General features: G+C 35.3%; 4 protein-coding genes, 7 non-coding genes and 3 pseudogenes across 12 annotated transcripts in view; 1 reads left to right on the top strand and 13 right to left on the bottom strand.

Moving 5' to 3' along the window:
* Positions 1-47,362: 47,362 nt before the first annotated feature.
* Positions 47,363-47,860, bottom strand: LOC148950434 (uncharacterized). Its single transcript, XM_089091868.1, has one exon. The coding sequence runs from the start codon at positions 47,858-47,860 to the stop codon at positions 47,363-47,365; it is 498 nt and encodes a 165-aa protein (XP_088947994.1).
* A 763-nt stretch (positions 47,861-48,623) lies between these two features.
* On the bottom strand, positions 48,624-49,061 carry LOC148950435 (tumor susceptibility gene 101 protein pseudogene; annotated as a pseudogene).
* A 6,502-nt stretch (positions 49,062-55,563) lies between these two features.
* On the top strand, positions 55,564-163,512 carry LOC148950436 (heterogeneous nuclear ribonucleoprotein L-like). The gene is made up of 14 exons (XM_089092401.1): positions 55,564-55,778; positions 66,742-66,799; positions 71,191-71,276; positions 73,236-73,332; positions 109,210-109,267; positions 111,169-111,252; positions 118,170-118,263; positions 131,436-131,603; positions 135,645-135,780; positions 142,711-142,832; positions 148,615-148,765; positions 154,708-154,819; positions 160,620-160,715; positions 163,173-163,512. The coding sequence occupies exons 1-14, from the start codon at positions 55,687-55,689 to the stop codon at positions 163,259-163,261; spliced, it is 1,443 nt and encodes a 480-aa protein (XP_088948527.1). The 5' UTR covers positions 55,564-55,686; the 3' UTR covers positions 163,262-163,512.
* On the bottom strand, positions 73,346-81,127 carry LOC148950437 (uncharacterized). Of its 2 annotated transcripts, XM_089092403.1 has the most exons (3): positions 80,924-81,127; positions 79,795-79,906; positions 73,346-73,428 (listed from the first exon to the last, which is right to left on the bottom strand). In XM_089092403.1, the coding sequence occupies exons 1-3, from the start codon at positions 81,123-81,125 to the stop codon at positions 73,422-73,424; spliced, it is 321 nt and encodes a 106-aa protein (XP_088948529.1). In that variant the 5' UTR covers positions 81,126-81,127; the 3' UTR covers positions 73,346-73,421. The 2 variants fall into 2 exon arrangements, with proteins under 2 accessions (XP_088948529.1, XP_088948528.1); XM_089092402.1 differs by lacking the exon at positions 73,346-73,428 and having other exon boundaries at positions 79,771-79,906.
* Positions 163,513-183,332: 19,820 nt separating the features above from the next.
* On the bottom strand, positions 183,333-183,444 carry LOC148950438 (U5 spliceosomal RNA). The gene has a single exon (XR_016142013.1). It is a non-coding gene; the product is annotated as a U5 spliceosomal RNA (small nuclear RNA).
* Positions 183,445-184,805: 1,361 nt separating this feature from the next.
* On the bottom strand, positions 184,806-184,998 carry LOC148950439 (U2 spliceosomal RNA). The gene has a single exon (XR_016142025.1). It is a non-coding gene; the product is annotated as a U2 spliceosomal RNA (small nuclear RNA).
* Positions 184,999-189,637: 4,639 nt separating this feature from the next.
* Positions 189,638-189,749, bottom strand: LOC148950440 (U5 spliceosomal RNA). The gene has a single exon (XR_016142065.1). It is a non-coding gene; the product is annotated as a U5 spliceosomal RNA (small nuclear RNA).
* Positions 189,750-218,490: 28,741 nt separating this feature from the next.
* Positions 218,491-218,654, bottom strand: LOC148950441 (U1 spliceosomal RNA). The gene has a single exon (XR_016142033.1). It is a non-coding gene; the product is annotated as a U1 spliceosomal RNA (small nuclear RNA).
* A 629-nt stretch (positions 218,655-219,283) lies between these two features.
* Positions 219,284-219,474, bottom strand: LOC148950442 (U2 spliceosomal RNA). The gene has a single exon (XR_016142024.1). It is a non-coding gene; the product is annotated as a U2 spliceosomal RNA (small nuclear RNA).
* A 2,106-nt stretch (positions 219,475-221,580) lies between these two features.
* Positions 221,581-221,698, bottom strand: LOC148950443 (U5 spliceosomal RNA; annotated as a pseudogene).
* A 6,664-nt stretch (positions 221,699-228,362) lies between these two features.
* LOC148950444 (U1 spliceosomal RNA) lies at positions 228,363-228,526 on the bottom strand. The gene has a single exon (XR_016142039.1). It is a non-coding gene; the product is annotated as a U1 spliceosomal RNA (small nuclear RNA).
* Positions 228,527-229,156: 630 nt separating this feature from the next.
* Positions 229,157-229,348, bottom strand: LOC148950445 (U2 spliceosomal RNA). Its single transcript, XR_016142016.1, has one exon. It is a non-coding gene; the product is annotated as a U2 spliceosomal RNA (small nuclear RNA).
* A 12,764-nt stretch (positions 229,349-242,112) lies between these two features.
* LOC148950446 (U5 spliceosomal RNA) lies at positions 242,113-242,229 on the bottom strand (annotated as a pseudogene).
* A 17,129-nt stretch (positions 242,230-259,358) lies between these two features.
* Positions 259,359-288,358, bottom strand: part of LOC148950447 (arginase-like) — a 51,520-nt gene continuing 22,520 nt past the window's right edge. Inside the window, exons 4-6 of the mRNA XM_089092404.1 lie at positions 273,873-274,135; positions 262,860-263,098; positions 259,359-262,059 (exon numbers count right to left, since the gene is read on the bottom strand). Coding sequence (XP_088948530.1) covers positions 261,866-262,059; positions 262,860-263,098; positions 273,873-274,135 — 696 coding nt within the window. The 3' untranslated portion in view covers positions 259,359-261,865. The remainder of the gene's footprint in view (positions 262,060-262,859; positions 263,099-273,872; positions 274,136-288,358) is intronic.

The raw sequence follows: 288,358 nt of genomic DNA on the forward strand, positions 1-288,358 counted from the left end.
GAACTTTGAAAAAATCAGACCTTTGGAGGGGGAGGGGGCGGGGGCAGGGGGTCGTTCTGTGTCTCAATGCACAAAAAAAGTATAAAAAATGGGGAGGGAATGGGGGGGGGGAGGAGAGGGGAGGAGGAGAGAGGAGGAGGAGAAAGAGGGAGGAGGAGGGAGGAGGTGGGAGGAGGTGGGAGGAGGAGGAGGAGGGAGGAGGTGGGAGGAGGAGGAGGAGGAGGAGGAGGAGGAGGAGGAGGAGGAGGAGGAGGTGGGAGGAGGAGGAGGAGGGGGCCGGGGGAGGGCCTTTGGGGCACAGGGAGGGCCTTTGGGGCACAGGGAGGGCCTTTGGGTGTCTGGGTGACATTTGGGGACCGGTGGATGGCCTTTGGGACCCCGTTGGTCCTTTGGGAGCTCGATGGGCCTGTGGGGGACCCGGGGATGGCCGTTGAGGGTCTGGGGGTGCCCTTTGGGGTCCGGGGTACCCTTTGGGGGTCTGGGGGCCCTTTGAGGACCAGAGGAGGGTCTTTGAGGGTCTGAGGAGGGCGTTTGGGGGGTTGGGGCTCTATGGGAGCTTGGGGGGCCTTTGAGTACCGGGGGCTTCCTTCGGGGTTGTGGTGGGGGATCGGAACCCTTTGGGGTTGGGGTAGAGGACCTCACAACACTGTTCAAATGGAACTTGTGTATTATAACGACCACACTCAAAACCTCTTCTAAAACCATTTCTAAAATCTTCTTTCAAAATGTCTCTAACGGTTTAGCCGAAATAATCCCATAAAATGGATAAAACCGTTTCGCCCAAATAATCCCTAAACGTAAATTCAGCGTGTTCCTTTTGAATGGCATCTCTGCGCTAACGCATTTCAAATTTCTAGGAAACCCTTTCCTACGTTAATCTCTTCATCTCATAAATTTTCCTAGCTAAACTATTAGGGTTTCGTTAGAATATCAATTTACCTCTCCGACTTAAAGCTCCGTGAAGCCGTATTTAAAAATAGAATTTCTATCTCTTTAGACTGCCGCATAATTCCAAGATAACAAGTGATGTCAATTATAATTCCTAACCCTAAAGATCAATGAAGCCCTATTTGACAATAGAATATTAATTTTTCTCTCTGACCTAAAGAACGTTTATCCCTCAGACCTAAGATTAAAGAAGCCTTAATGTTTCTTAATTCCCTCTTCGTGAATCAACAATTTCCCCGCCGATTATGTATATCAATTTCTCAGGTTAAGCTAACCAAACAACAGTGAATCCATGTTTGTTTCATAATTCTCCCCTTCGTGAATCAATAATTTCCCCTAGCGATTATGTAAATCACAGATTAAAGAAGCCATGTTTTTTTCTTAATTTCCCCTTCATGAATCAACAATTTCCCCTTCGATTACGCAATCAATTTCTCGAAAATTCACTTCCCCTTCGATTACGCAATCAATTTTTCGGACATCCACTTCCCCCTCGAGTTCTAGATCAATAACATTGTTCCCGTTAGAATTCAATGCGCATGTGCAACCTTCGTCCCGGAGTTATTACACATAGAAACATCAAATAAATCGACCTTGGAAAAAGAGGTCATTGACCCCATTACGCAATCTTTCTCCCTAGGGAGGCTATGCCCTTATTTGGTGTACTGACAGTATTCTATGCCCATATATGGTGTGGGTACGGGATCAATAGGGTCATCTCTACTACTGTTTAGTATCGTTCACTGTATATGTTATTGAGAAAGGTATGCATGTTTGAACTTTATTTTCCAAAAATACGAAGGGAATTCAGGTGAGCCTTTCAGAGAATGTTGAGGGGAGTGTTGAATTAAATCAAGACACGTTATGTGTATACGGATTTTCAAAAGGGTTTAACTCATGAATGACTTAATATATTAGTTTGGAACTTTCAGGAAATGATAAGGGAGATGATCAAAAAGGGAATATTTGCAAGATATCATTACTACTACTGCTAGTACTACTACTACTACCACCACAATACTCCATTTACAATATTAAGGGAAATTTTGAACTAAATAAAAAGAGGAGATTAACTACTCAAAAGATTAATAAATCAATGCGTACATCCACATTGTCAAAAGAGCGCATTCCAAGGATTGATTGGGTTATTATGTTGGAACTTTTAGAGAATGCTAAGAGGGGAAAATCATCTGACCAAAAGGCAATATGTGCACATTACTACTAATACTTCTATCTCTGCTACATTTATTACTACTACTGCTACTTCAACAAGTACTTATATTGCAACTACTTGTAGAGGCAACACGTTAATACTGCTGCTGCTACTATTACTACCGTTGATGCTATTAATACTACTACTATTAATACAAATACTACTACTATAACTACTATTACAACTATGCCTAAGGGCATGAAGGTGAAACTTTCACGAATACTTTTTTTGGGGCAGGGATAGGGGTAAACTAAATCAGAACAGGCCGTCTGTATGTAGGTTTTCGAAAGGGCGTAACAGCAATATATTAGGAACAATTTCTTGTGTGAAGTTGAAACCCACAGAGCTTTTTGTGGGGGATATTGGACTTACCAAAACAAAATATTTCTATCCTATTGCTACTGCTTCTACTCATACTACTACTACTGCTACTATTGGTACTACTTCTACTGCCACTACGGACAGTAATTGTAAAGCTGTTTCTGATAATTATACTGCTACTAATACTGCTGCTGCTACTGAAACTAAGGGTATTAAGGCGAAAAAAAAATTTGGCAAATATTGAAACTGTATGGAACTAAATCGAATGAAAGACACTATGCCGGGCATAGTGTGAAACACACTATGCCTGTGTGGGCATTGCATGCCCACACAGGTTGTCAAAGGACGTATCAGAAATGCTTAAGATGGTATTAAGTTGAACCTTTCAGCGTGTATTGAAGGGGATGTTAAAGAAACCAAGGGTGCTATGCGCATACTGCTACTAATGCTACTACAACTATTGCTACTATGCAAGATAAGAATATTAAGGTGAAGCTTTCAAGGAATATTTAGGCACATGTTAAACTAAATCAAAAAGTTCTACTGCCATTTTTAATAGTCAAAAGAGATTGGAGGGCAAGCAGCCATCTTCCCAAGTCCATTCATTTTCCAAACACATTCAGTCAAAATTTTTAGATTTTTTAGATTATACTAAATTGGATATTCCATCAACAAGCCAGCAAGCTTTTTAAGTGAACTTAATCCCTGTGTGTCAGATTTTGCAATCTTTGGCAAAGGATTACAGGTCCTGACCTAAATAAAATTATTATTGCTACTGTGTGATTTCACCATTACATCACCAGTCGAACGACTGTCTCTGGACTTATATTTATGGATTACGATTTGGATTGTGGCTGCTTACGAGAGAAATAAGATGGCTGAAAAGTTGGTGTTTAGCCCCGTTCTAAACTTTTTGAGTAGATCACTCACAGAAGGTGTAAAGCTTGATATGATCGTCAAGAGTGCTATTAACTATTTCGAACACGATGCAGTTTTCCAAGCTAAAAAGGCCCTTCATAGTGAGTTGGATATCCAATCCCAGATGGTTTCGTATGCCAAGGATGATGACAATATTACTGATATTTGCAAGTCGCTAGTCATGGCGGCAAAGGAAAATGGTCTGATCCCAAAGTTTGTAATTTTTAGTCCGTGTGAAGTACCTCCCATCGGCGAGTCTGTCCATGCCCAGTAGTTACGAAAGTAAATGAACTTTCGAGAAAATTAGATGGATTTATCTCGAATGCTAGATGCTTCCCGACGAGCCTGCCTGACAAGTCCCAGCCTCCTCAATCCACACCCTCCTCACCACTATACTCTGTGATACTTAAGAACCCCCCAAAAGACTTAAAAGGCACAAATGAACGAAAAACATTCATCGATAAGGTGTGCCCGAATCAGAACGATATAGCCGAGTTGCGCCGCTCTAACGACGATTGGAAACTTGTGGTTCGGTCCAAGAAAAACGCGGGTAGATAGTCGAAAATGTTAAGCGGGCGAACCATCGCTCAACATTTCTCTCAAGGAGCCTGCTTTTGTCGCGGCGATTAAGCGAGTACCAGAAGATTTAGACGAAATGTCGCTGAAACAGCTAATACGCAAGTGCACTAAAACAGTACAATGTGGCAAGTCCTTAACATTTAAAGTTTACTTTCCGTTTCGAATTGATACGTTTCTGAAAGCATCTATGAAAGTCTTCCGGTGAACGCCTTCCGGTTGAAGAGTTCGTGTTCCTACCACGTCGCTGCTTCAATTGTCATGCAATCGGATGATGTGAAAAACTGTAAAAACGCATAACAAATTTGCATAAATGCATAACAATAGTTGTATGATATAGCCCCTACCGCTCAAGTCTTTATTCATTGACGCATTATAAAACCGTTTTCTTTTTTAGTTTCTTTCAGCTTAGCGTGAGACAAGAGAAAGAGAAAAAAAAAACAGATAAAAAAAGACAGATACCGGATTATAATGGTTAATTAACAAAATTACAATAATTACATGTTACAATTATGCGCCCAGAACGCTATTATGTCTTCGAGAATTGCTGTAAAATTACCTCTACCTTCACACTTCACTTTCGCACGCCACATGTGCGAACGCTATAATGTCTTCGAGAATCGCTGTAAAATTATCTCTACCTTCACACTTCACTTTCGCACGCCACATGTGCTCGGCTATCCATGCCAAAAAACTGCCTTTTGCGTTTATTGCAAGACCAATGGTCATACGTGTTACAGTGTAAAGTGCCCAAAAAACCGCAAAACTTAAGCCCACGGACTCGTTTCTACAATCATGGAATATGAATGGGTCATTTACAAATAAAAACAGATAAAACAGATAAAAAAAGACAGATACCCGATTATAATGGTTTATTAACAAAATTACAATAATTACATGTTACAATTATGCGCCCAGAACGCTATTATGTCTTCGAGAATCGCTGTAAAATTATCTCTACCTTCACACTTCACTTTCGCACGCCACATTTGCTCGGCTATCCATGCCAAAAAACTGCCTTTTGCGTTTGTTGCAAGACCAATGGTCATACGTGTTATAGTGTAAAGTGCCCGAAAAACCGCAAAACTTAAACCCATGGACTCGTTTCTACTATCATAGAATATAAATGGGTCATTTACAAATAAACTTTCTGTGTTGCTAAGCCTCAGCTCCAGTTATAACGTGATTTTCCTCCAGGAACATTTTGTTACTAAACATGGTATCAACATACTTACACTTGATGGCATGACGTCGTACTCTGTGCCTGCTAGAAAGCTGAATAACAGAGGCAGACCCTCTGGTGGACTTGTTGATTTCGTTAAATCGACTCTCCGTTCTGGCTTGTTCGAACTAAATGATCATTACTTAGCTGTGAGAGTAAACTCCTGTGTTTGTATTAGTGTGTATCTACCCACTGATTACTCCAATGATCAGTCAGAGCGATTATTTGCTTTATCGTGCGAAAAGTTAGGTTCTTGTATAGAAAAAAATTGGCGTCTAGGTTTACCTTGTATTATAGCCGGAGCCTTTAATTGTAATTTTTCTGAACCAGATCTCTGGCGTTTCCACGTACTACTATTGTTTAGGGTTTATTTAGTGATTTTTTGCGTGTATTAAATAAAATGTCAGATTTTACGTATATTCACACGTCTTCGCGACCCTCTAAGCTGGACTACGTTGCTGTATCTTCAAATCTGACCGCATGTCCCATTTCACCTTCTCCAACAGTCACTCCAGTGCCTATGAATGAAGTCCTGATTTGTCTTGATATATATTGTGCTGGAATATGTCATCCCCTTCACTTTGCTGAAAAACAAGCTGTCCCCATGCAACGTGTCTTCAAAGGAATTGTTCCTGGATGCTCCACAAATCCAGAGCTTTTTACTTCCTAGAAACGGGCATGTGAATGACATACGGATCTCTACAGAGCGGAAGTTTTCCAAAATTCTTGCTCAGCATTGTAGAGATCTTGTTAATAGTTATTCTGCTGGTGCAAAACAAGATCGAAATATGGTATTTAAATTTGTCTCCTCCTCAGCATCCCCTTCTTTCTCACCGTCCTCAGCTGACATTCCAGAAGCTGAATGGTATGCATATTATGAATCTGAGTTTTCTGCCCCTGATCCAATCATACAGGAATCTTATGAAGTAACTCTGGATCAGTTTCTGGATGTTCAACCCAATGAAGATTTTGTGGCCAGTACCCGTTCTGTCAAAGATTCCATCCAAAAATTAAAATGGAAACGTTAGTGCTATTCATTTGAAACACTGAGGAAAACTTCTTACAGCTCATCTGTCTATGCTTATGCAGATGATTTTCACTCAGGGTACCGTTCCTTCTTCTTTTTGCATCAGAGATTTGACTCCTATCTCTAAAAAAAGATAAATCTGAAGTCCACTGTACGTCATTCCGCCCTATTACTGCTACATCCCTTTGCAAGCTCTTTGAGTTACTATTTATTACGCAACTTGAAAAAGTCTGCTATATTGCTCCACACCAGTTCAGATTCAAGCGAGGTACCGGGTGTACTGAAGCTTTAACCGCTGTTGCAAATACCCTGATTGATGCGGAATCGTCTGGAGATAGCCTTGTTTAGGAGGGACATGATGTCAGCCGTGCTTTCGACTCTCGTATCCACGCAGCGATGCTTCTGAAAGCTAATAAACGTGGATTGAATCTGATCATTATTAATTCTCTGCCGGATTTATGTTCAAGGCCGCATACCTACCTAAAGACGCTCCCTGATAAAAGCATACCCTCGATTTCACGTACACAACGTGTCCCAGTCAAGAAATGGGCCCGTCAAGAAGCTGTCACCTCTCCCGACCTCTTTATTAACTATGTTCTGGAAGCACAAGATTTCTGCCCACCTTCACTCGTTTTGTCTTCTGTAAACCTTTCCTTGGTATGCTTTGCTGACGACATCCTAAACCTTAGTCGAACTCTACAACATATCAACAAAATTTTTGAAATCCTTGAGGCAGGACATCAGAAAACTGGGCTTGAATTCAACTCCTCCAAATCTGATATTGTCCTGTTTAATTGGAAAACAAATTCATCTGCCCCTTCCATCATGCTTGGATCTAGCTCTGTTCAACCTATAGATCACCTTCTGTATTTAGGTCTGCCCATTGCTCCTTCAATCCGACTTCCCTTCTATCCGGCTTCTTTGATCCCTTCCCCATATCCCCTACACTGCACCCTTCTGGGAACTACTAACTAAAACTGACAAGAGTAAAGTCCGATCCATGTTCTTCTTCTATTTCACGCAGGCGGGCTTTTCATTTGTTACTATTTAGCCCTTTTCCCTTTGCTTCACTCTGTGGGCTACAAAGCTACTGGCTTGGTTGCCTCTTATTTATTAGATATCCTCAGATATCTTTCAGTAGATGTTTTGACTCAAGAAGTTCAAATATAAGATGATAGATGTTGATTTCTGTGCTCTGTGTGGAGGTATAGTTGGCTAGGCTCTTGGCTGATAGTGAGATTTTGTGGTGTTTGAAGCACTTTAACAGTTTACAATGCAAGGTATGCTGTGCAGACGTCAGCATATCAGAGGCAACGCTGTAGCGTTGCCTATAGTAAAGGCCATACGGCTCAAATATTTTTTTTTTTTTTTTTCCCAGAGGCACTTCATATGGAAGGGGTCGTCGTAGAAGCTTCAAAAATACAGTATTTTTCTAAAACAAACAGTTTTGGACAGATAAATTTGAATAATGTAAAAAAAAATACAGGTTGCAAAAATTAGACACCCTCCCCACCTCTTAAAAATAAGGAGATAATGAATTTGACCATAGAAGGGCAATCAGCATAAAAACTTGTTAAGGTTATTGGAAAAAAACATGAAACATAAATATAGTCTTTAAAAAAAAGACATATTTTACTGAAAAAGCGGAAAGACTTGAAAAAAAAAACCTTAGGATTCATTGAAATAAAGAATCAAAAAAAGAGAAGGGTTCAAGTTGAAAATATAGCCAGACGAAATTAAAAGGAAAAGAAACTGAATGGAGTCAGTTAAACTCTGTTATACGCAAATATTGAACTGACCGAACGAGGCTAGTATGAAAATTGTACTAAATAAGTACAAAATAAGTAGCATTAATACAACGAAGCCAGCGTTACAGTGGTTAACGCGGGCCGAGATTAATATAAATATTGGAAAAATGCTCCAAGTAGACATGAAAAAATTTTTCTCTCTTGTGTGGGAGTCGTTTTAGAAAAAAAATGACTAGCATGGCATAGAAAATTAAAATTAAGGCACATAATAGCCTTAAGAACCTATGTTGAAGTCGAAACAAAAACGTTATAAAACTGTCTCAAGTACCAAAAATTCGAAAAGAATCAGAAAGCTCAAAAGTCTGAATAAACAAACAGGCATATAGTAAGCTAATGACATTTAATGACACAAGTGGGTTCGAAATAGAACCAAAATTGTAAAACAAAGATAAGAAAATATATATAGTCGTATATGGGAAAATTTAGATAGGGTAAAAAATGTAATTGAGAAAATATCTACATTTATAAATGTATTTTGAAAACCTTTTATAAATAGAGAATTGTTATCGTAAAAAAAAAAAAAATTGTAAATATATAAATTTATATATAAAAGTCATGCTATATGAACAATTGCCAAGCTCTTATATGGAGACTAATCACAGTGCTCAATTATAGTGTATAAATCTATTAGTTAGGGAAGATTTATTTTTATCTTAAATTGCAGTTAAGACTTCTCAGATAAAAGTCTTGGCGGGCTTATTTAAAAGTTGTAAAAAGAACAAATATTGCAGTGATTAAATAAATTATTAGGGTACATAATTATTATTTTTTTTAAACAATGAAGTTATGTATTAATATAACTTCTGTTAATATATATATATAACCTAAACTATCCATGTAAATATAGTGAATTAATATGTTGAGTGTTTTTGTTTTTATTTCGCTTTGATGTTATTCAAGAAGTATTCTACATTAATACTTTATAAGTAATTAACAAAACACTAATTGGAATTAATTCAAATGCTAGTCTATACAGTGTTTTATTTTTTTTTAATACTTTAAGTTTTAACCACTAGATAAATATCCTATCTAGTTTTGCGACTTAAAAAAAACTTGTGTAAGTTATTACACAATGCTGGTATATGTATATACGATGTGATTATTTACTTTAAGTTTTATCTATTGATTTAATGTTATATGTAAATGTTTGACTTCGAGTCAACGTATAAATATTTTTATTGTGAAAAAATCCGTTATGTATTAAGTTTGAAAAGAATAATCCAGCAAGAAACAATTTAAGCGGCATATTATCTTTGGAGTAATTAAAAGTATAGAAAAGTAATTGAAAGTAATTCAACATCAAAAAACTGAGTGTATCCTTTTACTATATATAGGTAACAAATTATGCTCTATGTATATTCTAATGTGAATATTTATTTTAGATACAGCCTTAGCTTTTTTTGGAAATCCAATTCTTCGTAACATCCTTTCGAATCCATTTTTTCAATCATTTTGTGACACATTTTTGGAAAGTAACAAATTTTGAAGCCACTTCAAATGTGTCCTGATACTAACATCTCATACCATCAGAAACCAAACCATACCTGATCAACTGATATTTTGGAAACTGTAGCATTATTACAGACTTTACTAAAAGTTCATCAGAAAAAGAGATAAAATTAGAACTTAATTTAGGCCTAGAGAATGTGCTACATAGCCTCAAGGCTTTATATTATTGAAATATGCGAAAATGCTTTGTGCTGGAAAAATATATGAAAATTTAAAAACCAAAAATGTTTTGTGTAATTTATCCAAGGCATTTCGAAACTTGAAAAATAAACGGTATATCAACCACATCGCACAGATAAATTAAATTATTAATGGAAATTAAATTTGAACTCAAGTAATTCATAAGCGTTTCTAATATAACTTGAAATCTAATTTAAGCAGAACCAATAATATAATGTTTAAGCTGCTTGGGGTCAAGTTAAAACAGAATATGCATATGAAGAAGGGTAAAAAGAGTATTTTTCAGTCCTAGAGACAGAGAAAAAGAGAAACAAGGATGAATTTCAAATTAAAATTCTTCGACAAAAAAGAACAGGGCGTATATTTGGACCAGAAACATGACCCTAAGGAAACCCATTGAGGGTATATGCACATAATGACCCAAAGATGGCAGCATAATAGCTGTAAACAAAATTAAGTTGTTTTAAAATTAAATATTGAGAATTGGGACAATTCTTCTTTAAATGGGGAGTATTATGGTAAAACTTTCTAATTTAGTTAATTATTAATTTAGTAAAAATATATTAAGACGCAAATACAAAGTTTAGAAATACCACTTTTTATTAAGATAAGGAATATATCCTGCCAAGTTTCTGCTTAACGGGAAATTGAGAAATTACCACTTCCTAGCTATTACGTGGGTTGGGTAAAGGAAGGTGTGCTTGATAAAAATGTATGAAAGATACATTTTATGGGAAGGGGCATATTTAGACTGATACTAGCTTTATGCCGGACTGACCTCTGGTGCGTTGTTTTTAGAAATACCTTGGAATCTTGTCGGATCATTGTAAGTAGCTATTCTATAATATGTTATTGTAGTTTTCCGAGACTTGTGGTCTACTTGGGACAGCCAGTCCCAGTAGAAAATATATATCTGTTATTATTATATGTTAACTGAATAAAAGTATTGCATCATAGCCAACCTCTCTACGAACTACCTTTAGCCCCTCGAACATACCCAGTCGGTACGCCTCATTAGTCATATCCCGGTCATAGCCTAAGGCACGCTACCAAAGTTTAATTACCTTAGGGTCATAGTTTATCTCCCCTATAAAGGGAGAATAAAGGCATCTACGACTACACCACCCGAATACCCTAAAATACACTTTACAACACATCCAATCAAAATTTTGAGATAGCCATTTTGTTCAGCGTAGTTGATTTCCAGATAGAAAATATGTTTTTGAGGAGGACAATCCCCCACAACCCTCAGGGCAAGGGTTTTAAGTTATGTCCTGGGGGCATATAAGGTTTTTATAGAAGGCGGTCTCGTAGAAACTTCAAAAAAGGCTCACTCGATTGGAAATTCTGAGGGCTAGTGCCCTTTGTAATAGTCGAAAGTGATTTGAGGGCAACTAACCCCCCTCTCACGCCCACCTTTTCCCCAAACACATCCAATCAAAAGACAGCCATTTTATTAAACGTAGTTTTAAGTTCTGGAAATTAGGTCTTTGAGAATTACAACTCCCCCAAAGCCCTCAGGGCAAGGGTTGTAATTTAAGGATTCTCCGAATCCTTCATATTATTTCTTATGGAAGGGATGCTCGTATAAACTTTAGAGAGTGCTCATTCGATTGAAAATTGAAAGTTCTTGTTCACTTTTTAGGAGTCAAAAGAGATTGAAGGGTAACTAGCCCCTCTCCCTCCTCCACGCCCTAAATGCATTAGATAAAATTTTGAGATAGACATTTTGTTAAAACAGTGCAAAATTCTGACAACAAAAAACTCTGGTGTCAACACAGCCCACCAGGGCCCAGGGGTAGGCGTTGAAAGTTATGCCCTAGGGCATAACTTATTAAGGGGGGTTTATATGTTATGGGAAGGGGTTTTGTATGGGAAGAACACATAGGAAATCTTTTATAATTATCCAATTATAATGTTAAAATACATACTCTGTGATAGATGCAAAATTGCTTTGGCACACAAATTCCTATTAAGGTCAATTCCAAACAGTCATGATCTCTTTTTGTCAGCAAGTTAAATGGTCTAAACCCCCTTATTGGAGTTTTTTTTTCAATCCATTCATTGTTGTCAATCGCTGTCCACAAGTTATGCATGCTGTCTATTGTTCATATATAAGGTTTTTATCAAAAAGGTAATTATATAGATTTTGAAAAAAGCCTCATTCGATTTAAATTGAAAGTTCTAGATCTGTTTTTTAAAGTCAATATTCATTGGACAGTAAGCAACCCCCCATGCCTTAAAAACTTGAAACTTTTTGCAATCAAAAACGAACAAAAATTAATTCAAAAAAAACTTTCCGAAAAATAAGTTTTTCAAGAAAAGTAAAGGCCATTTTAAACTTAAGCTCTGGAAATACAAATACCTGTTAAAATTCAAAACACAACACGACCAGAAATTACTATTAAAGAATAAATGAAACCCAAAACGAACAGAAACTAAATAAACAATCATAGCAAAAAACATACAACAAGTAATAATATAAATGAATAAACAGATCTTAAAGGAAGTAATGCTTAGATTGAATATGAAAATCAAGCTTAAAACGAAAACAATTATTTTGCTATTAAAGTATAAATGAAACTTAAAACGAACATAAATTAAATAAACAATCGATCCGAACAAACATACAATATATATATTAATGTAAATGAATAAATAAATCTTAAAACGAGTGAAACTTAAATTGAATATGCAAATCAAGTTTGAATCGAATAAAAAATAACTACAAACAAGAGTTTGGGTATCGTCTCACTGCAGAAGCCTAAAACCTACTGCGTCATTGGCGCTTTACTGAAAACAAATTATATTACAAATGTTTTCTTTTGTACTTAATATTGAAAATGAGTATTAAAATTACAGTAAATTTTGAACTGATGATCTTTTAGCAATTAATATCATTATGAATCAAATATTTAGCTTAATTTATTAGTTCTTTTCAAGATTGGTCAAGACAAATATAGTTTCACTACAAGCAAAATTTGGATACTGTCCCCTTCTTTAACTGTAAAAACCTAAAGCCTTCTGCGTCATTGGTGCTTCACTTAAAACTAATTACTCGTATATTACAAATTTGTTATTTTCCAGTTTTTACAGCATTGAAAATGAAAATAAAAATTACAGTGAAAAAAAAAAATATTGAACTGATGGATCTTTCAAAAATTAATATCATTATATATCTAATATTCAATTTGATTTTGTTTATACTTTCCAAGATTGTCCAAGACACAAATAGTTTAGCGAATTTTTTAACTCTACCATTTTTTGTAACTAATCATGATAGTTTGTTATGTGAACGTTCTATGGCTACTATGTATTTCTATTTGAGCGGAAAACTGCACCTCAAAATTTGTGGGAAATCCTTTTTATTGCATGAAACACCAAAATATAATAAAATGTCAAGTTTCAGAGTGTTCCACCACTCGCAAAAAGTGCCATTGGTATTTTTGAATCAGCATGGTCAATTTAGGAGGTGGAGGGTAGGCTAATTCTCGTAGCAGCCCCATTCCGTCGTGGTATGGTTCACATTTTCAACACCTGGCGTCCGGACTATCATATAATCTACCAAACATACAACCACCCCAAATCAGTATCAATAAATAAATGCAACCCAAAACGAACAAAAATTAAAATAAATATTAGAGTCAAACTCAAAACAGGCATAAATTAATGTGAGCAGGGTTCAAAACCCCTATGCTTTCTAAAAGCCAGAATGTAATTTGTACTTTACTGAAAAAAAATCAAATGAGTTTACTGAAAAAAAATGTGCATTGTCAATTTAATATACATATGCTGATATGTATTCAATAAATTCTTAATTAATTTTTGATTTCTTAAAGTTACAAAAGTGAAAATATTGCAAAGAATTGTTTTCAGTAAAGCACCAATGACGCAGTAGGTTTTAGGCTTCTGCAGTGAGACGATACCCAAATTCTTGTTTGTAGTTATTTTTATTCGATTCAAACTTGATTTGCATACTCAATTTAAGTTTCACTCGTTTTAAGATTTATTTATTCATTTACATTAATATATATTGTATGTTTGTTCACCTTGATTGTTTATTTAACTTCTGTTTGTTTTAAGTTTCATTTATACTTTAATAGCAAAATATTTGTTTTCCTTTTAAGCTTGATTTTCATATTCAATCCAAGCATTACTAGCTTTAAGATCTATTTATTCATTTATATTATTACCTGTTGTATGTTTTTGCTATGATTGTTTATTTAATCTCTGTTCGTTTTGTGTCCATTTATTCTTTAGTAGTAATTTATTTTAGTTTTGAGTTTTAAATTTAACATGTAATTTTTTCATAATTGCTTAAGTTTAAAAAGTACATTACATTTCTTTGTAAAGATTTTTTTTAGGAACGTTTTTTTTAATTAATTACATTCAAATAGGCAATGGTCAATTGTTTCATTATTCATATTACAATACCTGCAAGGAGGAGACAGGGGAACTGAACCACTTGAATTAGGAAACTAATAGGAGAATGCAAGTCAGTTTAATCCATTTGTTCCAGAACGAATTCTATGACAATTTTTTTTTAAAATTTACAAATTTTAGAATAGGGTGATCCTTATTAAACATAATATCTGATAATCTCCATTGGTAAATATCTCTAATGGGGATTGGTCTCCCACTTGGCTGGTCAATATTTATAGCATTGTTTGCTATTTCATCAACCTGATGATTACCACTTATACCAGAGTGGCTAGGGATATACTGAAGATAAGTTCTTATGCCACTTGAAGCAAGATTATCTATAATACTAAGACAATGATAAGTGTCAATATCCAACCTATACTGAGGAGCTGAAGACAGCAACTCAAGGCTTAACAAAGAGTCAGAATAAACTATAATATTATTTGAATAGCAATCAAGGATTGGTTTTTCATAAGGTGTTCTAATGCCATGATTATGGCATTTAACTCAGCAGACATTATAGATACATTATTATACAATCTCTCACCCATTGCAATGTTCAGGTGAGGAAGGAAAGCACCACTTGCTACCTTCTCATTCAGTTTGGACCCATCAACAAAAATTAGGAAATGGTTTTTGTAAGTAATTGTATTAAGTTCAGCAAATTTTTTCTGGATAAAAGCAATGGGGGTTAAATCTTTAGTCCACTTTGAGAAATCAGTATTTATTATGGGAATTGACCAATTCCATGGAGGGGAATGGGGAAAAGTAGGTGCAATAGACTTTGCAAGTACAAGGAACTTCTTCTGAATATTGGTATACTTATTTGTAATGCCTTTATAAATGGCTGGATTTTTCAACAAATTATGCAGGGTGGCTGATCTATTTGATTCAATTTTTGTAAGATATTTTATCAAAAGAAATATACGCCTCTCCCTTATTGTTGTTAATCCACTCTCCATAAGCAGAAACTTGGTGCTTGTGGGTTTCCTAAGACCAAATATGAGACGTATTATATCATTTTGTATTGTTTCAATTTTTTGCATCTGGGTCTGCACATGCACCATAGACGATGAGCCCATAGTCAATATGGGGTCTTATATGTGACTTATAAAACTGGAGTAAGGTTTTCTCCTTACCTCCCTAGGATGTGGAAAGAAGTCTTTTTAGTATACTTGTTTTTCTATAGCATTTTTTTATTGTGTTTGAAATGTAGAGGTGGAAATTAAGTTTTTGGTCAAGCATGTGACCTAGGTAATTAATATGATTATCTTCTGGAATAGTTGTTCCATTTAGAGTTTGTCTTGCATTAACATGGTTTCGCTTTCGGTGAAATTGGATTATTTTTGACTTGATGGGTGCAATGGGTAAATCTGAATATTGAGAAAATTTGTCAAATTGGAAGAGTGACTTTTGCAGCTTTGACTGTGCAATCTCAAAGGTGTTGCCAGATGACCATAGTACCAGATCATCAGCATATTGTAGATTTGTGTCGGGGAGGTTCATGTCCCAGAGATATAGGGCAAAGAGGAGACAGCTGAACCCATAGATCAACATATAGATCACCTTATGCATTTAGGTCTGCCCATTGCTCCTTCTATCAGACTTCCCTTCCATCCAGCTTCTTTGATCCCTTCCCCATATCCCCTACACTGCACCCTTCTGGGAACTACTAACTAAAACTGACAAGAGTAAAGTCTGATCCATGTTCTTTCGTTTCGCCAAGTATCTGCTTCTGTGGTATAAAAAATTCGCTCTTATTGCGAAATTCAAGGTTGCTGACCCATGGGTTGTCATCTCTAGACTGATAGCAAAGCATAATCGACAAATTGATGGGAATTTAAATGATTGGTCCCACATTCTTAAGCAGTGATGTATTGTCTTTTTTTCCTATGGTCTGTCCTGTTGTTTTTTGTTTTATTTTTTATTGTGACGGATTTTTCAATATTTTTTAATAATAATAATTTAATTCTTGTATGATTGTTTACAGAGTGCCTGAGTACCTACTAAGTCATCTTCTCAGTAGGGATCCTCCCCAGGCCACTCAGCGCGTCCCCAGGTGGCAGATAAGGGAACGCCATCCCCTACTTTTGAGCCCTACCTACCTTCCACACCAAAGTATCCAAATTTTCTTGAAATTCGGTAGAAAGGCACCTATAGTCAGGGGGGCATTTACCAGAAAATTTTATCACAACAAATGACTTATAACTAAGAATTGAAAAGCTGGTTCATCGTCAGGGACAAGGGATAACATGCTTACACTAATTGGTAGAAAAGTTTGTCTTCTTGTAAATAACACTGCAGTATAGCAGATGATTATAAATAATACTGCAATGCAATAAACTAGTTTCAGAATTATTAGCAAAGTATTTATGATGCACTCTCTTTGTAATGGATGATTCTGGGCTAATTCCCTCCAGAAAGTTCCCATACATACATTTTGTCCTGGAAAATCCCCTCCTGCCTGCAGACAATTACCCCATATATAAAATTGAGCAGACAAAGGGAAAGCATGACAAAAAAAGGATAAAGATAAGAATGAATTTGGGAATATTCTACCTACCAATATTGCAAAATACAGGTAGAATCCCATGTTTCTGTATTTTATTTCTTTTTATTCTTTTTTTTGTGTTTAGGTAGCATGACAAGGTAAGACAAAAGTTAAAGAAATAATTTGAAAAAATAAAATTAGTGACAACTATAGACTGTCCTATGGTAGAAATGCACAAAGATTCAGGCTGGACTGAAAAAGTGCTGACTTGCATGTCAAATGGCATATTAATCTGTTTAATTAGAAAACTAATCAACTCTACAAAAAAGGCAAATTTTAAGCTTTTATACTACTTTGCTAGATTGAAGTTGAGCACTCCACTTGAGCTGCCTTTCTATAATTTTTTAAAATATGCTAATTCCTGTTATTGCAAAAAAAAATTAGGCTGAAAACTGACACCTTTTTCCTTATGTTTTACCTCAAATTGCATTGTCCATCAAATAAGTTTTTACTGTTTAGGTGCTGGTTAGAGAAGATGTTGAGCAATTGCATCAGCTGCATCCCATTCTTGAAGCCATGGCTTGGATAACCCACACTAGGAGCTGAGACTACTTCTTAACTTAGGGAGTTCTAGAGCCCCATAACTCTATTTAGGAAGAAGTTGTTCTGTAGTCTGGTGTCGGCTTGTTTGCAGTACAGCTTCATGGTGTGTCCTCTAGTTCTTGTCGACTGGTCAGGTACAAGCAGATTTTGTTGCAAGGACTGAGTGTGTAGCATTTTGTATTCCGTGATGACATCCCCATGCTTCTGCCAATAGGAGAGGGTAGGAATCTGTAACTTCCCCAGGTGGGATGGGAACACCAGGCCTTTACAATCCTCTATTGATTTACTTACTCGCCTTTGGACAGTCTCTAGTTTGTTTGTTTTTCTTGTCACCTTGATTTAATGAGGTTGCCACACAAATACCAAATTCCAGTTTTGGTCCAACAAGTCCTTTATATAGCTTTGACATCAGCTTTGGTAACCTATTGCAGAAAGTTCTTTAAAATTCCCGGGTCTGGAGCTTTTTAGAGGCAACTGACTGAGCATGTTGGTCAAACTTCAATTCTTCATCCACAAGTATACCCAGGTCTCTTTCAGCATTAGAGGAATCAATCATCTGCCCAACACCATCTATGCCACATTTGGGATACTGACCCCTCACATTCTTTCTGCCAAAATGAATTGTCCTGCATTTCTTAGTCTTGAATTCTAACCTGAGTTTAGCCCAATCTGAGAGTTTGTCTAGGTCAGCTTGTAATAAGGCTTGCTCTACAGTTGTTTTTGCAGGGCTGATGATTAAATGGTTAAATGTTTTTGCTATTAGAAAATGGTTAATACCCTACATTTGATTCTAGCTCCAAACTAAATTGATATTTGACTGTTAGATGTTACATGTATGGATTTTTCTCAGTGAAATCTAAAAACTGAACATCTTATGGAAATTAAAATTCTGCTGGTTCATTAAACGCTGTCCTAAGTTTTTGAAGTGTTAAACTTTGCAGTAAAATTACTATGCTGAAGCTGTTAATATAAACAAAATATGAAATAGAATGGCTAACAATCCTGAAAACCTTTCACTGTCTAGCAGTTACAAATACACTTGTTTCCAAGGAAACAAAGACATATCTTCACTATATTCTTAGCTACTCAGGTATTATGGGTAGCTATTATGCAAATGAAATTGCTAAAAATAAATTTTAATATTGACCAGTAAAGTAGGGGACCCATCTCCTAAGAGATTACCTTAAATTGCAGCTTGGAGCAACCTAAGGATTTCTCCTTCTAGAGCTCCAAAATGATGACTTGAGTTATTATCAAAGTTCTTTAGTGACCAGGTGCAGTTGGAGGATCAGTAGCATCCCAGTTGAGTTTACACACTCTGGAAAACCATTCAGCATCAGCCTTCATTTGAAAATTCAACAAATCAGCAGTAACTGATTCTTCAGATAATTTGTTCGAACTGTTGGCAATTTGAGAGGAAAAGAATTGAGTGCAGATTCTGGATTTTGTAGACTGCTTGATGAATTTCAAGTGATGAACTCTAGTACTGGAATTGGGACCTACAGTAGGGAATAATGCTGGAAGAGTAATGGCCCTCATTAACTTATAGGCTAAAATGGCATCCCCTCTATTTTTCCTGTAAACAAGTGTAGGGAGATTCAGCTTTGATAGTCTAGAAGGGTATGAAAGCTCCTGTATGCCAGATATCACTTTGGTGGCACATCTCTGCACATCTTCACGAATATTTATGTCTTTTTTAAAATAAGGGGAGGCTAGAGACATTCCAACTTTAAGCTTGGGACACATACATCCCTCATATAGAATACTGATGACATTAAAGGAACCAGTGGAAAGAGTCTGAATCAGTCCCATAGTTGAACTAGCACCAGCAACAGACCTCTTAGCATGAGTGCTGAATTGTAGTTCATTGTCAATAGTGACACCAAGATCTTGCTCATTATTTACAGAAGAGAGTGGGTGGTGTAAGAAAAAATAAAAGCAACAGGGATTTATTTTACCAAAGTGTATGATATTGCACTTAGCAACACTGAATTCAAGAAACCAAGTCTCAGCCAATTGACCAAGCAGTTCAAGATTATTTTGTAAAAGGGCATGATCTTCACAGAACAAGGCTGGTTGAAGAAGCTTCAGGTCATATTCAAGAATAGATTACCAGAGTCATCAAATAACTGAACACATTGAGATTGCAGTTAAAAAAAAAATCAAGGATCCAGAGCAGGGATTTTTCTTCAAGCTTGACTACATGTAATTTAATTGCAAGTTGCTAGTGACAAACTTAGTCAAAAGCTTGAGAAAAGTCAAGCAAAATCATGTCTGCAGCCCCCACCAATATCAAGTAACTTTGTGATGTGGTTGTATGATTCAAGGAGATTGGTATCAACAGATGTTCCTGAACAAAAGTCATGTTGTAAGCCATGAAAAACACTATTTGCTTCAAGATGTCTAATAACTGCAGAATTGATTATTCCTTCAAGAACCTTAACAACTGGTGATGTCATGCTAATAGGTCAATAATTTTTGGCAAGCTCCTTTCTACCTTTCTTAAATGTTGGAATGATATGGGCAGTTTTATAATCCAGAAATAGCCTGAAAAGATTTAATGATAACTTGAAAAGCAGGAAAAGAGGTTGGCACAAGACTGTACAACATTCATGAAGGATACAAGGGTGAATGCTATCTCTACTAGTAGATTTATTCAATTTGAGGGACAGAAGTTCCTGTAGAACTATTGTATCAGTAATCAGAAATGGTTCCATCTTATGTGATACATCATATAAAGGAAGGTGGAGGAAAAACAATTACCTTAAATTGCACTTGTTAGAGATACATTGAGAATTGTTGGTAAGGAACCATTTTTCAAAGACAGCAAAGGATTAACAGATGAAAAACAACAGACAAACATATTAATCATGGATATATAGGACCATCAAGGGGGTTGAGAGCCTTTACAAGGGAAATAATAATAAAGGTGTGATGATAGTGATGAAGTATTGGCCCAGAGGCTAAATTTTCAATAATACAAAATCACTGCTTTTTGGTGTGACCAGGTGTTCTATTTATATATAAAGTTATACCAATGTGTTTAGAAAAGTCTTATCCATCATAATAAATTGACTCGAAAACAAAATATTTATCCATTGCCCAGATATAGGGTACTTCATTTGCCATAGAGTCCTGCCATCTATTAAACTAGACTACCTGAAGTTATTCCAATTGGATAGGTAGCACTGTGGACAGCCCCTTTTCTCCAACTGAAGATTCATAGTCCATCATAATAATCATTGTTACACAAACAATTAGCAACAAAAAATATCAACAATTAGCCTATACTTAATAACCTACCAAATTGAGTAAATAAACCAATTTGAGTAAATAAGTGAAGAATTTTTCTGTTTTTGTTGTTTGGTTATAGTTGATTTTAGAAGAGATATTCTTCCAGGTGGTAGCCTAGCTTTGATAGTCCTAGCATATAACCTGAACCTGTTTGGTTTATTCCCTGATTAAGTTGATACATAATGTCCAACAAAGCTAAAAGAAAACATATGAGCCCAATTAAAGGCAATGACACATGTGCTGCCTGTTCTACTGAACTGGATGAAGGGTCTTCTGCTATTGAGTGTGATATTTGTGAGAAGGTGAATGTCTGGACCTGTCCTCTGGAGAATATAAACTACTAACTAAGATGATGCAATCCCTTACATGTTCCTGGTTATATCCAGCCTGCAAAGTTAACCCTCCCCCTCCAGTGAGCAAGCTATGATAAATAAGTTAGCATCAGCTATGGACAATTCCTTGAAATCTTTCAGGAAAGATCTGAAGCAGGAGTTTGCCACCAGTAGTCAGTTGACACAAACACTTTCCCAACTGAGAACAGACATAAAAAGGGACATTTCTGCCAAAGTTGGCAATATTGCAAATAGGGTATCAGATATTGAAAAATTCATTACAATCAGTCTGCTCTACCTCAACAATTCAGGACCTAGTGGCATCTACAGTGTCCTCTAAACTGTCTCAACTTCCCTCAGCCCAATTATCTTAATCTGATTTTCATTGGATAGCATGGTCAGAGCACCAGCATTATTAAAGACATCTGAATATTGTTGCTTATGGGATCTCCCCCCCCCCCCCAGTCTGATGATGCAGTTTTCCTGTACAATTATATCTTATGCAATTATGAAGTTGACATTGGTGCCCCCCCAGGCCAAGTAAAAAGACTTTCTAATAAACATCAACTATCTGGTAGCTGCCCCCTCCTCTTCTCTGCACCATCAACTGAATTTAGAAAGCAAATTATACCGAAATCCATTGAAACAAAATGAATCAATTAGTTCTTATGGAGATAGACCTAAGGAAGATCACATAAAGCACAAAGCTCTAGTTGAGGAGCTGAAATGCAGAAAAGCTAAAGGAGAAGCAGATTTGATAATCCCTAATGGTGCCATCAATCAAAAAAACTTGCTAGTTGGAACAATCCCCCAGACTGCTCCAATGTCCTGCTAATGTATGCACCTCCTTCTACCTTTAATAATTGTTTAAATGTTTATGCACTTGCATCACATAATTCTATTTCTCAGTGGTCTAGCATTGAATATAATACTAAAAGTTTCCTTTCTGATACTGACAATTCTATTGTTTCTTCAAGAAAAGCTTATTTAACTGTTGTTTCTTATTTGTCGTTTCATAGTACTGTACCCAACAACCTTACCAGTCCTTATGTTCCTGCATTCATGCTGATTCCTACATCTCAGAGGATGAGATTCCTTAGCTCCAGTGTTGATAGCCTCCCTAATAAGCTTTCTGAACTTTCATTTTGTATAATCTGAAGGAGTGGATGTTGCTGCAATTACAGAAGTTTCACCAAAAAATACTTTGTCAGTTTTAACTCCTGATGAAATCAAAATTGATGCTTACTAACTATTTTTTAATCTGAATTCCCCACTCTGCCATCAAGGAGTGTGCCTTAATATAAGAGATGGACTAAATGTTAGTCTCATTCAATTCAATTCTCTTAATATTGATGGAATTGAGTATGTGTGGATTAAATTACATAATCAAAGAACTTCAATTGTAGTGGGTGTTGTTTATAGAAGCCCCAGTGCTCCCTGTGTTATGGAGTCAGAATCAAATTTGGCTGCCATATTGTCTCATATGATGACCAATTTTCCCAGCTATGATCTTGTCCTTATGGGGGACTTTAATCTTCCTGATATCCAATGGATTGATGGATCTGGTTTTTGTAATAGAGATTCTCCTTTTTTGTCTGCCCTCTCTGATAATTCCCTCTGTCGAAAAATTTCACGACCAACTCATTTCAGGGAAGGTCAGGTCTCCAACATTCTTGATCTGGTTATACTCAGTAACCCTGACCTTCTTATTAAGAATTTTATAACCACACCTGTTGGTAACAGTGACCATGTTGTAATTATTTCAGAGTTAGGACTACCTACCATTCAGCCTTCCTCTAAGCAATAAAAGTATGTTAACTACAAAATAGTCTCTGAAAAACTTGCCAAAGTGAACTGGAAAAAGCTTATTGCTGATGATATCGAGGAGAGTTGATCAAATTTAAAAACGGAAATTTTAAATGTTGAAAAGTCATGCACCATAATTTTTCTGGTAAAAAAGGCTATGACTTTACCTTTTTTGACCACTAAAATTAGTAATGTAATCAATAGAAAACACAGAGTATGGGACCGTTATAGAAAAAATAAGAACACATAAAATTATCTAGTCTTCAAATCCTTTCGTAATCAAACAACAAACCAAATAAAGGTGTTGAAGAGAAGGTTTGAGGAAAAACTGGCAGAGGAAGTTAAGGTTAACCCAAATCTTTCTGGCATTACATCACTCAAAAAATGTAGCAGCAGAGACACATTCCTGGATATCCTGCATGATAGTAAATCAGTTGCTGATCCTGAACTTAAATTTGAAATTTTCAATCAATTTTTCTATTCTTTTTTTTTTTTTTTTTTTGTCCAACCCCAGTATTGTATATCCTACACCTCCCTTCTATGATGTATCACATAATATGCAACCAATTCTGATTACAGTTTTTTTGGTTCAAAAGGAACTGACATCCCTCAAACTGAATAAATCTGCTGGCCCAGATGGCATTCGCCCATGTATCCTACACAAATGTCATACAGTCTTGTGTCAACTTCTTTCCCTGCTGTTCAAATTATCATTAAATCTTTCTGGACTACCTCAGGATTGGAAAACTGCAAATATTATTCCTATTTTTAAAAAACGTAGAAAGGACCTTGCTGAAAGTTATTGACCAATTAGCATGACATCAGCAGCTGTTAAGTTTCTTGAAAGAACAATTAATTCTGCAGCTATTAAACACCTTGAAGCAAACAATATTTTATATAGTTAAAAAAATGGCTTTTGTTCAGGAAGATCTGTTGACTCAAACCTTCCTGAATCATATGATCACATCACCAAGTTACTTGATATTGGGGTTCCTGCTGACATGATTCTGCTTGACTTTTTTAAAGCTTTTAGACAAATTGTGTCAAAATCGACTTGCAATTAGATTGTGCGCAGTTAAGCTTGAAGAGAAATCCCTGCTTTGGACCCTTGATTTTCTTTACTTGCAAAACCAATGTGTTCAGTTGTTTGATGACTCTGGAGATTGTATTCTTTCTTCCTCAACATGTGGTCTGAGTGGAGTTCCTCAGGGAAGCGCCTTGGGTCCTACATTATTAAATATTTTCATCAATGGTGCTCCTTCCATTATCAGTAGTAATTCAATTCTTTATGCACATGACCTGAAGCTTCTTGGTAACAAATATAATTGTTATAAATAATTATTTTTGGAACACATTATGTTGTTTCAGTTTATAAACATTGAACATGTTTATAAATAAGTTGTTCAAGAGTAATATGTTCCAAAAATACTTATTTATAACAATTCAAACCTCATTGTTTAAAGGTCAGTACCATCTAGAGTGAGGAGTGTAGGTAGGTGCTTCCAACAGTAAATATCTACCAAATCATATTATTGAGTGAATACACTACTAGGACTAAAGTGAATACACTATTTGATGCCTTTTTTATGCTGATTATGAATAAGCATTTCTATCAGAAATGAATTTCAGCCCCCCCTATATATGCCAATTCAGGATAGATTAGGTTAGGTATATATATAGGGGGGGGTGGCTGAAATTCATTTCCAATAGAAATGCTTATTATATTTGTAATCAGCATAAAAAAAAGCCATTGAATGATGTATTCACTTTATTCCTAACTAAATCATATGATTTGGTAGATATTTACCTTTCCAACTACCTTCCTGGGACATACTTTATTCGGTAATTATTTAGCTGTGGCCCCCTCATAAGTAGACATGTTAAGAAAACAATTCTTACTTTAAAATATGTATAATGATCCTAGTTCTTATATTATCCAAGGGGAGAACCTTTATCATCAAGTCTTTCCTCTAAAAATCCTCAAAAGTGAAAAAGTTTCCAAATATCACCACGTTCTTAATTCAATGCTTAAGTCTTTTGAAATTGCCACTGTAAACTGCTGCCAAATAAGTTGTTTTATAGATAGCGTTTAGCACGTGTTTAACACGTGTGTCAAAAAACGTGTTTAAGGAAAAAGTAGTGGTGTATTGAGGTTAGGTTAGGTTTCTTTTCATAATCTAACCTAACCACTGCTATTAATATTTTGTATTTACGCCACTGCTATTCGCCCTTCGCCACTGCTATTCGCCTTTCGCCACTGCTATTAATATTTTGTATTTACGCCACTGCTATTCTCCCGTCGCCACTGCTATTCGCCCTTCGCCACTGCTATTTAAAAATAAAATAAAAAGACCAGCATGAACGCTATCTATAAAAGAACTTATGAGGTGGCAATTTAAAGCGGCAATTTAAAAAAACTTAAGCATTGAATTGAAAGCAGGATGATATTTGGAAACTTTTTTAGTTTTGAGGATTTTTAGAGGAAAGACTTGATGATAAAGGTTCTCCCCTTGGATAATATAAGAACTAGGATCATTATACATATTTTAAAGTAAGAATTGTTTTCTTAACATGTCTACTTATGAGGGGGCCACAGCTAAATAATTACCCTTTATTCTGTAGCCTAGATCCATCCCTGAAAGTTTCATTTTCCTAAACTAACTCCTTTCCAAGCTAGCCAAAAGTAGCTTATCTAGAAATTTACCAATATTTTCCAATCTAACTGTGCTAGGTTGATTAAGGAATCAGTATGTCTTAAAGTTTTGTTTTTTGTACTTAGGCCTAGCCTACTTTAAACATAGCATTGCCTGAGATAGTTATTTACGGATAGAAAATGAAATTTCCAATCTAATAAAAAAGGTCTTTCAAAAATAAATATGAATCAAGATACCTTTTTCCAGTAAAGACTTACTTAATCACTAAAATCTGTGTAAAGCAAATCCGTAATAATGAACGTTGACGAATTTTAACAGACAGGGTTGCCAACTTTTCGGTTCATTAATATGTCCCCTGAGTATCCAAAATTATGTCATTTTTAGCCAAATATATCCATATTTCGTTTTAAATATGTCCAAAATATGTCCATCTTGAAATCTCAGAACCTAGAGGTTATTTTTCTTATCAATTGGGATATTGACCAAAAGACGCTTTGGAAACATCTTTCAAAGCGGCCAGTCAACATCAAATATATTGAAAACAAAAAAAACATTTAATACAAGCACAAAACTTATAAAAACAAGTAAACACTAAAAATAATTTGTGGGAGCTTAAGATTAGTCTTCTAGCGAGAATTCATCTTGAAAATTATGTTCAGCATGAGTGTCAGCCTTATTTTTTCCTTTGCTAGCTATTTACCAATCGGAGTATTTCTTGCGCATTTCAAAATGTATAATCAAGGATTCCAGCAACGTTCCAGAACGCCAAATTAGTTGCTTGACATGCATTAAACAACTAGCCGTTTGCATTAGAAGACCATTCCGTAATTTGTTTTTGATGTTACCAAGTAGCGTAAACTGTCTTCCAATAGCTGCTAAAAAGTGTGGCAGGCCCATAACGTTAGCATAAAATCACAAAGATCCTTGTATTTTTCTTTATCCTTGGCATCTTTACATTTTCTTAGGGAAGACCAGAAAATTGAGAGATTTGCTTATTCAGAACGGAAATTAAAAGTTCTAGTGCCCTTTTTCAGTGACCAAAAAGAATGGAGGGCAAGTAAGCCCCTTCCCACGCTCACTTTTTTCCCAAAGTCACCGGATCATAATTTTTAGATAGCCATTTTGTTCAACATATTCGAAAAATACAATAACTATGTCTTTGAGGATGACCCCCACAGTCTCCAGGGGACGGTCTGCAAGTTATGAACTATGTCCAATGTTTACATATAATATTGGTTATTGGGAAGTATACAAAAGTTTTGAGGGCATATTTTTCTGGAATGTGGGGAGGGGATCAGGTTTTACGTGGGAGGAGTTTTCTACGGAGGAAGGGAAATTGTTCTAAAGGTGACGTCAGACTCCAAGCATCATTCAAAAAACCATAACAAATTAAATAAAAAAATAATTTTTCAACTGAAAGTAAGGAGCAACACCAAAACTTAAAACAAACAGAAATTAATACGTACATGATTGGGTTCGCCCCCTAGTCATTACCTCGCTCTTTGCGCTAATTTTTTTTTAGTTTCATCAGAGCTATTTATTCTAATTAACGGAATTTGTGATTAAGGGTCCATTCTTAGAAAACTGGAAGAAAATTTGAACTTTGGTGTAAAGAGCGAGGTATTGACTAGGGGTTACGTAAGTTAATTCGTAAGTTACGTCAGATCAAAAGTACGCGAAAGCCATTTAGCCAAAAAAGTAAAATTAATGTGCAAATTTCATTTTAATTATTCATGTAAGGTGCCAACATCAAAGCTGCATTAATTCAAAAAAGTTCAGAAATTAAAAAAAAAACAAGTTTTTTTAACTGAAAGTAAGGAGCGATATTAAAACTTAAAACGAATAGAAATTATTCGGTATAGGAAAAGAGCTGTCCCCTTCTCAATATATATATATATATATATATATATATATATATATATATATATATATATATATATATATATATATATATATATATATATATATTTTAAAGTGATTCCACTATGCTTTCCCTCCTTAATGTGGAAAAATATAGTAAAAATTAATTATTTTCTATGCATTTTCCCCATGAATCACTCTTTTTTCAACTAGTATAACCGTAAATCAAATAAATACTGACGAAAGCAAGAAACGGGGAAACATATGGGAATAATACAATTCGTCTATCTATATGTCTGCATATTAGAGGGGCTGGGAGGTAAGTATAGTGAAATCGATTTCAAAGTTTGATAACTACAATTTTTGCAAATTATAAAAATAGGAACTGTCTTATTAACATATCTCCTCTTCAATAGCCTCAATTTTAGGCTTATACTATATATATTACTTTATAGTATTATAAACTATGTAAGTATATATATTATTTATGTTTACTATAGATATTTACTACTATATGTACGAGTACATATTAGTACGTATGCAATATGCAGCAACCACCGCTATATACTCCATAAGGAAATCAGACATGGAGGCCCGTCGGTAATTTTTTAGCAGTTCATATTATTGACATACGAATAAAGTAAACATATCACTCGATTCTTTTTTTATGCTCTTTACAAATAGAAGAATAATTTTTGTCGGATATTAATTTTACCCCCCCCCCTATTCTAATTCAGTGTATATTTTTGCACATTACGGGGGGGGGGGGGGTAAATTGTATTTCTGATGTAAATGGGAGGTAATTTTAAACTTAACCCCCCCCCCATCCCCTAATGTGCAAATATATGCCCTGAATTAGTATATATATGGGTGGGGGTAAAATTCATTTCCGACAAAAATGATTATTATATTTGGAAAGAACATAAAAAAGACCATCGAGTGGTATGTTTACTTTATTTGTAAGTCAATAATATGATTTGCGAAAAATTTATCTATACATAAATATATATATATATATATATATATATATATATATATATATATATATATATATATATATATATATATATATATATATATATATATATATATATATATATATATATATATATATATATATATATATATATATATATATATATATATATATATATATATATATATATATATATATATATATATATATATATATATATATAAATTGAGCTATATCACCTAGCATTAAGTTTTTACTTACTTAAGTTTCTCTCAGCTCCTTTCCCGTGATGAAAATTTTCAAACTGAAGGAATGTACCCCGGGTGTTTGACAACTTGCCTTTAGTTTTGATTTCAGACCATCAACAATCGAAAGGTTTCATTTTGTCAACTTTTCATTGAGATTTTTGTGTGACGTTCGAAAGCCGGAAGTAAGTTTCAAACAGTTCGTGGTAACGAACTGTAAGTAAGGAGCGACCCAGCTCAATGGTAACCGACACTCTAGAAAACGGGTTTTTGATACCAATAGATACATCAAAAGAATCAGCTTTCAATGCTGATTTCAAATATATAATTTGCATCAAGTTTAGGGTTGCCCATCAAAGGGTTACACGCCTGAGAAAATTTGGCTGATTTTCAAAAAAGGGGGGAAAGACCCCCTAAAAGTTATAGAACCTTAATGAAAATCACACCATCATATTCAGTGTATCAGAGAACCCTACTGTCGAGGTTTCAAGCTCCTATCTACAAAATATGGAATTTTGCATTTTTTGCCAGATGCGTGGTTATTTATTATTTTTTTCCCAGGGGTGATCGTATCGACCCAGTGTTCGTAGAATATTGTGCGAGGGCTCATTCGAATGGAAATTAAAATTTCAAGTGCCCTTTTTAAGTCTCCAAAAAAATGGAGGGCAACTAGACCCCCTCCCACGCTCATTTTTTTCCCAAAGTCACCCGATCAAAATTTTGAGATAGCCATTTTGTTCAGCATGGTCGAAAATATGATAAATATGTCTTTTAGGATGACTTAATCCCTCGAAGTCCCCAGGGGGAGGGCTAAAAGTTATGAACTTTACCCAATGTTAACATATAGTATTGGTTATTGGGAAGTATACAGAAGTTTTCAGGAGGTTTTTTTTCTGGTAGGGGGGGGGGGTTGGTTCAGGGGTTATGTTGGAGGATCTGTCCATAAAGGGAGTTTTCATGGGGGAAGTGAAATTGCCATGAAGGGGGCGCCGGACTTTCCAGCATTATTTATTGGTTATTGGGAAGTATACAGACATTTTCAGGAAGGATTTTTTTCTGGAGGGGGGGGGTGGGGGATAGAGGAGGAGGTTACTCTGGATAATCTTTCCGTGGAGGATTTTTCTTTGGGGTAAGAGACATTTCTATGAAGGGGGCGCCGGATTTCCAAGCATTATTTAAAAAACGATCAGAAATTAAATAAAAAAAAAAACAAGTTTTTCAACTGAAAGTAAGAAGCAACATTAGAACTTAAAACGAACAGAAATTATAACGTATGTGAGGGGGTTCTCCCCCAAGTCAATACCTCGCTCTTTACGCTACAGTTTTTTTTAGTGCTTTCAAAAGAGCTATCTATTCTAATTGAACGGCCTTTGTGATTCAGGGGTTTGTGAATTAAATTTTTTTTTACTTTTAACGTAAAGAGCGTGGTATTGACTAAGGGGAGAATCCCTCATATACGTAATAAAAAAAAAACAATAAAAAAAACAAGCGATACGGCTCAATAGTAATCAAAACTTTTAAAAATGGAATTTTGATGTCAATAAATGTATCAAAAGAATATGTTTATAATGCTGATTCTAAATATATAAATTTTATTAAGTTTAGTATTACTCATCAAAGGCTACGAGCCTGAGAAAATTTACCTGATTTTTTAAAGAGGGGGGAAACATCCCTTACAAGTGAAATAATTTTATTGAAAATCATACCGTCAGATTCAGCGTATCAGAAAACCCTATATCATAGGTTTCAAGCTCATATCTGCAAAAATCTGCAACTTTGTATTTTTTTCCAGAAGAAAAATATACGAATATAGAAGTTAGTTACGTAAGTTAATTTGTAAATTACGTCATAACCAAATTTAGAGACATCCATTTAGCAAAAGAAAAGTAAAATTTTTATGCAAATTTTGTTTACTTATTCAATGACGGTGAGCCAAAATAAAAGCTGCATTAAATAAAAAACGATCAGAAATTAAATAAAAAAACAAGTTTTTTAAACTGAAAGTAAGGAGCGACATTAAAACTTTAAACGAACAGAAATTATTCCGTATATGAAAGGGGCTATCCCCTCCTCAACACCTCGCTCTTTACACTAAAGTTTGACTCTTTGTCACAACTTTATTTTTTAAAACAATAAAAAACTTTAGCGTAAAGAGCGAGGCGTTGAAGAGGGGACAGCCCCTTCCATATACGGAATAATTTCTGTTAGTTTTAAGTTTTAATGTCGCTCCTTACTTTCAGTTTAAAAAACTTGTTTTTTTATATAATATATGAAAAAGGTGACAGCTTGTCCTTTATCTTGACCATGCCGAGTAAAAATCAGGGCAATAATACCATTTATAGGTGAAAGAATTTTGAAGGCATTTTCAGAAAGTTTGCTTCAGGGAAGAGCAAGCAACCCCGGAAAATAAATACAGAGCTTAAAAATAAGTAGATATAGGTCTTAGCCCTCATTTGGGGATGAATGACCTTTGTTTTTATGAAATTAATTTTTTTTACATAAAAATTTTTAAAAATTTGTCTACTTTATGTCCCAAATGTCTAAAATATGTCCATTTTTGCCCTATTATGTCATTATGTCTAGGCACACAGAAACATGTTCCTTGGACATACAATATGTCCAGTTGGCAACTCTGATCGCAGGGCTTGCACAATTCCACTGAACTCTCGAATCTTAAAATTCAGGCATAAGTCTTATAAATTCGGGGAGTTTCCGGGGACAAGTCTTCAAGATTCGGGGAGTTTTCGGGGGGGGGGGGGGAAACAAAAATGGAATTTCGGTGCGAAAATTTGGAAGCCAAAATTGGTTTTGGCTTCGGTTTCAGGCTCAAGCAGGGCTTGGATCCACGTAGTAAATCAAGACTTTTATAGAGTAGGTCTTAGAGCCAAAGCACGGGATTGGAGCCCATAGCTCAAAAACCAGTATTGCTGATATTGCGGCAAAAACCTCAAAATTGTTTTCAAATTGAAAAAAAATAGGCTGAATTACACTTTGGAACTCTGCTGCCTTAGGCATGCAAACATGAGCTTACACCAGGAATTTAATAAAAAAAATCCCCTGAAAGTAAGGAGCAGCATTAAAAATTAAAACGAATAACTTAATAAGAGGGATTGCCCCGTCTGAACACCTGACTATTCACGCTGAAGTTTTTTAGTACTTAAGCTTTTTATTGTTTTATTTAAACGACAAGTGTGTTTCGGGAGTCGTTTGTACAGAATCGGGACTAAATTCAAACTTAAGCGTAAAGAAAGAGGTGCTAAAAAAGGGACAATCCCCGCCATATATGTAATATTTTTTGTTTGTTTTAATGTTGCTCCTTAGGCATAATTTCAGACGAAAAATTTTTTTTTTATTTTATTCCAAATGATTTTTGAAAATGCCAAGAAATCTGGCTCTACCTCCACGGAAAAATTCTTCCCCTCCCCGGAAAGATCGTCTAGACAAGTCAATCCCGTTAAAAAAATTGTTCCGGACAATTACGCTTAACATCTCTAAGCTTAAAATTGGGTCGACAAAGAGAAAATTAAAACAAATAAAAAGAATTTTGTTTAAAAATTCTGCCAAATCCCCCCAGTATAATTTCCCCTCAAAGTTTTATCCTCCAGAAACCTCTTTCCTCATGGAAAGTTCTCCCTCCGGAAAATCATCCAGCAGAAAATTCAATCTTTTACCCGAAAAAAGTTTGCATGCTTCCCAACAACAGATATTATGTGTAAACAATGGGTAAATTTTATATTTTCAAGACCTTTCCTCAATGGCTTTGGGAGGTCAAATTAACTCCAAAGGCAAAGTTATTTGATCGTTCAACTGTTCAGAACAAATTGGCTAAAGTATCTCTGAATTTTGATCAGAATTTTTGGGAGAAAATGGCTTGGAAGGGGGCATAGTTGCCACCCACATAAAAAATTTTATCTTTTGGGAAAGTCAACATTTTTGCAGATTGAAACTTTAACCCTCTACAGTTACGTTCTCTGATATGCTGAATCTGATGTTGTTATTTTCGTTAAGATTTTTTGAGATTTTTAGGGAGTGTTTTCCCCTTTTTTCAAAAATTAAGCAAATTTTCTCAGGCTCGTAGTCTTTGAGGAGTAACACTGAACATCATGAATCTTATATATTTGGTATTAGCACAATAATCCAAATCTTTTGATATATCAATTGTTTTTTAGAGTTCCAGTTACTATTGAGCCGCGTTGCTCCTTACTTACAGTTCCTTACCATGAACTGTTTGATGACTGCCATATTTAGATACAAAATTCAATGCTGAATAGAGGTAAAATCATCAGATAATTGGTTTATAATCACATAAAATAAAGAAATGAAAGTCACTTTAAAACATTTTTTTTTTGGTGTGCCGAAACCAAAATAGGAATGAGCGATTTAAAAAACGATAAACAAAGAGAAAAATTAGAAAAGTATGACAAAAACTGGGTTACTATTAAATTGAAAGTCTAGAGATAATCGTAGCTGCTTTTTCGGCAGTCACATTAGCCTTAACATATGACAACATTCTTGCCGTTTCTATATTCACAATAAGAGAGGAGGAATCCACATCCAATCGTTTCATTCCCATTTTGGTTTACAAAATCGATGCCACTGAAATTGTTGACAAATAGCTTCATATTTCCGTTTTCACGTCACTGGGAACACTAAACAAGCGCTCTGTCGTCACATTTGAGAATGTTAATGAATACATGTATTCCAAAACTTTTCTTTGATTTTCGAACATTGGCTTTCCACATGGGTAGGTATGTTTGAAACTAAGTTTCAATAGTCTTCAACAGTCACCTTGTCAATGCCAATATCTTTCCACAATACTATGGTTTGTTACAACCACTCTCTTTCAATTAAAGCCTTATTTTATGACGGCAATCCACGTGATGTCAGAAAATCAGCTAGGATGATAGGATTCAAATTTCGGGCGTAGACAGTTTCGAGGATTCTTGTATACTCGTAGACATCAGAATCAGAAGAAAAGCGGCTTTGTATTTGAAGTATGGCCTCTTTGCGAAATTCCCAAGGTGTAACTTAGAGCTTCTTAACTCCCAACTGCGAGATATCCAGATTCGAACTCACTAGGGATGCCAGTTCGTCATGTACTGAATATCCTAGATAAACCATCTGAACTTCTAAATATTGAGTATTGTCCGTCACGTCAAGAAAGAGTACATTTGTGCAGTTTCAGACGTAGGCTCCGTGCATGAAGTTTATAGCAAGCGTGCAATAAGCTTTACCGTTTCTGACTTCAGTCTATGGAAAATAGGTGATTGCGACTGAAACAGAATATTAAAATCGTCCATTAGGCCAATAGCACAGTCAACAAACATTATAAGTACCTTCATAAAAGGGTTTTTGCGCGCGCTGAGGATAAGTTCTTTCGTATGAGTAGGGTCGTCAAAGTTAAAGCTAGTGAAATACAAAGATAGGGCGTTCCACTGCTCAATTATTATTCCCACGCAAGTGTGGAGGGACTGCCAACGAGTTTGTCCAGGGGCTAAAATTTTGTGGGTTGGAGTATTTGATAAAACTTGGAATTCTTTCAAAACTGTGATACGTTCCGCACTCATTGAAAAGTGATTATAAACCTGGCGACATTACTCTTCAAGAAATTTGGCAGCTTTTTACAAGCATATGGCGCGCACATATGGATGGAGTGACAACTACACTTGACAACTACAACCCACGGGTAATTGTCACTGATCAGTTTTGCCACAGAATTGTTACACCCCGTCATTGAATTTATGGTGTCAGAACAGAAGCCAGCCCAGTTTCGAATCAGGACATCGTTTTCTCAAGGACGTCTAACGTTTGTTTCAACTTTGAAAACACTAAAATAGCTGTGCTATCGGAACACTCAATCAAATCAAGAACACCAACTTCAGTGTCAAGGCTTTTACTATAAAATGGAACACAGATGGCCAATTGCCTGGTTGTGCCCACATTTGTTGTCTCACGTATTATTATCATGGAAAATGTCCTTTTCTTCAACTCGTTGAACAATCCTTTCTTAAAGTAGGGTCCAAGGCTTTGTCTTACTATGTTAGCGACTTTCTGTTTCCCTAGTCTAACTTTTTTCAAAAAGTTCTGATTGGACAAGCTTTGCAGGAATGGAATGAAGGAGTCAGCAAATGAAAACGAAAGGTTAAGTTCAACTAAAAACGATGTAGATCTAGCCTCGGTTTCAAGAACTGAGGCTGCGTTGTCGACACTTGTGAAGTCGCTAATTATACATGCATTATTCTTCGAAATGGCTGCATTTTTCTTGTGGGTTTTCGACATAGTATGCTTCACCAAACCATTCCTTTCTTTTACGTAGCTCAGTTCAGCATTGAACCATAAGCAAAGTGAAGAATCACCACTTGGTTTCTTTGTGAGCCAGCCTTTGAACATGTCTTCCCGGGATATCTTCCCAAGGCCATAACATAATTTGCACTTTACTGAAAATAATATAAATGTTTTTACTTTTATAACTTTAATAAATCAAATAATATTAATATTTTGATTACTAAATATCAGCATATGTATATTAAACTGACAATGCACATTCATTTGTATTTTTCAGTAAATTACAAATTATGTTCTGGTCTTAGGAAGGCATAGGGGTTATGAGCCCAACTTATGTTAATTTCTGCTCGTTTTGGGTTTGACTCGGTTATTTATTGTAATTTCTGTTCGTTTTGAGTTTTATTTATTTATTTATCGATGCTGATTTGTGGCAGTTTCATGCTTGGTAGATTATTTGATTTTATTTTTGTTCATTTTTGTTTAATGGAGTTCTTTACTTTTCTTTGAAAAACTTATTCCGTGAAACAGTTTTTTTAATTAATTTCTTTTCGTTTTATATAGACATAGTCTTTTCAGGGAAAAAGAAAATAATACTTTAAATCTTTTCGTTTTTCAAGAATTTACAGTTTGGCCTGCTATTTGTATGCTGGAGAAAAACTTTCAGCAATTTTTAACAACATACACCCTTTTAAAAATCTGGACACAAACAGTAGTGTTTAATTTAGTTTCATGCCTCCTCTAGTTGACCTGAAATGGAAAACTGGATACCATTAGCAAAAAATCTGTTTACTTTCTTTGATGGCTTCGATACACTTACGCTATTTTGATTTGGTAAAATTTTAAGAGCAGAATTAGCCCCGTAAGTGTGAACATAATACCCTCAGTCGTTCTTGGGATACTGCTGAGATACCTTATTGGGAATTAGCATTAACGCAGTGCATTTTGATTTAAACTTAAGGCAACATTTAGTTTTTAAACATAAAGACAAATGAGAGGGTGGGCGTCGAAGGGGGATTAGTTTGCCTCCAATCATTTTCGACTATTAAAAAGGGCATCATCCCTTTCTATTTTCAATCGAATGAGCCCTTTTCGAAACTCTTACGACAACTCCTTCGATACGAATTGCCCTGATCTAAAAAACAACAACAACAACAACAAAAATAATACATTATACCCACATCGATCTTAACTATAAAAATGTCAAGCCATCCAATAACTTTCGACTATTAAGAAGGGCACAAGGCCTTTCGATTATATATACCTTATATACCCCCAGGGCATAAATTACAACCCTTGTCATAAGGGCTGTGAGAGTGTTTGTCATCCTCTTAGACCTAATTTCCAGAACTTTCAACTACGTTGAACAAAATGGCTATCTCAAAATTTTGATTGGATGTGCCTGAGAAAATGGTAGGCGTGATAGGGGCGTTAGTCACTCTCCAATCACTTTCAACTATTAAAAAAGGCACTAGTCCTTTCAATTTCCAATCAAATGAGCCCTTTTGAAGTTTCTACGACAACGCTTTCAATAAAAACCTTATATGCCCCAGGGCATAATTAACAACCCTTGCTCTGAGGGCTAGGGGGGGGGGGGTGTTATCCTCAAAGACCTAATTTCCAGAACTCTCAGTAACGCTTAACAAAATGGCTATTTGAAAATTTCGATTGGATGTGTTTGGGGGAATAGTGAGCGTGAGAGGGGGTTAGTTACCCTCCAATCACTTTCAACTATTAAAGAGGGTAGTGGCCATCTCAATTTCCAATTGAATGAGCGCCTTTTGAAGTTTTTACGAACACTCTATAAAAACCTTATATGCCCCCAGGGCACAACTTACAACCTTTGCCCTGGGGGCTCTGGGAGGTTTGCCATCCATAAATACATAATTTCCAGAACTTTCAACTACGTTGAACAAAATGACTATCTCTAAACTTTGATTGAATGTACTTGGGGAAATGGTGGGCGTGAGATGGGGGTAATTACTCTCCACTGACTTTAGACTATTAAAAAGAACAATTTTAATTTCCAATCAAATGAGCCCTTTTTGAAATTTCTACAACAACTTTATATATAAACCTTATATGCCCCCAGGCTATAACTTACAACCCCCCCCCCCCATACTGAGGGCTCTGATTGGGTTATCATCTTAAAAGACCTAGTTTCCAGAACTTTTGTATGCGTTGAATAAAATAGATATCTCAAAATTTTGATTGAATGTGTTTGGGGAAATAGTGGGTGTGAGAGAGAGGTTAGTTGCCCTTCAATCACTTTCGGCTATTAGAAAGGCACTAGCTCTTTCAATTTCCAATTGAATTAGCCCTTTTTGAAGTTTCTACAACATCGCTTTCTATAAAAACCTTACATACCTCCCGGGCAGAACTTACGACCCTTGTCCGGAGGGCTGTGGGTGCCGAGGCGTTGTCATCCTTAAAGACCTAATTTCCAAAAATTTCAACTACGTTGAACAAAATGGCTATCTAAAAGTGTTTGGGGAAAAGGTGGGCGAGACTATTAAAAAGGGCACTAGCCCTTTGAATTTCCAATCGAATGAGCCCTTCTTCAAGTTTCTACGGCAAAGATTTCAATAAAAACTTATATGCCCCCAGGGCATAACTTAGCACCCTTGCCCTGAAGATTGTGGGGGGAGTGTTCTAATCAAAAGTATAGTTTCCTGAATTTTAAACCGCGTATAAAAATGGCTATCTCAAAATTTCGATTGGATGTTTTTGGGGAAATGGTGGGCGTGGAAGGGGTGATAGTTGCCTTCCAATCACTTTCGACTATTAAAAAGGGCAATAGCCATTTCAATTTCCAATTGAATGAGCTCTTTTTGAAGTTTCTACGACAACAAGTTCTACTGAAACCTTATATGCCCCCGGGGCATAATTTACAACCCTTACTTTGAGGGCTGTGGGGGGATTGTCATCCTTAAAGACGTAATTTCCAGAACTTTCAAGTACGTTGAACAAAATGGCTATCTTAAAATTTTGGCTGGATGTATTTGGGGAAAAAGTGGGCATGAGAGAGGGGTTAGTTGCCCTCAATTCGCTTTCGAGACTATTAAAAACGGCACTAGCCCTTTGAATTTCCAATCGAATGAGCCCTAATTCAAATTTCTACGACAAAGATTTCAATAAAACTTATAAGCCCCCAGGGCATACTTATAACCCTTGCCGTGAAGACTCTGGGAGGAGTGTTCTAATCAAAGGTTAGTTTCCTGAGCTTTAAACTGTGTGGAAAAAAGGCTATCTCAAAATTTTGATTGGATGTTTTGGGGGAATGGTGGGCGTGGAAGGGGTGTTAGTTGCCTTCCAATCACTTTCGACTAGACTATTAAAAAGGGCAATAGCCATTTCAATTTCCAATCGAATGAGCCCTTTTTGAAGTTTCGAAGACAACGTGTTCTATAGAAACCTTATATACCCCAAGGGCATAACTTACAACCCTTGCTTTGAGGGTTGTGGAAGGATTGTCATCCTCAAAGATCGACTTACCAGAACTTTCCACTACGTTGAACAAAATGGCTATCTTAAAAATTTGATTGGACGTGTTTGGGGAAAAGGTGGGCATAAGAGGGGGGTTAGTTGCCCTCCAATCACTTTCGACTATCAAAAAGGGCACTAGCCCTTTGAATTTCCAGTCAAATGAGCCTTTTCTGAAGTTTTTACGACAACGCTGTTTATAAGAACCTTATATGCCCCAGGGTATAACTTACAACCCTTGCCCTGAGGGCTGTTGGGGAGTGTTCACCACAAAAACATAATTGCTATCTGGAAATCAACGACGCTGAACAAAATGGATATATAGAAATTTCGATAGGATGTGTTTGGGGAAAAGGTGGGCGTGAGAAGGGGGTTAGTTGCCCTCAAATCACTTTCGACAATTAAAAAGAGCACTAGACCTTTGAATTTGCAATCGAATGAGCCCTTTTTCAAGTTTCTAGGACAAAGATTTCAATAAAACTTATATGCTCCCAGGGCATAACTTACAACCCTTGCCCTGAAGACTTCGGGGGAAACTGTGTGGAACAAGAAGGCTACCTCAAAATTTTGATTGGATAAGTTTGGGAAAATGGTGGGCGAGGCAGGGGTTTTAGTTCCCTTCCGATCACTTTCGAATATTTAAAAGGGCACTAGCCATTTCAATTTCAAATTGAATGAGCCATTTTTGAAGTTTTTACAACGATGTTTTCTATAAAAACCATATAAGCACCCAGAGCATAACTTACAACCCTTGCCCTGAGGGTTGTGGGGGGTTGTCATCTTCAAAGACCTAACTTCGGGAACTTTCAACTGCGCTGAACAAAATGGCTATCTTATAATTTTGATTGGATGTGTTTGGGCAAAAGGTGGGCGTGAGAGGGGGATTAGTTGCCCTCCAATCACTTTCGACTATTAAAAAGGGCACTAACCCTTTGAATTTCCAATCGAATGAGCCTTTTTTGAAGTTTCTACAACAACGCCTTCTATAAAAACCTTATATGCCCCCAGGGCATAACTTAAAACCCTTGCCTTGAGGGCTGTGGGAGAGAGTCCATTCCAAAAACATAATTTTTATCTGGAAATCAACTACGCTGAACAAAATGGCTATCTCAAAATTTTGATTGGATGTGTTTCGGGAAATGGTGGGCGTGGAAGGGGTTATAGTTGCCTTCCAATCGCGTTCGACTATAAAAAAGGGCACAAGCCACTCCGATTTCCAAATGAACGAGCCCTTTTCGAAGTTTCTACGACAGCTTCTTCGATACGAATTGCCCTGGTCTAAAGGAAAAAATAATAAATAATACATTGTGCCAACATTGTTCTTATATGCCCCCCCAGGGCATAACTTAAAATCCTTGCCCTGAGAATCGTGGGGGAGTGACCTCCTCAAATTTTTTTTATCTGGAAATCAACTACGCTGAACAAAATGGCTATCTCAAAATTTTGATTGGATGTGTTTCGAGAAATGGTGGGCCTGGAAAGGGTGTTAGTTGCCTCCCAATCACTTTAGACTATTAAAAAGGGCACAATCCACTCCAATTTCCAATTGAATTTCCATTTACAATCGAATGAGCCCTTTTTGAAGTTTCTACGACAATTTCTTCGACACGATGTGCCCTGGTCTAAAGAAAAAAAACATATTGTGCCAACATCGTTCTTATATACCCCCAGGACATAACTTAAAACCCTTGCTCTGAGGTTGTAGGAGAGTTACCTCCTCAAAAACGTATTTTCTATCTGGAAATCAACTACGCTAAACAAACTGGCTATCTCAAAATTTTGATTGGATGTTTTTGAGGGAATGATGGGTGAGGGGGGGAGGGGCTAGTTGTCCTCCAATCACTTTCGACTATTAAAAATGGCACTAGCCACTCCAATTTCCAATCGAATGAGCCCTTTTCGAAGTTTCTACGATAACTCCTTCGATACGAAGTGCCCTGGCCTAAGACCAAGAAAAAAAAATTGATAATACATTGTGCCAACATCGTTCTTTACTTAGGCAGCACTACTGTGCTGCCTATCCCTGGGCCACCAGGGCCCAGGGATAGGTGTTGTAAGTTATACTCTAGGGATATATATGGTTCTTATAGAAGGGATACTCGAATAAACTTCAGAGAAGGCTCATTTGATTGAAAATAGAAAGTTCTAGTTCACTTTTAAAGAGTCAAAAGAGACCGAAGCTTAATCTAGTCCCCCCACGCCCTTTTTCCCCAAACCTATCCCATAAAAATTTTGAGATAATAATTTTGATAAAAAATAGTTCAGATAATAAAACTCCGAGGTTGACACAAACCCATTTTTCACTTTGATATTGTTACTTCGACATCAGTTTTGATGCTTTGATAAATATCGTATTATTTTTTAAAGTTCTATTTTTAAGAAAGGAATTCTTAAAAACTTAAAATTTTCTGCAGTCAAAAACGAATAAAAATTAATTAAAAAAAAAATTCCTAAGAAAAAGTTTTTCAAAGAAATGTAGAGTCCACTTGAAACTTAAGGTTCATTTTAAGCTTAAGCTCAGCAGATACAAATACCTTTTAAAATTAAAACTCAAAACGACCAAAAATTACTATTGAACAATAAATGAAACCCAAAACGAACAGAAATTAAATAAGCAATCATAGCAAAAACATACAACAAGTAATAATATAAATGAATAAATAGATAAAGCGAGTAACGCTTAGATTGAATATGAATATCAAGCTTAGAATGAAAAAAATTCTTCCTATTGAAGTATAAATGAAACTTAAAACGAATAGAAATTAGATAAACAATCGGTTCTCTCCCTAATAGTTTTACTCCTGACTGTCTTGGATTATGTAATAAGCTCCTGAAGACCATTTCTCCTTTTGTTTACGAGCCCATCAAGCATATTACCAACCTATTTTAATCCACGGAGTTTTCCCTGATTTACTAAAGTCAGCCATTGTTATTCCAGTTCTTAAAAAGGGCGATCCAACTGAGATAGGTAATTATCGTCCAATCTCAATTCGTCCTGTTATATCCAAAGTGCTCGAGAGAATCATCTTCAGACGTCTGTCTCCCTTTCTGTTTGACAGTCAGCACTCCGTATCCTTGATTTCCCCTCACCAATATAGCTTTAGGCCAAAATTCTCAACTTTTCATGCTCAAATTGACGCCACACAGTTCATACACTCACAAGTCAACCTTAAAAAAACTGTATAGGGCTTATTTTTGGATTTTTCTAAGGCCTTTGACATGGTCGATCATAGTATTTTAATAAGTAAATTAAATAGTTATGGTATTCGTGGTGTTCCCCTCTCTTGGTTTGATTCTTATCTATCTGGAAAGGCACAGAGTGTGAGCCTGGGTGGAGTATACTCTCAGCCCTTACCTGTTCTGAGGGGTGTCCCTCAAGGCTCTGTTCTAGGCCCTATTTTATTTCTCCTATATATCAATGATCTTGTTATAGACCTGGGCCCTTCAGTGTATCCTGTATTATTTGCTGATGACAGCAACTTCTTCATCACTGGCACCAATCTACCATTGGCAATAACGTCTGCCCAAGTCCTTCTGAACAGAGTCCAGGCGTGGTGCCTTGCGAATAACAGGACCATTAATAGCAAAAAAAGTCAAATAGTATTATTCAGAACCCCGTACAACAAAGACGTTATTCAACCTGCTCTTGGTCTCAGGTACTCATCCGACATCCTCCCACAAGTGGGGGTTGCCAAGTTTCTTGATGTATTTATTGACTCATGCTTGACATTCTCTAATCATATTTCGTACATCACAGCAATAATTTTATGACAAGTAGCTATGATTAACCGTGTGAATTATTTTCTTCCTCCTGACATCCTAGTTACCCTCTATTATTCCTTTATTTTTCCTTACCTTTCTTATTGCGGATCTGTTTGGGGAAATACAAAACGGTATCTGTTTTGGGGAAATACAAAATACTAAAAAACTCAAATTTGCCCAAAACCGTGCCATTAAAGCAGTTTTTCGCCTTCCCCGTCTATATCCAACTCGTGATTTGTATTCAGATTTTGGAATAGCTCCACTTGATCAAATCATACAAAAACTAAACTTATCGCTTGCTTACTCTGCTTTCCACAATAATCTTCCACCTCAACTACTAACCTATTATAATATGAATAATTCGGAAGCCCACTGTCTTCGTTCATCCAATAGAGCCTTTAAAATTCCTAAATGCGTTTCAAGTGCTGCCGAGCAATCTCCCATTTACAAATCTATTATTCAATGGAACAAAATTCCCGCCAGTGTTGAACTAGCCACAAGTTTTTGCAAGTTGTAAAAAAATGTAACAAATCTTGATATTATAATTTAATTTTTCTATTTTTAACAAATTTGCTCTAATTACCAATGTTTTATTCTTCTATTATTTTTTTTTCTCAGTGTTACTTTAATTTTCTTTTTTCTTTTTTTGGTCCTTAACAAGTTATCTTCTAGGATCTTTATTGTTATTGGTGTTTGTGTTATGTTTTTATTCAAATAAAATTGAATTGAATTGCATCAATGCAAGCAAACATACAATAGATATTAATGTAAATAAATTAATAAATCTTAAAACGAGTAAAACTTAAATTGAATACTCAAATCAAGCTTGAAAGGAACAAAAACCACCACAAACAAGAGTTTGGGTATTACCTCCTTCTCTCACTGTAAAAGTCTAAAACCTACTGCGTCATTGGCGCTTTACTGAAAACTATATGCGTCTTGAACAGTCTTGTAAAATGTAAACAACATCAAATTGAATATTTGAAAAAACAAAAGAGAGATGGGCCGAACATTTTGAGAACTTGCTTAACCAAGATAGAGTTGCAGGAAAAAATATAGAGGAAAATGAAAAAGTTTGTGATACCTTGGATGTGAAGGAAGATTGGTTTTGTGATGGGGAATTAGTAACAGTACTAACAGGATTAAAAAGTAATAAGGCTCCAGGTGCTGATAGGGTGGTAAATGAGTTTCTTAAATATGGTGGCTCTGAGGTTAGAAACAAGTCATTGAAGATTATGAATATGATTTTTGAAAAAGGGGAAGTACCTAACGATTTTAGGAAAACCTTAATTAAGTCACTTTATAAGAAAGGTGATAAAATTGAGTGTGGTAATTATCGAGGCATTAGTCTGGTCTATTTAGGTAGTAAATTACTTAGTAATATGATACTTTTTAGACTGATAGATGCTGTTGACAAAGTTTTAAGAGAAGAACAGTGCGGTTTTAGAAACGGTAGAGAATGAGTCGACCAAATTTTCACTCTTATGCTAATAATTGAGAAGTGTCTGAGTTTTCAAACACCTTTGGTCCTCAGTTTTATAGATGAGGAGCAAGCGTTCGATTCTGTTGATAGAAAGAGCTTTAGTAAAGGTTTTATCCTTGTATGGTATACCAGACAAATACATTAAAGTGATTAGTGCTATATACGAGAATAATACTGCTGCGGTTAAGGTAGGAAATGAAGTTAGCAGCTGGTTTTGTATTACATCAGGATTTTAGCACGGGTGTGCTCTATCCCCCATAGTATGGATCATTTTGATGGACTTAGTCTTCAAGAGCACAGGAAAGGCAATGGAAGACCATAGAATCAAATGGGAAGGAAAAAGTGTCCTTGACGTAAATTGTACTAATGATTTAAGCATCCTAGATGAAAGTGTGAGCAAAATGAATGAGGTTTTAGAGGTTTTGCGAGTTCAGGGTGCTAGAATTGGTTTGAAACTTAGGTCAATATATACCAAATCATATTATTGAGTTTCAAATAAAGTGAATACAACATTCGATGCCTTTTTTTATGCTGATTACGAATATAATAAGCATTTCTATCGGAAATGAATTTCAGCCCCCCCCCCCCGATATAGGCTTTACCTAACCTAACCTAACCCAACAACCAAACCAAACCCGGAATTGGCATATATAGGGGGGGCTGAAATTCATTTCCGATAGAAATGCTTATTATATTCGTAATCAGCATAAAAAAAGGCATCAAATGGTGTATTCACTTTAGTCCTAACTCAATAATATGATTTGGTATATATTGACCGAAAATTAATGTTAGGAAGACTAAGTCACTAAGGCTAGGAATAAGTGAAGATGAAAAGATGACGTTGGGTAATGAAAAGAATGATCAGGTGGGCAGCTTCACTTACCTTGGTAGTATTATTAGTAGAGATGGTGGGAGCAGTGAAGATGTTAAAAGTAGAATAGCCAAGGCTCAGGGTTTTTTTTTCACAGTTAAAAAAAGTTTGGAAGAATAGGAATATAACTCTGCAAACCAACATTAGAATATTAGAAGCTACAGTGATTACAGTGGTCAAATATGGCTCTGAAGCATGGGCTCTCCGAAAAGCGGAAGAAAATTTGCTAGATGTTTTTCAGAAAAAATGCTTAAGGATTGTTCTGGGTACCCGGCTGACTGACCGTATTTCAAACAATAGGCTATACGAAAAATGTGGTTCAATACCACTCTCTAGGGCTATAATGAAAGAAAGGTTGAGGTGGTTAGGAAAAAATTGTGCGGATGAAGGATGACATATTGCCAAAGATTGTTCTTTTTGGCCAACCATCTAGGGCTAAACGAAAAGCAGGTCGTCCCCGTCTGGGGTGGGAGGACGTCATAAAGAAAGATTTAAAGGAAATGGGAACTTCGTGGGCGGGTGTAAAAAGGGAGGCTTTAAATAGATTGGGGTGGAGGAGGAGCGTGCGTAGCTGTGTTGGATTCAGGTGGCTTGGTGCTGCGGTGAGTTGTTAGTAGTAGTAGCAGTAGTTGCCCCCTCCTCAAAACCTCGCTCTTTACGCTAAATGTTTTTAGGACTTTTAAAAAAACCTTTTATTGTTCTAATTAAACGGCGCTTGTGTTTCATGACTCGTTCTTAAGGAGCTGGGACAAAATTAAAGCTTTAACATCAAGAGAGAGTTGTTCAGGAGGGGGTAACCCCCTTCATGTGCGCTATAATTTCTGTCCGTTTTAAGTTTTAATGTTGCTTCTTCATTTTGAGTCGAAAAAATTTGTTTTTTATATATTTAATTTTTGAATTTTTTTTAATAATGACAGAAAATCTAGAGGCGCCTACACAGAAAATCCCCTCCCCACTTTCCACTAGACAATATCAACTAGACAATTCAACCCCAGTAAAATATCCACTAGACAATTCAACCTCAGTAAAAATTTACCACAGACAATTATCCTTAACATCTCCTCGCGTAAAATTGAGACGGGAAAGAGAAAGCAAGACACATAAGAAAATTTTTTTCACAGGAATTATGGCAAATTCCACAACTGTAAAATTTCTCCTAAAAATTTCACCCCCTTGGAAACTTCCCTCCCCATGGAAAATTCCCCCGTAAAAAACAGCAGAAATCCCCCCCCCCCGAAAATGTAAGCATACTTCCCAACAACAAATACTGTGGGTATACAATGGGGAATTTTTATAACTTAAGGACCTTTCCCCTTGGACTGGAGGGGGGGTCATGGTATGTCCAAAGGCATAGTTATTTGGCCTTTCAACTATGACGAAAAAATGTCTATATCAAGATTTGGATCGGATGATTTTGGGGGAAAAGGGGTGGAGAGGGGGCCCCCCTACGGAACTAAAATAAAAAAAAACTCAAATAAAATTCTCAAATTTGGAAAGCCTTAATTTTCCTCGGGGGGGGGGGGGTATTTTCGCGCGGGGAGGGGGGTATTTTCCACCAAATTCAACCTGTCCAAAAATCCTTATCTCCAAGCTTCCTTTTGATGGTTTGCAAGTAAAAATGGAAGAATTTATATTTTACCGTGTCGGGTTGTCATGGGTTTTGTTTTTGCTTAGTTTTAGTCTTATTACTTTTGCAGAACCACAGTGGCAATCATACCAAATTATGACACATAAATTATTGGTATATATATGATTTCAGTAAAGATCTTTTGTCGCTTTTCAGGTAACAAAAAAAAATTCACTACACTACAGCAAAGTACGGATTTCTGTCATTTTATGTGTAGCTGTAATGGCATTAAGGGGCTTGGTGCTGGGGTAAGTTGTTATTAGTAGCAGTAGTAATAATATGTAGCCCTAACATAAAGACAAAATTTCAGCAATTTTGTTGGTTTCAAGTATTTTGTGACTTTTTTCAGTAATAGCTGGCACATAACAGTGGCGTCGTTTGGGGGGGGGGCACTTGTCCGTCCAATAATTTAGAAAAAACAATAATTTATTAAGTAGCTTTAAAACTGCTGCTCGTTTTAAGTGTAAAAATTTGCCCTTTACTTTGAGCCGATAATTATTTTAATTAATCAACTCTCTGAAAGCTTTTCTGAAAAATATCTTTCAGACAACAACGTTGGATGTCTCACTGAATTTTTATTCTATTTTTGCTTACAGCATCTTTCAGACACGCCCTAAAACTTTGTTATTCAAAATTATTTGAAAGAGGAGTAGATGTCCCTTTCTACATAGAAGAGGGAAAGATCATTCGAATTCTTCAGTTATTCTGGTTATATTTTTAGGCATGATTTTGATTTCAATAGGGTCTAACCTGATCAGTCAGGGAAAAGTTTTTAAGCTATAATAATTTATTGAATCTATTAACTGATTAATCTAACAGAAGTATATTTTATGATCAAAGTAATAATCAATAATTGAAATCAATCAATTAATTAGGGACAAATAATTAAAGACAACGTTTTGAATGGCTCTGATGCAAAAAAGGGATAACTATTTTTCTCCATCCCGAAAATGATGATGGAAGGTTTTAGATTTTTTTTTGTCAGCAATAGTGAATGAATGAATGAATGGTTTTTATTTCCCATCATAAATAACACAAGGCTACACAACGGAGTATTGAAAAAAAAGAAAAAAAAAGAGAAAAAGAAAACGCAATAAGAGAAACAACAAGACTTCAATAACAATCTATATACAGCATACTAAACTCGTATTCAAACTAGCATACGATAGCTTGGTATATATCATGATCAGGATTGAGCGAACACCAAAATCGGATGATTCGCTCAGTAGCTACAGTAGTTGGGTCCACAACGCTTTAATTTTTCAAAACTCTTGAGTTTCTCTCCCACGGCGGAACACTTAAAAGATACTTTGCATACTTATAGTAAACCCGACGGACTGTGTGCTTATCTGTTTCGGTGAAAAGAGACCAAACCGGCGAGAGTGACAGAATATGCGGGATAACGAACACGGATTAGAGCCTTCCGAGTATACGGCGGTCATACATACGTTAGCAGGGTAGAAGTAGTCCGTATGCTTTGCGTGCCTTTTCTGAAAAATACTCAACCAGTGCTTCACGAGTAGACCGCAGATCTGAAGCGATCGGCAGTCCAAGGTAAGTGAGAGATGGCTTTGAGCTCATCACAGTATCGCCTAGGAGCACGCTAATCGGGCTCGAATCTTTCGCGTTGCGACGAAAAACAACTACTTCACTTTTGGCAGCATTAAAAGCTAGCCCAATCTTAGCATATTCATCACTCAATATATTGTAATTATCCTCAACGCTTGAAACAGACCTACTTACGTTAAGTATATCATCAGCGTAATTGATGATCGACACGTCTATACCTAGATATATGCAGCACGTTTCGGCAGATTCTTGTGGGACGATAATACTGTTGTTGTATAGAGGAGGGGAAGTAATGGAGCCTTGGCGGTTACCTTTACGGACAGGTATAACTACGGTGGATACCGCCATATCGCGATGAGTGGGGACTTCAAGCTTCATCTCAGTCTCCTATACATGCTCCTCCATACAACGACAACCGAACAGTTAACTCCGCGTTTACAAGCAGAACTAAGTATATGTGCGTGGATACCGGAGTCGAATGCTCTACGCACATCGTGGCTTGCTAGAACAAGTGTATCATTATTATCGTGAGCACTGAGCAAAAGATTAGCTATCAACGAATGAACATGCTCGCGACTAGTACCACTCTTAAACCCGAATTGCGAATCGGGAGTATAACAAGCTTCACTTAGGTCACCAAAACCAGCATTTCCATGAGTTTGAAAAATATTAACACAAAAGTTATTGGGCGGTATGAAGAACAGTCCTTGGGATCAGTCCCTCTTTTAGAAATACGTGTAACAATGTCAATACACAAATCATCTGGAGTAAGGTTACAGTTAAAGATTAACTATTACATCAGAGCAAGGTAATTTAACACCCTACCATCCCCAATAGCCAGTTGCATTCCACAAATATTATCATCACCTCGAGAATACTTCTTTTTCAGTTTAGATAGCATATGACGGATACTAGAGACAGTAACAACGAACCCGACATTTCGTTCATTTGACGCTAGGAGGGAGTCGAGCTCTTTTTCGAACTTTTTCTCGAGAGCCTTGTTTGGTGGTGAGAATTCGGCGGTGAAATATTTATTCCAATCACTTTCACTTGGCAAAATCTCTTCTTTGCGAGATTTCGGACTCTTTTTCTTTTTAATATACTTCCAGGCTGCATTTGGGGCACTTTTTTTTTCCAAATAAATGGCTTATTGGCAAACGCAAACGAGAGGAGCTATAAAACGAGGCATTTCTTTAAACCCTTATACAAATCAGAATACAAAAAAGAAACTATTACAGAAAGGGCACTAGACCGCTAGTCCGGCTTTTTGTCGACATTTCTCCATTAAGGCTCTTAAGAGGAATTGTTTCCTAGAAAGAGAGCGAACATGTTTCAAAAATACTTCAATATCAATAACGTCTCTTCTCAAGGCTTCACCAAGATAATAAATGGCATCTTCTGTCGCCGAATCTTCTGCGCAAGCATTTAATAGCTGTTGATAAAGAGGAGCAGTAGTGACAACGGCGTTGTCCACATCAATGCATCCTCCATCATGACCATGGCTGGAAACCAGCTTTTCAAGCTCCGATTCTTTCTCTGTCAATAATCCAATATTTATATTTATATCTGCCTGTTCCATTTCATAGTGGTAATGTAGCAGTGAATGGGGTAGAAGTTATTGTTCTAAAATTAGTATTTTTGGTAGTAACCATGTTTAGAGTATTGGTAGTAGAACTAGTCATAGTAGTGGTACGAATACTCACAATAAGGAATCAGAAATCGGAATATCAGGAAAGGTCAATTTTGACTCCTTAACGCAGCAAGAGAATTTTTGAATTCTAATCCAGCAAAAAAAAATAACCTAACCATTAAAATGGAGAACGAAAAATTTAAATTTTACTCTGAAAGAAGTTTCTCCTCTATTTAATATGGTCGGTTTTTTGTAAACACTCTTCTTCTTCTCTCTTCTATTTAACAGCAGGCGGGCTTTTCAGTAATGCTACTTAGCCCTTTTCCTCTTGATTCACTTTGTGGGCTACAGAGCTACTGGCTTGATTACCTCATATTTATTAGATATTTTCAGATATCTTTCAGTAGATCTTTCGACTCTAGGAGTTCAAATATAAGATGATAGATTTTGATTTCTATGCTCTGTGTGCAGGTATAGTTGGCTAGGCTCTTGACTGATAGTGAGATTTTGTGGTGTTTGAAGCAATTTAGCAGTTTACAAAGCAAGGTCTGTTGTGCAGACGTCAGCATATTACATTCAAATAGGCAGTGGTCAATTGTTTCATTATTCATATTACAATGCCTGCAAAGAGGGGACAGGGGAATTGAACTACTTGAATTAGAAAACTTATACGATAATGCAAGAAAATTTAGTCCATTTGTTCCAGAACGAATTCTATGATAAATTTTAGAAAAATACTTATTGGGAAAGGGGGAAAGGATAGGATTAATCTTATCAAAATTAATATCTGATAGTCTCCATCGATAAATATCTCTAATCGGGATTGGTCTCCCACTTGGCTGGTCAATACCTATAGTATATTTTGGTATTTCATCAACCTGACGATTAGCAATTATACCAGAGTTGCTAGGAATATACGGAAAATAAGTTCTTATGCCACTTGAAGCAAGATTATCTGTAATACTAATACAATCATGAGTGTCAATGTCCAACTTATACTGAGGAGCTGAGGCCAGCAACTCAAGGCTTGATATAGAGTCGGAATATACTATAATATTATTTGAATTTGCAATAAAAGGTTGGTTTTCCTTAAGGTGTTCTAATACCCTGATTATGGCATTTAACTCAGCAGACATTATAGATAAATTATTATATAATCTCTCGTCCATTGCAATTTTCAGGTGAGGAAGGATAGCACCACTTGCTACCTTCTCATTCATTTTTGACCCATCGACAAATATTTGCAAGTGGTTTTTATAGGTAATTGTATTAAATTCAGCAAATTTTTTCTGGACAAAAGCAATGGGGGTTAAATCTTTATTCCACTTTGAGAAATCAGTATTTATTATGGGAATTGACCAGTTCCATGGAGGGTAGTGGGGAAAAATACGTGCACTTGACTTTGCCGATACGGGGAATATTTTCTGAATATTGGCATACTCATCTGCAATGCCTCTATACATGGCTGGATTTCTTAACCAATTATGTAGAGTGTGTGAGCTATTTGATTCAATTTTTGTAAGATGTTTTATCAAGAGAAAGCTACGTCTCTCCCTTGTTGTTGTTAATCCACTCTCCATAAGCAGCAATTTGGTGCTTGTGGGTTTCCTAAAACCAAATATGAGACGCATAATATCATTTTGTGTTGTTTCAATTTTTTACATCTGGGTCTTTGGACATGCACCATAGACGGTGAGCCCATAGTCAATATGGGGTCTTATATGTGATTTATAAAACTGGAGTAAGGTATTCTCCTTACAGCCCCAGGGTGTGGAAAGAAGTCTTTTTAGTATATTTGTTTTTCTATAGCATTTTTTTTATTGTGTTTGAAATGTGGAGGTGGAAATTAAGTTTTTGGTCGAGCATGAGACCTAGGTAATTAATATGATTATCTTCTGGAATAGTTGTTCCATTTAGAGTTAGTTTTGCATTAACATGGTTTCACTTTCGGTGAAATTGGATTATTTTTGACTTGGTAGGTGCAATGGGTAAATCTGAATGTTGAGAGAATTTTTCAAATTGGAAAAGTGACTTTTGCAGATTTGACTGTGCTATCTAAAAGGTGTTGCCAGATGACCATAGCACCAGATCGTTAGCATATTGTAGATTCGCGTGGGGGAGGTTCATGTCCCAGAGATATAGGGCAAAGAGGAGGCAACTGAGGACTGCTCCCTGAGGTGGGCCTTCGGTTATTGTCTTTTGGGGTGAAGAGGCTGAACCAACACAAACAATAAAACTTCGCACTTCTATGAAGGATTTTATAAAAGATACTAACTTGGGAGTTAGTCCAAGGTTTGCAAGTTTGTTTAAAAGAATTTGGTGGTTCACATTGTCATATGCCCCTTCAAAATCTAGGAAAGCTGCAACTAGGACATTATTATTTGAGAATGATTCACTTATTGCATTTGTTAGCAAAATTAAAGCATCCGCTGAGAAGTGGTGTTTTCTGAATCCAATTTGTGCGTGATGAATCATATTATTTTTTTCAACAAACCAGAAGAGTCGGTATTAGATCATTTTCTCCATTATTTTCCCCATTACTAAAGTAATCATTATGGGCGTATAGGACTCAGGGTTATCTTTGGGTTTAATTTTCTTTAGGTTTGGTAGGAGGGACGAACATTTCCATACATCGGGGAACATAGAAGATGCCCAAGCGTGATTATAACAATTGAGCAGTTTCTGTTTGTATGAAGGGGTGAGATTCTTTATCCATGTTCGTTGTACATTGTCATAGCTGCCGCTAGTTTTGGTCCTAAAATGATGTATTGCATTATTCATTTCCTGGATTGAAAATGGACTAGTTATATACTCGGATCCTGGCCGTGGTTGGTAACTTGGGTTCATAGGAATTGGGAAATTTTGCTTCGATTATTTGATGTTAGCTTATTAACAAAAAGGGTTGCAAATAGCTTAGCTTTTTCCTTATCATTGTCATAATGGGTATTATTATGTATAAGCTCATACAGGAGTGGGTTGGGGGAAGTCTTTTTCCCACAGATGTGGCTTATGACTTTATGTATAATTGGCTCATGTGTTTCTCTGGAGAGACTATCTGCAAAATTATTCCAGTAGTTATATTTAGCATCTATTATCATGGGCGCCCATATGGGGGGGCAGGGGGGGGCTCTTGTCCCCCCCTGGCTCAATGATGCTGCCTTATTTTTATATTTTTGTTCTGAGATTTCTATTATATAGCATTAAAAGTAGCAATTAGACGAAGTTTGCCCCCCCTGGAATTCAGCTTATGGGCGCCCATGTCTATTATAGTTCTTTTTAGATTAGTTTCTGCTTGTAATTTTTTAAAATATGCAGTAGGTGATGGCTTTTTATGAATGCTCTCCTAACTGCCTATTTTGTTCTTCATTTATTTTGGCACTCATTTGTCCACCATGCTTTGGGAATGTGTTTAGGGAAAGTTTTCTTGGGTGTTGTCCTGGGGATAGCTTGATTAACTGTATTCATTAATAAAGATGCCAAGACTTCAGCATGTGTGTCAACTGTTATGTTTGAAATGCATGAATTTTGGGTGAAACTTGTAATTTCATCATTTAGCTTATTTTGGAACATAGACCAGTTTGCTTTAGTGTTGATATATTTGGAGGTACGTGATAGAGTTTCAGCAGGTTCATTTAGGGAGCAAACTATAGCAAAGTGGTCAGTACATAGACTATTAATTTTATTTATATAAATTTTATTCAAAATGTTTAATGACACAATTTGTACGTCAATTGTAGAGAATCTGCCACTTTTGGGGTTGAAATATATATTCAGGTTGGGTAGCAACAGCTAATTCAATACTATTTGAAGTCATATGCTCAATAAATTTACCAGCTTTATTTGCTGGTTTATTCCCTCACAAAAGGCTGTGGGCATTGAAATCTCCACAAATAATGATATTTTTTAACATATTAGAATTATTTATATATTTAAAGAAATCCATCGCATCTGTAGTTTGGCCATTAGAGTTATAAAAGCTTATTATCTAGGTTTTTGTATGATTCAGCCAAACACTGATACCAATTGCATCAACATCATTTACAAAATCTGGAAAGTTGATGCCACAGAATTTTATATTATTTTTAACTATTAAAGCTACTCCACCTCCTTTTCTCTCTGATGATCTATCCTTTCTTAGGATAGTATATCCAAGAGACTTAACTTGTTGATTTTGGGTTAAATGAGTTTCCTGGAGGCAAGCAATATTAATGGCATTATTATTCATAAAAGATATTAGTTCATTTAGCTTATTTTCTGTGAGTGATCTTACGTTCCACTGGAGTATTGATATGTGTTGTGTTGTTGATTTATTTTTATATGACTGTGTATCAACGTTCAGCTTTGTTAATAGTAAAGCAAGATCCTTTTTTGCTTGAATGAGCATATCATCAGGTATGTAGATTTTTGCCAATTCTGCAATGATTTTTGTTTTCTTTAGTTGATGTATGTTCATGACCTGAACTGTATTACAGTTTAGAATGAATAAGCATATATTTGGGAATTGCATGTTTGGTTGTGCATCCTGTTTGTCAGTTAAGGGATTAATTCCTGGTAGTGTTTCTAGTTTGTTTCTTTTTGGAAGGGGGGGGGGCCAAGCTGACCTCATCTCACCAGACGAGGAGGCTCGTTGACTTGGTGATTCCTTCTGATAGGGATGTGAGCTAGGGGGCTTAGAGGATGGTGTTTTATACAGGGTACTTGATGCATTGGGGGCGTTTGACGTGGGGGTTTTGGTTGGTTTCATTATGGGCTTTTTTTTGATTTGCTGGAAAGACTATTATTCCATAGCAGCACATGGGTATAAGACGACCTTCTCTGTTTTTTCTTGGAGCGTTAGTGGTATTTTCTTGTATGTGGGGCATTGGGAGATACTTTTTGATTTATGGGGCCTCTACACCTGTTGTTTGTAGGCTAAGTGTTATTGCACGTTGTCAGCTCTTTGGGATGGAATGCTTTACAATTACTACACTCTAGGAGAATTTCATTGCATTTGTTTGTTGTGTGTCCCAGTTTGAGACACTTCTGACACTGGATAGGCTTTGGTTTGTATTCCTTGTGCGGTTTGATTTGCCCAAATAGGAATAACTTTTCTGGGAAATTAATTTTTTCCTTCAGTGTAAATAGGAAGGATCTACTTGTTTTTAGGCCATTAGAGTTAGGTTTACCAAGTTGGGTAACATCTTCAACTGAGATTGTGTTGCCAGCCCTATCTGAGAGCCCTTCTTTTAACTCCTGAATGGGTATTTCTAGGGGAACATGATAAACTACTATTTTTGTTGGAGATCATTTTGGGTTCCATTTAGATGCATTAATTGGGATATTCAGAAGGGATTATAGGTTGATTATTGTGTCTACTAATTTCTAATCTTGGACAGCTATTAGCAGAGATCCATCACGGTGAATTTTAAGAGAGAACATTGATTTTAGAAATTTGAAAGTTGCAACTATTCTTGTAGAAATCTTTTTTATTTCAAAGGGGGTAATAGGAGAAATTTTAAGGTAAATTCCTAAGTTTTGGGAGGGCAGATCTTGGGCGGGGAGAGGGGAAATGCTTTTGATTGGGGAGATTTTTTTCCTTTTCTTAGAGCTTCTAGAAAGGACCTCTTTAAACCCATTATCATCATTTATAGTGACATTAGCCCCTACACTGATCATTGTCCTATCCTAAGAATTGGAGCTATCATGTGAACTTTGTGATAGTGAGCTTGACCAGCCAAGATGGGTATCAATTTCAGTGGTATTTGGGGGATCTGGGGGGACATTTTTTTTGGAGGACTTCTAATCATTGTCTATTGGAATAAGCTTTAAACTAAAACAAGGAAGGATATTACAATTATAAAAGACCGCCTGCACTCTACTATGGGAAAATTTACACCCTCCACGAAAGAAACACCACAGTATGGCCCTGAGGAGGATTTGAGCACGATGGTTCGGTACAACAACTTGCAGCCCCCCCTATATATGCCAATTCAGGGTATATATTTCTACATTAGGGGGGGGGGGCAAATTTTGTTTCTGAAATACTTCTTCTATTTAACAGCAGGGCTTTTCAGTAATACTATTTAGCCCTTTTCCTTTTGCTTCACTCTGTGGGCTACAGAGCTACTGGCTTGATTGCCTAATATTTATTAGATATTTTCAGATATCTTTCAGTAGATCTTTCGGCTCTAGGATTCAATTATGAGATGATAGATGTCGATTTCTATGCTGTGTGTGCAGGTATAGTTGGCTAGGCTCTTGGCTGATAGTGAGATTTTGTGGTGTTTGAAGCATTTTAACAGTTTACAAAGCAAGGTATGTTGTGCAGACGTCAGAATATTACATACAAATTCCAGAAATACAAATTCCAGTTCTAGCGTTTAAATATGCTTCTTTTTAAAATGTTAAAGGCGATTCTTATTTTATTTGTCTTGCTTCATCGTAAATTTGGAAACACTGCAATGAAAATCTCACCAACAGCAGTGACTTACTCCATTCCAGTTTCAATTTTGAGAACCAAATTCATTGACTTGAACAACAGTTGTTACCCAGTTTTACCCACCAGAAGAAGACTGAAATTTCCCCAAAATATATAATGGCTGATAGATATAGAGACCAAAGGAGCTTCAGGGATACATACAGGGAAGACTCTATTCTAGCCCCTAGAAGAAGATTTGACCCAAAAACGTAAGTTGATTTTGAATTTCTTGATGTAGACATGTAGATAAATATTTAGTGGCTGGCCATTTTGATAGAAAGTAGGCTATAGTTTTGGGTAGATTTACAGTTGGCTACTTCATTCAGTATATTTCTACCAAATCATGTTATTGACTTAGGCCCTATGCATAAAGTTAATATAGCCTAGCCTACCACTCACTGCCTTTTTTTTATGTTGATTACAAATATAATAATCATTTCTATCGGAAATGAATTTCAGCCCCCCCCCCCCTATATATGCCAATTCAGGGTATATATTTCTACATTATGGGGGTGTGGGGCAAATTTTATTTGTGATGTAAATGGGAGGTAAGTTTAAACTTTACCCCCCCCCCTCACCCCCTAATATAGAAATATACACCCTGAATTGGCATAGGTTATATAGGGGGGGGGGGCTGAAATTCATTTCCAAAAAAAATGATTAGCCTATTATATTCGTAATCAGCATAAAAAATGGTAGTCAATATCTACCAAATAATTTTATTTTTTTTTTAATACCTCTAAAAACAAAAGCTTGTCCTTTTTTTTATGCGTTTACAAAAAATAATTCGATTTAATTTCGTACTCTATTTTCAGCCCCCCCCCCCCCCTATATAGGTCCATACAGGGTTAGGTTAGTTATATCCGATATAGGGATGGGGGCTTTATTTAAATTCTAATATTAAATAGTTTTTTTTTCATAAGAAGAATAAAAAAAGGCATTGAATGGTGTTCTCACTTTATTTGAAACTCAATAATATGATTTGGTATATATTGACCAAAAAGGCATCAAGTGGTGTATCCACTTTATTCCTAACTCAATAATATGATTTGGTAGAAATTTACCCACCATTTAGCCAGGATGAAAGTGAAAACATCTTTAATGCCTTTTTGGCAAAATTTTACTTTAGCTACTTTGGGCTATCTTGAAAAGTGTTTAGGTTAGGAAAATGAAACCTTCAGGGATGGGTCTACAGGCTAAATCATGTAGTAAATTTTTTCATATTATTGACTTAGGAATAAAGTGAGCATAGGCTACCACTCAATGCCTTTTATTATGCTCTTTACAAATAGGATAATCAATGATTTTCAAAAGATGGCTGATTCAGGCCTAAAGTTTGATTGTATTTATATTGATTTTTGCAAGGCATTCAACAAGGTTTTGATATCCTTGCTGGTGGAAAAATGTCGAAAGTATGGGATTGGATGTAGAAGCATGACTTGGATTAAGGATTACCTAACTAATTGGACACAGAAAGTGAAGGCTGGTGAGGCACTATCTGAAGGGTGCGGAGTTCCAAGTGGGGTCCCTCAGGGTAGCTGCCTGGGACCAATTTTATTCTGATTATTTATAAATGATTTACTGCTGGTAATCTGACACAGCACCATTAAAATGTTTGCAGATGATGTAAAGCTATACAGAGGTGTCACCTCCCCATTTGATGTGACACTTCTACAGGGAGATTTGGAAGTATTGTTTGAATAGTGTAATTTAAATTCTATGTTTGTTAACCAGAAGAAATGTCATGTGATGCATTGCTTTGCAGAAGATGTGGCATACAGTACTTCATTGGTGATGCGTTGGTGTGCCCTGTTAACTCTATTAGGGATCTTGGTATTATTTTTGATGATCAGCTGAGGTTTGACAAGCAAGCATCAGCTGTTTTGCGTAAAGCAAACTAAGGTTTGCTTTGCATCAAAAGAGCTTTCTGAAGGTTTAACCTGAGAAGTTTTACCACATTGTATAAGACAATGGTGTGCCCTGTTGTTGAATACTGCTCATCTGTGGGGTATCCGACTAGAAAATTTGATTCACTGTTGTTTGAAAGGTGCAAAGATGAGCATCCAAATTTGTCCCCTATCTGAAATACCTACTTTATGAGCAGAGATTGAGTATTTGCTAGATGTTTTCCAGAGAAATTGCTTAAGGATTGTTCTGGGTACCCGGCTGACTGACCGTATTTCAAACAATAGGCTATACAAAAAATGTGGTTCAATACCGCTTTCTAGGTCTATAATGAAAGAAAGGTTGAGGTGGTTAGGGTAAGTTATGCGGATGAAGGATGGAAGATTGCCGAAGATTATTTTTTTTGCCCAACCATCTAGGGCTAAACAGAAAGCAGGTCGTCACCGTCTGGGTTGGGAGGAAGTCATAAAGAAAAATTTAAAGGACATGGGAACTTCATGGGAGGGTGTAAAAAGGGGGGCTTTGAATAGATTGGGGTGGAGGAGGAGCGTGCATAGCTGTGTTGGCCTCAGGCGGCTTGGTGCTGAGATGAGTTGTTAGTAGTAGTAGTAAAATCATGGACTATGTTGCCCGACCGAGTAGTTCTGGTGAATGATGTTGCAGCTTTCAAAACAGCATTAGTTGAGACCTCTTTTTATGAAAGGCAGTACTTAGGACCATGAAGTGTATATTTGTTGTAGGGTATCTTCGTTTTTGTTTTTTTGTTTTATTAGGAAGTTTATAGTTTTTGTTTTCATTGTTTATAAGTGTTACTCTTGGTATGTAATTTGTGCTGTATGAGACAAGCCTATGGTTTATTCTATTTCTTATTAATAAAAAAAAATTAAAATTTTAAATTACATTTTTCATTTTACCCCCTTTTTCCCATAATGGACAATTATATAAACCTATAGGGCAAGATACCTAGTAGTTAGACAGCTAGGCTAGTCTCCACTTCAATATTTCAATCATTCTAAAATCTTAATCATACAAACTAGAATATAGATTGGGTATAGGGCAGGAATTGGGGCTATTGAGAGGGAAATATGTAAAAAAAAATCTTAGCCTCTTCATAATGTCCAGAAAAACTAGAGTTAAAACAATTTCGAAAGCAATTCCACTATATTTATTCCCCCCCCCCCCTGATGTTAAAATATATAGGCTAGCCCATATTATCCATTTCCCATGCTCCCATGACAAAATCAAGAAACAGAAAAACACATCAGAAATATACAGTTTGGGCTAAATATACAATATACTTGCACTTTAGGGGGTGGGGGTAAGGCATAGTGGTAAGGCAATTGCTTTCAAAAATTTGTTAGCTGTCTTACCATTGGATTTGTCAAACCCTTGGTACTAGTTTACAGTCAGGCCTACTAAGAAGGAAATATTTTAAGAAAACAATCCTTATTTCATCATCTGAAAAGAAAACTATGTGATTTACTTAAATATTTTTACCAAAGCCTGTACAATAATCACAATTTCCTAATTGTGCAATGATCACAATTTCTACAATGGATTCTAATCTTAGACTCTTACTATACAGTTTGTTACCACAAACTGTTTGATTAATTAAAAAAATATTTCTGGGGGAAGTAAAGAGCAAAGTTGAAACTTAAAACAAACAAAAGTTATTGTTTCACAGTCAATCTAACATATATCATTAAATCTATTACAAATAAAACAACTAATTATATTTCCCTATGTTTGTAGTATTATAGAAAACTACTGTGTTACTGAAGACATAAAATAATATAGGACTTTTGGTACAGTAAAAGCAAATATATTAAGGTCGCTGTTTAATTTGGTATCACTTCTACACAATGGATCAGTCCAATGATTGGCTCTTGTTTTTGTTCTGAAAAGGACATTTCATGATTAGTTTGTAGACATATCCGAAGTGAAGCCATCTTGATAGTATTAGGATTATAGACTAGCTTTAGAATTTGTATCATAACTTAAAATTCTCTGTTGTATAGAGAGAAATGACTGAATTTCTAGAGTTCATGTTATGGCTTATTTGATCTTGATTTTGAGTAATACAAAAGTGCATTTCTTACAATTTAAAATTGTATATTACCCACTGTTGGCATTATACCTGGTGAGACCAAAATGTTACCTGGTGAGACCAAAATGGTTGACTGCTAGCCCCATCTCTTGAGAAATGGTATAAAGTGTCATTTTTAGTGCCAAGTGGCACTTGCTGATGGTGGAATTGATAAAAAGCATGTAGATATGAGAAATAGATTTTAAATAAGCTATGAAACATCTCTCTATGATGATCTCATAACCCACTAGTCCTGGAAAAAAGAGGAGACACATCAAAAAAGAAAAGAAATGGGAGACCAATCAGTGCTACCAATGCAAATTTTCCTTGCTTTTCAAGGAGGTGGACTGTAATTCCCTTTTTCAAGGATTTTGGCCATGTTGATTCCAACAATGAGCTTTTTTTGATCTGATGCCATTTTGAGGGGTTTCAGGCTATTTTTATCACCATAAATTTGATACGTACTTAAGCTTAAGCCTAGTCATAGAAAATGTTGTCCAATCTTAGACAAAGGATCTTAAAAGTCAGAAAAAATATCTAAATGACATATTGAGTCAATCTTGGACAGAATAATCTAAGACAAGTGTTGCAAAACAGAATAATTGCTTTTAAATCAGCTAGGTTGTAGAGATTAGACCCCGGCACCGCGCCAATGAGGGAAGACCGGTAGCGGTGGGGCAAAAAACCACACTGCGCCGCCGGCGCGATCAATGTTGACCGCAAACATTAATGTTTGCGGTCAAATCACAGCTTAAATTTACAACAGATTTGAGCCTATTCATGAGTTCAAAAATTCACAAGTCTGGCTGGAAACTGGTCTTCTTCGTTTTTCATCAAGAGAAGTAGATATCTGGTAGAAACGAAATGGCTGTGGCGTTTCAGAACCCTTGCACAATAGAAGTAGCTGAAGCATCTATTAGTTATGTATTATTAACATAAATAATTATCAAAATTAGTAGTTTATTTCATCAAGCATTACTGCATACAAAACTTCAAATACCATATCACAAAATTTGTCAGTTATTTGGATAAAAATTTTGAATATAAATTTAAAATTAGAAGCTTAATTTTTTAATAATGCCCTTTGCATATATCTTTTTTTTAACCTTTGAAACATTTTAAATTGGCGAATTTGATATTGTTTTTTTTTTTTTTTTTTTTGCTCTTTTGGATTCCAAATAATCCTTCTTGTATTAAAAACTGGTTTTTAATAACAATTTAAAAAAAATACATTTTAAAGTTTTTTTTGGCTTCTTTATAGAATATATGTCATGTAGGATAATGCTTAACTGCTGCTTTTTATCGCTTTTGGCTGCTCTTTTGGATATTATTCATTTTTTCTTTTGGGGATTCATTCCAAATTATAAACTGATAAATATCTAATATCAGTCAAATTATAAACTGTATCTAAAAGGAGTAAAATTATCAAATTGAAAAATACATGATGAACACTTCACATGAGAACACTTTAATTCCAATGACACAAAAAACACTTAATAGTTTATTCGCTATGAAGAAAAATGAAGTGCCAGCTATTTTCTTAGGTAAAAAATGAAAAGCTCATCCATTTTAAGTGTAATTAAATGAAATAATATGCAGACTGAAATAGCTCCAGGAAGATGTTGAAATGTTCATCCTATTTCGTCATTTTTAATCCAAGCAAAATGTTAGGATGCTTAGTATCAGTTATTGAGTTTAAGCTTTGATTTCCAAATGCTCACAAGAATTACCAAATTTAAGAAAGTTGCAGCAATAAGTCACCTGTGGTCAAAATACTTAGACTCCTCGTTGATCCCCACCCAGGCTCAAAGCTTCTGCTATGGTCATTTCCATGGAAATCTCCAAAGTTTAAAATAGCTTTCAAGCGTAGTTAGGGGTATTTAGCCTTTTTTGCTTTTCTTCAAAGCTTTGAAAAAAGTGTTACAATATTCCAACTGTTATATTTGTGCATATTTTTGGTAATCATTTGTGGGGTGATCGAATTTTTTAAACCACTGTAGATACGTAAGAACGTTTCAACATCTAGTACCCTGAGGTCATAAGACTGTCAAGGACTCCTCCTTGAACCTCCCAAATTGAAAGCTTTTATTATGACCTGGCCTTTTAATGTAACTTGGGCTCCGGACCAAGGGCCCCACTGTTATTCAAGCGCAACGTTAGGTGGGAATGTCGATATCGCTTTCGTCACACCAATTCGTTTTAGTGTGAATCTGCCTGGTGCATATGAATGAATGTTTTTAAAGTAAACCCGTTTCATCAATAGGGAAAAAAAACCGGATTGGACGCATATGTCCCTTTCCCTTTGGACGATAAAACCATGCGAGTGCTGTATCAAGTATAACTCACGAAAATCTTGTTAATTTTGTCACTTTTCAATTTTTTGGCATCCCTGCTTTCAATAAAAAAAATTCAAGGTACTATTGCTTAAATATAATAACTCCCTATGCCCCACTTCTGGATACCATCTTGATAGGATACCGTCTCTGCTTTAAATAATAAAAAAAAAATAACTTATTGGCACCCCTGCTTTAAAAAAAATCGAGGTATTATCATTTAAATGTGATAGCTCAATACCCCCTCCCCCCTCTGGATACCACCTTGATAGGATGCCATCTCTGCTTTAAATAAAAAAAAGAACTTTTTGGGATCCCTGCTTTCAATAAATAAAATTTCGAGCTATTATCATTTAAATATAATAGCTCCCTGCCCCCCCGCCCCCCTTCCTCCCCCTCTGGATACCACCTTGATAGGATACTGTCTCAGCTTTCATTAGAAAAATAATTTACTGAATAATTAACAAGGTCACTATATGGTTCAAACAAACATGTAAAATAACGTTAAACAGCTTAGTGTTCCTTGAAAAAAAACTGAGGGTATGAGTAAAGGGGTACAAAGAAAACAAAAAAAAAATGTCGAAATTATTTAGATATACCTCAAATTATTTGAAAACTGAGTGATAGACTCGCCATGGCATTCCATAAGATCCAAAGAATCTAATTAAAAGGGAGCACACACAAAAGCCAAATAAGGCCAGTAGCCTATGAGAAATTGCAAAATACCCAAGACAATGAACGATTCCTAATGAGGGGCCCTGGGTCTATAAAAAAATTTCAATGGTTTCCCAGGGAATTTGATATCATTTTCTTCTGTCTCCACTTTAAATGAAAGAAATAATTATCTTTTTGGCATCCCTGCTTTCAATAAAAAAATGAGGTATTATCATTTAAAAATGATAGCCCCCTATCCCCCTCCCCTATAGGCAACAATTTACAATTTATTTATGAATCATATTTTTGGGGTAACTTCCGGTTCAATCTTTAATTCCCCGACCTTGTACATAGCTTAGTCTATAGCTAAATTTTGTCTCAACTGAAGCCTTTTTTTTGGGGGGGGGGGGGTAAAAATGTTCCAGAAAGAAGATTGTATTTTCTATCAGGTGTTCAATAAATGAGTATTAAACATTAAGAAAATATTATCTAAAAACAGCAAAAATAAATCTGCAAACTTACAATTCAGTTGTAGAAACAATCTGCCGGCTGTCAATTTCAAAATCCAACAAAAGGCTGTAGCTGTATAGTAGTGAATGCGTTTTATAATTCTATTCAACTTGAACCTAAAAGTCTTGTCTATAAATGATGTAAGAAATAGCGATTTGGAAACTGCTTTCAAAATGATTTAAACTTATTTCAAAAAAACAATACTTTTTTTTGTCAGCATATGAAGAATTGTGTATATTGCAATATTTTTAACTGTATATTGCATCTGTGGTTTTTATGCAAAGTAACAAAAGAGACGAAGATTAATGAACAAGAGAGTAGTGAAGAATCATGGTATACAAAGTAATATTTGGCAGGGAAAGTCACTGGTGATAAATCACTAGGGGTGGCACCGTGATTGCGTGATTTTTGGGGATTCGGGGAACCAAATTTTTTTTCGGGGTGACGCATAGATTTTCGGGGAAATACCCGAAAATTCGGGGATAGTGCAAGCTCTGCTTGATTTCTAATCAGGAAAATCGAAATACTAAACCACACGAGAAGGAAAAGCTCCGACTTTGCGGTTGACGCAATAAAGAATTGCCGTAAAAATAATTTAAAGTCGACCGAACGCCGCCACCTCTGCTGGCGGCGGCGTGCCTGCGGCGCGCCGGCGGCGCTACGACACTTCGGCGGCGTTCACCCGGGACTCTCGTCGGCGGCGTTCGGTCGATCCGCCGGCGCGGTGCCGGGTCTAGTAGAGATAACTTTTGTTGAAATTCAATTGTTGAAAAACCAGATGTGTTCCAAGATTGTAGTCAGCCAATTCCAACTGGTCTAGTCCTAACTATCATTGAACTCCATCTCTCTAAACCTATATACATAATGTCTAAGATTAGGAGCCTGTTGTCTATGTTTAGGAAAGATACTTTTTAAACAGGATATATCCTATGCCCAAGTTCTACTCTGCATTCTAGATTTCTTACTGTACTGAATGAATTTTAAATAGTGTAACTCTTTTCATCCTGCCACTTGATAGCTTTTTGCTCTTAAATCAACAAGAAGAAAATAGTCATTACTGAAAATTCATTGAATTTGTATAATTTCAGCTATAGCCTATTTTTGTTCATTGGGGGGGGGGGGGTGTACAAGCTAAAGGCTAGTGGTCTTCATTTAAGGATGATATAAGTAAGTGTTTTAGAATGTTTTGAAATAGTTTCCATAATTTTATAGTGTTTCCTTATGGAGAGTAGAAGTGCTTGGCTAAACCAATACCAAACATGCTAAACAAGTAATTATAGCAGCCTACCATTAGATTCCTTATTTTATGCTCTTTCCAAATATTTGTTGTCACTTTTCTGAGAATGCACCCCAATTTCACTGAGACAACAAAAATCTTTTTGACCATTGAACTTATGACATGACTAGACTCAATTAATGGGGAAATATGATACATATTATAACTGTATCTAGGATCATCAGGGGGTAGGTTGGCACTGTCAGAAAAGAAGCCATGATATATGAAAATAAAATAAAATAGGGATTTATTTATACTACTTTTGTTTATTTAGCGTGTTTCCTTAGAACTGACCAACCACTGAATATCTACTGATATCAAGGTAACTGATAAGACCAAGAGACCATTTAAAGAAAGCACAAACAAATTTTACAAACTACTTTAAGACAATCATAAGTAGGCTACTTACTGGTCTCATTCCGGAGGGCCCAATGATTTACCCTTTTTTTTTGGGGGGGGGGGGGTGAAAAATAGGTTTTAATATCGTTTATATAGAAGTTGTAAGTTTATAAAATATCAATTGTATACACTTTACAGGGGTATATTCTTCTTGAGGTATAGTAGAGTATAAGTCTAACTACCTTTATTAAGAGTCAAAGCCATGTTTAGTAAGCTACCAGTAGCCAGGATATTATTTTAACAAATTTTCTGCACATCTTTATTTCATTTTTTTTTCATTGATATTTGTCAAGAAGAAAAAAGTTATAATTAAATGATTAAGTTGCTTTTTGCATTTCAACTTTCACATGCAGTAAAAACTAGCTCATTTGTTAATTCCGAAGTTTCAGCTTTGGACACTGAATATTATATTCAAGTTATCATAGTTGCATGCTGGAAACAAGCATCAAATGCAACATTTCAATGGAACTATTACAATAATAACTTCAAATACAAAGCATACAAAGGAAAGGGGCAGAATTTTCAGAGGGCACTGTCATGAAGAATAAATTTCGCAATTTTTCTGTTGTGGTGTTGGATTCTGTGAGAATACTTTGACAAATCACATCTAAAAAATAGTTCTTGAAGTAGTCATCAAAAGGAGGAAATGTGCTATTTTTCCATGCTCAAAACATATAGAGACACAATTTCCAGGATGAAGCTTAGATTTGTTTTCAATATTATGTTCATTGAGATGAAGTGATTGCTCTGGTTCAACAAGAAATTTGACTTTCTGTCACTGTTACTACTGCTGAGAATTTTCATCAGCTTTATATTTTTTTTTGTTGGGGGGGGGGGCTGCCTCCTATTTTTGGCTTGGTTAGCAGTAGCCTCGAGGGCTTCTTTTTCAGAAGTATCAGTAATAATTATAGTCTTTTCCTGTTTACTGGATGTTCTTGCCATTATTTTTTTTTCAGCAATTATTTTTTTTCATTATTTTTCAGCAACCAAGGGAATGTAACAGAAATAACATTACAAAACTTCTGTGTGTCAAATTTTCTAAATTGTTTTCTAGGGTAATTTTGCTTGTTTTTTTCTTTTGTTTATGGTCTGCAGTCTCTTGCTCGGAACTAATATAATATAAAAATGCAAAGCTATTCCCCAACAGGGGAATTGTGGAACAACTGAGAAAACAAGGAAAATTTTCTATTGTAAATATTCTGCATGAGTAAGCAATAAATTATTTATTGTTTATTCAGCAATAAATTGTTCATTGTTTTTCCGCAAACGGAAAAACAATGCTTAACTCAAAAAGAACAAGTGGAGAAGTTGGAAACCAAAAAATGAAAGACAAAGAAAGAACAAAAAGGAATCGGCTATCAAAACAGACCATAACCAATATTTGAAAAAAGACAGAAAATTAAAGATAGAATGGAGTTGCTCCTATCTAATCCAGAACGTATCTATACTCTGAAAAAGATGGGCAAGTAGAAACTTAGAGAGTGTGTTATGCAATATTGCTTGTTTTTACGGTAAATTTTATATTGGTCATATGTACTAAATGGTTTCAAGAATGTTTTTGAGTGCTAAAATATCATTAAAAAAAATCCATTGAAACTATTGACCCTGTTTTGGCTGAACATTTGTTTATCTTTCCACTTTTTTAAAGTTCATTTTTAGGCTGCTACTGTTATTTTTAACAATAAAGGTCTTTGCCAGCCGGCAAGATTTGCAATAGAAATAAAAAAAGAAATCATATTTGAAAATAAAAAGATATTCAAGAAATCAGGCATATATGCATGATAAAGCTACTCTCCCCATGAAATTTCAAGATTGTTTGTTCCTATTCCTTAACTAGGGAAGCATTTTAGTAGTTTTACTAGTACTTTCCACTATGTTTCCAGTTGCAAATGTTTCTGCATATAGAATACAGCTGAGGAAAGAAAATTATCTTTCTTTATTCCTTCATGACCTTTTTTGCTCTGTTACTAGGTTTACAAATTTTTCTAAGTCGGATTTTTTTTTTCTAGTGAGCCAAATAAGATTCTTCTGCTACACATAGCAAACCCTACGTACCCAATTACAGTCGTAAGTATATTCTTTAATCACGTGTCTTTCTTATCTTAATTTGGATCATAGGACACATTATTTTTCAGCAACCAAGGGAATGTAACAGCAATAACATTACAAAACTTCTGTGTGTCAAATTTTCTAAATTGTTTTCTGGGGTAATTTTGCTTGTTTTTTTCTTTTGTTTATGATCTGCAGTCTCTTGCTTGGAACTAATATAATATAAAATGCAAAGCTATTCCGCAACATGGGAATTGTGGAACAACTGAAAAAACAAGGAAAATTTTCTATTGTAAATATTCTGCATGAGTAAGCAATAAATTATTTATTGTTTATTCAGCAATAAATTGTTCATTGTTTTTCCGCCAAACGGAAAAACAATGCTTAACTCTAAAAGAACAAGTGGAGAAGTCGGAAACCAAAAAATGAAAGACAAAGAAAGAACAAAAAGGAATCGGCTATCAAAACAGACCACAACCAATATTTAAAAAAGAAAGAAAATTAAAGATAGAATGGAGTTGCTCCTACCTAATCCAGAACGTATCTATACTCTGAAAAAGATGGGCAAGTAGAAACTTAGAGAGTGTATTATGCAATATTGCTTGTTTTTGCAGTAAATTCTATATTGGTCATATGTACTAAATGGTTTCAAGAATGTTTTTGAGTGCTAAAATATCATTTAAAAAAATACATTGAAACTATTGACCCTGTTTTGGCTGAACATTTGTTTATCTTTCCACTTTTTTAAAGTTCATTTTTAGGCTGCTACTGTTATTTTTAACAATAAAGGTCTTTGCCAGCCGGTAAGATTTGCAATAGAAATTAAAAAAGAAATCCTATTTGAAAAGAAAAAGATATTCAAGAAATCAGGCATATATGCATGATAAAGCTACTCTCCCCATGAAATTTCAAGATTGTTTGTTCCTATTTATAATTTTGTTTGTAATTTACCTTTATTGGGGGGGGGATTCCTTCTTTGAATTTATGCCCCCTATCCCCCATTGAAAATTTTGGTCTTGTTGGACCCTACATGTGATGTGATTGTAATCATTCATCAATTAGTTAAAACTCTATGGGGGGTGTGTATCAGTTGGGCTTCGGGCTTCCTGGAGCAACCTGTCCGCTATAGGGGGAGAGTTCATATAATTAGGACTTGTAATAGAAAGATAGGACATATACATCTGTGAGTGAAAGAGTCCCAAAATTTTTGCCTTCATGACATCCATCAGAAAGTGCTGCTGAATCTCAACCTATCTTGGCATAAATTAAGAGTAGATGTCCTAGTTGTATCCTTTGAAAATTTGTTTCTGATAAGTTCTATGTGGGGAGAGGAGGTCCTTGAATACAGGACATATACTAGGAGGGGCTGTCGGATCTTAACAAAACAAAGCTTAATGGGAAGGAATCAGATATGCGTCTATGGAATCAGGACATAGTTCAACTTTTCTATGTGCGGGAAAGCCCTAGGAGGATGGCGGAGGAGGCCCTAATTTCTAATCATCGAGACAAATGAAAGAAGCGGCTATTGGATTTTAGTAAATTAACTTGGCAGGCCCTAAAGTAATTGTCGTCAAGACATCTAGGGAAAGGGATTATCAAGTTTTGTTTGGTAAGATCAGGTGCTGTGGTTGTCCTTTTCGGGGTCTGTACCCAGTCTGACGTCTATGAACGGAAGATTTATAAATTTTGTCATTACAACATCTACCAAAATGGGTTGTCTAATCAAAATCGAATTTGGTAGGAAGTATGAGCATGCCTCCTTGTTTTCCTCGTGTGAATACCTGTCTAATCCAACCCATAAGGGACGGGGAGGTCCCTAGGTTCTTCTCATCAGGAGATTTGCAAGTAGGTGTAGTTAGGTCTTAATGAAAGCCTTTTGGGAAGCAAAAGCTGAATCCTTGGTCATTCCTTTCAGTGATCAGGTCTGAATCCAACTTTTGTAGAGGAGGGAAAGGGGGCTCTTAAATTCATGTCATCAGAACAATTAATAAAAGGGGTTAGTCGAGCCACCGAAAATTTAGGAGACATGTTTAATATGACATTTCTGCCTTTCCTAACTTGAAGACTGATTTTATCTCTGTGGGGGAAAATGAAGGATGGCCCTAATATCTTATCATCAAGATTTCTTCAGAAGAGGCTGTTGAATATTGACTAACACATTAAGAAGTAAGAGCTAGTGTCATAATTGCTCCTTTTGGTAGTCCAGACTCGTTTCAACCTCTTAGAGGGACAGAGGAAAAGAGGTGCCTTAATTTTACCTCTGAGAGGGAAAGAAGTATCTTAATTTTTGTAACCAGTTCATCTAGCAGAAGAGGACACTGAACGGACTGAATTTGGTTCAGAAGTATAGTGACCTAATTGGAATTTCTTTTTCGAGTTTGTGCCCTTTTTCTCCTTTTAAATTTTGTCTTACGTCCAGCATGGATCCTATATGTAGTTCAGTTCATAACATTTATGAACCAATCAAGAACCCGACGTAGATAAAATAAAGCTACAACTCCAAATCAAAGGATTATTTTATTACTGGAAGGATAAGTTGGTTTAGTTTGTTAAATTGATATTTGAATTTTTTTCAAACAGTTGGTGGTAACAAGATGTAAGCAAGGAACACCATGTGTAAATAGTTAGCAAAATAATAAAAAAAGGTTTTGATAATAACATATCCATCAAAAGAATGAGACTTTTATGATGATTCTAAATGTGCAAAATCCAATAAGTTTAAAGCTACCCACCAAAAGTAACAAACCTGTCTTATGTTTACCCCATTTTCGAAAAAAAAAGCTAAACATCTTTAAAAGGCTGAGTGATCTTAACGAAAATTACACCATTAAATTCATCGTTGCAGAGAACCCTATTCCTTAAGTTCTACTCTACAAAAATGCGAAATTTTGCTTTTTTTCGAGGCAGATGACAGATGTGTATTTATTTATTTTGACTCTCAAGGTTGCTCGTGTCGGCCCAATAGCACTAGAAAATCGGGAAAAGATCCATTTGAAAAAAAGTTAAAAGTTATAATGCTCGTTTTAAATAGCAAAATAAGATTGTTCTACAGCAAAGTGGCACTCTCTGCCATTTTATGGCACAGTACAACAATTTTGCCCTGGAGAGGAAGAAAAAGCTATCTATAAAAAATTCCGAGATAATATATTGATCCAAAATTATCGAAAAATTATGTGTTCGTCTTCCCAGTTTGAGAGGCATTAAGGGTATGCAGTGGTTGTGCATTCAATACTAAACCAGCTATTAGGGAGGATGGCTTATGGGACTGAGGGTAGGTGTGGTGGGAGTGTGTCTGAAGCCCCAACCCCAAAATTTGCACCTCTCCATGAGCATTTAAATAAACATAAAAGGGGGTATAGAGGGGTCGGGTGGAAATAGATCTCTATTCTCCCTTCATTACTGGGAATATTTTTGAATTCGGCTTGCAATATAGGTGTTGCAAGAGCATAACTCCTCATTGCGGGAAAAAATCCGCAACATAAGATATTACATTAATTTGCTTACCGGTTCAAATAGTGCGAAGGTGGGGGCACCATGAGTATCTGGGAACGCTTGCTATCTGGAGCTTTGTTTATACCTACATTGAAAGTGGAAAATTTCTTGTTATCCTATATACGAGAATGAACATTTTCTTAATGTATCCTTATTATGAACTCACCTTGAAATAAGTGGAAACGATGACCTTATAAACAATTTTTATATGACCTTGGATCAAACAGTTCGTAATAATAAAGTGTAAGTGAAGAACAACCATTATCAATAGAAACCCAGTCTCTTAAAAAAGATCAGTTTTTGAATAAAACACATACACCAACAATTTATGTAATTTATGCTAATTCTGTGTGTGTAAAATGTGTCAATTTCGAAGCTGTTAATTAAAATCTATTAGAAAATGAAATTTTTTACAACTTTAGAAATGGGGATTGAATTCCCCAAATAAGGGACGTGTTCGCGATAGAAATTTTGTAGTTAAATTTAGTGTTTATGAGAAGAAGAAAACCGCTATCGACAAGATAAGAAATCTCTTTCTTTTCCAGTGAAGAGTGGTTATGCATGTGACCATCCATATCTCATAGCGCTAGATTATTAAAAGAGGGCTCATTCAATTGAAAGTTTTAAGATCTAGTGCCCGTTTTAAGTTAAAAAGAGATCACGCCAAAGGAAAGGACTGTACTCTAGCATTTTGGCTTGTAAAACAGTAATTTTGTCTTGAACAGAGCCAAAATTTTATCGGGCAAAAATTCTAAGAACTATTGAAAGGGCACTAAGTCCCTCTTTTATTCCTTGAACCTGTGTCAGTTCTGTATATAAGATTCAAAAGTTATTGTTGTTACAAGAATGTGGAGTATAATGGGATAGTGACTGACTGTTAAACTGTGTTTTGTTTTAACTTAAATGTTTACTTTTAGGAAGTGATTCACAGGATTACCTCAAGATTTGGTGAAATACTACGTATTGTCATTTTTAAGAAAAATGGAGTGCAGGCAATGGTTGAATATCCTTTTAAAAAATATCATTAAATTTTAGACATTTTTTTTATTTTAGGCCTAGTTGATTAATACAAAACTGTATATGAAGGTTAAAGTCAGTGGCAGATCCAGGGGAGGGGCGAAGGGGGCGCACGCCCCCCTAACGTAGTCTAAAGTAGTGTTATTTACTTAACGCAAGTTTTATTTAATTAAATTTGCTCCTAACGCAAGTTTATCGGATCAACCTATTTCGCCCCCCCCTAAAAAAATCCTGGATCCGCCCTTGGTTAAAGTCCTAATGTCTAACCCTTTTATGGCTCATACACAAAACTCTTAATATCTTATACTGATCATCCAAAAGTGACTTGATTTTTGCGGGAAATAAGTTAAGTAAAAAGCTTTGGAAGGACAAAACTGGTATCCCCAGAATGGTTTACTAAATTCCCCACAAGGTGGTAAGCGTAAGGTGGGGTCCGTCACAGGGGGCTATGGAATTACTTGAAACCTTGGAGATTCTCTTGGCAAGTAGTCTGAGTAGGATCTTTGAACAGCGACGGGACGGAGGAATGGTTTGCTCATGTTTTGACCTCAAATGGCTTAACTCTGTGATAGATAATAGTAGCTGAAAGCTATCCTAAAAGCGTCATTTTTGAAAATGCTTAAATTCTCGAAACTATTCGTAATATATATTTTTTGATAACTAGATGTATGGGGATAGAATTTGGAATGTTTTGTCTGGTATAAGTGAAATTATGTCAAAATAAGGGCAAATGTGTTGCTGGAAATAAAAGGAGGGCTTAATATTCCATTTTGGATACCGTTCCTAATATTATACGACCATTTTTCAAGGGGCTTCTGTATGTTGGTTTTGCAGTTAACCACCATTACCGCTGCAGTCGATAATGTGTAATCTTTGTTTGCTAAGAAAAATTGAAAGAGTTTGAGATCGGGAGGAGATACAAATGCTGCTGCTGCTGCCTATAATACCCTATTGGGTTACACATCCTTGATCTTCTTCAAGAAAAGACACTTTCGGCTCTTTGTAAGAAATCAATTATAGGCCTGGAAGCTTCCTAGTTTTCTGTGCATATACAACTACACTATGGAATAACCGAATTGTCGTTGCTATTACATTGCTTATCTGAATCTTAGTCTTGAAAAAATAAATAAATAGTGTGACGTTTTTTAGTTCTTAAATTACAAGCAGTTAACTGTTCGTAATATATTTAATTTGATGAGGTATAGTGCTGTAATTTCAGACTTTTTGAAGCCCTTTAAATAATCATTTTCTTTCATTGAAACTGGAGTGTTTCCAAGTGTTTCTTATAATTGTCATATTTTGCATTCTTTACAACACCGTTGGACAGACAGATTCTCATTGCTCTTTAAATATGTCATTCTCGAAGTTCCGCTCCTCAAAAGAGATGGATTGGAATGATGAAAGATACTTCCCGACTTTTTTTAAAATTAATTTTGTGTCCCTGTTAATTTGCACCTTGCGTGCCTTAAGTCCTTTATTTCTACTGATAATATTTTGTTAACTTTTTTTTAATGCTGCTAATTTGGCCCTTAAAATCAAAATGGATCGTTTTTGTTTTTTATGGCTTTAAGCTAGATTCAGCACATTGGATAATCAGTCCTTTAACCTCTTAAGATGCAATTTGCAACCAATTTCCAATTTCTATCAATTCCAGTCTACCAATTTCTAATATCGAAAAATTGGTTGGTGTATTCTTTGCAATTTATTCTTGTTTGAATGACATTTTTCATAGGAATTGTGTCGGTGTTAGACAGCCGAACTTTGATATATTATATGTTTTTCTAATATCCATCTTTAAAAGGAAGAATTTTCTCGAAAAGTAGAAAACATTTTGCTTGCGTATTAAGCTACTAAGATTTAGGGTATATCCTTTTGTATTTGGACCTTAGGATGTGTTCTTTAATTTGAAATTTAATTGACATTGTTCCTTAACCATTTACTGTACATTCTCCTCGGTTGAGTTTGCTGAAGAGGCCAAAGCTAACTTGGACAATTGCGACATTTATGCTGGTTGTTGTACACTTTCCATCGAGTATGCCCGGGTGAGTTCCTTTCTTTCTTTTACCTTCTTTTGTACCAGGATTCATTAATTTCGTCAGTTCTTCATACATTCGAATACGTTGATTAAAGTTTAAAGCCTATAAGAGGGAAAATTTTATACGCTGCACTGGAGGTTGTTTCAAAGATGTAAAAATGATTGGAAATTGACGTGTAAAAAAAACCTTCTTTGTCATTTCTATCAAGACTTGCACAAAGAAAACATAACAGAGAGTTATTTGTACTGATAAGCTGTTGTTATTTTCTACATCGATAGGAAATTGAAATAATTTTTTGTGCCAATCTAGGAGGGGCATCGCCCTCCCCTCCACCTTGATTTAAAAAAAATATATTTTGTGTATCATAGAACAAAACTGACAAAAAACTGCCCAGTCCCCTTGAATTTTGAAAAAAAAATTGTCCTCGTCCCAACATTTTCAGGAATCTGTCTCACTTAGAGAAATGAAAGACAAATATACTGAACACATTAAGTTTTAAATTGTAAAATTGAATGCTTATTTGGAAATTGAAGAATAAACTGAAATTGTAAACTGAAAATCAAGAACGGGATAGATTGGTATATCCACACTCAGGGCTTTATTCAGATTTTTTTTTTTGGGGGGGGGGGAGGGTACAAAAAAACTTAAAAACGCATCAAAAATTTGTTTATATTCATTTCGTTATGGTTGTTACGAGTCGGTCAAACATTTCGGGGGGGGGATCAAATCCCTTAACCCCCCCCCTCTCCTGGGTACGGCCTTGTTCGCACTATTTCTGCTATGTTTGATCGTGAAATGATTAAGCTTGTAGGTTTGTGAAACAAGATTTCAAGTCTCCGAGCACTAAGTTTCGAAATATCTATTGCTAATCCAGTTCAGTTTATCGAACGGAAGTTTGTTAAGAATTCTTTTTTTTTTGTTATTGTTGTGATTCCTGAACCAAAATTAAAAAAGGGATTTGTCAGTGAAAAACATTTGTTAGGCTGAAAAAATGATGATTAATTGGTCACGGTTGAACATTTGACCTTTGTTGAATTTGTGTTTACTAATACTTGAATTTTCAGGAAACCAAGGTTTTTTTGCCTTTACCATTGAAGTTTTGAAACCTATGCAGTTAGGTTTTCTGATATGGTGAGTCTGACGGAGCGATTTTCATTTAGATTCCTTGATTTTTTTTGGGGTGTTTTCCCCATTTTCGAAAATCAGGTAAACCTTCTCAGGCTCGTAACCTTTGATTGGTAACACCTAACTTAATAAAATTTGTATATTTAGAATCAACATAAAAAGCTTAATCTTTTGATGTATCTGCGGTTACCAAAAATTCGTTGTTAAGTTTCAATTGCTACTGTGCTACGTCGCTCCTTACTTACAGTTCGTTAGCAGGAACTGTTTGATAAGAGAAAGCTACTTTACTGTAATTCTAGCTGACCAATAAATGTCTGAACTCAACGGGGCTAATTTATGAAATGTATGGGGAGGAGAGTGTATTTTTCTAAATCTAGACGGGAGGGGTGCAATTTTTTATTATTATTATTTTTTGAATAAAAATATCAAAAAAGGTATTTTTCAAAGTCGAAGTGAAATGCCATGCTATTAAAATGTGGGTATAAAAACTTTTTGAGGCATCAAGCACCACCATTCCCCCCCCCCCCCCTGACTCACACATATATATAATAACCCACTGGCCTTCCTCCATAGTAGCTTATGCGGAATTACACATCACTGTATATAATTTTCTCAAACATCAAGTGAATCAACCTGGTTAAATAAATTTTAAAATAAATTTCTATCTTAACCGTCTCTTTTATATGAACTATGTAACTCTTTTTGAACGAGTGCGCCGCCCTGCGGCATTACTGCCGCTGAGGAGTTAAATATGTATTATCTTGATATTTTAAATCGATTGGCTGTTTCAGAATTTTCTGCTGGTAGCAGCAGCTCTCTCTTCTACGTCAAAATTGAAGTTTGTGTGCAACAAAATGGGAAAAAATGCCATTTTGCTGTGGCACAATCTTTAGCTACTTAAAAGCGCCCTAAAACTTAATTTTGCCGTCGAGTTAAAATTCTCTCAATTTTCTATGATTAATGTTTCGATACCATAACCGCTGAAAAAAAGCAATAAAAACGCATCCGTGATCTTTCTTTTAGAGAGAAAAAAAGAAAGATTCTACACTTTTATAGATAGGAGCTTCAAACCTTCAGAATAGGGTTCCCTGATGTGATGTGCTGAATTTGATGGTGTAATTTTCATCAAGATCGTTTGCCATTTTGGGTTTTTGGTTTTTTTTTTCCTTTCTAGCTTTAAACTTGAATATTATATTTGGAATTACCATAAAAACCATTTCTTATGATGTATGTATTGTTGTATCATGGGGTTCTGTATGCATCATAACTCCTTTTTCAGAATTTTGGTTATTATTAAGCGGAGTCTCCATTTTTTCAGTTCGTTTCCATGAACAGTTTGATCCATTTGGGGCCAAGCGAAAAACAGGACGTCCTAGATCAAAAGAGAATTTAAAAGCGAACAGGGGCTCTTTGAGCGGGTGCGAGTAAAGAGTAAAGCTCTGAATAGAGTTAGGAGAAGGAGCAGTGTGCATAGTTGTGTTTCCAACGGGTGGTTTGTTTCTGTGATGAGTTATCAATAGTAGTACTATTGTAGAAATAAAAAAAAAAAACGATAAAATCAAAATCATAAAAATAGATTAATATAAAAGTGCATCTTTTAAAATTCAGCTATTTTATAGCAGCCTGTACCGTATTAACTGGCCAAAAAATGATTTATAGTTTTCCAGATACCCCGTTTGACCTCATTATCTCATGACTAAGATCCTTTATCACTAGTAACAATTCTTTTAATGATTTGCCTGACAATAGCCAAGTCATTAGAAAAACAACGAATATTTCATATGTCATTTATCACCAACATTTAATAGCGACACTGGTCCTGTCACCCAATCTATTACGGAAAATGTCAAATTGTCACCAAAAAGATGTTATCTTGGATTCTCGCATCCCAGAGACGCGCTGTTGTAGAAGGAAAATTTGGCTTAAATTCCAATTTTCCTTTCATGTTTATCAGCTTTTATCTACCACCTTTTTCACTTAGGAGAAAGAAATTTATCCGCTTCCTATAGTAGGCTACATCCAATTGCCCTTGTGCTTGAGCAGCATTGGTATCAATTGTGTGAGGGGGGAGGGGGCATTTACCCCCCTCCTAGATTTTAATTTAAAAGACTTGTCCACCCCCCTAGATTTTGAAAAACAAAAAATTTTGTCCCCCCTAAAAATTTATGTGAATTGAGGCCACTGTTGAACAGTCGTTTCAAGGAATTGATGACAAAATGCAAAATTTTACATTAAAGAGTAGGGGAGTAAGGAGGGGGCAGCCCCGTCATATACGAAAAAATTTGTGCTTGTTTTAAGTTTGTGTCGCTCTTTTTCTTTCATTTGAAAGAAACTTTTTTTTATATTTAATTTGTGTTCGTTTTCAATACCAAAACAGAATTGACCTAAATGTGAGGAGGGCAACCGCCCTCTAATGTGTTATTTTTGAACTAAAAGTTTGTCTTTAACCACAGTACACATATCATATATACATGATATCTATACAGTACGATCATCTCCTATCTCAACCGTGAGACTAAGCCAGACCGCGATTTAGCTACTCCGGAGAACATTTAAACCAAGAGAAAAATAAGCGACATTAGATTTTTGCATGGGTAGCACCAGTGTTTCCACTCATCTTTTCAAACAATCTGTAAAATCTTGACAATTTCCGCAGAAAATCGAGAGATGGCTCTCAGGATTAGGGAGAAAATCGGGAGACAGGTCTGAGGATTTAGTAGAATTTTTATTTTTTTGTATTTTGTTTTGAGTTTTTGGAGGTTTTCGATCGATTTAAGTGTAAAGTACCACATTCTAAATGTCTGGAGTGCAGATTTACTGGAGCAAGCTGCAATTCCTGAAAGAAAATTCGTCGATCAACGTTGTCAAACATGACAAAAGGAAGCAGCTAGAAGCTTGAAATGTATTTAATATTGAAACTAAGTGCAGTTATATTTCATTCAGACTCTAAAGCTGTTTAATTGAGACATTTTTCTTCATCGACCCCTACTTTTTCTCGCCCTTTATGATTCCACATGACAGCCCACTAAGTTCAGGACTGGGACAGAAAATCTGGACGAATTACGGACACTATGCCTTTGACCATTGAATCTGAGTTGAGTGGATAATCTTTTTTACCACCATCCCCAGAGGTATTCACAAATGAAAGAGAAAAAACGCAAAGTCGTAGCTCATTAGTATCGATATAACTGAAAAAAGAATAAAAAATAGTAAAACATTCAGATATATATACCGAATTACATTCATAATCTGTGTCTATCGGTTGGCTTTTTATGTGAGAAGCCTCCTCTGATCATGCAATAAATCAGCTGCGACGGCATACGCTATTACTTCTTTCAACCTCATTCTGAGGGGCTGGTCAACCGTCAGTGTGTCTGCTGTAACTCCATCTCGTTTCATTTCAAGTTTCGTCTGAATTGTGGAAGCCAAAGTTACTGTTACAAAATGATTCCTTTTGTCTGTCTTTACTTCCTGAGTAAGCTCAATAGTCTTTCTGAAGCTATGTTCAAAAATAGCAAGGAACACAAGTATTGTACAAACTTTGCAGTTTGGTTTCCATGGTGGTCCCTCGCACTCAAAGCCGATTTCCAGTAATCCACGGCTGTCAGAGTCACTATTTTAATCATTTGCACTATCGGAATGTTCCCGCCATTCTTTGTCAATGTCACTTTTCAACCACTAATTTTACTCGTGTTCATCCTTTCTTCGTGATTTTATGCTTTATAATACACTGACAGGCCCTGGCGGACTATATTTGTAACTTTCTGCTTACCCAATCTTACTTTATCAGTAACACTCTTATGCGGTATATTTTTCAGGAAAGGGACTATTTTGTCAACCAGCAAAAATGGTAAATTGTTTTCAAAATGCTGCAATTTTCGTCTCTGTTTCTTGTATTTGACCATTTGAAGCAAACCCCTTCAGTTTTACAGAGCAACTGCAGACAAAGTCCAATTTTTGTCATATTTATTTAAATTTGTAGTAAATTTGGATCATTCTAAACCTACTGAATCAGCTGGACCCACATAGTGGTAGTTCCCGTCTTCTTTGTGCAAGCCAACACCTGTGGTTAGTTTATGAATTGAAAATAATTAATTAAGTACAAACATTGAAGGTGTTTAAATGATCAAAATAGAAAATCAATGCAACCACTGTGGAATGGATAATGGGCAATGTTCATACATATGCCAATAAATTCAAATTGCGGTGCCTCAATTGCCTGGGACCTTAGGAAAAATCCCTAAAGAGCACAGGCAACGGCCATGGGAAAAAAAAGAATGACCACAAAGTACAATGTTCCAGGGATTAAGTTTTCTGGAGATTTTCGAGAGATTCAGTATCTTCTTTTTTTGTCGGGAGATTGATTAGAAATTCGGTAGATCTCCCGAAAAATTGGGAGAAGTGGAAACACTGAATAGCACGCGTGTGACATCGGTATTCACAGCCTGGAGGACAGAAAAAGAAAAGACGAATCGAGTGTCTAGGGGTAAGGAAGAATACAATACGTTGAAGAGATAAAAAGAAAAAGGAAAATATTTGTTCTGGCTGTAATAATGCAAAAGGTAAAGATAACGTTGGTTTGAGAATGGATAGGAAAACAGAGAATGAATTTATAAGGATAATTATCGTAAAAATAAGTTTTATTTGAACAGTGCAATAACGTGATGACATTTGATTAGGAAGTTCGGCGCTTCGTATTAATATTGCACTTCCATAGTTTTGTCATTTAAGGGAGACTATGTGGTCAGAATGAATGCAGACTCGTAGCTAAATTAAATTTAGTCACATCCTTTTTTTCACATACGTGTTTTTATTGTCTGTAGTACTGAGGAGCTCATGAAGGATATGATCAAATACTAGTTTTTAAAAATTTTGACTCTTTGTTCAAAAAAGGAGATAATCAAATATTTAAACTACTAAAACTATAATAATTACTTGCTAGTTTGTTTTTCTTGGTTGGGATTTCTGTTGACTTCACGATTCTTAAATTTCACTTCGTAATATGCACGTGAGTGCAAAAATATCGAAAGTCCTCGCAGCCAACTTCCCAGTTCAGGTCTTTGCACTCAAGCCAATTTCGATGGATTAGTCCCGGTTCCCAATTAGAATTTCTTTAATATTTGAGGAATGTAGAGTCACAGTCTTGCAGAAACGAAACAACACCTAGCGTAGGATTCGCAAGGTTGGATAAATGCTGGCTCGACTGCTCGTAGGCCTTTTCTGCCATAAAAGAATAAGTTTCATCGAAGTTAGCACTAGAAATTTCCGTATCTGCTAAAATTTAGTCCGAAAACCCCTTTTAGAAATCCAGGATCCGCCATTCACTCAAGTCATAAGCCATACCTGTGAGATGGGGCAGTAGCGAACCACTTCGCCGGTTCATCCTCTTTCTTTCTGCTTTCACAAATCATAAATAATACAGGTTCGCACCATTTTTCAAAGTTGCTTGACCTACCTAGAAATATACAATGAAGCGCTTAACCAAAGGAAATGGGACGAGTTTTTATACGTGCCGAGACCCTTGGTGACAAATATTTTTTAGTTTGACATTTAATTTTTTAGTCTGCTTCTTGAATTCCGCAGATTTTCATGTGATAATAGCAAAGATGTGTAACTTCAAAATCAATATATTTCACTTATTTAGGATCAGCGTAAATAATAGATATTGTTGTTCGCTTATAAAAATAAAAACTTTGATCTCTGAAGATAACTTGTTTATTGACATGCTTTATGATGCTTTATTGACAAATGTCGCTAGTACTCTCCTTAAACCTCCGTGTTTGGATTCAAGTTTGATATTTGCATAATAATGCTACTGGTATGAAAATCATCCTTGAAAAACAACATCCCTCTTAATATTTGCTAGGGGCAGGTATGAAATATTAAAGATTATTTATAGGGACATTATTTCCACGGTTTTTGAGGTGAGTTCTTCGAAAAGGCCTTTTTTACAGGTTTGTTCCCCATATAGGCCCTACATCGACAAGGGGTTAGGGGTCAACGTCGCTCGTGAAAGAAAGTAAAAAGGGTTAGTTGAATGTAAATGAATGAGAAAATGCGGCATCTCCCAGTGTAAACCTCGATGAAAATAAAGCTCAAGGTATCCTCCCTCCCGGAAATTTTCTGGTGCTGCTCTTGAGGGCTCCTCCCTCCTTTTCCACGTTTGATGTAGTGGAGCCATTACGCCGTAGCACCCTGTATATTTATTCCAAAAAATTTCCCTAGAATTAAGGGAGATTAAGCAGTACCCCCAACTTCATTTTGCACTCATCGGAAGGCTCACGGGGAGCTGGAAAGTTTGAATATAAAAATGTACTTTTGGGGCTTCAGGTACACTCCCTGCCTTCGTTCACTAAGTTCCTTCGTCCCTCGTTTAAAGCTGCTCAATTATACAATGACGTACATAAGTTTCCCGATCCTCAAATGAATCAACGTAGTTAATTGAAGCTTTCAAATAAATGCCTATACTAACCGTTTATTTCACATGAACTTCGTGCAGCTTTAGGAACAAATGCGCCAGAATTTTCATTGCGAGATAACCAATTTTTTTTTGAGCCACAAAATGGCTGAAAAAGATACGTTGCTTTGGTTTTTATCTGTTTTCTATTTGCCAAGAGAACTGGAACTTCAAACTTTCGTTTACAATGAGCCTTTTCCCGAAATTGTAGAACCATTGTTCGACGTGATCACCCCTGGAGAGAAACGAAAACGATTAAACACGCATCTGTTATCATGCTTCTAAAAAAATCACGAAGTTTATGTAGATGAGTAGATGAGATGAGGAATTGACACCTCTCCAAAAGTGTTCTCTGATATGCTGAATTTGATGGTGTAAACTTCATCAAGGTTACTTGTTGTTCTGGGGTGGGTATGCTTCCTTCCCTTTTCTAAAATCAGCTAAATTGCATCAGGCTCCTAACTTTTGGCAGATAACTTTAAACTTAATATATTTTTCTGATTTAGAATCACAGGCAGCGCGAGGCGCTGCCTATGAAATTATGTTTTTGAGGAGGACACTCCCCCAAGGTCTTTAGGATACGGGTTGTGAGCTTTACACTGGGGGCATACGATGCTTTTATAGGAAACGTTGTCGTAGAAAAGTCAAAATAGGCTCTTTAAATTAGAAATTCAAAGAGCTAGTGCCTTTTGTAAAATTCGAAGGCGATTGGAGGGCAACTAACCCTACTCTATCGCCAAAATTTTTCTCACCTACCTCCAATCAAAATTTTAGGATAGCTAGTTTTTTGGACATAGCTGATAGTCCTAGAAGTCAGAACATTACAGGAGATACCCCCCCACAGTCTACAGGGTAGAATTCGTAGGTTATACCCTGGAGGCATATGAGGTTTTTTTAGAAAGTATTGTCATAAAAATTTGCAAAAAGGGCTCATTCGATTGGAAATTGAAATAGCTAGTGCCCTTTTTAATAGTCGAAAGTGACTGGAAGGCAACTAACACCCCTTTGAAGCCCACTATTTTCCCAAACACATCCAATCAAAATTTTGAGATAGCCATTTTTTCAGCGTAGTTGATTTCCAGATAGAAATTATGTTTTTGAGGAGGACACTCCCCCACAGCCCTCAGGGCAAGGGTTGTTATTTATGCCCTGGGGCATATAAGGTTTTTATAGAAAGTGTTGTCGTAGAAACTTCAAAAAGGGTTCATTCGATTGGAAATTCAAACGGCTAGTGCCCTTTTTAATAGTCAAAGGTGATTGGAAGACTAACACCCCTTCCACGCCCACCATTTCCCCAAACGTATCCAATCAAAATTTTGAGATGGCCATTTTGTTGGAAATTATACCTTGAAATTCTTCAGATCAAGGGTTATAAGTTATGCCATGGGGGCATATAAGGTTTTTATTAAAATCTTTGTCGTAGAAACTTGAAAAGGGGCAATTCAAAGGAGCTAGTGCCATTTTTTTTGATGGTCAAAAGTGATTTGGGGGTAACTAGACTCCCTCTCACGCCCACCTTTTCTCTAAACACATCCAATCAAAATTTTTAGATAGCCATTTTATTCGACGTAATTGAAGGTTTTGGAAATTAGATCTTTAAGGATGACAACCCCCCCCCCCAACAGCCCTCAGGGCAAGGGTTGTAAGTTATGCGCTGGGGGCATATAAGGTTTTTATAGAAAGCATTGTTGTAGGAACTTCAAAAACCGTACATTCAATTGAAAATTGAAATGTCTAGTCCTCTTTTAATAGTATAACGTGACTGGAGAGCAAATAACCCCCCTCTCACGCCCACTATTTCCCCAAACACATTCAATCAAAATTATGAGATATCCCTTTTGTTCAACGTAATAGAAAGTTCTAGAAATTAGGTCTTTTAGGATGATAACCCCCTCAAAGCCCTGAGTGCAAGGGTTGTAAGTTATATTTTAGGGGTATATAAATTTATATAGAAAGTTGTTGTAGAAATTTCAAAAAGGGCTCATTTTATTGGAAATTGAAATGGCTAGGGCCCTTTTTAATAGTCGAAAGTGAGTGGAGAGTAATTAATCCCCCTCTTACGCCCACCATTTCCCCAAACACGTTTAATCAAAGTTTAGTGATAGCCATTTTGTTCAACATGGTTGAAAGTTCTGAAAATTATGTATTTTAGGATGCCAAAGCCCCCAGGGCAAAGGTTATAAGTCAGTCCCTGGGGGCATATGTTTTTATAGATATTGTTGTCGTAAAAACTTCAAAAGGGGCTCCTTCAATTTGAAATTGAGAGGACTAGTGCAATCAAAATTTTCAGATAGCTATCTTGTTCAACGTAGAAAGTTCTGGAAATTAGGTCTTGGAGGATGACAACCCGCCCTGCCCTCAAGGAAAGGGTTGGAAGTTATGCCCTGGGAGCTTATAAGGTTTATATTGAAAGCGTTGTCGTAGAAACTTCAAAAGGGCTCATTTGATTGGAAATTGAAAGGGCTAGTGCCTTTTTTAATTGTTGAAAGTGATTAGAGAGCAACTAATGCCCCTCTCACACCCACCACGTCCCCTAACACATCCACTCAAAACTTTGAATTAGCCCTTTTGTTCAATGTTGTTGATAGTTCTGGAAATTAGGTCTTTGAGGATGACAACCCCCCTCACAGCCCTCAGGGTAAGGGTTATAATTTATGCCAGGGGGGTATATAAGGTCTTTATAGAAAGTGTCGTCGTAGCAACTCAAAAAGGGCTCAATTGATTGGAAATCGAAAGGGCTAGTGCCCTTTTTAATAATCGAAAGTGATTGGTAGGCTTGACATTTTTATGGTAAAGATCGATGTGGGTACAATGTATTATTATTTTTATTTTATTTTTTTTAGACCAGGGTACTTTATATCGAAGGAGTTGTCGAAGGAGAACTTCGAAAAGGTCTCATTCTATTGAAAATAGAAAAGGCTGATGCCCTTTTTAATAGTCGAAAGTGATTGGAAGGCAACTAATCCACCTCCCACCCCCACCATCCCATTTGTCCATTATGTTTAAAAACTAAATGTTGTCTCAAGATTAAATCAGAATGCGCTGTGTTAATGCTAATACCCAATAGGGCATCTCAGCAGTATCTCAAGAACGACTGAGGGTATTAAACTTCCGAGGCTACTTCTGCTCTCAAAATTTAACCAAATCAAAATAGCGTAAAGGTATCCAAGCTATCAAAGAAAGTAAACAGATTTTTTTGCGAATGGTATCAAGTTTTCCATTTCAGGTCAACTAGAGGAGGTATGAAACTAATTAAACACTACTATTTGTGTCCAGATTTTCAAAGGGGTGTACCGTTTTTAAAAATTGCTGAAAGTTTTTTTCCAGCATAGAAATAACAGGCCAAACTATAGTCATAAAAAAAGAAAAGATTTAAAGTATTATTTTCTTTTTCTCTGAAAAGATTATGTCAATACAAAACGAACAGAAATTAATTAAAAAAAAACTTTTTTCACAGAATAAGTTTTTCAAAGAAAAGTCAAGAACTCCATTAAACCAAAAATGATCAAAAATAAAATAAGCTAATCTACGAACCGTGAAACTAATGTAAATCAACATTGATAAATAAATGAAACCCAAAACGAACAGAAATTACAATAAATAACCGAGTCAAACTCAAAACGAGCAGAAATTAACATAAGTTTGGCTCAAACTCCTATGCCTTCCCAAGGTCAGAACATAATTTGCATTTTACAGAAAAAAATACAAATGAATGTGCATTGTCAGTTTAATATACATATACTGATATTTAGTAATCAAAATATTAATATTATTTGATTTATTAAAGTTATAAAAGTAAGAACATTTATACTTTTTTCAGTAAAGTTCAAATTATGTTCTAACCTTGGGAAGGCATAGGGGTTTTGAGTCCAACTCGTGTTAATTTCTGCTCGTTTTCAGTTTGACTCGGTTATTTATTTAATTTATGTTCTTTTTGGGTTTCATTTATTTATCGATGCTGATTTGGGGTAGTTTCACGCTTGGTAGATTATTTGATTTTATTTTTGCTCATTCTGGGTTTAATGGAGCTCTTTACTTTTCTTTGAAAAACTCATTTTGTGGAATTTTTTTTTTTTTTATTAATTGCCTTAAAAATTGATTCTCTTGATGTAAATGTTGTTATCAAAAATCCTTTTATTAGGCTTTTGGTGACTGTTAGCACGAGATACTTCTTAGTAGTTCTTAACCACGAACTGTTTCAATAGTGGTCCATTCCAGGAATCAGTTGAAAATCTAACGAGATCCATTCACAATAGAGATTTAGCTAGCGCCCAGAACTGGGTCAAGCTAAACCATGAGTTCAAATTGAACATATTCAAGGCTGAACCAAACAGAATTTTTCTTAGTATTGTTTTATAGGCTATAGTTACGGCATTAGCTGATTTCAGTGTTTAAATTAAGCGCGAATGGTTAAATGTGATCAACATCATCAGTTGATACCAGGTTTCGGAACGTTGTTAATTTTGGTATTAGTGTGAATGGACCTTTATTGAGTTAGTTGTTGCTACGTTTTTTGTTTCCTGTTGGGGAAAAACTGTATGAACCTACTGACGTCGTCGGCAAATCTATTTCTGTTATCTTATTTAAATTTAATCACACTATCCGTCGTATTGCCAAATATCTTGAGAAAAGATGTGATTAATTTATATTTGACAGTCAGTTTTTGGTTTGAGCTATATTTTGTCAAAAGTTTGAAAGCACTTCTTTGACATATTCTAACACGAACCCCATCAATCAACCAAATAGAAACGCCTATTGAGTTTCCAAGTGATGGATTTATTTCTTTCCCTTGAAATTGATTGAAGGTTTTTTTTTGAATGTCGACTTATTGACAAGATTTGAAGCAGAATAAACCAGAAGTAGGGATTTTATTTAGAATATCTCAGTAAAATTACCTGACTAGTTAACCCTGCATAAAAACACCCTCATTACTTTACATGGAAAATGGATGGGAATTCTTCCTCAACCCGTGTGCATTTTGAACACTTTGTTGGTGTGGGTTTTCCTCGTGCTTTTGATTATTTCTATTTGTTTATTTTGTTTCACACTTGCCTGTTTATATTTCATTAAATATTTCACCGGGTTATGACATAGCAAGGTTTTGTCTAAACCATAAGGATTGGGCCAATATACGGATTTCCACATAATACGGGTTGTTCTATTTAATTAATTAAGGAAAAGAAATAACTTTCTGAAAAAAAAAGAAGTTCAGAGCCATATTGAAAATTGAATGAGGTCATTAAGTCTACGACTACTCCTTCCATGTGGAGTGGCTCTGGGAAAAAATAAAACATTGAAGGCTCATGGCTCTTTTAGACGGGCAACGCTAGAGCACTGTTTCTGATTCTGCTGATATAAGAGAACGCTAGTTTTTAGCCCCTTTTTTTATTTCCCAAACACTTTTTGTTTCTAATCAAACTTAAACATTAAATCTATCTATCGGGGCACTAGCTGTCTTGAAAAAAGAATTATCTCCCTTTGAATCTGACTTTTTGTTTTTCGTACTATGCTACGTACGTAATTTTTTTAAGTGGCTAAGTTTCATTCTGTTAAGCATTACCTTCCACTCAAACAAGTTCTTTCAAGGTAGCCTAACTTAAAAATCCATGAAACCATCATAATCATAGTCTAAAATAATCACAACCATCATAAGCGAAGTATTCAAAAATTAAAATATAGAGTCGAGCTCTGATTCATTTCAAAAGAAAACGGAAGGGCTTTCTCACGAAAGTAAAAAGCGAAGTTGAAACTCGAAAAAAAAAAATTTATAGGCTCGTGTAGATGGATAGATGTTTGGTGTAGAAGATGGATGGAATTTTTTTAGGAAAACGGTTTGTGCAGTCCCTGATGGTGTCTTAGGGAAGAACGTTAGAAACGCAGCTAGGAATATTAGTGAAATACTTTATGTTTAATCGAGAGGAGGAGGGGCTTGTACAAGAATTATTCGACTGATGTTTAATATGAAGTTAAGGGGAATGCAAAGAAAGCGGAGAAAACATTAGAATGTGAATTAAGGAGGTGCGAAGTTGAGGAGGCCATGGATAAAGTTGCTGAAGATCTGGAAGGTGCAGCCAGACGGCATAGTAGTAAAATAGCGTACTGGAAGGTTAATAAATTGAGAAGGAATAGTCAATCTGGGCCTGTCCCAGTTAAAGACAAGATTATCACAATTAGTGATAATCTAAGAGTCGAAGAAAGATGGGCAGAATATTTTGAGAATGTGCTAAACCGTGACAGAGCTAAAGGAAAAGATACATAAAAGAAGGCAAAAGTTAATGACACTTTGGATGTGAAGAAATATTTATTTTGTGAAGAGGAATTAGTGACAGTACTAAAAGGATTAAAAAGTAATAAGGCCCCAGGTGCTGACAGTGTAAAAATGTTTTTTTTTTTAAATATGGTGGTTATGCAGTTAGAGATAAGTTACCGAATATTATGAAATGATTTTGGTAAAAGGGGAAGTACCTAGCGATTTTTAGGAAAAGTGTAATTTAACGCCCTCATAAGGAAGGTGATAAGAGCGACTGTGGTAACTATTAGAGGCATTACCTTGCTTTCTTTAGGTTGATGCTTTAGATAAAGTAATATGATGATAATTTGATATGATGATGCTTTTTAGACGGTGTGCGTGTGATTGAACCACAAGCAACTGAACCCTCGTTTAACTGGACCACCGGGCAACTGAGCCCCATTTAACTAAACCTCCGTGCAACTCAACCCCATTTAACTGAACCCCCATGTAGCTAACCCCCCGTGTAACTGAAACTCCGTGAAACCGAACCAGCGTACAACTGAACCACCATGCAACTGAACTACCGTGCAGCTGAACCACCGTGCAACTGAACCCTCATGTAACTGAACCATCGTACAACTGAACCACTGAACTGATTTTCAGTTCTCTAAAAATATTAGGCAATATCATTGGGTAAAACACAAGTTAGAATTTTTACATGTTCAACCTTGTTGGAATTTGTTGTTTCTTAAAGTCATGATATTAATGCCGGTCGAAATCATTCACTAAATATCTTTGCTTTATTTTTGCAAAAGAAAAAGAAGATCCGATGTCACAAACCATTAAAGCTGATTTATTACTCTGTTTTTCAGATGAATCCGACCTTTTTGGATGTTAAGTAATAAACATATGTGTTGAAAACATTTGACCTTTGTGAATCTAGATGACGAATTTTGGTCAGATGTCTTTGAGGAGATTGCAGATAAAAAGGTCATGGGGGGGGGGGGGTGGTTGCACTCCAGCCTTTTTTCAACATTCTTTCAACTTGCCCTGAAAGTTTTAACTTCATACCCTCAGGTTTATACCTTAGATGTTTTCGACACATTGCAGGTACAACGTCTTTTAAAACTGGATGTATGTAGTACCTCTTGATTTAGTTGAAGATGCTCCTAAATATTTTCCGAACAATGTGACGATTGATACCATCAGCCATTGTAAATGTTCCTGGTATTTCCTTTTCACAACCAATAAAGGAATAAATGCTTTTTGATTGCGTTTGGCATTCTTCTTGACATTTTCCTAAGGTTCGACCTTAATGCTGCATGCTTTTTTTTATTTATAGGATCAAACATGCCATCTTTTCTTGATAAAAAAAACGTAAACATTAACAATAGGCACCTTGTATAACTTACAGCCCTTGCAACAGATGCTTAGGGTTGTGAACCATAGATATTTAACTATGGCATAGTTACAAGGCCGTACCCAGGATTTTTTCCCGGAGGGGGTTTTACTCAGAAAAAAATTTGGGGGGTTTTGCACAAAAAAAACGCATAAAAAATTTGTTTGTGTTCATTTTTGTTCCGTTTTTACGGGTCAGCCAAGGGGGGGGGGGTTGAAACCCCCCCCCCCCCTCTGGATATGGTCTTGCATAGTTATTTAATCTTTGAACTGTTTTAAATAAAATGACCGTCTCAAAGTTTAGATCGGATGTATTTTAGGAAAAAATAGGGTGGGGTGAAAACCCTCCGATCACTTTTAACTCTGAAAAAGTGCACTGGAAACTTATTTCTAATCGAATGAGCCCCCCCCCTCCCCCAAAGGTCATACAAAAAAAAATCCACAAAAACCTTTTGTGTTAGCGATTAGCAACTAGCTTAACTTACAGCCCTTGCCCCAGATGCTGGTTGTGGGTTTGTTAACCCCAAAGGCATGGTTATTTGACCTTTAGACTATTTTGAAAAAAATATTTTTTTTTATTTTGATCGGATGTATTGGGGGGGGGGGGGCTGTCAGTTAAGAGGGAAAGGCTGATTGTCCTCTGATTACCCTTGATTCTTCAAAATTGAACTTGAACTTTCAATTTCCAATCGAATGAGCCTCCTTCAAAGTTTTTACGACCATCCCTTCTATAAAAGCCCTAAATTTTAACAAATGGTAACTTGCAATGACATACAGATTGCTGATACAGGTGTATCAGCAATTTTTTTGGAACGGCTTAGCGTATCAAGATGAACTTTTTGGGGCATCTACCTGCTACTACTGCTATTAATACTGCTGCTACTACTTTTATACAATTTAGTTTCCATTTTCCTTTCATTTTTCTTAGTAACGAACAAATTTCCAGATGAATCCCTATTTGATAGAAAGCCTTATTGATTCAATTCTTGAACTGCATTCCCAAACACTCTGTATTTTTGAGGGGGGTCCAATTCATTCAAACTTATTCCAACTTCAATTGCAGACTTAGCATACATGTTTATAATTTAATTCTCTATGATTCCAGTGTGAGCGGGAATCCACTGAATGAAAATCTTCTTCTCCGTTGTTGCATGTAGCTTAATGTACCACTTTATGACTTCTCTACTTGGTTTTGGCATGATGTTAGTATTTGTAATAGCTTGAATAGTGCTGTTTGATCAATACATATTACAAATTTTTCTTCTTCACATGGTTCAGCAAATTCTAAGGGTTTTGTAATACCATATACCTCTGCCTGAAATACGCTGTATTGGGGGGGCAATTTGAATTTTTTTGACATATTTATTTAAGGGCACCATAATGCTATAGTTTCATCATGCTTAGTTTCCAACATGCTTAGTCTCATCAACTTAACATCCATCAGTAAATACTGTTATATATCCTTCATATTCATTGCTCATCAGCATACGAAATGCCATTTCTTCAGGTATATTTGGTTCCACTTTGAATTCCAAATTTGATAAAATCCTGTTTTCCTCCCATGGTGGAAGAACTTCTATTTTACTCGCCCTCAGCATTTCTGATAATTTGATTTCTACTCCATGTCTTCTGCATATTGCCGTCCAGGTTTAATAATTTTCGACTTAACTGGGTGGTTATTTTCTTTAATCCAAATTTTCTGCACATACTTGATTCAATCTCATAATTGTGGAATGGCAAGCTGTTCCATATATTGTTGAGCAGTATTCCACTTTAGGCATAATATATTTTGTGTAACATTGAATAAGGAATTCTGCTGAGAAACCTCCGGATATATAAGCTAAACTCGTCATTATATTTATTCGTTTCAGGTATGCTGATTTAAGATACATCACATGGGGCTTCCAGGTGAGCTGATTGTCCACCACTACGCATAGTATTTTTGCTTCATTCACATATTCTATCAGATTTCCACTCAGATATATTTTCGGGAGGGCTCCAGTCCTTTTCCTAGTGAACACAATTGATTTTGTCTTTGCTGGTAAATACTTCAAACCGGCTTCCTTAGGCCATTTTCCTAATTTCTCTGAGACATGGGCCATTAACTTCTTTAATTTGTAGGTGTCGTGAGCCCTAACTCTGACATAATTATCATACACAAAAACAGTTCCTCCATCATCCCTTTCACTAATAGGAACGTCGAATGATACTATATTATACATGTCATGACCTAGGACTGACCCTTGAGGGATCCCTCTTTCGGGGAACACTGTAGTCTCTGATAATGTTTCTCCAATTCTTACTTTGGCTCTTCTTCCTTTCAGATAATTCCCAATAACGTTAACATTTGACCTTTGATGACTGCTGTTAGTAGGCCTCCAATCATTTTTCTGTGAAGCATGCTGTCAAAAGCACCCTGAATATTTGATAAAACAGCTGCTAGTATCCATCCATTTTGCAAAGCGAATAGTGCCTCCTGTTTCAAGCATATAAGACTGTCCTCTTTTTTTATGAGAACCTATTTGGATGTCTTTCAGGATTTTTTTCTGGTCCGTCACAACTTCTGGCCTTTTTTTGATCATCCTTTCCATCACTTTCCAATCACAGGGAGGAGGGCAATGTATCTGTAGTTTTCAATCTTTGACGGATCTTTTCCAGGCTTTGGTAAAATCACTGCTTCTCCGTATTTCCATACATCGGGACATTTCCCCATCTTCCATTCATTATTTATTGTTCCCAATAATACTTTTAGCCATGATGTTGGGAGTGCTTTAACAAATTGTGGTAACATATCATCAGGTCCCAGAGATGTGTTTGGCAAGTTTCTTGTTACATTCTTCAGTTCATGTTCAAAGAAAAGTCTGTTATGTGGCTCATCTTTCCCCTGTGTTCCAAGCTGGCTGGCTTTCATCTCCATCTCTCTCCTTTTGGGAATTGGGATATTTTCGTCCAATCACTGAGCTCATAAACTTAGCATCTGCATCAACTTTTTGCTTTTCGTTTACAAGAACTGTAGTACCATATATTATTGGAAGGTTGTTTCTGCTTGAAATAGGTCCATTGTTCATCCTTTCATAAATTCATGCACTTTTGTTGTGGGATTTCTAGAGTATTGTTTTTTTATAAAAATACTCAATGAATTTCTCTTAACTTCAATCAATGATTTCCATAGCTTTTCTATTTATCTGTTTTTTTTTTCAATATTATTATTCATAATAAATTACTAAGTTTATAGTCTTATCCTTTTACTAAAAATCAAGTTATGGGTAAGAACCGTCTTTGTTTTCCGTCAGGTAGAGCCCTTTTGAGCACTCATTCCTCTGTATGGAAATATTTAATTGGCTTATTTCATAGTTGTGTTATGAAATGATTCAATTTTCCTTGACAAGTTTACTTCTTCATCTATTACTGACCACACCAAATTCTTCAAATATCCCAATAAGAAGGGGCCAGTTCACATTTTTTATCTTAAATCTTTTTTTCGCTTTACCCCTGAGAGGAACTTCTTCATTAAGAGTACAAAATATAGGACAATGATCACTAGACAACTCACTTCCAGCATCACATACTATGTTTAATTTAGTGTATATCCTTGGGCTACATAATACAAATTCAATTGTTGCTGTCTCTCCTGTCTGAGGATTAATCCTTGTTGGCATGCCACTAGGTGTCACTAAACAAATTGAATTGTTTATTAAACAATTATCTAGGCTAGTACCAGAATTGTTAATAGTTCTGCGTTTGCACCAAGATTTGCTGTGTGCATTCATATGACCAACTAATATGAAATCTTCTCCAACTGGAATTTTATTTATAGCTTCTTCTATTCTTTGTCCCAGCAGTCCAATATTTCCATCCGGATTATAAACACATATAATATTTGCTTTCCTGTTGTTTTCCAAAAAAAATTGGGCTCCAATGATTTCCACTTCTTTATCTGTAGGGTGATGATACGTCAACTCCAACTCCTTGTGATGAATATGGTGTAATTCCAATCATTACGCCTCCTTTTTTTTTATTTGTTCTGTCATTCCTCAAAATGCTAAAACCTTTGAACGGACTCACATTATTAAGTTTCAGCCATGTTTCTTGAATACAGAAAACATCAATGTCTTTTTGGTAACAATATTGTAGCAACAAATTTCTTTTTTTCTCTCATAATTGAACATGCATTCCAAGATAACAGTTTCAGCTGCATTAGGGGTTTGATCTATTTTCAAAACCGCTTTTAACTTGGCAAACCATTGAAATGTCATTGCCATTAAGTTATTCCAATTTCAGCTCTTCTACTAAATCGCACAAGTTGTTTATCTTTTCACTCAGTGGTAAGTCTTGAATATTTAACATGCCAGGGGTTGTCAACATTCCAGTTACTAATTTATTTGATGTCCGTTGTTGCAATTCTGCTGCAGTTTTACTTATTACTCTTTTTTCTGGGTTCAAGTTTGATTGCACTGCTTGAGCATAGTTTCTATATGTAATCCTCTCTTCAAATCCATGCCATATTTTTCAGCAACCTCTAACACTTGTTGATTTTCTCTTCTTATTTGAAAAATTGAAGACGTTGATGAGTGATTTTCTTTACAATTTGCACACTTGTATTTATAGGTCCTTTCATCATTCTGTGCTTTCCATTTTAAGTGGGCAATCTTGGCTTTGGTGGTTCTTTGCACATCTTAGGCAAACCTCTTTTGATTTACAGTCTTTTGTAAGTGTCCATACTTTTGACACTTATAGCACTGCATTACCTTCCTATGGTAGGGTAAAATGTCTGTTTCTTCCAAAACACCAAATGCTGCCTGTGATAATGCTGGCTTCAAAAACTACCATGACTGATAGGCTGTCCTCTAGCTTTTTGAGGTCTCTGTTATATCTTTGTAGTCTAATAACATCTTTCACTGCAACGCCAGACTGGATACTTGATTGTATCTGATCTTTTGATAATTACAATTGGATACCTTTCATCACTCCTCTTGCTAATTTTTCTTTCCTTATAACTGTAAATTCAATGTTCAGCACCTTCTTCATCTCCAAAGCAGTCTTAAGTGCTCTTTCTTCCTTAAGATGCAGGAAGATGATGTTACCATGTCTATTATTCTCAAAGTCGAGCCTACTTTTTATCTTCTCCTTGAAAAATATTCTGAGTTCATATTCATTGGTGAATTTGGCACCTTGTTCAACAGCCTTGATAATGACGCTACCACAAATCATTTCAGTTTCTGGAATCTCTAATTGAGGAAGATTGACACTTGGTTGATTTCTGCTTTTTGTTACTTTGCCACTGGTTGTCTGAATATCACTTTTTCTATCGAAAAACTGTCGTTTTGGAGCTTCTCTTTCCATTTGGATGTTTTAACCACTAACTGGAGATGCCACCCTTCTTTTCAAATTTGTTCTTCTTTCCTTTTCTTCAAAATATAATCCCTGGCTTCTCTTGGGTTTATCATGGTCATTTCATCAGTTTCAAAATTTATTTCAGGTAGGGATTGAACATTCACTTCCAACTCGCACTCTTCAACTTCTAAACTACTATATCTGTTGCTCACCTTGCATGCATAGTGTGATGTGTTACATCCTCCATTTGAATCTACAGTGGGGCTGTTATTGAACACTTGCTGTCCGTATATATGGGGCATTACTTATCTCACTGCAAGTCTATTGTTCATGCCATTTACAACACAAACATATTGAGATGAATTTGATGGGCTTGGTATAGATTTGTTGCTGTATACTTGTTGTTCATAAATACTGGGTAAATGCATAGGGCTTGACATATTACACTGCATTTGCATTAACTGAGGTCCTGGAGCCCCATTCATAGGTATTTGCATAGGGTTATGAACCATTGAGTAATGTCCAACATTAATAGGTGTTGCTGGGCCCCTACCTGAGGGGCCAGCCTGATTGTCCATATTGGCATTATTTTTCAACTATGCTTTATATAGTCCAATCTCTTCTGCTATGATTAAACTGTATTTCACTCTATATCACAAAGAAAAGTCTCTGATCAAATTTAGCTTGTCACGTGCCGAAATTTTTAAAAAACTTCCTTCCACAGAGCATTTTTATAAATCATGTTGACAGTAATTTATATAAAGACTTAAAAACGCAAACAATTCCAGCAAGGTTGAACATGTAAAGATTCTAACTTGTGTTTTACCCAATTAAAGTACAGTGGCTGAGTTGCACGAGGGTTCAGTTACACAAGGGTTCAGTTGCACGGTGGTTCAGTTACACGGTGGTTCAGTTGCACGGTGGTTCAGTTGCTCTAGGGTTTATTTGCATGAGGGTTCAGTAGCACGAGGGTTCAGTTGCACGGTTATTCAATAGCACGGTGATTCAGTTGCTTGGGGGTTCAGTTACACGGTGGTTCAGTTATAATGGAACGTTTTTGGACTTAAAGATTCTGCACAAAAAGTTTTAAGAGAAGAAGAATGGATTTTAGGAAGGGGAGAGGATGCGTCAACCAGATTTTCACTCTTAGATTAATAATTGAGAAATGCCTGAACCATCAACCCCCTTTGCTCCTCAGTTTTATAGATTATGAGCAATCGTTTGATTCGGCTAAGAGCTTTAGCGAAGGTCCTATCCTTGTATGGTATCCTGCGATCTGAGTTCAAATCTCGGTGGAGCCTTTTTATAACTTAGAATAGAATTGTATTTTAAAAATTTCTATCACAGCATGGTTGCCGAATTTGAATTTTACGTCCAAAAAAGGCACTATATATATTAGTAGTAGGCTATATATGTATCTCAAAAGCACTATGCATATATATATATATATATATATATATATATATATATATATATATATATATATATATATATATATATATATATATATATATATATATATATATATATATATATATGTGTATATATCATCAAAAGAACGTGACGTTCACGTCAAACATAATTCATTGCAAAAAAAAATACATAAAAAAAGTCAACTTAGTTAAAAAGTCAAAAATCAAAATAAATAGAAAATAATAAAATTAATGCGAAGGCATAGGAGGTTCCTTCTCTCGGCCAACGTGGTGAGTATGAACTTACCTAGTAGATAATGATATGAAACCTTCTATCCGCTATTTATGATACTAATTGTTGGTTTTTGGACATTTTCAATCATATATAGATGCTCTGAAGAAAGACTAAAATGCCACACTGGACAAGCAAACTCGAGTATTGGCCCAATAAAAGAACAATAAAGTTAAATAAAAGTTCTGATAGGGATGAAATCCTTTTAATAGACAGTGATGATGATAACAATGATAGAAATTAACAAAAATACCAGATATTTCGGTCACATATGCAGTTACCGTCATCAGTAGTAAAACTGATATTTTACCACTGTTTTACATCAGTTTTACTACTGATGACGGTCACTGCATATGTGACCGAAATATCTGGTATTTTTGTGAATGTCCATCACTGTTATCATCTTTACTGTCTATTAAAAGGAGTTCATCCCTATTTGAACTTTTATTTATCGTCATGGAAAGGCAGTGTGGTCTCCGAAATTATCTAAACAATAAAGTTGGAGAAGATCCTTGGGGGGGGGGGGGGGCAAAAAAATTTTTATAAAAAGTTTTAGAAGGGAAACTTAAGGAGAAGCCTGTTTTAGGATATTTTGAACATGGGTATCCCACTTCAAGTCAGCAGTAATTGTCACCCCAAGCAGTTTAATGCATGTGACAGAGATTTTGGAAGGAATGGGGTTTGTGAAAAGGGTGGGTGATTTTAAAAAATCAACTGTCATAACTGACGATTTATTAGGGTTTATTTTCATCTTCGACAAAGAAACCTCCTGCGTGACGACCTCAAGTAATGTCATAATTAAGCTTTTAATATTTCATCAACAAACTTCAAGTGCAGACAGGTCGTCCACATACTTCCATCGCTGTGTGTGGTCAGTCATGCGGCTATTAGCCATTATAAGAAATACAATGGGACCCATCAGAGTTTCCTGAGGTACCCCACAAAAGATAGGAAGGGGGTTGGAATAAAATTTTTTATATTTAAGCACTTAAAAACGATTTGTTAACAAAGAGGAAACAATTTTAACTAGAAAGGGACTCACTTGAAACTCCGTCAGCAGTTTATTTAAGAGGATATTGTAGTCAGTTAGGGCGAACGCTTTCTGGGGATCAATTAATAAGAGATTCAACCAAGTACCAGGGTTTTCAAAGTTATTAAGAACGGTGTCAAGAAAACTAACTAGATAGTGTGAAGTAGATGTCTCCTTCAGGTTTCCTAACTGATGTAAATCAATAAGTTCAAGAATCCCTACCTTTAACCAGTCAGCTAAGCAACACTCGTACATTTATGAAAAAACTGGGATTAAGGTAATAAGTCGAACTCCAGTAAAATCATTCAGGTCTCCCTTCTTTTGGATTGGAATAATGGGACCCAGTTTCCAGCACGACGGGTAACATCCGGAATTACTAACATCATTAAGAATACTATTAAGGGGTGTTGATAGTTTATCAGGGAATGGTTTTATTAGATCAATTGGGATATCAATTGGACAAATACTATTTTTTTTTAGTTTATTTATTTTTTCTATTATTTGCTTCGCCGAAATTTCCGGTATTTTATCTTGGAGTTTCAGGGATTAGTTGGTTTTCCGAGAGAGGAGGGAACTTTTGCACATTCCTAGCTAGGTTTATTTTATTAAGCTCATTTGCTGTCGGTTCAGGTGGTTCATCCAGAAGAAAATCAAGGGTTCTTGCACGACCGACCCCCTATTTCTTCGCTTTCTTAAACCATTGCTGAGGTTTGCTCTGTTTTGAGTAATTTAATTTATTCTCACCATAATGAGAAGTAGCACGACGTATTTCTTTCTTAATTTGTTTACGAAGGATTAAGGCTTCCTCTTTCTTTCCAAGGCGAAAAAGTTTTAGTTTCAAATGGATTAGTCCTTTTATTTTTTCATTAATGTAAGGTTTATCTGAGGACCATACCTTCTTGGTAGCCTCTGGGAAGCAATTTCGGTAATTTGTCATTAATTTTGTTTGAAACAAACTAACCTTTGAATTACGATGTACACACGACAAAATATCATCCCAACTCTCGGACGTAATCCAAGATCCAAAATCACAGACTTTGACTTGTTATTGGCCGGTACGAAAATTCAGAAGCTGAATAATTTATTTTAAAAAACTAGCAGTGGTTTCAAATGTAGCATGAAATGATAGCTACCTCCGACGGGGGGGTAGTTTGAATATTGTAGAAGGTTTTACGGTTGGTGCAAATAACATCCAAACTGGTTCCACTTTTTGTGGTAGGAAAGTTAACAATTTGTTTAAGCTTCTGATCATTGCACAGATAATTAAAACTTAGTTCGTTCGTGTCACCTGCTATAAAGATGCCGGCATTTAGATACTTTGTTGTCACAAAGTCAATACTTGCTTGTAGCGTGTCATGAAAATTACGGCGAGAACAAGCATTCTGTCCGGGTGAAAAATAAAAAGAGCAAATTGTTAAATTATATAGGCAATTCTTTGCGAAAATCATTTCTCCTCCTTTTTCCACAGTGGGTGGTCAACCGGGCGTAGCTTTATAAACTCCTGAAAATCAGTCATTTTAAGGAGATCTGGATTTTGTGCTTGGACTTCCGGTGACTGCAATTATATCAATATGGTCCAATTTTGCTGTTGCTTCTAACTCAACTAACTTTTCAAAATTTAAACTTTCGGCGTTCGTAAGGACGAAAACGGAAAACAACAGATATGTTCAAAAAAGCTTTGTTCTGAGGCAACATGGTGGGGTATAAGTATTAAAATTAATGCTGATAGTGGGGATAACATCCGCTAAAAGTGAAATATTATCATTCGGGTTATTGTAGGGAGGTTTGCCGTAAGGCTCAAACTCACCACCCTGAACCGAGAGACTACTAAACCGGTTTTGAAGTGGGAAGGGGGAGAGGTTCACTTTAAAAGTTGGGGGTAAATCACAGTTTATATAATTATCCAGTAAGTTTACCGCAGATGATTTCTGGCTCTTCATTCTCGGTGCGAACAAAAAGCTCCTCCCACTTATTTGTGCACTTATTGTCCACTTATTGGTGAGCCGGCCAAGTGGTTTTGTCAGTACTTGTTCCGTAGGTGATTATTCTTTGTCTACCCGTGAAAGGATCTAATACGTTCTCTGGAGCACTCGCACCTCGGTTCGGGTTTTTATAATGGGTGAGATAGGGAAAGATCATACTGCTAATTACATAAACTGTGGGGTAAATTGATAGAGCCGCGGGTAAAATGTTGCTCTTTTGTAATCTTTTCTTCTATTAAAGAGGGAAAACTATATCTTTTATCTGAATAATCACGGGTAATCAGTGAAGCATTCACTGGTTTATGATTGAACTTTAAGAATGAAGCTTTAAAATATAAGTTCAAAATAGGGATAAAATCCTTTTTAATAGACAGTGTATAATAAATTTCACAAAAAATACCAGATATTTCGATCACGTATGCAGTGACCGTCATCAGTAGCAAAACTTTTTTTAAGCTCATCAGAGTTTTAGGCTACTACTGATGACGGTCACTGCATTTGTGACCGAAATATCTGGTATTTTTTGTGAAATATATTTTACACTGTCTATTAAAAAGGATTTTATCCCTATTTTGAACTTCTATTTTATCGTCATGGAAAGGCAGTGTGGTCTCCGAAATTATGTAAATGAAGCTTTGACTGGGCGATGGGATGGAACGGATAATTTTTGGGGCGGACTATTTATTATAGGATGATTTTCGGATGTGGGAACTCTCAAACCAGAGTCAAACTGGTAGGGTAGCCAGGGGGGATAAAGTGCAAGGGAAGGGAGAAAGGTTTCCTGGTGATGCGGGAACAAGTCAAATTGGGAGTGTTCTTTAAATGGAGGGGGGGGGGTTGGGAAGGCAAGATGATGCTGGGAGAGGGAAGTACGGTGGAGAGTGTTGGAGAGGGGAGGGGTCGGGTTTGTTTTGGCAAATAACGGGTGGAGTGCAGAACCAGTCTGTAACTTCTTGGACGCACGAGAACGGAGTCGAAAAAAAGTGGATTTTTGGGAGGAATATGAGTGAGTGGGAGGGGGTCCGAATTGAGTAAAGTGATTTTGGGGGTTGGGTTGACTGGGCTCGCGTAAGTACTTGGGGTGGAGGATTGTTTTCGAGGGATGTATTCCTGGGGTATACTGCTCTGCACCGGGTATGCAGGGGGATAAGACTGAAAGTCGAATGGAACACGATCTAAGGGAGGGGGGTCTTGAATACTTTCGGCACCTCCCTAAAAAAGGGTTGGGTTTTAAACCTACCCTCCAACCCTGAAGATGCATGAGCAAAATTACACGACTTATAAATACAAGATAAAACAGAACACCGGTCAACATGATCAAAAATACACACAGCTTCCCGAAGTACAATGACGAAAAATAATATAGAAACTTGCATTGTTTGCAAAACTTGCAGAAACCACTATTAAAATGATTGCAGATCACGTTTTCCTTTCTGCTTACTTTTGCATTTATTTTCCTTTATCCATCACTTTCGTAATTTTTTCAAAAATAATAACAATGTCATCATCTGGTAATGACTTCTTCATAACCTTGTTAATCCTTTCGTTTAGTTCATTATCACCTGATAATCTATGTAAAAAACCGGAAGTCACTGGACTAATGAACACTAATGGACTAATAATGAACTAAACGAAAGGATTCTTTCGTAATTTGTTCAAAAATAAAAATAATGTCATCGTCTGGTAATGACTTCTCCATAACCTTGTTAATCCTTTCGTTTGAGATACCACCAGATGGCTAATTTGACAGTGTATATATATACAAATCTTTAAATTAGCCAACCAGTATTTTAAGCCTAGGAGTCCAGCTGGACAAAAGGAAACATTAAGAAAACAATTCTTACTCCATAATATATAGAATAATCCTAGTTAACACATTTTGCAGGGGGAGAGCCTTTATCTTCACTTCGCTGTTTTTTTTCAGTTTTTCTAAGAAATTCATGAATTTCAAAGAGCCTATTTATTCACAGAATATATACCCCCCCCCCCCTAATGTGTAAATATACCTAGAATTGCATTCTCAATCTAAATATAACATCCATTTAAATCACAAATTAACTTTACTCCCATATTAGCCATGTAGTGGATGTCCCTTTCGTTTAGTTCATTATTAGTCCATTAGTATCCATTAGTCCCATTGCCCAGTTAAAGCTTCATTCTTAAAGTCCAACCTTAAACAAGTGAATGCTTCACTGAATACCCGTACATGGATAAGGGTAGGAGATAAGCAATCCTTTGCGATAAACATTACTCCTCCTCCTTTTTCCACAGTGGGTGGTCAACCGGGCGTAGCTTTATAAACTCCTGAAAACCAGTCAGGTTAAGAAGATCTGGATTTTGTGCCTCGACTTCAGTAACTGCAACTATATCAATATGATTCAACTTTGCTGTTGCTTCTAACTCAAATAACTTCAAAATTTAAACTTTCGGCGTTCGTAAGGAGGAAAACAGGGAAATGATAATGTTTTTATCAAACTCTCTAGCAACAGATTTCTTCAAAACAGCTTTGTTCCGAGGCAACTTTGGCAGGGTTTAAGTATTAAAGTTAATGCTGGGAGTAAGGAGGACATCCCCTAAAAGTGTTGTGACGACAAAGTATCCAAATGCCGGCATCTTTATAGCAGGAGGCACGCACGAACTAAGTCTTAATTACCCATGCAATGATCAGAAGCTTAAGCAAATTGTTGATTTCCCTACTACAAAAGGTGGAATCAGTTTGGATGTTATCTGCACCAACCTTAAAACCTTCTAGGATATTCCAACTACCCTTCCCCTCCTCGGTGGTAGCTATCATTTCATGCTACATTTGAAACCACTGCTAGTTTTTAAAACAAATTGCTCAGTCTCTGAATTTTTGTACCGGCCAATAACAAGTCCAGGTCTTTTTGATTTTGGATTACGTCCGAGAGATGGGATGATGTTTTGTCGTGTGAAAACCTTAATTCAAAAATTAGTTTTTTTTTTCAAAAAAAAATTAATGACAAATTACCGAAATTGTTTCCCAGAGGTTACCAAGAAGGGTTCTAGGCGTTTACACCCCCCTCGGAAAAATCCCCCCCCCGCGGAAAATACTCCCCTCTGGAAAATACGGCTTTAAAAATTTGAGAGTTTTATTTGAGTTTTATTTTTTTATTTCCGTAGGGGGAAGGATTTTTGGTACTTGTGTATTATGCGCCACTCACTCAAGTTTACGCTGTGTAAAATTCGATAACACTTCAGTTTCTTTGTTACTTTAGAAATAAATTTGAGCTATAGATTTGCATATGAGGGGGGGGGGAGGTAAAGTATAGCATGTCTGCATGAAAAATGTGTTGGTACAAGTATTCTGCATATTAGATAGGTAAATTCTACATTTACCATGGACATAGTAAAATAACATAAATGAAAGGCACAAATAACATAAACTTGGATCAGCGATCATCATAAAACACTTAAATGAAACATTACATTAACCTAATAATAGTACTTAATACTTGGAAAAACTGTGATTAAAAAAAAACACTCAACATTTGGAAAAAATACTTAAATGAAACATTACATTTACTTTTTTTTTTTTTTAATGTACAAAATTTCCAGATGCCTCACTATTCTTCTTTAATTTTATAGTGGTCATACCTATAAAGAATTATATTCTGGCTTTAAATGGTCCAAATAATTTACCCCCCCCCCCCCACCTTATAGCCCGAAATAAAAATTTCCAATATATTCTGTTACTTGTCTTGCGCTAAGCTGAAAAAACTAACGAAGAAACTGGTTTGTTCTCCAGTTTTACACAGCGTAAACTTGGGCGAGTTGCCCATAATACACAAGTACCAAAATTCCTTTCCCCTCCGGAAATAAAAAAAACTCAAATAAAATTTTCAGATTTGGAAAGCCTTATTTTCCACGGGGGGGGGGGGTGTTTTCCGAGGGGTAAACGCCGGCCACGACCAAGAAGGTAAGTTCCTCAGAAAAACCTTGCATTTATGAAAAAACAAAAGGACTAATCCATTTGAAACTAAAACTTTTTCGCCTTGGAAAGAAAGAGGATGCCTTAACCCTCCGTAAACAAATCAAGAAAGAAATACGTCATGCTGCTTCTCGTTATGGTAAGAATAAATGGTACTTTCGCATTATCAGGGCCTCTCGGCTTAATCGCTATAGAGAAGGTAATGCTAAATCCGTTTTTGACATGATAACCGCTGTAGACTAGGCAATGATGGCTTGGTTTGCATTGCTTATACGATATTAAACTGTGTTTTTTTGGATTTTAGTAGGGGGGGGGGAAGGATAGGTTAGTTTAGGTTACGCATTCAATATATGCAATGCTTTACCCCTACCCCCAACCCCCTAATGTGCAAATATATATCCCAAATTTGTTTCTAAACTATTATATAATCATCCTATTTCATTTTATTTCATTAGCATTAGCCAAACTTGACTTTTTAGAGAGGCCCGGAAAATGCGAAAGTACCGAATAAATTGAATGACTTAAAACAGAGCAAACCTCAGCAATGGTTTAAGAAAGTGAAAGAAATAGGGGTTCGGTCGTGCAAGAACCTTGATTTTCTTCTGGATGAACCACCTGAACAGACAGCCAATGAGCTTAATAAATACCTAGCTAGGATTGTGCAAACGTTCCCTCCTCTCTCGGAAAATCAGCTAATCCCTGAAACTCCAAGATAAAATACCGGAAATTTCGGCGAAGCAAACAATAGAAAAAATAAAGAAACTAAAAAAAAAAAAATAGTCTTTGCCCCACTGATATGCCAATTGGTCAAATAAAAGCATTCTCTGATAAACTATTAACACCCTCTGCTAATATTGTTAATGATATTAGTTATTCCGGACGATACCCGTCGTGCTGGAAGCTGGGCTATATTATTCCAATCCAAAAGAAGGGATGCCTGAACGATTTTATTGGAGGTTTGACTAATTCCTGTTCTGACCTTCGCATACATTCTGCAAAATGAAATATTGAACTCTGAATTGATGCCTGAAGGCTCATCAATTAACACAAAGTGCTGAGATAAAACATATCTAATATAGGCTGTTGTGCTATGTAAATAATGTGTTCTGATTTTGGACGGTTAAATGGTCATGACTGATATGGTTTTGGTTTAACAGTACTCATTTCGAAAAAAGTGATTTTACTGCACAATTGCTGCCATGGAAGCAAAAAGATTGAGTGTAGTGTTTCAAAAGGCGTTGTCTGACATTTGTGGCAAATCCTATTACTTACAGCTCACATCCTTACAACTAAGAAAGGTCCATGTATTTAGTTGAATCCGTTGTCTTCTATTTTATTTGATTCTCAAGATATTTAATTTTTTTTCTTTCCCCTGTGTCAATCGCATAAATAGTTTGGAAATAGAGTTTTTGATATTAGAATTTTTTCGTTGTTATATGTAGTATGTCTAAAGAAAACCTATTTTGTACGAACAACTGGCTCTTAATAACATTCTAAAACTATCAACATGATTTTTTAGTTTTTGTGCTCTCCTAGTAATTTTGTAATTTGCAAAGAACGCCTTTTGAATCACAGAAACGGTTGTCAAAGAACAACAAAAATATAAAATTAAACAAGAAAAACGGGTTTTAATTTCTATAAAGCAGTGAATACAAACACTTAATGAAACAAAAATACTCCGAATATTTTGGTCCCACATCCGGGAGCCTTTCTCAACAAAAAACAAAAAAAAATGAAACAAAAAAAAGTTCTTTTTAAAAAAAACCTTAACTTACATCAACATAAAAACATACTAAACAAACAAAAGAAAAAATATAAGTAAATAGGAAAACAAAACTCACATATTAAATAAACACTTCCATTCACTGGCGTATAAACAAAATCAAATGTTTATATTGATTGGAACACGCCTTCTCACAGTATATAAATGGAAATCTATCAAAAAATTAAAATATATTTGTACTTAAACTAAAACAATAAATGTCAGCTAACCCCCGGCCCATAACCCCTAATTATATCTCATAAGTTCATCACCCAATGTTTGAATTATAAATTGAACAGATTCGTTTGCTTGCAAGCTTAGCTGCAGTTCGTTTACCTTTCCCAGCATTTAACCCAGTCTGACCTTTGTCCGCTAGGTCATCTTTCGTATCAGAACCATTATTAAAATCAGTACTGGTTGAAAATTTTACCTGCTTTTTAATTAAACTATTATAAATCGAATTGATCCCAAAATCCCCTTCATCTCTATTGATACTAATACTCCCATATATTATCTTTTTTATTTCTATAATTTCCCTGAAGCTTTGTAAAAGTCCTACAGACGTATCTACTATTTTTGTTTGATCAAATAAAATACTGTGATGAGGAAAATTATAAAGATGTTCTGCAACAGCTGACTCAAAGGTTTCCGGTGTCTTATTTAGCTTTAGAGCGCAATCTATGGCATTTTTGTGTTAGTGTAGCCTATTTTCTAAGATCTCTTGTGTTATTCACACATAAAATTCACCAAAAGATCAGGGAATTTTGCATACTCTCTTTTGCATATTTCTCAGCAACGCTTTTTTCCCCGTATTTAGCAACCAGCTTATAGTGTGTCCTGTTTTAAATGTTGTATTTACGTTATATTTTTTTAATTCTCTTCTTAATTTTTGTGACAATATTGGAATAAAAGGCCAAGTTATGCAATTTGTTTCTTGATTTTCTCCATCTTCTAATATTTTTGGTTCCGTCAACTTTTTTTTTCCTTTTTTCAATTATTTGAGAAATCATGTTTTCCGGATAGCCATTACCTACTAGAATATCCTTAATAAAAATTAGTTCATTGCTTATATATTCAGGTGATGCTAATTTTAATACCCTATTAACTAAAGAAATAACCACACCCCTTTTTACCTGGATCGGATGATCTGATGCGAAAGACAAGTAACGGTTGTTATTAGTCGGTTTACGGTAAATTGAAAACGCTAGTTCGTTATTATTTCTATGGATCAAAATATCTAGAAACGGTAACTTATTCTCTGTTTCCTTTTCAATTGTAAAAATTAATTATCCTCCCAGATTATTTAAATGTTCCAAAAAACCTTCAATTTGCGATTCCCCGTAATTCTAAATAACTAAAATATCATCCATATATCTGCCCCAAAATTTGGGTTTTCAAAAATATGGTTCTGTAGCTAAATTTTCTACATGCTCTACATAAATATTTGCTAACAATGGACTTAGAGGCCCTCCCATTGCCAATCCCCTAATTTGATGGTAAAAATTATCTCTAAACGTGAAGTAATTAGTATACCTGCTAGTTATTCTGACTAAATTTAATATAGTTTCCAGTTCAATTCCCGAAGATAATTTTTCTATCTCATTTTAACGTTCCTAAAGTTTTTTGAATATAATACTAAACGATTTATCAAAAGGAATCTACGTATGCGTTGATTTTATATCAAAACGGAACAATTTAGATTCTTCTGATATTTCTACACTTATAAGTTTATCTTTTAAAAATTCCAAGTTTTTTATATACGAATCTTGGAGATATAATAAAGTTTTAAGTGTCATTGCTGCCCATTTCTCGATTTTTGCCGTTGGTGATGTATTACCATATATATATATCTGGGGTGTGATGTATTACAAGTTCTTTCCAAGGGGATCAGTTAGCCCAAGAATATATGGTTTGCCAAAAATACATAAAACAGGTATCCCTTTAAGACCTATGGTTTCAACAACCAATTCACCAACGGTAAAAATCGAGAAATGGGTAGCAATGACACTTAAAACTTTATTATATCTCCAAGATTCGTATATAAAAAACTCGGAATTCTTAAAAGATAAACTTATAAGTGTAGGAATATCAGAAGAATCTAGATTGTTCAGTTTTGATATAAAATCCATGTATACGTATATTCCTTTTAATAAATCGTTTAGTATTATATCCAAAAAACTTGAGGAACGTAAAAATGAGATAGAAGAATTATCTTCGGGAATTGAACTGGAAACTATATTAAATTTAGTTAAAATAACTAGCAGGTATACTAAATACTTTACGTTTAGAGATAATTTTTACCCTCAAATTAGGGTATTGACAATGGGAGGGCCTTTAAGACCGTTGTTAGCAAATACGAGTATTTATGTAGAGTATGTAGAAAATTTAGCTACAGAAACATATTTTTTAAAACCCCAATTTTGGGGCAGATATATGGATGATATTTTAGTTATTTGGAATTACGGGGAATCACAAATTGAAGCTTTTTTCGAGCATTTAAATAATCTGGGAGGAGAAATAATTTTTACAATTGAAAAGGAAAGCGATAAAAAGTTACCGTTTCTAGATATTTTGATCCATAGAAATAATAACGAACTACCTTCTTCAATTTAGCGGATACTGACTAATAACAACCGTTACTTGTCTTTTGCACCAAATCATTCAATCCAAGTAAAAAAAGTTGTGGTTATTTATTTAGTTGATAGGGTATTAAAATTAGCATCACCAGAATACATAAGCAATGAACTGATTTTTATTAATGATATTCTAGTAGGTAATGGCTATCCGGAAAATATTATTTCTCAACAAATAGTAAAAAGGAAAAAAAAGCTGATAGAACGAAAAAGATTAGAAGAAGATCGGTCAAATCAAGAAACAACTTGCATAACTTCGACTTTAACCACATTTTTGTCGCAAAAAGTAAGAAGAGAATTAAAAAAAACATAATGTAAATACAGCATTTAAATCAGGACAAACTATAATCTCTTTGTTAAATAAAGGGAAAGACAAGGTACCGAGAAATTTGCAAAAGGGAGTATACAAAATTCCATGCTCTTGTGGTAAATTTTATATGGGAAGAACACAACAGATTTTAGAAAATAGGTTACAGCAACACAAGAATGCCATAGATTGCTCTCTAAAATAAAACAAAACACCAGAAACGTTTGAGTCAGCTGTTGCAGAACATGTTTATAATTTTCCTCATCACAGTATTTTATTTGATCAAACAAAAATAGTAGATACGTCTGTAGGACTTTTACAAAGCTTCAGGGAAATTAAAGAAATAAAAAAAGATAATATATGGGGGTACTAGTATCAATAGAGATGAAGGGGTATTTAGGATCAATTCAATTTATAATAGTTTAATTAAAAAGCAGGTAAAAGTTTCAACCAGTACTGATTTTAATAATAGTTCTGATACAAAAGATGACCTTGCGGACAAAGGTCAGACTGGGTTAAATGCTGGGAAACGTAAACAAACTACAGCTAAGCTTGCAAGCAAACGAGTCCGTTCAATTTATAATTCAAACATTGGGTGATGAACTTGTGAGATCTAATTAGGGGTTATGGGTCAGGGGTTAGCTGACCTTTATTGTTTTAGTTTAAGTATAAATACATTTTCATTTTTTGATAGATTTCCATTTATATACTGTGAGAAGGCGTGTTCCAATCAATATAAACATTCGATTTTGTTTATGCGCCAGTGAATGGAAGTGTTTATTTAATATGTGAGTTTTGTTTTCTATTTATTTATATTTTTTCTTTTGTTTGTTTAGTATGTTTTTATGTTGATGTAAGTTAAGGTTTTTTAAAAAGAACTTCTTTTTTGTTTCTTTTTTTTCCGTTGAGAAAGGCTCCCGGATGTGGGGCCGAAATATTCGAAGTATTTTTGTTTAATTAAGTGTTTGTATTCACTGCTTTATAGAAATTAAAACCCGTTTTTCTTGTTTAATTTCTTGCAAATGGAAAAGCAGTGTGGTCTAAGAAATTATTAACAAAAATATAACATTAATACTTGTTTCCAATCGATGAGACCATTAAGTAGTTTCCTTAATTCTGGGAAGGATTGAACTCGGGGAAAATGTAGTAAGTGGGGTGTATAGGATTCCTTGTTCTTGTGGGAAGTTTTATATTGGTAGAACTCAGCAGCAATTTGTTGAAAGATTGATTGAGCATTGAAACTCAATGGAGAAAACTCTACAATTGAGTAAGCCTCCTGAAACCTTTGTTTTTGGCTTTGACAGAACATATCTTCTTTCACCCTAACCATTTTGTAGAATTTGATGAGGCCATGGCTATTTCTAATGATAAAGGTTTTTCTCAGTGGGTGAGGGAGGCTATAGAAATAAAAAAAAACATATGTTTGCTAATCTTTGAATGAACAGAGATACGGGAAATTTAATTACCGACCCAATTTACAATATTCTTTTGGAAAATGAGCCAATGATTAATAAGGGAATTAAGATTTTACAACATCCTCAGGGGACAAGATTACCTACTAGACCAAAAAGAATTGCTTCAATAATAGCAAACAATAGGATTATTTCACAACAAAATATTTGACTTCATTTCCATATTTATACTTTTTTATCCAGTTGCTTTGGTGTTATCTTCGAAGCAGCTCTATTAGCTTCTGTGATTTATGTGTATCAGTTGCGTCAATTGTATTTTTTAAATATTGGTAGTGGTTTTATTTTAGTTTTTATTTTTGTTTCTTCTGTGATGAAGACGCCTCGTTTTCATACAGGCGAAATATCCGCGTCATTTTAGTTTTTATCTTTTCTCTTTAGTGACCGCAATCTCGTTTGTTTGTTTTTCTCTTTGTTGTTCTTTGTCATGGCTGGCCAGTTCGGCTCAAGATCTTTTATTAGAAACAATTGTTACTCAATAAGTATACTATTCTTTTTCAGACCGGTAGACTGAATGTCCCAAGGAACAATATAGAAACCGGATGGGATTTTACTGTCGGTAAGAACTTAGTTTATTTACTTAGAAATGAAGAAACAGATAACAGGCCTAAAATCTGTCATTATGGATACTGGTATGCCAAGGCTATCTTTAATTACGAACAATACTGATATTAAATATAGTCTTTATGTAGGTCCAGATTTGACTTTGGATTTATTTTTCTTTTTGTCGTTGTGAAATTCGGATGATTGGAATTGCGCCCGCTTGGCGTAACATTGTAAAATTAAACTGTTAATATTTCGATGATTTAAAAGAAAATAATCATTCTCTTACTAGTCTTCACTTGAAATGATTAAAAATATATTATTTATTTTGTAGTATGACGCATTACTGTCTTATTTCCGTAATCAAAGGTCATATGGAAAATGTCATGAACAATCAAACATAGACAGAAACTTAAACAAGAATCTGATCATTTGTCTCGAATATTTGTTTGAAACGCATTTCCGTAGTTATCTCTTATTCTAAAAATGTTTGTGCTATCTAATTCTAAACAAATCGCTGTTATACAGAGAGAAACCTTTCATCTTTATGCTCGTCAAATTTAAAGAAGAATGGTAGAATTAGACCAATGATAGAGTAAGGGAATCAGTTTGAAAATGCTTTTGGGTCTACATGATTAATGCGTAGTTTAGTTGACAACAAAAAAGGACTGTTGATGGATTTATAAAAATACCGAAATTTAGCGGCCCCTTAGACTCAAATTTAGGTACCACAAAAAGATAAATCATACTTCCGCTTTTTCACTAAGGAAAAAAACTGATATTAATAAACTTTTGAAGTAGGTGGTATTCTCTAGTTTGGAGAATTCTCGAAGTAACTGGTGTATGGCAAAAAAGTACTAGAAAGAAAGAAATATTTAATTAGAAATATTTTGTCTTAAAGCAATTTACATTGCACGTCTGAAGTTCGAGACTTGACAATATTGGTGCTAAAATCAATTATTTTTGGTCTTCTAGATTAATTTACAGTATATCAACATTTTATTGTGTTGTTTTGCGAATGTGAAGTGTATTAAGTATTTATTTTGCGCACTATGTATAATAGGCACGTAAGCATTAGTATATTTTAGGAGATTCACCTTAGGAAGGGGAAGGGGTAAACAAAGCATGAAAAATAATGGAAATCATCGGGGACATCATAATCTAGATTTTAAGAGGGGCCCAAAGGCATCCTGTGTACTTGATTAGACATGTACACAGGAGAATTCGAAGGTGCTCGACGTTTTGTGGTGACGGGGATTTTTTTACAAGCCGAAAACGGGTGAATTAGATAGAAAACGTATCCCTCTAGAGGAGGAGACATAGTATGACAGGAAAAAGCATGCCCAGCCTAATCCATTGCCGTGTCAATTGTTAAAAATTGTCTCAAAAACTATTGTTCTTTTTTTTTCAAGCAAAACTAGGAGTGCAAATTCATATTGCATAAGTTTAGCTTTGTTATGTGTAGTTTTTTCTGAGTTCCTACTAACTTAAGAAAAAGGGTCTGGGAAATTTTTATCTTATGTGTCTTTCAAGGTAAAAAAAATATCACTTGTCCTTGCCCAGGCCATCAATGGACCCGATGCTTGATATTTTGTCCTCCTTCCCCTCTTCCTCCTCTCGGTATATACACATGTAAGGGAGCCAAGATCTACTTATCTCAAAAGAGCCTTGTCAACCTAAAAGTTTGAAAGAATAATAATCCATGAGAAAAATTGTGATCGGATGATAGGGATAAAGGTGAAATATGGCGATACTTTTCTGCTAGGATACATAAGCTTTAGCCCTGTCTCTGTTAATTTCCTTTGTCCCAAACCTATAATAACTTAATCAGAATTTACACTAAAAATTAAACAAAATAATGATATTGTAACCCTGACGTATTCCATATTAAAGCTCTTGTTTTATTTTATTTTTTAGAGCCAAGTCTTGAACGCCCAGCAGAGCAAAAAAGGACTGCACTATTGGATCCACCTCCAGGTGATCGCTTCAGGAAAAGGCAGTGTTAGTATACAGTACTTGCTACATTTCTTTACCCTGATTCTCTTGTCCTTTTATTTTTCTATAGTCACCTTGTTAAGGAGTATATTATTTTTAATTTAATAGAAAAACATTAAAAGTTTATGCTTTATTTTGCATAGTGATAAATTCATGGCCTGTTTAAAATGAGGTTGATAAACGGGAAATGGCTCAATTTAGTTGTAAAATTAATAGTTTAAAGACAAACAATAATCGAAACCAGGTAGAGAGGCAGAAAAAATAAATGAGATTTAGAGTTGACTAAATTTATCTTAATTTTTTGAAATCTATTTAAATTAATAGATTTTTAATTAAAAGTTGCTTGATTTTTAGCCAAAATAAAAATTGAAGTTGCGTGTGTTTAAAACATTGATGCATGGCCTAAAATCAACGAAAATTATATAAGTAAACAAGCGTTTGATATTATATGCAATTAAAGAACAAATTTGCTTTACTACACTAAATTTAGATTTTACTTTCTTTTTTTTTTGCCAATCCATTTGAGCTTTAAGAAAGAACAAATTGCATAGAAGAACTTCAAAAATTTACAGGTTTTAACTTTAAATGGCCGTTTACCGGTTCAATGTAATGATAATAATAGAAGAGCTGAATTATTGCTTTGCATCTCATCGTTTTTTGTTTTGGAAGTCCAATTGTATTGTGTCTAAACGCTTTTTTTTTAATTATGTAATGTAACGGCGCTGAGGATCGATATTTGTGGTATCAGGCATCACTATACCTAGTCTTGAACAGACGCTAAATTTGCTGTCAAAGTTTTTTTTTAATTTAAGAATTTACTAAAGGTGCTGGTTATGCTAGAGGATATCACTGACATCCCTGATAGTTGATATTAATGGCAAGTTGATAGTACAAATGGGTACAAAAATCGTTGCCCGTTTCTGTTCTTTGTGTTGCTGAATGACTTTAATTAAATATTAAAGAAAGTATTGTCCGAGAAGTGATCATTTACGGTGTGCCATTTCATTTTATAGTTGAGGTACGGACATACCACTATCTATGGTATGTCCTTTGCTTGAAGGATATACGTATTTTATTAAATCTGGGACATGAATTTGCTTGTCTAAAGAGTACTGCGTTACTCTGATAGAAATTCAAATGTGATGATAGAATCTCGTACTCTGATAGAATCACAACATGATGGCTAATATTGACAGCCTTTTTTTCTCGCAACATGCCAAGTTCCTCCTTGCGACATACATAATTTGAATGCTAATCATTGAGTGACAGTTTTTTAATGTAAATCCCTTGTGTTCGAACTGAACTAAATTTTTGTCATAGCTGACAGGCGAAAGAGCCATAAAATTCATACTATGAGGCACCCATTTCTCGGAACCAAATGTTTGTCGCATTGTTTGCAATGTTCAGGAGGTATCTTATCACAAAATGTCAGAGCTAAGATAATATATGCAGGTGAGAGAGTTTGCTAAAACCAAAATAAAGCTTAGAGCTCAATTGGATCTTAGTATTATTTTGCCAGATTTTTCTCCCTCCAGATTGAATTTACGACAATTCATTGCTGGGACAGTCTTGACATTACAGACACGTGCCCCAAAACCTGTCTGTGGAAAAATAATTTTTTATTAAATTTGTCACCGTCTCTAAATAGCCTGTAAGCGATTGCGAATCATTCTATCGAGATAAGGTAGAATACCCCAGTTTTCACTAAATTGTTTGTCTTAAATATTCAAAATAAGTACCATGCATTTTTTCAACGACTTTTAAAAGTCGTTGAAAAAATCCAGTCGTTGATTCAATTATTCATCATGCTCTTATTTTATCTTGAGTTATTATATACTGCTTTATTTAATGTTTTTCGAGCTATTCGTGAATTTCAGTAGATAATATACGGCAAATTAGAAGTTAGGATAATGTATGCTGGTGAGAGTTCGCAAGCAAGGGAATCATAGCTTGGAATTTAATTGGATTATTTGACCCAGAAAAAGATCCTATATGTTGAAAAATTATCCAAGTCTGCTTTGTGACAGCGCATCTTCTGCCAAAGCAATCACTTTTTTATTTTTTAATCGTCTAACGTTCCTTGATCCTTATATGTATGGTCCTCGAGTTGCTCCACCATTATTTTTCATTCCGAAAATAAGGGTCATACAACTTTATGAGCATATTACTTTATATATTTTTGGAATCCTTTTGCTTTAATATTAATTTCTAAGATGTAGCAATCATAACGGAAATAATTGTTACTTGTGAACATAGCGGAAATATAGGTCTAGGTACCCTTTTTAGTGTTAAGCAATATCTCATTTGATGCATTGAAGAATCAAAACGAAAAGGCGAATCTCGCAGGTTTTTTGAAAAAGGGTTAAGGCAAGAATGAGACCCTTCTAGTGGATGCAAAAGCATATCTACTTTATTAGAGAGAGGGGGGGGGGCAGCCAGGATTGGAACAAAGAGCGTGTCGTTATCTCTTGCTCAAATATTGCCTAACATGATTCTTTATACTTATCACAGTATATAATAGCAGTGTGACCTTTCCCTATCTCACACATTATAAAAACCCGGACCGAGGTGCGATTGCTCCAGAGAATGTATAAACCGGTATAAACATAAGCGACATTAGATCTTTTCACAGGTAGACAAGTCAGATCTCTCTAAATTAATTTATTCCAATACATACATGAAAATCGGTAATTAGTAGTGCAATGTTATTATTAGATGTTTTTAGGAATTAAAAATAGGTTTTGAAATCTCAAGTTGGTTTCAAAGGCATTTTGACAAAGTTTCTGCCAAAATTCGTGTTCCAGGGTAATTGGACCGCTGATGGTAGATCAAATGAGAGGAGCTGTTTGTACGCGCCGATATATATATATATATATATATATATATATATATATATATATATATATATATATATATATATATATATATATATATATATATATATATATATATATATATATATATATATATATATATATGTATATATATACTACTAAAACTTTACGAAAAAGAAAGTTTTTTTTTAAAGAAAAGTAAAGGCCATATTAAAATTAAGATCAGTAGAAATAGAAGCCTACAATAACTAAAACTCAAAACGACCACAAATTATTAATAAATAATAAAAAAGGAAAGGAGAATAATTGGTATGGCTGTAACACTGCATATAAATTTATATAAATTTATATATAGTGGGCTGTAATAATGTAAAAGGTAAATATAACAATGGTTTAAGAATGGAAAGAAAGACAAAGAATGAATTTACAACGATAATCAAGTTAAAAATTAGTTTTATTTGAACAATGCCATAAAGCGATGACATTTGATTATGATATTTGGTGCTTCGCATTCATATTTCAGTTTTAAAAGTTTTATCAATTTTTTCTCAAAGGGAAATTACGTGGTGGGCATGAATGTACATTTGCAGCTAAATTATATATAGTCACTTCCACTTTTCACATATGTTTATTGATATTGGTTTGATTTTTATTGTATGTATTTATGTGACAACTTTTACCACAGCAACCAATAATTAGAACCCAAGTCCTAAAATTGGTCTCAATCAGGAACCCTTATCGCTATCTAAATTCAGAAAGTGCAAAGATTTGCAAACAGAGGTGATTACTGTTTAAAGTTCAGAAAAGGTCTGCCCATTTCATACGAAAACATTGATTGAAAACGAAACTAGTCTTATCTAGAAAATAAATATCGTAGAAAATAAATATCACGGTGTGAAAAAAAATGATAAACCATCCAGTGGTGGATCCAGAGGGGGGGGGGGGGCGAGGGGTGCCCCCCCCTAAAGTGGTCTAAAGTAGTGTAATTTACCTAATTAACGCCAGTTTGCATTACTTAAACTTGCTCCTAACGTAAGTTTATCGGATCAATCTCTTTTGCCCCCCCCCTAAAAAATCCCAGATCCGCCCCTGAAACCATCACACCTATTCTATCAGTTATTAGAAGAAGATAAAAATGTCCTTATTTTCACAAATTTCATCAACCCCCCGCCCCCGTATGTATAAAATCCTACATAGGCCAATCAGTTGAGTCCACAGAATATAAATAATAGATTAAGTAATAATTTGTATATAAATTAAGTCATACCTGTGACATGGGACACTTGCAAACCACTTGGCTGGCTCACCAAGTTTTTTTCTGCTTTCGCAATTACGAATAATGCACTTTGTAACCATTTCTCATTGATTGACGCATATACACTAACCCATAAGTGCAGAAATAAGTGGGAGGAGCTTTTTGTTCGCACCGAGAATGAAGAGCTAGAAATCATCTGCGGTAAACTTACTGCCTAATTATATAAAATGTGATACTTATATACCAAAGGGAAGCCTCAGAATTTTGTAGATGTTTTCCCGTAATAGAGCCTTGAACAAAAGCTTTTCCTTTGAAAACCTTATTTCAGTTTCCTTTGGAGCTTTGAAATATCAAATTTACTTTTTATTTTTGGTGCGAAAAATCGAAAGCCAAAATGAACTTGGAAAAATAGAAGTTCAGAACCTTCTTTAGATACGAGTCAATTTTTCAATATAGGAATCTGACATCAATCGGACTCTCAAGTGTAGCTTTTTTGACAGTTACAAGTTCTTAAGTAGGGTTAATGCCGAGAAAAGCGGAAAACATTTGAATGCACTGGTAGGTTTCTTACCTGTCTTAGAAATAGGTTGCATGATTCATGTAGAAAGTGTTGGATCTTTGCTCCACTTTAGATTATGCGGGATAGCAAAAATAACTGATTAAGGTCAAAGCTGAGATAATAAGGACGATAGTGATGAAAAGTAACCAACTGTTAAGTAGAAACGTGTTTACTAAAGAAAGGGGAAAGAATATGCTTGGTGTTTTTCAGAAAAACGAAATTGCGAAAAAGCTTTCGAATACACTACTCGTTATGACTAAAGTGGCTCGAGACCATTCAATATATTTCCGATAAAAGAGTGGCTTCGATTACCCTAAAATTATCCCAGGCTGCAAAAAGGGGTTCCTGCCTCAGGAAGGATGTGATTTTGACGTAGACCAAAAATATTCGGTGATTTCTTGGAAGGTGGTAAAAGTAGAAGATTTAGATAGGGACGAAGAAGAGTTTTTGTTAGTTGATTGGCTAAATATGGCTAAATAAGTCGCGAGAGTTTTGCTGTAGTAGTTGTATAATTAAAAATGATCAGTTTCTCAATAAGGCTGATACTAATCAAAATTTCAAAGGAAAATGAAAAAAAATTCAGTCAAAACTAGGGCTAAATTCTAATTTATTAAGATATATTTTCTATGCCTTATGGTTGCAGTATTCGCTGTAACTTAGTAAAGAACGAAGTTCAGCCATGGTAACCAAAAATTTAAAAAGTGAAGAAATGCGTGTGATTCTTATATGGGTCCGGTTTCATCCGGGTTGCAGCGGTAGCTAGCAACCTAGTAAGAAACGATCACGTCCAATGTTAAGAAATATAATAACCCGTAACTCCTAAAAATTGAGTCAGATCAAGACATATTTCCCTTGAACAGCAAGGGAAATATATTGGCTTGAAAATCAAGAAAAGTGGCAGCTTCTACAGCATTCTGCCTAAACGGCATCTTTTTTTTTCATAGATAGCTTGGCACCGGAACATTGTAGAGAGCTGATCAATGGCTCATTTTAAAAAAAATTGATGGGGTTAAAAAGTTTTTGTAATTAAAACAAGTTATCTTAAAAATAGAATCAATTTATTTTACGGAAAGCTGCATATTCCATATAAAAGATTGATCAAAGACGTCATAATCGTAGGGTGTAGCCAGGTTGTATCTTACTATTCTAATTAAGAAAAAGCCATAGGCTATTTCCTGTTTGTAATTTCACATCAAACAAAGTACAGAACAGATCAGACCGGAAATAGATCAGATCAGACCGAGAACAGATCATACATATTACGTATCTTCAAAGAACGACACTGCTATTCGAGAATAAAAAAAATACATTTTTATTAGATGGTGTTTTATTAATGTTTTGTCTCATATTTTACAAAATCTCGTGCCAAAACAGAATTTGTAATGATGGATGCATTTCTCCGCTGATCGTCAATTTATTCGACAGAGCTATTGGTTTGAATCTCAGTGACAGAAATTAGATCGTTTCATGTCGAGAGATTCGTTCCCCCTTTTAAACTTTATGCATAGCTTTAATCATTTTTACTTATGATAGACGTCGAATGAATTATTTATTGAAAAAAAAGACAGCTTTGTGTGGAGTCCATGGCTACCAAAAGGCTTTATTGAACATAGCAGAACACGTTCTATTTCTTGTATATTTTTTTTTAATGTATATGTTTTTTTAAAGTAAATTTCTTTCAAACCAAATGAAAAACCAACATAGAACATCCATGTGGGCTGATACAATGACCCTAGTTGTTAGTGGTGTATGTACTTCATTTACAAAGTAACTTTGAACACTTGAACGAGTTTTTCGTTTCAAAAGGGCTTTATGTTGAATTTTGAGAGTGAGCATTACGCTCCTGGGTGTCACACCTTCTATTTAGTAAAAATCACTTTTTTGTTGAAAATTAGTAGCTTTTTTTAATCGAAGAATATAAGAGTGCAGTAGAAAAAATAGAACAAATTTTTGTTCAAAAATGTCTCTCAGTCCATGAATTTCAAGGATAAATATTCTTTTTTTATGTGTTTAATAAAACATGTAAAAGTGGACAATGATAGTGGTCATAGCATAAAAGTCATTGTAAATAATACTAGTGGTTATCCATTATAATGATTGTAAAAGAAAGAAAAGAAGAAAGATGAGATTTTATATTTTTTTTAAACTACCCATAAGAGTGGAAGGAAGTATCAAGTAAAAACCGATTAATTTATGATAGCAGTAAAAGACCTTTTTCAAATAAGGCATCTGTCCTGTAAGCGGGGAAAAAATTTTCATTTTGTCAACATTTCAGATGACGAAATTGAGGAAGCTGGTCCGTATAGAGGTGGCCAAATTGAGGAAGTTGGTCCGTATAGAGGTGGACAAATGCATGAGCCAAGACCAAGGTTTGACCAAAAAATTATTTTTCTAGGATATATTTAAATAAGCTAGTTATTAGGATGTAGGTTTGAACGACTGCCATTTTTGGTGATCAAAACAGGATGACTAAAATGCACGTTACACTTAGCATGCAAATTACTGCACGGCATTGCATATTCATTTGTGAAACTCGTGACGTCACTCATTTTATACCTCTTGCATTTTGTACACCCATCCACCATCAAAACTACGCGCGCGTAGCTTTTTAGTTTAGATTTTAAGTAGGCCTACTTAGTTGTAAATGTTTATGGAGAATTTTAAGGTTATATACTTCCAATAAGTTAGTATGTTTTTACTATTGTAAGAGCAGAAAAGGATATTGATGAACAGAGAATACTATTGTAGTAAGTTCGTTATTGCAGATGTGTTTATTTATGTAATAGCTGATATCTGCTCATTTATGATATTTTGTTTTCTATGAAGGCACAACCAACATCGCTTATGAGTATTTAAGGCTTTCTGTGGAGGAAAAATAGTAAATCAAATAGATGCTCTCTTGATCAAGTTCAAATAATAAGACAACTGCCTCACTCCGATTAGGAAAAAAATATCTTCATATTAGTTTTCTCCTTTTAAATTGATTAAGGGATTATGGGTATGACTTAGCCTTACCGTACTTTAGACTTATGAAAGGAAGGGAAAATTCCTAAGATCTTTTCAAAGATTAAGGGATATTGATAATAGGAAAGAAAATAAAAACTTGGGATATTTATTTATTTATTGTTAATTTGCTTTACTCTGGCCCAAAAACAAAGGGCGCGTTTCTGTCAATGTGGCCAAACGGGCAAATTTGTGTAAAGGGTCTATAACTAACCTATATTTTATAGATACCTAAACATTAGTATTTTGTAATATAAAAATGATTTTAAAACAAAGGTCTGCCTACGTTCTGAAAATTTCAGGTTAGATCAAAATAACTTAAGAGCTCTAATTAAAATCTAGAAATAAAAACAAAAGAAAATTGAGCTTAATAAAGCTTGTTTTGAATGTCTTAATTCTGGATGACACTATACTGTCATTGGTAGCACTAGCTTTTAATTCCCATTACATCCATGTTAAATTGCCAAAGTAGCTTCTAAATTCTCAACAACCTCCGCAAATGAATCAAAAGATTAATAGCTCTGACCAAACTAAACACCTTTCGTTAAATCTCAGTAAAGAATATTTTTTTCGTAATTTAAGCTCATTCCTTTTAATGATGTGTTTCGTGATAACTAAAAAATTGTGCCTTTGACTGTCTTGTTTAATGGTTCGTTTACACATTGCGGAAATTCATGCGGATTTAGCAATCCGTGCGGAAATTCCGTCCGTTTTCATGCTAGAAAAAATCTCTAGCTTTCCGCAACGTTTTGGTCAAATCAGAACGGAATCTTGGCAAGGTTTTTAAATGAATAAAACCATGAGTAAGGATTATCAAAAACTGCACGATCTTATAATTTTGGTTCAAGGCTACCCCAGCTTGTATGATCCTGCGCGCCCAGGCTACGAGAAAACTAAGAAAAATGGAGTCGTTTGCCTCTCTATTGCTCTACAGCTCTCAGAAGAGGGTGTGAGCTTAACACGCTTCTTGATGTTTTGATGATAGCTACGGGGGATATCCACCATATGGCTATCAGCAAGTCCTTTCACCTCTTTGACTCTAGGTCACGCTGTTGCAATAATTTGAAATCTTTGCCTTAAAGTGCAGCGTTATTTAACCATAGTTCGAACAGAAACGGACGGATTTCCACATGGATTTCCGCAATGTGTAAACGAACCATAAAGTAGAGCTTTAGAATCGACATAAAGAAGTCACCAAAACCAAGCAAAGATCATGTGTAACAAGACGGCAAACTGTAATTTCATTTTTCAAAAGACAAACACTTCATCTGCTACGTTACCTATCATTGTTCGTCAGCATTAAAATAGTATAAAAGGAAAGCAAAGATAGAAACGAAAAAAAATTAATAGGGGATCACAAATAGAATGAAAATATGTGTGGGTAAATTTTATTGCACTCTTAAGAAATTTGAATAGAATTATACATTATGCCTATATTTACGTGTACTTGAATTATCGGAATGGATAATTGGGAATAAAAGTATATTAAGAAAATAAAAATAATAATGTATATTATTTATTAGTTTTATATTATATCACTTTAAAATTATGCCTATTTTCACTACTTTGAAATTATCAAATCTATATTGGGCAATCACTTTAAAATGGTGCTGTCTGTGAATTGAAGAGTTCGTCCAAAAGATCAATAACTCTGTTATTTTGATTTGTCAAAAGTTTAGAAAAGACATATATGAATGTAGCGTTGTATATCCTCTTACTGTAATAAGTCCCAAGTATCTTCAGTGAGCCTTTAAACAAGAGATTTCTTTGGTTTGATTTATTGCTGGATCTAAGCATATTTGAGTAGGCCAAGAGCTACACAGATTTGATCCTTCATGAATTTACATTTATTATATTTGCGTAATAATTATCTAAGTTAGATGCTTCCAAGTTTTTAACATTTTGGTTTTTGTGAAATTTTACATAGTTTTGTTTTAGTGGTGTTTCTTTATGATAGCATTTGACACTAATCACACAATGCTCTATCATTACAGTTTATCTTGCAAAAAAGTGACAACAGGGGTCTTTCCCACACACTAAAAATTACAAGAAATTTAAAACAAGCTACTAGCTTCGTTTAATTGGACTTGCCGAATTGTAAATCAAACACTTAAGGCCAAGTTTTCAACGTAATAAGTTTGTTTTGTTACCGTCTTTGAAGACACATCCTTTCACCTGACTAATGTTCAGATGTGTATGTCTTAGCAACAAAGTGTAAAATAAATAAAAGTTACCAGTATAAAAAAAAATCAAAACGAATGAACTTATCCCTATCACTTCGTCGTTAACAATAATTCAGATTTTAGTTTAAGTATTGACAATTTTATTGTCAACTTTCAGAATGCACAAATTAGATTATTGTTTTTAAAAAAAAATATTCAGACCAAAAACTTTATTAATGATGAAACGAAGCATACACTCAGTGGCTTTTCTGCCTATCTTTTTCCACCGTGGTCCCTATAAATACCACTAGAAAATCACCAGATGAGCACAGAAATAATCTATCAGATGCACGATTAACTCGATTCAGTTCAGGAGAAAGTCAGACACATAAGCAAGCTGGACACATAAGTAGGCTGGGAATGGCTCACACCTATTCAAGAAGTCTCAATTATGGCATTGTTTCTCATCCAGGTAAAGAATCTCCTTTTATTTGGTTCTTCGTTTATTTAGACAAAATATCAGCTATACACGACCACTCAACCATATAAAAACAATAAATTAAAAAAAAAGTATGTTGATTTTAATAACAATACTAAGAGTTTTATTTTTGTTAAAGTAACAAATACATCAACCACCAGATGTCAAACTTGTTGTGGCTACACATCCTTTCTTAAAAAAGATAAAAACTGACATTTACACTCATTATTGGCCTAGACACATAATAGAGGAAAGATAATAAAAAATGAAATTGAATAATTAGGAGAATGGAAATACTATCAAAGAAAAAAGCATGGCTCAACCTCCTCAACTTCGTGCAAAACATAAATTAATATTCATTGAGTCAATTTTTTATGTCTTTATATCGGTCCTGCTGTTGCAATTTTCAATATTTATTTTTAACTTTGCAGTTTCAACACTTAGAAGCCAAATTTCCTCTAAACCATTGGACCGTTGAGTTTTCTTAAGCAATTGAAGGGTTTGATAAATACAACAAAATGGGATTTGAACAGTGATTACTAATTATACTTTGGCATTTGAAATTGATAACCTTTTTTTCAGTGGCTTATCGCAAAAGTCTTAATATTGTTGAAAATATTAAAACCGCAAAATATATTCGCTTTATAAGCCATGAATTTTGAAATATATATCAGGAAATAAAGAAGTTCAGCCCCTTGCAATATAACTTGACAATAATATTGAATAACCTCAAGCTATTTTTGATGCGCATTTTATTTCTTATTCAGTGTTTTGATTGCACTTTTTAGTCATGTTTTCTTATTCATTTGGTTTGGGGGTCTATCACACCAGAGCTACTTTGTACACTTTCATAATGACATTAGACCTCCCGTATTATTTGTTCGAAAACTAACTGCTCAGTCAACTTTTAAAGACTGGCCGCTATATTTTCCCTTTTCTGAAACCATCACTAATTCTTTGGGGTTAACTGATGGAGAAGGCATGCATGAGCATAATGATTACCACTTGCAGCTCAAGAACAGTATCTGCACAAAAAACGAAGTACTAGAACCTTCAATCATGGCAGAGACGTTGACGACCACTGTCGGAAAGGGGCTTACTCAGTAAGGTCAAGAACAGCTGAAATACCAGAAAACCATCATCCAGAACTAAGGCATTGAACCTGCAAGATGTGCCTTCTTTTATAAGGGACAACCGATTCAGTTCTAGCTGTTGGTGGCACTATATTGCTCCACGCTGCAAAAAAAAAAAGAAGTTAATCCTGCGACTATTAGACCACTAAGAAATGTGTAATTGAATCTTCATATTCATTTCAAGATTCCTTAATCCAGAAATAGTCCTCATGTTACCTATAAGCAACATATTTCGATTCATAAAGAAGTCGTAAAGGGGACTTTCTCTTCTCCTACCCTGTTTAACCATTCTGTTATGGGAGCAGAGAGAAAATGCTCTTCATGTTACATTCTTTACGGTATCATTATATCGTTTGACTCATCTGCTGATGATAGCCTTAACCGAAGTTGGGCTACTGACCGTATTTCAGAAATCTTTTCCTTCTCATCGCAAAATACCGTAATCTCTGCCTAGAATTCAGTTTGGAAAAATCAGAACTTGCTCATTTTAATTGTCATTATGAATATTCACAACAGGCTATATCAAGTGGTACCTCTGTTATTAAGACCGTTGGCCATATCTCACACCTGGGCCCCTCTCCCTCTCCTCACCTCTATTAATCAAGTTTGCAGTTTTTGATCCTTCACTTTTCTCGCCCAATATCGGCCACCTTCCCTTTAAATGCCTCGGGGAACTTTTTTTTTCCTCGTTCAGTCTTTACAACCCCGTTTTCTGTCTGATGTTATATCGTTCCGGAAGATTTTCACTAACACTGATAAAGTAAAAATCTATTCTGCCTTATTCTGTTTCGTCAAATATCTGCTACACATACCATAATAAAAACGCAAATCGAGATTGATTTACAATTACAGCATAACAGACCCAGAAATTACAGCTTCAAAACTGTAAAAAATACATAGAGAAAATTACAGGTTACCACCCACGTTTAAGATTTCTTAATTTCTTATAGCTCTTTGTTTTTTCGATTGTTTTTTTTTTTTTGTCTCGTATTAAGCTACAACTTATTATTCTTGCAGGTATTTTAGAAGTGTAAATATTCTTCTCGTTTCTGTTTTTGCTTTCTTTTTCCATTTATTGTCTTTCCTTTTCATGTTTTGTTAGCGGATTCTCAACTGAATAAATAAATAAAATTTATGGATTTGCCACCATTCACTTCCTTGTGTGATTTTGGAATACTTTTTGGAAATTGGATCAGTTTTTGAAAAACAAATTCTAGTTGTCCTTATTTAAGATTAATTTATTAGTTTATTTTTTCCGTTGTGTTTACTATTGCTCAATCTTGACTTTTAAGTAGTGTTCTCGCCAGTATTTTTTTATTGTTATTCCCGTATTGTATTTTCCCAAATTTCTCGAATGTTTGTTGCTATGCTATGCCGTACTAAACGAAGTGTAGCGAAAAATAAATGGTAAAGTAGAAAGTAACTATCACAACTGGTTCATTCTTTCTCTTCTGCAGTGGAGCATGTAATCTTCAAACTTTTTTTATTTTTATTTTTTTGTTATTTTTGCATAGCTTAAAATGTACTATTTAAAGGCTCCGGGTTTGATGTTACTCGGGTACTCGTTCTGAGAAATGGTTCTGACAAAGTTACATGAATGAAGAACTGGCAACAACAACTAAAAATAAATAAAATTGGCGACCTTATCCTTCCGCATTGGGCTGGCACTGCAACACATTGGCCTATATATTTTCTTTTTAGAGAGAGAATATTGATTGCCAGAAAATAAAAAGTGCAAAATTAGAATTTGCCAGTAAGCCCTACGCCTTTTGTGGTCAGCTATCTAACGGTTATATGCTTACATAGTGATATAAAAGTAAGATTCTAAGACTTAAAGTAAATTAATATTTACAAATAACTGCAATTCTTTTCGCATGTTGTTTATCCAAATATTGCCGCTTGTTTTAATGTATATATATTTTTACATGATTTTGCTACTGCTCTTACATTTTAAAGTGGTCATTTTTCATATAAGAAATGAATTCAGGCGTTTTGGGTTTGTGAAAAAGTTTTTGAAAACTAAAATATTTTTTCCGCGTCGTCTTTCCTGTAATGGGTACTCTCGACTGCCTCGTAACTGTACTATTTACATTGATTCTCCAAGAAAAACTTTCTTATGCGGAATTATTTCCTCGACAACCACTGATCGCAATTATGAGCCTCGTCTGAAGTTCTAGGAAATGATATCGGTCAATTCGGCTTTGGAATCCCAATCTTCGGCTAATTTGCTCTGTGATTTGACTTTTGCGAGATCCAAGCCCGGTCTGACTCCTGTAAGAGGTCTGGTCCCTAAATTGTCGTCACTGGAACACCAACCAGAAGCGGTTGTTAAGTTCAACTAAACTGGAGGAATTGTACCGGAGACCCATCCTGTTGTACCTTCCAGGATCAAGGCAAATGGGAATTTGCCTCTATGAAAAGAGAGGGTATTCCAAATTCTTGTGTTCAGGAGACCTCTCAAAAGAGAGTATAAGATCTCTACCAAGCTCAGTCAGAAGTAGCCTTCATTGTCTTAATTAACCTGTTTTATCCCTCTGAGAGGATGAAGGAGGCTTCTATTATTTATTCTTTTTACGGCAGCATTTATACCAAAAGTTAATATTGTATTCTGACTCGGTTGATGGGAAACAGATGGTAGACCCATATTTATCTCTTGGTAGGACTTGTGTTATATTGATAGTAAGTGGGAGCAAGGGGGAGGTTAGATGATCCAAAATGTGTTATTAGCTCAATTACTATATGGGCTAGTGGAACTCAGCCAAACCTGACCAGGAGCTGCAGTAAAAAAGTTTGAGTTTTCTTACTCCGTTTAGTTTTGGTGTCTCTTTACACATATTTTATCGGACGTTGCATGGAAATAGTTCGTGCCCTTCAATTAGGCAGTCTAAACAGAAATCGTTCTGGATGTAGAGATCCGAAAAGAGAAGTCTACTGGATATAGTTTTGTTGTTTCTTTATTCAAATAATCTGGTGTTATCAAATTCTGCGACAAACATAAAACTTGTTATAAAGACATAAAGACCCATGGGTCATAGTTGCTGCAATATTTCACTAGGCTTTGGAGGTGTGATCGTTATTGGGGGTCCCAGTCTCCCTGTTAAACGGGTTTCCAGTCCATAGGTCAATGAAATTGTGACCATCTTCATTGATTTATTTTTCGTAGCCTTGACAGGAAACTGGTTGTCTTGGCTCTAGTCCAGACAAGGTCGAAAATTTATTGTAATCTTTCAAAAAAGGTAACTGTCAATAAATACGAAGCGAAATCTTTGTTGGATTTATGTGCTGTACATGAATTATTGAGGCATAAAATAAATATAACCTAATTTGCTCATAAAGGAATTTGCTTTTCCTTGGAATTTACCCCAATTAGGACATGTCTTAATGTGTTTTAACAAATGCCTACAAAGATTATAATACAGTTAGGAAATATGGGTAGTTCAAGTGCAAATTTGATCAGTTCCGCAATGTTTTGGTTACAATGGAATAAAAAAGGGGCACCATTTGGGTTGAAGCATGTGGAATTGGCTTGGATACATCCAAATTTTTATTTACTACTACTAACAACTCACCGTAGCACCAAGCCGCCTGAGGCCACCGCAGCTACGCGCGCTCCTCCTCTATCCCAATCTATTCAAAGCCTCCCTCTTTACACCCTCCAGTGGAAGCTCCCATGTCCTTTAAATCTTTCTTTATGACATCTTCCCACCCCAAAAACAGACGACCTGCTTTCCGTTTAGCCCTAGACGGTTGGTCGAAAAGGAAAATGTTTGGGAATCTGTCATCCTTGACTAGGACGGATGGATGACTAGGCTACGACTAGGATGGTCATCCATCCTTGACTAGGATGGATGACCTTGGGTAGGATGGCTAGGGCACAGAACGTGCCCTAGCCATCTCAAGCTTTCTCTCATTATAGCCTTAGAAAGCGGGATTGAACCATACTTTTCGTTTAGCCTGCTGTTTGAAATACAGTCACTCAGCCGGGTACCCGAAACAACCCATAAGCAATTTCTCTGCCTTAAATAGTTTCTTTTTAAGGTATCATTTGCTATTTAATTGCAGAAAGTTTTGTTATATTTCTGGAGCATTCCACTCTTATTTTGAGGAATTTCATAATGAATGTAAAAAGTTACAAGCTAATCAGGTGTGTTGATACTTAAATGTCTGATAATTTAATAAGGAGAAGTTATTGATTGATTTTTGAATGATTCAAAACAATTTAAACAATATTTAATCCCTTTAGTTCATTATTCTTTTTTTCGTTTTGTTTTTTTATAGTTTTTTTCTTTAGTTTGAACTTGGAGTAAATAAAATCGTTTATCGTTGTCGTCAAGTCCACGAAGAATTCTTGATTAAAAAAAAAAAAAATGTACGGTTGGAATAAATTCATAAACGTTATCAGGTTCAATCATAAGTAACCCAAGACGGCTTATGCATTTAACAGGGTAACATAAAAAAAGGTAAAAATATGTTAAACAAGCAAAAACAGAATGTAAATACAGCTAATGAGATTTATTCCTGTTTTTTAGCTGACCCGAAAAAGCATGGGAGGGGACGATTGTCTGATTGGAGGGGACGCCATTCGTTGAGCATCTAGGAAGAGAATATGCTATATATGGTTTCGAATTATGTAATTTCTCAATTGAACATCCCTTGTTTATCCCAATATTTTTCTAAGACGGGAAGGGTCATGGTCTACTTCTTTAAAGGTATCATACCTCCAAGCTTTATTTCCACACTAAGTGAAAGTTCTATAAATGATAGCCGTTTCTAGTATGGCAACGGTATTAATATGAGTTTTTCTTTTCTTTTAGGTTAGAGTTTTGTGTCTGACGCCTTGGTCTGCATCGGGTTAATTGCTGCATTTGTTGGATTTAAGGATCTATGACTTGTCTATGTCACTATGCTTTGATCCAGAATGACGTTTTCAAATTTATTTTCAGGTAAAATATTGTTCTGGTATTTTTCATCGAAAATAAAACTCTTATAGTATAACCTTATGAGTTGGATTTCATTCATATTTCTTTAATTCTTCAAAATCAAATGATGTATGTTTTCCTTAAGAGGTGGGTGTAATTTATTTGACTTTTGGTGCCTGCCATTCTCCTCTGCGCAAGACATAGCTTGAATGCCAGGTTTACTCGATATTCTAAATTTCAATAAATTTATAATTAAATAAAAACACGTGGCTCATTGACCGTATTACGGAGTCCCCTCCGTGCCATGGTTTGATCTTTTTGGCTCCAGAGTATGAAAAATTACTAAAAATAGTCTGTTCGATTTGTAGTACCTTCACTATTTAAAGTAGTCTTTTTCTTTTTTTTTCTTTTTTTTCTTTTTTTTTTAGTTAAATTAGGGTTTGTTCATCAGCTAAAAATAACAAAATCCAGAAGCTAAGCTTGTACTTGAGATCACTACCCCAACTAGGCCTAAAAACAACAAAAAAAAACTATCATATAAAAATCACTAATAAGCGACTATACGACCTCTACTCGTTACCAACTCATTAATTCTCACCATTCAACATGTTTGACCTTGTCCCTTTGTCCCTCGACAAAAATCTAGGAAAAAAAATTACAAATTAAAGGCAAAAGAGACTAGAGAACTGACTCACTCATCCCCCCCCCCATATACCCTATAACAATGTTCTTTTAACAGACTTCTAAATTCAGAGACATCGGTCACCTTCTTGATCTCATCTGACAGACTATTCCAAGCACGAGGGCTAACAAGGCGGATACAAAACATTGACCTAGTTGTCACAGGCTAAGGTGGTCGAAATTCATTCTAACGTCTTAAACTACAAGAATGTACACCAGAAACAGGCATAAAAAAATCTTGAAAGGAAATTGGTAGCATTTTATTCTGATGTTTAAATATAAAAAGAGCATTATAAAACTTAATCAATCCAAAAAATGGAACAATATGCAGTTCGGCATACCTTGCTCTAAAAGAGGAACGATTATCCTCTCCAGTAAGTACTCTTACAGCTTTATTCTGTAATACTCTAATCTGCGATAAATGACCCACAAGCGTTGAAGACCAAACCAATATACAATAAATCAAATACGGATGAATAAGGGAGAAATAAAGCATTCTGAGAACCGGTCTTGGGAAAGTACGCTTTAGCTTCCTTATAATTCCCAAATTTCGGGCAACCTTAGTTGCAATTTGATTAACATGGTCTTTGAAACTCGAGCACTCATCGACTATCACTCCAAGAAACTTCACTGCTCTAAAACGTTCTATAGCCTTCCCGTCAAGTTTAAGTTTCTCAATCCAGGGGTAGTAATTTACGCTTCTCCCGTAAAACACAAATTGACTTTTCTTATGGTTTAAATTAAGTTTATTAACTTGCATCCATTTTTCTATTTGTTCCATTCCCTTTTTCAGAATTAGTAGAAGTTCACTTTCCGTCCTCGCAGCAACTGTAAAATGTGTATTGCCAGCAAAACTAGGAATTATAGTTCTGGGTCCGCGATCCCGTTTATCCATAACCGTTGTATCTTCAATGCACTGGTAAATATCATTGATATAAATCAAAAATAAAAGAGGCCCCAAAAATGACCATTGAGGAACGCCAGGCTTCACTCTCTGCGGGCTAGAGGTCGCACTTTCAGTTTGCACAATCTGCATACGTTCACTCAGGAATGATCTAATAATTCCAAAAATTTTCCATGGATACCACAATTATCTAACTTCTTTACTAGAATTTCATAATCAAGACAATCAAATGCTTTCATTATGTCAAGGAAAACGGATGCCACTTTAAGACCACGATCTAAATGATTATTCACAAATGTTGTCCAGAAGATCACTGCTTGCTCAGTTGACATCCCTTTCCTAAACCCGAACTGACTAGACCGAAAAAACAGACTTAGATTCTAGGAAATTAATCATTCATACATTTATCAGTCTCTCTATTATTCTAGAAATAACAGGAGGAAGGGAAATAGGCCTATAATTATCTAAATTCCCACTATCACCCCCTTTAAAAAGCGGTTTTACTTTCGCAATCTTCAGACAATCGGGGAAAATATCTGACTTAAAACATTCATTTATTAGCATTACCATCTGACAAGAAAGAATAGGATAAATAGCACGGAAAACTTTCACAGTCATGAGATCCGATCCCGCTGCAATGTTTTTCACATTTTTAACCATTTCACACTACTCACTTAGTTTAACCGGCTTTAAATAAGCAGACACATCGCTCTTATCAGGCAGAAATTGTGTAAAATCGCCACCCTCAGCCAGGACTGGGATACTGGATCCTATATTATGGCCCACATTAGAGAAATGCTCACAAACTGAATTGCAATTCACGCTATCCGGAAGCTCCCGAGGGAGGCCGACTAGGGTTCATTACAGACTTGATAAGTTTCCAAGTCTTACCTGGATTTCCCTCTGCTTCTTGAAACTTGAAAGCAAAATAATCCGCTTTAGCTTTCCGAAGGAGACAGTTTAGCATGTTATTATATGCTTTATAATCATCCTTAGTAGTTGTTCCTTTATTTTGGGTCAAATCCTTATATAAATGGTTTCGCCTTCTCATGCTTAAGAGTAGACTCTTAGCAATCCATGGTTTCTTTGCTAATTGATATCTGTAAACTTTTTTTGGTTTAACACACTTCTGAAGTAAACCTGTTAATGTGCCGTACCATTTATCAAATTTCCGATTGATATCATATTCCTCATGTAGATAATTGAATTCAGTCTTATCAACTTCCAGTTTAAAACGGGCAACAACCTCAGAATCAATAATAGGCCTAATGAGGTTACAACGATGTCCCTTATTCGACTGTAGGACTTGCGGCACTGTTATCATGACTCCAGAATGATCTGAAACACTATTTACCCCAACAGCAGGTGACTTATATTCAGTATTCACAAATATGTTATCCAATATTGACCCAGAATTCTCAGTGACTCTTGTACAGATGTTTATAGTTGGCTTAAGCCCGTAGCTAAGCATCATATCCAGAAACTCCTTAACTCTCTGACTAGAATGTAGACTTTTCAAATCAATGTTGAAGTCGCCACGCACAAAACACAGCTGTCCTGTTCCACTCAACAGGTCCAGTTGCTCTTCTAGCAGGTTCAGAAATTCTACGAGACTACTAGACGGAGGTCGATAAATAATAGCAAGAACACATTTAGAATTAAGCTTAGATACTTGCACAGCCATCGACTCAAACACCATTTCCTTATGTTTAGTAAGGGAAGGCATCGGCAAGACATTAAGATCACTCTTGATATATGCCGCTAAACCTCCATGTTGGTGCAATTCGCTGTTTTTTTTTGTATAAAAGCTAGAACGTGCGTCTTCTAGTCTAGGTAAACAAACAACAGAAGCACCACCTTTGTTTGAAGAATAGAGAGGTGTTGTAAAAATTAGATTTAAAATGCACTGAATTCCTGACATAAGTGTCCGGTCCTCTTTTGAATAGTCGTAAAAATGCACTTTTTTACAACTGAAATTTTTGTTCCTCCAAAACTTATCACTAGTAGGTGTCAAAAGAGCTGCATAAAAAGATTCCAAAGGTTGTATTTTTGAGAGTCATATGCTCGTAATAAGTTTTTTATTCAGATCAGAAGGTAGTGTTTTAAATTGTCAATCACCTCTGATCAACTCTTGCCGAAAATGGATTTTATTGTTTTGCAACGGTTTATATTATTATATATTGCGGGAAGACATGGGTTTGTTTTACCCTAGTCTTCATTTATTTAGTCATTTTTATTCTTTTGATGTTCCATTTCTATAGCTATGACCGCTATGAAGATGAGCAACAGCCAATCCTTCCGTATCCAGGTCAAGGTGAGCGTCGAAGTGTTCTTGGCCATGTGCTGTCAAACCTTGCATACAAGGGACCAGAACCACCTAGAGGTGAAGACAATTATGGTAGAATGCAGGACACATTTGGACCTAGGAGGTAAGGTCTTATCCTAATGTGTTAAGCAGTAAAGGTGTGACTTTTAACTCAAAAATGTCATGGATGGATCATGTAAATAATTGTACTAAGAAGGCGAATATAGCGTTGCAAAATCTAGTCACAATTCGGCGATTCGGTTTTAGTCATTTTTCACTGTTGAATTTTTATAAACTGTACATTCGGAGTATTTTAGAGTATGCTTGTCCTGTGTGTTATCCGGGGCTAAGTAAAGAGGAAAGAAATGACCTTGAGAATGTGCAGGAACGAGCTACCCGTGTGATATTAAGTCCGGTATTCACGAATTATGATGGCAGCCTTAAAATCTTAGGCCTAGAAGGACTTGATGTCAGGCGACACCCGCTTACAATGGCCTTTGGACAGAAGCTTTTGGAGTCAAGCAGGCATCGAGATTTGCTCCCTGAACGGGCAAGAACAGGGTGTAATACAAGGCTCCAGAATAAACTCGAGCCTTGTAAGCCCGTGGCTACCAACCGATACAGATTGTCTTGTTGAGAGTATTTTGTGTCTCATTTTAATAAGTAAGTGACAAGGAAGAGTGATTATTTAAATTATATTGTGTCTTATTTCTTGTTATTTGACATAATAAATTCGTATCGTATCGTATATTGAAATTAAATGGATTATTAGCAAATGTATAAGAGATGGTGCTGAATATGCCATCCATAACGTAAATACCCATACAGATCGTATTCAACAGAATTATTAGCGTTTCGTAATATAATATCTTGAGTTTATATACAAATATTTGTGACGTCAGGATTATTGTTACTGCCTATCATTTTTGTTTTTGTTTTTTCTTTCTTTTTTTTTGGTTAAAGCTTTGGGGTAGATCAAACAGCAATTACGTATTCCACAGTAAGAGTCTGAACATGGATATTCTTAATTGTAGTATAGAAACTAAAACCATTCAATATTTCCACTCCTATTTCCATGGTTTTGAATAAAGTTAAGTTGAAATTGCCTTTTCGATGCTTAAGTAATAACAACAAAGTTGCTGGAGGTGCAAAGGAAGTGTGAACAAGTTCGCCTTGTACTTTAATTGTTTTTGTGTTTGGGGTAGTTCTAGTTCAGAATTTTTATCTTCTTTTTATGTATTTGGAATTTGATTTATTTTGTAATATTTTTGGCAATTTGTGTGATTATGTTATTTTTTAGTCGTTATTTGCTAGTAAGCTAGAAAAATACGAATTTTATTTTTATGTGTAATCATCTTGTTTGCGATAGAGTAAGATAGGGATATTTTACAATTTAGTGCATTTTGTTTAGTTGCACTGGCCATGGTATTTTTTGTCTTTCATTTTAGTAAAAGCATGTGTTTTTGATCTGCTGATCTTTTTCTCCTTTTTCCGTTTTCTTAATTTTTGACGGGTCTATTAAACTAACAAAGACATAGAATGATTTGTGATTTGAATTTATGTGAAGGATAATATCTCCTTTTCATTTTTTACCCTCCATCTCTTCCCTTTTCTCTTCTTTCTGAACTACTTTTATGTTGATACGTAGCATATCGTTCAATTCAGGCTTGGGAATTCTACATTTGTGGCTAAATTTTATTGATTCATCTGTACTGATGTTTTAGTATTTCAGCATGTTTTTTTTTCTAATCTACCTTTTTCTAGCTGAAGTTTTTACGGGAAACATATTTGAAACAGGTCAACCTCCTCTCTTCCCCACGGTTAAAATTAAAATCGGTATTAAGGCTGTTTTAGTTATTTGACCCATTGAGACGAAGATTATTAGATTACAGGTTTTTTAGAGACAGGTTACTACAGGTTATTAGAGACAGGCTCACTAGATTTTAGTGAACCTGTTATCCAGAGGAAAACGTTTCCACAATGCTAAATTTTGCTAAAATTTTCAACAACAAAAAATGCTAATTGTTTCTGCTAAATATTTGAGTTTAACTCTTAGTTCATAAACGTCACTGTCAAGCTTAAAGGTTGCGTCTGGTATAATCGCGCTTATGAAAAATAATTGCCTAAAAACAGGTTCGCTAAGTTATGCTCAAAGGTAGATCTGCAAGGCAATATAGACCAGGAGGAACAAAGTGTAATTGAACATTCATTGCCCTACTAATTTTCTCTTTGAGAAACACTTTAGAAAACCATTTAATGCAATCGTTTCTGAAGTGTGTAATTACAGGTGAGATCTTCTCCTGTGGAATTGACGTTATGTGCTTGTACTTGTCACTTTATTGACGTTGCGGCATTGATATTATGCACTCGAATACAGATTATGTTTAAACGGGATTTAATATGGCTACATCCGGTTAGCTTCGGAAAAAATGTTGGTTTTGTCCTGCCGGTGTGGGTTTAGAATATTAGGGTGGCCGGCGTTTCCCCCGCCCCGGAAAATACCCCCACCTCCTGCGGAAAATAAGGCTTTCCAAATTTGAGAATGTTATTTGTTTTTTTCGAAGCGGGGGGGGGGAGAGTTTTTGGTACTGTATTTTTGGAGTTTTTGGTACTGTGTTATACGCCACTCACTCAAGTTTACGCTATGTAAAACTCGAGAAAAACCGGTTTCTTCGTTAGTTTCTTTCAGGTTAGCACGAGGCAAGACAAAGACAAGTGACACAATAGATGGGAAATATATAATTTGGGCTCTATATTCGCACATAAGGGGGGGGGGTAATGTATTTGGACAGTTTGAAATCAGAAAAGAAAGTAAGAACGATTCCTGAAACACAATGGGCGTTTAATTAGAACAATAAGCTTTGTTTTAAAATTCCATAAAAAAAACTTTAACGTAAAGAGTGAGGTCTTGAGGAGGAGGCAACCTCTTTCATATATGTAATAATTTCAGTTCGTTTCAGGGTTTGATGTTGCTCGTTATTTTCAGTTGAAAAAACTTGTTTTTTTAATTTAATTTCTAATCTTTTTTAAATAATACCAGGAAATCCGGCTCTCTCTCCATGAAAAATTCTGGTACTTGTGTATTATACGCCACTCACTTAAGTTTACGATGTGTAAAACCGGTTTCTTCGTTAGTTTTTTCGTTACTTTAGAAACAAATTTGGACTAAATATTTGCACATTGGTGGGGGGGGATAAAGTATAGCTGGTCTGCATGCAAAATGTGTTAAGTACAATTATTCTGTATATTATTGAGTAAGAATTGTTTTCTGACTTCAAACTGTCCAAATGCTTCCTCCCTCCCTTATATGCAAATATATAGCCCAAATTGATATATTTAATTATATATTTTCCATCTATTGCTCTCACTTGCCTTTGTCCTGTCTCACGTTAAACTGAATGATGCTAACGAAGAAACCGGTTTGTTCTCGAGTTTTACACGGTACAAACTTGATTGAATAGCGTATAATACATAAGTACCAATATCACTTCTCCCTACGGAAAAAAATTCAAATAAAATTCTCATATTTGGAAAGCTTTACCTTCCAGGGGGAGTGGGGGGGGGAGGGGGGTAAACGCCTAGAACCGAATATTAGATAACCTCTCTGTCCATGTGGAGTAAAGGGGAGTTAACTCTTATTAAGGTTAGAAAACCGTGTTTAAGATAAATTTTTTTAGTAATTACTGAATCCAAAGACTATAGTTTTACTTAAAGTATAGTTATGCATCTTTTGATGAGATATTTGAAAAGTTATCTCAAAATGTATTTTCAAATATCCCATTTGACAACAAAAAAGAATTGGGAATTGAACAAACAAAAAAGATGAAATGGTGTGTAAAAAAAGCGAATGAAACTATTTGATAATTGCTGCACTTAGAAATATTTTATTTTTCATTTGTATACTATTATTTGTAATGCCTTCTGAAGGGGAATGACATCTAATTAACAGGACTATTTCAAAATTCCTCTTCTCTTCCATTTCTTTTTATGTGTCTTACTTTTCCTTGGGATATGAAATTTTACATATGGGGCTTGGATTCTCCGGGAGGGGGGGGGTAGACACCAACAAATTCATTTTGGAAAAAAACTATACGTTCTTTTTGCATAATCTCTTGCTCCAAAAACTGAGCTCTTACATAAAACTTGACAGTATATTTTTTTTTAGGTACTATGATGAGCCCATGCCAAAACGTTCGTACCAAGGAGGAGAGGGAATTGTTGTAATAATCTATGGGATAGATGACAGAATGAACTGCGATCGACTATTCAACATTTTGTGTCTCTACGGAAATGTTGAAAAGGTACTATATATATTAGAATAGCAATTACAAATATATTTTATTGATTTTACAGAAGTTTGTGTATTGACCGGATATTGTCAGATTCTTTTTGTAGTATAACATCATAATTATCTTCGCTCAATTAAAGTCATCCTTTCATGCTATGTTACTATACTGTCGATACTCATACATGTTCTAAAACGATACTACTATATATATCCTGTAGTGTAATATTTGCAGGTATGAAAATGAATGGGAGGTCATGGGCTTGAGGTTCCTGGTGAGGGACGTTGACTCATGTTGATCAGAGACGGTCACAAAGTGTGGACCCTTCCCCCCACTAAAACTTGAAAATGTTGAAGCCTTAAAAGATACCCCTACTCTCTCCTCAAAAAGTGCCCCTACTTCTCAGATAGATGTTAATCCTATATTTTGAAGAGCTTTTCAGGAATATGCATTGTCATAGGAAACCCCTTTTTTCAAAGGAGAACTAAATGTTAAAATAAAACTGAAAGCAGTCATCACTAGGCCTAATATTTACTTCTCTATCCTGATTTTTTTTCTCTAGTTTGGTTGTTTAACAAGGAAGTTCTTCTATTTTAGTTTTTAAGGTTTGCCTTTGTGGACTTTTATGTTTATATTGTATTCTTCTTCCTCCGTTGAGAACGGCTGAGCGGAAGTTTTTGCCGAAATGCTTGCATTTCCCTCTTTTTTGCTGGCTGGGACTTACCTCGTTTTTCTTCGTTGCTCTTTTCTCATTTTACACATGGCTGACCTTGAACAAATTAAATGAGACTTGCCGAGTTACTCGTTGTCCATCACCAGCCGATACAGTTGAGCCGAGAAAAATACCTCAAATTTTAACTAACAATAATCGACTTAACTGCACACTTGCTTTGAAGACAGAACATAATCAAACACTTAACGCAGACAAATGAGCGAATCAAAGAAGAAAATCAGCGTGCTTGTAATCTTAATTACTAGTTAACAATATGTACACATAGGATCGGGGGGGGGGGGGGGAAGGAAACAGCTCACCAAGAATTCTTGGGATAAAATTGACAGAGTTGTATTGAGAGAGCTGTATCATGAAAATTTAAATTTTATGTTCTGTGAAATTAAAGTACTATATCCCCTTCTAAGTCCTTCACGTCTTGGGGACCCCCTGGATGGGGAATGCTACCTTGCAAAAATATTACATTCTCTAAAGGCTGCTGCGAATATTGCCGCCCCAACTGTATCCGTAAAAAGTAATATGTTTAAATCGGGAGGGTCTGATGTCCCTGGGTGAAGCTAAACTCTGTCATCTTTTTTTGGTATAAAATGTGGAAGGATTGCGAATGACTTCGTTCAGGTACAGTTTTCGGTTTAGTTAAATAGTCAAAGCATAATTTTCAGAAAGTTGTGAAAAATGAAAAACAAAATGCCAATTTTAAAATCTATCATAGTCAATGCAGAACAATCCACAACTTTCGAGGAAAGAGGTTAATAAACTCACTCGTTTTGCTTCAACTCAGACAAATAATATTGCCACCACTGAATGGCACACTCAATTTTAACTAATATTTGTTTTGACACAGATTTTAATACAATACTGCCGAAGCAACTGTAAAAGCTCAATCCCCATAAAAATTACCCCACTGATACACCCTCTATGTCATATAATGTTTTAGATGTAAATACTTGGCTCAAAAAATGGAGAGACAGAAGAAGACTAGAAATGTCTTCCCAATCCAGCAATTGAGATAAATGAGCACTTGAACGATGTCTTAACCTTACTCATCTATCCAATTACCTATGACAAAAGAGTATAACCGACACTCGTCTTCTAAAATAGATAAAGCCCCTGGGGCGGATGGTCTGCAATTGGAGCAATTACAGTACAGTACACATGTACTGTTCGAACGCCTAGCTTTGTTATTCCAGATAATATTGTCCCAACAGTATGACCCTAAGTCACTATTTGAAGGTCTAGTCACATGTGTGCCTAAAAAGAGTAAAGATCCAAGGCTATGTAATTCATGTACAAACGATAACTATATGCCATGTTCCTAGCAAGTTACTTGAAACAACAATATGTCCGTTTCTGTGCGAAAAGTGTGATTTCGGGATCATCAGTTTGGTTTTAGACAAGGATTAGGAGCGCAACATATATATTCTGTGTTTTTGTCCATAATTAGAAGGCACGATATGAGGAAAAAGTGTCTGTATGTATGCGCAGTTGATATATCTAAAGCCTCTGACTCCATTTTACATTCACAATCATTAGTTGCATTGTATAAATATCGGAACTGGCGGAACTGTTTTATTTGCGCATGTCTTCGGAATCGGTACCAGAATTCAATAGTCCGGATCCGTACTCGTGAAGGAACTACAAATCCTATTCCCGTGAAGCTTGAGGTAAAACAAGGTTCAGTCTTAAGTCCATTAATCTTCAAAAACACATTTAGGACATTGACGAGAAACATCTTACCCTGTGTTATTGATAGCCATACTGATAATTGCCATCTGTCGTATCCAGATCTCTGTCGTACTTCTTCTCGCTGAAAACGCTTCTTCAATGGATAGGGCTGTTGATGTTCATCAGTTTAGTGCGTCTTACGCAGGGTTCCCACGGCACCATCCAAGTTAAAAAATTGTTTCATAAAATTGCGCACCGTGAAGTTTGTCCTGCTCACATAAGAATTTTAGCTTTCTGACTTTACAGCAATTTTTCGTAGCAAATTACTGAATTAATCAAATGCTGAGCTGTGAAAACCATCTTCTTCAATATTTTTTTTCTTTTAATAAATAACGCTTAGATGATTCTTTTTTATAACCCTCATTCTTTCACCATGCAAAATATTTAAAAAGAAGTATACGCTAGTATATATGTAGGCAATTATTTGTGTGTAGTTTATTTGAAACTTTCCACAGTTCCACTGCTTTTGCCTGAACTTTGTGAGCTTTCTTGAAAAAGTTGAATAAAGTTGTACTTTTTTCCGACAGCAATAAAGTCGACAAAGTAAAGCAAGGAACACAGTTTATTAGCTTTGTGGGCAGCTTTATTAACTTTATTGACGCCGTGGGAGCCACGCATTAAGATTAGCATTGCTATTGGACCATCAGAGACTGATAGTTCCTGTGTCTTAGTACTGATTTAAGTTTCTTGTTGTTGTTCTTTCTTTGTTAGGTATATTAGTCATTTTACTGAATAGTCGTTGGTTTTTTTTTATTTTTTTCTTTAATAAAATTATTATTATTTATAGAACGGGGGAGGGTCCAGATAACCTCCGAAAAGCCATGATCCTCAAGATTCCCCGTTAATCTCCTATATTTCGCCTCCTTCTCAACGGTTCTAATAAATTCCTGAAAAGTTTTCATCTTGAATCTCGCCCTGATGTATGAGATTATGCTAGATCTTATTTCTTCATTTAATGTCAGCTGAAGATGCCAGTCGTGGGCGTCAATATAGAGTATGAAGTCGTTTAATATATTATTTCTCTAAGTTTGTATCTTGATAAACTCAACATAGTTTACCAATGAGAAGAGAGCGGATGGTAAACTTTCGAACGAGCAAATGTTTTGTTCTTATCCTGGAAAGTGATTTTTCTCTTTATTCTTGCTCTTTTTCCTCAAAGATAATTTCGACTGATTCTGCACAATCATCCTAAGAAAAATGCAATTGACCTAGAAACTTCATCAACTAGCATACAATGTTTTAAGCTATGTATGGTTGATTCAGGATTAACCAACTCGAGGAATGTCGGTGTTGCTATTTTTCCATTCTATATGATTTTTGTTTCTTAAACAAATAGATACTTTCTTGGATGCCACACATCTCTTGATACTAATGTGTTTGGATCCAGGGTATTGCAGCACAAAATTTCTGGCAGATGATATTTTTCAATACATTGAACTATTCTGCGATTTCACTGGTTATTTCTTCGACTTCTACTTCGCTGATATTTTACACAAATACTAAATATAAGCAGCGTACATGTAAATGCCCGGGGGCTACAAAGTGCATTCAATGAAGTGAAGCTTTTGCTTGCATCTAGTCCTATAGACATTGTTGGAGTTTGCGAAACTTTTCCGTCTGCTAATACACCACTTACAATGTTAGATCTGCCCGGGATGAAGTGTATTTCGCGTACAAGGTGTCAGAATGCGAGAGGAGGTCAGATGCTGTATATTCGTGATGACTGGTCTTTTAGTATTCTCAGTGATTTGTCTGTATTTGATGAAGGGTTATGTGAGACTATTTTTGTTGAAGTTGTACCTTTGGGCTGTGATCCATTTATTTTCGGGTCTGTTTATCGATCTCCGTCGGGTAACCCAAAAATATTTTTTTAAGTTTTTGAACCGCTGTTGAAAAATCTGGAAGCGTTGAAAAAACCGGTTATTATTTCGGGTGATTTTAATGTTGATCTTTTGAATCTCGATGTTGGAAATAATAAGGAGTTTTTAACTATGATGTTGTGTTCTAATTTTCTTCCAAGTATTTCTCTGCCGACAAAAGTTACAGCTAACACAGCTACATTATTAGATAATATATTTTTTTCTCCTGTTTTATTTGATGCTGAAAAATCGTCAGTAATTTTGTCTGATATGTCAGATCATTTTCCGGTGAGTGTTCTTTTAAATTTAAATAATAGTAATAAACAACATCGAGATTCAACAATGGATAATTAAAAAAAAAGCGATATACATAGATTGATTGTAAAGTTCTACGTCAGTTAATTGGTGACCATGATCGGAGTTCGGTTTATGGCTCAGATGACGCAAATGCTGCGTTTTCAGATTTTATTGATCAAATGATGCGACTGCGGGATCGGGCTTCTTCAACACGAGTTTCGCATGGAAAGTTTGCGCAGAAATTTGACCCATGGATTACTGAAGGTATTTTGACATCGTTAAAACATAAAAATAAAAAAATTAAGAATTATTTAAAATTATATACACCTGAGTCGTTTGAAGAATTCAAAGTTTGTATGAAAAATTTAAAATAAATTATAATTAAAGAGAATATAAAATATTATAAAGAGAAAGTTTTTGAGTATAAATCGGATATGAGAAAAACATGGCAATTGATAAATGAAAAGATACGTCCTCATAGTCGTAAGAATAATAGTGTTAATTGCCTTGTTTTAAATGGGGAAAATGTTACAGAGCCCAATGAAATTTTAAATGCTTTTGGAGATTATTTCAGTAATATTGGTCTAGACTTGCATTGACTATGAATATGCAACTGAATTCCCCTTCTGTTCCAGTTAATGAGCAACATGCGGAAAATTCGTTTTCTTTTTCTGAGATTAGGCCTCATGAGATTGAAAAAGTTATTCTGAAGCTTAAACGGAGTTTTTCTAAGGACGAATTTGGATTTTCGGCTCAAACCGTAAAGCAAATAGCGTCAAGCATTTCACCTTTGCTGGCACATATTTTTAATCGATCGCTTATGCATGGGGTTTTTCCTGAGCTTTTAAAAAAAGCAAATGTTATAGCATTACCTAAAGCTGGGAGTTCAACTGACCCTTCAGATTATAGAGGCATTTCTGTACTTTCGGTTTTCAGCAAAATTTTGGAAAAACTTGGAAATAGTCAATTACAAAAATATTTATTTGATAGTAAGATTTTACACACGTCTCAATATGGTTTTATAAAAGGAAAGTCAAATGAACTGGCAATTCATGAGCTTTTACTAAATATTAATGATTCACTAGATGATGGTCAACAAGTGTTGGCGATTTTTCTTGATGTCGCAAAGGCGTTTGACACCGTAAATCATTCGTTGCTACTTTTTAAACTAAAGTCTTATGGGTTTTCAACACAAGTTGTTAAATTTTTTTCATCTTACCTTTCTGGGAGACGACTAGATTGTGTTGATAAATCTCGTGATCTCCGTTCCGAAACTTTTCCAATTAATTACGGAGTGCCTAACATGCTAAGCATTTTGTTCATTAGGGTTTTCTTTTTCGTTGTTGTAAAATTTAGTTAGAAAATGGCTGTGTATTTTCGTTGGCAATATTTTCAGCGCTAAAGTATGCCACCAGGCATGTGCGCTGTTTTGTGACATTTATTTATGTACGTGTTATAAATAAAAATATTCTACTCTATTCTACTCTACTCTTCTACTCCTTCAGGACTGAATTGAGTGGTACTGCTAGTCATAGTTTTGTCAAGGGCTCTACCTCATTTGTTGTATATTTGTATATCTACCACAGTATATTTGGAGCGCATACCTGACCTAGAGCTTAAATGGAGCTTGAAAGTGGGGCATACTCTCAAACTTTTAGAGATGTCTTGAATCTTTATGACTAGTTAAAAAAAAAACTTTGCGAGTCTGCTCTGATGGTGTTTTTAAGCCATACACTGCAATTGCTCGCCAAAGTCGTTATTGTATAATTTTTTGGGGGGTTGTACAGCTGTCATGATCCTCGCAACGTGAAGATGAAAGAATCAGATATCAGAGCAAGATAATTTAAATCTTTTGCTGATCTTTAGATTCTACAATTTGAGGACTGGCCGTACAACTCAATGTTTTCAGGAAATCCGAAATTCATTTCGGTTAGTAATTTGTGACTCTGGTTACATAATAGAAGATTTTGAACAAATACACATCCATTCGTGAAGTAGTGTTTTCGTTTTTTAGTTGAAAATAAGGGGGGAAATAATATTAAGGTAGGAGTATGTAATTACATATACAGTACTTGGGAGCGGGTTGTTCTTTGAGCTCATTATTATTGTTGATTAGCCTTCTGTAATAGATTCTCTGCGACTATATGAAAGAATCAATACAAATTTTTACCATGGGATACTTAAGTAACTCTGTCCTGTATAATAAATCAAAGTAAAGCCCTTACCATGCTACGTGAAGGTCATACTGTATATATAATGTTACTCTATTCGTAATCAGTGTTAATTGCTTGGTTAAATAGCACCTTAAAGTCTTAGTTTTTTTTTTTTTTTTAGATAAGATTCTTGAGATCGATTGAAGGTGGAGCTATGGTTCAAATGTCAGATAATAAGGCGGTTGCGCGTGCTATAAGCCATTTAAGCAATGAAATGCTATTTGGCAAAAAGCTACAAATTAGGTAAGTATACTATCCATCATCTGTTTTTCCACTAGTTTTATATTTATACAAATCTGTGTATTGATGTGTTTCAGGAGCAATGCTAAGGCTTTCAGAAACTGATAATAGATTTTCATTTATTTATTTTTTTTATGAATCAGGCGTGAACAAATATTGTTTTACGAACTTCGGGTATGGAAATGCGTCAAAACAAATGAATGAATGAACTTTATTTCCCACTAAAAAAGACATAGGCATAATGTCACTAGTGCAGTAATAAAAGGAAAGAAAGTCACAAAAAAAACATCAAATAAAAAATGCGCAAATGTATACAAGCAGAACAGCAAATGGACACTAATATCGCAAAGCTTCACACAGTTCTATTTTCCTTTAAACTCGTATAAAACTTCTCTAGTCTTTTCTGGAGAGCCATGTACGGGTCCGGTATGTTATATTATTTGATAATAACTGCGTTACGCTTCCAAGGAGGTAAGTGCAAAAGAAATTTACAAAAAAGGTAGTAACAAGAACGCAGTGTACGTTTATTAAACAAACACAACTTAAAAACAATAGGGAAATTTTTTCCAAGACAGTGCAATTTAAATCGGTGAATATTTCGGCCCTATGTCCAAGGGCCGTCTTCAGCACAACATTAAAGAAAAAATATATATAAAAACCAACTTACATTAAAATACGAAGTTTAAAACTAAAAATGCTTTGTAAAACACGCCTTTAAAAAACCTTTAAAACAGCCCCAGTATCCTTACTTCAACGAAGTTCAACCAGGACTGATAAATAAAATGATTTTATCATTCATTATTTTATTTATCAGTCCTGGTTGAACTTCGTTGAAGTAAGGATACTTCAATACTAACATCCACCCAGTTTGGATTCAGAAATGGACGCACGACCGAACAAGCTGTGGCTTATCTCTGTGGTGTTGTGAACACTGCCCTGGACCTTGGTTTTAAAGTGTCTACCATCTTTTTGGACATTATAAAAGCTTTCGACACTGTAGACCATGGTATATTGCTTGAAAAATGTGAATTTTATGGGATTAGAGGGCCTGCTCTTGATTTCCTACGTAGTTTTTTGTCTAATAGGCAGCAGTATGTGCGAATAAATGGATCTACTTCTTCCGTTGTAGATATGAAATGTGGTGTGCCACAAGGGTCCGTTCTTGGCCCCTTGCTATTTTTGATATTTGTAAATGATCTTGTACTGTCCCTGAAGGATGCGAAAACTAAAATGAGCGACATGTTTCACAGTGACAGTGACGTTACAGTACCTCTATTTGCCGATGATACTTCATTGATTTGCATTGCAAAAACAGAACGCCTTTTAGTTGAATTAATGACACAGTGTTTAGATCAAGTGTCTAGCTGGCTAAGAGTTAATAAAATAAAAGTAAACCCATCAAAGAGCAGTTTTGTAATATTTTCGCGTACATCTAATTACTACCCATGGATCCAAGAAGTGAGGTACCTGGAAGGTAAAGTTAAGCGTGATCAGTGTGTTAGATATTTGGGTATTATGCTAGATGAAACACTATCTTTTAGGAAACATGTTGAAAAGGTGTCAGGAATCCTGTGCCGTAATCTGGGAATACTGCGTAAATTGAAACATGTATTACCCCCTTCTGTTCTTCGCACTTTGTATTTTTCTATTATACATCCACATATATTGTATTGCTCATCTATTTGGCTGAGTACGTTTCCATCAATTACTAATCGAGTTCGAGTGATCCAAAATAATGGAATCCGTGTGTTGACTGGTAAATCAAATCTTGTATCCGTTAGAGCTACCTATATTGATGTAAAAGTATTACCTGCTGCAGGCCTTAGAGATTTTTATAGCCTTCAATTTATGTTCAAATATAATAATGAATTATTACCGTCTTGCTTTTCAGGAATGCTAAAAGCTAGATCTTCGATTCATGATCATGAAACTCGCCAAAGGGAAAATTTACATGCCCCGCTCGTGGTGTCTGCCAGGTCGACATTCTCGCCTATTTATAGGGGATTAAAGTTGTGGAATGGGGTTAATAAAGAGTTAAGAGAAATAGGGGATCTGAAGGAATTTAAAAATAAAATAAAAGGAATGTTATATGAGAAATATGATTTTTAAATTTTTTTTTTTTTTTTTTTTTTTTTTTTTTTTAATGTTTTTTTTTTTATGTACCTGGAGGACAAGTATGGTGATTTTGTGATTGGTGGTAGGAACTGCGTGCGAAGGGGAATGATTTTTTCTTTTATTTTATTTTTTTAGGCCTAGGTTGTATATTTCTGTTGTGAATATGAAATTTTGATATATGCCTACCCTTAGGACAACCTGACCCCAGGTTCTTGGGTCGGTAGTGAGTAAAATGTATTGTCCTTGTGTGTGTTAATAAATTACTATTACTATTAAATAGTAGGAGTTTTTATCCCACTCGGTAGACTAATTTTAATCTTCACTGCAAGTTTTCGACACAAATCACAGAATATAAGGGCCACAGTATATAAATAATGGGCAGAATGATCGTTCCCTATCTCAACCATTATAAAAACCCGGACCGAGATGCGACTGCTCTGGAGAGCATTTTAAACAACTATAAACATAAGCAACATTCAATTTTTTCACGGGTAGACAAGTCAGATTTCTCTTGAACGCGAAACTTGGCTTCAATGTTGTAACACTAAATTTTAAAGAATCTAATTTTAAATTAATTTATTCCAATACATATATAAAAATCGGTAATTAGAAGTGCACTGTTATTATTAGACGTTTTTAGGAATTACAAGCAGGTTTCGAAGTCTCGAGTTGGTTTCAAAGGCATTTTAAGAAAGTTTCTTCCAAAATACGTGTTCCAGGGTAATTGGACCGCTTATGGGAGATCAAACGAGAAAAGATGTCAGTAAAAATAGAAGCCTACGATAACTCAAACTCAAAACGGCCAGAAATTATTATTAAAGAATAAAATTGGAAATGAGAATAATTGGTATGGCTGTAACACTGCATATAAATTTATATAAACGTATATACAGTGGGCTGTAATAATGCAAAAGGTAAATATAACATTGGTTGAAGAATGAAAAGAAAAACAAAGAATGAATTTGCAACGATAATCAAGTTGTATTCGATAATCAAAATGTATTATTTCTTGTAGTTCCTCTTCAGAAAAAAGTTCTAGAAATTGTGCCGTAAAAGGTCTAAGATTATACAGACCCAGCAGTAAAAAATGCATTTTATTTATTTTCTGGCAAGCAAACTTGAAGAATATTCTATAATAGGAGCTTTAAGAGAATTTTTAAGAAAAACTATAAAGAATTTTACGAAAAACACTTCATAGCAGACGTTTGGTAGTTTCTCGGATAGGGCTATTGTGGCAACTTTTACCACAGTCTTTTTGGAAAGCCTACATAGGCTAATTAGTTAAGTCTAGTGTATATAAATAATAGATAAAGTCATAATTTGTATATAAATTAAGTCATACCTGTGAGATGGGACAGTTGCAAACCATTTCGCCGGCTCACCAAGTTTCTTTCTGTTTTGCAATTACGAATAATACAAATTCGTACAATATTTCAGTGACTGACAAATACATACTAACCCGCTTATGTCAGAGTAAGTTTGTACGCACCGAGAATGAAGCGCCAACAACTATCAGCCTTAATCTTACTGTTATATTATCTTTATACAGTGGTAAGGACTACTCACTTGCCAAGACCGCGGTTTTATGCGTTTAAAAGGAATTGACTATGAATACCAGAATCGAATGCTTGACTTACATCTAAACCTGCTGTAACAATAGATTCATTAATTCGCTCGCATTCCGTAAGGATATTACACATAAGATGGTGTACATGTTTTCTACAAGCCACAAATATTATTAACTGCTTTTGAGTATTTTTTTTTACTTTGCTAATGGCATCACAGACACTGGAAAAAGTTACTATAAAGCCCAGACTTTCAGAAGGCTGAGAGTCTTTTGTCTAGTTCCTTTTCAGAAGTATGTTCAAGCTGGGGATCAGGTGCACAAAACTTAGAAGCGTAACAGTCAGTCCATTCTTCCTCTGAAGAGCTTAAATGGGGAGGGTCAGAATTTTTAACGCCTGTTATTTTTCACAAACTTCCAAACCAGGGAAGGGTCGATCTTGATTCGAGTGCTATTTTCTTTTATAATACGAGCCCGGTGTTGGGCTAAACATTTTGCGAATTTGCGTTTCGTGTACAATCTCGTTTTATTCACTGGGCCCACTTTAGGCCAAGCCATTGTCACGCCACAACTGAAACCAAAACTGCGACCGACGGCAGGCTTCACTAAGCTCGGCGTTTTCGTCCCATCTTGGTATTCCTGCTCCCGATTCGAATTTTTCTACTAGGTATAACCATAGTTTCGGCCACTCTCAACGAGTGTACGATTTCACAAGTAGGTATTCGATGATAACTTCTTGTCAGTCTTACAGAAGCCCGAGTTAGTCTGCAATAGGTGATAAGGCACTTTAATTTTTGACAATATGTTATCAGAAACTAAATGGTAAGTTAGGACATCAGTTTTTTGCCATCCCAGTTTCCAGACACAGTGGTTAAGATTCTTAAGTGACGTACTGGGATTACTTGAACCAACGCGGAGTGTATTTGAAACCGGTAGATGGTCAGAAACACTGATCGCATTGTTAACACGGGAAAAGAGGTGAATTGCATTCGGTTTCGTCGAAAGGAAAAAGTCAAGATTGGATGTACACCAACTATTATGCAAATATGAAAATACCAAATCGTTGTTAATGACCGACAGTTGAGGACAAGAACTAAGAAGTATCGCTGTCCTGGGGCTATTAATATCACTAAGATTACAGTTCACGTTCCCTGCAATAACAGTAAGTTCTTTTTTTCCTCTGCCTCTGACACAGCATTTACAAGCTATGCTGAACTTCCGCTCTGAGTATAAGTCACGGGTATCACTTGGCATATATGTTGAAAACACAGCAACGTCTAAGAGTCGAACAGACAAAGAAATCAGAAGACGAAATTGGTTTAGGCATAAGTTCGGCACTAATAAATAGAGCCACACCGTCAGAGGGTCATCCTCTCCCAGTTGACAACCAAGGCACACCAAATACTTCAACCCAACCATCAAGTTTAAGCAGGGATAGTCCCTCTTTCGATGAGAAATGGTCCTGTGGACAATAGTTTTGAGCTACAGGGAACTTATAGGCATAGCACGGGTGGCGATGATTAGGGGTAAATGATTGCAGGTAAAGCTAAGATATACGATTTTTTTATGGAGGGGGGAAGTGATCATATGCCACTTGGGTACGTGCTTGTTTATAGCTAAACCTTAGGGGGACAAAACTCATAGATTCTAAGAGTTTGGAGTAATGTTTGTGATGGGACCTTATAGTAGTGTAGCAGTGGGTTTGTAGTTGTTAGGTATTATATATTTCTTAGTTTTGTGCTGCTACTCGTTTCAGGGGAGGAGTTAACTATGCCAAAGTCTATCATGGAGTTTCATTCATATCATGGAGAATTCATTCGTGTCTTTGAAAAATCTTAAACTTATAAGCTTTTAATCAGGGGTTGACTTTGCCTTCGACTATATGCTTTCGACGACTGTGGGGTAAAGAAGTTAGAATCTGTGTAATTCAGACATTTCTATAACTTTTTCTTATGAAGGCAATGTATATTGCTTATCTTTCTCTGTAGGGATTTCTATTGAAAATAGATAATTATTGACCTAGTATAAAAAAACGTAAGTACGACGAAAATGTTGGAAGAATTTGCTGTTAAGCGTAAATATTCATTCCATTTCTTTGTTTTCTAGATTATCCAAACAGTCAGAAGTTCAAGATATTCAGAATCCTGGATCTCTGAAAGATGGGACGCCATCATTTAAGTCATATATTGGCTCTAAGAATAATCGATATAATACACCAGAAGCGGCTGCAAAGAACAGAACTGTGGGAGTTTGGGAGGTGAGTTTTATCGCATTGCATCTTTTTCAATTCATTCTTGAAAATCTTTGTACAGGTTCCAATGAATTGATGAAAGTCTAGGTGACAAAGAGCTGTGTATGCATCTTGCCAAAACGACATATAAGCAATATCTCAGGAACGGCTTAGAGTATTAAGTTGAAACTTTAAGGACATGTTGGACAAGGATGTTGAACTAAGCAAAAAGCGCTTATGTTCATGCTACTGCTAGTCTACTGTTTCTACTAAGGGTAAGGGTATTAAGGTAAAATTTTATGGAAATATCGAGGGTAGATCACGATATAGAGTATTAAGTTGAAACTTTTGGGGCATGTTGTGGACGATGTTGAACTAACCAAAAGAAACTATTACGTACTGTTACTATTATTGCTACTGCTAGTACTGTTACTGCAACTGCTAGTACTGTTACTGCAATTGCTACTTTACTGAGACTAAGGGCAAAAAAGTAAAATTTTCAGGAAATTTGTTTGGGGATGTTGAACTGAATCAATAGAGACTATATGCATACATGTTGTTAAAAGGGCGTATCAGTAACATCTCGGGGACGGCTTACTTAGTCTAAGCTGTTCTTGACATGTTAATGATGCCTCCTTTTGACAAATTGCATACACATGATCTGTTTTGATTTAGTTCAACCTTCCCCTTAATTTTTTATCTTAATGCCCTTAGCCTTGGTAGTAGTAACGGTCGTAGCAGTAGTAGTAGCAGCAATAGTGTCTTAGCAGTCCTAATAGTAGTAGCAATAGGGGTTGTATGTATATCGTGCCCTTTCGTGCAGCTCGAGCAGCTTTTTGGCTATGTCAATATTCCCTTAGGATGCCCGTGTCAACTTGATACTATAAACTCTTGAGTCCTTTTATGATAATTATGACCTTGGATATTCTAATGCAACAGCTTAATGCACTTACTACATCTGTCATGGCCCAGTCCCTGCTATTGACTATATTCTGCCCTGGAATGACCCTTATCACTGAAACTTTGATCAATAGAATACCGTCTAAGACTGTGGCCCTGGTCTCCGAACTCCAAGATACGAGGGCCGCCCCTCAGCCCCCTGCTATCATAATACCCACGAAAATGAATTCTTCTTTTATCTCCTCAACTGTTATTTTGAACATATGCCGCACTAGGTTGACTGTTGGGATTATTCGGGCTCACCAATTTCTCACTGCTTTTTTTTATCGTGGTTCTTGTTGAGATAGTAGAATCCCATTCCTGGAATGATATGTATTCATTTTTTGTCTCTGCCCTCCATACTAATCTCTACTCTCCTCAAATTCCCTGATTCACGGGCTGCGGCGTCCTATTTTTTTTTTATTTCTTTCATTTTGTCGTTTATTTTATAGTACGCAAATCAATGATTTGCAAGAAAAAGTCTCACACCTCTCAGCCTAACGCCTTCGTGATCCCATTCTCTCACTTGTATCATAACCTGTATAAGCTTCCCTCAAGCAAGCTTGTCACTAGCTGAATAATCGGGAGCTACAGTAAAGTAATATCTTTGGAAATTCTAAAATGAATTCAGCATCGAAAATTTGAGACCTGTAGATGGTAATCTGATAACAATAGATCGGACGCAAAGTGTAATCGGTCAACAGCGCGTATCAGCAATTTCTGTAAGGCAATATCTTTGGAAATTCTAAAATGAATTCCGCATCGAGAATTTGAGACCTGTAGATGGTAATCTGATCACAATAGATCGGACACGAAGTGTAATCGGTCAGAAGGTTGTATCAGCAATTTCTTAGGAGCCACTTTGAGCATAAACTTGACGTTTTCAAGGAATGCTAAAGAGGATCTTGAACTAACTGGTAATCTGATCACAATAGATCGGACGCGAAGTGTAATTGGTCAAAAGGGCGTATCAGCAATTTCTTAGGAGCCACTTTGAGTATTAACTTGAAGTTTTCAAGGCATGCTAAGGAGGATGTTGAACTAACCGAAAGGCACTGTGTGCATGCTGCCACTATTACTGCTACGACTATTACTACTACTCTTAAAGAAACACACCTGAAGCGGCAAATCTTGCGATGATTTTTATTTGTATTATTATTATCGTATGAAGAAAAAAATATGATCTTTTTGTCACCTTTAGAATTGAGAATGAGAATTGTTCTAGAGTATAATTTCTCGGTGCATAAAGAGGAAAAAGATGTTGGCTGATGAAAAAGGTGAAATGACAGTTGGGCTGATTTCTTCGAAAAAATATGGTCTTAGGTAATTCTGACAATTACACAAGAAAAGGGTATTATTTCATTCTCAAAAAAAGACGAATATATAAATGCTCTTCAAACAAGCTCTCATGGTTCTCCAAGGGCTAGTTAAATGAAAGGTTCGTGTTTTTAGGTAAATCGATTAAACAGGTGCAATGGGATTTGGTAGCTGTATTTGCCATGAAAAATTTCAATCAAAAGCTAGAGACAAGGCACGTCACTGTATTATTTTTTGTATATGTTGCCAATTTCAATGATTCAATTGAACTTTTGTTGTATACCTTAAGGTTTTTACATTATAAATTTGGTTCAAGTGGTAGGTAGTAGATCTTCTTCGTAAAATTAAAAAAAAAATAATGTTCCTTCAAGTTCTCTTTAAGCCTAAGATTGTCGTTGAGGATTCAGATATGACCGATACCTCTACCAGCATGTTGATTGCCCGAAACGGAATTTATGGCCATGTGTTTTTTTCTTTTTTCGCAAACCACAACAATTATTATTGTAGACTAAGTTCAACCGTATTGTTTATATCGTAAGATCATCTACTACGTTTATTCAATGCTTTGTGATTCCGTTTCAAACAATGTGTTGCATCTGTTGACTTGCGACAACAAGAAGGGTCATTTCTTCCTGGAATTAAATAAAAAAAAACAAGTTTTTTTAACTGAAAGTAAGGAACGACGTTAAAACTTAAAACGAACAGAAATTATTCCGTATATGAAAGGGGCTGTCCCTTCCTCAACGCCTTGCTCTTTACACTAATGTTTTTTATTGTTTAAAAAAAATAGAGTTGTGAGAAAGTCAAACTTTAGCGTAAAGAGCGAGGCGTTGAGGAGGGGACAGCCCCTTTCATATACGGAATAATTTCTGTTCGTTTTAAGTTTTAACGTAATTTTTGAGCATTTTTGAATTAATGCAGGTTTTGATTTTGGCTCACCGTACATGAATAATTAAAAAAAATTGAATATTAATTTTACTTTTATTTGGTTAAATGGCTTTCTCGAAACCTGTTTAATTTTATTTACGAACGTTTTTATTCGTAATAAATATACGTAACTTACGAATTAACTTACGTAACGAACCTCTATATTCTTATATTTTTAATACGTATATTAGAGGGTTTGCCCCCTAGCCAATACCTTGCTCTTTAAGCTAAAGTTCGAATTTTCTTCCAATTCTTGAAAAATGACCCCTTAATCACAAAGGTCGTTAATTATAATAAATAGCTCTTATGAAAGTACTAAATAATCTTTGGCTTAAAGAGCGAAGTATTGACTTGGGGATGAACCCAATCATATACGTAATCTTTTCTGTCGTTTTAAGTTTTGATATTGCTCCTTACTTTCCGTTGAAAAACTTGTTTTTTTATACATAATTTCTGATCTTTTTTTAAATAATGCTGGGAAATACAGCGCCCCCTTCATAGCAATGTCCCTGCTCCCATGAAAACTTCCTTCATGATAAGATCCTCCCACATAACCCCCGACCCACTCCCCCCCCCTACAAAAAATCCCCCGGAAAATATCTGTATACTTCGCAATAACCTATACTATATGTAAACAATGGGCAAAGTTCGAAACTTGCAGCCCTTCCACTTGGGACTGTGGGGGGTTAAGTCATCCTTAGAGACATAGTTTTTACATTTTTCGAGTAGGCTGAACCAAATGGCTATCTCAAAATTTCGATCAAGTGACTTTGGTAAAAAAATGAGCGTGGGAGGGAGTCTAGCTGCCCTCTAGTTTTTTGGTCACTTAAAAAGGGCACTAGAACTTTTAATTTCCGTTCGGATGAGCCCTCTCACAATATTCAATGACCACTGGGTCGAAGCGATCACCCCTGAAAAAAAAAACACGCATCGTGATCTTTCTTCGAGCAAAATATTCAAATTTCCAACTTATTGCATATAGGAGCGTGAAACTTATTTGATAGGGTTCAGCGATCAACTGAATATGATGGTGTAATTTTCGTTAAGGTTAATTAGAAATGCAAAATTCTACTTTTTTGCAGGTAAGAGTTTGAAGCTTCTTTAATAATGTTCGTTGATAAGCTGAATCTGATGGTGTGAATTTCGTTAAAGTTAATTAAAAAATTTTGTAATTAAAACAAAATTTTATTGTTAAAAAAAATGAGTTGTGAGAAAGTCAAACTTTAGCGTAAAGAGCGAGGCGTTGAGGAGGGGACATCCCCTTTCATACACGGTATAATTTCTGTTCGTTTTAAGTTTTAACGTCGTTCCTTACTTTCAGTTATAAAAAACTTGTTTTTTTTATTTCGTTTGTGAACGTTTTTTAATTAATGCAGGTTTTGATTTTGGCTCACCGTGCATGAAAAATTAAAACGAAATTTGTATATTAATTTTACTTTTATTTGGTTAAATGGCTTTCTCGAAACTTGTTGAATTTTATTTACGAACGTTTTTATTAGTAATAAATATACGTAACGAACTTCTATATTCATATATTTTTAATACGTATTTAGGGGGTTTGCCCCCTAGTCAATACCTTGCTCTTTAAGCTAAAGTTCGAATTTTGTTCCAATTCTTTAAAAATGACCCCTTAATCACAAAGGCCGTTAATTAGAATAAATAGCTCTTATGAACGTACTAAAAAATCTTTGGCTTAAAGAGCGAGGCACTGACTAGAATGTGAACCCAATCATATAGCTAATATTTTTTTATTCGTTTTAAGTTTTGATGTTGCTCCTTACTTGAGTTGAAAAACTTGTTTTTTTATATTTAATTTCTGATTTTTTTAATAATGATGGGAAATCCGGCGCCCCTTCATAGCAATGTCCCTTCCCCCACGAAAACTTCCTTCATGAAAAGATCCTCCCATATAACCCCCGGCCCACCCCAACCCCCACTACCAGAAAAAATTCCCCCTGAAAACGTCTGTATACTTCCCAATAATCAATACTGTTTGTTAATATTGGGTAAAGTTCATAACTTTCAGCACTCCCCCTTGGGGCTTCGAGGGATTAAGTCCTCCTAAAAGACATAGTTAAAATATTTTCGACCATGCTGAACAAAATTGCTATCTCAAAATTTTGATTGGGTGACTTTGGGAAAAAAAATGAGCGTGGGAGGGGGCCTAGTTGCCCTCCAATTTTTTTTGTCACTTAAAAAGGACACTAGAACTTTTAATTTCCGTTCGAATGAGCCCTCCCACGATTTTCTAGGACCACTGGGTCGATACGATCACCCCTGGGGGAAAAAAACAACAAATTAACACGCATCCGTGATCTTTCTTCTGGCAAAAAGTGCAAAATTCCACATTTTTGTAGATAGGAGCTTGAAACCTCTACAGTAGGGTTCTCTGATACGCTGAATATGATGGTGTGATTTTCATTAAGGTTCAATAACTTTTAGGGGGTCTTTCCCCTCTTTTTTCGAAAATCAGCCAAATTTTCTCAGGCGCGTAACTTTTGATAGGTAAGATTAAACTGGATGAAACTTATATATTTAAAATCAGAATTAAAATCTGATTATTTTGATGTATCTATTGGTATCAAAATTCAGTTTTTTAGAGTTTCGGTTACCATTGAGCCGGGTCGCTCCTTGCTTACAGTTCGTTACCACGAACTGTTAGATTTACTGAACTTAGTAATTTAATTACATTGAATGATCCGTGAATTAATTGTTCAGCAAGAGGAAATAATGTATTAGTAATCCTATTCTCTTACTTTTATATTTAATAAATCTTGTTTTTACAGGCTATTCACTTTTTCAATGCTCCTGCAAACATGGATGAGGGAAAAATCCGCGATCTGTTTGCCAGCGCTGGGGCGCCTGAACCTGAAAGTGTAATTGTTCTCAAATCAAAAAGTAAGTATATAGTAAACCAAAAGTTCCGCAAAACTCGTTCAGTTTTGAGCGCACGTGCTGGAATGTGGGTTCTCTTTTTCGGTTTGATATTTAGTTACTTCCTACTAATTCCCATGTTAGATGTCATCATTCACGTGCATTAACCTTTATGGGAAGCTAATGTAATTGACATGTTAGATATATAGAGCAGATCACTGTCGGCACGATTAGCAGCGCTGATGTTTCTTTTATCTCTACGCTAGTGACGTTGCCGAGAAAGAGCTTTAAGTGAGTAATTCAAGTCAAGAAATCATCAGATCATGCTACCTAGTCAATCCATTTGTCATCAAGTATTTATGAAACTGGATCGTCAAATTATTTCTCTGACTTGTTTGCAAGTTTAAGTGTTCACAAGAAAATTTCCGCAAGTCCCAAAATGCTGGGTTTTTGTTTTTGGCACAAAATGTTAACATTTTGACAGTTGTTAAATAGTTCACCTTTACCTTTCTTTGGATTTAAATAGATTTTTGAATGATTTATGCTAGCTATTTGAGTCTTATGGTATGGCTAGTATAATAAAATGTTTAAATAAGTTATTCTGAATCGTGAAAAACAGCACAACCTGTAATTCTAAAACTAAATTTATTTACGATGCAGTTCGTATTTTAGCAAAAACAAAATTTATTTCAAAGCAAAATAAATCTGATGAGAAAGTTAATAAGGATAAGAGATTATATTAATCTATAAATTTTACCTGTAAACAGATAGAAGATATTAACTTACCTGGAATCTTAAACCAACGGGAAGTGAAGCAGGCCCTTCCTATTATTTTGAATTATTATGACAGTCCAATTGTAACATATAAATTCTCAAAAACGATTGAAAAAATGATTTTTCACTATGATTTAATTCTTAACCCTTTGATGCCTGAATATTGAAAAAAGAGAGGAAAAACTTCCGCGACGAAAATGTCAAGAAAAAAATTTATTGATGAAAGTGAAGAAACTATAGAATGGTTCCCACAGGCAACATCCGGCAGTAACAGCACATAGTCACACATCGCCTAGCTAGTGTGGTAAGATAGGAAACAGTTTCTGTTTGGCGTGAAACACAAAGCCACTTCGCACTTAATACACTTCACCTTGGAGTGGGCTTGAACACAAGCTCGGCACCTCTGTTTGCTGTCTATCCAAGCTGGAAAGTGCTCCTGACCGTCGACTCTCATCGAGTCGGGTGGGTGGCAACTATACTTTCTTTTCTTTTGGGATAGAGCTTCGTTGAGTGGTCCACCTCTCTTAGGTGTCGCTGAGGATGCACTAGACGTTAAGGCGCGTGCAACGTCTGTTTTGAACTGCAGCAAGTTCATAGGTTTTTGTCCAGTAGGAAGACACCTGCGATATCGGATCCACCCATTTACAATGGAAAGGTCAAACAAGAAAAAGAAAATTCGCATGTACCACTTGTTTCTGGACTTGAAGTCAATTCTGTACAGCTCCATCAGCATATCGGCAAGATCAACGCCACCTATAAAGTGATTGTATTCCTTTACACAGTGTGGTCTATTTACTTCTATATGCTCTTTTCGCTTGCCATCCCACCTCTCACAAGTATCTTCAGGATCCACAGCTGCATAGGTTGATATCAAGTGAACCGGCTTATTATCATACCACTTCACCACTACAACATTCGACTGCGTTTCCACCCGCCAGTCATACGAGCCTCTTCCTTGCGCTTTCATTTTGCTGTCTAGTTCCAAAGCGCAGCCTTTTAACCTGTTTACTCTAACTGTAGCCAGTGTAAGTATACCCGGGTCATTTAGGGTTTGGGCCAGGTTTAGTGACGGAAACCAGTTGTCGTAAAAGAGCTTGTAGTTCATGTGGTTTGGGATTCCCCTCGCAAGTCGGAGGACAAAGTCAGCACCAACCCCCAAATCGCTTGTATCAACTGATCCCTTGCCAGTGTACATTTCTAAATCATACACAAATCCACTTATTCCCGCTCTGGAGATGAACTTGTATCCCCACTTATGTGGTTTTTTCAGATTGTACTGCTTCAGCGATATTCGCTGCTTCGTCGGAACTATTTGCTCATCAATGACCTGGTGTTCTTCCGGGTGTATCTTCATGAAGTTGGCTCGAACCTTATCTATCAAGGGACGAATTTTATGAATCTTGTCGTAACCAGGGTCTCCCTGAGGCTTGGGCGATACATTGTCATTGAAATGCAAATACTTCTTTATCAGTTCAAATCTGTCACGTGACATAGCATCGGCTATCACGGAGTAACGAGCTTCCTTCGACCAGTAGCTGTGATAGGAGAGCCTTTGCCCTATTCCTGTAAACGCAAGGACTCCAAGAAAAAGCTCTATGTCAGCCGTAGAAACACCTAATTGCTTGCCATCTCTCTGAATTGCATATATATTCGTCTGATCGTGTATGTTGCTTACTACTTCATTATCGAAAAACAATATGACATATTCCAATGGGGTCTTACCGCTCATTTCTTGGTAGACTTGAAGCTGACCTTTCCACAGAGTGTCTGGTGGGATAAAATCTACTTTCCTCCAAGCAATGTCTCTTCGTCTCATTGGTTTAGATGTAGGAGTACTTGAGGCTTGCTGTGGTTGTGTTTCTTCACCTCCATTAGCTTGGGACTCATCCTGACTGTTTGGGCGCCATTAGGCCGGTTTATACTTAAGCTTTGAGCCGTTGTTCTTAAACTTTGTCAGGAAGAACATACTGAGGATCAGATGGGTTTTCGTCTTTACTCTGCAGGTTTTCCAGGTCAGAAATATCATCTGGGCAAAGAACATAATTCACAGCTTGTGCCAACGAAATCGGGCATGAAGATAGTTTAGGAATAATCGTAGAATACCCATCTTCCACTGTTTTTGGTGTAATGAGTGCAGGTTCGTCCATAGTAGCCATCAAAAAGACATATTGGTTGAAAAACTTAGTCAATCCGATTAATTGTATCTATTGGAAGTTTTGTCATTTAGATACATAAAGTTTAGTAATTTACTATTGACAATGGCAACCCCAAGCTCAAGCTCCTCAGAGCTACAGATCCTATTTAGCATGGTCGAATCATCAGAAATTATAAGATAGTGGCGTAAAAACTGTGGTTGCGGGATATCTTAGAATATCACACTCCATATACGTTCAGTCGCCTGAAAAGTTCCCATTTCTGACGGATGGTTCCTCCAGGAACCACGATTTTTAGGGCCCCTCCCTTCACACTATAGATGCAAACGACACTTCATTTGAACTCTCAGACCTTCCTCTCTGCCAGGTCAGGGAAATAAAAACTCTAGAACAAATCACTACTTTGTCAATTACAAAAATACATGCCCACCTTTCTCAAAAGTCCAAGGAGGCAAAAAGTACTTACTTCGACCGTGATTATTTCACCCAAAGGCGGACGATCATAAACTGAAAAAAATACTGGGAATAGAGCTCGTTGACTATCACACAATGATAGCAACCCCGAGGGGCTAGCTTGTGTAGTTTTGATAATAAAAAATTCTGAAATTTGTGGTTCCTGAGGGAACCTTCAGGCATCAAGGGGTTTTAAAACTTTAAAAGGACAGTAATTGGAAATCTGCTTGTGTTTGCAAGCAATTTTTTCTATTTGTCAATTCAACTTACCAACCTGATATAACTGGGGACTTCTTAATAATAAAGCAGCATGATCTTCAAAATATAATGAACATGGGGGCTAACTTTCGTCTTTCTCATCATTTAAAGCCATCAAATATTCTTAGTGGCTTAGAAAATTATTTAAATTTATTTATTGGTAAGTGGGGCAAGAAAGAACAAATATATTAAAAAGAGTTTTCGAAAATTGGAGGAATTTGATAATGACTAGAGCGTGAAATGATATATATATACTAGTTCACATACCCTTAAAAAACATTCAATAGTTTATAATGCTAATATAAAACAGGCAATCGCTAATCTACAGAATGAACTTGTGATTGTACCAGTAAAAATATTGCCATAATTTGTCAGAGACTATTGTGATATTTTTTTTTTTTTATATCAGGGGAGTTACTTACGACAAATACATATGAAAAGGCTCATGGAGAGGATAATAGTTTAATTGAAAATGTAAAGGAAATACTTTAAAAAAAAATATTAGAATTAATGACAATGATAAAAAATTCTCTTTCTTATATTGGATGATAAAGTTTCATAAAAATCCCTCTAAACCACGCTTTATCGCTGGGGCAGCTAGGTATCCAACTAGAATAGTGGCTACTGACCTGCCTTTTATTTTACCGGAAATTAGAAATAAATCTAAGGCCTGTTGTTCTGGAATTGAAAATTTGTTCTCATTTTAATCCATACTGGAGTGTTAATAATTAATTACAGGTGATAAACCCTTCGGCAGAAGTATTAGCTAAAAAAGTGGATTCATTTGGTTTTACTATACTCTATACAAGTCTATCCTTTAAGTTAGTATTCAAGAATTTAAAAACTGTTGTTAAAAAATCTTTCCTTTCATCTAATATGATTAAAAAAAAAATAGATGTTTATAATAAAAAAGCCAGGTGGACAAGTTTCTTTAACACTACTGTTAGTTCAAGGTGTTATGGCTTGGACGTGATGTTTGATTTACTCGAGTTTGTTATATTTCATACTTTTATAAGATTTAATCCTAATTTGTATAAGCAAGTTATAGGAATTCCCATGGGTGCTAATGCCAGTCTATTTATAGCGGACTTGTTTTTGAGCCAACTAGAATATAAGTACATGATAAGTAAAGATAACCCAAATAATGTAAAGAATTCTCTTTCAAATAATAAAAGATATTTGGATAATTTGTTGGTAATAAATTGCGTGGAGTTTATTAAGATTTCGATGAATATTTACCCTCCCGAGTTAGTTCTGAAACCTAGTCATGGGACAGGTCAAGAATACTAGATTTAAATATTAATATTTCTGATAATAATAAATTAGTTTTTAAAATATATAATAATACGGATGATTTCGATTTTGGAGTGATTAATTTCCCGTTCAACATCACTTACTCTGCCTTTTACCCACAGTTATTTAGTTATGCAAGAATTTGCAGTAATTATACGGATTTTAAAAATAGATGTCAAAGTTCTGCAAATAAAATAACTTGGCAATTCAAAAAATATAGTTTTTAGTATAATGAACTTTTAGGTAAATATGCAAAAAGTTATCAAGAAATATTGAAGGATATTTTAATGTAATTCTTCTTTTTTATTATTGGTTCCAGAAACCAATTAAGTAGTTTATTTTCCAATCCATGGTAAGATTTTATTTGGAGGTTTGTGAGTATTGAATGAATGAATGAACCTATTCTGGGATCGTGTTCATTTTCTATGATGAAGAGAATCGGGAACTGTACGGGAGTTTAGTGTACCAAAATTGAAAGTGCAAATAAACGAGGTGGCAGAAAAGGGAGGATACATATCTGATTTGTGAAATGTGGGATTATTTTAGTTTAGTTTTCAGCTTCAGTTGTTTACTAGATTCGAACACGGATAGTTCTGATCTCATTTTTTTATGTATTTTTTTATAATTTTACTAACTGGCATGCATTTTTCAAGTGTCACCGAGCACAGGGATACCATAAAGAGCTTATGCTAGGCGCGCAAGTTTGCCTGGGTAAGGAATTTAATGCGCCGAAATTCATATAGGCAAGTGTGTATTCCTCTGATGAGCCCTGTTGGGAGGTGATCACTTGAGAATATTTCATTAGATTTTGGGTGCATTGCTTGTAATGTTACGATGGCTTAGATTTACTAATGACAATTAGTTTTCTAGCCTAACTATTTCTCTTTTGATAGGTGAACGAAGCTCCACCGGTATGATCACTATGAAATCTGGTACAGATGCTCTGGGAGCTATCGCTCTTGTTAATCATACTCCAATAGAATCTGACGGTAAGTAAGACGTAATTTTACTTTTAACGCCAATTACTTGACTGTTTACTCCTTTTTTTTCCAGATACAAAATGCAAAACGGTATGTAGCTCCTTTTTCAGTCTGAAATTACTTTTTGCAAATTGGATTTGCTAGAATTCATGCTGAATTCGACATGGCAACCGATCCCTGGATACATTCCTTTGTTGTATTCCAGCTCACAGCTCTGGGTTAGAAATTATCCATAAGAGATAGTAAAATAAGCTGATCAAGCTGACAATGTGCTTTTGACAGTGATTTTTCGGGGAGGCAAAAATAAGAAAGAAAAGGCGTCGGCACTTGACATTATTGTCGTAATATATAATTCTTCAACATCTTTACAATTTGTAGGGAAAACTTAGTTCCTAAAGTGTCTGTCGTATATATATATATATATATATATATATATATATATATATGCATATATATATATATATCCTTTCAAATATTCAACATATTCAACTCTCTTCGTTTTCAAATCTAGTATATATCATTTCATATAGTTATGAAAGAGGAGAAAGGGTGAATCAGTAACTTTTGTAACACTGGTATTGTGGTCATTTTGAAATTCTCTTAAAAAGACTAATGGATGTCGTGAGACTACGATCAGAATTTTCTGCTCTTATAGCTCCATTCTACAAACGCTTGAAGCAAGACCTATGAGATAGCTTACTTTGCTTTATGCTCGATCACTACCTAGGAGATAGATTACAGTGTTCTAAACCAAGATAATCTCATTAAATTCCAGTGTTAATAAATGAGATTAAAGGAGAAATGTCTATAATACAGAAAAATAACCTTAACTAAGCTCTCTTTGAAAGGTAAAAATAAATAATGGGATTTCTAGATAATCGGATTCTTGCCATAAATCAGCCAGCCATTTATCAGCCTCAGTTAAGTTCCCGCCACTTTTAACCTTAAATTTTGAGTGTCTTTTTTTTGTTATTTTATGTACAGTCGCTGGAAGTCTTACACAAGACCTTGTACCGTTGGCTAGATGTGAAATTTATTGCTTCCATATATGCTTCTTTAATGCACATCAGTTGTTACTTGATGCTGCTTTGACATTCTTACATTAAAAAAAAGGGATTTGCTAGATGAAATGTTTTGATTTGGGTTAATTGCAGATACTTAATCAGTATACAAATGTGCACGTGCAAACTCTTCATCCTGTGAAATTAAACTTGAAAGCTCATGTGCTTACACAAGCATTAGCTGCTATTGAGATTGCTAAAGGATTATCTAATTTACTTCTAAATAATAATTTCGACTCTTCTTCTAGCATGCTTGTTTAATGCAGTGAGCCTGTCAGGTATAACTCCTGAGTGGGCGTTATAACCCAACGCACAAACAAGTTTCCAGTAAATGATACAATCTAATACCGTAACGCATCACGAATAAAAACCTGTATTTTAGTGTTTGTTTTTATCCGGCTTTTTTCTTTTTTACGTTAATATCTTATGTCAGTTTTCCCTTTTATCGTCTCATTTTCTTTGTTTCCTTTCTTTCTATCTTTCGACTTTCCTCCTTTAAACCTAAGTCTATAATTTTTCTTGTCTTGAAGCCTAATAGTAAATTACATAAATAAAACTTATTCCAGGAATAGTTGCATACATCTTCCATGTTATAAGCCAGCTATTGTTATGAAAAGGTTTGACATCACACAGGAAGGAAATTTAAAACAAAAGCAACGGCGGTTTTGACTATGTTTTACAAATATACCAAATTGTCATATTTTATAATTTATTTAAGTTTGAATTTAATGCTAAAGTACAAATAAGCATGAATTGATTCATATTCTTAGGTGCACATCATGGGGTTCGAACTGTAGGGCAGGGGGGGGGGGGGAGAAGATTCATAAGACTTGGGAGAGGGAGAGAAATGTGACATTCAGAACAATCTCGGGGGTGTCACACCGCCACCTCTCCCTAGGTTGCTCATATTATGACGTGTATCTCTTCTGTTTTAGATTATATGTACTTAAAATGTTTGCACTATTTTAAATGTATGTTCAGTGTTCTATATTATTCTAAGCTCTTAACTTTTCAAAAAGTTAAATGTTAAGAAAAAAAATGCTATTGGCAATATTAGTCAACTTCCTTTGCCTACGGCTCATTTGAGCAACGCTCATTGAAAAAAAACTTGGCAACCTAGCTAGTTTATGTGAGCTGATTAGCTGTAATGAGGGAAGTATCGACAAGAAAAGGTTTCACGCAGATCCAAAGATTTTTTCTAATACTTGACAAAAAATCTTGCATGCTAAACGATTTGACGAGGTATCGAACCATTTTGAGTCGGTAGGGCTATTTGAGCAGAAAGTTTTGATTAAGAACCCTAAGAGAATGATTTGGAGTAGGTGATATTAAAACTATAAATTAACATGTGAAATACTTGTATGGGAAGAACATTCAAAAGAATCAAATTAACCGATTTTCTTAGTTCCAGGAAAATTTCCATTTGTTTTCAAGATGTGTTTTGCTGCTAGTAAAGGACACCCTAAATCAAAGGAGGAAATCGATATGGAATGAATAATGCTAGTGTTTCGACCTCCATTGCTTCTTTAAAAGCTGAAGGTTTTTCTATTTGCAGTAGGGTAGATGAATCAGTGGCAGAGATTAGATTTGTGTGACTTTCTTATATGGACGGCATGGAAGACTAAGACGTCTCTGCTGCTATTTTTTTCTTTCTGACAAATTTGTATTTCATGCCACTGTGCTTAGATTTTATGACAAAGCAGTTTTATACATTATTTGTTTCATTAAAATGTATGCATAGATTATTTTAATTCTCTGAAGTAGGCCTACAGTGATATATATATATATATATATATATATATATATATATATATATATATATATATATATATATATATATATATATATATATATATATATATATATATATTAAGCTTTTCAAAAGTTAAACGTTTTTTAAAATGTTGGTATTGGCAATATTTAATTGACTTCCTTTGCCTATGGCTTATTACATGCAATGTTCATTGAAAACAAAATGGCAACCTAACTCGTTTAGGCGACCTCATTAATTGTAATGATGTAAGTATCGTCAAAAAAGGGTTTCAAGCAGTTCCAAAGATCTATCGATTATTCTTCTACCCGGTATGAAACCTTATGTGCTGCATAATTTGGTAAGGAATCGATGCATTTCAAGTCGGTAGAGCCATTTGAGCAGGGAATTTTGGAAAAGAACCCAAAACGAATGATTTAGAATAGCTGATGGTATAACTATAAATTTGAACAAACGTAAAGTAAATGTATAAAAAGAATATGTAAAAGAACGAAATTAATGGATTTTCTTAGTTCCAAGATGGAATCCATTTGTTTTCTAAGTGTCTTTTGCTGCTAGTAAGGGACGCCCTAAATCAAAGGAGGAAATCGATAATGAATGAATAGAGCCAATGTTTTGACCTCTAATGTCTTTTAAAGCTGAAAGTTTTTTCATTTGAAGTAGGTGTGGCAGCTTTTACCACCAACCAGTAATTAGAATCCAGGTCCTAGAACTGGCCTCAGTCAGGAAACCTTTTCGCTATCTAAATTCACAAAGTGCAAAGATTTTTAAACACAGATGTTTATTCTTAAAAGTTCAGGAAAGGTCTGAGAATTTCACACAAAAACAACCTATTCCTGAGTCTTCTGTTAGAAAGGAGCCAACTGGGAGAAAAAGAAAAATCGAAGAACATGGAACTTAGTGCAAAGTACTTGGAGAACAAAATGGAAGCTAAAGATGCTCCCATGGAAGCATTTGGGGATCAATATCATTTATTTTTAAAATCTTTTCTGCACTATATAAAGCGCGTGCCAACTGAGAAAAAGCTGGATTTACAAATAGACATTATGAACTGTTTTAAAATATATACCAGTTAACTATAAATTGATAAGAAGTATGTTCTCTTCATAGTTCTTTCTTGACACTCATTCTAGGATTATAGTTAGTTGCAGTAGCATCGTGGAGGGCCAAGGGGGGCAGTCCCCCCCTCCAACCCAAAAATTTGGAAAAAAACACTTTAATTTATTAAGTGTATTTAAAACTATTGCTCATTTTAAGTGTAAAATTTGCTCTTTATTTTGAGCAGAAGATTTTTGTTTAATTAATCCATGCTCATTTTTAACATAAGGAAAACGAGAAAAATGGCGGTCCAGGACACTTCATAACATGTTCCGCAAAAATAAGAGCCCAGTTAATGGCAAAATTGAAAATTGTTTTATGCTTCCTGTTTCGCAAAGTCCAAGTCCTTCACCTCTAATTCCTGCACTATTAATTTTTTCAAGTAGGATTCTGATATCTATCGTGTCAAATGCCTTCTTTATGTCACAAAAAAGACTAGAAACATTGATTTCTATCATTTAGAGAACCAATAATGCTTCGTAAAAGTGCAGCAATAGCTTATGTGAATGACTAGACCTAAAGCCAAATTGACTCTTAGAGAAAAAAATAAGTTTGTCAAAACTTAAAACAGTTCATTTTTTAATTAGTATTTCTTATACCTTAGAAAAAGGAAAAGAATAGCTATTGCGGGTAATTATTTGGGTCTGTATTATCTCCTCTCTTTTTTAATATTGGATGGACTCGGGCAATTTTCCATACTTCTGAGGATATCCCAAGTAATAGGGGATATACATAGTAATATGTATTAAAATTATAAAGCAAATGGAATAGAAATTACACTAACGAAATTTTTAAAAACATTTGTAGATAATTCGTCTAAACCTAAGCAATTTCCACTCTTTAACTTCATTATTACACTCTGAAGTTCATTAAGAGTATCAGGAGCAATAAACATTCAAGAATTTTGAGATGGTGGAAGATATTTTTTTTATATAAATGAGGTGGACATTCTGGAGAATCAAGTGCAATATGTGAGCTAACGTTGCCAAAATAGTGACAGATATGTTCAGCAGTACTACTTTTTTCTTTCAGTTCAGCCCTACTTTCATTTATAATCAATTCTGGGTGTGTTGTTTCATTTTTAGTTGCATTTTTACCTTTTATTCAATTCCAAGTAATTTGAGGTGAGATCGATTTCTTAAATGAATTTTGTTATATATTTTTTCAGTTGTCTTGGAAATGTTAGTTAGCAATTTTTATCGGTTTCAAGCGCTCTATATCATGATCTAAAGGGTAACTCACTCTTTTTTCTTATAGAGTTGATTTTTTTCATGAATAGATTTAATAGTGAGGTGCTTATCCATTGTTTTTTCGGTCAAGGTCTTTCGCGATGCAAAGTTTTTATAAGCATAGCTAAGATCCAACGTTTTGTTTAAAACCTTATAAAATGCATCTAAAGTTAAACTGATTTGTTTTGAGGAAATTTCCTATAGAAAATACTAAAAAAGAGCCCTTAACAACAGCTCTCTTTTAACAGCACTTTAAAAAGAAATTGCTTTTGGTTAGAACAGAATTTACTGTTACGTTGAAAGGCCCACGTTTTTTCCCTACAGAATGTAGATGTGGCTATAACAGGTTCTGAACTTCGTTCCAGACGAGGTATTAACTGTATTCATAAATTTTATACCCACGACCAATTATAACAGAACCCCCTTGCAACTGAACAATATGGCTCTTTACTTTTACCTGAAAAAAGTCTTTTTCGACTTTTTTTTCGTTAAGAAAAAGTTCGGTTGAAATTTGACTGAATCCGTATCTGCCATCTCTATGATTGATATGATCATTTGTTTTAATTTCTACGTTTTCTGGGTTTAATTTATTCTTCGATAATTATTGCTCGCTGTTTTGATTTTGACTTGCTATAGGACTTTATTTTCTGCTGGTTTTGGATCCAATATGGCTCTGCTTTTATCTGAAAAAAATCTTTGTCGAATTTTTTCCATTAATAAGAAGTTCGGTTGAAGTTTGACTTAAATATTTAATTTAATCTTCATTTGTTTTAAGATTTATTCATTCATTCGTATCCGTATCTGCCATCTGATGCATCATTCATGAATCGATTGATATGATCATTTATTTCTATTTCCACGTTTTTGGGGTTTAATTTATTCTTCGATAATTATTGCTGGCTGTTTTGATTTTTACTTCCTTTGGACTTTATTTTGATTTGCTTTGATTTGGACTTCATTTCTGCTGGTTTTGAATTCAATATGGCTCTTTACTTTTATCTAAAAAAAAGTCTTTCTCGAATTTTTTTTGCATTAATAAGGAGTTCGGTTGAAGTTTGACTTGAATATTTAATTTAATTTCCACTCGTCTTTAGATTTATTCATTCATGCGTATCCGTATCTGCCATCTTTATGATTAATATCGATTTCTACGTTTTTTGGATTTAATTTATTCTTAGATAGCTATTGCTTGCTGTTTTATTTTGAGTTGCTATAGGAATTTATTTCTACTGGTTTTGGGTTCAAAATGGCTCTTTACTTTTAGCTGACAAAAAAATCTTTTCGAATTTCTTCCATTAATAAGAATCAATCACTTATTTCTATTTCTACGTTTTTTGTGTTTAATTAATTCTTCGATAGTTATTGCTCGCTGTTTTGATTTTGAGTTGCTATAGGAATTTATTTCTGCTGGTTTTGGATTTAACATGGCTCTTTACTTTTATCTAAAAAAATCTCTTTCGAATTTTCTTCCATTAATAAGAAGTTCGGTTGAAGTTTGACTTGAATACTTAATTTAATTTTCATTTGTTTTGAGATTTAATACCAAGATCTTTCATTCAGAGCCTGATCTAGTTTTTTTCTCGGAGGGGGAGGGGAATATTTCGCCCCTGTCCCTGAGAAATTATTGAATATTATTATATCTGTCCTCCTTCCTTCATTTATTACATATATGCTATTTATCAAAAGTGCTGGTTTTGCCAACTCCCAATTTGTTTCAATTACTTGTGAAAAATGCATAATATTATTGACCAAAAAACTTAACTCTCTCAGATATGGTCTAATACCTAAGCCTAATAAAATGGTAGTGGGTTAGGCTTATCGAATTTGAAACATAATGTTCACGAGATGTATATTTACCTAGTACAATTATCAAAGAGTCCGTTGTAGCGAACTGTAAGTAAGGAGCGACCAGGCCCGAAAGGAAACATAATTTTATACATTAGAATTTTTATAACTATTGATACAGTAGATCAAAAGAATTAGTTTTGCCAAACTAGTTTGCAGCATCCTCCAAACTCTTGACAAATTCAGTTTGAAAAAACTTGTTGTGTTAACATGGATAAGCTCATTAAAGTTATACTTAACGAGGATAATGATATTTTGGGTCAAATCAATTTTGAAGAGATATGCCTTAACAAATCCCCCTGCAGAGACGAAAGGGTGGTATGATTCATTGGAACTACCCAAAATAACTTATCCGTTGCTACAACTAGCCACATTGATGTTGATTCATCGCACACCCCTGTTACTACTAGCCAAAATAACTCATCTGTTGCTACAACTAGCCACATTAATGCTGATTCACTGGAATCCCCTTTTACAACTACCCCATTTAACTGTGATCCAGGTGTAAGTGCTTTACCGTGTGATGAAGAATACGATTTATTAAAGGTAGAGGGAGAAATATCCAAATGTAAATAAGTTGAAAATCTGCATAATCTTTTGGTTTCTATAGGGTTGAAGGGATTCCAGCCCCTGTTATGTTACAACCTTGAGTATAGACAAATGTGACGCAACTATTACCCCCACATACCCTGAAAGTTTCAACTTAACTTCCTTAACTTGTCCGTAAATATCACATACACACCCTTTTGACAGCCTTGGCTGCAATTAGCTTTTTGGGATTCATTTAAATTTCCGGCGTAAAAACCATTTACCGTTATATATCTAAATTGATACTAATGCACGTTATGTTGTGATATTATCAAATTTGCTCTAAACATAAACACAAAAACTGGATTCAAAATGAGCCGAGCAAATACTTCATCATTTCCTTCCAATCTCGTACAGGCCCATGGGCCCCTCAAAAAGTCTACTCCCTCTGGAGAAAAATAAATTTCTGTAAAATTTAGGACGGTTCTGCAGCGTTCTCCCGCCAGACAGAGTATTGTGTCTAAAAACAATATAAGGAACCAAAGAGACTAAAATCTTTGATAGTATTAGGCTAGAACATGGAATCCCCAAATGAAAGGATTTGCCCCTATAATATCTCAAAACTCCTCATTTAAGAGTAACCCCCTAAACTGGACTGGAAAGAGGATAATTTCTTAAGCCACATTGGCCTGACATAACATAAAGAAACAAAAACGAGCAAAAATGGGGTTTTTAAAGGCCAAATGAAAATACTGAAAAAAGATTGGAAGGAACAAAGAATTAAACAGGTAAATGATTACTTACTTTATTTTTATTAGTATTAATCCTTTTTATTTGTCACTTACCTGATTAATTCTAAAATTCCATCTTGTTACTAACAATGTAGCCGGAATACTGTATTGAAGAATAGATGTCATTAAAGTATAATTCCATTTTTATAGTAGAATTTGTGTATAAAAAAACTAAAAAACCCTATTGATTGATAAATAGAAACTAAATCGAAAAAGAAGCAAACGCCTTATAAGGTAATTTTGAACTAGAAAGACCTAGTAGTCAAAAATTAGTACAAGAACCGTTGCAATTCAAGATGGTTGGTAGTATGTTTTGATTTTTCAAGTGCAGAAAATTAATGGCTTGTGGACTAATATTGTGTAAGTACTTGTACTAGTTTTCTTCAGATTTATTGAGCAATGCTTTGCCCTTTACTTTTTAGCCTAAATAAATTACGGGGTACTGATGCATTATGCAGGCATCGCTATATACTTTATCAAAGAAACCCGTCAAACTGGCGTTTCATTAGCAGACATTTACTAGATAAATTGATTGCAAAGCGTGGTTTCTCAGTATTTAAACGATTGTTCTTTGGGGTTTAGGAGGGAGAATGGTACCTAGGTTAGGTTACGTATTTAGTACATGCTATGCTTTACCCCCCAGCCTCCCTAATGTGTAAATATATAGCCCAAAATTGTTTCTAAACTATTATATATTCATCCTATTTTATTTCATTAGCATTAACCAAACTTGACTTCTTCGCGTTGCCCGCATAATGCACCAGTACCAATTACGCAGCTATGCTATAAGGATAACAAATCCAGCAATAGTTACTTTCTAAGACGAAACAAAAGAGGAGTAAATGTAGCTTGAACTTGGCTCGCTTTTACACCATCTAAGGGCTTAAGAAATAAACACAAGAATTGTTTCCTTCCAATCTCGTACAGGCCCATGGGCCCCTCAAAAAGTCTACTCCCTCTGGAGAAAAATAAATTTCTGTAAAATTTAGGACGGTTCTGCAGCAAGGCCTACTATAGAAACAAGGGCCAGCCCTGACCACACCAATTCCTTGTACCAAAATATCTCCCAGAATGCACTTTTATCATCCACTAAATTAATTAATTCTTCATGACAGATTCTAATATATGGGCCAAGGAATCAATAGTTAAGCTGTTAGAATGCCATACTTCAGACTCCCCGAATGTATCAACGATGATACAACTGTGATATGGTAAATGACAGGGTTTTTGTGTTATTTGCATTTAGGCGCCAGGCACCTCCTTCCTCACAGGCTGTTTTCTCTTGATTCTCATTCTCCCTTCCCATGGAGAATTGACTCTTGATTCTCTTTTCCCTTAAATCAGAGCCTTGTCTTTTGAATCGCATTCTCCCGCCAGACAGAGTATTGTATCTATAAACAAGATAAGGAACCAAAGAGATTAAAATCTTTGATATTATTAGGCTAGAAACCCATGGAATCCGCGAATAAAAGGATTTGCCTCTATAAGATCTCAAAATTCCTCATTTTGAGTAACCCCCTAAACTGGAGTGGAAATAGGATAATTTCTTAAGCCACATTGGCCTGACATAACATAAAGAAAGAAAAACGAGCAAAAATGGGGTTTTTAAAGGCCAAATGAAAGTACGGAAAAAACACAACAAAGCGAATATTTCGAGGGGACAAACGCCTCTCTTCTTCAGCGCGATAAGAAAAAATATAATGAATGCGAGTGCCGAAGAACAAACCAACAAATAAAACGCGGAAAGTCAATGTGAATGTGAAAAAAACCAAAGAAAAAAAAACAAAAATTAAAAGATTAACAAAAATCAATAAAAGCCGAAAAATTGTAAGAATTGAAACCAAATACCTAACAACAATAGAAGTGAGTCATTCACCAATATCCATAATTTACAAAGAAATTGAAAATTGAACCGCCATCGACGGATACTAGCGAATATTTCACATTGACTTTCCGCGATTTATTTGTTGGTTTTTTCTTCGGCCACTCGCATTGATTATATTTTTTCGTTTCGCTTTGTTGTGTTTTTTCAGTATTTTCATTTGACCTTTAAAAACCCCATTTTTGCTCGTTTTTCTTTCTTAACGGAACGGAAATACTGTTCCTAGACGAAGGAGGAATGAGGGCGCTAAGAGAATAGAGACTCAAGAGCACCTAGGACTTGGCTCGTTATTGCACCGAGCCAAGAGTGCCTTCGAGCATTCCTTAGCCGCTTAAAATTAGCTTCGCAAGATGTAATCTGCAAAAGATAACAACAAATGCTTAGCCGGTAACTTATCAACTGAAAAGCTGTATGCAACTAGGCAAATAACAAAACTAATCATGTCTATTTTACTATAAACATAGCTTATTTAGAAACCCCTGGAAGATGTGCCACATTTCACAAGTACTTTCCCTTTTTGCTATCTGCCCATAATTTCACAATTTGTTTTTCATTTTTGAAAAGATTGAATGTTTGTTCATGTATGACTTAAATTATCCTGCATTTTCCAGGGTTACTTGTCTGACCACTAATCAAGAGTATTTCCTCAGGTAGTAATCCTACTGACCTCTCATGTCATTTACGTCCAGGGTTGCAACTTTCTGTTGGATTTTACTATATTTAGTAAAATAAAAAAAATCTAGTAAATTCAGAGGATCTAGTAAAATTCTCGAAATCTATTAAAAAGTCATGATTTGTAGTAAACAAAACTTTGTTATTTTACACGAATCCAGGAGAAATAATTAGGGTCCTTTCATTACAAAATCTGATTTCGATTACGTTAGATATTATGGCTACTATTGCCCTCATTTTTGCAATTTCGCATCAACCCTAGTGCTTAAAAATCTCTAATTTTCTCTAGGCTTCTTCTTGATAGTCGCTTTGAAAGGCAAACTATTTAAAATCAGGACTGGTATGCCGGCTTAATTTGTTTTCAGAAAATTTTTCCCAAACTCTCATAACAGCTGCTATGTTTGTTAGTTAGCTTTGCCCCTTTTTAAAGACGATACTGGAAAAATACTTTTTCTATACCTGCCCAAGTTCTTTCTGACTCTCTTTGGCCTGCTCCATTCAATTTCTAGAGTAGAAAGAAAGCTCTTGATTTTGTCGATAATCAAAACTGAAAATTTGAATTAGTTAAATGTCTCAAATATTTCGTCCTTGATGAAAACGAAGCAACTTGTTCTCAGGTTTTCAAGTGGAGTACATGACTGGGTGATCCCCAGCAATTTGACTTGGGCTATCAAGAAATGGAAACAAGTAGATCCGTTCAGTCAGAATTCGACACTAGTGTATACTTTAAACGTGGATACTTTAAAGCCTCTTAAGTGCGACTTTTTTTAATTGTGACTACATATTTTTCTTCTTACTTTTCAATTTGTATGATTTGCCTGACATGAAGACTATTGACACAATGTTATTTTTTTTTAATTAATTATCGTATGTTATATATGTTTTCTTTTTCTTGGCAGGCCTTGAGGTGCACTTTGTAATTTACATAATTTAAAAACTAAACCTGTAGCCAAGTACTTCATTCCATTTTGAAATGGCATAGATTTTATTGTTTTTTGATTCCCTTGAATACGAACGAGAGAGGATCCAGACAAAATCAGTAAAAAAAATCCAAAATTAGTTTCTTTAAAATGTGCCAGATTTCTTTGTAAGCAGCTTATCCCTTGCTTAAAGACCAGTCCAATTAGTGTTTAAAAACTGGCAAATTTCGTCTTAAAATGTAGAATTGAAGGGTTTAGATTTCAAACCTAAAAACAGAAACTGGGGAACAAATTTCAAAAGCCGAACACACCTCAGATTCTAAGAACTCCATTGACTGAATTGCTTCACGAATATTATTTGTAGCTGTTTTTCTTCGTTGATTGTTTTGTCATTTTTTAATATATCGGAATTTTATGACCTGAAGTCAATTGATGAATTCCAAGCCGGACTTCATCAGCAGGATTTCCGGAATCCAAGATTTCAGACTATTGTTTGAGGTCTTGGATACACCGCATCTGAAATACAAAGCCTATCCAATAGTACATCCAAATAATCCAAAAAAAGTGATTTTTTAACTTATTGGCTTCCAGAATTTTCAATCATATAATGAAAACGAAAGATAAAAGAAAAAGAGAAAAAAGATTGTGTAAATCCTATTAATTATCCTCCTATAGTAAAAATCAATCCTATAGAATTTTTTTTTTTACCATTTAGTAAGAACAGACGCGATTTAGTAAATTTTTCCTCTCAAATTTAGTAAATTCTTCCAGGCCAGGGTGGCAACCCTGTTCAAAAACCTGCAATTCACGCTAAGACCTATAACTGACGGTGTGACTCAAAATTTTCCCACCCATCACCATAAATGCTCCAGTTTTGCAACTTAAAAAACAATATGACAAGAGTAGATTAGACTCATGCCTGAATTCAGAGCTACCAGTCAGACTGTGAAGTATGATCTTACTTCAGCACAAGTTCAATCCTGGATTTCAACGGCTTATGCCAAAATTCATTGTTATTCTTTATCAATGTCCTACAGCCATTGTAAAGGCTACCAGGGCTAAAAAAAACTCTTGCAATAATCTTTCATTCTTCTGAAACATTGATTACAAGTTAAAAATAGGTTTCTTTGTAAAGCTTAGTAGAAAAAATATAAAAAATAATTTTTGTTCGAAAATTGATTCCTTTGCGTGGGACTAGAGACTCACCGGAATAGAAAAAAGGGACCTAGAAGATCAATTTATTCTTCTTCAGGCGTACGTTACGAATGCAGATCACGTTAATAAATGCAATCTAACATGCGGTGGTGTCATAATGGTTTTAAGAAAATCTAGATTGATGGGTGTGTATCGATAATCTAAGAGCGCAAAACAAGTCCTTGGGGCAAGAGAAACTTAACGTAGGAAAAAAAAATTGGGAGACATATCCCCACCCCCAAAAATGTGTTTTTCCGATTGGCTTGGAACTTGTATCTTTAAGCCATTAGACTAAGGGAACCCCAATGCGGAAGAAAAAAATAGAACAAAAATGAAGCCCGACAAAAGGATGACAAACTCCCTACAGGCCACTTTGATTAGAACAGGAGGAAGTGGAAACTTGGGATGGGGGCTTATTCGATATTTAAAGCTCTAGTGCTCTTTTAAAGGATCGAAAGCAATTGGAGGGCCCCAATGAAATCGGACCAAAATTCTGAGATTGTCATTTTAGTCAAAAACGTCGAAGGATCTAGCAAGTCTTTCTCCAGGTTCAAAATCAATCTCATGGCCCTAGGGTGAGTCGGCCGAAATTATTCAGACTTTTGTTCGTAATCTTCCTCATGGTTTGTGGAGGCATCAGCATTCCCTAGAGAAATGATTTCAAGATATATAATCTTAAGCAACTTCAACGGAAGTGCTGAAATAAGTCGATTAATATATTACGGGATATTTAACTAAATTCAAAATTGTACCCTACTACAACTATAGATACCATCAGTGACGCCAAACATGTTACAATTGTCCCATGCTGGTACAATTCACATCTATTGGCACAATTTAGTACAATCCAACACAATATGGTACATTTAACAAAATTATGCTACACTGTAGTACAATTAAGCATTTTTGTGCTGTTGTTTGAATTCTTTCATGTATAAACAATTTTATTCGTCCTGATCATCTTCGCCACATTCCACATAGAAAACAAACACACAATCGCTATCTTCCTTTTTTCGTGAACAGACACTTCTGGGTTCCAAAAGTCGGACAAAAAAAAATCTTTCTTTGATTCGTCTTACCGATTAAAAATAAAAAGCTAACAATAAACCCATAATGACACTTTGGATTCGGGATGGTCGGGAATCTAGTTGAATCAAAACAAAAGCGCCCAGCACCCAGTCATATATATATATATATATATATATATATATATATATATATATATATATATATATATATATATATATATATATATATATATATATATATATATATATATATATATATATATATATATATATATATATATATATATATATATATATATATATATATATATATATATATATATATATATACTGCATGTTAAATATACATATATATATATTTTTCCCAAGCGGAAAAACGCAAAACGGCGCGACTATCGCGTCAAAAAATCTGTTTCTGATCCCAGTCAGATTCTCCATATTTTTCTGCACATGTCTGCAAAATTTCATGCTTTTACCATAAAATGCCCAAACCTGACGCTTATGTACCTAACTATTTGTTTTAATTAGTGGGGAAGCATCTTAATACCATATTGCAATTTCTTGTTTCAGCGTTCATATTTTCAGTGTATGCGACTCATGCCTTAAAAATATATTCTCAAGTTGAATCTTGGTTAAATATATTTTAAAAAAACATTTTATAGATAAATGAAAAACTAAAAATGAGTTTTTATTGTAAATTTTACAAGTGAAAATGTAATTTGAAACTATGTATCGATTGAAACACTTTTAATATAAAATTTTGATAAAGACTGTTAAAGTTTCTAAGAGTATAATCAGTGTTGCCAGATTGGGCTAGTTTCCGCCAATTGGGCTAGTAAAATTTCATTTTTGCGGGTAAGATTCCCAAAAACCCGCAACGCGGGTTTTTGGGCTAAAAAACCTTTCATTTTGCTATTTTTGGGCTATATTTACAAAACATGTTTTTTAATTTCGAAATCGACCGAGACACGATGCAAAAGCCAGCGGTCATCATGTCATGTCTGTAGTTGTCATGTAGATTGTCTGTGGCGGAACTGCCGAGCTCCAACGCTCCAACAACTTTCAAAGAAGAACGGAAAGAAAAGACCAGTGAGTAGTGTGTGACTCATTCTCTAGCCAAGAAAGTGATAAATCTTGGAACAAGGGGAGAGGTAGAAAAACTTTTTTTTCCTTTATTGATAGGTAAATTGTACTGACCTGCTGTCCGAGTTGCTGTGTCTGTTATGAGCCAAGATTCTGAAGTAACTTAGCTTAGATAAGATAACCATAGTTAAACCATTAGATAACCATTAGATAAACCATAGATAACCATTCTCCAAAGAGAGTACTCAAACGTAACCTCTGCCATTGTCCAGCCCGTCTGACACCAGTAGGGGCCACTAAATTTTGTTGGTACAGGAAGAGGACAGGGTAAATTTGGAATATAGGACCATAATGAGATAGCTAGGAAATAAACATACCATTCGATTCAGAATTCAATCCTCTATCCGAATATAACAATAAATTCCGGCGGAAATTGATTCTAGAAATTTTGAAAATTCTGGAATTTCCAGATTCTGGGATTGGAAAAACCTAGTTTCGGTTTAGTTTTCGGCTCACTCGGTATTCGAGGTCTAGGCCACCCCACCTACAACCCCATGGCCCGCCCCCGACTCCCTTCGTATCCCCGAAAAGCTTGATTTGTAGAATCTAAGGGCTGAGTTTCCGCCGGAAATGATTGCTATATTTGGACACAGCATTGAATTTTGAGTCGAATGGGATGTTTATTTTTTAGCTATCTCATTATGGTCCTATATTCCAAATTAACCGAGGACAGATACCGTGAATCTTATTTGCACTATATCTTCCCAAGGCTGGACCAGAAGTGTAAAATTTTTACACAGCTGAAAATATCTGGTCTGCTTTACCTGCTGTGTGAAAATTATTAATTTCTGGTCAAGCATGAAGGAGATATGGAGCAGATAAGATTCACGGTATCTCTCTTCTTCCTATACCATACTATATTGTACACACAGAAGGACATGTTTATCTGGACTGTGAGCAGAGCATCGTTCGACTGAAAACCATATAGGCTACCTGACCTTAGTTTTTCAGCATTTGCTTAGAGAAGGAACCAGAAAATATTCAGAGTAAATCAGTAAACAGAGGAAAGGCTCAGCTATACACTAATGTACCAGTATTGAGTTTCTACAGAATTTTTTTAAGATTCATAATAGCAAAATGGACATTGCAAAACTTGTGTTTTGATGGTTGCTTGTTGCTTTTATGTTACCTTACTTCTGCTTAACTCCAGCATCTGGTAAAATAGGAAAAGAGGTTTTAAAGATAAATTAAAGTTTTTTTGTTGATTGCTTCAGTTTGGATTCCTCAATTTCCTTCCCTTTAAATGAGCCGAACAGCTCGTAGCTTGAAATACTTGATGGTTATGGTTACACGAAAGTAGCATAGGGTAAAGGAGCTGGTAGTCGGCCCGGTCAGAGTAGTCGGAAATTCAAACAAATAAAAATTTATTAAAAATTTGTCAAAACACATCTTGAGTTGTTTTTTTTTATGCCAGAATATCAGCCGTGTTGCTGGCCATCAAGGAAAAAAAAAATCCAACAAAACTATTATAAAAAGATTTTTTTATAATTTTTTTTATGTTTTACTGTCTGGGTACAATGACCTGGCCGTCTACCAGCTCCATTACCCTAATGGCTATACAAAAACTATATAATTCCTCTTTCTGGCTTACTAAAAATCAGAGTGAAATGGTTAATGGTTATAAAGAACCCTCATACTAAAAATGGGTGACAATTTGTTTATTTTGGTGTAATTGCCAATTTTTTAATAATAATTGCCAACTTGCTAGCTGGTTAGATTGACAATGATGTTGATGGGGTATGTTTTGGATTATCAGACAATATGCCAAATTAAATTATACTTCATGTAAAACTATAACTGTCAGAAGCTTAATATTCTTGAGTGCATGGGACAATCAGAAAAATTCAGTTGATGCAAATCCCCAGTTAGCTTGATGTGCTTGCTAATTAATAATTTCAGGACTTTCTAGCCAAAACTAAGCTTTAAATGAAAGGGTAAAACCTATTCCTGTTTCATTTAAGACTTTTCTGCAGCAGATAGACACAAAAAAGTTGTTCATGCTTTTCCAGCAGTTTGCTTTAGATGGTTAGAACAAGCAGGTGGTTAAAACATCCCTTTTTTCAGATTGTCGCCATGGGAAAATGGGCGAAGTATGCCAAAACATATAATGAAAGGTGGGAGAATGAATTTCCTTGGGTCAAGCAATGCCCAACTGATGAGTCAAAAGCATACTGTACGGCGTGCAGAAAAGAAATTAGGGCTCATCATAATGACCTGTCAGTGCATGCTAGCTCTCAAAAACATAGACTGAAGTCAATGCAACAGGTCCCGTCAAAAAGTTGCAAGACACTTGATGGCCATGTGACAGTTTTAAGTGACAAAGTGAAGAAACACGAGCTTGCCATTGCCTGTCACATTGCTTGCCACTCATCTGTTAGAACGGTAGACCACCTAGGAGAACTGATTAATGTCATTATATCTTCAACTGCTACTTCTGCTGCCAAACCAACAGATCGACTTAGACTATATCGTACGAAATGCAGTGCTTTGATTGTGCATGTGATTGCACCAAGTCTACTAGAAGAAATAGTGCAAGATTGTAATAACAAGTATTCTTTGATATTGGATGAGTCTACAGATGTTGGAACGCACAAATACATGGCTGTATGTATTAGATTCTTTTGCAATAGAAGGAAGAAAATAGTGACACGTTTCCTAGGACTTGTCGAGATTCAAAGTGCTACAGCTGAGAACCTTTATAATGGACTGAAGGACTTCATTGAAAACAAAATTAAATTGAAGCTGGAGAATATTACTGGACTAGGAACTGATGGTGCCAGTAATATGGTTGGACAGAACTGCTCTTTGTTTACTAAACTAAGGGAGCATAATCCTGATCTAGTTTTGATCAAATGCATTTGCCATTCGTTGCACTTGTGCATGTCAGCAGCAGCTAAAGTTTTGCCAACAAACATAGAGTTTTTGCTAAGAGAGACTTATAACTGGTTCAGCAATAGCCCTCTCAGACGGGAGGCTTATCGTCAAATATACTCCTTGATCAATAGTACGGGAAAAGAGCCAAAGAAGATTTTGCAGCTCAGTGGCACTCGTTGGCTCGCCAGAGAGGCTGCCATTGATATGATTCTTGAGCAGTGGCTTGAGTTGAAGACTCACTTCAAAAGGGCAGCGCAGACTGAGCGATGTTTTACTGCGAACACGCTTTCGATTATGTACGAGGATGATGTGAACTATTTCTTTTTGACATTTCTGCTTCCTATTACAAAAGAATTCACCAGAATGAGCCTCTTATTTCAGCAGACTTCTGTCGACCCAGCCAAGTTGTTCAAAGATTTTGAATCATTTGTTTCTACATTATTCCGTCGTGTAGTGAGAGGGGCCGAAAAACTGACTACCGCTCAGTTGCTAGAAATAGAAATGAGAGAAGAAAACTTTTTAGATGTTACACTTGCTGATCTTGGAACCAATTTCCGTCGAATGTTGATAAACTCGACAGTTCCAGATGAACAAAAGAGTGAACTTAGAAAAAGATGCTTTGACTTTCTGAAGAAATTGTGTGAAGAGGTGAAGAAAAGAGTCCCTTCACACATGAAATTGCTTTCAACTGTGGTTTTGTTATCACCAGAGCACTGTCTGAGTCAGACTCGTTGCAGTTTTGATAACCTACCTTTGTCTCTTCTTGTGCCAGTGCCAGATAAAAACTTGCGGAAAGTGGAACTAATAGAAGATCAGTGGAGAAGACTGCTGTCTATCGACTGGACACTGGTGGTTGAGAAAAGTGAATCTCTCAATTCTGAACAATTTTGGGTCGCTGTGTACAATTACACAAATGCAGGGGGAGAATATTGTTTTAGAGAACTCGCCGCCTCTGTACTCAATATTTTGGCACTACCAGTGTCGAACGCGTTTGTTGAACGGGTTTTTAGTATAATGAACTGCGTTAAGACAAAAGTTAGGAATAGAATGGGCCTGAAGCTGCTTTCGGCGATATTATTGATTAGAGGGTGCCTTCATGGGGATGAAAAATGTTGTCAAAATTTCATCCCTTCGAAAGCAATGTTTCAAAGGTTCGACAGCTCTATGTATAAGTGCGAAAAAAGTAATGCTGAAACTGAAGATGAAGACATCGCGGTTTTTGAACTGTTAGATGAGTTTTTTGAGGAGTGATAACCCACAGTTGTGTATTTTTTCTGTGGTGCATTTGTTGCTGGATAATATTTTGCTTCTAATTATTTAGACTCAGGGCGTATTTTTCGCTATCATCGGACTCGCTTTAATGATTACGGCTGGACTTCCACCAACTGTCTTCAGTGCAAAAGAATAGAGCCTCATGGCTAGAATAGAGCCTCATGTATTGGATTTCCTTGTATTTCGTAAGTTTTAACCCAGATTAACAATAAAACTTTCTGTAATTGTGGTTTCAGTCTGATTTTCTTTTATTCTAGGTTTTAAAATATTGGATAAAGATTGAATGCCTAACAATACATAATAATTAAGTATATACGCTCCATGGATTAAATGGGTTGATAGAGCGAAGTTGAAACTTAAAACGAAAAAAGTTATTACCCCTCTACTTGTGCCGTCATAGATTTACTAGCGCTTTACTTAAAGAAAAAAAAAATGGAAGAAAGGTTGTTCTCTCACTGCTAGAAAAAAACAGCCACTTAGTGGGCTGTACGTATTATCGATTATCGCCTCTGAGCCTCTGGAGCATATTTATCCGGTAAATTCGCCAGTGATATGCTAAAAACTTGGGACAAAATAGTACAGATGTGAATTTTCTGTTTGTTACTAGGTATTCTTTTAAGCTCACATAACATTGTTTTTCAATGATATCATGGTATGTATAAAATAAACCAAGTGTCTAAAGAATACATTGCCTTTTTGTTGTCAGGGAAGCACTTGTCAATTTTACGACGTCATACGTAGAAGATTTGTTATTTTTGTTCGCTCACAGAGCTCTTTTTTGCTTTTGACCTATCCTTAAGTTTAGGTTATCTGATATGCCAATTGTATCTCTCCTCGTTTTACCCATAACAGCGCTAGAATAGGGTTATAATAGCGTTCGCTATTTTTGGGCTACTTTGGGCTATTTTTGGGCTAATGATTGCTCCTCTTTGGGCTATACGTTATGCCAAAAACCTGGCAACACTGAGTATAATCCAATAAATTGTTTTGTTTACAATTTTTGAATAACCCCAACTGGGAGATCCAGCTAACGCTGGTGTCTTTATATTGAGGGTTCTATTAATACATTAAGGGTTGTCACAGCTAGCTGAATATAATATATATAGTAAATCAGAGAACCTGGACAGTGATACCTGGTGGTGCCAAACGTGGTACAATTGTACCATTTTGCTACATTCATCTCTACTGATACAATTTAGTACAATCCCACAAAATATGGTACATTTTACAAAATTATTGAACAATTCAGTATTTTTGTCAGGGTTGCCACCTTCAGTAGGATTTTACTAGATCTAGTAAAAAAAAAATTTAGTAAATTTAGAGGATCTAGTAAATATATATATATATATATATATATATATATATATATATATATATATATATATATATATATATATATATATATATATATATATATATATATATATATATATATATAAAATGTTGCATTTCTACTTACTTTTAATTTCTCTCAGCAGGCTCCTTTTTCCTCAATAAAAATTTTCCGCCTGAGGAGATTCACCAAATCGCCTTTGGTGGTTTTTGTTTTGGGTGGCTATACTGGCTACTGGCTTTTGTTTTTATTACTATGGATTCCCAATCATCACAAATCCAAGTGTCATTACAGCTTCATTTTTAGTTGGTAAAATTTGATACACAGAAAAATGTTTTTGTCGACCTTTAGACGCCGGAAGTGAAGTGTGTTGTTTATGAAAATAGGTGACTGCTTGTCTTTAACAGACAGACAAGCAAAATTGTAAAACAGACAAGCAAAAATTGTAACTTGTCATATATTCACGATAATTTTTTTCCCTGAATTAATGGAAAATAAAAAAAGTTTTGTTTACTATAAATCATGACTTTTTACTAGATTTCGGGAAATTTACTAGATCCTCTAAATTTACTAAATTTTTTTTTTACTAGATAATTTTAAGCGGGTAATTTTAAGCGGGTTCTTGTATCAAGACGCAACTGCAGCTTGCCTCATTTAAGCGCTGATGTAAAGAGACAGTTCTCAATTTTGTCGGTCATAAAAACCAAAAATCGAAATAAGCTAAATCTCTCGAGTGGTTCCTCCCTTATGAAAGCGAAGCAACTTGACCTCAGGTCGTCAACTGGAATCCATGACAGGGTGATCCCCAGCGATTTGACTCAGGCTACCAAGAAATGGAAACAGGTGGATACCTTGAGTCAGAATTCAACTCTATTCGATGCTTTAAATTCGGATGACGACGAGGACGAGTAAAGCCTTTTAAGTGTTACTTTGTTAATTATGACTTCATGTTTTTCTTTTCAATATAAAATTTGTATGATTCACCTGACCTTAAGACTATTGACAAAATGGTATTTTTTAAACTCATTATTTTATGTTATATAAGTTTTCTTTTTCTTGGCAGCCCTAGTCCAACTAGAGGTGTGCTTTTTAATTTACATAATTGTACAACTAAATCGGTAGCCGATTACGTCGTTTCCGTTTTGAAATGAAATAGATTAATATGGTTTTTTATTACCTAGAATACGAACGAGAAAGATTCCAGAAAAAATTAGTTAAAAAAAAATCATAAATTAATTACTTTAAAATCTGCCAGACATTTTTGTAAGGAGCTTATCCCGAATTTAAAGACCAGTCCAATTAGAGTTTTAAAACTGGCAAATTTCCTCCTAAAAATGTAAAATTGAAGGGTTTAGATTTCAACCCTAAAAACGGAAACTGGGGGACAAATTTCAAAAGCCATCACTTTGAAACACACCTCAGATTCTTAGCACTTCATCGCCTGAATTGCTTCGTGATGAGCTGTAGCTGTTTGTCTTCGTTGATTGTTTTTTACTTTTTCAATATATCTGAATTTTATGACCTGAAGAACATTGATAAATTTAAAGCCGGGCTTCACCAGCAGAATTTCCAGAATTCAAGATACCAGACTATTGTCTGACGTCTTGCATATACCGCATCTGGAATATGGAGCCTATCCAGTAGTACATCCAAATAATCCAAAAAACTAATTTTTGAACTTGTAGGTTTCTGGAATTTTCAATCATACTATGAAAACGAAAGAAAAGAGGAAAAGAGAAAAAAAAGAAGAAAAAAGGAAAAAAGATTTTGAAAATCGTATTGATTATCCTTCTATAGTAATAATTTTTTTTTAGCATTTAGTAAAAACAGATGCGATCTAGGAAATTTTCCCTATCCGATTTAGTAAATTCTTCCAGATCAGGGTGGCAACTCTGTTTACGTCTCGTCAAAGACTAAGGTTAAGTAATCGGGCTTGTCAGATAAGTAATCTTGGAACATTACAACATACTACAAGAGCATAGGCTAGCCTCCCTTTCGGCATTCGAAACTTTGTTAAGACTCACCAAGTGTTCCTCCCCACTGTAATCTTTAGTAAAAGGCGAAAGATTAACTCGATATGAGAAGAGGCTGGAGCTATGAAAATTGCTAGAGTTGACTTGAGTATGTAAAAATAAATCCTAGTAAATCCTTATCGGTTTTTTAACAAGGTTCGAAAGCTATAAGGAATTCACTGTTCAATCAAGTAAATACGGAAAAAAAAATCACATGATGGGCAAAATCAACTCATGGGCAACTTTAATGACATGGTACAAAACCTACATCCGCAGAAAGTAACATATATATTCAGTAATCACGCTAAAAAATAATTGTAATATAACTGAGTGGTGGATCACACTGGCTGTAGCCAAAGGCCTCTATATTTAAATATTCCAAGAACCTTGGGGGCGGTGAAGGACTTTGTAGTTTGATATGTTGTCAACACACTGGATTTGATAGAATGTGTGGTGACCGTTGGCATTTCCCTCTTTCAGAATAGACTTTGTGACTGTATCTAAATTTAAGAAGTTTTATTCGAATCCTAGTTGAATTCAAAAGTTGATATTTGATAGTTAAATGGTATTTTCAAAAACAAAATGCATCAGGAATCTAAGATTGTATGATTTCAGCTTACAATTAATAAATATGTGATATAAAAGAGGCTCACATGACTAACTTTTCAGAATGTGGACAAGGGTCCGCGCGAACATAGTCCCCCACTACTAAAAATTACGCTGTTGAGTTACCCCCATTGGGGGTTATGACAGGGGTCAGCCAATCCGAGGTAAGATGATAAATCAGCATAGCATAAGTTGCTTAACACTCGACTCCTTTTGAGGAGCGCCTCTTCATCAATGAATCAAGTCTCTGAATTATTTTTGAAAGTAGCAATGCCCCATTTCATTTTCATATGCAAATGTTTTTATCGTTTGAATGCAACTTTACATTTTTGAGAAAAGAAAATCAGGGGTTTCTCACTCTGTTGTCAATATGATTGATATGTCGAAACTTTAATTTATGTGAACATAATGGACGTTTTACTGATCATGTCATTTTTTTTCTTTTAAACAACCAAAGGGGGCTTTAGCCATTACCGCTACCACTAAGAACTCATAACAGAACCAAGCCCTCTGAAGTAAGAAACAATAACTTCAAAAATTCAGTTCAAATCTTGGTTCAATTTAAATTTCAGCATTTAATAGTTGCATACTCTTTTCGAAGAAGGTGTATGGGGACTTCAATCCTGGTTGGGGATGTTAATTAAATTACGGAGAATGGTAATTGGCTTTTTTACCATTGAAATTTCGTAAATTATAAACAAATTTTCGTTTTTTCAGAGAAAAAAAAATTATTTTCAATATATCCAAGGGCTAGGGAACTACAGGTATAGTTTCCATATAAATCTGAGAAATGCATTATGAGTCATTGATTAGGGTTTATGGATCCTAGTTTCCTCTCAAAAGAAATGTACCGGTCCCGGATAAATCGCATTACCGGGCCAAAATATGTAAGGAGCGGATGAAGCCCCAACTTCTCTTCAGTTTCCAAAAATCTTTTTAGTGTTCTAGACCTAATTGTAGAAATCTTGTCAAATATTATGCTGATATGAAGAGATGCTACACTTTAATCTTAGCCAAAATGGTGAGAAACGATAACTGAACAAGGATTGTCAACAGTCTATATAAGAATGCGAGTAAGAAAATTTGTCAAAAATTTAATTTCGGTTGCAATGCACAAATGACATTCAATTAACTTATCATTTTGTCTTTAGATTTTTATAAACAGTATAAACATTTCCCATAATATCAAAGTTTATCGCAAATTTTCATGGTAAACGGAAAATTTGCAAATCAAGACTTGGAAAAAATTGTCATTCAAAAAGCCAAAATCAGACAAAGATAAAACAAAAAAAAAAAAAAAAAAAAAAAAAACGCAAAAGAAAATTAAATAATTTGAAAATGGTGTATTTTGATTTAGCTCAATTTTCCATTGAACATGTCCTGACAATTTCAACGTAGTACCCTTAGCCGTTCCTCGAGGTATCGCCCTTTTGACAAAACTGAAAGCATGAAGTGTCTCTTGTTTAGTTTAAAATCCTGCAAAAAATACCCTGAAGTTCTGTATTAACTTCTAATTTTAATTTTAAATTTTGATATTAAAAATTTCTTTAACGCTACACGTTGGCAAAGCCACGAACATCTTAACGTAGAAAAAGACATTTTCATGAAAAATAAGATTGCATCGATTTGTGACATCAGCAGTAGATTTTATTTTCAAGGATTTTATATTTGTTGGAAAAAAATAAAAATAAAAATTATTCAAGCCTCCAAACGATTTCTTCGGCATTGATTTCACCTTTACGCATAACCAACTGCACTAGGAGGCGTTGAATTTTGTTTTGAATTTTATGGTAATTAGTAAGCTATATTAAACTTGTTGATTTTAAAGTTTTATGTACCAAAGGAGTTGCAACATTTAGGTGATTAGTTTTGCTTACTGTTTTTCACGGTTTAACACTATCCTACGAAATTTGTTGACTATAAGCAATGATTTGGGACAATCCAAATAAAAAAGGAAGGCTACATACTTAGTTACATCACTTGCTAAATAATGCTATTTATTTAATAAATATTTCTGTCATTTATATAATAACAATTTCCGACAGTTTTTATTTCACATATTCTTTTTCATTGGCTAAGATAATATAATTTTAGGTCTTTTCCGTTTCTCTCTATAAGGATTTAAATTTAGGCTTTCTATTTATATGTTTGCCAAAATTTTGCAACAATTTTTTAACAAAAGTTGTACTATAATGCTTTCGATTGATGGGTAGGGAGAGAAATATTGAAATGTAAATAAGTTGTAAATCTGCATAATCTTTCAGTTTCTATATGGTTGAAGGGATTCCAGCCCCTGTTATGTTACAACCTTGAGTATAGACAAATTTGACGCAACTATTACCCCCCCACATACTCTGAAAGTTTCAACTTAACTTCCTTAACTTGTCCGTAAATATCACATATACACCCTTTTGACAGCATTGGATGCAAATAGTGTATTTTGATTTAGTTCAATTTCCAGCGTAAAAGGCATTTACCTTGATATATCCTACTTGACAATAATGCAAGTTATGTTGTGATATTATTAAATTTGCTCAAAACGTAGACACACAAACTGGATTCAAAATGAGCCGAGCAAACATTACAAGAAAAATGTCCTCTCTTCGCCAAAAACACCACTGGTGACGATCAATGGTGCCGAGCAAATACTTCATCATTTCCTTCCAATCTCGTACAGGCCCATGGGCCCCTCAGAAAGTCTACTCCCTCTGGAGAAAAATAAATTTCTGTAAAATTTAGGACGGTTCTGCAGCGTTCTCCCGCCAGACAGAGTATTGTGTCTAGAAACAATATAAGGAACCAAAGAGACTAAAATCTTTGATAGTATTAGGCTAGAAACCCATGGAATCCCCAAATGAAAGGATTTGCCCCTATAAGATCTCAAAACTCCTCATTTTAGAGGAACCTCCTAAACTGGAGTGGAAAGAGGATAATTTCTTAAGCCACATTGGCCTGACATAACATAAAGAAAGAAAAACGAGCAAAAATGGGGTTTTTAAAGGCCAAATGAAAATACTGAAAAAAGATTGGAAGGAACAAAGACTTCATCAGGTAAATGATTACTTACTTTATTTTTATTAGTATTTATCCTTTTTATTTGTCATTTACTTGATTAATTTTATAATTCCATCTTGTTATTAACAATGTAGCCAGAACACTGTATTGAAGAATAGATGGCCTTCAAGTATAATTCCAGTTTTATAGTAGAATTTGAGTATTAACCTAATAAAGAACCCTAAGCTTTGAACCGTAGAAAAGTAATAGAAAACGAAACAAAAGTCCGATAAGATGGACTCGAGCTAGAAAGACCTAGCAGAAGCAAAGTAGTACAAGGGAAGCTGCATTTCAAGATGGTAGTATGTTTTGATTTTTCAAGTGCAGAAGATCAAAGTCTTATGGAGTAATATTCTGTATGGACTTGTGCTAGTTTTGTTCAGATTTCTTGAGCAATGCTTTGCCCTTTACTATAAATTATGGGGTGCTGATGCATTATGCAGGCATCGCTATATACTTTATCAAAGAAACCCGTCAAACTGCCATTTCATTAGCAGACACTTAATAGATAAATTGATGGCAAAGCGTGGTTTCTCAATTTTTAAGCGATATTGTTCTTTGGGGTCTAGGAGGGAGAAAGGTACCTAGGTTAGGCTATGTATTTAGTATGCTTTACCCCCACGCCTTCCTAATGAGTAAATATATAGCCCAAAATTGTTTCTAAACTAATATATATTCATCCTATTTTATTTTTTTAGCATTAACCAAACTTGACTTCTTCGTGGTGCCCGAATAATATACCAGTACTAAAGACGCGGCTAACCTGTAAGAATAACAAATCCAGCAGTAGTTACTTTTTAAGACAAAACAAAATAGGGTTAAATGTAGCTTGAACTTGGCTTGCTTTTACACCATCTAAGGGCTTAAGAAATAAACACAAGAATTGTTTCCTTCCTATCTCGTACAGGCCCATGGACCCCTCAAAAAGTCTACTCCCTCTGGAGAAAAATAAATTTCTGTAAAATTTAGGACGGTTCTGCATCAAGGCCTACTATACAAACAAGGGCCAGCCCTGACCACACCAATTCCTTGTATCAAAATATCTTACGGAATGCACTTTAATCATCAACTAAATGAATTAATTCTTCGTTGACAGATTCTAATATATGGGCCAAGGAATCATTAGTTAAGCTGTCAGAATGCCATACTTCAGACTCCCCGAATGTATCACCGATGATACAACTCTGATATGGTAAATGACAGGGTTTTTGTGTTATTTGCATTTAGGCGCCAGGCACCTCCTTCCTCCCAGGCTGTTTTCTCTCGATTCTCATTCTGCCTTCCCATGGAGAATTCTTCCCATGGAGCCTTTTGATTCTCTTTTCCCTTCAATCAGAGCCTTGTCTTTTGAATCGCGTTCTCCCGCCAGACAGAACATTGTGTCTAGAAACAAGATAAGCAACCAAACAGGCTAAATCTTTGGTATTATTAGGCTAAAAATCCCATGGAAATCCCCAGATGAATGGATTTGTCTCTATATGATCTCAAAACTTTTCATTCTAGAGGAACCTCCTAAACTGGAATGGAAAGAGGCTAATTTCTTAAGCCACATTGGCCTGACATAACACAAAGAGAGAAAAACGATCACAAATGAGGTTTTTAAAGGCAATATGAAAATTCTGACAAAATAAAATAAAGCGAAAATTTCAAAGGGACAGATGCCTCTCATATTCAGTGTGAAACAAATAAATATAATGAATGCGAGTGCCGAAGAACGAGCCAACAAATAAAACGCGGAAAGTCAATGTGAATGTTAAAAAAAAACAAAGAAAAATTAAAAGATGAACAAAAATCAAAAAAAGCCAAAAAACTGTAGGAATTGAAACAAAATACCTAACAACAATAACAATGTCCGGGATTTGCAGAGAAATTGAAAATTGAACCACCATCAACGGATACTAGCGAATAATTCACATTGACTTTCCGCGTTTTATTTTTTGGTTTGTTCTTCGGCCACTCGCATTGATTATATTTTTCCGCTTCACTTTTTTGCGTTTTTTCAGTATTTTCATTTGGCCTTTAAAAACCCCATGTTTACTTTTTTTTTTTTTTACGGATCAGAAATACTGTGACTAGACAAAGGAGGAAAGAGGGCCCTAAAAGAATAGAGACTCAAGAGTGTCTAGGACTCGGCTTGTTATTGCGCCAAGCCAAGAGTGCCTTTGAGCATCCTTTAACCGCTTAAAATTAGCTTCCCCAGTTGTAATTTGCAAAAGATAACAACAAATACTTAGTCGGTAACTTGTCAACTGAAAAGCTATATGAAACTAGGAAAATAACAGCTATAATCATGCCTACTTCGCTATAAGCAAAGTTTATTTAGAAACTGCTGGAAATTGTGCCACATTTCCCAATTACTGTCCCTTTTTGCTATCTGCCCATAATTTCACAATTTGTTTTTCATTTTTGAAAAGATTGTATTTTTGTTCATGTTAGACTTTAAGTACCTTCAAATTTTCAAGGTTACTTGTCGGACCACCACTGAAGCGCATTTCACCAAGCAGTAATTTTATTGACATGTCACGTCTATTATGTCTCATGATTCACTAGAGCTAAGCATTAGGGGTAGTAAGATAAGTAATCTTGGAACATTAGAACACATTACAAAAAGAGTGACTAGTCCACCTTTCGGCATTCAGAAATTTGTTAAGAAACATCAAGTGCCCCTCCCCACGGTAATCTTTAGTAAAAGGCCAAAGATTAACTCGATATGAGGAGAGGCCAGAGCTATGATAAATTGCTAGAGTTGACTTGAGTATATAACAATAAATCCTTATTGTTTTTTTAACAAGGTTCAAAAGCTATAAGGAATTCAATGTTCAATCAACTGAATGGGGTCAAAAAAATCACATAATGAGAAAACATATTGAATCAGCAACAACTCATGGGCAACTTATATGACATGGTTTAAAACCTATATCAGCAGAAAATAACATAAATATTCAGTAATCAGGCTCAAAAATAAATGTAATGTAATTGAGTGGTGGATCACAAGGGCTGCAGACAAAGGCCTCGATATTTAAATATTCCAAGAGCCTTGGGGGTAGTGAAAGAATTTTTAGTTTGATATTTTGTCAACGCACTGGACTTGATAAAATGTGTGGGGACCGAGGGCATTTGACTTTTTAAGACTAGACTTTGTGAATTAATCTAAATTTCAGCAATTTGATTCGATTCCTAGTTCACTTTAAAATTCAGCATTTAATAATTACAGAGTATTTTCAAAAACAAAATGCATCAGCAATCTATGATTGTATGATTTTAGCTTACAATCAGGGTATGGCAACCTGAGGGTTGCCATACTAAGTCAGAGAGGAAAAATTTACTAGATCGCATTTGTTTTACTAAATTCTCAAAAAAAATTTTGGCGCGTGCGGCTATGCTGCACGCGCACCATCGAACGAAAATATTTACTAAAGGTAGATAATTAATATGATTTTCAAAATCTTTTTTTTTTCTTCTTTTCCTTTTTCTTTCGTTTTCATAGTATGATTAAAAATTCCGGTGACCTACAAGTTCAAAAATCCTTTTTTGTAAAAACAGATGCGATTTAGTAAAAACAGATGCGATCTATATATATATATATATATATATATATATATATATATATATATATATATATATATATATATATATATATATATATATATATATATATATATATATATATATATATATATATGTGTGTGTGTGTGTGTGTGTGTGTGTATATATATATATATATATATATATATATATATATATATATATATATATATATATATATATATATATATATATATATATATATATATATATATATATAGCCGCATAGCCGCACGCACAAATTTTTTTTTGAGCATTTAGTAAAAACAGATGCGATCTAGTAAATTTTTCCTCTCCGTCTTAGTGAATTCTTCCAGATCAGGGTGGCAACCCTGATTGTAAGCTAAAATCATACAATCATAGATTGCTGATGCATTTTGTTTTTGAAAATACTCTGTAATTATTAAATACTGATTTTTAAATTGAACTGGGAATCGAATCAAATTGCTGAAATTTAGATAAAGTCACAAAGTCTAGCCCTAAAAAGTGAAATGCCCTCGGTCACCACACATTCCATCAAGTCAAGTGCGTTGAAAACATATCAAACTACAAAGTCCTTCACTGCCCCCAAGGTTATTTAATTGTTTAAAAATGGAGGCATTGGGCAGCAGCCAGGGTGATCCAGCACTCAGTTACATTACAATTATTTATGAGCCTAACTAATGAATATAAATATTACTATCTGCAGATGTAGTTTCTGTGACATGTCATATAAGTTGCCCATGAGTTGTTGCTTATTCAATAGGTTTTCTCATTATGCGATTTTTTGCCAGCATTCATTTGATTGAACATTGAATTCCTTATAGCTTTCGAACCTTGTTAAAAAACCAATAAGGATTTATTGTTATATACTCAAGTCAACTCTAGCAATTTTCTTGGCTGTGGCCTCTCCTCATGTCGAGTTTAACTTTAGTATTTTACTAAAGATTATGGTGGGCAAGGGCACTTGTTGTTTCTTAACAAATTTCTGGATGCCGAAAGTTGGACTAGTAACTGCTTTTGTAATATGTTCTAACGTTCGAAGATATCTTACTAGCACGACTACTTAGCCTTAGACGAGATGTAAAAGACATTACAGGTGAATAGGACTACTACTTCGTTAAATCCTCTTGATTAGCGTTCAGATGAGTAACCCAGGAAAATGGAGGGTAATTGAAGGCATACATGAACAAAAACTTAATCTTTTCAAAAATGAAAAACAAATTGTGAAATTATGGGCAGATAGCAAAAAAGTACAGTAATTGTGAAATATGGCAAAATATCTAGGGGTTTCTAAATAAGGTATGTTTGGCACGTGATAGGCATGATTATTGTTGCTATTCGCCTAGTTTCATATTGCTTTTTAGTTTTTGACCAGTTACAGAACAGATCTTTGTTATTATCTTTTGCAGAAAATGTATTGCGAAGCTATTAGTATGTAATTATGGGATAGTCAACGACATTCTTGACTAGGTGCAATAACAAGCCAAGTCATAGACGCTCTTGTCTTCCCATTTTCGTAGCGTCCTCGGTAATCCTCTATCGAAGCCAAGTACTTCCGTTCCAGAAAAAAAGATAAACGAACAAAAATGGGGTTTTTAAAGGCCAAATGAAAATACTGAAAAAACACAACAAAGCGAAACGAAAAAATATAATCAATGCGAGTAGCCGAAGAACAAACCAAAAAATAAAACGCGGAAATTAATGTGAATTATTCGCTAGTATCCGTCGATGGCGGTTCAATTTTCAATTTCTTCGCAAATCCCGGACATTGGTGAAATCCCGGATATATATATATATATATATATATATATATATATATATATATATATATATATATATATATATATATATATATATATATATATATATATATATATATATATATATATATATATATATATATATATATATATATATATATATATATATATATATATATATATTATATATATATATATATATATATATATATATATAATGTTAAATTTCTACTTACTTTTAATTTCTCTCAGCAGGCACCTTTTTACTCAATAAAAATTTTCAAACTGAGGAGATTCACCTAATCACCTTGGGTGGTTGGCTTTTGTTTTGATTCCAATAGATTCCCAATCATCACAAATCCAAGTGCCATTATAGCTTCATTTTTAGTTGGTAAGATTTGATACACAGAAAGCTGATTTTTTCGACCTTTAGACGCCGGAAGTGAAGTGTTTGTTTATGAAAATAGGTGACTGCTTGTCTATCTCTGAGACAGACAAGCGAAATTGTAAATTGTAAAACAGACAAGCAAAAATTGTAAATTGTAGTAGTAATCAACCTTATACTTTGCGTGCGCCCCTGTACCAAACAGGTTTCTGGTGGGTACGATCTGGTTTGGTGGGTACAATCTGGTTTGGTGGGTATAATCTGGTTTGGTGGGTATAATCTGGTTTGGTGGGTACAGTCTGGTTTGGTGGGTATAGTCTGGTTTGATGGGTATAGTCTGGTTTGGTTTTTCAAAGAGAGTGACTATCCCCATGCATATAGGTAATACTTCTACAGGGCATTATGACAAGTTTCTGGGTCAACTCTAGTTTGAGGGTCGATAAAGTGAAATTATGTCACTATTCTAGCTTTTCTACACCAGAATTGCCTATAACTTAATATATTCGAATATTTTTTGATAACTTGATAGGTGATTTGAATAAAAGGAATTCAAATATTTTGCCTATGAAATAGAAGCTAACTCAATTTGCGAAAAGTTATTCCATTTGCCCAACTCTGATCTGATTGAATTGTCGCCCGACAATGAGATGTAATCACTGCTAAGTCTTTTGTTATTGCGAGAGGATTACCCAATTTACTTCTTAGTGTTAACTGACAGAGTTCCAAATACGAACATTTTGAAAAGCAGACGCAAATTTGGACACTATAATCAGAATTATTTGATTAACATTTAAAAAGGGGTAATGAGATATGTGGTCTGTATAATACACAAGTGATGTTTGATAAGTATTGTCAATTTAAAATAGGATCTAACGTTCCCTTCGTTCCCCCATTTCTAAGGGCAGGGAGGGGAGGGGTCAATTTTGGAGGGAAAACATCTGCATCAAGGGGAAGGCTCAGAGGCCCTTCGTTCCCACATTTCCGAGGGCAAGGGAGGGGGAGAAGGTGATAGTATTCCGATACAATAATTCAAGCATAATAGAACTGACGCTCCTAGTGGAAACTCGTAAAACCCTTCCCCCTCCCCGCGCTAGGATTATTGCCTCGCTGTGACAATGGATATTACCTCTAAATACAGAGAATTAAGGTGATAGTATTCCGATACAATAAGTCAAGTATAATAGAATGTATGTTCCTAGTGGAAGCTGGTAAAACCCTTCCCCCTCCCCGTGTGAGGATTATTGCCTAGCTGTGACAATTGATATTAACTCTATATACAGAAAATTAAGGTGATAGTATTCCGATACAATAAGTCAAGTATAATAGAATTTATGCTCCTAGTTGAAACTCGTAAAACCCTTCCCCCTCCACGCTCTAGGGTTATTGCCTTGCTGTGACAATGGATATTACCTCTAAATACAGAGAATTAAGGTGATAGTATTCCGATACAATAAGTCGAGTATAATAGAATTGATGCTCCTAGTGGAAACTCGAAAAACCCTTCCCCCTCCTCGAGCTAGGGTTATTGCATGGCTGTGACAATGGATATTAACTCTAAATACAGAGAATTAAGGTGATAGTATTCCGATACAATAAGTCAAGTATAATAGAATTTATGGTCCTAGTGGAATCTCGTAAAACCCTTCCCCCTCCTCGTGCTAGGGTTACTGCCTGGCTGTGTCAATGGATATTACCTCTAAATAAAGAGAATTAAGGTGATAGTATTCCGATACAATAAATCAAGTATAATAGAATTGATGCTCCGAATCGAAACTCGTAAAACCCTTCCCCCTCCTCGCGCTAGGGTTATTGCATGGCTGTGACCATGGATATTATCTCTAAATACAGAGAATTAAGGTGATAGTATTCCGATACAATAAGTCAAGTATAATAGAATTTATGCTCCTAGTGTAAGCTCGTAAAACCCTTCCCCCTCCCCGCGCTATGATTATTGCCTAGCTGTGACAATGGATATTACCTCTAAATACAGAGAATTAAGGTGATAATATTCCGATACAATAACTCAAGTATAATAGAATTTATGCTCCTAGTGGAATCTCGTAAAAGCCTTCCCCCTCCCCGAGCTAGGGTTATTGCGTGGCTGTGACAATGGATATTAACTCTAAATACAGAGAATTAAGGTGATAGTATTCCGATACAATAAGTCAAGTATAATAGAATTGATGCTCCTAGTGGAAACTCTTAAAACCCTTCCCCCTCCTCCTGCTAGGGTTATGGCCTGGCTGTGACAATGGATATTATCTCTAAATACAGAGAATTAAGGTGATAGTATTCCAATACAATAAGTCAAGTATAATAGAATTTATGCTCCTAGTGGAAGCTCCTAAAACCCGTCCCCCTCCCTCCACTAGGATTATTGCCTAGCTGTTACAATTAATATTACTACTACAGACAGAGAATTAATGTGATAGTATTCATATACAATTGATAAAGCATACTAGAATTTTCGCTCCTAGTGGAAAATAGTAAAACCCCTTCCCCCTCCCCGAGCGAGGAGTATGGCCTGGCTTTGACAATGGATATAGTCTCTAAATACATAGAATTAAGGTGATAGTATTCCGATACAATACGTCAAGTATAATAGAATTTATGCTCCTAGTGGAAGCTCGTAGAACCCTTCACCCTCCCCGCGCTAGGATTATTGCCTAGCTGTTACAATGGATATTACCTCTAAATACAGAGAATTAAGGTGATAGTATTCCGATACAATAAGTCAAGTATAATAGAATTTATGCTCCTAGTGGAAACTCGTAAAACCCTTTCCCCTCCCCGCGCTAGGATTATTGCCTAGCTGTGACAATGGATATTACCTCTAAATACAGAGAATTAAGGTGATAGTATTCCGATACAATGAGTCAAGTATAATAGAATTGATGCTCCTAGTGGAAGCTCGTAAAACCCTTCCCCCTCCCCGCGCTAGGATTCTTGCCTATCTGTGACAATGGATATTACCTCTAAATACAGAGAATTAAGGTGATAGTATTTCGATACAATAAGTCAAGTATGATAGAATTTATGCTCCTAGTGGAAGCTCGTAAAACCCTTCCCCCCCACCCGCACTAGGATTATTGCCTAGCTGTGACAATGGATATTACCTCTAAATACAAAGAATTAAGGTGATAGTATTCCGATACAATAAGTCAAGTATAATAGAATTGATGCTCCTAGTGGAAGCTCGTAAAACCCTTCCCCCTCCCCGCGCTAGGATTATTGCCTAGCTGTGACAATGGATATTATGTCTAAATACAGAGAATTATGGTGATAGTATTCCGATAAACTTAGTCAAGTATAATAGAATTGAGGCTCCTAGTGAAAACTCGTAAAACCCTTCACACTCCCCGCGCTTGGGTTAATGCCTTGCTTTGACACTGGATATTAACTCTAAATACAGAGAATTAAGATGATAGTATTCCAATACAATAAGTCAAGTATAATAGAATTTATGCTCCTAGTGGAAACTCGTAAAACCCTTCCCCTTCCCCGTGCTAGGATTATTGCCTGGCTCTGACAATTGATATTGCCTCTAAATACAGAGAATTAAGGTGTTTATTCTGTGTGATTTTTTCTTTACTTGGTGGCTATTCAAAAAGCAAGGATTTCTGTTAAATAAATAATTCTTATACCTTTTAAAATAGCTTTACGGGGGGTTTGAGCGACTCTGTGTAAATATTTATCAGGGTTTCATTTTTTCTGTTCAATTACTTTCAGTGTAAGTCATTATAACTACCTCATTCTTTTATTCTAACTTAACTTGTAGGAATAGGACTTCTAGAATAAGGATTCATTCCCTCGACTAAATCAGTTTATTCATCTATAATGGTGAACAAAAGACTATTAATTCACCGTATTCTTCTTCTTCTTATCTAGCTAAACGTTGCGCTGTGTTTGTCACACCAACTAGTAAATATTTATCGGGATTTTATTTTTTCCGTTCATTTATTTTCAGTGTAAGCCAATATAATGCTAGGGGGAGTAAAAATGGTAGTTATTTAGTACCCGGTAAACAGGTGACTTGATATGCTTCATTAGAAGTAGGTTATTGCTAATGATACCTCCTCGACAGATGTTTTTATGGCTCTAACAATTGTACTCTATGCTTGCCCAGAGACACGATGTGGCTTTCCCACTATTGCTCTATGGCCGGTTATCGACACTACCTAGTTTATTGCATGTATTATATCAGTATTTTTCACGCTGTGGAATGATAAACAAATACCGAATATCTATAAAAAAGTGAGGATGAAGCATTTTAAGAAAGTGTGTTCACATGATAGTGTTATTGTAGCATTGAATGCTGACAAGGAGAAGTATTTAAACTATGAAATAAGTACAAGTGGTAGTACTAACGGAAACATATGCGTACATTGTCATGCCAGTAAGGAATTAAATTTCTTTGGAGTACCAAAAAAATTCAGCTCTTATGATGGTAGATATGTAAGACTAAGATCTCCGGAGATGATTGCGTTCAAAGTAAATACAAATATAAAAACAATAGTTGATGAAGAGGAGCATCTTCTTGCTAGTTCTTGTGGTAACATGTTACCCAGTGTTAAACCATATCGTCAGCTTTCGGGTTTTAACATTCAAATGAAAGCAAAGACGAAAAGAAAGGCCTATTTTTCTACTAATATCATAAACAATATCCTGTCTACGTGCCGGAACTGTTACCTGTGTAAAAATAGTGTGATAATAGACAGTGAAATTGCTAGAAAAATAAAAAGGGCATTGGCAGAAAATATCACTAAGGAACATAAAGATGAATCGATGAAAAACAAAGTACCAGCAAACGTTACTGCCATTGATCAAACAGTCAATGAATCAAATAATACCAAAGACGAAAAGCATATTGACCCTGTCGATGACACACCTATAAAAATTGTGTATGAGTCTAAATGGAATAATGATTATTCTACTGATTACGAGCTAAGAGAAGACAATAGCTATAGTATCAAGAGAGAACATGGTGAACTATTTTATGGAACAGATTCCAAATGTACAAAGTTGTTCATTGATATTAATAATGTATAATAATAATATATTTTTTGCATTAATATTCTACATGACATTATTTCATTAAAATATTTTATGCCTTACATTGTTATGTATTCATTATTTTTAGAGTAAGCTAGCATATCGAACTTTTAGAATGTCTAGTAAAACATCGGAGATGTAAGAAAAGGAATTTACATACATCATATATTGGATAGATAAGTTAACATAGAGAAAATCTAAGTATAAGAATGAATAAATGCTCTATCAATATCTATTGACAGATACTTGGAATAGCATTGACAAAATCAAAGTATCGTAAGTAGCAAAATCTTTCTTGAAGTCAACTCATGGGATTTCTCGAAATTAAATATCAAAACAATAAAGAGTTTATTACTTACTTGCGATTTTATCATGATTTCTCGAATTAAATATCTGTATTGTGTCCAGGAAGCGAATTCAAGAAAGGGATTGTTACTTACAATTTCTTCACAATTTAATGAAAAGAATAGAACTATTCTAAAGAATAAAGACGGGTTAAGCTTAAAGATATTTATTGCTTAAACGTATTAACAGATTTTTTTTTTAGAGAAAAAAAAACACAACAACAAATGTTTACATAAAAATAGTACTTAGAGTTCACTCTTAAACATCCACAAACGATGGTCCCATGATATAGAATAGTTTTTACCATGTCTTATGGATTTATCACGATCAGGTATGTTCTTAGGAATCCACTGTTCGAAGAACCTAACCTCGTCTTCAGGACGGTGATAACCCCCTTCAAATTTAGGACACTTAAACTCTTCTAGATTGAAAAGTGGAATCCTAGGATCCACTTTTGAATTAAAACTTTATCTGTAGGTACATTGCCCTTTACGTAGAGTGCTTCAACCCCAAAAAAGCTGCAAATTTCACTGACTTCCTCCTGAACATTTCTCAGTTCCTGACCAGCATTATTAAGTGGTGTAATCACTCTATCGTAGAATCCCAGTCTGTTTATATGACGTAATGTAGTACTCCACAAGCTTTTATCATACTCAAACATGTTATAGTTCACTATCCAATGATGATAGTCACTTTTAGCGAGTTCCATAGACAATAATGAAAATGCACATTCAAATATAACACCACAAGATGATTTTTTTAAACTGATAAATTCTGTGTCATACAGTCCTATCATCTTGGATGTTATTAATGTAGTTGATACGTAGAAAAATACTTCATCAAACTTTTATACCTTCGCTCAAGGTTGAATGGAGTTATGGCTAGGGGGATGAGCCCTAAAACCATCTGAATTCATTGTGGGGAAGAGTCATAAAACCCTTGGAAGTCATTGCAAGGAGGAGTCATTGAACTCTCGGTATCTATTGCATGTAAATGAAGTCTGGAAATTTCAATAACAGAACAATTCTTTTTTTTCTATTTATCACAAACAATTTTCACTTAGCTAAACGATGTAGAAATTTAATTCAAGAAATTATGAAAAAATTCTCAGAAAGTAACAATTTCTTTCTTGAAGTCAACTCTTGGACACACAATACTGAAATTTCATTCAAGAAATTATGAAAATATTTGTAATTAAGTAACAAGCTCTTTATTGATTTCACCTCTTGAATATACAGTACAGATACTTCATTCTAGAAACGTGATTAAACATGTTTTGAAAATACATGCTATTTTCTTACCTTTCCTTGGCACCTTTCCAAACGAGCGGGGATTCCCAACTAGTTCCTACAAACTACAAAACAGTGAGCAGTACGAAAACTCCACATTTTCAACCAGACTGGTTTTTTAGACAAAACCCATTTTTTAGGGACCAATCAGAGACAGCGGAGGTTTCTCAATATACAGTAACTTGATTGGTGATTGGTTACACACCGCGACGGCGCATACATAGTGAGAGAGACATGCAAAGTCGAAATAGCTTTATTTCATTTTTTTAAGGTTAATTTAGACGAGGTTACGTGCGCGCACGTAACCTCGTCTCTCTCACTATGTATGGCCCGTCGCGGTGTGTAACCAATCACCAATCAAGTTATTGTATGTTGAGCAACCTCCGTTGTCTTTGATTGGTCCCTAAAAAAAATGGATGTTGTCTAAAAAACCAGTCTGGTTGAGAACGTGGAGTTTTCTTACTGCTCACTTTTTTGTAGTTTATAGGAACCAGAGGAGAATCCCCGCTTGTTTGGAAAGGTACCAAGGAAAGGCAAGCAAATAGCATGTAGTTTCAAAACGTGTTTAATCACGTTTCTTGAATGAAGTATCTGTACTGTATATCCAAGAGGTGAAATCAATAAAGAGCTTTTTACTTACTTACAAATATTTTCATAATTTCTTGAATGAAATTTCCGTATTCTGTATGCAAGAGTTGACTTCAAGAAAGAAATTGTTACTGACTGAGAATTTTTTCATAATTTCTTGAATTAAATTTCTACATCGTGTAGCTAAGTGAAAATCGTTTGTGATAAAGAGAAAAAAAGAATTGTTCTGTTATTGAAATTTCCAGACTTCATTTACATGCAATAGATACCAAGAGTTCAATGACTCCTCCCTGCAATGACTTCCAAGGGTTTTATGACTCTTCCCCACAATGAATTCAGATGGTTTTAGGGCTCATCCCCCTAGCCATAACTCAATTCAACCTTGAGCAAAGGTATAAAAGTTTGATGAAGTATTTTTCTACTTAACAACTACATTAATAACTTCCAAGATGATAGGACTGTATGCCACAGAATTTATCAGTTTGAAAAAATCATCTTTTGGTGTTATATTTGAATGTGTATTTTTATTATTGTCTATGGAACTCGAAGAAATTGACTGTTATCATTGGATAGTGAAATAAAGCATGTTTGAGTATGATAAGACCTTGTGGAGTACTACATTACGTCATATAAACAGACTGGGATTCAAAGATAGAGTGATTACACCACTTAATAATGCTGGTCAGGAACTTAGAAATGTTCAGGAGGAAGTCAGTGAAATTTGCAGCTTTTTTTGGGTTGAAGCACTCTACGTAAAGGGCAATGTACCTACAGATAAAGGTTTAATTCAAAAGTGTTATCCTAGGATTCCACTTATCAATCTAGAAGAGTTTAAGTGTCCTAAATTTGAAGGGGGTTATCACCGTCCTGAAGACGAGGTTAGGTTCTTCGCACAGTCGATTCCTAAGAACATACCTGATCGTGATAAATCCATAAGACATGGTAAAAACTATTCTATATCATGGGACCATTGTTTGTGGATATTTAAGAGTGAACTCTAAGTACTATTTTGCTGTAAACATTTGTTGTTGTGTTTTTTTTTCTCTAAAAAAAAATCTGTTAATATGTTTAAGCAATAAATATCTTTAAGCTTATCCCGTCTTTATTCTTTAGAATAGGTCTATTCTTTTCATTAAATTGTGAAGAAATTGTCAGTAACAATCGCCTTCTTGAATTCGCTTCTTGGACACAATACAGATATTTAATTCGATAAATCATGATAAAATCGCATAAAAGGGATAAACTATCTCTTGTTTTGATATTTAATTTCGAGAAATCCCATGAGTTAACTTCAAGAAATATTTTGCTACTTATGATACTTTGATTTTGTAAATGCTATTCCAAGTATCTGTCAATAGATATTGATAGAGCATTTTTCCATACTTATGCTTAGATTTTCTCTATATTAACTTATCTATCCAATATATAATGTATGTAAATTCCTTTTCTTACATCTCCAATGTTTTACTAGACATTCTAAACGTTCGATATGCTAGCTTACTCTAAAAATGGTGAACACATAACAATGTAAGGCATAATATATTTTTAATGAAATTATGTCATGTAGAATATTAATACAGAAAATATATATTATTATACATTATTAATATCAATGAACAATTTTGGACATTTTGAATCTGTTCCATAAAATGGTTCACCATGTTCTCTCTTGATACTATAGCTATTGTCTTCTCTTAGTTCGTAATCAGTAGAATAATCATTATTCCATTTTGACTCATACACAATTTTTATAGGTGTGTCATCGACAGGGTCAATATGCTTTTCGTCTTTGCTCTTATTTGATGCATTGACTGTTTGATCAATGGCAGTAACGTTTGCTGGTACTTTGTTTTTCATCGATTCATCTTTATATTCCTTAGTGATATTTTCTGCCAATGCCCTTTTTATTTTTCTAGCAATTTCACTGTCTATTATCACACTATTTTTAAACAGGTAACAGTTCCAGCACGTAGACAGGGTATGGTTTATGATATTAGTAGAAGAGTAGGCCTTTATTTTCGGCTTTGCTTTCATTTGAATGCTAATACCCGAAAGTTGACGATAGGTTTAACACTGGGTAACATGTTACCCCAAGCACTAGCAAGAAGATGCTCCTTTTCATCAACTATGATTTTTATGTTGGCATTCTCTTTGAGTGAAATCATCTCCGCAAACCTTAATCTCGTATATCTATCATCATAAGAGTTGAATTTTTTGGTACTCCAAAGAAATTTAATTCCTTACTGTCATGACAATGCAAGCATACGTTTCCGATAGTACTACCACTTGTACTTGTTTCATATTTTAAATACTTCTCTTTGTCAGCATTCAATGCTACAATACCACTATCATGTAAACACACTTTCTTAAAATGCTTCATCTTCACTTTTTTAGAGATATTAGTTATGTGTTTATCGTTCCACTGCGTAAAAAATACTTATTTAATACATTCAACCATCTAGGTAGTATCGATAACCGGCCATAGAGCAATAGTGGGAAAGCCACATCGTGTCTCTGGGCAAGCACAGAGTGCAATTGTTAGAGCCATATAAATATCTGTCGAGGAGGTATCATTAGCAATAACCTACTTCTAATGAAGCATATCAAGTCACCTGTTTACCGGGTACTAAATAACTACCATTTTTAATCCCCCTAGCACTATATTCGCTTACACTGAAATAATTGAACGGAAAAAATAAATCCCGATAAATATTTACTAGTTGGTGTGACAAACACAGCGCAACGTTTAGCTAGATAAGAAGAAGAAGAATACGGTGAATTAATAGTGTTTTGTTCACCATTATACATGAATAAACTGATTTAGTCGAGGGAATGAATCCTTATTCTAGAAGTCCTATTCCTACAAGTTAAGTTAGAATAAAAGAATGAGGTAATAATATTGGCTTACACTGAAAATAATTGAACAGAAAAAATAAAACCCCGATAAATATTTACACAGAGTCTCTCAAACCCCCCGTAAAGCTATTTTAAAAGGTATAAGAATTATTTATTTAACAGAAATCCTCGCTTTTTGAATGGCCACCAAGTAAAGAAAAAATCACACAGAATAAACACCTTAATTCTCCGTATTTAGAGGTAATATCAATTGTCACAACTAGGCAATAATCCTAGCACGGGGAAGGGTAAGGGTTTTACGAGTTTCCACTAGGAGCATAAATTCTATTATACTTGACTTATTGTATCGGAATACTATCATCTTAATTCTCTGTATTTAGAGATAATATCTATTGTCACAGCAAGGCAATAATCCTAGCGCGGGGAGGGGGAAGGGTTTTTCGAGCTTCCACAAGGAGCATAAATTCTAGTATACTTGACTTATTTTATCGGAATACTAACACCTTAATTCTCTGTTTTTAGAGGTAATATCCATTGTCATAGCTAGGCAATAATGCTAGCGCGGGGAGGGGGAAGGGTTTTACGAGCTTCCACTAGGATCATCAATTCTATTATACTTGAATTATTGTATATGAATACTATCATCTTAATTCCATGTTTTTAGAGGTAATATCCTTTGTCATATCTAGGCAATACTCCTAGCGCGGGGAAGGGGAAGGGTTTTAAGAGTTTCCAGTATGAGCATTGATTCTATTATACTTGACTGATTGTATCGGAATATTATCACCTTAATTCTTTGTATTTAGAGTTAATATCCATTGTCACAGCTAGGCAATAATCCGAGAGCGGGAGAGGGGGAAGGTTTTTACGAGCTTCCACTAGGAGCATAAATTCTATTATACTTGACTTATTGTATCGTAATACTATCACCTTAATTCTCTGTATTTAGAGGTAATATCCATTGTCACAGATAGGCAAGATTCCTAGCGCGGTGAGGGGGAAGGGTTCTACGAGCTTCCAGTAGGAGCATCAATTCTATGATACTTGACTTATTGTATCGGAATACTATCACCTTAATTATCTGTATTTAGAGGTAATATCCATTGTCACAGCCAGCCAATAATCATCGCGCGGGGAGGGGGAAGGGTTTTACGAGGTTCCACTAGGAGCATAAATTCTATTATACTTGACTTATTGTATCAGAATACTATCACCTTAATTCTCTGTATTTAGAGGAAATATCCACTGTCACAGCTAGGCAATAATCCTAGCGCGGAGAGGGGGAAGGGTTCTACGAGCTTCCACTAGGAGCAAAAATTCTATTATGCTTGAACTATTGTATCGGAATACTATCACCTTAATTCTCTGTATTTAGAGATAATATCCATTGTCACAGCCAGGCAATAATCCTAGCACGGGGAGGGGGAAGGGTTTTACGAGTTTCCACTAGGAGCGTCAATTCTATTATACTTGACTTATTGTATCGGAATACTATCACCTTAATTCTCTGTATTTAGAGATAATATCCATTGTCACAGCCAGGCAATAACCCTAGCAGGAGGAGGGGGAAGGGTTTTACGAGTTTCCACTAGGAGCATCAATTCTATTATACTTGACTTATTGTATCGGAATACTATCACCTTAATTCTCTGTATTTAGAGGTAATATCCATTGTCACAGCCAGGGAATACCCCTAGCATGAGGAGGGGGAAGGGTTTTACGAGTTTCCACTAGGAGCATCAATTCTATTATACTTGACTTATTGTATCGGAATACTATTACCTTAATTATCTGTATTTAGAGGTAATATCCATTGTCACAGCCAAGCAATAACCCTAGCTCGTGGAGGGGGAAGGGTATTACGAGTTTCCACTGGGAGCATCAATTCTTTTATACTCGACTTATTGTATCGGAATACTATCACATTAATTCTCTGTATTTAGAGATAATATCCATTGTCACAGCTAGGCAATAATCCTAGCGCGGGGAGGGGGAAGGGTTTTACGAGCTTCCACTAGGAGTATAAATTCTATTATAATTGACTTATTGTATCGGAATACTATCACCTTAATTCTCTGTATTTAGAGATAATATTCATTGTCACAGCCAGGCAATAACCCTAGCACGTGGAGGGGGAAGGGTTTTACGAGTTTCCACTAGGAGCATAAATTCTATTATACTTGACTTCTTGTATCGGAATACTATCACCTTAATTCTCTGTATTTAGAGATAATATACATTGTCAAAGCCAGGCAATAACCCTAGCACGCGGAGGGGGAAGGGTTTTACGAGCTTCCACTAGGAACATAAATTTTATTATTCTTGACTTATTGTATCGGAATACTATCACCTTAATTCTCTGTATTTAGAGATAATATCCATTGTCACAGCCAGGCAATAACCCTAGCACGGGGAGGGGGAAGGGGGAAGGTTTTAAGAGATTCCACTAGGAGCATAAATTCTATTATACTTTAATTCTTGTATAGGAATACTATCACATTAATTCACTGTATTTAGAGTTAATATCCATTGTCAATGCCAGTCAATAATCCTCGCGCGGTGAGGGGGAAGGGTTTTACTAGTTTCCACTAGGAGAATCAATTCTATTATGCTTGAATTATTGTATCGGAACACTATCACCTTCTCCCTCTCCCCTGCCCTCGGAAATGTGAGAACGAATGTTCTCTGAGCCGTCCCCTTGATACAGATGTTTCCCCTCCGAAATTGACCCCTTTCCACCCTGCCCTAAGAAAAGGGGGTCCGAAAGGGACTGTTAGATCCTATTTTAAAATGACAATACATATCAAACGTCACTTGTGTATTATACAGATCACATATCTCATTACCCCTTTTTAAATGTTAATCAAATAATTCTGATTATAGTGTCCAATTTTTTGTCTGCTTTTCAAAATGTTCGTATTTGGAACTCTGTCAGTTAACACTGAGAAGTAAATTGGGTAATCCTCTCGTAATAACAAAAGGCTTAGCAGTGATTACATCTCATTGTCGGGCGACAATTCAATCAGATCAGAGTTGTGCAAATGGAATACCTTTTCGCAAATTGAGTTAGCTTCTATTTCATAGGCAAAATATTTGAATTCCTTTTAATCAAATCACCTATCAAGTTATCAAAAATATTTGAATATATTAAGTTATAGGCAATTCTGGTTTAGAAAAACTAGAATGGTGACATAATTTCACTTTATCCACCCTCAAACTAGAGTTGACCCAGAAACTTTTCATAATGCCCTGTAGAAGTATTACCTATATGCATGGGGATAGTCACTCTCTTTGAAAAACCAGACTATACCCATCAAACCAGACTATACCCACCTAACCAGATTGTACCTACCAAACCAGACTATACCCACCAAACCAGATTATACCCACCAAACCAGATTGTACCCACCAAACCAGATCGTACCCCCCAGAAACCTGTTCGGTACAGGGGCGCACGCAAAGTATAAGGTTGATTACTACTAATTGTCATATGTTTACGATAATTTTTTTCCCTGAATTCATGGAAAATAAAAAAAAAGTTTTGTTTACTATAAATCATGACTTTTTACTAGTTTTTACTAGATTTCGGGAAATTTACTAGATCCTCTAAAATTACTAGATTTTTTTTTACTAGATCTAGTAAAATCCTACTGACGGTGGCAACCCTGCTTACAATTGATAAATATGTGACACATAAAAGAGGCTCAAATGACAGTAACTTTTCAGAATGTGGACAGGGGTCCGCTCGAACGCAGTCCCCCACTACTGACAATTACTATGTTAAGATGTCCTTATATAAGGTAATAATAGGGGTCAGCAGCAGCGAGCTACAATAGGGAGGCTACGCCCAGATAATGCTAATCACATGATTAGAACAGCTTTTCAGTCAGTTAAGTGTGTTTAGTCAAAATCTAATATTTTACTAATATCTTTCGACATAAATCCCGTTGCTTTGAATGTCAGGTATCGCCCTTTTGACAAAACTGAAAGCATGAAGTGTCTCTTGTTTATTTTAAAATCCCCGCAAAAAATACTCTAAAGTTCTGTATTAACTTCTAATTTTAATTTTAAATTTTTATATTAAAAATTTTTTTAACGTTACACGTTGGCAAAGCCACGAACATCTTAACGTAGAAAAAAACATTTTCATAGAAAATAAGATTGCATCGATTTGTGACATCAGCAGTAGATTTTATTTTCAAGGATTTTATATTTGTTGGAAAAAAATAAAAATAAAAAATTATTCAAGCCTCCAAACGATTTCTTCGGCATTGATTTCACTTTTACGCATAACCAACTGCACTAGGAGACATAGAATTTGGTTTCGCGTTTTATAGTAATTAGTAAGCTACATTAAAATTATAGATTTTAATGTTCTATGTACCAAAGGAGTTGCAACATTTAGGTGATTAGTTTTGCTTACCGTTTTTCACGGTTTAACACTATCCTACGAAATTTGTTGACTATAAGCAATGATTTGGGACAATCCAAATAAAAAAGGATTACATACTTAGTTACATCACTTGCTAAATAATGCTATTTATTTAATAAAAATTTCTGTCATTCATATAATAACAATTTCTGGCAGTTTTTATTTCACATATTCTTTTCCATTGGTTAAGAAAAGATAATTTTAGGTATTTTCCGTTTCTCTCTATAAGGATTCAAATTTTGGCTTTCTATTTATATGCTTGACAAAATTTTGCAATAATTTTTTAACAAAGTTGTCCTATAATGCTTTCGATTGATGGGTAGGGGGAGAAATATCCAAATGTAAATAAGTTGTAAATCTGCATAATCTTTCGGTTTCTATAGGGTTGAAGGGATTCCAGCCCCTGTTATGTTACAACCTTGAGTATAGACAAATGTGACGCAACTATTACCCCCCACATACCCTGAAAGTTTCAACTTAACTTCCTTAACTTTTCCGTAAACATCACATATACACCCTTTTGACAACATTGGATGCAGATAGTGTATTTTGATTTAGTTCAATTTCCAACGTAAAAGCCATTTACGTTGATATATCCTACTTGACAATAATGCAAGTTATGTTGTGATGTTATTAAATTTGCTCTAAACATAGACACACAAACTGGATTCAAAATGAGCCGAGCAAATACTTCATCATTTCCTTCCAATCTCGTACAGGCCCATGGGCCCCTCAAAAAGTCTACTCCCTCTGGAGAAAAATAAATTTCTGTAAAATTTAGGACGGTTCTGCAGCGTTCTCCCGGCAGACAGAGCATTGTGTTTAGAAACAAGATAAGGAACCAAAGAGACTAAAATCTTTGACAGTATTAGGCTACAACATGGAATCCGCGAATGAATTTATAGAGGATTTGCCCCTATAATATCTCAAAACTCCTCATTTTAGAGGAACCTCCTAAACTGGAGTGGAAAGAGGATAATTTCTTAAGCCACATTGGCCTGACATAACATAAAGAAAGAAAAACGAGCAAAAATGGGGTTTTTAAAGGCCAAATGAAAATACTGAAAAAAGATTGGAAGGAACAAAGAATTAATCAGGTAAATGATTACTTGCTTTATTTTTAGTAGTATTAATCCATTTTATTTTTAACTTACCTGATTAGTTCTAAAATTCCAACTTGCTACTGACTTTATGCACGGACTACTGTGTTGAAGATTAGAGGGCCTTCAAGTATAATTCCAGTTTTATAGTATAATTTGAGTATAAACTTATTAAAGAACCCTAAGCTTTGAACCGTAGAAAAGCGATAAAAAAAGTAGCAAAAGTCTTATAAGATGGACTCGAGCTAGAAAGACTTAACAGAAGCAAAGTAGTACAAGGGAAATTGCATTCCAAGGTGGTTGGTAGTATCTTTTGATTTTTCATGTGCAGTAGATCAAAGTCTTATGTAGTAATATTATCTATGAACTTGTGCTAGTTTTGTTCAGATTTATTGAGCTATGCTTTGCCCTTTCCTTTTTAGCCTAAATAAATTATGGGGTACTGATGCATTATGCAGGCATCGCTATATACTTTATCAAAGAAACCCGTCAAACTGCCATTTCATTAGCAGACATTTACTAGATAAATTGATGGCAAAGCGTGGTTTCTCAGTATTTAAACGATATTGTTCTTTGGGGTTTAGGAGGGAGAATGGTACCTAGGTTAGGTTACGTATTTAGTATGCTTTACCCCCCAGCCTCCCTAATGTGCAAATATATAGCCCAAATTTGTTTCTAAACTAATATATATTCATCCTATTTTATTTCTTTAGCATTAACCAAACTTGACTTTTTCGCAGTGCCCGCATAATGCACCAGTACCAATTACGCAGCTATGCTATAAGGATAAAAAAAATCCAGCAATAGTTACTTTCTAAGACGAAACAAAAGAGGAGTAAATGTAGCTTAAACTTGGCTCGCTTTTACACCATCTAAGGGCTTAAGAAATAAACACATGAATAGTTTCCTTCCTATCTCGTACAGGCCCATGGGCCCCTCAAAAAGTCTACTTTCTCTGGAGAAATATGGAGTTTAGTAAAAATTTGGACAGTTCTACATCAAGTCATGCTATACAAACCAGGGCCGGCCTTGACCATGCCAATTCCTTGTTTCAAAATATCGTCAGGAATGCACTGTTATCGTCCAATACATGAATTAATTCTTCATTGACATAATATAATATATGGGCCAAGGACTCATTAGTTAAGCTGTTAGAATGCCATACTTCAGACTCCCCGAATGTATCAACGAAGATACAACTCTGAGATGGTAAATCACACGGTTTTTGTTTTATTTGCATTTAGGCTCCAGGCACCTCCTTCCTCACTGACCGTTTTCTCTTGATTCTCATTCTCCCTTCCCCTGGAGAATTGCCTCTTGATTCTCTTTTCCCTTCAATCAGAGCCTTGTCTTTTGAATCGCATTCTCCCGCCAGACAGAGTATTGTATCTAAAAACAATATAAGGAACCAAAGAGACTGAAATCTTTGATAGTATTAGGCTAGAACATGGAATCCCCAAATGAAAGGATTTGTCTCTATAAGATTTCAAAACTCCTCATTTTAGAGGAACCTCCTGAACTGGAGTGGAAAGAGGATAATTTCTTAAACCACATCGGCCTGACATACCATAAAGAAACAAAAACAAGCACAAATGGGTTTTTTAAAGGCAATATGAAAATACTTAAAAAACACAACAAAGCGAATATTTCGAGGGGACAAACGCCTCTCTTCTTCAGCGCGATACGAAAAAATATAATGAATGCGAGTGCCGAAGAACAAACCAACAAATAAAACGCGGAAAGTCAATGTTAATGTGAAAAAAAACAAAGAAAAAAAAACAAAATTAAAAGATGAACAAAAATCAATAAAAGCCAAAAAACTGTAAGAATTGAAACCAAATACCTAACAACAATAGAAGTGAGACATTCACCAATATCTAGGATTGGCAAAGAAATAGAAAGTTGAACTGCCATTGACTGATACTAGCGAATACGTAAAAGTGAATGTTCGTTATTTAGTTGTCTGTTTGTTCTTCGGCCACACTCAGTGACGCTATTTTTTCGTTTCACCTTTTTGCGTTTTTTCAGTATTTTCATTTTACCTTTAAAAAACCCATTTTTGCTCGTTATTGTTTCTTTATGGAATGGAAATACTGTTCCTAGACAAAGGAGGAATGAGGGCCCTAAGAGAATGGGGACTCAAGAGCACCTAGGACTTGGCTCGTTATTGCACTGAGCCAAGAGTGCCTTCGAGCATCCCTCATCCGCTTAAAATTAGCTTCATCGGATGTTATCTGCAAAAGATAACAACAAATGCTTAGCCGGTAACTTATCAACTGAAAAGCTGTATGCAACTAGGCGAATAACAACACTAATCATGTCTACTTCGCTACAAACAGACCTTATTTAGAAACTCCTGGAAGGTGTGCCACATTTCCCAATTACTGTCCGTTTTTGCTCTATACCCATAATTACACAATTTGTTTTTCAGTTTTGAAAAGGTTGTATTTTTGTTCATATATGACTTCAATTATCCTCCATTTTCAGGGTTACTTGGCTGACCACTAATCAAGACCATTTCCTCAGGTAGTAATCCTACTGACCTCTCATGTCATTTACGTCCAGGGTTGCCACCGTCAGTAGGATTTTACTAGATCTAGTAAAATAAAAAAAAATCTAGTAAATTTAGAGGATCTAGTAAAACTTTCGAAATCTAGTAAAAAGTCATGATTTGTAGTAAACAAAAATTTTGTTATTTTCCACGAATTCAGGGGAAAAAATTAGGGTCCATTCATTACAAAATCTGATTTCGATTATGTTAGATATTATGGCTACTATTGCCCTCATTTTTGCAATTTCGCATCAACCCTAGAGCTTAAAAATCTCTAATTTTCTCTAGGCTTCTTCTTGATAGTCGCTTTGAAAGGCAAATTATTTAAAATCAGGACTGGTATGCCGGCTTTATTTGTTTTCAGAAAATTTTCCTATACTCTCATAACATCTGCTACGTTTGTTAGTTAGCCTTGTCACTTTTTAAAGACGCTGCTGGAAACAAACTTTTTCCATAATTGCCCAAGTTCTTTCTGACTCTCTGCAGCTTGCCCCATTCAAGTGACGGAATAGAGCTAAAGTTCTTGATTTTGTCGGTCGTCAAATATAAAAACCGGAATAAGCTAAATGTCACAAATGTTTCGTCCTTGATGAAAACGAAGCAACTTGCTCTCTGGTTGTCAAGCGGAGTACATGACTGTGCGATCCCCAGCAATTTGACTTGGGCTATCAAGAAATGGAAACAAGTAGATCCGTTCAGTCAGAATTCGACACTAGTCTATACTTTAAATTTGGGTGGGGCCGAGGAGGATTAAAGCGTTTTAAGTGCGACTTTTTTTAATTGTGACTAAATATTTTTCTTCTTACTTGCCGATTTGTATGATTTACCACATCTTAAGACTATTGACACAATGATTTTTTTTTTTAATTAATTATCGTATGTTATTTAAGTTTTCTTTTTCTTGGCAGGACTAGTCCAATTTGATGTGCACTTTTTATTTTACATAATTTTACAACTAAACCTTTAGCTGATTACGTCATTTCCTTTTTGAAGTGACATAGATTGTATTGGTTTTTGATTCCCTTGAATACGAACGAGAGAGAATTAAGAAAAAATCAGTTAAAAAAAATCCTAAATTAATTGATTTAAAATTTTCCAGATTTCTTTGTAAGCAGCTTATCCCTTGCTTAAAGACCAGCCCAATTGGTGTTTAAAAACTGGCAAATTTCGTCTTAAAATGTAGAATTGAAGGGTTTAGATTTCAAACCTAAAAACAGAAACTGGGGAACAAATTTCAAAAGCCAAACACACCTCAGATTCTAAGAACCCTATTGACTGAATTGCTTCGTGAATATGAGTTGTAGCTGTTTTGCTTCGTTGATTGTTTTTTAATTTTTCAATATATCGGAATTTTATGACCCTGAAGTCCGTTGATAAATTTAAAGCCGGACTTCAGCACCAGGATTTCCAGAATCCAAGATTCCAGACTATTGTTTGACGTCTTGGATAAACCGCATCTGGAATATAACGCATATCCAGTAGTACATCCAAATAATCCAAAAAAAAGGATTTTTGAACTTATTGGTTTCTAGAATTTTCAATCATACAATGAAAACGAAAGATAAAAGAGAAAAAAAGATTGTGTAAATCCTATTGATTATCCTCCTATAGTAAAAATCGATCCTATAGAAGAAATTTTTTTTATCATTTAGTAAGAACAGATGCGATTTAGTAAATTTTTCCTCTCAACTTTAGTAAATTCTTCCAGGCTGGGGCGGCAACCCTGTTCAAATATCTGCAATTAATGCTAAGACCTACAAGTGACAGTATGATTCAAAATTTCCCCACTCATCACCATGAATGATCCAGTTCGGCAACATAAAAAACAATATTACAGGAGTAGAATAGACTGTTGCCTGAATTCAAAGCTACCAATTTAGACTGTGAGGTATGATCTCATTTATGTACAAGTTCAATCCTGTATTTGAACGGCTTATGCCAAAATTCATTGTTATTCCTTATCAATGCCCTACAGCCGTTGCATAAGCTATCAAGGCTAAAAAAAATTCCTGTAATAACCTTTTATTTTGCTGAGACATTGATTACAAGTTAAAAATAGGTTTCTTTGTAAAGCTAAGTAGAAAAAATATAAAAAATAATTTTTGTTCGAAAATTGATTCCTTTGCGAGGGACTAGAGACTTACCAGAATAGAAAAAAGGGAACTAGATGATCAATTTATTCTTCTTCTGGCATATTACGAATGCAGTTCACGTTAATGAATGCAATCTAACATGCGATGGTGTCATAATAGTTTTTAAAAAATCTTGATTGACGGGTGTATCTATAATCTACGAGCGCAAAGTAAGTCCTTGGGGCAAGAGAAACTTAACGTAGGAAAAAAAAATTGGGAGACATACCCCCACCCCCAAAAATGTATTTTTCCGATTGGCTTGGAACCTTTATCTTTAAGCCTTTAGACTAAAGGAACCGCAATGTGAAAGAAAAAATAGAACAAAAATAGTCGTTGTCGAAAGAAGGGGCCCAGCAAAAGGATAAGAGACTCACCACAGGCCCCTTTGATTAAAACAAGAGAATGTAAAAACTTGGCGTGGGGGCTGATTCAATATTTAAAGCTCTAGTACTCTTTTAAAGGATAAAAAGTAATTGGAGGGCTCCAGAGAAGTCGGACCAAAATACTGATATTTTCATTGTAGTTCAAAAATGTCGAAGGATCTAGCAAGTCTTTCTTCAGGTTCAAAATCAATCTCATAGCCCTAGGATGAGTCGGCCAAAATTATTCAGACTTTTACTTCTATTCTCCATCATGGTTTGAGGAGGTATCAGCATTCCCTAGGGAAAAGATTTTAAGACATATAATCTTAAGTAACTTCATTGGAAGTGCTGAAATAACTCGACTAATATATTACAGGATATTTAACTATATTCAAAATTGTACCCTACTACAACTATAGATGCCCTCAGTGACGCCAAACATGTAACAATTGTCCCATTCTGGTACATATCACCTCTATTGGTACAATTTAGCACAATCCAATACAATATGAAATCTTCTACAAAATTATGCTACAATGTGGTACAATTCAGTATTTTTGTATTGTTGCTTGAATTCTTTCATGTACTTCCGGCTTCCAAAGGTCGGACAAAAAAATCTCTCTGTGTTTCGTCTTACCGATTGAAAATGAAAAGCTAACAATAAAGCGATGATGACACTTTGGATTCGGGATGGTCGGAAATCTAGTTGAATCAAAACGAAAGCCCCCAGCACCCAGTCATATATATATATATATATATATATATTTATATATATATATATATATATATATATATATATATATATATATATATATATATATATATATATATATATATATATATATATATATATATATATATATATATATATATATATATATATATATATATATATATATATATATATATATATATATATATATATATATATATATATATATATATATATATATATATATATATATATATATATATATATTCTGCATATTAAATATACATATATATATATTCTGCATATTAAATATACATATATATATATTTTTCCCAAGCGGAAAATCGCAAAACGGCGCGACTATCGCGTCAAAAAATGTGTTTCTGATCCCAGTCAGATTCTCCATATTTTTCTGCACATGTTTGCCAAATTTCATGCTTTTACCATAAAATGCCCAAACCTGACGCTTATGTACCTAACTATTTGTTTTAATTAGCGGGGAAGCATCTTAATACCCTATTGCAATTTCTTATTTTGTCGTTCATATTTTCAGTGTATGCGACTCATGCGTTAAAAATATATTCTCAAGTTGAATCTTGGTTAAATATATTTTAAAAAACATTTTATAGATAAATGAAAAACTAAAAATGAGTTTTTATTGTAAATTTTACAAGTGAAAATGTAATTTGAAACTATGTATCGATTGAAACACTTTTATTATAAAATTGTAATAAACACTGTTAAAGTTTCTAAGGTTAAAATTCAATAAATTTTCTGTTTTACAATTTTTGAATAGCCCCAACAGGGAGATCCAGCTAACGCCGGTCTCTCCATATTGAGGCTTCAATTAGTACATCTAGGGTTGTCACCGCTAGCAGAATATAATAGATATAGCACCTCAGAGGACCTGGACAGTGATTCCCGGTGTTGCCGAACGTGGTAAGTTGTTCCATTTTGTCACATTCATGTCTACTGATACAATTTAATACAATCCTACAAAATATGGTACATTTTACAAAATTACTGAACAATTCAGTATTTTGTCAGGGTTGCCACCGTCAGTAGGATTTTACTAGATCTAGTAATAAAAAAATCTAGTAAATTTAGAGGATCTAGTAAATTTCCTGAAATCTAGTAAAAAGTCATGATTTATAGTAAACAAAACTTTTTTTATTTTCCATTAATTTAGGGAAAAAATTATCGTGAATATATGACAACTTACAATTTTTGCTTGTCTGTTTTACAATTTGCAATTTTGCTTTTCTGTCTGTAAAAGACAAGCAGTCACCTATTTTCATAAATTACAGACACTTCACTTCCGGTGTCTAAAGGTCGACAAAAACATTTTTCTGTGTATCAAATTTTACCAACTAAAAATGAAGCTGCAATGACACTTAGATTTGTGATGATTGGGAATCTATAGGAATCAAAACAAAAGCCAGTAGCCAGTGTAGCCACCCAAAACAAAAACCACCCAAGGCGATTTGGTGAATCTCTTCAGTCGGAAAATTTTTATTGAGGAAAAAGGAGCCTGCTGAGAGAAATTAAAAGTAAGTAGAAATGTAACATCATATATATGTGTGTATATATATATATATATATATATATATATATATATATATATATATATATATATATATATATATATATATCAGATTTGAATTTCAAATATATATGTGTATGTTAAGAAACAGTTATCGCTCCATAATATGCTAAAAAATTGTAGTTACCAAACTTTGAAAGCAGTGAAAGTTATCTTTTTTTCAGAATTGCATAACATGATTTATTTTACTTGTAGATGTACTATAAACAAAGCTTATTTAAAAACCCCTGGAAGGTGTGCCACATTTCCCAATTACTGTCCCTTTTTGCTATCTGCCCATAATTTCACAATTTGTTTTTCATTTTTGAAAATATAGAATTTTTGTTCATGTATGACTTCAATTATCCTGCATTTTCCAGAGTTACTTGTCTGACCACTAATCAAGACTGTTTCCTCAAGTAGTAGTCCTACTGACCTCTCATGTCATTTACGTCTCGTCAAACGCTAAGGTTAAATAATCGGGCTTGTCAGATAAGTAATCTTGGAACGTTAGAACATACTACAAGAGCATAAGCTAGTTTGCCTTTCGGTATTCAAAAATTTATTAAGAATCACCAAGTGTTCTTCCCCACTGTAATCATTAGTAAAAGGTGAGATATAAATTCGATGGGAGAAGAGGCCAGGTCCAAGATTATTGTTAGACTCCACTTGATCATATAAAAATAAATTTTAGTAAATCCTTATCGGTTTCAAACAGTTCGTGGTAACGAACTTTAAGTAAGGAGCGACCCGGCTCAATGGTAACCGAAACTCTATAAAACAAGTTTTTGATACCAATAGATACATCAAACGAATCAGATTTCAATGTTGAATTCAAATATATAATATTCATCAAGTTCAATCTTACCTATCAAAAGTTACGGGCCTGAGAAAATTTGACTCATTTTCGAAAAAAGGGAGAATGACCTCCCAAAAACTATAGAAACTTAATGAAAATTACACATTCATATTCAGGGTATCAAAGAACCCTACTGTAGAGGTTTCAAGCTCCTATCCACAAAAATGTAAAATTTTGCATTTTTTGCCAGAAGAAAGATCAAGGATGCGTGTTTATTCGGTTTTTTTTTGTTTTTTTCCCCAGGGGTGATCGTACCGACCCAGTGGTCCTAAAATATCGTGAAAGGGCTCATTCGAACGGAAATTAAAAGTTCTAGTGCCCTTTTTAAATGACCAAAAAAAATGGAGGGCAGTTAGGCCCCCTCCCACGCTCATTTTTTCCCAAAGTAACCCGATCAAAATTTTGAGATAGCCATTTTGTTCAACATGGTCGAAAATATGATAAAAATGTCTTTTAGGATGACTTAACCTCCCAAAGTCCCCGGGGGGAGGGCTGAAAGTTATGGACTTTACTCAATTTTAAAATATAAAGTATTGGTTATTAGGAAGTCTCCAGTAGTGTTGAGGGAGAATTTTTTTTGTATAGGGGGGAAGGGGTTGGGTCGTGGGGTAGATGGGAGGATCTTTCCATGAAGGAAGTTTTCAAGGGGGCAGGGACATTGCTATGAAGGGGGCGCCGGATTTCCAAGCATTGTTAAAGAAAAAGATCAGAAATTAAATAAAAAAAAAAAATTTCAACTGATTGTGATTAAGGGGTCATTTTTAAAGAATTTGAAAAAAATTCGAACATTAGCTTAAAGAGCAGGGTATTGACTAGGAGGCGAACCCCCTAATATACGTGTTAAAAATTTATGAACATAGAAGTTCGTTACGTAAGTTAATTCGTAAGTTACGTATATATATTACTAATAAAAACGTTCGTAAATAAAATTAAACAAGTTTCGAGAAAGCCATTTAACCAAATAAAAAAAAAATTAATATGCAAATTTTATTTTAATTATTCATGTACGGTGAGCCAAAATCAAAACCTGCATTAATTCAAAAAAGTTAAAAAATTAAATTAAAAAAAAAGTTTTTTTAACTGAAAGTAAGGAACGACGTTAAAACTTAAAACAAACAGAAATTATTCCGTATATGAAAGGGGCTGTCACCTCTTCAATGCCTCGCTCATTACGCTAAAGTTTGACTTTCTCACAACTCTATTTTTTTAAACAACAGAAAAAATTTAGCGTAAAGAGCGAGGCGTTGAGGAGGGGACAGCCCTCTTCATATACGGAATAATTTATGTTCGTTTTAAGTTTTAACGTCGTTCCTTACTTTCAGTTAAAAAAAACTTGTTTTTTTTTATTTAATTTTAACAAGGTTCGAAAGCTATAAGGAATTCAATGTTCAATCAGGTGAATGGGGGCCAAAAAATCGCATAATGAGAAAACATATTGAATGAGCAACAACTCATGGGCAACTTATTTGACATGGTAAGGAAACTACATCTGCAGAAAATAATATAAATATTCAGTAATCAGGCTCATAAATAATTGTAATGTAACTGAGTGGGGGATCACAATGGCTGTAGCCAAAGGCCCCCTATTTAAATATTCCCAGAAGCTTGGGGGTACTGAAGGAATATTTAGTTTGATATGTTGTCAACACAATGGACTTGATAGAATGTGTGGTGACTGAGGGCATTTGCCTTTTTAAGACTTGACTTTGTGACTTTATCTAAATTTCAGCACTTTGGTTCGATTCCCAGTTAATTTTAAAAAGCTGTATTTAATAATTACAGAGTATTTTCAAAAACAAAATGCATCAGGAATCTATGATTGTATGATTTTAGCTTACAATTGATAAATATGTGACACATAAAAGAGGCCCAAATGACAGTAACTTTTCAGAATGTGGACAGAGGCCCACGCGAACGCAGTCCCCTACTACCAAAAATTAAGCTGTTGAGTTACCCCCATTTGGGGTAATCACAGGGGTCAGCCAATCCGAGATGCAATGGAAAGGATTCGCCCTGGAAATGCCTCTAATTTGATGAAGGCGACTTTTCAATCAGGTAGTTTTGTTTAGTTAAAGTCTAACATGATAGTAATTTTTTTCGACCTACAACTCAGGGCTTTTAATTCCCCTCAGGAACTTTGATGTATTTGTAAGATGAAGCTTTAATAAACTTTTTCCCATCAATGAATCAAGTCTCTGGATTATTTTCGAAAATAGCAAGGTCCCATTTTTTGTTAATAAGTAAACATTTTAATTATTTGAATGTCTGTTAATGCTTTTGAGAAAAGAAAATCAAAGACTTCTAACTCTGCTGTGAACATGATTGAAAAGTCGAAACTTATTTCTGAGAACCCAATGGCCGTTCTACTGATTATCACAAAAACAATCACTTCAACAATTCTGTTCGAATCTTGGTCCAATTGAAATTACAGCATTTACTAGTCGCATACTATTTTCGAAGAATGTGTAAGTACAATCCTGGTTGGGTAGTTTAATTGAATGACGGCGACTTGTAAGCGGCTTTTACAACACTGAATTTTGTAAATTCTAAACAAAATTTTGTTTTAGAATAAAAAAATAAATTATTTTAAATATATTCAAGGGCCAGGGAACTACAGGTGTGGTTTCCATTAAATTTGAGAAACGCATTATGAGTTATTGATTATGGTTCATGGACTTTGATTTCCCCTCGAAAGGGGTGCGTCGATCCTGGAAGAACTGCAATACCGGGCCAACGCGTGAAGGGAGCAGAGCAAGCCCCGACATCCCTCCAATTTTCAAAATCAGTCTAATGTTCTGAGCCACATGGAGAGATCTTGTCAAACATTTTGCTGACTAGGACAGATACTTTACTTTGATTCTAGGTAAAAGGTTAAGAAGTAATAATTCAACAAGGATTGTCAAATGTTATATAAGAACACGAGTAAGAAAGTTTGTCACAAATTTAATTTCGGTTGCAATACACAAATGACTTTCAATTAAATTATCACTTTGTCTTTAGATTTTGATAATCAGCATAAACATTCTCCATAATATCAAAATTTATCACAAATTTTCATGTTAAACGAAAATTTTCAAATCAAGACTTGGAAAAAATTGCAATTCAAAAAGCCTAAATCAGACAAAGATAAAAAAAACGCAAAAGAAAATTAAATAATTTGAAAATGGTATATTTTGATTTAGCTCAATTTCCCATTGAACATGTCCTGACAATTTCAACGTAGTACCCTTAGCCGTTCCTCAGGTAAAGCTCTTTTGACAAAACTGAAAGCATGAAGTGTCTCTTGTTTAGTTTAAAATCCCCGCAAAAAATACCCTGAAGCTCTGTATTAATTTCTAATTTTAATTTTAAATTTTTATATTAAAAATTTCTTTAACGTTACACGTTGGCAAAGCCACGAACATCTTAACGTAGAAAAAACATTTTCATAAAAAATAAGATTGCATCGATTTGTGACATCAGCAGTAAATTTTATGTTCAAGGATTTTGTATTTGTTGGAAAAAAATAAAAATAAAAATTATTCAAGCCTCCAAACGATTTCTTCGGCATTGATTTCACCTTTACGCATAACCGACTGCACTAGGAGACATAGAATTTGGATTCGCGGTTTCTAGTAATTAGTAAGCTATACTAAACTTATACATTATAATGTTTTATTTACCAAAGGAGTTGTAACATTTAGGTGATTAGTTTTGCTTACTGTTTTTTCCGGTTTACCACTCTCCTACGAAATTTGTTGACTATAAGCAATGATTTGGGACAATACAAATAAAAATGAATTACATAATTAGTTGCATTACATTCTAAATAATTCTGTTTATTTAATAAATATTTCAGTTATTTATATAATAACCATTTTCGGCAGTTTTCATATCCCATAATCTTTTTCATTGGTTAAAGATAAGATAATTTTAGGATTTCTCAGTTACTCTCTCTAAGGATTCAAACTTTAGCCTTCTATTTAAATGCTTGACAAAATTTTGCAATAATTTTTTATGCTTTCGATTGATGGGTAGGGGGAGAAATATCCAAATGTAAATAAGTTGAAAATCTCTTCTTCAGCGCGATACGAAAAAATATAATGAATGCGAGTGCCGAAGAACAAACCAACAAATAAAACGCGGAAAGTCAATGTGAATATGAAAAAAACCAAAGAAAAAAAAAATTAAAAGATGAACAAAAATTAACAAAAGCCAAAAAATTGTAAGAATTGAAACCAAATACCTAACAACAATAAAAGTGAGTCATTCAACAATATCCGTGATTTGCAAAGAAATAGAAAATTGAACCGCCATCGACGGATACAAGCAAATAATTCACATTGACTTTCCGCGTTTTAGTTTTTGGTTTGTTCTTCGGCCACTCGCATTGATTATATTTTTTCGTTTCACTTTGTTGTGTTTTTTCAGTATTTTCATTTGGTTTTTCTTTCTTTATGGAATGGAAATACTTTTCCTAGATAAAGGAGGAATGAGGGCCCTAAGAGAATGGGGACTCAAGAGCATCTAGGACTTGGCTCGTTATTGCACCGAGCCAACAGTGCCGTCGAGCATTCCTTACTCGCTTAAAATTAGCTTCGCCGTATATAATCTGCAAAAGATAACAACAAAGGCTTAGTCGGTAACTTATCAACTGAAAAGCTGCATGCAACTAGGCGAATAACAACACTAATCATGTCTACTATACTATAAACATAGCTTATTTAAAAACCCCTGGAAGGTGTGCGACATTTCTAAATTACTGTCCCTTTTTGCTATCTGCCCATAATTCCACATTTTTTTTCATTTTTGAAAAGATTAAATTTTTGTTCATGTATGACTTCAATTATCCTGCATTTTCCAGGGTTACTTGTCTGACCACTAATCAAGCCCGTTTCATCAAGTAGTAATCCTACTGACCTCTCATGTCATTTATGTCTCGTCAAAGGCTAAGTAGTCAGGCTTGTCAGATAAGTAATCTTGGAACGTTAGAACATACTACAAGAGCATAAGCTAGGTTGCCTTTCGGCATTCAAAAATTTGTTAAGACTCATCAAGTGCCCCTCCCCACGGTAATCTTTAGTAAAAGGGCGAAAGATTAACTCTATAAGAGGAGAGGCCAGAGCTATGAAAATTTGCTAGAGTCGACTTGAGTATCTAACAATAAATCCTTATCGGTTTTTTAACAAGGTTCAAAAGCTATAAGGAATTCACTGTTCAATCAAGTGAATGCAGGCAAAAAAATCACATGATGAGAAAACATATGCAATAAGCAGCAATTCATGGGCCACTTAAATGACATGGTATGAAAACTACATCCACAGATAATAATATAAATATTCAGTAATCAGGTTCAAAAATAAATGTAATGTAATTGAGTGGTGGATCACAATGGCTGCAGCCAAAGGCCCCCCTATTTAAATATTCCAAGAACCTTGGCGGTAGTGAAGGAATATTTAGTTTAATATGTTGCCAACGCAATTAACTTGATGAAATGTGGGGTGACCAAGGGCATTTGACTTTTTAAGACTAGCCTCTGGGACTTTATCTAAATTTTAGCAATTTCATTCGAATCCTAGTTCAATTTAAAAATCAGCATTTAATAATTACAGAGTATTTTCAAAAACAAAATGCATCAGCAATCTATGATTTTATGATTTTAGCTAACAATCAGGGTTGCCACCCTGATCTGGAAGAATTCACTAAGTCGGAGAGTAAAAATTTACTAGATCGCATCTGTTTTTACTAAATGCTCAAAAAAAAATTTTGTGCGTGCGGCTACGCCGCACGGGCACAATCATGCAACGATTTATACTATAGGAGGATAATCAATATGATTTTCACAATATTTTTTTCTTTTTTTTCTCTTTTCCTTTTTCTTTCGTTTTCCTAGTATGATTAAAAATTCCGGAAACCTACAATTTCAGAAATCCTTTATGTTACATTTCTACTTACTTTTAATTTCTCTCAGCAGGCTCCTTTTTCCTCAATAAAAATTTTCAAACTGAGGAGATTCACCTAATCACCTTGGGTGGTTGGCTTTTGTTTTGATTCCAATAAATTCCCAATCATCTCAAATCCAAGTTCATTATAGCTTCATTTTTAGTTGGTAAGATTTGATACACAAAAAGCTGATTTTTTCCACCTTTAAACGCCAGAAGTGAAGGGTTTGCTTATGAAAATAGGTGACTGCTTGTCTGTCTCTGAGACAGACAAGCGAAATTGTAAATTGTAAAACAGACAAGCAAAAATTATAGATTGTCATGTTTACGATAATTTTTTTCCCTGAATTCATGGAAAATAAAAAAAAAAGTTTTGTTTACTATAAATCATGACTTTTTACTAGTTTTTACCAGATTTCGGGAAATTTACTAGATCCTCTAAATTTACTAGATTTTTTTTTTACTAGATCTAGTAAAATCCTGCTTACAACTTATAAGTATGTGGCACTTGTAAGCGGCCCGGAGGACAGTAACAGTTCATAGTGTAAGCTGAGACCCGCGTGAACACTGTCCCCCACTGCCAACAAGTACACTGCCAAAAAACCCCAATTTAGATTCGTCCAGGGGGTCAAGTAGTCCGACGAATAATAATATGGCTACGTTCAGGGAACGATTATCATTTGAGCAAGATGACTTTTCAATCTGGTAATTTAATTTAGTTAAAATCTAGCATTAAGCTAATATCTTTCGAAATACATCCCGTGGCTTTTAATGCCACGTATCGCCCTTTTGACAAAACTGAAAGCATGAAGTGTCTCTTGTTTGGTTTAAAATCCCCGCAAAAAATACTCTAAAGTTCTGTATTAACTTCGAATTTTAATTTTGAATTTTTATATTAAAAATTTCTTTAACGTTACACGTTGGCAAAGCCACGAACATCTTAACGTAGAAAAAGACATTTTCATAAAAAATAAGATTGCATCGATTTGTGAAATCAGCATTAAATTTTATGTTCAAGGATTTTATATTTGTTGGAAAAAAATAAAAATAAAAAATTATTCAAGCCTCCAAACGATTTCTCCGGCATTGATTCCACCTTTACGCATAACCAACTGCACTATGAGACGTTGAATATTGTTTTGCATTTTCTGGTAATTACTAAGTTACATTAAACTTATAGATTTTAAAGTTTTATGTACCAAAGGAATTGTAACATTTAGGAGATTAGTTTTGCTTACCGTTTTTCACGGATTAACACTCTCCTACGAAATTTGTTTACTATAAGCAATGATTTGGGACAATCCAAATAAAAACGGATTACATACTTAGTTACATCACTTGCTAAATAATGCTGTTTATTTAATAAATATTTCTGTTATTACGATTTTCGGCAGTTTTTATTTCACACATTCTTTTCCATTGTCTAAGAAAAGATAAATTTAGGACTTTTCCGTTACTCTCTATGAGGATTCAAATTTAGGCTTCCTATTTACATGTTTGACAAAAATTTGCAACAATTTTTTAACAAAAGTTGTACTATAATGCTTTCGATTGATGGGTAGGGGGAGAAATATCCAAATGAAAATCTGCATAATCTTTTGGTTTCTACAGGGCTGATGGGATTCCAGTCCTTGTTATTTTACAACCTTGAGTATGGACAAATGCGATGCAACTATTACGCCCCACATACCCTGAAAGTTTCAAAATAACTTCCTTAACTTTTCGGTAAATATCACATATACACCCTTTTGACAACATTGGATGCAGATAGTGTATTTTGATTTAGTTCAATTTCCAACGTAAAAGCCATTTACGTTGATATATCCTACTTAACAATAATGAAATTTATGTTTTGACATTATTAAACTTGCTCAAAACATAGACACATCAACTGGATTCAAAATGAGCCGAACCAATATTACAAGAAAAATGTCCTCTCTTCCCTAACAACACCAATGGTGACGCTAAATGGTGTAAATTCGCGAAAATTTTAGAGGATTGTTAATATGCATTGCCCCCCCCCCCCCGACATTTTGTCTGATACGTTAAAACGTAACGCAATACATTTAAACAAATTTTCGATGCGTTTTTTAACCAATTTATACCCCCCCCCTTCCCACTCTTCCAAAGCGAAATTCTGGACACGGCCCTGGAGAGGGGAAGAGTATTTTTCATAATCAAGGGAGGGAAAGCTCGTTTCTTTTTCAATATATTTAACAAAAATACCCAAAAAAAAACCAAGCCCCTTTTCAATAATAATGCCAAAAAAAGCCCTTGTTTAATCTGGAAGGGGGAATGAAAACGGACTCTTGCAGGACAATACCCCCCCCCCTCCTCCATTGAAGTTACTGGTATTCACGCATGCTACTTGGTAATAATACAACTTATATTGTGACATTATTAAATTTGCTCCAATGATGGACACAAAAGCTGAATTTTTAATCACCCAAGCAAAATACACAGAAACAATAAAATAAACAGAAAGCAATGCTTTGCCCTTTACTTTTCAGCCTAAATAAATTACGGGGTACTGATGCATTATGCAGGCATCGCTATATACTTTATCAAAGAAACCCGTCAAACTGCCATTTCATTAGCAGACATTTACTAGATAAATTGATGGCAAAGCGTGGTTTCTCAGTATTTAAACGATTGTTCTTTGGGGTTTAGGAGGGAAAAAGGTACCTAGGTTAGGCTACGTATTTAGTATGCTTTACCCCCCAGCCTCCCTAAAGTGCAAATATATAGCCCAAAATTGTTTCTAAACTAATATATATTCATCCTATTTTATTTTATTTCATTAGCATTAACCAATCTTGACTTCTTCGCTGTGCCCAAATAATATACCAGTACTAAATACGCGGCTATGCTGTAAGAATAACAAATCCAGCAATAGTTACTTTCTAAGACGAAACAAAAGAGGAGTAAATGTAGCTTGTTGTGTTTGTTGTGTTTTTTCGCTTTGTTGTGTTTTTTCAGTATTTTCATTTGGCCTTTAAAAACCCCATTTTTGCTCGTTTTTCTTTCTTTATGGAATGGAAATACTTTTCCTAGATAAAGGAGGAATGAGGGCCCTAAGAGAATGGGGACTCAAGAGCACCTCGGACTTGGCTCGCTATTGCACCGAGCCAACAGTGCCGTCGAGCATTCCTTACTCGCTTAAAATTAGCTTCGTCGTATGTAATCTGCAAAAGATAATAACAAATACTTAGCCGGTAACTTGTCAACTGAAAAGCTATATGAAACTAGGAAAATAACAGCTCTAATCATGTCTACTTTGCTATAAGCATAGTTTATTTAGAAACTGCTGGAAATTGTGCCACATTTCCCAATTACTGTTCCTTTTTGCTATCTGCCCATAATTTCACAATTTGTTTTTCATTTTTGAAAAGATTGAATATTTGTTCATGTATGACTTAAATTATCCTGCATTTTCCAGGGTTACTTGTCTGACCACTAATCAAGACCGTTTCCTCAGGTAGTAATCCTACTACCTCTCATGTCATTTACGTCTCGTCAAAGGCAAAGGTTAAGTAATCGGGCTTGTCATATAAGTAATCTTGGAACGTTAGAACATACTACAAGAACATTGGCTAGTCCGCCTTTCGGCATTCAAAAATGTGTTAAGAAACAACAAGTGCCCCTCCCCACCGTAATCTTTAGTAAAATGTGAAATATGATCGACATGAGGAGAGTCCTGAGCTCTAAATATTGCTAGAGTGGACTTGAGTATATAGAAATAAATCCTAGTAAATCCTTATCAGTTTAAAACAGTTTGTGGTAAGGAACTTTAAGTAAGGAGTAATACAGCTCACTGGTAACCGAATCTCTATAAAAAGAGTTTTGATAGCAATAAATACATCAAACGAATCAAATGCTAATGTTGAATTCAAATATATAATATTCATCAAGTTTAGTCCTACCTATCAAAAGTTACGCGCCTGAGAAAATTTGACTGATTTTCGAAAAAAGGGGGAAAGACCCCCTAAAATCTATAGAACCTTAATGAAAATTACACCATCAGATTCAGGGTATCAGAGAACCCTACTGTAGAGGTTTCAAGCTCCTATATACACAAATGTAAAATTTTGCATTTTTTGCCAGAAGAAAGATCACGGATGCGTGTTTATTTTTTTTTTTTTTTTTTTTTTTTTTTCCCCAGGGGTGATCGTATCGACCCAGTGGTCCTAGAATATCGTGGACTCATTGGAACGGAAATTAAAAGTTCTAGTGCCCTTTTTAAGTGACCAAAAAAAATGGAGGGCAACTAGGCCCCCTCCCAAACTCATTTTTTCTCCAAAGTCACCCAATCACAATTTCGAGATAACCATTTTGTTCAGCATGGTCGAAAACATGATAAAAATGTCTTTTAGGATGACTTAATCCCACAAAATCCCTGGAGGGAGGGCTGAAAGTTATGAACTTTACTCAATTTTAACATTTAGTATTGGTTATTGGGAAGTATACAGACGTTTTCAGGGGGGATTTTTTTTCTGTTAGGTGGGGGGGGGTGGTAGGTCGGGGGTTATATGAGAGGATCTTTCCTTGAAGGAAGTTTTCATGGGGGAAGGGACATTGCTATGAAGGGGGCACCGGATTTCCCAGCATTGTTTAAAAAAAGATCAGAAATTAAATAAAAAAAAAAAAATCAACTGATTTCAACTGATCAACTGATTGTGATTAAGGGGACATTTTTAAAGAATTCGAAAAAAATTTGAACCTTATCTTAAAAAGCAGGGTATTGACTAGGAGGCGAACCCCCTAATATACGTGTTAAAAATTTATGAATATAGAAGTTCGTTACGTAAGTTAATTCGTAAGTTACGTATATATATTACTAATAAAAACGTTCGTAAATAAAATTAAACAAGTTTCGAGAAAGCCATTTAACCAAATAAAAATAAAATTAATATGCAAATTTTGTTTTAATTATTCATGTACGGTGAGCCAAAATCAAAACCTGCATTAATTCAAAAACGTTCCAAAATTAAATAAAAAAAAGTTTTTTTAACTGAAAGTAAGGAACGACGTTAAAACTTAAAACGAACAGAAATTATTCCGTATATGAAGGGGGCTGTCCCCTCTTCAACGCCTCGCTCTTTACGCTAAAGTTTGACTTTCTCAGAGCTCTATTTTTTTTAAAAATAAAAAAACTTTAGCGTAAAGAGCGAGGCGTTGAGGAGGGGACAGTCTTCTTCATATACGGAATAATTTCCGTTCGTTTTTAGTTTTCACGTCGTTCTTTATTATCAGTTAAAAGAACTTGCTTGGTTTATTTAATTTTAAAAAGGTTCAAAAGCTATAAGGAGTTCAATGTTCAATCAGCTAAATACGGGCAAAAAAATCACATGATGAGAAAACATATTCAATGAGCAGCAACTCATGGGCAAATTTAATGACATGGTACAAAACCTACATCCGCAGAAAATAACATAAATATTCAGTAATCAGGCTCAAAAATACTCTGTAATTATTAAATATTGATTTTTAAATTGAACTAGGAATCGAATCAAATTGCTGAAATTTAGGCCCCCCTATTTAAATATTCCAAGAACCTTGGCGGTAGTGAAGGAATATTTAGTTTGATATGTTGCCAACGCAATTGACTTGATGAAATGTGTGGTGACCGATGGCATTTCACTTTTTAAGACTAGAATTTGTGACTTTATCTAAATTTCAGCAATTTGGTTCGATCCCTAGTTCAATTGAAAAAGCTATATTTAATAATTTAAGATTTTTTCCAAAAATAAAGTGCATCAGGAACCTACGATAGTATGATTTTAGCTTAGAATTGATAAATACGTGACGCATTAGAGAGGGCCAAATGACAGTAACTTTTCAGAATATGGACAGAGGTCCGCGCGAACGCAGTCCCCTACTACCGAAAATTAAGCTGTTGAGTTATCCCCAATTGCGGTAATAACGGGGATCAGCCAATCCGAGGTGCAAAGAAAATGCCTCGCCCTGGGAACACCTCTTTCTTTATCAAAACAGCTCCTTAGCCAGTTAAGTATGTTAAATTAAAATCTAGCATTTTAATAATTTTTTTCGACCTAAATCCTGTTGCTTTTAAAGCCATTCAGGAGCTCCAATTTACTTGCCAGATGCAGCATTACTAAGATTTTTCACATCAATGAATCAAATCTCTAATTTATTTTTGAAAATAGCAATACCCTATTTCATTTCCATATGCAAACGTCTTAATCCTTTGAATGCAAGTTTATCTGTTCGAGACAAGAAAATCAGGGGTTTCTCACTCTATTACCAATATGACTGAAAAGTCGAAAATTATTTCTGAGAACCCGATGTCCGTTCTACTGATTATCACAAAAACAATCACTTCAACAATTCTGTTCGAATCTTGGCTCAATTTAAATTACAGCATTTAATAGTTGCATACTATTTTCGAAAAAGGTGCATGTTCAATCCTGGGTAGGTATTTTAATTTAATGACGGAGAATGGTAAGTGGCTTTTTTACCATTTAATTTTGTAAATTATAAACAAATTTTCTTTTTTTCGGATGAAAAAAAAAAATATTTTCAATATATTAAAGGGCTAGGGAACTACAGGTATAATTTCCAACAAATCTGAAAACGCATTATGAGTTATTGATTATGGTTCATGGACTTTGATTTCCCCTTGAAAGGGGTGCGTCGATCCTGCAAGTACTGCAATACCGGGCCAACGCGTGAAGGGAGCAGAGCAAGCCCCGACATCCCTCCGGTTTCCAAAAATCAGTTTAATATTCTGGGCCCCATGTAGTGACCTTGTAAGATATTAAGCTGATAAGAACAGATTCTACACTTTGATCTTAGCCAAAAGGCCGAGAAGCGATAATTCAACATGTATTGTCAAAGACTATATAAGAATACGAGTAAGAAAGTTTGTCACAAATTTAATTTCGGTTGCAATACACAAATGACTTTCAATTAACTTATCACTTTGTCTTTAGATTTTTATAAACAGCATAAACATTCTCCATAATATCAAAATTTATCACAAATTTTCATTTTAAACGGAAAATTTTCCAATCAAGACTTGGAAAAAATTGCAATTCAAAAAGTCTAAATCAGATAAAGATAAAAAAACGCAAAAGAAAATTAAATAATTTGAAAATGGTATATTTTGATTTAGCTCAATTTCCCATTGAACACGTCCTGACAATTCCAACGCAGTACCCTTAGCCGTTCCTGAGGTATCACTCTTTTGACAAAACTGAAAGCATGAAATGTCTCTTGTTTAGTTTAAAATCCTCGCAAAAAATACCCTGAAGTTCTGTATTAACTTCGAATTTTAATTTTGAATTTTTATATTAAAAATTTCTTTAACGTTACACGTTGGCAAAGCCACGAACATCTTAACGTAGAAAAACACATTTTCATAAGAAATAAGATTGCATCGATTTGTGACATTAGCAGTAAATTTTATTTTCAAGGATTTTATATTTGTTGTAAAAAAATAAAAATAAAAAATTATTCAAGCCTCCAAACGATTTCTTCGGCATTGATTTCACCTTTACGCATAACCAACTGCACTAGGAGGCGTTGAATTTTGTTTTGCATTTTATGGTAATTAGTAAGCTACATTAAACTTGTTGATTTTAAAGTTTTATGTACCAAAGGAGATGCAACATTTAGGTGATTAGTTTTGCTTACTGTTTTTCACGGTTTAACACTCTCCTACGAAATATTTTAACTATAAGCAATGATTTGGGACAATCCAAATAAAAACGGATTACATACTTAGTTACATCACTTGCTAAATAATGCTGTTTATTTAATAAATATTTCTGTCATTTATATAATAACCATTTCCGACAGTTTTCATTTCACAGATTTTTTTCCATGGCTAAGAAAAGATAAATTTAGCACATTTCCGTTTCTCTCTATGAGGATTCAAATTTTGGCCTCCTTTTTAATTGCTTTACAAAAATTTGCAATAATTATCTCACAAAAGTTGCACTTTAATAATTTAAATTGACGTGTAGGGGGAGAAATATCAAAATGTAAATGAAGTGAGAACCTGTTCTTCAGCGCGATACGAAAAAATATAATGAATGCGAGTGCCGAAGAACAAACCAACAAATAAAACGTGGAAATTCAATGTGAATGTTAAAAAAAAAAAAAAACAAAAATTAAAAGATGAACAAAAATTAATAAAAGCCAAAAAACTGTAAGAATTTAAAGCAAATACCTAACAACAATAGAAGTGAGTCATTTAGCAATATCCGTGATTTGCAGAGAAATTAAAAATTGAACCGCCATCGACGGATACTAGCGAATAATTCACATTGGCTTTCCGCGTTTTAGTTTTTGGTTTGTTCTTCGGTCACTCGCATTGATTATATTTTTTTGTTTCGCTTTGTTGTGTTTTTTCAATATTTTCATTTGGCCTTTAAAAACCCCAGTTTTGCTCGTTTTTCTTTCTTTATGGAATGGAAATACTTTTCCTAGACAAAGGAGGAATGAGGGCCCTAAGAGAATGGGGACTCAAGAGCACCTAGGAATTGGCTCATTATTGCACTGAGCCAAGAGTGCCTTCGAGCATCCCTTACCCGCTTAAAATTAGTTTCGCTGGATATAATCTGCAAAAGATAACAACAAATGCTTTGCCGGTAACTTATCAACTGAAAAGCTGTATGCAACTAGGTGAATAACAACACTAATCATGCCTACTTTACTATAAGCATAGCTTATTTAGAAATCGCTGGAAGTTGTGCCATATTTCACAATTACTGTCCCTTTTTACTATCTGCCCATAGTTTCACAATGTGTTTTTAATTTCTGAAAAGATTTAATTTCTGTTCATGATATGACTTCATCGACTTCAATTGTCCTGCATTTTCCAGGTATACTTGTCTGACCACTAATCAAGACGGTTTCCTCAGGTAGTAATCCTACTGACCTCTCATGTCTTTTACGTCTCGTCAAAGGCTAAGGTTAAGTAATCGGGCTTGTCAGTAGATACCTATCATGAGCTCGTGTCAGCACACCAAATATGGGCATGGAATCCCCAGGGAGAATGATTGCTTAATCGAAGTGGGTCAATGACCTAAATTTCCAAAGCCAATCCCACACCAAATTGTTTCCAGGCAAAGTTTATTAATGTCTTTGGAGTTCGTCCAGCAGAATTGTTTCCGGGATGAAGTTTATTAATGTCTTTGATTTTCGTCCAGGAAAATTGTTTCTGGGCGAGGTTTTTTAATGTCTGACGGGTGATGTCAAGGATGATTGATTTGTCATGAAAGGGGAATTAATTTATTGTTTCTAAGGGCAATTATTGATTCATGAAAGGAGAATTGTTTGTAAGATAAAGAGATTAACGCGGGAAAGACTTTCCTAGTAATTTGAAATGTGACAGTGCAGGGAATTGAAGTACCCATCCTTTTTACACACAACTTTACTTTACAGCTTTTTGAATGCTCCAACACCAAGCAATACTTTTCAAAGGGCATTTCAGAACAATTTATTTTCTTAATGTCCTTCCTAAACCCATTTTACAAGTTGAAGTACCCATCCTTTTCAAAAACAACTTTACTTTACAGCTTTTTGAATGCCCAACACCAAGCAATACTTTTCAAACCCATCTTTTTCACACACAACTTTACTTTACATCTTATTGTATGCTCTTGCACTAAGCAATATATTTCAAATTGCATTTCAGAACTAATTCTTTTCTTAATGTCCTCCCTAAACACATTTCACAAGTTGAAGTACCCATCCTTTTCACAAAAAACTTTACTTTTAAGCTTATTGAGTGCTCCAACACCAAGCAATACTCTTCAAAGGGCATTTCAGAACAAGTTCTTTTCTTAATATCCTTCCTAAGCCCATTTTACAAGTTGAAGTACCCATCCTTTTCACCCACAACTTTACTTTACAGCTTTTTGAATGCTCTAACACCAAGCAATACTTTTCAAAGGCATTTCAGAACCAGTTATTTTCTTAGTGACCGTCCTAAACCCATTTTACAAGTTGAAGTACCCATCCTTATCACCCGCAACTTTACTTTATGACCTTTTGGATACCTCACCACCAAGCAATACTTTTCAAAAGGCATTTCAGAACAAGTTCTTTTCTTAATATCCCTCCTAAACCCATTTTACAACTTGAATCACTCATCATTTTCACCCACAACTTTATTTTACAGCTTTTTTGAATGCTCCAACACCAAGCAATACTTTTCAAAGGGCATTTCAGAACAAGCTCTTTTCTTATTGTCCTTCCTAAGCCCATTTTACAAGTTCAAGCATCCATCCTTTTCATCTACAACTTTACTTTACAGCTTTTGAATGCCCCAACACCAAGCAATACTTTTCAAAGGGCATTTCAGAACAATTACTTTTGTTAGTGTCCCTCCGAAACCCCTTTTACAAATTCAAGTTCCTATCCTTTTCACTCCCAAAATTACTATATTTCTTTTTGAGTACACCAAAAAAACGCAATACTTTTCAAAAGGCATTTCCGAAAAATTTTTTTTCTTCTTGTCCTTCCTATACCCATTTTACAAGTTTAAGATACAATTCTTTTCACCTATACCCATTATTTACTGTTCAAAAGGCATTTCAGAACAAGTTCTTTTCTTAATGTCCTTCCTAAACCCATTTTACAAATTGAAGTACCCATCCTTATTAGTCACAACTTTACTATACTGCCTTTTTGAATGCTCCAGCACCAAGCAATACTTATCAAAGGACATTTCACGACAAGTTTTTTTCTTAGTGTCTTTCCTAAACCCATTTTACAAGTTGAAGCATCCATCCTTTTCATCCACAACTTTACTTTACAGCTTCTGGGGAAATGTTTGGAACAGAACTTTAAATTTTTTAATCTCTTTGAGAAAGGTCGGAACTGAATTTAAGAAAATTTAGAATTAAAGTGAAACTTTTTATCTTCATAGAAAATAATCACAATCATAGTATAACTTTTCCTATCTTCTAAGGAAAACTTGAACTTTTCTATCTTCTAAGAAAAATTTGGAACAATATTTAAAATTTTTTCATCTCTTTGAGAAAAACCTGAATTGAAGTGGAAAATTTTATATTATTTTGGGAAAATAGAATTGATCAATAACTTATTTCATTTTCATTGAGAAAATTCAGAATTGAAATTGAACTTTTCTTCTTCCGGGGAAAGTGGAAGCTTTTTATTTTCTCTGGTGAAATTAGAATTGAATTGTGTTCTTTGGTAAAATTCAGAAGAGAACTTGAACTTTTCTATCTTCTAAGAAAAATTTGGAACAATATTTTTAATTTTTTCATCTCTTTGAGAAAAATCTGAATTGAAGTGGAAAATTTTATATTATTTTGGGAAAATAGACTTGATCAATAACTTATTTCATTTTCATTGAGAAAATTTAGAATTGAAGTTGAACTTTTCTTCTTCCGAGGAAAAATTTGGAACAGAACTTTAAATTTTTTCATCTCTGTGAGAAAGGTCGGAACTGAATTTAAGAAAATGTAGAATTAAAGTGAAACTTTTTATCTTCATAGAAAATAATCACAATCATAGTATAACTTTTCCTATCTTCTACGGAAAAATTTAGAAGTGAACTTTAAATTTTTTATGTCTTGGGCCTATTCTTCTTCCGGGAAAATATTTGGAACAGAACTTTAAATTTGACTCTTTGAGAAAGGTCGGAATTGAATTTAAGAAAATTTAGAATTAAAGTGAAACTTTTTATCTTCATAGAATATAATCACAATCTTAGTATAACTTTTCCTATCTTCTACGGAAAAATTTAGAAGTGAACTTTAAATTTTTTATGTCTTGGTGAACTTAAAACTGAAGTGGAAGCTTTTTATTTTCTCTGGTGAAATTAGAAATGAATTGTGTTCTTTGGTAAAATTCAGAAGAGAACTTGAACTTTTCTATCTTCTATGAAAAGTGAAACTTTTTATCTTCATAGAAAATAATCACAATCATAGTATAACTTTTCCTATTTTCTACGGAAAAATTTAGAAGTGAACTTTAAATTTTTTATGTCTTGGGCCTATTCTTCTTCCGGGAAAATATTTGGAACAGAACTTTAAATTTTACTCATTGAGAAAGGTCGGAATTGAATTTAAGAAAATTTAGAATTAAAGTGAAACCTTTTATCTTCATAGAAAATAATCACAATCATAGTATAACTTTTCATATCTTCTACGGAAAAATTTTGAAGTGAACTTTAAATTTTTTATGTCTTGGTGACCTTAAAACTGAAGTGGAAGCTTTTTATTTTTTCTGGTGAAATAAGAAATGAATTGTGTTCTTTGGTAAAATTCTGAAGAGAACTTGAACTTTTCTATCTTCTATGAAAAATTGAACCTGGTAGTAGTATCATTATCTCTAAAATTCTTTTTCTTACATCTCTGACCTTTTTAATAGATATTCTGAACGTTTGACATTCTAGCATACCCTAAAAATAATGAACACTTAACAAAATAATGCATAAGATATTTTTAATGAAATAACGACATGTAGAATATTAATATAAAAATATGTTAAATACATTATTATACATTATTAGTACACTTGCGCTTCACTTTCCGTCAATTCATCTTTATATTCATTGACGATATTGGCAGCCAATGCTCTTTTTATTTTGTCTGTGATTTCGTTGTCTATTATCACATTATTTTTACAAAGGTAACAGTTCTGACACGTTGACAAGATATGATTTATGATGTTGGTGCAGCTGTATGCATGTCTTCTTTTTACTTTTGCTTTCATAAGAATGCTAACACCGGAAAGATAGCAATAAGATCTATCAACGGCTAACATGCTACCAGAACCATTAGCTAAAAGTTGTCCCTCTTCATTAACTATTATTTTTAAGTTTGCATTCTCTTTGAGTACTAATTTCTCTGGTAATGTTACTCTCGTATATCCACCGTTTACACGATTGAAATTCTTGGGTACTCTAAAGAAATCTAACTTCTCGCTGTCATGACAACGCATGCATACATTTCCAATAGTGTTACCACTTGCACTCGTTTCATAGTTCAGGTATTTCTCCTTGTCAGCATTCAATACGACGATGATTTTATCATGTGCACATACTTTCGTCGAATAATTCATCTTCACTTTTTTACAGATATGAATAGTGTGTTTATCCTTCCACTGCGTAAAAAATACTGATTTAATGCATGCAATAAACTAGGTAGTGTCGATAACCTGCCATAGAGTACCAGTGGGAAAGCTGCGTTGTGTCTATGAACAAGCACAGAGTACGAGTGGTAGAGCCGTAAGCATATTTCATTTCATTTTAAGATTTTAGAAAATTTAGAATTAAAGTGAAACTTTTTATCTTCATTGAAAATAATAACAATCATAGTATAACTTTTCCTATCTTCTACGGAAAAATTTAGAAGTGAACTTTAAATTTTTTATGTCATGGGACTTTTCTTCTTCCGGGAAAATATTTGGAAAAGAACTTTAAATTTTTCATCTCTTTGAGAAAAGTCATAAGTGAATTTAAAAAAATTTAGAATTAAAGTGAAACTTTTTATCTTCATAGAAAATAATCGCAATCATATTATAACTTTTCGTATCTTCTATGGACAAATTTAGAACTGAACTTTAAATTTTTATGTCTTGGTGAACATAAAACTGACGTGGAAGCTTTTTATTTTATTTGGAGACATTAGAATTGAATTGTGTTCGTAGGTAAAATTTAGAAGAGAACTTGAACTTTTTAATCTTATATGAAAAATTTAGAATAGTATTTTGATTTTTTCATCTGTTTGAGAAAAATCTGAACTGAAGAGGAAAATTTTTATATTATTTTGGGAAAAGAGAAATGATCAATAACTTATTTCATTTTCATTGGGAAAATTCAGAATCGAAGTTGAACTTTTCTTCTTCCGGGAAAATATTTGGAACAGAACTTTAAATTTGACTCTTTGAGAAAGGTCGGAATTGAATTTCCGATAAGAAAATTTAGAATTAAAGTGAAACTTTTTATCTTCATAGAAAATAATCACAATCATAGTATAACTTTTCCTATCTTCTACGGAAAAATTTAGAAGTGAACTTTTAATTTTTTATGTCTTGGTGAACTTAAAACTGAAGTGGAAGCTTTTTATTTTCTCTGGTGAAATTAGAAATGAATTGTGTTCTTTGGTAAAATTCAGAAGAGATCTTGAACTTTTCTATCTTCTATGAAAAATTGAGCCTGCTAGTATTATCTTTATCTCTAAAAATTCTTTTTCTTACATCTTTGACCTTTTTAATAGATATTCTGAACGTTTCACGTTCTAGCATACCCTAAAAATAATGAACACTTAACAAAATAATGCATTAAATATTTTTAATGAAATAACAACATGTAGAATATTAATATAAAAATACGTTAAATACATTATTATACATTATTAGTACACTTGCGCTTCACTTTCCGTCAATTCATCTTTATATTCATTGATGATATTGTCTGCTAATGTCCTTTTTATTCTGCCTGCGATTTCACGGTCCATTGTCACATTATTTTTACATAGATAGCAGTTTTGGCATATTGACAAGATATGATTAATGACTTTATTGCAGGAGTATGCTTGTCTTCTTCTTGTTCTCTTTAAAATGCTAATACCGGAAAGATGATGATAGGATGTATCAACAGGTAATGTGTTACCAGCAACAGTAGCAAGGAGTTGTCCCCAATCATCGACAATTACTTTGAAGTTTGCATTCTCTTTGAGCACTAATTTCTCTTTTAATGTTACCCTCGCATATCCACCGTTTACACGATTGAAATTCTTGGGTACTCCAAAGAAATCTAACTTCTCGCTGTCATGACAACGCATGCATACATTTTCAATAGTGTTACCACTTGCACTTGTTTCATAGTTCAGGTATTTCTCCTTGTCAGCATTCAACACGACGATGATTTTTTCATGTGCATATACTTTCGTCGAATAATTCATCTTCACTTTTTTTACAGATATGAATTGTGTGTTTATCCTACCACTGCATAAAAATTACTGATTTAATCTATGCAATAAACTATGTAGTGTCGATAACCTGCCATAGAGTACCAGTGGGAAAGCCGCATCATGTCTATGAACAAGCACAGAGTACGATTGGTAGAGCCGTAAGCATATTTCATGTCATTTTAAGATACGTAAAAAAGTTTAAAAAATACCATGATAAAAAATTCAAAATTATGTTAAAAAATGGGGGGAAGGGGTCCCGGTGCTCTTTGGGGGCTCGAGGGGCATTAGGGGGACCAGGGGGTAGGGGACCTCACGACACTGTTCAAATGGAACTTGTGTGTGAATATTCTTCATGAAGATATATTTCTTTATAGGAGCTCCACTTTAATTCTGAGTTTTCTCGAAGAAGTTCAAAATGTACAAGTTTTCTTCTGAATTTTCTTAGAGAAGAGAAAAAAAAGTTAGCTCAATTCTGAAATTTACCAATAAAAATTGAAAAAGCTTCCATTTCAGTTCCTAATTTCTCAAAGACATAAAAAATTTAAAGTTTAATTCTAAATTTTTCCATAGAAGATAGGAATGGCTATACTACGATTGTGATTATTTACCATAAAGATAAAAAGTTTCACTTTATTTCTAATTTTTCTGAAATTCAGTTCATTCATATAAGCACCAAAAGCAATAGGTTAGGTTAGGTATAAATAAATATTAATAAATAATTAGAAACATTTCTCCATGTTTAAGTTAGGTTAGGTTAGGTTAACTTATCATGAGCGCTCATGATAAGCTAAGCTAACCTATTTGCAACAATTTTATTTCACATATTTTTTTTCATTGGTTAAGAAAAGATAATTTTAGGTCTTTTCCGTTTCTCTCTATAAGGATTTAAATTTAGGCTTTCTATTTATATGTTTGACAAAATTTTGCAACAATTTTTTAACAAAAGTTGTACTATAATGCTTTCGATTGATGGGTAGGGGGAGAAATATCCAAATGTAAATAAGTTGAAAACCTCTTCATCAGCGCGATACGAAAAAATACAATGAATGCGAGTGCCGAAGAACAACCCACCAAATAAAACGTGGAAAGTCAATTTGAATGTGAAAAAAACCAAAGGAAAAAAAATTAAAAGATGAAAAAAAATAAATGAAAGCCAAAAAACTGAAAGAATTGAAATAAGTTGAAAATCTGCATAATCTTTTGGTTTCTATAGGGTTGAAGGGATTCCAGCCCCTGTTATGTTACAACCTTGAGTATAGACAAATGTGATGCAACTATTACGCCCCACATACCCTGAAAGTTTCAACTTAACTTCCTTAACTTGTCCGTAAATATCACATATACACCCTTTTGACAGCATTGGATGCAGATAGTGTATTTTGATTTAGTTCAATTTCCAACGTAAAAGCCATTTACGTTGATATATCCTACTTGACAATAATGGAATTTATGTTGTGATATTATTAAATTTGCTCTAAACGTAGACACACCAACTGGATTCAAAATGAGCCGAGCAAATATTACAAGAAAAATGTCCTCTCTTCCCCAACAACACCACTGGTGACGATCAATAGTGTCAATTCGCGAAAATTATAGAGGATAGGTAATATCCAGTGCCCCCCCCCCCAACATATTTGTCTGATACGTTAAATCGTAACTCCATACATTTATACAAATTATCGATACGTTTTTTAACCATTTTATACCCCCCCTCCCCTCTCCTCCAAGGCGATATTATGGACACGGTCCTGGAGGGGGGAAGAGTATTTTTCAAAATCCAGGGAGGCAAAGTTCGTTGTTTCTTCAATATCTTTAAGAAAAATACCAAAAAAAAAACAAACCCCTTTCCAATCATAAAGCCAAAAAAAGACTTTCTTGAATCTGGGAGGGGGAATCAGAACAGACTCTTGCAGGAAAATACCCCCCCCCCCCTCCCCCATTGAAGTTACTGGTATTCACGCATGCTACTTGGTAATAATACAACTTATATTGTGACATTATTAAATTTGCTCCAATGATGGACAAAAAAGCTGAATTTTTAATCACCCAAGCAAAATACACAGAAACAATACAGAGAGACTTCATCATGTAAATGATTGCTTACTTTATTTTTATTAGTATCTATCATCTTTATTTGTCATTTACTTGATTAATTTTATAATTCCTTGTTGTTATTAAAAATGTAGCCAGAACACGGTATTGAAGAATAGAAGGCCATAAGTATAATTCCAGTTTTATAGTAGAATTTGAGTATAAACTTATTAAAAAACCCTAAGCTTTGAACCGTAGAAAAGCAATAGAAAATGAAACAAAAGTCCTATAAGATGGACTCGAGCTAGAAAGACCTAGTAGAAACAAAGTAGTACGAGGGAAGTTGCATTCCAAGATGGTTGGTAGTATCTTTTGATTTTTCAAGTGTAGAAGATCAATGTCTTATGGAGTATTATTGTGTATGGACTTGGGCTAGTTTTGTTCAGATTTCTTGAGCAATGCTTTGCCCTTTACTTTTTAGGCTAAATAAATTACGGGGTACTGATGCATTATGCAGGCATCGCTATATACTATATCAAAGAAACCCGTCTGGAAAAGCGTGGTTTCTCAGTATTTAAACGATTGTTCTTTGAGGTTTAGGAGGGAGAAATGTACCTAGGTTAGGTTACGTATTTAGTATGCTTTATCCCCCAGCCTCCCTAATGTGCAAATATATAGCCCAAAATTGTTTCTAAACTATTATATATTTATCCTATTTTATTTTATTTTATTAGCATTAACCAAACTTGACTTCTTCACTGTTCCCAAATAATACACCAGTACTAATTACGCGGCTAACTTGTAAGAATAACAAATCCAGTAATAGTTAATTTTTAAGACAAAACAAAATAGGAGTAAATGAAGCTTGAACTTGGCTCGCTTTTACACCATCTAAGGGCTAAAGGAATAAACACAAGAATTGTTTCCTTCCTATTTCGTACAGACCCATGGACCCCTCAAAAAGTCTACTCTCTCTGGAGAAAAATAAATTTCTGTAAAATTTAGGACGGTTCTGCAGCAAGGCCTACTATAGAAACAAGGGCCAGCCCTGACCACACCAATTCCTTGTACCAAAATATCTTACAGAATGCACTTTAATCATCAACTAAATAATTCATTCTTCATTGAAAGATTCTAATATATGGACCAAGGAATCAATAGTTAAGCTGTCAGAATGCCATACTTCAGACTCCCCGAATGTATCAACGAAGATACAACTCTGAGATGGTAAATCACACGGTTTTTGTTTTATTTGCATTTAGGCTCCAGGCACCTCCTTCCTCACAGGCTGTTTTCTCTTGATTCTCATTCTGCCTTCCCATGGAGAATTGCCTCTTGATTCTCTTTTCCCTTCAATCAGAGCCTTGTCTTTTGAATCGCGTTCTCCCACCAGACAGAGTATTGTGTCTAGAAACAATATAAGGAACCAAAGAGACTAGAATCTTTGATAGTATTAAGCTAGAAACCCATGGAATCCCCAAATGAAAGGATTTGCCCCTATAAGATCTCAAAACTTCTCATTTTAGAGGAACCTCCTAAACTGGAATGGAAAGAGGATAATTTCTTAAACCACATCGGCCTGACATAACATAAAGAAAGAAAAACGAGCAATAATGGGGTTTTTAAAGGCCAAATGAAAATACTGAAAAAACACAACAAAGCGAATATTTCGAGGGGACAAACGCCTCTTTTCTTCAGCGCGATACGAAAAAATATAATGAATGCGATTGCCGAAGAACAAACCAACAAATAAAGTGCGGAAATTCAATGTGAATGTGAAAAAAACCAAAGAAAAAAAAATTAAAAGATGAACAAAAATCAATAAAAGCCAAAAAATTGAAAGAATTGGAACCAAATACCTAACAACAATAGAAGTGAGTCATTCACCAATATCCATGATTTGTAAAAAAATAAAAAATTGAACCGCCATCGACGGATACTAGCGAATAATTCACATTGACTTTCCGCGTTTTAGTTTTTGGTTTGTTCTTCGGCCACTCGCATTGATTATATTTTTTCGTTTCGCTTTGTAGTGTTTTTTCAGTATTTTCATTTGGCCTTTAAAAACCCCATTTTTGCTCGTTTTTCTTTCTTTATGGAATGGAAAAACTGTTCCTAGATGAAGGAGGAATGAGTGCCCTGAGAGAATGGGGAGTCAAGAGCACCTAGGACTTGGCTCGTTATTGCACCGAGCCAAGAATGTCTTCCAGCATCCCATACCCGGTTAAAATTAGCTTCGCCGGATGTAATCTGCAAAAGATAACAACAAATACTTAGCCGGTAACTTGTCAACTGAAAAGCTGTATGCAACTAGGAAAATAACAACACTAATCATGTCTACTTTACTATAAACATAGCTTATTTAGAAACCCCTGGAAGGTGTGCCACATTTCACAATTACTGTCCCTTTTGCTATCTGCCCATAATTTCACTTTTTGTTTTTCATTTTTGAAAAGATTGAATTTTTGTTCATGATAAGACCAAGTACCTCGCTATTTCCAATGTTACTTGTATTACCATCAATCAAGACCATTTCCTTAGGTAGTAGTTCTATTGACCTCTCACGTCAATTATATCTCGTCAAAGGCTAAAGCTCAACAGTCAGGGTAGTCAGATAAGTAATCTTGGAACGTTAGAACATACTACAAGAGCATAGGCTGGGCTGTCTTTCGGCATTCAAAAATATGTTAAGACTCATCAAGTGCCCCTCCCCACGGTAATCTTTAGTAAAAGGCGAAAGATTAACTCGATATGAGGAGAGGCCAGAGCTATGAAAATTGCTAGAGTGGACTTGAGTATATAACAATAAATTCTAGTAAATCCTTATCAGTTTAAAACAGTTCGTGGTAAGGAACTTTAAGTAAGGAGTGATCCGGCTCAATGGTAACCGAATCTCTATAAAACGAGTTTTGATAGCAATAGATACATCAAAAGAATCAAATTTCAATGTTGAATTCAAATATATAATTTTCATCAAGTTTTGTCTTACCCATCAAAAGTTAAGCGCCTGAGAAAATTTGGCTGATTTTCGAAAAAAGGGGGAAAGACCCCCTCAAAACTATACAACCTTAATGAAAATCACACCATCATATTCAGGGTATCAGAGAACCCTACTGTAGAGGCTTCAAGCTCCTATCTAAAAAAATGTAAAATTTTGCATTTTTTGCCAGAAGCAAGATCACGGATGCGTGTTTACTTGTTTTTTTTCCCAGGGGTGATCGTATCGACCCAGTGGTCCTAGAATATCGTGGAAGGACTCATTGGAACGGAAAGTAAAAGTTCTAGTGCCCTTTTTAAGTGATAAAAAAAAATGGAGGGCAACTAGGCCCCCTCCCAAGCTCATTTTTTTCCCAAAGTCACCCGATCAAAATTTTGAGATATCCATTTTGTTCAGCATGGTCGAAAATATGATAAAAATATCTTTTAAGATGACTTAATCCCCCAAAGTCCTCGGGGGAGGGCTGAAAGTTATGAACTTTACCCAATGTTTAAATATAGTATTGGTTATTGGGAAGTATACAGACGTTTTCAGGGGGGATTTTTTATGTTAGATGGGGGGAAGGGTGGGTCGGGGGTTATATGGGAGGATCTTTACACGGAGTAAGTTTTCATGGGGGAAGGGACATTGCTATGAAGGGGGCACCGGATTTCCCAGCATTGTTAAAGAAAAAGATCAGAAATTAAATAAAAAAAAAAAAAATTCAACTGATTTCAACTGATCAACTGATTGTGATTAAGGGGTCATTTTTAAAGAACTTGAAAAAAATTCAAACATTATCTTAAAGAGCAGGGTATTGACAAAGAGGCGAACCCCCTAATATACGTGTTAAAAATCTATGAACATAGAAGTTCGTTACGTAAGTTAAATCGTAAGTTACGTATGTTTATTACTAATAAAAACATTCGTAAATAAAATTAAACAAGTTTTGAGAAAGCCATTTAACCAAATAAAAATAAAATTAATATGCAAATTTTGTTTTAATTATTCATGTACGGTGAGCCAATATCAAAACCTGCATTAATTCCAAAACGTTCAAAAATTAAATTAAAAAACAAGTTTTTTTAACTGAAAGTAAGGAACGACGTTACAACTCAAAACGAACAGAAATTATTCCTTATATGAAGGGGGCTGTCCCTCCTTCAACGCCTCGCTCTTTACGCTAAACTTTGACTTTCTCACAGCTCTATTTTTTTAAAAAAAAAAAAAACTTTAGCGTAAAGAGCGAGGCGTTGAGGAGGGGACAGCCCTCTTCATATATGGAATAATTTCTGTTCGTTTTAAGTTTTAACGTCGTTCTTTACTTTCAGTTAAAAAAGCTTGTTTTTTTTTATTTAATTTTAACAAGGTTCGAAAGCTATAAGGAATTCAATGGTCAATCAAGTAAATACGAGCAAAAAAATCACATGATGAGAAAACATATTCAATGAGCGGGCAACTTTAATGACATGGTACAAAACCTACATCCGCAGAAAATAACATAAATATTCAGTAACCAGGCTCAAAAATAATTGTAATGTAACTGAGTGGTGGATCACAATGGCTGTAGCCAAAGGCCCCGCTATTTAAATATTCCAAGAACCTTGGCGGTAGTGAAGGAATATTTAGTTTGATATGTTGCCAACGCAATTGACTTGACAAAATGTGTGGGGACCAAGGGCATTTCACTTTTTAAGACTAGCCTTTGTGACTTTATCTAAATTTCAGCAATTTGATTCGATTCCTAGTTCAATTTAAAAAGCAATATTTAATAATTACAGAGTATTTCCAAAAACAAAGTGCATCAGGAACCTACGATAGTATGATTTTAGCTTAGAATTGATAAATACGTGACGCATTAGAGAGGGCCAAATGACAGTAACTTTTCAGAATGTGGACAAGGGTCCGCGCGAACGCAGTCCACCACTACCAAAAATTACGATGTTGAGTTACCCCCATTTGGGGTAATCACAACATTTCAGCCCTGTTCGGGCAAACAATTTTTATTTTACGGGCCAGAATGCTGGAACGTGGTCCTTTTCTGTGGCGTGATCTCATTTGCTACTTAAAAAGAGGACTAGGTCTTTGAATGTTTATTTGAACGATCCCTCTTTCAACAATACCCTACAACTACTGGCGCAATTCCCCCGTAAAGAAAAACACGCATGTACGGCCATCCTTCTCTAAAAAATGAGAAATATTTGTAATGGATTTCGAGTTCTCGTGTGTTTTTATGTTTAATTTCATTCAATAGATTGCATTAAAAATCTACACCTCTTTGAACAGGATTAGCCTCTATTTCTAAAATAATTCAAATTTTAAATTGCTAACAGTTTCGACGAGAAACTTCAAAATTATAAAATTTTTAATATTTAGAATATCGTTTCTTTCAAATAGATCGCAAGTTCTAAAATACAAAATATTTTCTCTAGCCCCCTCCCTATTTGCTGTGTAATTCCCCAAGGAACCTTATTGGGACCAATCTTATTGCTAGTTATGATTAATGATATCGGTAAGGAATTCCCCCAAAGGTGTAAATATGTGGATGAGTTGTCTATCCTTGAAATATGTCATAGGAATATTAAAAGTGACCCCCTCGAAATCTTAACCCATGTTTCGAATGAAGCTAAGAATCTAAATATGAAAGTAAATTTCACTAAATCCAATATAATGACGATATATTTCTTGAAATTCACTTCCTTTTTCCTAGACCATATTTCACCCGAAATACTAATGAAAAATGTTATACTCTTCGGTGTCACTATTTCAAATAATCTCACGTGGGGCATGCATGTTTCAAACGTTGTTAAAAAAGCAAATTTTTCACTGTTTATGTTAAAACCCTTAAACAAATTTAATTGTCCTAAGATGCATTCCTTCTCGCTTCTTGGTCGCTTCCTGGCATTTGACCAGTTAACACCTATGCTGGGTTAAATATTTGAAACCCGTTTTTGGAAGTTATTAAAGTTTCAATCATTGACCAGTTTTGATCTATATTAACTGGATTTATTGTTTCGCTATTATGTCAAGGCCCATTAAATACACATGCCCTGAGTGCAGACTTCGTGCCGCCAGTGGAACAGTGCAGTGCAGTCGGTGTCAGCAGTGGTTTCATCCAAAATGTGCAGGCATTTCTATTGAGAAGAGAAAACAATGTGGTGAGTGGTTTTGTTTAAACTGCCAGTCCCCCCGTTCTTTGAATGAGGACCCCGCATCACCTTTAACACCACTTTCTCTACCCCCTGTCTCTAAACCACGTTCTACGCCCAAGTCTGCCACTAAAACAACAACCCCAAAATCAATTTTAAAAAATCAAGCTTCCCAAGTCCCCCCTTGTGTTTACTGTATTAAACACATCAAACAGCTGACTTATCTCCGAGCTATATACAATTCCCAGTTAGAGAAGAATTCGGAGCATGAAGTAGCCATTGAAGAGTTGAAAAAACAAGTTGAACTTTTTCTCAATGACTAAAAAATTGGTAACGATATACTACAGGAGCGTGATCTTGAAATTAAAAAATTAAGTGAAAATATAAACTCTCATAATTCACAACGCCTCCTTATGGAAGATGAACTCTGCAGTCTAGAGAACAATCAGGTGACCCTTAAATTAAAAATCACCAAATTACAAGAGGATTTAAAAAACAATGAAGCAATTATTATTACCCTAGGGAATCAATTATCTGAGTTCAGCAAATCCAGCATTAATTGCAGAGTATCCCATGAGAGCTTACAAATACCTATGTGTGATGACCTTGAGTTCGTTAATAGTCCAGTGACTTCCGCTTTTCGCATAAATTATTTGGTGATAATGAACTAAACAAAAAGGTTATGGAGAAGTCATTATCAGACGATGAAATTTTTATTATCTTTGAAAAAATTAATAAAGTGAAGGATAAAAGTGAAATAAATACAAAAATAAGCAGAAAGGAAAATGTAATCTGCAAGCATTTCAATAGTGGTTTCTGCAAGTTCTGCAAACAATGCAATTTTCTGCATATCTGTAGCCAGTTTATGTGTGTCTCATAAGTGTATTTTTGACCATGTTGATGTTTGTTCGGTTTTATATTGTATTGATAAGTCGTGTCCTTTTGCTCATGCCTCTCCAGGATTGGAGCGCAGGTTTAAAACCCAACTTTTTTTAGAGCGACGCCGAAATTCTTCGCGACCCCCACCCCCTCCCCTTGTTCGTGTTCCATTCGACTTTCAGTCTTATCCCCCTGCATACCCGTTACAGAGCAGTATTCCACAGGAATCCATCCCTCGAAACAATCCTCCGCCCCAAGTTCTTACGCGTGCCCAGTCAGTCCAACCCCCAACATCACTTCACTCAATTCAGACCATCCCCAAACCCCCCTCACTCATATTCCTCCCAAAAATCCACTTCCTTTCGACTCCTTTCGTCTCCGTACGTCCAAAAAGTTACCAGCCGGTTACCAGCTGGCTCCGCTCTCAGACACCCTCCACAGTCCTTCCCTCCCCCCGCATCATCTTGCCCCCCCCCAAGCCCCATATAAACAACACTCCCAATTTGACTTATTCCCAGATCACCAGGAAACCTTTCTCCCGTCCCTTGCACTTTACCCCCCCCCCCCCCTGGCTACCCTACCAGTATGACTCTGGTTTAAGAGTAAGCAGGCAGAACGATCCACAGGTAGCACATCCATGCAGAGTTTCTAAAACTTCAAACGAATTCCACCGTAGTTCCATCCCAACTTAATAATATTCCCATAATTTGTTCGCTGTCCTCCTTTTCTCTTAAGCCCGGTCAAGTCCCGCCTTTTAATAATGCCTCAAAACCACACCCTTACCCACAGCATCCTTCTCATAAACTTCAACCCCAAATAACTCCCTCCCGAATTGAAAAAAAAAATCCCAATACCCAAATAGGTTTAAATTTCCAACTTTCCTACTTACCAATGCTAAGAGCCTGAATTTTGACAAAATTACCGAACTCGAGGTTATCTCTGAAATTCATAAAATTAATATTATTGCTGTGACAGAGGTTCAGTCCCAGAACCCAGATTTCCTAAAAATTAGCAATTATACTCAGTTTATAAAACTTCGCCCTCCCGATCACCCTCTCGGGAAAAAAGGGGGTGATATTTTATTTTTTGTCCGAGATAACCTCCAACCTAAACTCATCCCCACCCCCAACTTATCAGATTATGATGAAATTCTATGGCTGAGCCTTCGACCGAAAGTACTTCCCCGTTCTTTCAATTTAATTGTAACTGCCGTCTTTTATCATTCCCCTAACCAAAGTATTGACCAGAAACGCAAATTTATCCAACAATTTCTTATAAGTGCTGACTATGTGTTATCGAAGTATCCGAACGCTGGTATTTGCTTACTTGGCGATGCGAATGACCTGAGGATGGACTCCATCTGTACCTCTCTTAATATTAAAAAACTGGTTAAAATATCTACAACAAAAGGTAACACCTCTCTGGATGTTATTTGTTCAAACATGAGTAAGTATTACAACTCCCCACAAGCACTGCCACCACTAGGAGGCAGTTACCACTATTGTCTTCTTTTTTCTCCCTCTTCAGCCATTGAACATTCCTTTACTACCTCCATTGGGGTTTGCCGTCCCCTCAGTGACACAGGCCTTTTTTCTTTTGGATCATGGCTGACCAGTGAAAGTTGGTCAGACCTTTATAATTCTAATAACCTTGATGACAAAATTTATATTTTTCACAAAAAACTAATAGACTCCTACTCATTATGTTTCCCAGAAAAAAAAAATCAGAAAGTGCTCCAGTGATAAACCTTACATAAATAATCACATAAAAATATTAATCCGCACGAAAATAAGCTTATTTAAGAGGGGTGATTTAGCTGAAGCAAATAAGTTAAGAAAGGAATTAAAAAGTCAAATTAGAAAAGCTGCCCGAGCCTATTATAAACATAAAATTAAATACTTGTGCCATGATAAACCAAAGAACTGGTACTCTGAAATTATAAAACTTACCGGCAAGAGTCAAGAACAACTAAATTTTAATATAAATGAACCTCCAAAGACCACAGCTAATTACCTCAATAAGTTTCTGGCTTCTATTGTCCAGAGTCTCCCACCACTATCTTACAAATTTCCAGATATTCCTGTTCCTTTTTCACTCCCACATATTTCTCCACTTGGTTTTGTAAAAAAAAATTGAAAAACTAAAACTATCAAGCATTTGCCCTTTAGATATTCCTGTTTCTCTGATTAAAGCTTTCAGTGATTACCTCTCAAAACCCCTATCCACCCTGTTTAATAAAATTACCGAATCTGGACAGTTCCCTCAATATTGGAAACAAGGCTTTGTTACCCAAATCAAAAAGAAAAATGGGAAGCCTGGCTTTTATTGAATTCGTCCTATTACCCTCACCTCAATTTTTTCAAAATTGTATGAAAGTTTTCTCGCAGACTGGCATAAGATGAAAGTCCTCCCCCTCATTGATCTTAGACAGTTTGGTAATCTCGAATCCACGTCAACCTCTCATTACCTGATCCATCTTGTTGATACCATGGGTAAATTACTTGAAAAACCTAACACTTGGCTTAATCTAATTTCTATTGATCTTCAAAAAGCTTTTAATTTGATTAACCACAATTTACTCATAGTTAAACTTATAAAGGAATTCCACATTGAAACTTTCCTTGTTAAGCTCGTTGCCTCTTTTCTGTCTAATAGATCTCAAGCAGTTAAATATCTAAATTGTTTCTCAGATCATCTCCCCATATTTAATGGCATTCCTCAGGGGACTATTCTAGGCCCTCTCCTTTTTTCTCTTTTGATTAATAGCCTTTCAACCCTTTATGACAATAGGTGGAAATTTGTCGATGACTTGACAGTTTTAGAGATATGTCATAAAAACATTTTTAGCAACCCAATGGGCATACTCCAAGATATTGCCTGTGAGGCCTCTTCCCTTGACATGACACTTAACCCTTCTAAATCCGCAATAGTCTTAGTAAGTTTCCTTAAATCCCCTCCCATTTTTCTTGCTTCTATTCCTCCTGAAAGCTCTGTCACATATCTTAAACTCCTTGGTGTTACAATTTATTCCAATTTGAAATGGGATATCCATATAAATAATATCCTACGACAAGCAAACTCCTCGCTTTCCCTCCTTAAACTTTTAAACAAATTCAGTTGCCCCCAATCATATTTACTACAACTATACATCTTTTTTGTGCGTCCCATATTAGAGTATGCTTGTCCTGTGTGGCACCCTGGCCTCTCTACTGAAGCAACACAAAAAATTAAAAATGTCCAAAAGAGAGCTCTAAGAATTATTTTTAAAGAGGGCATGATACCGTATTTGCATTTGTTAAATATTTCAAAACTAGAGACCCTCGAGAGACGAAGAAATAATTTGTGCCTCCGGTTTGCAAAAAATGCCATAACAAACCCTCGGACGGCAAGTATTTTCCCCAACCGTCACTCCCCATCCAGATTACGGCCGCCTCGAGCTGTTTCTGATCCCATCCCTGTTTTTTCCCCCATTCACTGCGTTACTTTGACATACGAAAGAACTTTTGTCCCCTTTATTACAGGAAAAATGAATAAAATGTCCCAATAGTTTCTTTTTTTCCTTTTTTTTGTCCCCCCCCCCTTCTTGACCAGTTTTTATTTTTTAACTCCTTTATTGACTTACTGTAGTTGGATTATTGACACTTTCTTAGTGTCCCTTTTAATTTATATGCATTTATGTCTCGCTCTTTTTTCTCTGTGTGTATTCGTTTATTCCCCCCCCCCTTCCTTTTTTTATATCCGTTCTAATTCTTTTTCTGATTCGTATTTGTGTAAGTTTAGTTTGACCAGTTTTTATATTTTTAACTTTTTAATTGACTTTTTACAGTTTTAATTATTGACTGTTTAATGATTGTTCATTATGATTTTTCTATTTCGTTGTTGTTGTTTCATTTTTGCCAGTTTTAGTGCAACCATTTATATTGTCGACTCCGAAGTCTGAATTCGGCCCTTCGTGGGCTTGTGATAGTGATCTTTTTGAAATAAATATCTTATCTAATATCTTATCTTCTGTGTTTATTATCATTTGAAAGTCGCTATTGGAATATGCGTGTCCGGTCTGGCATTCGCAACTTTCAAATGAACTTAGTAGCAAAACTGAGTCAGTCCAAAAGCGTTAGCTCGGGATCATCTACAAAGAGAGGAAAAATCCATACTCCTTAAATCCGCAAGCATACCACATTAAAAGAAAGGAAGGAACAAATTTGATTTCATTTTTGCTAAATCCGCAATTTCTAATACCCGTACTGAGGACATCTTCCCTGATTTTTACAGCTTAGCCTCCTTGGCAATACTAACGTATTCTCCAATCCATGCCGTTACTGAGAGGTTCCGGAAGAGTTTTATCCCCTTTATCCTGGAGCACCTTAATAATTCTTGATCTGTGCCTTGAACCAAAATTGATTCCTCCATCCCTTATTTTATTTGATGGTGTGTGGCCGGAATAATCTTGCCCATTTTTTGTTAGTTTTGTTTATCTTTGGTCACTTATATTTTGCCCATTTATGATATTTATTTATGCTCTATTAAATTTTAAACCTAGTCTTTGGCATAATCCTTTCTTTAATTGTAAATATTTCATTTTGACATTTCGACAGTAAATTTGAAATTATTTTAAGTGTTTTTTGATTTTACAGTATTTGAATACGGACTTGGCATTTTTTTTTCTTCTTTTAGCCAGTGATATCATGTTATCCCCACCCTTTCTGTTTTTGCCATTAATCACATCAAGTTCATTTTAGCTCTTGGACTTGGATTTTTTTTTTTGTTTTTTTTTTTGCGATAAATTTTTATTAACCATTTTTATGCTTGTTTGGTGTTTCTTTTACTTTTGTCTTGCTGTATTATTTGTTTCTTTGCTTTGCTTTCACTTAAACGACACATGAAGCGAATTCGACTCTATTAGAGCTTGTGACAGCCTTTTGAAAATAAATATTATCTTATATTACACCCCCTCCTCGTCCAACAGAAAAATCGACCGACCCTTCGATTTCTCACTGTTGTCATTGTTTTGGAAGTTTAAATGCTCGTTTTACTTTTGTATTTTTCTACGTTCTTCCGAGTATACTTGGTTCTTTTCTTTGTTTTTGTAAACGGGTTCTCAATCACATTAATTTCAACTAAGTAGCAGCTGGATGCGCAGCCATGGGCACCCATAAGCTGAATTCCAGGGCGGGGGGGGGGGACAAACCTCGTCTAATTGACACTTTTAATGCTATATAATAGAAATCTCAGAACATAAATATAGAAATAAGGCAACATCATTAAACCAGGGGGGGCGGCGCCCCCCCCCTTATGGGCGCCCATGTGCGCAACTACACACCAGTGTACATAATTTTATCAAGCACCAAATGATTCAACTCTAATAAACAAAGCTTATCATTCTCTTTATTAACCATTTATCATGAATGGACTATGTGTAGTCCACTGCATAGCATTACGATATCTGAAACAGAACGGTTCAGTATATACTTTTTTGATAATTTTAGATTAATTGGCTTCCTCAGAATTTTTACTCAATAGGTTTTCGGGCCTCGTTGGGCTATAATTATTTTTTTTTGCCATAAATGATAGAAAATAAAGCTGTTTTGCAACTTAAAATAAGCACTAAAAATGAATTTTAAATCGAATCACGACATACACCCTCTTACGTACAAACACCACTGAGGAAAAAAAAAAAAAACGCCTCCATGATAATCCTTCGCAGAAATACTACAAAATTTCGCATTTTTATTGCAAGGGGCTTGAAACCACAGCAAAAGGGTTCTCAAGTATGCTGAAATTGCTGGTATATATTGATTGCATTAACCCCATTTTTGGTGGAATCCTTTCCCCCTTTCTTCGAAATTGGGCGAATTTTCTCAGGCTCGTAAATTTTACTAAATAGTTTTGAATTTCATAAACCTGACATATTCAGATTCCCCCTAAAAATCCAATTAGTTTTATGTATATAAAATGCCAAACTACTTTTTATAGAGTTTCAGTAACTATTAGCACTAGTCATTCCTTATTTACAGTTTGCTACCATGAGCTGTTTTAAATCCAGATTTTAACAATACAAATTAAGCTTGTTTATAATTTTTAGTTGTGTTGTATTGCGCTGTATTGTAAGTGGCGTCGTATTTTCATGCCTGACATAACTATTGAAATAGCCAGATATATTCAATTTGTAGGGCCATATTGTCAGTACCAATATTTTAATATGTATAGGTATTCACAAAGTGTTATTTGAGGGGCACAAGGGGGCCAGTTGCCCATTAGGTAAGGCTTAAAATGATAATTGGTGAGGAACTAGTGTATGTGTTGCCAGTTTCATATTTTTTTTTTGTCAAAACATAAGGCTGGAATAGGTTAAGAGGCACCTTTTGAATTAACTTTCTAACAAATTAGTGTTGATGAAGCAAAAATTACAATAATTCCAGTTTAATAAAATTTTGAAAGGTAATGTACTTATTTGTACTCGTACTTGAATCACGACATAAGCTGTGCAGCTCTCCCTGGTGCTAAGAGGCGGCAGAGGGCCGTATTCCATTGTGTGCAGTAAAGGGTCAAAGCGACAACAATTTCAAGCCAGGAAGAGTCCAATCGGCAGCCACGTTATTTAAATTCATCAATATGTTCAAGGTCGGATTTGCCGGTGCTATTTCAGGATTTTGAGTGGCATCCACCGCTTTTTTTCAGCCTGGGAGTGATTTGCGCCAAAGGGCCCAAGGAAACTTAAAAGAGGTCCTTAAACTTTCAAACCATTTGATTAGTTTAAGTATGCAGAACAAACCCCGGAAACTATTTAATGGTGACTAAGTAAAAGCCACCAGGAAAGCTAGATCTCTAAAAACGAGAATCCAGAGGCGGTCCAAATATAAGGGCCGCCAATGATTAAGTCAAAAAGCTTGTAGATAATGATTTTACTTTTAAATCGTTTCGACTGGAATAAAGCTATTACTGCGAAACAGCTTAAGGAAGGAAGATACACAGTATATGATAGCTGAAGAAGTATAACACTCCCGTCAATCAGAAGCAGTGTCAGATTTTACTTAGTAGAATCCAGACTCGAGTGAAGTCGTTATTAAGGGATGAAAAATATGGCTTTCGCCCAAATCGTTCTTACTGTGATTTGACATTTAACTATCGTGTCTAGAAAAATCAAACGAGTTGTAAGTGCAGATTATTTTTGTGTTTATTTATTGAAAGCATTCGACTCCATGCGCCAAGGGGTTAATCGCAAAATTCTCCTTGGCTATGGAATTCTTCGAAAACTTGTGAATACGATTAAAACTCTGTGTGCTGCACAAGTGTGTGCAGTCCAGATAGAGAGTGGTTCCACGTCAGGATCAGTGTTCGTCAAGAATGTTATCTATCCTTGATATTGTTTGCAATACTTATTGACTTCGATAAGTATTAATCGATAAGAGATAAGAGATTCGAGCATGCCCCTTTGCAGGAAGTAATCAACTAATCCCTGAACAAGGCTCGAGTTCGCCGACAATATCCCTCTTGCTGCCTACTCCTAGGATGACATTTAACATAATCTGAATGAACTAGCAACGAAAGTTGTTCATAATGGCCTACAGATAAATGTATATAAAACAGAAAGTAGGTCAAAATGGAGCTGTAATGGCCCTGACTGAAGACCTCCAATACAAGGGTACCGATATGAAAGAGGTCAGATAATTCAAATATCTTGGTAATACAGAGACCCAAGATGGAAACCTTGACAGACAAGTCGTGCAGAGTATGAAGAATGCAGGTGCAGCATTTTCTTAGCTGCGCAACGTTTAGAAATCAAGAAACTACTTCCAGAAGCTGAAATTCATACCATTTAAGGAAATTTATTCTCTGTACTTATGTATGAATGCGAATCATAGTCTTTCCAAGAACGCGGAGAAACAATCACTCAACCTCGAAAAAAATTACTTAAGTAAAACCTTTGCGACCCACTGGATACGGGAAGATAATAAGCAACCACTGGTGATCACCGAGATCCGGAGGTAGTCAGGAATTACGATCCACATTAATGAAGAACGACTTCAACACAATGTATGTTGTTGAGAACCACCCACCCTTAGCAGGTGGGGAAGATAGCGCAACACATTAGATCGATCCCTGGAGAAAGACGTAAGGCGTCTTCGAACTAGACTGAACGAGCTGTGGTACCTGGCACAAGATTGGCTGAATTGGAGACTTACCATTGGTGCTTTATCCCCCTATAAACGTGGGAACACTTAAGTCTAAGTAAGTAGGCCTTCTTTTGATTCGGTTCATTAATATTGAAGCCTATTAATAAAAAATATTAATATTGAAGCCTAGTAATATGAATATTAATAAAGAAACCACTATTTCTTATGTAGCTGCTTTGAGAAACTTTATTACGATTTATCTAATCAATTATCCAAGGACATTCAATGGAAATAAAAGGTCACCTAAAAATTAAAAAAAGCATGGTTTAACAGAATTTACTAGAACCTATCTAAGTTGGATTCAAACACACTCAATCTGTATAAAAGGAATCATTCGCGAGGCCAAATTTTTGAGGAGAAAATGGGCAGAAAAATTTTGAGACATAGCACTCCATTTCAAAATCAGAGCATTTTTGATTCATGAGAGAAATATTTTTAGGAGAAAAAAACCGACATATTTTAATAAATGGTATACTATTTTTAAATCAGCTGGCTAGATAGAATTTAAATTCTTAACATTTACTGAATTGGGTTAACTCAACACTTTAATAGAGTCAACTTAGAGTTATTTGGCTCAGACTCCTTCCGCATGCTCAACAGAGCTTAAAGCAATTAATTTTCGTAGGTTGTCGAAAAGGCCTCTGATTAGTTGAAAATGATCCCATGACATGGCTATTACCCAATCAGAGGCCTTTTTTACTGAACAAACTAAGAAATAAAATTTTAATTAATTAATTAAATTTGAATAAGCTTTATTGAACCTGGTATCAGAATTAACTTTACTGCGTTGATCTGGCCTATTCTGGGAATAGTACAGTTGGTCAAAGTAGAGGGCGCCAGTAAGTGTTGCACTAATGACATATGCTTTACGACAATTAAAAATTAGGTGGCAATATTTGACTATATAGATTATTTGCTTGGTATAGTTTCTTTCTCCCTTCAGAACTACACATTTTCTCCACTAACACAATTGCTACTACGTCGCAAATTTCAAAGGCTTTCAAATTGCAGAGTAAAATCTTTCGCATAGCTAAATATACCTTATATGGTCTTTTCTTGAGTTCCGTTAAGTTTTACGTTCCGCTTTGTGTCCTTATGATCAGCTTAACGAAAGATTCTTTCTTAACTTAAGAAACTTATCCGTTGCTACAACTAGCCACATTGATGTTGATTCATCGCACACCCCTGTTACAACTAGCCAAAATAACTCATCTGTTGCTACAACTAGCCACATTAATGCTGATTCACTGGAATCCCCTTTTACAACTAGCCTAAAATTAATTTATTAATTGCAAAGACAGTTGGAGAAATTTGGATATAATATGAACTCTACAACCGCTTAAATAGCTACCAGAGATTTGTCGTACCCCCCTACAACAAGCCACCTATTTACCAGTGAATTTCAAGATAACTTAGAAGATATTTTTGCCACATTTACGAAAGAAGTGTTCTGGGACTTTAGTGTTGATAACCCCAACCCTCCACTAGTGATTTCGATGACATTTTTCTCTATTCTTATTTATCGTTCCGTGGAAATATAGAATTGTGCCACTCAGATACAGAATTATTCAAGCGTTTTTTGCTCGTATAAATGAATAGCTAAATTCCTTAATTCGTGAAAGTATGCAAGGATATTCAATCCGCAAGAATCGCAAAGTATGGGTAGGCTTTTATTTTCTGTTATTGATTCGGATCTCTTATCTAAGCTCCAAAAATTATGGCAAGACTGCCCAATCAATTCTGAGTATTTCGCCCACACAGACTGACGAAGTTTATAATGGACAAGATAGGGTTATTCTTTATGGTATCCTATGGTCTAAAAACTGATGTTCTTCCTACTACCATTCTGCTGCACCCTGAGCATGTGTCAGAAGGTTTTATTTTTTAAGAAGAGCGAGTTACTGATCCCTGGCAATGCCAGTCAAAAGAAAAGAAATCTTGTGCCACCAAGCTTGGTTGTCACAATCTAAAAGAAGGTAAATGCCACTCTGATCAAAACAATTTTGTATATAACTCCACAAAACTAAGTCGACCGAAATCGATTAACGCAGTCAGAATCTTCGCATCATCATACTAAAGATATCATTAAGAGTTATAAGTCTTCTTATAATGACATCTTTGCCAACGTGTATTCTCTTTCCCTTAAAACCAGGAAAATGGATTAGTTTCTTAATTTTAAAGGCATTCCAAACACCAACTGTAATAGTTATGCTTTTTTTTGTCGTCTAAGGGACGATACCCTAGCACGGCTCACCTGCAATAATCAAAAGGGTGGCACTTTATCAAACGTATATTTCACAGGAGGGCGATAAAACTGAAAAACCTGTTCAATTTTATGTTTTTTTTAATGCCATTTATAAGAGAATGTTTTTTTTTTAGTATTCAAGATATCCAAAGGCAATAAAAATTCTGATAACAAAAATTCCTACATCAAATCATTCCTGAGAATGTATAAAGATCAGGCAATATTTTTTGAAATAACAAAAAAAACACTTTAAAGTGAATTAGAGGCAAGCTGAGATATTAAAGAAAACAAATTGAATAACTCAAGAGCTTGCTTTTTTTGTCGACAGCATGGAACTTAAATTTGGTTTAATTAAATATCATGTCTCCTATTGAATTACCGGAGCTCAGCTACACTTTACTTATTTTTAAAATTATCTATTTGCTATGTTTTGACGCAAGGCATCTCGGAAGAAATCATAGTAGTTGTCAAAAAGCTAAAAAAGTACCGAATTTCTTTTTATTGCAATTGTAAACCTAATTCACCCTGCTGTTTATTGGTCTATTGTTCAACTTTTGTCAAACATCAAAAAAGGGAATGATTCCCCTCATAAGCCCATGTTTTCTAATACATGATTTTCGTTACTTTTTTTTTCACTTACTTAGACTTCCTCCCACGCCACCTGGCGCATAAGGCCACAACGGTGCCTCTCCACGATGACCTCTGAAGAGCTTGAGAGCATAGATCTTCCAAATATCGCCTCGCCAAACTAGCCTCTTTCTCTAGGGATCGGCCAAACGTCGTTCTCTGTCGCCCACGTCTTCTAATGCCGGGGGAGACGCAACACCAAACATCATGGGGTAACCTGCCATCGCCCATACGGACCATATGACCCCAATATCCCCATCTACTACTTAGGATTTTTTCAAATATTAGCGGTTGTTCCGTCCTTTCACGTATGGCGACGTTCGTAATTCTTTTAGACCATTGGATCCCCAGGATGCGCCGAAGACAGTTATTTTCGAAACCTAAGTTGGCCTGTTTTAATTCAGCCCTCTAAATATTCGTTTTGCTTTCATTGAAACTATATTGGTACCCATTCTACAAACGTAAATAAAAAGAATAAAATATATTTTATTTCCAATAAATCCAACAAAACTACGCCACAAACTAAAAAAAAATAAGGCAAGTCCATCACCCAAACAAATGGAATGTTAAATTATAGCATAAATAGCGTAAAGCAAAACAGGAAAAGAATGAAGTCACACTGGGAATGTCGCCATAAACATTTTGAATATTAGCAATTAATTCGGAAAAGCAGTTTGTTCAACCTATAACAATGTTTCTACTCTTCACTAGCAAAAAAGGTATTGTTCCGGTGAAATCATATTTTTGGGAAAATAAAAATGTCTGGAAAGTGAGCTGATTAATATCCATAACTAGATTCAGACGGTATATAAAATAGATTTTATTGTGCAATTGATGAAATTGATATGGAGCCCCCCCCCCCCTCCCCTTCCCCCTAATAAATTATATTCAAAATTAACTTACAACTTAACAAATTTGACAACAGGTGAAGCCTTTTTTTTCTTTAAAAAAATATTTGTTCAAGTTATCAACGACGGTGTGCGTTTATTATTCCCCTTTTTCCGAATTTTGTATTATTATTATCCCCCCCCCCAAAAAAAAAAGCGGGGCCTACCTCTGTGAAGTTCGCATTTTGATTTACACGAACGTTTTTCTGGTCTCCTAACACATGTAACTTTACCTATTTGGTTTTAGCTTAATTCCCATTTTATTAAACACCTCAATAAAAATAGAGGATCACTGCTTTAAGTTCTTACAAAAAACTATAAACATTCATTAAAGAGGAAAAAAATAAATAGATTCTTTGAACCTGGTTGAGCAATGTAGAGCTAACATAAAATTTAATGGTAGACTTTCGAGAGAACGAGAACATAGAATTTTATCAATTAGGAAAAATGCTTAGTCTTAACATTTGTCATAATTGATGGGTAAAACCGTGCAAAATTCCTTCTACTATAAAAAAATCTATAGTACGTTTTAAAATAAACATAAAAAATACTAAAAATCAGAACTAAATCACGAAACAGTAGGACATAATTATTAACGGAAAATGTAAATCAGTTACACAATCTCCTTCAGTGGAATGTTAAAGTAACCAAGGACATTATACAAATGTTCTATACATAGTGCGATCGAGCCACTGTATATAAATATAATTCAGTATGATCAATCCCTATCTGAACCATTATACAAAGCCGGACCGAGATGCAAGTACTCGGGAGAACATTTAAACAAGCATAAACATAAGTGACATTCGATTTTTTCACGGGTAGACAAGTCAAATTTCTCTTGAACGCGAAACTTGACTTCCCCTTTGTAACACTAAATTCGCAAGAATGTAATTTTAGATTAATTTATTCCAGTACATATATAAAAATTGATAATTATTAGTATAATGTTAGTATTAGATGTTTTTAGGAATTACAAGTAGGTTTCGAAGTCTCGAGTCGGTTTCAAGGGCATTTTGAGAAATTTTTTGCGAAAAAACGCGTTCCAGGGTAATATACATTGGACCACTGAAGGCAGATTAAAGGGGAGGAGCTGTTTGTACGCGCTGAGAATGTAGTAGCCAAAATTCACTAAGCTGTGATCTTACTGTTATAGTATTTATATACAGTGGTTCGAGCATCCCAAGATTACTTATCCGACAAGTCCAATTACTTATCCTTGGCGGTTCATGAGGCGTAAATGACGTCAGAGGTTAGTAGGATTGCTACATGATACAGCGTGGATTAGTCGTCGGATAAGCTACATCTACTAACCCCGAGAAACGCAGGAATAATGAGGATAAGTGACATCATATATAAACAAAATTCAATCTTTTAAAAAATAGAAAAAATATTTGAAATCATATATAGAGAACAAAAAGAGGAAGTAACTGTGAAATGGGCCACACTTTCAGCAGTTTGTCAATAAGCTATGTTTACAGTGGAATATACGTGATTAATGTTGTTATTCGCCTAGTTGCCAATGGCGATTCAGTTGAGAAGTTACTGGATAAATATTTGTTATTATCTTTTATGGATTGCACCCAGGGCACTTAATATTAAGCGTATAAGGGATGCTCGAATACATTCACAAACACACTTCAAAATTTTATTCAAGACAGATTTCCTTCGACAGCAAGCAAAGCATATATTGCAAAAGTCGCACCAAGGAGAGACACAGGAAATATCGAATTATTGTGGTTTGGTTTCAAAAAATACAAAACAGAGACAGGAACTGGTGAATCCCCAAAAATTTGGTATATTACCTTATAACTTACCATCTTTCTAATCATTTTTAAAATTAATAAGAAAAACTAAATGAAAACTAAGCCTGTGGTAAAAATGCGAAGCAGAAGTGTTGTATTTTCACTGTCGCAGGTGTTCTTTGTTCTTTCCTAAGTGGTACAGAAACTGAAGGATTGTTGGTAAGTTTGGCGTCGCTGAAATTTTGAAGTCTTACAAAAAATGAGACTAAAAATTAAGAGGCTTATTATTTTCATTCAAGTCCTTATCCTCCTCTAGTTTAATTGTTTTAATGGGGTTTTTTCCTAGCATTATCAGGGGGAATATTTGTTTATTTCAATTTTCTTTGTGCAACTCTTAACTGTCTCGTTCATATTGCGGGCATGGGAGTCACTTAAGATGGAGGGGGAAACCCCCCACCCCAATGTTTTCAGGTAGTCTGTAAAAAAATAATGGAGTTTGTAAAATAGTGGCACGAAGCATAATGCACTCCCCCCCCCCCAAAAAAAAACACATTTTGGCTAGTGACACTTCTGTTGTGGGTTAAAAACAAATTAAAAAAGGAAGATAGAAACTTTTAGTATTTTTAAATCTCAACATCACGAGTGGAAATAGATTCGAAATCAGCATTCAACAACAAAATCAGTAACAAACAAAAGAAAAAAGCATCCAACTCACAGAAAAGACACATTATAAAGAAAAGGCAAAGAAAAATTAACCTCTTCAGATACAGAACATTGTCGTCAACTCTGTTGAATTTTTACTAAGATGAATCTTTTTGGAATTGATTAGAAGAGCGCAGCAATGTCGCAATGTTGTAAAGCTTTCAATCTCATGTAAATTTGAGAAAAATTGCTTTTTTAACACCTCAAATAATCAATGTCCCTATCTATTTTGAAAATAGGGGCATTGATTATTTGAAGCGTTAAAAAAGCAATTTTTTCAAATTTACAAGAGATTAAAAGCTTTACAACATTGCGACATTGCTGCGCTCTTATAATTAATTCCAAAAAGATTCATCTCAGCGGAAATTCAACAAACAACGTGCAAAAATAAAACAACCAATCACAAATTAAATTGATCCAACATATGTGTTTAGATAAAGTGCATCTTTTTTTTTCTTTGCACTCATTGATTCGTTATACAGTTAGAAATAAAAAAATTCTTCAATTTGCTTCATGATTGTTACAAAAACACTATAAATAGTTAAATATTTCATACACCGAAATAAAACGTTTCTCGTATAAATAAATCCTACATGATCATCAATAGAACGTAAAAACACAGAAAAGAAAAACCAAAAAGCGAGAAACAATGAACGGATTGGTTTCAATAAATAAACCCAATTGTTAAGTAAGGGAACAATAAATCGATAATTGCAAAGTGATGTATAAATATATGTATTGGCTCAATCCTTTAGTATTATCATAATACCACTTCTTTCGGCTTGCATCTAGAAGAATCTTGATAAAAATCTCCAGAAAATAAAGTCAAACATGTTAACACCCCATTTACGACCTTGAAAGAAGTCAAACATTATTTTCGAATTTTTTTTCAATTGCTATACTATAAGAATTCGGAATTTCCCCCATTATCGTACAGAGGGGCGACACAACAATGTTAACATTTTAAAAAAACAATATTCATGATCAGTTTGATTAATTTGTGCTATTGGAAATCCTAACTTCTAAGAATTTCCTCGACGGTTGTTCCCAAAAGCGGCTAGTACCAGTCTCCTAGCTGCCTCGACGGTTTGTCCAACTTGTTCACTGTTTCCAATAGCAGGATTTACTTCAACAATATCAAGAGCTGATAATCTTCCAGTCGTATTCACCGTTTCAAGCAGTGTCATACCTTCTCGTAATGTAAGTCCACCGCGAACTGAAAATAATACTGATATTAGTGAGCACTAAGCAATCCTTTGCGAATCTTTATTGATTTTACCCATAAAATATCTCGTAGTTTTCCTATTAACTAATGCATTTAACAAGAAAATAATACTAATAGTAATGGAACAAAGAAGGCAGAATGACAGTGTTTTCACTAAAATATTTATTACTAATAACGAATTGAAATGCAACGTTATCTGAGGCAAATTGGAAACCCAACCACATCCTGAGGACCGTGTCGGACCCTAAGCTCTGTTTGATTCGATTTCACAATTCCTAGCTCTTTTGATTCAATTTCTACAATTCCTAGAGAAAGAAAACCATAAGACATACAGGATGAGCCCTATTGCCTATTTAGATATCAGTGTGCCCAAAACAAAAGAACGTTATCCACTTCTCCCATCTGCAGCGGGTATTTACAACTGGGGCAAAGATGGTTCAGTATGCAATGCTCATGGGGCTACCTGGTCCAATTTTCTAGATACATAAGATACAAATTGGTAGATATCGTAAAACATTCCAGTTATTTAAAATCGCTAATAGCGTCTTAAAAGGCAACTTGATATCGTCGATCAGGTACGTACCTAAGTAGAATATGTACCTGAGACTAGTCCCGAAAGAACTCGTGATAATTCCATTTTCTATCATTTAATATAAGAAAAGGGTAAGTTCACTTTTGGTAAGTTCTTTCAGTTGGTTAACGATTTAAAAAGATCTTTGCCGCGGTCCTTAATTAATTCAATATCCTCAGAAACGACCACGTTTAAGCCTGATATGTAATGGAATACTAACCCGTTGTTCCTGTGCTTGGAGCTTCAATCGGATCTAAGGCATCAACATCAAACGATACATGAAGAGGTCTTCTATGTAGAGGATCTATCATACTAAGAGCAAACCGTACTGCTTCTTTTATGCCCATCAAATCAACTTCTTCCATGCTCAAGGAACATATCCCCAATTGATGAATTATCTTCCTTTCTTCGGGATCAACATCACGCAGCCCGATAAAAGCCAAATTTTTAGCAGACAGCCTACAAATGCAAAATTTCTTAAATATGATAATTTTTTTATTACGATCATTTCCTCCTACAGATAATTCTAGCTAGTTTTGGGCCTACGTATTTGTATTGCACACTTTACGAAGGGTTTAACAATGACAGAAAGCCTTTTTGATGGATCTTGGTGAGTGTACTTTATGAGACAGTCTATGGTGTCACATCAAACCTTTCCATCACAGGTAACATTTGCTCTTAGTCACCACAACCGCCGGCGCTGCTAGTTCCATTCTGGATCCTCTGTACTCTTTCACTGCTCTCAGTATACCCACAACAAATAAAAACTGAGCCGGTAATCACATTAAATCATTTCATAATCCAATTTATCTTAATTTAATTCTTGGGAAAAAAACTTCAATAAGTTACATCTCAATACACTGTAACGTACTTGCGGCTGCTCATGCGATTCGAAGTTTATATATAAGGCTTAGTTCCAGCTGCAGTACACTGTTACAAAATAATTCCCACACAGTTCTACGGAAATGGACGCAACTAAGATTTATTCTCAATCTACTTCTTCCTTATTCTGTCATAAGTTTTTTGTCCTTTAAAATAACAAATAACTTGAAATTTTTTTTTGCACTTATCATTACTACTACGGTTTTTTCTAACCTTTCGAGTGGAACCTCTAGGCCTTCACATACAAAAACCTATTGCTTCTATGGCATTTTTATTTCATTATATAACACTTCGCTTACTTTCTTATTATGGGAGGAGGTGGTTACTAGACTATTTTTTTTCTTAATAAAATTTGTTTGACGACCCTTCCTTCTTTCTACGTTACATTCGTCTTAAGGCGTCTGGAATTGATTTAGGTTTTTTTTTCTTTTTTTTCTGATTCGACAGGATCGTCTAAATCCAAGAAGAAACTGCAGAAAAACGTCTCACCCACGGTCGACCATTAAGACAAAAAAAAAACAACAACAACAGATTTTAAGCTCACCAGAGGCTGATGCGCTTAAGTTCAGCTCTCAGGGATTTTTGGCTATAAACCAAATTTCTTTCACCTCTGGTAACACAAGTAAGATGTTTAATGAGAATTTGTGTTGGACGAGTACAGCGAAATTAAGTATTAGATTGGGCCAGTCACGTCATTTCCTTATCATCATCATGAACTACAAAATACTTGAAAAAAACTTTTACTGTACAAAAAAAAAAACAATTTGTTTTTAAGAAAGATTAATCATTTATGTTTTTGACATAAATTTTGTCTTTTGTCGCACGAGTCAATCATAAAAGCTGTGTAACCAGTGATCAGGCTGATAAAAAGCGGGTATCATAAGGATAAACGGATAGATGCTATCCATCTTTCATACGTGAAAGATATTGTACATACAGCTAATGCGTCCATGTCTCTCCTTAAGCTGTTGAATAAATTTAACGTCCCCCCTCCTATTCTTTAAGGATTTATACTTCCTTTGTCCATCCGCATCTTGAATATGCTTGTCCAGTGTGGCATCCTGGCATCTGCCGTGATGAATCCAAAAAATTGAATCTATTCAAAAAAGAGCCCTGAGAATAATTTTTAAAGAAGCTAAGCTACCATACTCGCTCCTTCTAAAAAAGGCCAAGCTGGAAGCTCTTGAGCACAGGAGAGGAACGTTGTGCCTCCGTTTTGCAAAATATGCAATAATGAACCTTCGAACGGAAAGCATTTTCCCCAAAAGACACTCCCCATCCAGACACCGCCTGCCATGTACTGTTTCTGAACCCGTCCCTATCTTGTCCCCCATTCGTTGCTTGTCCCCTTCATTACTAATCAAATAAACCACTAGTTTTCCCTTTTTTGGTACTGATGATACCCAAGTTTCTGTTCGTTTGATTCTTTTGTTCCCTCCCCCTTGTTTATATGTTCTCTTTTAAACCTTTTTAACGCTAATTTTATCTCACTCGTTTTTAGTTTTGTTTTAGTTTTTTACCTTTTTAACTTTTTTACATTTTGCTGCTTAATTTTTTTTTAATAATGAATGGCTTTGGCTTTCTGATATTTTAGTTTTTGGCATTGTTTAGCCAGTTTTTTAGTTGTTTTGCTACATTTATGATTTCTTTTATGACTCCGAAATGCGAATTCGGCCCTTCGGGGCTTGTGATAGTCATTTTTGGAAATAAATATCTTATAAGATGCTATTGAGTTAAAATATGACAAATATTGTCTATGGCTCTCCTATTGGTCAAAGAAATGATAGCCTGATCTTGTAGGCTACTATCATTCAAGTATAACGACCAAAGTTACCAGAAGCGATGTTTAGCGAATAGCACTAAAAACAACTTTAGGATTATTTTTCGTTTTTTTTTTCCAAGAACTAAGGCTACAGGGCACAATACCAAAATCCAAGAATCCTGTATATGACTAACAATATTTTACCACTTTGATCAACTGGTTTACAATTTTCCGGTTCACGCTGGCTGACAGATTCATATTTTATTGTAGTTTCTTAAGGCTGTTACATGGCAATGACCATTATGTTGTATACCAACAAAAACTACAATTGATTCTCTTTGTTATTTTTCTAAAAAATAAATTTGTTAAATTAAACTAATGACAAATTTAAAAACAAGCTTTTAATCTTCACAAACTTTTCTTGGTTTTATTCCTAAATCCGTGGTGCCAGTTACTTAAAACTATCAGATATGCCTTAATTCTTTTGCCTCGTTTAGTCATATTGAAGTACACCCTTATTAAAGCCTTTCTTTAAGTATTCCGTTTTTGGAATGTACACCTTAACATAACTCGACAAGGCTGTGTCTTCGTGTCTGTCCTGTCCGTTGGAAAATGGAGGGGGGGGGAGTACACTACGAGACATATCTACAGAAGGAGGTGAATTCGTGGAAGTATAAAAACGAGCTATCAACGCTACATCAAACCTCTCACAAAAGACAAAATAGAGTCGTGGCTAACGACTGAACCTAACCTATGAGCCCTATTCTGGCTATTCTGAAGTAGTGCCAATAGCACCAGCGTAAAGTAGACATCAATATTCAGTGAAGGGTCTGATGTAGGCCATTTTAGCGAGACGATTAAGAAGGCTTCTGCAGCGAAGATTGGTCCCCAGCTTTTCAATTATTCCAAGGTGAGTACTCCAAGAGTGATCTGTGGAGAAGTGGATTCCCAGGACACGAAGCTCTTCGACTCTCTATATAGATTAATTCCTCGACAAGAAACTGTGGAGTGACGGAGTCCTTTTTTCGATGCATTTAAATTGAAGATCCATGTGTTAGATCACTTTTCTATTTTCAAAAGAACCGTCTGTAGGGAGGCTTGACATGGGTTTTCATGTTTTGTGACGGCTAAGAGGGTTTTGATATTGTCACCAAAGTGATGCAAGGGGCTAGCTAGGTTATTTTCATATCGTTTATGCTGATAAGGGAAAGAGTAAGTCCCAAGATACTACCCTGTGGGAACGCTTGCCTTTTAGGTTGGTTTTTTCATTGTTTTTTTTCCAAGAACTAAGACTACAGGGCACAATACCAAAATCCAAGAATCCTGTATATGACAAATAATATTTAACCATCAACTGGTTTACAATTTTCCAGTTCACCCTGGCTGAAAGATTCATATTTTTTTGTAGTTTCTTAAGGCTGTTTCAAGGCAATAACCATTATGTTGTATACCAACAAAAACTACAATTGATTATCTTTGTTATTAAAAAAAAAAAAAAAATGTTAAATTAAATTAATGACAAATTTAAAAACAAGCTTTTAATCTTTCCAAAGTTTTCTTTGTTTTATTCCTAAATCCGTGGTGCCAGGTACTTAAAACTATCAGATATGCCTTGATTCTTTTGCCTCGTTCAGTCATATTGAAGTACACCCTTATTAAAGCTTTTCTTTAAGTATTCCGATTTTAGTATGTAAACCTTAACATAACTGGACAAGACTGTGTCTTCATGTCTGTTCTGTCCGTTGGACAATGGAGGAGGGGGGGGGGGTTACACTACGAGACATATCTACAGAAGGAGGTGAATTCGTGGAAGTATAAAAACGAGCTATCGACGCTACATCAAACCTCTCACAAAAGTTAAGATAGAGTCGTGGTTAACGACTGAACCTAACTCATTAGCCCTATTCCGGCTATTCTGAAGTAGTGCCAATAGCACCAGCATAAAGTAGACATCAATATTCAGCGAAGGGTCTGATGCAGGCCATTTTAGCGGGACGATTAAGAAGGCTTTTGTAGCGAAGATTGGTCCCCAGCTTTTCAATTATTCCAAGGTGAGTACTCCAAGAGTGATCTGTGGAGAAGTAGATTCCCAGGACACGAAGCTTTTCGACTCTCTTTATAGATTAATTCCTCGACAAGAAACTGCGGAGTGTCCATGGCACTTTTGATCGGGATATTAGCAGCTCCTTGTTTCGATGCATTTAAATTGACGATCCATGTGTCAGAACACTTTTCTATTTTCAAAAGAACCGTCTGTAGGGAGGCTTGACATAGGTTTTCATGTTTTGTGAGGACTAAGAGGGTTATGATATTGTCACCAAAGTAATTCAAGGGGCTAGCAAGGTTATTTTTCATATCGTTTATGCAGATAAGGGAAAGAGTGAGTCCCAAGATACTACCCTGGGGGAACACCTGCCTTTATTCGCGAGAAGTGAGCCCGTCGAGAAAAATCCCCAGTGAACGACCTGAAAAAAACTCTTTATTCACTTATCGCAGACGTCCACGGACACTATACGCGTATGGTTTTCTATTCATTCCTGATGGACCGCCAGGCAGTCAAGCAGTGAATATTTCCACCGAAACCTATATTGGCGGTCGCCAGAAAGGGTGATTTGACTCCGGCTACTGAAATAGTGTGTGATTAGAAACGTGTTCGCAGACCTTCCCTCGCAAAGAAATGGGGCGAACAGCCTTATATGACCCCAAACTTTTTGGACCGACATCTAGCATAGGCCTAGGAATGCCATGACCGGATTTACATGTATGCTGAAAGGTACCAGAGGAAAACATAGCCGGAAAAGTGACAACAAAGTTCCAGGTAATCCGGTACTGCAGGGCTTCAAGACCATATTTGGCATACTGTGGAGAGTCGTGGAGACCCGTCGACTCAGATTTGGGCACATTAAGACATTGCATAGTGCAAAGAACTTTATAAGTAGAACATTTCACACGATCAAGGGCACTATTGGCTCAATCAGCAAAATCGTAAACTTCTTTGTCGTCGTCGTCCAAATTAGAGAAATGCCCTAACAAGAGCTGCTAACTTTACCCGTTTATCTTGAACGGCAGTTCCGTCGTTAATTTTTAACAGAACTGAAGTTCCATTACTTGATGGTAAGACCTCTTTGACTATTTTACAGCACCTCTTTGAGGTAGTGATTTCCACCCCGTACTGAGCCCAGGATTGCTGAATTGCGCGACCTGCGTCTTTAAGTGCTTTAGTTATATCAATTTGTCATTTTCGGTGTTCTAGAGAAGCCATCACTTTTAAGCCTTTTGCTTTGCTCGGATAGCATTTTTGCAGCAAGCGCTGAGCCAAGGCTTTTCGTTGCTGGACAAACGGATCCGCTTTGATGGAATATAGCTGGTGATAGAGTTGAATAGTACCTGCTGGTACTTTCCTGCAGCTCCAAGGAGGAAGGATCTTTGTCACCGAGGATCAAGTGCTATGTTTAAGCAATTCCAGTCTCCTCTTTTCTATGGTTATATTAGTCACTCGTACTTTATCATGGCTGCAGCGGTAGCTGCAACCTTGTACAATACGAACACGGCCCATAGTAACCAAAAAAATTGGAGAAGGAACACAAACATTTCCATACATAATGACAACCTCAAAGAAGTCCCGAAGAAGGAAGAAACCAAGATGAGATGATCCGATTGGGGCATGGTGGATATCCAACTCAACAAGTTTTTCAAGCCTATACCGAAGAGACAGATAATACAGATCCAAAACCGTTAATGGCTGATTTATTTGAATGAAAAAGAAAGGTGGTTGAAGCTAGCTGAATTTGTGCATATAAGGGGGTACTAGACTGTGTGGATGCAAATAAAAATTGTAAGAGGTTTAGTTGCTTCATTTTTTAATCTAATTCAGACACAGTCTTTTGATATCTCTTATAATTATTTTTCTTGATGGTGTATTTTATTTCCAGCCGGAGGTCATTATCAGTCGTGCTTAGACGACTAGGTGTATATTTTAATTGCTCTATTGGAGATTCTATTAACTTATTTGTTTTATAAGGGTCAAAGTCTACTTCGGATGTCTTAAAAAGCGGAGGGGAAGTTTTGACTCAGAAGTATAGCAAAGAGTCAGTTCAAAACAACTCACGTTAAAAAAATGCGCAGTTTGAATGCATCACAGAAAACAAGTAGTCTGAACTCAGATACATCATAGGCAGCGCGCTAGCACTGCCTAAGTAAAGATCGATGTGGGCACGATGTGTTGTTTTTTGTGTTTTTTTCTCCATACCCGGGCACTTCGTATCGAAGGAGTTGTCGTAGAAACTTCGAAAAGGGCAAATTCGATTGCAAATTGGAGTGGCTAGTGCCCTTTTTAATAGTCGAAAGTGATTGGAGGGCAACTAGCCCCCCTCCCACGCCCATCATTCCCCCAAACACATCCAATGAAAATTTTGAGATATCCATTTTGTTCAGCGTAGTTGATTTCCAGATAGAAAATATCTTTTTAAGGAGAACACTTCCCCAAATCCCTCAGAGCAAGGATTGTAAGTTGTTCTCTGTGGTCATATTAGTTGTTTATAGAAGGCTTTGTCGTAGAAACTTCAAAAAGGCTCAATCGAATCGAAATTCAAAGGGCTAGTGTCCTTTTTAATAGTCGAAAGTGATTGGAAGGCAAATAGCGCCCCACGCCCATCAGTCTCCAAAGTACATTCAATCAAAACTTTGAGAAACCAATTTTTTTCATCTCAATTTATTTTCAGATAGAAAATATCTTTTTGAGGAGGAAACTCCCCCAAAAACATCGGGGCAATGGTTTTAAGTTATGCCCTAGGGGCATATGAGGTTTTTATAGAAGGCGTTGTCGTAGAAACTCCAAAAAGGCTCATTCGATTGGAAATTAAAAGGGCTAGTGCCCTTTTGACTAGTCAAAAATGGTTGGAGGGCAACTAGCCCCCCCTTCCCCAACCCATAATTCTCTAACATACCTCCACTCCATATTTGTAAGTAGATAGTGCTTTCAGGGTCCTTTATATCCCAATCGATAATCTGTTTTTGGGGTGGACATACTCCCACAACCCTTGGGGCAAGAGTGTTAAGCTATGCCCTGAGGGAATATAAGGTTTTAATAGACGGCGTTGTCGTAGAAACTTCAAAAAAGGCTCATTCGATTGGAAATTCAAAGGGCTAGTGCCCGTTTTAATAGTCGAAAGTGATTGGAGGGCAACTGGCCTCCCCCGCGCCAGTCATTCCCCCAAACACATCCAATCAAAATTTTGAGATAGTCATTTTGTTCAGCGTAGTTGTTTTCCAGATAGAAAATATGTTTTTGAGGACGACACTCCACCACAACCCTTGGGGCAAGGGTTTTAAGTTATGCCCTGGGGGCTTATAAGGTTTTTTATAGAAGGCGCTGTCGTAGAAACTTCAAGAAAGGCTCATTCGATTTGAAATTCAAAGGGCTAGTGCCCTTTTTAATAGTCGAAAGTGATTGGAGGGCAGCTAGCCCCCCCCCACGCCCATCATTCCCCCCAACACATCCCATCACAATTTTTAGATAGCCAAGTTGTTCATCGTAGTTGTTTTCCAGATAAAAATATGTTTTTGAGGACGACACTCCCCCACAACCCTTGGGGCCAGGGTTTTAAGTTATGCCCTGGGGGCATACAAGGTTTTTATAAAAGGCGTTGTCATAGAAACTTCGAAAAAGGCTCATTTGTTTGGAAATTCAAAGGGCTAGTGCCCTTTTTAATAGTTGAAAGTGATTGGACGGTAACTAAACCCCTCTCACGCCCACCTTTTCATAGGCAGCGCGCTAGCGCTGCCTAAGTAAAGAACGATGTGGGCACAATGTGTTGTTTTTTGGGGGGTTTTCTCCATACCCGGGCACTTCCTATTGAAGGAGTCGTCGTAGAAACTTCGAAAAGGGCTCATTCGATTAGAAATTGGAGTGGTTAGTGCCCTTTTTAATAGTCAAAAGTGATTGGAGGGCACCTAGTCCCCCCCACGCCCATCCTTCCCCCGAATTTACCCAATCAACATTTCTCGACAGCCATTTTGTTCATCATAATAAAATTTATAAGAGAAAATATATTTTAGATGTAGACAGTCATCACCTGCCCATGAGGCAAGAGTTGGAATCTGTGCCCGGAAGATGACCAACGTTTTTATAGAGAGCGTTGCCATAGAAACTTCGAAAAAGGCTCTTTCGATTGAAAATTCAAAGAGCTAGTACCCTTTTGAATAGTCGAAAGTGATTGGAGGGCATCTAGCCCCCCCCCACGCCCATCATTCCCCCAAATACATCCAATTAAAATTTTGAGATAGCCATTTTGTTCAGCGTAGTTGATTTCCACATAGAAAATACGTTTTTGATGAGGACACTCCCCAACAGCCCCCAGGGCAAGGGTTTTAGTTATATCCAGGGGTATATAAGGATTTTATAGAGGGTGTTGTCATAGAAACTTCAAAAGGGGCTCATTTGATTGGAAATTCAAAGGGCTAGTTCCATTTTTAATATTCAAAAGTGATTGGAGGGGAACTAGCCCCTCCCCCACGCCCATTATTCTCCCAAACACATCCAATTAAAATTTTGAGATAGCATTTTGTTCAGCGTAGTTGATTTCCAGATAAAAAAAATACGTTATTGAGGAGGACACTCCCCAGCAACCCACAGGGTAAGGGTTTTAAGTCATTTCCTTGGGTATATATGGTTTTTATAGAAGGCGTTGTCATAGAAACTTCAAATGGGGCTCATTTGATTGGAAATTCAAAGGGCTAGCGCCTTTTTTAATAGTTGAAAGTGATTGGAGGGCAACTAGCCCCCCCCCCACGTCCATCCTTCACCCAAACACATCCACTCCAAATTGTGTGATAGCCATTTTTTTCAGCGTGGTTTATTTGCCGATAGAAAATATGTTTTTGAGGAGGACACTCTCCCAACAACCCTCAGGGCAAGGGTTTTAAGTTATGCCCAGGGGGCATATAATGTTTTTTATAGAAGGCGTTGTCGTACAAACTTCAAAAAAGCTCATTCGATTGGAAATTCAACGGGCTAGTGCCCTTTTTAATAGTCGAAAGTGATTGGAGGGCAACTAGCCCCCCCCTACGCCCATCATTCCCCCAAACACATCCAATAACTATTTTGAGATAACTTTTTTGGTTAGCATTGTCGATTTACGAATAGAAAATCTGTTTTTGAGGATGACACTCCACCAAAGCCCTCACGGCAAAGGTTTTAAGTTATGCCCTAGGGGCAAGTAAGGTTTTTATAGAATATATTGTAGTGGAAACTTCAGAACAGGGCTCATTCGATTTGAAATTCAAAGGGCTAGTGCCCTTTTTAATAGTCGAAACTGATTAGTAATATTTTTTGTAGTTGTTGTTGTTTAGACCAGGGCACTCGGTATTGAAGGAGCTGTCATGGGAACTTCGAAAGGGGCTCATTCGATTGAAAATAGAAAGTGCTGATGCCCTTTTTAATAGTCGAAAGTGATTGGAGGGCAACTAATCTCCCTTCCACTCCCACCCTGCCATTTACCCATTATGTTTAAAAACTATATGTTGCCTTAAGATTAAATCAAGATGCACTGTGATAATGCTATTTCCCAATAATGTATCTCAGCAGTATCCCAAGAACGACTGAGGGTATTATGTTCAAACTTTCGAGGCTACTTCTGCTCTTAAAATTTAACCAAATCAAAATAGTGTAAGTGTATCAAAGCTATCAAAGAAAGTAAACAGATTTTTTTGCGAATGGTATCAAGTTTTCCATCTCAGGTCAACTAGAGGAGGTATGAAACTAAGTTAAACAGTACTATTTGTGTCCAGATTTTTAAAATATTGTATGTTGTTAAAAATTGCTGAAAATTTTTCTCCAGCATACAAATAGCAGGCCAAACTATAAAGTCTTAAAAAACGAGAAGATTTAAAGCGTTATTTTTTTTCCGAAAGGACTATGTCAATATAAAACGAACAGAAATTAAATTAAAAAACTTTTCTCACAAAATCTGTTTTTCAAAGAGAAGTAGAGATCTCTATTAAACAAAAAATGATCAAAAATAAAATCAATTAATTTAACCAGCTAGGAACTACCACAAATCAGAATTGATAAATAAATGAAACCCCAAAACGAATAGAAATTAAAATAAATAACCGAGTCAAACTCAAAACGAGCAGAAATTAACATGAGTAGGGCTCAAAACCCCTATGCCTTCCCAAGGCCAGAACACAATTTGCACTTTACTGAAAAAAAATAAATGTTTTTACTTTAATGACTTTAATAAATCAAATAATTTTAACATTTTGATTACTAAATATAAGTATATGTATATTAAACTGACAATGCACATTCATTTGTATTTTTTCAGTAAAGTTTCATGGCATAAAACCTTTCTCTCGCAACATTTTTCTGCTCAATAATATAAACGATTAACGATCATTTATAAACAATCTCAATTTAAAAACGTTAAATTTACAAACGATCAATTCTAATGCTAAACAGAGCATAACAGCAACAATTGCTGGAGTTGGGAGAGAACAACTATACGAAAGAAGAGCCCAATTAAACTCACAGCTACAAAATTCAAATTTAAACTCACAGGTACAATGCATTTGTATGGTATATCTTACCTGTTTTTTACCCAGGCCCATTCAGGAGACGAGGGCTCGTCTTGCAGTTCCTTCAACACAAAGGATAATGGCATTCCGTGTAAATTTCCGCTGGGTGTACTTTTCACGGTATTTATATCAGCATGGGCATCGACCCATATAACACATGAATCTGGATAGGCTGTCAAGTGACCATGAACTGTTCCAGCACCTATACTATGGTCTCCACCCAGAGTCAACACTTTTCGATTACTTTGGCATATCTGAAACACTTTTCCACTTACCTAATTAAAAAAGTATTATAATAAGAAATGATTTTAATGAGTTTGATTAATGTTTGGTAATTATTAATGATTCATATTTGAGAAGCGCCAGAGTCATCAGACCCCTTTAACTCAGCTTTATAGATTATGAACAAGCGCTTGGTTCAGCCGATAGAAGAGCTTAAACGAAGGTCCTATCCTTGTATCGTATACCAGATAAATGCATTAAAGTGATTAGTGCTATGCACGATAATAATATTACAGGCGTTAAGGTAGGAAATGAGATTAGTAGCTTGTTTTGTATTGAGTCAGAAGTTAAGCAGGGTTGCGTTCTATTCCCACTTATATGGATCATCTGGATGGATTCTGTCCTAAGGAGCACAGCAAAGACTATAAGAGGGTGCGAAATCAAATGGCGAAATAAAACTCTTCTAGACTAGGATTACGCTGATGATTTGAGCGCCCTAGATGAAAAAATCGTTTAGCAAAATTGATAAATTTTTGGAGGTTTTAAAAGTTCATCGTGCAAGATTAGATTTGAAAATTAATATTCAGAAGACTAAGTCACTAAGACTGGGATTAAGTGTTAAAGAGGTTGTGTTACGTAAAGAGCAAAGACCGTGGGCGCAGTGCAGATTTTAAAAGTATCTTGGCACCTTGGCCAAGGCCCAAGGTGTTTTTTCAAACATATTTCCCTTTCCTAATGATAAACCATGCAAGTACAAAATGAACAAATTGCATACTCTACATTCCTTGCCCCGGAGACTGTGGGGGAATGGTATGCCCGGAGGCATAATTATTAGACCTTGTTACTATTTTGAATAAAATAGCTTTTTAAATTTATATCAGCGTTAAGGGGGGCATTTAAAAAGGCAAAGGGGGGGGGGGGCTGGTTGCCCTTTGTTCCCTTTTCAACCTTCCCCTAAGCATGCGCTTAAAGTTTCAACTTAATACCCTAAGCCGTTCCTTAGATGTTGCTGTTTTGCCCTTTGACAGACCTCATGCATATAGCGCGGTTTGATTTTGCTTGACATCCCCCTCTATATCTTGTAAAAGTTCATTCAAATGAGCCTCGTATCGAATAGCCTGGGGGCTATTTGCCCTCTAATTTTTTTGTCACAAAAAGGGCAGTGGAACTTTTAATTTCCGTTCTGATATACCTTCTCCCGATTTTCTAGGCTCATTGGTTCGATCTACATCACTGGAAAATACATTAGACAAAAAATGATAATAAATAAATAAACACGCATCCGTAATCTTTCTTCTGGCAAAAAAAATCCACATATTTGCAGATGGGAGCTTGAAACCCCTTTCGTAGGGTTCTCTCATACCCTACGATTTCAATAAGATTTCTTGAATTTTCGGGGGTGTACCCCCCCCCCTTTTTCGAAAATCAGGCAAACTTTTTAGGCTCGTAGCTTTTGATAGGTAACATTTAATCTAATGAACATTTTTATATTTGGGATGAGCATCATCAACCAACTCTTTTTATGTATCCATTAATGTAAAAACACGGTAAGAAAGAATTTGAAGAAAAATTGAAAGGTATGTGGAAGAAACCATTCTTGTACAGGCTTAGAAATTTCTGCTGCAAAAAAAAAAAAGGTTCTAAAAGAAGATTGCGATGCTAGCAACTATTATAATAATCAGCTTTGAATAATGATTCAATCGTCTCTTTTATTTGGAACTTTTGGATGAGTATGCTAAGTAACATCAAAACCATGTTAATGCATGCCTTTATGGGGTGGTCACCAAACCCCAATTCCGAGAACCTTGGATGGTCACCTGTTCCAACGCCCCTACGATGTTCCAATGACCCGTTAGAGCTGGAGAAAAAAAGAAAAAGGAGCAAGGTTGCCACCCTGGCTTGGAAGAATTTACTAAATCTGAGAAGAAATATTTACTAAATCGCATCTGTGTTTACTAAATGCTCAAAAATGTTTTTGGCGTATCCGGCTACCGCCGCACGCGTACCATCAAGCATCGATTTTTACTATAGGAGCATAATCAATAGGATTTCCACAATCTTTTTGCTTTTTTCTTCTTCTTTTTTCTCTTTTCCTCTTTTCTGTGGTTTTCATAGCATGGTTGAAAATTCGGGAAACCAATAAGTTCAAAAATCCTTTTTTTTATTACTTGGATGTACTACTGGATAGTCTTCATATTCCAGATGCGGTGTATCCAAGACGTCAAACAATAGTCTGGAATCTTAGATTCTGGAAATCCTACTGGTGAAGCCCGACTTTAAATTTATCACTGATCTTCAGGTCATAAAATTCAGATATATTAAAAATTAAGAAAACAATCAACGAAGAAAAACAGCTACAACTCATATTCACGAAGCATTTCAGGCGATGGAGTGCTTAGAATCTGAGGTGAGTTTGAAAGTGACGGCTTTTGAAATTTGTCCCCCAGTTTCCGTTTTTAGGTTTGAAATCTAAACCCTTCAATTTTGCATTTTTAAGAGGAAATTTGCCGCATTTAAAACAAGGATAAGCTTCTTACAAATAAATAAGGGATAAGCTGCTTACAAAGATTTCTGGCAAATTTTAAAGCGATTAATTTAGGATTTTTTTTAACTGATTTTTTCTGGATTCTCTCTCGTTCGTATTCAAGGGACTCAAAAACCAATACAATCTTTGTCTTTTCAAAACGGAAATGACGTAATCGGCTATCGGTTTAGTTGTAAAAATATGTAAATTAAAAAGTGCACCTCAAATTGGACTAGGGCTGCCAAGAAAAAGAAAACTTATATTACATACAATAGTTAGTTTAAAAAAAAATAACTTTGTGTCAATATTTTTCAGGTCAAGCAAATCATACCAATTGAAAAGTAAGAAGATAACTATGTAGTCACAATTAAAAAAAGTCGCACTTAAAAGGCTTTAATCGTCCTCGGCCTCATCCGAATTTAAATTATCCACGAGTGTCGAATCCTAACTGAAGGGATTTATTTATTTCCATTTCTCGGTAACCTGGTTCAAATCACTGAGGTTTGCTCAGCCCTGTACTCCACTTGACGACCTGAGAACAAGTTGCATCTCTTTCATCAGGAACAAAGCACTTAAGGCATTTAACCTATTCCGGTTTTTAGTTTTGATGACTCACAAAATCAAGAACTATCTCTCTGCTCCAGCACTTGAATGGGGCAAGCTGCAGAGAGTCAGAAAGAACTTGGGCAATCATGGAAAAAGTTCGGTTCCAACAGCGTCTGTCCTGATTTTAAATAGTTTGCCTTTCAAAGCGAGTATCAAGAAGAAGCCGAGAGAAAGTAGAGATTTATAAGCGCTAGGGTTGACATCAAATCGCAAAAATGAGAGCAATAGTAGCCATAATATCTAACCTAATCGAAATAAGATTTTGTAATGAATGGATACTAATTTTTCCCTGGAATCATAGAAAATAACAAAAGTTTTGTTTAATACAAATCCTGCCTTTTTACTTGATTTTGGGAAATTTACTAGATCCTCTAAATTTACTAGAAATTCATTTTACTAGATTTAGTAAAATCCTACTGACGATGGCAACCCTGAAAAGGAGACACATATCAAGCTCTTTGCGGAAAGAATTTGTTTCAAAATTAATTTTAGCGCTGAGATGAAAACTAACAGCGTCTATTGTCGAATCAGCTTTATATTTGAATGAATTTTTTTTCACTTGGTAGTTTTTACAATCCTTTTTTTTTTATCTAACAGGGAATGTGAGTATTCAAGAGGGGAATTTTAAACACCAGTTCAAGGGTTTTCGATCATGGAGATTTCAGTGGCAGATCTCTTTTTTCACTTGGTAGTTTTTTTAAAAACTCTTTTATTTTCCACTTGCAAATGGGACAGGGATGGGGAGTATTCAAAAGGTGACTTTTAAACACCAGTTGAATGGTATTTGATCATGAAGATTTCAGTGGTAGATCTTTTATTGTTTCAAGCCTTTATAGCCTTTAGTCTTTGTTTCTGTATATTTGATTTTTCTTCCTTTTTAGTGCAATTTACTCCGCTTGTTTTGTATAAAAGTGGGTTATAAATAAATTATTATTATTATTAACTCGAGGTAGGACATTAAAACTATATTTTGGTGCAATAACGCATTTTATTATGGTGTTGTCATGAAACTATAAAAAGCACGTCTAGCAAATATGAGTCATAGCTTTCAAAGGACCTTAAACAGCTGTATATGATGTTCTAGGGTCCTATTGGTATTGAAGAAATAAAATGACAAAAATAGACTCGTCAGCGTTTGCAGCTCTTTATAAAAAAAATTCCATAAATTTGTTTCCGCAATAAACTTTAACTATTGAGCTGAATCTAAATAATAGCTATCATACCGAATCAGCATCAATGCCAAATTCCAGGAGACAGTTTTTTTTTTCAAACGTATTTTAAACCTTTTGGTTACTATGGCAGTGGTGGTTTCTATACTAGATTGCAGTTATTACTGGAACCATGAGACTCAAGTGTGTTCTGGCCCTGGTCATGAACAGTTTTGCAAATTTCAAACATATATAAAGGGTAATTTTGTTTTTTTTAGGAGGGGGGAGGAATAGTTTGCCATTCAAGCAGCATAAACCGGCGGTTGAGTCACACGAGGATTGTGTTAAATGAGGGTTGAATTACAAGGGGGTTGAGGGGATCAGTTGCACGGGGGTTTGGATAAACGGGGGCCGAGTTACACAAGGGTTCAGTTCAACGAGGGTTCAGCTGCATGGGGGTTGAGTTGAATGGGGGATTCAGTTAAACAGGGGTTGTGATAACCAAGGTTGAATTAAACGGGAGTTCAGTTAAACGGTGATTGAGTTGCACGAGCATTCGGATAAATGGATTAAGTGCATGGGGTTCAGTCAACCGAGGATTCAGTTGCCAAGGAACCAGAATTTTATTTACCTATGCCGATGGAACACGGGAAAAGAGATATATTAATTGTGTCTTTGTTTTACGGAATACCCTAGTCGAGAAGGCCTCTTGTACCCCACTTTTCTCTTGCGTTTCTTTATATTTTCTGTTTTTTTTTTTGTTTTTTTTTTTCGTTTTTCATTGACCAGTTTCTTACTAGTATGCCTAACCTCACAAGCTCTGCTCCCTGTTGAGGGTTAAAGTTTCAGTTGTCTAAATAAAAGAGTAGAAACAGTAAACAAAGCGGCAACCCTCTTATATCACCTTCGCTCGGTTGTAAGCCCTGTGAGTCCATATTTCCTCTTCTCCTAAACTGAAATTTCTTGAAATAAAAGACTAATACGCTCAGAGGAAATACCGTTGGAATTCTGGCCTCCATAACCTTATTTAGTTATAATTCGACAAACCTTTATTAAATTTTGGTGCAATGATGTTTGTAAGTAGTTTTTTCTTGACTTATTGGTGTCCAGGTAGAAAACTTCTGGGATGTTTAAGTTATAACTACGGAAGCTAAAACATTATTAGATTTTTGAATTCAGCTTTTACAACTACATTGCAAACTTTCCCATGCGCCAATTCTTTCAATTCACACAAATTTAGAGCAAATGCTGGATCAATTTGTAGTTTCCTCCATAAATTTATTTAGTTTGTGAAAGTTATAATTCAGATTTGCAAATATTAGTTAAATTCATTAGCTGCGTTTTTTTTCGAAGTTCCGTGTTTCATGGTTCATGTTCCAAGTTTCATGTTCTAGCCCAAAAACGCAGTTTTTGTCGCTTTCGTGTCCTCTGTCCATGTTCCTGGTTGAACGTCTAAAAACGCATTTTAGGAAAAGTGGCAAAATATTCAAAACTGTGGAAACATGTGGAAAAATTCTGAGCTTTTTACTTGCCTGTTTTCTTGTACACATGTTTCACCTTGGCCTCTATTCAAAAACGCATATTCAGCAGGATCTATGTCCATTTTCTTCCCTTCCATCTTATCCTTTCTTTTGTCATCTACAGATAACTTTTTCTATCTGGATAGGGACCAATCGAACACGCAACACGCACAAAGAGCAAGTTCAAAGTTTGAGGAAACAGACAGTCGAACAGGCAACATGATGTTTCGTGTTTCGCAAAAAAACAAAGTTTTGTTAAAACATGCTGTTACGTGTTTTGTCGAAAACGCAAAAATGGCAAAACACGATTAAACCACTCAACCACCCACGAAAAAAAAACGCCACTATTAATTCAACGAGCAATTGAATCTCACTTTCATTTTATCTCGATAGAGATATCAAATGGATCAAAACTTAAGTAAAAATATTGTCAGAAGTGGGATTTGAACCCACGCCCTCTTACGAGGACCAGAATACTCTACTGAGCAAGGAAACCTTGAGTCTGGCGCCTTAGACCACTCGGCCATCCTGACATATTGATAACTTTTAAATATATGATATTTGATTATATTTAATGTTCTTGCAATGTTTAGCTACGAACACATTAATCTGTGCAGAGATGAAACACGGAAGAAAACTACTTTTGTATTTATGCTTCTCGAAAATCTTGATAATTATACTAATACGAATGTATTCCAATATAATCAGGTTCAACAATTCACATATCATAGGGCTACGATAGGATACGATTTACGATGATATGGTAAGCACGTCACTATGAATAGGTCAGAAATTTTAAGCAACGAAAGCCATGGGCGGGCACCGGTAGAAAATTTTCCAGGGGGCCAGACAACGGAATAGCGCTGGTGGGTGAGAGCAGGGGAATATATTTTAAATTACATTTTGTTAAGAATAAGTTTTTTTTTAATACACTTGGAAAAGAATTCTCAGTACTTGTGTAGTGTAGAAAGCAGTAAATGCGCGATAAGTGAAGTTTCGTTAGTGCTAATGAAATAAAACAAAAAAGGGTAAAAATATAAGGTACTTTCGCATTATCCGGGCCTCTCGAAAAAGTCAAGTTTGGTTAACGCTGATGAATAAAATAAAATAGGTTGAATATATAATAGTTTAGAAACAAATTTGGGCTATATATTTGCACATTAGGAGGGGTGGGGGTAAAGCATAGCATATATTAAATACGTAACCTAGCCTAGGTACCTTCCCCCCTCCTAAAATCCATAAAAAACACAGTTTAATATCGTATACCCAATGCAAACCAAGCTATCATTGCCTAGTCTACAGCGGTGATCATGTCAAAAACGGGTTTTATCATTGTCTTCTCTATAGTGATTAAGCCGAGAGGCCTTGATAATGCGAAAGTACCAAATATAATAGTTCAGAAACAAATTTGGGCTATATATTTGCACATTAAGGGAGGGTGGTTCAGCATAGCATATATTGAATACGTAACCTAACCCAACCAAGGTACCTTTTAGTCTGCCTAAAACCCCAAAAAACTGAAGTTTAAATATAGTTCCCGGAGTGAGAAACCGTTTGTTTATACAAGGCAGTGAAAACCTGTTTTTTATAAAGATCTTTGCAATACAATTGTCGCGCACTTACAGCTTTCTACACAAGAACCGAATTCTCAAATAAAAAAAAAAGGTCTAAAGAAGTAACCAATTTTAAAATCCCGGTACTTGTGGACATAATGGTATACACTAGAGATGTAAAGTTATGCTAATACTAATGAAATATACCAAAATATGACGAAAATATTATACTTCAGAAACAAATTTGGGCTGGTACTTATATGTTATAGTGACTATGTTAAGTTCTTCATCCATTGACGCACTGTAGAACCGATTTCTTCATTAGTTTATTTCATCTTAGCGTGAGAGAAGACAAAGACAAGTGACAGAATAGATGGGAAATATATAATTTGGTCTATATATTTGCATATTAAGGGGTTGGGGGTTGGAGGTAAAGTATTTGAACAGTTTGAAGTTAGAAAACAATTCTTACTTCATGATATGCAGAATAATTATACCTGGCAGACCCACTACACTTTATCCCCATCCCATCCCCCTAAGGCGCAAATATATAACCCAAATTTATTTCTAAAGTATTATATTTTCACCATATATTGTGATGTTTCATTACAATTAGTTAGAGAAACAGGTTCTACTTGGACGAAGAGCTTAACATAGGTGCTATAGCATATACGTACCTTTGGGCTATATATTTGCACATTAAGGGGGTGGGGGTAAATTATAGCGGGTATGAAGGCAAAATGTGCTAGTTACAATTATTCTGCATATTATGAAGTAAGAATTGTTCTAACTTCACGCTGTCCAAATGCTTTAAACGTTTGCTTTAAAACGTTTGGGCCTAGAACTGTCAAAGCTCTAAATCCGTCTCTATTCAAGTGTAGACGCAGATGCAAATGTATTATTATCTTTTGGATTGCATATGATTTCCATAACATAATGCAAATGTCCTTCAAATACTCTTACACGTCCAGCTTGTTCCAGATCTACATTTTGATAGACCTGTCCTCACTTCAAGATAAAACAGTTAGAAGTATTGGATGGACTGGAAAATATCTTATGTAGTCATAGTGGGAATCAAAAGGATCCAGTCGTTCTGGTGGGCTGTAGTTAAAAACTCAAATTCTGAAATCATCTGAAGCAGTAATATCCCAATTTTTCCTTACTATTGAATTTCCAGCTCCAACAGGACTAGAGCTTCCTTCGAACATATTAATTAATTGCTGATTTTTATGTTTCAACACCGGAATATTTCCATCATACAATGAGACTAACATCCACGGTTCATCAGGATGTAAATCGACACTTTCTACCTTAAAGGGGCTCAAAACACCCCATAGTAATCAAAAGTTTAAAAATGAGTTCGTAAAGAAACGGTCTTGTGGGAAAAAATTGCCATTTGTAGCTGATTCAGGAATGGTAATCACTAGTTCATTAGTCTTAGTCCCATTGTAAAATGTTGTTTTGAAAACAAATATGCAAAATTCTTTAAAGGACCCTAAAATCCCTAGAAAAAGGCGTCACATCAAAACAAAGAGTAAACCGTTGATGAAAATACCAATTAGGAAACCTCGAACCCCCACATTAAATAATAAGGAAAATCACATTTTTGCATGGGTAGCACTGATGTGTATTTTTTTTTTTTTTTTTTTTTTTTTAATGGGACCCTGAATCATCATAGAGAGTTGTTTAAGGCCTAGTTACAATTTAATTTTATATCAAATTAGTTTTTAACTAATTTTTTAAACTTTACATCATAGTCTAAAGAACTATAGACAAGGTAACAAGTTAACTTAACTGGGGTAAATGGAATTTACCCCAGAAGCTATTATTTAATTGAAGCTATTATTATTATCAGGTATGTATTCATTTTCTTCCTAGCTAAATTATGTGAGTATGTATAAATTCACCACTTGTTTTGCTATTGTTATACAGCAAGCAAAACAGAAGGATCATTGGACATGAAAGATTGGGGCTAGTAATTCGTTTTTATATACTTTTAGTTTACTCGACATACGTTTTCCATCACCTTTTCAAAAAAGAAAAGAAAAAAAAGTCTCAAGGCTTTGCTACCCGTCAAAAACCGGACAGAGAGCTTTGATATATTGACCAATTTTCTGCGTTAGTAAAAGTATCGTCTTCAAAAAAATATTCCTTTTTGCTCATAAAACTATAGTTTTTCAATTGAACCTGAAAGTCTAAAATTGAGTCTAATATTCAGTCGTAGTCTAAAAGAAAGGAGACGAGAGATTAATTCTTTCTGACCCCTCCCCGTTTCTATATTTATCCGAAGACTCATGGAAAGTTAGTAGCTTGGGCATTGAAATATGCTTTTCAGGCATTGCCCCACCCCTTCCTAGCCTATGACCCACCACCCCTTCTTCATAATAGCTGATGTGTAATTATGCATCACTAAACATAATTTCATAAAAAGATAAAGGTAATCAACTCAGTTAAATCAAGCATTAAGATAAATTATCCATATTATACGTGGACTACGTGACTTTTCAGAAAGGAATGGGCCACTTTGCAGCATTACTTCTTCTACAACCGGGAAACATAAGATATATTTTGTTGACACTTTTAAATCGATTGGCTCTCTGAGAAGTTTTATGGCAAAATCGTAGTTTGGTACCACAAAATGGCAGACAACGACCATTTCCTTTGGCACAATCCTTATGACCACTTAGAAAAAAGCCTTAGAACCCTTAGTCTGCGTTCTAATGAGCTCTCTCGATTTTCTAGAATAAAAATGCGTCTAATATCTTTCTTGTGGGGGGAAAAAGAAGCAAAATCTCACATCTATAGAATTTTAAAATCTCTGCTTTGGGATTTTCTGATATTATGAGTCTAATGCAATTTTAATACTCGTATACATTTAATAGAAAAATATAAATGTTTTTACTTTTATAACTTTAATAAATCAAATAATATTAACATTTTGATTACCAAATATCAGTATATGTATATTAAACTGACAATGCACATTCAGCTGTATTTTTTCAGTAAAGTGCAAATTTTGTTCTGACCTTCGGAAGGCATAGGGGTTTTGCGCCCAAACTTATGTTAATTTCTGCTCGTTTTGAGTTTGACTCCGTTAATTATTGTAATTTCTGTTCGTTTTGGGCTTCATTTATTTATCGATGCTGATTTGTGGTAGCTTCACGCTTGGTAGATTATTTGATTTTATTTTTGCTCATTTTTTATTTAATGGATTTTTTGTTTTCTTTGAAAAACTTATCTTGTGGAAAAAGTTTTTTTAATTAATTTCTGTTCGTTTTATATTGACATAGTCTTTTCAGGGAAAAAGAAAATAATACTTAAAGAAAAAAGAAGGACACAATTAGTACTGTTTAATTTAGTTTCATACCTCATCTAGTTGACCTGAAATAGAAAACTTGATACCATTCGCAAAAAATCTCTTTACTTTCTTTGATAGCTTGGATACACTTACGGTATTTTGATTTGGTTAAATTTTAAGAGCAGAAATGGGAGAGTTGGCATGGGAGGGTGGGAGTGGGAGGGGGACTAGTTACCCTCATATCACTTTCAACAACTAAAAGGGCATCAGCCCTTTCTATTTTCAATCGAATGAGTCGTTTTCGAAGTTCTTATGACAACTCTTTCGATACGAAGTGCCCTGGTCTAAACAACAACAACAACAAAAAATAATACATTATACCCACTTCGATCTTTACTATAAAAACGTCAAGCCTTCCAATCACTTTCGACCATTAAAAAGGGCATTGAATTTCGATTTCCAATCAAATGAGGCCTTTTCGAAACGACAACGCTTTCTATAAATATCTTATATGCCCCCAGGGTATAAATTACAACCCTTACCCTAAGGTCTGTTAGGGTGGTTGTCATCCTCTAAGACCGAATTCCCAGAATTTTCAACTACGTTAAACAACGTGGATATCTCTAAATTTTGATTGGATGTGTTTGGGGAAATGGTGGGCGTGAGAGGGGTGTTAGTCGCCTTTCAATCACTTTCGACTATTAAAAAGGGCACAAGCCACTCCAATCTCCTATTGAATGAGCACTTTTCGAAGTTTCAACGACAACTTCTTCGATACGAAGAGCCCTGCTCTAAAGGAAGAAATTATTAAATAATACATTGTGCCAATATTGTTCCTATATTCCCCCAGGGCATAACTTAAAACCCCTTCCCTGAGGGTTTTGGGGGGTATCCTCCTCTTTACTTAGTCCCCGTTCTTTACTTAGGCAGCGCGATCGTGCTGCCTATGATTTATACAACAACTTTCTATATAGACCTTATTCGCCTTCAGGGCATTACTTGAAACGCTAGCTCTGAGGGCTTTAGGGAATCTATCTTCCTAAAAGACCTGATCTCCCGAACTTTCAACTATATTGAACAAACTGAATAACTCAAAATGTTCATGGGGTATCAATACGAAAATGGTAGGCGCACCACGGGCGTTAGTAACTATCCAATCAATTTCAACCATCATAAAGACTCTGTCCCTTTCAATTTCCATGTCAATAAGTCCTATTTTAGTGTCTGCGATGAAATTTCTAATAAGAACTTTAAAAGAACCTGGGTATAACTTATAACCCCGGCCCTGAGAACTCTTGGGGGGGTGGTTGTCATCCTTAAAGAACTAATGTCCAAAACTTTGTACTACGTTGAATAAAATGGCTATCTAAAAATTTTGATTGGATGTGTTTGGGGGAAAGGTGGGCGTGAGAGGGGGGCTAGTTGCCCTCAAATCACTTTAGACTATTAAAAAGGGTACTAGCCCTTTTAATTTCAAATCGAATGAGCTCTTTTTCAAGTTTCTACGACACAGATTTCAATAAAAACCTTATATGGCCCCAGGGCATAACTTATAATCCTTGCCGTGGGGGTTGTGGGGGAGTGTCCTCCTCAAAAATTTATTTTCTATCTGGAAATCAACTACGCTGAACAAAATGGCTATCTCAAAATTTTGATTGGATGTGTTTGGGGAAATGATGGGCGTGGGGGGGGGCTAGTTGCCCTCCAATCACTTTCGACAATCTACAACAACGGCTTCTATAAAAACCTTATATGGCCCCAGGGCATTACTTAAAACCCTTGATCTGAAGGTTGTGTTTGAGTGTCCTCCTCAAAATCATATTTTTATCTGGAAATCAACTACGCTGAACAAAATGGCTATCTCAAAATTTTGATTGGATGTGTTTGGGGGAATAATGGGCATAAGGGGGGGGGTCTAGCTGCCCTCCAAACACTTTCGACTATTAAAAAGGGCACTAGCCACTCCAATTTCCAATCGAATGAGCCCTTTTCGAAGTTTCTACGACAACTCCTTCGATACGAAGTGCCCGGCTGAGGAAAAAATTAGAAAAACATTGTGCCCACATCGTTCTTTAGTTAGGCAGCGCTAGCGCGCTGCCTATGATCTACCAGCTCAAGTGTTGCCAACTACAATCGGGAATTGTTCTTTGCTTACTTTTCATAACCATAAATAATTAACTTTATGTAACTTTAGATAAATATATTCCTTGCAATTAAACCCAAGACAAAAACCGTTTTGTAAGGTACTTTTGTAAGAACCGTCCTAGCCGAGTGGTTGGCACGCTAGACTTGAAATCCTATACCCACAAGGGCAGAGACTGACGTCCTGGTGACGATGTTTATGTGGCTTGGATCGGGGGTCATCAGTGTGACTCTGTAAGCTCGGCTACAGTTATCCCATCTTCAAATGGGTACCCAGAGAAATTGGGGGGAAAGGGGTACGACGAGCATCGGATGATTTGTTCCCAACCAGGCCTTCTACTCCGAGCCAAAGGCAGATAATCAAGAGATCAACTGCGCTACCCAGACCATTTGTCAGCATAAGAAAATTTTGTTTGAAATAAAAATATTTATTAATACTATCTTCGATTATAGTTATGTAATATCTAGGAAGTTCAAAGCTACCTATTAAAGTTGTTCCATTAAAGAGGATTTCCATAATTTGAGAAAACAAAAGAGAAACACAAATAGAAAGGGTACAATCTTTTTCAAAATTATATAATTACATTCAAGGTATTTTTTAAACCTCCTATGTAGGTATTGGTCTTCCGTTTTTGCGTGTTTCGATGCCTGGTGGTGTGTCTTGTGATGTCTGGGTTTGAAAATAAGCCAAATTAAAACTTGATTTTTTTTTTTCCCTCTCTCTTCAGCATTTCATGTCACCTTAACTATAATGAACATATTGTTAGGGCTGAGATTAGGTCCATTCCCCAACATTCGACTGGTCTTTACAAGGAAGAATTTCCTAGCCACATTATTTTCAATCCCCTAATGACTACCTTTAGGGCTGATAAAAGGCACAATCCCCAGCATTCCGGTTGGTCAGGATCAAAAACTATATCATGTGTTTTTATACAAACTAGCATAAACCATTACTTATTTTTAGTTGATTCAATTGGAATCATACGTTTTAGTAGCACATGGGATCTTCCAGAGTAAATCCAGCAGTCCACGAAATGTTTGTAAAATCTTTTATTCTGGACAAGAGGGGGGCTTATCATCATCAACAGGCTCCCAAAGTGCTCAGCACCGCATTAAAAAAAAACTTGAAAAGATTTAACAGGAATTGAATATAATTTTTTTATAGCATATCAAGCCATTGGTAGTTACAGATTTCAAAAGAACTTTCCCGTGGGCATGTGGATTAAAAATTGAAAAAAAGAGTGTATTTTATATGATGATTTTCAAATACTTCCGGGATGAGAGTCCTTCAAATTAGTCTTAAAGAAAAGAAACTCTATCACTGGAGGAAATTTTGTCCCTTCTCACCTTCCTTCTACCTATGATCAGTTCATGGGCACCCAAAAGGGGGGGGGGGGCAGCCTCCCCTGGCTGAATGACGGTGTCACATATTTGTATTAATTTAAAAACTCTCCACAGAATAAGTTTTCCAAGAGAACTAGAGCT

This window comes from Artemia sp. Qi Xiang Cuo, chromosome 7 (genome assembly GCF_049724085.1).
Source record: "Artemia sp. Qi Xiang Cuo chromosome 7, ASM4972408v1, whole genome shotgun sequence".
NCBI classification, from domain to species: Eukaryota; Metazoa; Arthropoda; class Branchiopoda; order Anostraca; family Artemiidae; genus Artemia; species Artemia sp. Qi Xiang Cuo.

What these genes read in the sequence shown, in the direction of transcription:
- LOC148950434 (XM_089091868.1), bottom strand. Translation starts at nt 47,860, where the DNA reads ATGAAGCTTGAAGTCCCCACTCATCGCGATATGGCGGTATCCACCGTA.
- LOC148950436 (XM_089092401.1), top strand. Translation starts at nt 55,687, where the DNA reads ATGGCTGATAGATATAGAGACCAAAGGAGCTTCAGGGATACATACAGG. An exon ending in TCTACGGAAATGTTGAAAAG is followed by an intron (nt 135,781 to 142,710) that starts GTACTATATATA and finishes TTTTTTTTTTAG; the next exon opens with ATAAGATTCTTGAGATCGAT. An exon ending in GGCAAAAAGCTACAAATTAG is followed by an intron (nt 142,833 to 148,614) that starts GTAAGTATACTA and finishes TTTGTTTTCTAG; the next exon opens with ATTATCCAAACAGTCAGAAG.
- LOC148950437 (XM_089092402.1), bottom strand. Translation starts at nt 81,125, where the DNA reads ATGGTTCTACAATTTCGGGAAAAGGCTCATTGTAAACGAAAGTTTGAA. An exon ending in AAGTTCATGTGAAATAAACG is followed by an intron (nt 79,907 to 80,923) that starts GTTAGTATAGGC and finishes GTATATTTCTAG; the next exon opens with GTAGGTCAAGCAACTTTGAA.